This window comes from Watersipora subatra, chromosome 1 (genome assembly GCF_963576615.1).
Source record: "Watersipora subatra chromosome 1, tzWatSuba1.1, whole genome shotgun sequence".
Lineage (NCBI taxonomy): Eukaryota > Metazoa > Bryozoa > Gymnolaemata > Cheilostomatida > Watersiporidae > Watersipora > Watersipora subatra.
This window is the reverse complement of record NC_088708.1, coordinates 16143237-16404354: the sequence shown is the minus strand read 5'-3', so window position 1 is coordinate 16404354 and position 261118 is coordinate 16143237. Positions and strand designations below refer to the sequence as shown.

Below are 261118 nucleotides of genomic sequence, written 5' to 3'. Positions count from 1 at the left end.
CTGAGGAGGATGACACACGGCGAACTAACAGTGCACTGTGAGAGATCATCAGTTTGCTGAAAAAGAGAAGTGACTAACACCAGAAGGTGGTTGATTGGCGCAGAAGTCAGAGTGTCATTTTATCACTCTGAATGCTGCAAGTTTGAATGACGCTTACAACGATATTTTATCTCAACCTGTAATCGTTGCTGAACAGCGTGACACGCAGTGAACACACACGCTATCATATTAACATATAGATAAAAGTAGTAATAGTGAAAATAAATTATACAATTATAGACATTGCTGTACCAGGAGACCCAGAGTGAAAAAAGCGACATGTAAGATTAATAAAATACTAATATTTAGTGATACACGTGAAAAAAAATGTAAAGACATGTGCCATGGATATTCTGAGAGTAACTGAGGCTATTCATCACCTAAGTGACTGCGTGGGAGTACTCTATATTGATTAGAGACAGATGAGTAACATCGAACAAGCCTTCTGGAATTGGCTAACAAAATCAGGAAGGTACTATTTACGTGAGCCCAGATGACATACATGTAGATGAATAACAACGTAACTACCAGCGGAAACTGAGATTCTCTATGGTAACAATGATGATAACAGCAACAATAATAATAATAATAATGCAAAAGTGCTTGCAGCTATCCCAAAAAAACACTGTTTTTTTCTGCTTTATTAGGACTGGGTCAGTAATTTGAACCAATCAAAAAGTCGACTTTGTGGAGGGATGCATGTACTTTAAGGAAAGCCTTAGAGAAAGATTAATTTAGAAAATTTTCTGGTGACATTAAGACCAGAGCATTGTGGTCTCAGACAATTATCACCTTTTCTGAGAAAATGTGAATCACAATATAATAATATTAATAATATTAATCATTGGATTATTAAAACGCCCAAATAACGATAAGTCATTTTGCAAAAAATTTTGAACTCATGCCTCGATGTGTTTATTTACCTTCAGTGAGAATCCCTTGTAGGCAAATCTCCTCCAGTAAGAATCCTTTGTAAGCAAATCACCATCAGTAAGAATGTTTAAGGTTATGCGAGAATGTGAATGATTATGAGAAAAAGTGATTTAATATTGAGCAACCACTCAAAATAATTGTATACGCAAACCAGAGTACAAGAAAATAATATTCGTCAGATTGTAGAACATGGAGGCGTAAATGATTGTGAATCACTAATCCTGTGAGTTTTGAGCTGCTGGTTTTATTTATATGCTGCCGATATCAATCCAATTATAGTTTGATGTAACAAACACATTTTATAACTCGCTACATTCTTCATATTTGTGCTTCAGATAGATAACTAGAACAAATTAGTACATGTGTATATATAACTTTCTATTCGCATTAATAGTCATCAACATAATGATGTTTTTGTCATATGCCAAAAAATACTCTTTTTTACAGGAATTATTGAGTGAGTTGAACAAAAGTGCTTTAAAAGGTGATAATCTAATTGTATTGTGGAGGAGTCTGGATAACGAATTGAAGATTGTAGTAACAGAAAGTTCATAAACTGAAACATATGATGGTGGATGTATTATGTTAATGTCATGGTATAAAAATGTCACATGTGTGTAAGAATAAATATGAATATTCTGAGCATTGTTTGCACATAGTTTGAAACCTGTAACAAAAATACAAAAACAAGCAAGTTTTGTTTCAAAGAATATGTTCAAAGTTTTTGTGATGTGATTGGTGGAAGTGCATGTGGTAAGCTGGAACATGTGATCAGTAATACACAAGTCTTAGTATAGACTTCTATAAAAGGAATGTCGTTTTCTGCTGTTGGTATGGTGAGGTGAGGCAGCGCTATTGATCAGATGACAATGCAAAAATGAAAGTAAAACAGCGGGGCCGTCTTTTAAATTATGTGTGACAAATAGAACTAATACCTAACATAAGGCATATCTTTGAAACTGAAGGTATATTATGTGATGGCCTCCAAATGCCAGCTCACTTTAAGACCTCCATCTTCAGCTTCTCCTTCTTAGAAAGTAAACGCAGCTTAGAAGCGAGTGCAGATCACTGCAGTATAACTAAAGTAACAGATTAGAAGCAAGTCAGGTCAATATGTCATCAACAGTCTAAAATACTCAGATAGCATTCCCAATCTTCCTGACCATCCATTACATTCCTACTTCTCTAGAAAATCCACTACATCTCATTCTAAGCACCAACACCTTGCCAATCCATATTATAGAGCAGCGTTATGCAAAAATAGCTTTTTCTTTCAATACGCATAATTCTAATTTATTCTTTATTTTTTGCCTCATGGTCTAATAGCATTGACAGGTAACAATAAGGTTCCTATCTATATATCTGAGAAAATACACAAATAGTCTAGAAATCACAGAAGTAGCTTTGAAAAGGTGTTCACAATGAGAGCCTTTGCTCTAAGGAATAAATTGATTAATGAACAATTGAGAAACATGTCATCTGAATGAAGAAGGGGAAGTAGTGAAAAGAACTAGTCAAGGCTGAGCTGTCCTTAATAGGGGTGCCTGGAAGTTCTACCTACTAATTCTTACATACTAAAACTACCGCAAAGAGTTACCCACATAAACCTACTTAACAAGACAAAAAAAATTGATGTTCTTTGTAGAGGACCACTGCTGGGCTGAGTGCTCGACAAATGCTGAAAAATTAATTGACAACACAATGGTTAAACTCTCTGATGTCTATCAGCTTGTATCTCAATCAGGCTGGTGTTCCTCTGCAATCTTTGACTTTATGAGTAAGTACTAACCTATATATTGCAAAGTGAAGATTCTGTTGATGAGATTTCTAATCACTTGTTCAACTATCTTTAAGGTTCTTGCACCAGAAAAACTCAATTGCTGATAAAAGCTAAAAGCATTCTACTTTTTATCAGCAGTTGCCCAGTTTATCCATTCATATCCTGCACGTGTGATGACATCAGCTCTGCCAATTTTATCAATCGCATGAGTAGAGTTTTCACAGGTAAATTGTGTAATTTATTATATTCCACCTGCCACATAACCTGTAAACTTCTCTATACAGCATTGTACAGTTCTCGACTAATGAAAATGAATCAATATACGAGTTTTCTACCACATGACTTGGTCAATAATTTGAGCCTTTATCCGAAACAACTATTATAATACATTTTTCAAGTTTTTTGAAGCATCCCAGTTTTATAAGTACACATGATAAAAGGTGAAATTTCAAAATGAAATGAACAAAAACATAAAAAATATGAAAAAATAATAAAAACTATGTCAATTACGTAAGAGTAAATTTTGCTACATATTTTTAGCACCACTTCTACTGGAAAGTAACAAAAAAAATCTATTTTCAATATGTTGTTTATTTGTTAACATATCTTTTAAAGATTTTGTACAGCTTTCTACACTATACTTACTTTATCCATTGTATTTTTCAAGGAGTTATCATACCTCTTTTGAGCTGCTGAATTAGTTACTTGTTTGGGAATATGAAAAGATTTGATTCGCGTTCTGGCATGAGACTGACATACATATTGTTGAGGTTTGACTATGTGTTTCATTCATGAAAGATACAAGCTTCAATGGTGATAATGTCGCTTACCGCAAGCTACCAGTGAGATTTGTCCACATTTGCCTTTATATATAGCCTAATGCTGATAACAGTTCTGTAGTTATTAGTGCTTATATAAAAATTACATAATCTGCTGCCTGTCAAGCTTTGTACAGCATGATTATCATTTTGACAATAATCTGCAATAATCTAATTGTTTAAAAAGTGCTAAACAATCCTAGCTTTGTTACACATTAACTTAGATTGAAAAAGCAAAATTGCTTCCAAATTATTAACAGATGCGCATGAAAGATGATGAAACATTTAAATACCACAATTCTAAGAAAAAATATGTTGTGAAAATAAGTTTTTGTTTTATTTAGCTATAACTGGAACAATATTGGCACGATAGAAATAGAACCAGCAACCCGAGACCCACCATGTTATAATAAAAAAGGAAACAAAAATAAATGGTCAAGTGCAAGGTGCAACGCGAGAATTGTCACACTTTTTGAATATGTCATGAAAAGTCTGTGTGTGATTGAGAGAAATAGTGAAAGAGTTGACCATGTCCTAGTTGAGTACCCAAGTCAGAAAGGAAATAATCTAAACCCATAGACTCTAGCACACTAAAAACACAATTTACGTAACAATGCATTGGCAATATGTCAGGCCATGCAAGGTGAAAGCTGAAGCGCACACAGTTCCATCAAGCTAAACCATTGTAGACTTACTGCGTGTGCGGGGAATGAAAATAACTATAATGCGGATTCGGTAATATATTCTTTTGAACAGCTTAGAGGCCATCATTCAACTAAGTTCACCCACAAAACTCGATTAAATAAATATGCGCAGCCGTCTCAACGCCTCATGTTTAGTTATGGATAGCCGTCACCACAAATTAATCAAGCACTTATAATTCAAGATTAATGGAGTTACCAACGATGCCATTACATTCACAAAACCGGCCTCAATTACCAATAACTGTTACATAAATCAATTATATTACAACTTGGTATATTGATTGATTCAAAGGGCAAAGCAAACCAAAAATGTTGTGTTAAAACGCATTACATAAGGACAGACACAGTGTGAATGTGAGTGCGAGAAAGGTCAAGGGTTCAGTGAATATGCTCAGGATTATAGGTTAACGTGACAAACAAATATCGTATGACATAAGTGACTCACCAATAGAGGCTACATACTCCTCCCACTTTTTTAATGAATCATAAAAAATATCCAGCTTAACTCGCCACAAATTAATGCAGCCAAATAACTGCATTTGTTATATCTGCCAGTGAAGGAGAGGGTATAAGTATAAATAAGGAATAACATATTACTTAACTGTGAATCAGTCAGTAACCTAAATTGAGTCGTAAACTATATGGTTTAATCAAACACTACATTTATGAAAAGTAAATTGCTATAAATCACAACATTGCTGTAGATAGGGTTGACACCAGAGGCGAGAACTATCTTTACTATAATAAGAAACATGTCCGTCCGCCTGAAGTCATGCTAAGAGCATTAGGAAAAAGATTTCATCATAAGAGAACCAAACCATGATAGTCGGCTTCCCAGCAAAGTGCGCTACCATTTCGACATCCTTTCTGCATTGAAGAATAATTGTGCACATAGTTATTACACCTGATGATCTCTCACGGCCTATTGGACAGTGCTAGTGTGATATAGAATCGATATGGCTTTTAAAAGCCCAGAAAATACTACGCACAACCCTGATGTCTTTTAGAAATTGCTACTCTAATAATGACTATGAATAAGGCCATTACTACGAGCTTCAGACATGCTGTATCTAACAATTACAACCCAATTAACGGTTGACACTCTATACTGACAGTCTATACTGGCTGTCTATGCTGACTACTGACAGTCTATACTGACTGCTGATAGTCTGTGCTGACTGCTGACAGTTTATGATGACAGTCTATGCTGACTTCTGACAGTCTATGCTGACGGTCTATACTGACTGCTGAGTCTATACTGACTGCTGACAGTCTATACTGACAGTCTATACTGACTGCTGACAATCTATACTGACTGCTGACAGTCTATGCTGACAGACTGTGCTCACTGCTGACAGTTTATGCTGATCGCTGACTGTCTATACTGAGTGCTGACAGTCTATGCAGACTGCAGACAATTAATGTAGGCAGGTGACAGTCTATGCTGGTCTGAAAAATTGGTACTGAACTCAGGCAGGCTGCGGATCTATTGATCTACTGTGAAATTTTATAACAACAGTGATTCTGTAAATCTTTTAGTCTTTCTCTTTAATATTTGTAATCATCATTCATAATTGCTTAACGGAAATGAAAATATATATTGTAGAATTGCACACCCAAATATTTAAAGTTCCCTTCCAAATGCAACTGAAATATTTGATAGGTTTCCAAAAATGTGAACACGAAGTAAAAATGATGGCATAGCAAATAGAAAAACTTGGAAGCAACGGTGAAGTTAACTATAAAATAATAAGATGATCAAGTTCCAGAGCAAAGTGACTCCTAAATTACCTAAAGCTGTTCAACATAAAATATGATAATAATAATTTATATATATATAAATCTAAGTGTTGGCCTGTCATCTTTATTTCTAGTTATAGCGACTAAAATCTAGGAAGGAAAAAGCCATTTCACTCAGAAACAGCAGTTTTGCAGTAGCCATACTATGGAATAATTTTGTACATACTTATTACACCCACCAATCTTTAATGGCAATTGGTTAACATACACACGCTTCATGCTTCAGCTAGCATGTTTGAACTAATAAAATATGTGCCCAGATTTTCCCAAAATGCTATAAAAATATGTATATATAGCATAAACTTAATTAAACTTATAGAAATAAACAAACACTTTCATTAAAAAGTTAGAATGGTGAATGTTGTATATATTGATTAAAAACAAACTTTCTGTACAAAAACTTCTTTTATTACTCATGCAACGCCAGACATTTACCTAGTACATTTCATAAAACAAAAACGAATGATAGCATAGTAGACATAACAATGGTGTTAGGTTTGTACCACCGGTGAGCCTACCAGGCACTGCTGTAAACATCACAAGAATTGGTATCCTCTTACCTCTTACTAACCTAACCCTAACTAACCTCTTACATAGTCAACTTGAATTTGTTTTAAGTGCAATTAAAATTTAGAACAAAAAAGGTTATAATCCCTTTATTTACCCAGTCATTAACTGGTATCCGGGCACACCATTATCACCGATCATGGAGTTTGTCGAAAATGAATATGGTAAGATGAAGCTTATTCATCAAGGTTACATGTTTCTGAAACTAAAATAACTGGTTAATAATATTACATCTTAAGAATTTGAGGAAGGCAGGCATGGCAACTGTAAAGCTAAGGCTAAAGTTTGTGAAGACGAAGTTGTTGGCCATGCAAATGATCACAAAGACGCAACAGACTTATGCCACCAAAGATCTGCAGAAATCTTTACTATAATAAGCGACGTGTCCATCCATCACTCCGAAGCCCCGCTGAAAGCATTAGAGACAAAATATTGCTCTTTATAAGAATTGAACCACTATATCTGAGTTTTACACCCACGCACACTACTAAGTGCACCACCGAGCTACCTTGCAGCATCATGGAATAACTGTGCAAATAATAAAATACACATGATGATCTCTCACAGTGCACTTAACTAGTCAACAATAACATCCTATAAAATGTCTAATCAAAGCAAACTCGGTATAATTTGTATAAGTAATTTATTGATGAAAGAAGGAAAATATTCTGATGAGTTTTGCAACATAATAATAACAAGATTTATTAAAATATTTCCAATGTTCTCGCCAAGAATCAGTCAACGTCTGGAACAGCCCAAACATACACACAACCTAAACTAGCACTCAACAGCTTTTCTTCCTCTGGGTGGAAGGAGAGAGAGTGGACAACTTTGTAATCATGAGGTAGCCGCGTGACAACCTTCCCAGATATAAGATCCCAAACAAAAACTGAACAATTTTCTGAACCGCTATAAATATAGTTGTCTTTGCTGTTCATGGTGCACTCTATCTTATAGTCACTGCTAGTATGACCTGAAAACTCGTTCAGCTGTTTGCCTGTGTCATTGTCGATGAGTCGAATAGCGTCACCCTGCAGACCTGCTAATGTGCATTGAGAGTCTTTGGTGAATGAGGCACATGAGACAGGTGCTCCAAGAAAGTCTGAGTACATGAAACCGATTCTTATATCATATCTGCAAGTGACAATACTGATAAATTAGTTATAAACCGTTGTGGTCATCTACTTCTTATCGAGCAGATAGACAACTTCTGATGGTATAGAATTATAGTGATTATATATACCAGTGCATCAATTAGAAAAAGGAAAAAACTTTATTATATAAAACCATTTATTAGTAAATGGTTTTAAATACCAAAGTGTCCTCCTTCATTAAAAAAAATTATATATGGATAGATACATATATATAATACAATATAAATATATATAATGGAACCTCTACTTACAAAAGGCTTCCGCTCCTGAAGCCGTTTCATAAGTAAAAAGTTTTGTAAGTAGAAACTCATTTTAGTATATAAATGTATCAATATGTTCCAAGCTCCACAAAACTTAGATATAGCATTTGTACAAACCTCAAATATATGTAATGGCTAAAACATGTAAAAAATACATGTTAGAATTATATTATGACATAATAATTAGAAAAAGTAAGCAGCAAAACAAACAAATACAAGGAAATAAGTTGAAATAAAACTAATAAACACTATGAACGGACAAACACTATGTTTGTTTGTCTGTTTACTTTTGGCGTTGGTCGTCTAAGAGAAGACCATGGGACGTTGAAAAATGGGGGTCAGATGAGATGAGGTGAGTGATGATTTGGTTTTGTTCTGAATAATGTTTTTAAAAACATGAGTAGAAATACTTTACATCGGCACAAACTCAAAGACTGTCATCATATGGAAAACATGGAACTTGAATTTCCTATGTATGGGGTATATGACAACTCCAAATTATACAATTAACGAAACGAAAACTCTTGTTGTTTACTGACTTTCGCTAGCAAAAGAAACTGACTGAGATGCGTCTTACGTCACATCACGTACCCACTAGAAACAGACAGGCCAAAACAGAAAACTAACAAATGGGCCAAAGTATGAAAGGTCTTTCGGATTTTCGTATCTAGAAATATCTTTCGTAAATTGAAGCAAAATTTCTACCAAAAACCGGTTTGTAACTTGAAACCTTCGTATGGAGAGTCTTAAGCAGAGGTTCCGCTGTATCATCAAATAACACAATGTGTCCCCAATGGGTTGCTTGAGTTGATTACTGATAGCATGATACAAAGTAAAAGAATAATGTCGATGTGCCAAAAATGCCCGGTGACATTTGAAGGCAAAGAGCACACTACCTATATTGGGGCACATAAAATTGCAGTCCAAATGCGACAAAAAATACCATAAACTACTAACTTGGGCTTCCATAGTAACACGCTACAAAAATAAAATCTTTTAAGATGAAATGCGCCGTCAGACTCATGAAAGCTACAAAATTAAGTCATAATAAAGAGCACAAAAACAAACAATAACAGATTTGTGATTTCCATATTTCTTCAACACCACAAAGCCATAATCTTAAAAGCACAACTGCAAAAAAGAAACAACCTCCTTAAGATTTGCTGTGCATAGATTGCAGTCTCACAGTTTATATCAATAAATTCTAAAACGAAATGTGAAGTAAATTTGTAGGTCGTAAAACAACAGTAATAGCAAAAAAAGTCAAAATGAGAAAAGATGGTGGTATGCATTCGATTTATCTTAGACAGAAATTAGTTTGAGATCGGATGCTTAGGACAAACCTTCTGACACAACAGTCTGCTGACCCTGTAAGAATCTGAGAGTCGGTGATACAAACGGACGTTACATTGTCTTTCGCTTCATTCAATGTTTGTATTGGCTCATAAGACCGACTTCGTAGATCCCAAGCCTTGCATGTGCCATCAACAGATGCCGAGAATAACATTGTTGATTCAGCATTGAACTTGACAGCATTTACCTGAAACAAATACAGCTCATGATTACGCAAAACCACAAAAAGTGAGAATTATGGAAGATATTAACATTTTCTTAATGAAGTTTTAGTTGTCGCCAATAAGAAATGATATTTGAAGTGGCTAAGAATTATTGAATACAAGTGACTTGGTTATGAAAGAAAGGAAAAATATGATGACAGTACATGCGTCATTCAAATCATGAAACACAAATGCCATTTGTGTTTCATGCCTTATTTTTGGCCATTTATGTAATTAAAAAAGGTATTTGGTGAAGTATCTGAAAAATGTGAAAAAATGTTACAGCAAGTGTTCAACACTTAATGCAAGTGCAGGCAATAAACCACAAAGAAACTATACGTCTGCCATCTATACCTTATCGTCATGAGCTCGTATTTTTCGAATTGTCTTTCCTGAAGACACATCAGTAAGAAAAACCTTTCTGTCCATGCCTGCTGTAGCAATACGTCCATTATCATGCGATGCAGTAACATCAAGAATTTCTGTTCCATGTATGCTAAAACAAACCCCATCTTTAATTCCTAACTGTCATTCCAGATGAAGGAGAGAGAGAGAGAGAGAGAGAGAGAGGAGAGAGAGAGAGAGAGAGAGAGAGAGAGAGAGAGAGAGAGAGAGAGAGAGAGAGAGAGAGAGAGAGAGAGAGAGAGAGAGAGAGAGAGAGCATGATTGCCTTCTCTTGATCAAAAAGAAGTATTATGGTAACTAAGCATGAGAGCATCTGCTTAACTTCCTGAGTCCACTAATGACTTTTTGAGGAACTAGAACTTCTCAGTTTGACAATTTTAAACCGACAGCTCAATCCTGCTCCTATTCATGTATACTCAAAGCGCTATTAATGACACCTAAAGCGCTATTAATTAAATGTATAGGTAAAAACTTTCAAATAAACAAGCCAGTTTCAACATCCTCCAGTTAAACATCTGGAGTCATATTTAAAAATAATAAAAGGTTTAAAAAAAGATCAGAACAAGAATTGGAAGAGTACAGAATACTTTTTATAGGACTTTATAAGAAGCTGCCGAGATGGATTCCACAACTTGACTGTCTTGTCGCTGCCACAGGTTAGCATGTAGTTTCCATCTTTATTAAACCGAACACTCCTCACCGCACCATGATCTGTATTTATTATGGCTGCTCTCTCCATGACTACGTTACACTCAGTGATGTGAACATATTCATTCCTACCAGTACACAAAATGCGTACACTTCACTTGATTGTGGTTTTATGGAGAATTACACAGAAATGTGAACAAAACCATAATAAAATCATTTTATCAGACGGAATGCTGCCAGAGTAATTGAGCAAACAAAATTATTCAGAGTAACGTTTTATAAAAAATTGCAAACTCGTCTTGTATGAAATTTTACTTTTATTTTTAGAGGTCTTAGTTTTTGGACATTAAAAAAAATGCCATAAAAGAATGATTTTAACAACCATGCTAATAGGATATGTGACACCTCAACTATTCCTGATAGTTTATCAACTATTCCTGATAAACTGTCCGCTTACTTGCTAAGTTCTAAAGTAATAAACATGTTACCACAGATTGTACCGTTTAGTCAACTAACAAAATTTGTGTCTACTTTAAAAAAAAGGCATCTTAATGATATTTAATAATAATGACTTCTAGGCCTAAATTGCTTTTTAACTTAGCTATTCTGCAATACAAATACAATGAACTTTTAGCAAATATTTGATCCAATTTTTAAGCCATCCCCATATCTGTTATCATTTATGCATAAGTGCATAAACTGTATATATATACTCATATTATCACATGCTATTAAACTCTCTTGATGAAGGTTTTATAATAAATTCCACTGATACCAGGGTTGTGACCATTACAAAAAAATCTTAACTGCACATTGATAAGTACTCACTGATGCAAGAAGTAAAATGCATTGCAGTTGCAGGTAAGTTTTGTCTGAATATATACATGTAGATGCATTAGCAGTGCAGTCGCATCAGTAAGCGTGTTACAGCCATGCAGTATACCGTATATAATATTGCATTGCATACTTTTGCTATTGTTCAGTACACAATATACACGCAGTAAAACTATTTTATAATGTGAAGTCAGTCGTATTGGTGTAGTGCTGGGATTACCTAGTGCACAGTGTGTAGTATTAGATGCACTGGGTGTGATGTTGCGAGTGAGCATTTTGCAGTGCTTGATGCAGTAAGAATTTTTAAATTGCACTGGACATACAATGTACACGCTCAACACATTTTTGAGAAAACTCACTATAGAATCACGTTTTGAGTTGACTTTGAATAGACCACAACACAATACTAAATGCAAATGCTGCTCAAACTTAGTGTGAGTGAGCAAAAAAATTGATTACATTGTGCATGTTGTATATAGTTAAAATGAGATTCTATAATGGTTTTATTATATAGCGTTAATGAGAATGCAATACAAAGTCCCAAATTTTATTAGAATGGTAATAATGCCTAGTAACTTATTCAGAAATGATAAGGTAGTTAGAGCTCAAGTTCATGAGCTTGCTAAAGATAGCATCTGGCAAGTTTGTTTAATGCAATAAGGGCACTTGAAAAGTTAGCAGTGTCAGTTGATTCACATTATTACCCTCACACTAATGCACAGTTGCAGTACACATGCAGTTTCAAATTTTGAAGAAAGCGGATTCGTAGTAGGCTACGCATGAATTGCTGGATTTCATGTAATGTGTCATGAAAGTGAATTCGCAGCTGACCGCAGTGAGCAATTTGCAGTTGGAGCGCAGTAACAGTAAATGTCCACTGTGCATTAGAAAGTTGTAATGAGCGCACCAAAATTACAGCGTACTGCACTGCGATGACTGACGCAATGTAGTTCTAATGCATCACAACCATGATCAATACATACGTTTTTATCTATAACAAACAAACTTAATAAGGTTGCCTAAGTCTAGAGAGAACTCTAAGACACCCATCCCAAGAAAAGGAAGGGCCATCCACCAGTAAAATACAATATTAGACGACACAATAAAATGTAGTTATATAATACTACAAGAGACAATAAAATAGTTCCCAAGCGCTAACAGACAACAAACTTGTCGTAGAAAACTGAAAATCACCATAAAAGATAACGGGATATTTCTGGGTTTAAATCTATTTCTTCAATACAACTTTATTCCAAATTTATTGCAAATGTCATCTATTTTTCGAGTGAACTCGTGTAGTTTATTTGGTCAATTCATACGAAACCAATAACACAAACTTTGCTTTGCTAATTCATTTATAACATATGTTTAGAAATAATACTTTTTGAATGAATCGTAGAAAGATAATCAAAAACCAATCATTTGTAAAAATAACATTTATAGTTCGTCTTCTGGCTATTAATATACTAAAAATACAAGCTTTTCATTGATGGATAAAACGGATAATAAACTTATTAGTACCATTTTTGTAATGAGCGAATCTATCATGAATCATGACAGATGCACTGAGCGAAACTATGATTGAATCTATCATAACGAAGCCATGTGATAAATTACAAATAGTTTGTAGCTATACAACAGAAAGTTAATCTAATTCTTTAAAGTCCTGATAATAAACAAACCACACCTTATTGTATTTGACCAACTGCTTCATACAAAAAACAAAGCTATAATGGAATCGTTACAATTGTAGCAATCTTCTTACTAAAACAACCAATTAAATATTTCCAATGACGTGATTGTCCAATTAAAACCCAATGCCAAAATTATTAGCGGCGGCACGCTGTGCAAACATTCAGACGAATTTAGTGAAATTCTCAGCAAGGTGAAAAGTTGAAAATGAGAGGAAAGAGCATTGATAATACTTTAACATGACGACAGAAGTTTCACGAGAGCTTGACGATTTGCTTCAACAACTAAACAGTTTAGGGAACACAGCGTCAGATGACGTTCTATATCATTTGATAGAGGATACTTCCACAATTTGTTTAGAGGGCGTGAACCTAGAAACAGCAGGTCCGAGTTAATGCAAAGAGCGTCTTAAAATTACATTACATTTATCTCACATTTTAAACGCTTGACATCAGTAGTGCACGAACAAAAGTGCTTCTTTTTGTCTAAAATTGATATACGGTGCTACTCTAATAGTCAACAGTCTAGTCTATGCTATTAATAGCGTATTTGTTTTTATTTATCTCCATCTCATTCTTTTAGCATAGGTTGGTTTATCGCCTGTTAGTATGGCTAAACGAAGCGGTTAGTGTAAACAAGCAACTGCATTTTAACTACTTTACAGCTGCTATATTTTCAACATCAGTTGAAATGTGGCAGAGACACTGAAGCCTTGCAAGTGTAGGCTGTAGTGGGCTATAAGCTCGTCAGAGCCAGCCCACTTTTGTAGAAAAATGACAGAATGCACCAGCCAATTTTGAACTTTGGCAATCCGAAGTTTTACCTGCTTAGTATTTGTCTGGGAAGCTAATTCCTGCAGATGTAGTAAAATGCATGCAGAAGTTTAGCTTTCTCAATCTCTGTACTCTGTGCCAATTACTCCTGTTAAGTCTGTTAAGTAAAGAATATCAAGTGCTGAATGCAGAGATGATAAAACTTGTTTCCACATGTGAATGCACCTACCTTGTAGAATAAACACTTGCTTGGTGTGTATCCATGAGGATTAATCACCCTTGGGTAGTGTGAAATAGCTACAATATAGGAAACACTTGGTTGATAAAATACTATTTTAGCATTAGCAATAAACAAACTAGCTAATTATATTAATAAATATGATGGAGGCGTGGAAAGTGTTGTGTGAGGTGTATGTTTATGCTGTTTTGGTTAGAAGATGTTGTGCATGCTAGGAATTCTTGCTAGATTCCTTTTTAACAAACTGTTTTTTCCAAAATAGGTATTCTTAGCAAAACTGGAAGCAAGGCATAATAAGAAAAAGGATAAATATTCAAGCTGCACTTTTATATTTTGTTAATAATGCATAAACATAATTTAACATCATAATATTGTTTTTCATTGGTCAGAGTCGAACGATTGACTCTCAATCTGGGTAAATCTATATAAATTATCTTATTCCTGAGTGAATCAGCTTTTACTGCATAGGATCAGTTGCAAAAGGTTGTGAAAATGGAATAGACTGAAAGGAGAGCCGTGTATTATGTGCTTTTACAGTACACCGCTACCTATCATACAGAGAGCTACCAGAACAGTACACAGTTGATGATCAACTAGATAATTGTTTTATATAGATGATCCAAGATTCCTAGGTACTCTTTAAGCCATTACTAAGGTTTAAATTTATGGTAGTACTGTTTTCAGATTTATCTTTTCAACAGAAATCAAAGGCTGACGTGTAATAATGAATTGAACAAACTGACCTGGGCAAAGGTGGTGTTTTCAATTAGGAATACAGATGTGCCTTGAGCTGCTAGTTTTTACAAATCAAAGGGCTTCTATTTTACACGTGACATGATCTACTAATATCCAAATCAAACAACACAACTAACCAAACCAGAAATATCCAGTGATGCTTTACATGGGGTAATGCCTCGCATAATGAGTAGACATTGCATCAAAAACTAGTAAAACATGAGAACACATTTCTCTAGACTTCCCACGATTAATGAGGCGCTGACTCTCCTTTATCTTCAGAAATGGTCTACAATGCATCTGTCCACATAAAGCATTAGTAGTGTACCATTATTGCCATCAATAAGGGACCAGTGAAAGGTCATGCAAGGAAATAGTTAGAAGGCATGAGAGTCATTTGAGATTGCGTGTTAAATGGGGAGATCACTGAGTTCTGTTGCAAAATTTCAGTAGATTTGGTAGTTGATTGAGCAGAAGTCGAAAACCCTTGTTTGACAGCTTAAAGTATAGTAAGCAATATAGATATCATCTTTGGGCTTTCAAGCCATTAAAAAGTCAGAATGTTAATTGACAAAGACGGTGTTATTTCTTTTGGCTGGAAGTTTTGTATTACTACAGTGTATCCACCAGTTTGAATTGGAGACACTAAGTTGAAGCTTTTAATAGACATTCATATAAACCGATCATTAAGCAAAAACGTAATAGAATAAAGGAGCATAACTGAGCTATCAAGTTTTAGTGTGCTATACTACTAGAGTACAATGATGAATCAGAACTACTTTGGTAGGTGAAACATAGGTTGCTGGAACTGCATGATATATTAAAACCTGCCAAACTATAAGGAATAATTTTACTGATGGTGGCAAGTCAGCTGATGATAATAAATATGATAATATATATTATTGTCAGAGCTGCTTTCAAATGACTTTTTTATGACTCAAATCAAATCATATCTCGCGAACAACAAATCAAATCCCCGGCCCTTGTCAGCAGATTCGAAGGAAATCAAATCAAGTCGAATCAGCCCAATAACGAATTCAAATCCCGAATCATTTGAGAATGATTTGAAATACTCTTTCAAATTGTTCGCTCAATTGTTGCATAGTATGATCAATCTACAGTATAGCTGTAGCGGCGTAGCCTGTACTCCTATTCATAAGACCTGACCCAGAGAGAAAGGGTAAGGGGTTTGCCCCCCTGCCCGTTTTGGGTTCTATGGATAGGAATAGTATAGCTGTATCTCTGTACCACTATATGTATTGTGTATGCTAAATTCATCACTAGATATGGTTTTGTTCTTTGTTATACGAGGTATGTTAAAACATCATTGCAGAGCACATCATACCATTGGCTCGATACATGAATACAATGATACTCGATACAATGAATGAGTGGAGGGTTATGTAACAGTTTATGGTCATGGCTGTGACTTTGCTTTTATTGAAGCTTTTAAGCAAGAATGTACAAATGTAAAAAAAAAACTTTAGATACTTGTTTAAAGTTACAAAATATAAGATACAAATATAAGATAAAACCTGAAAATATTGGCAAGTGAAACACAGTTACTGAGGCTTGAACTTGAAAGAGACGAAACTAAGCATTAAGCCTATAATTAACAGTTACATAATATTGACACATTTACTTAAATACACTTGTTGCGTTTTAGAAAAACTAGCTTGCGCAAGTTTTCAGATGTTAAGGAGTTCCTGTGTGGCCTCATGATGAAGCCACTTTTACTAAAAACCCGTTCTATGGGAGCTGATGAAGCTGGTACTGAAAGGACCTTCAGCGCCAGCTTGCTAAACCTCAGTAACTGCGTCTCACCTTGCCAATAGCTTAGAGTGTTACAAGAAGATCTGCTTTTCGCCATATACTTTTCAATCTGATTTACTGAATCCAGGTTACTTGTACTAGCTAAAGGTGCTCTATTCAAAAAATCAGCCATCATATCTTCATTATCACATATTTGTATTTGCTGAGTGCATGTGATTTCCTCTTTCTGTACATGGTCCTTTTAAATTGAAATCCCGTTTTAAGTATTTTACTTCACTTAGTAAGTGACTGTGTATAAATTATTATTAATTATAATATCATACATATAATATAATTAATTATATAATGAAAATGTATACTACATAAATGGTGATGTTAAAACTATGGATGATATATAATTATTACATTTATCATACTTACTTGGCTAGAATGTTATTGTTATGCTATTCATTTATAATTTAAAATAATAAATTAAATCAAAATTTTATTTAATATTATTCTAATAAATTTGATATAACAAATAAAATTTTAATTTATTAATTAAATTCTACCCAATTATAATATAATGCATATTTATATTCATGAACATTGTCATTACTGTGAATATTGAATGTGTCTGCGGCATGGAATAGAATTGTATCGAATATTATATATTATAAAACTCTATTCATTCATTCACGCCGTAGGCACAGCACAAGTAATTTTTATTTTGACTAGTGACTGTGAGGTTAGAGTGGGATAGTCACAACCAATTTCTAGCAATCAAATAATTGACATCAAAGTATTCAATGCCAGCACCACAACTACAAACATGCCTTTTCCACAGCTTACCAAAGCTGCTCATGTTGATTTCTTTTACACACACGACACGCGGTCTTTTTCTTTGTTCTGTAAAGGGACACGCATGCGGTTGCTTAGCCTCGGTATCGATGGTGTGCATTTCTTGCCGAAGTTTGGGCTAACTTTGCAAACGTCGTAAAAATGTTTCGATCAGTTACAGAAGACTAGGCTATTGATAGCGATGTGATTTGATTTATTTTTCAAATCACGTCTTCAAATCAGCCCGAAACTTCAAATCAAATCAAGTTACTTCCAAAACTTTTCAAATCAAATCACCATTTGTGTCAAATGAGTACAATATGATTTGTTTCAAATATTCAAATATTCAAATCACCATGATTTGAAAGCAGCTCTGATTTTTGTGATATTATTATGATATTATTATGATAATAATATATATGATAATATATATGGTAATGTATATTATCATATTATTGTGATATCATATCATATTTTTTTTGATCACAGAGTTTTCCAATAACTTATACTATAAACGTATCACTGATCTGTGCTAAAAAAAAGAACATCGTCTTGTATAAAAAATGATAATGATTTTTATCCATTTATAATTTTAATTATTAATTTGTGTATGTGGATTACTATAAATTGTTTCTGTTTTGTTCACCAGTTCCTCTCTCACTATTCTTAGTTTATTTTAGATCTAATTGTGTCGATTGTTCTGAGAGAGGATGTAAGCATATTATCGTTTCTGCGGAAGATTTCTTCTAATAACTCTGTAAGTATTAAACTTTGCACTTAAGTTTGAAAATGTTATATGTTAGGAGTAGTATCAGCTGTTTTCACTTTGCCTTTCCTGATGTGTGGCTGTGAGACTGTGAGCCACTTTTCTCATGTAAATGATTGATGATAGATTCCCGTTATACAGTCTGATACGATGTTCTTTTATAATCAGTGAGATAGTTATGATATAGTTTAGAGTATCAGTGTACTCTCATTCTCTGTAGCTAAAGAGAGCGAATCAGGCTGCTTTAGCATTACTCTGCGGAATCGTTAGGAAATATGACACTAGACTTAAGGATGCGGCAAATAGAATTAAGGTAAGTTTATTATGTACCGAAAATTAAATTTTGTTATATATCTGTATAATTAATCTTACATTATTGATAACTATCCTTCTTTCTTTCACAGACAATTTGTCTGCAAGTGTACGGAAAGAGCACTGCAGCTGCCATCTTATGCCAAAGTCTTGAAACGCTAGCTGAGGTGAGAATTACATGCAGTATATTTATGTGATGTTTCCTTGCCAGTTTTTGAACTTATGTTTGATTGGGGGAAAATAGTCTATTAAGTTATATCATTTGAACATAATATAATAAAATGCGAGTTTACAGTCTCAAGAAAGTGTGTGTGTTTTTTATTGGATAGTTACATGGTACAACTGTTAAACTATGAAATTGTACCTTTGGATAAATGAAGTTTTCTTCGTTGTTGCATTGCCACAGATTTACATTTAACAATACATGCTACTCACATGTGTGCGATTCTTTAATATGGAACTTATATTAAAATATTAAAACTTGTTAACGAGAGCTGAAAGACACATGGTAGAGCTCGCATAAACCTTTTGTGAATGCATCATCCAAGCATTTGGTAGCCGATGTGTTTTAACAACCTTGAGCACAGCAGTTTCCTTTTTTGCAGCTGTTGAAGATTTCTGCGCTCAAAGGTAGCTGGGATGACCTTCAGGATGTTGCCAAAAGATTTCTTCCAGATGTTGCTAAATCTGATACCCAAGTGAAGCCTACTGGTGAGCGGCATGAAGAGATTGTGGTTGTTTCTGCTTCGTAGAAATTATGTCATTATATAAAAAATTATGTAAGGGCTTAGCCAGTAGCTGTTGCTAGAGGAGATTGTTTACAACTTTTATACTACGCGAAATATGTGAGTAGCTGTAATACCGAATTTGTATTTTCAATGTGTAGACTTTTTTTTAGAAAGTTGTCTATGGGAATATGAGATGTTAATTAGACTTTTCCTTCAACTCTCTACAGGAATGAATATTCTTAATTGTCTGCCTATGTGGCAGCATGGGCTTTTTCTCCGGCTATAACTGGTTTCATCGAATTAATCATTAAATATATTGAACTCTCTATTATACATGTATATTGCTACTAGCTGACTGCCCAGCGTTGCGCGGGCAGTAAAAAAGTTTGCGCAGAAAACTTATTTTAATCAACATATACTACATTTACTATTGTAACTTTTAAAGGAAGGTATTTGTTTATTTCTGTGTGTGCTATAAGTTTAATTAAGCTTATGCTATATATACATATGTATATTTATAGTGCTTTAGGGATATCTGGGGTTGTATTTTTTAACAGTCTCATGTGCCATTGAAGATTGGTAGGTGTAATAAGTATGTCCACAATTATTGGCATGACATAGTGATTAGCGTTTGTCTGCAAAACAGGTGTTTTTTGTTCAACTCAAGTGTTTTTATTCCTAAAGCTAGCAAGCAATGCGAGTGTGCGTATTTTATTCCCATAACTGGACATACAACAGACCAACAAACAAACACTTAGATTTATATATATAGACTAGATGAATGCCCGGCGTTGCATGGGAAATAGAATAAATGCCTAATGAATTTGAGTAACTTACCTGGAAATCTTATCTTTACTAAAATCCTTACTAAAATAATACCCACGTTTTGGGCCAGCTTAACAATCGTTACGCGTAACAGTCAACAGTGCTAGTTATTAACCCCAAACAAGCGCTTTAAACGTGAGTATCATAACCAATGTAATGACTATTTGCCCAATGAATCCATTGTATTCCATGTAGCTTAATGGTTACATTTGCTGCCCCTAGATCAGGAGGTCCTGAGATCAAACTCAGTGCTGTTTGGATTTTTCATTGCTAGATTTTAATTGCTATAACTGGACACACGGTTTAACAAAAAGACAACAAGGCAAAAAGACAAACACTGAGATTTATATATACATGTATATTGTTATGATGAGCTTGTATGAAGTCGACCTGACTCTCTATTATATGTATTGTTATGATGAGCTTCTATGGTTGTAGTAAAGCGGGAGATATTGATTCTGCTTGGAGTACTATGTGTAACATCTCCATCATCCCTCAATCAGTTATCTGATAGCATAGCTGAAAAAGTTATCAGTATCCTTAAATACCAGGTCAGTATAGTAACGTCGCTATTACTTTACCTTGGCTGATGCAATCCTTGTCAGCCTTTGCATCACCACACTCTTCCTTTCTCTTTTCAAGTGCTTCTAACACATTTTCATTTAGCACTTTTGATGTGATTGAAAATATAGACCTGCTTCACTTTGCTGTTCGTTACAGATGACCAAAGCTAAGTCTCCTGAGATGTCTATAATCGCTGGCTGTTTTTACTCCCTCACACATATCTTGTGTCACTTTGACAGAGCTGCCTTCCCCGAGCAGGTTTGTCAATTTTGATAAGATTTTGTGCAGCATCATTTTAGCCTTTTATACCTTCAAGTGAACTTCAACTGTATATTTTGTTATCTTTCAGCTCAGTCTGTACATTGTAAATAATGCCCTTTTCTAAATGCGCCTCATATAACACTAGTTATTGTTCCGTCCTCTCCAGGTGACGACCATTTTCAACTGTTTGGCCAAGGCTATTGATCCGTCTATTAAAACAACTAGATTCGACGTTCCTAAAGGTGCCTTAGAGCTTCTCGCTAAGCGTGGAGAACAGTTTCGTGGTCAACTTCTCTCTGGTTACAAGGCGAGTCTATGTGCTCTCTTCTACATACTGTATGACTTGGAATAAACTGTACTATTTATTTATACAAATTTATATTATTAACATTTCGTCCAACATAGGCCGTTTTTATTCATGTTTGTAAAAACTTATCTACGTACTATCTATAACTAGACTGCAATGCCTTTTAATCCTTTACCTTCATAGTGATATATGTTGGTAGTTGTGACCTGTATGGTGTTATCAATAGTCCTGATTTAATGACAGCACTATTGTACTGATTTTACAACATTTGAAATGCATTTTATTCGTGTAATTATAGGACATCTACGCTCGCCTCTTAGAATTCTCTCGTTCTAAGAACAATGAAGTCCGTAAGGCAACTGCTTCTGCCATAGAGACCTTCTTACGACAGGTAGATTTCTATATTTTTGCTCTTAATTTTTATTGCTATGTTGGCTGAATAGTAAGATTGTGTAACATCTTTTATTACTCTGTAGGTTGGTTTGGAGTTAGTTGATCCTATGGATGAGACAGTCTCAGAAGAGAGGAGAACAGAAATATTCAATTACTTTCTGAAGGATTTTATGGCACTCATGAGGGCAAATGATTCTACTCTCGGGTCTGTCTCTCGGGCAATCAGAAGTTATGGATACTTTGCAGCGGTACTCAGTTTACTTTCTAATATCTTCTTTTCATTCTGTTTTACTCAGTCCTTTCCGTGTGTCACTATGGTTAGCGATGTATAAGTTTTGTATTGTTTGTTGTTACTGGTAAATAACAACAACAAACTTGTTCCAGTATGCATGAGGCCTTGTTTATCAGCTGTTTGCTATCTGTAACATTTGCGTAAGTTGTTCATACATTTCTCTGCTGCAGAATATTTACAGTATTTTAAACTCCATAACATGAGGTAATGGCTTGATTTAGGCTGTGTATCTGTTGCTAGGCATTCCGAAAGTTCCAAGGGGAAGAGAAAGTGCGAGACATGCTAGTTCTCTTACTAGAGAAGTGTTTCCAAGTCTGTGTAACGGATGAAGAGACAAGTGAAAGTAAAGGAGCTTTTTTGCCTTCTTTTCTCCAGAGTCTCGCCAGCATCATCAAGGAGACGACTATGGTAAAGCCTTCTTTTCTTATGAGTTATTTTAGCTGCTTGGTGTTTGTTGAGTCTGTTAAAAATGGAGTCGTATTATTGAATCTGTGTAGATAATTTACTGTTTAGGTACTTTGAATACTACAAACTCACCTCTCCAAATAATATTCTGAACATTTTTTCACTAAATGGCTACACTTTACCAAATATATAAATGGTCATTCGTAGGTGAACTAACCATAAAATATTAAATTTATATAACCTATGTTTTAAATATCTTTTCTATAATAACAATAGCCATGGGTGGCCTTTGGGAAAAAAGATTGCATCATACGAGATTAGAACTTGTGACATTCAGCTTAGTAGACCGACACTCTAAGAGCTATGCCAATAAACTGCCGTGGGATAATTGTGCAGAAAGTTGTTACACCTGATTTCTCATGGCCAGGGTAGTAGTAATCTATAATAACATGAATTTAGTTGTTATTTTTTTTAATATTTTGTCGATGATACTACGGCTGTGCCCAATATCGCGGTACTGCCAAGCCGTTTTTAATATCTGCAAAATTAAGTTATAGGCCTACACTTTCATATAGATATACAGCTATTTCTATGACAACCAACTAAAATCTGTTTAGATTTTTAATTTCAGCATAATTTTTTGCATATAAATACAAAAATCTAAATAAATATCACAACTTCTTGATATTGGTTACTATGGTGTTTTGAAATGTAAACAAAATTGTGCATTGGTTTTCGTTTCTCAAACTTTAACACCAGTTTTCTCAAAATTATGTTTTCGCACTAATGGTAAACTAATGGCATTCAGTTTATTGACCATAAAATCTGCTGTAATTAAGCTGGAATCAAAATTTTTTGCAAAATAACTGAGAATTTTCTCCTTCTGCTAGTGTAGATAACTCTTAATCTCACACACCCGACTTAACCATGGGTTCTGTGATCATGACCCATTTCTTCATTTTGGTTACAGATTGTGTCAAACCATTCTGCATTCAACACAACCAACTTTTAAACTGTGTATATTACACAGCAGCTTGCCATTTTACTTCTAATATTGCATTTCTCCTATTGCAGGGAAGAGATATAAACATATAATCTTTTCCTTTCATTATTGCTGTTTGTTGTACATAATAACGCCCACACCCAGTACATTACAGCTACCATTGCAGTTATCCTATTGCACTGCAGTGCCATTTGACTGCTAATATTGCATTTCTCAACCAGCAGTACCCTTTCTTTTTTCCAATATCACTTTGGTTGTGGGCTGTATGACGGGAATTTCTAGTATATATTCATAATATAGCAATATATAATAATATAGAGAAATAATCTAATAATAGAAATGAGAATAAACACCATATAGACACGCCATTTTCACATTAACTGGTATTTGACCAACTCGTTAAGTTTTATTAATTAACAACTAATTGCATTTCTAGACAGCATTCAGATTAAATATGCACTATAGGCTGTTGTATTTAGTATTTTAAACAGTAGTTATCCTTTTCTTGTGAAGAATTACCCCTAGGACAATAAATGTATGTTCAGGCTGTTTTTTAACAATATTTTATTTACTGCTGTTCATTTATTCATGCTTGAAATGATAACTCATATGGCAACATAATGAAAATCTAATAGTAACATGATACTGAGCTCTCCATTTAAAATGAAAATCTAATAGTAACTGATACTATAGATACTGAGGTCCTCATTTAAATTTGCTGTAAGTTGCAGCGTTTCCTTTACTTACAGGTAGATGAAAGCGTTGCAGAACCCTTGAAAGTGATTTTTGTATTTACGCTTGAGTTTTATCCGAAGCTAACTGGAGCCTTGCAAGAGAGTTGCAGCTACGCGATTGGACAGTTTTTGTATACTGTTGCTGCCATAAAGCAGCGACCAGTCAAGCTAGTCTCCGAGTTGCGTAAGTATACACAATACATAATCAGAGCAGGTGAGCCTGACTTGTGAGCAACTGGTTAGGGTACAATTCCATAAAAAGGCCACCAATGGTGACAGGAATAGCATTCAACCTTAAATTGAACTAAACAACTGGGCATGTCTTCAGCAGTAAAGATTTTCTTGCCGTTGGACTCTGACATGTCCAGTCAAGATCACAGAGACAATGTTTGCACCTCATTGCTTTTAAAAACACACACAGTCTCTGCTTGCAGTAAGCAAAGCACACATCATACTCGATCATCGAAGGGTTGCCCACTCTCCCCCCATTGCCTACTCATACTTTTGGTGTGACCTTTCAAAGAAGCCCTGCTATATCGCTATATCAAAAGTTGTTATAGCGATATAATTTGTCTGTACAACTGGGCATGTCTCTAGTCATAGAGCTTCTGTTGCCACTGAACTGCGAAATGTTCAGCCAAGATCACAGAGACAATGTTTGCACCTCATTGCTTTTAAAAACACACACAGTCTCTGCTTGCAGTAAGCAAAGCACACATCATACTCGATCATCGAAGGGTTGCCCACTCTCCCCCCATTGCCTACTCATACTTTTGGTGTGACCTTTCAAAGAAGCCCTGCTATATCGCTATATCAAAAGTTGTTATAGTGATATAATTTGTCTGTACAACTGGGCATGTCTCTAGTCATAGAGGTTCTGTTGCCACTGAACTGCGAAATGTTCAGCCAAGATCACAGAGGCAATGTTTGTACAACGGTGCTCTATAAAAACACACACCGCCTCTGCTTGCAGTAAGCTAAGCAGACATCATACTCGACCTTCGAATTATTGCTGACATTATTAGAATATGTACGTCAAGTTTTGATACCTCTAGTTTTGTGACCTTGAGTTTTCATTACACTAGTTATGAGGGTTAATAATAATCTCACTCACAACTCTTGAAGGATTTGGGGTAATGTGTGTAGTTGTTTTTTGCTCGAAAGCTGTTTTCGAGCAAAAAAGTACAAATTCTGTCTCCCGAATATTCAAAATATCCAGTATTCTACCAGTATTCTTGTCATCTATACTTCAATACTAACAGTTTTATTAAAAATTATAGAAAAAATTTCAGTAAAGCAAATACATACATATAGAAAAACTTCAACTTGTTGGTTAATAACTAGTATGGATTTCGTAAAAAAGGCGACACCACAGGAGCTATTAGTGAAATGCTTGAAAAACTTTATTTTAATTTCGATTGTAGCACATGGTTACACATGGTGCGTTTTTAGATTTTCTAAGACTTTGATACAATGGACCACATCATTTTAATCAACAAACTTAAATTTTACAACTTTTTTAATGTTGCTTGCTCTTTAATCACAAGCTATTTAGCCAATTGTTCACAATTTGGGAAGAATAATAACATGTTTTCATCTGCGTGGTAATTGTGTTAATTCATAACAGCTACTATACCAGATTAAAGTCAAACAATACTTTAAAACTAATGAAGGTCAAAGATCTATGTTGAGCACAACAGCTTAATGATTCAATCATTCCTTACTTGACTTCTATGACTTGAATGTTATAAAAGTGAAGCTGGCAGACAGTGAAGCCAGTGACAGCGGTGCTCGCTCATCTGTGTGATACCATAACTGTGTTTGTTTTTTTACAAACTGCCAGCGGGGCTGTCCTGCTGCTAGTCTTGAACTATCGGACAGTTCCTTTGCTTTATGTCTGTACTTTTTGTTATTTTCTATGCTTCACCTATAAATTGTACACAATAAAACATCACACGCACATACTCATGCATGCACACCATCATGCAGACGCAGACTCACGCACGCACACACAGTGTGTGCAATGTATGTGCCAAGTTGCCAAATATTTGGTTTTAAAACTCCATCTGGTTCTTGAGAACCCACCTTTTCAAACACCCACCTGCCGGCTATCTTATTGAAAATGAAATAAATCCCAGACATCACCAGACTTATTGCTAGTCATATAAATTACAATGTAAAAATAAACTATGCTAATCCCTGCCGTCAATTCAAAAGCATTGTAACCACCTCATTGCTGTTGTCATAAAGATTTGACATGTCTTCAGCCACAGTCATTATATTTACTTAATTTGTTGCACTAGCTGGCTTGTTTATTAAACAACATAATCTTTCATCTGAAATTAAAACCATCATGGGAAATTTAAATTTTATTTTATACTTGCTCTTATTTTAATAAAAACACTAAAGCCTGTTTTGCTGAGGCTGAAAAAGTCATCTGCTCCACACTCTCCTTATAGTTTAGTTAAACTCGTAAGCTACTATTTTTTGTAGTTTACCAGCTGTTACTGCAATCATGTATGCATGCACCAGTGGTGGAGGGAGAACGGGCAGCCAGTTATACGGAAGGAACAGAAGTCGTCTCGTACAAGAGTTTCACGTCTCTTTGGATCCACATACTAACACTTTCACAGGAACAGAAGGTTTGTGCTCTTCTTTCTGGTTGTCCAGATGCTTGTCAGGCTTAGTCTATTATGCTAATCTCATGCATTTTTGGATATTTCAGTATTTCATGTCATTGGGATGGAGTTTTTTATATTAGGCAGCTATGTCAATGCGACCTTGGAAAATACCACAGGAGAATCAGATGCACACAAAAGGGAATTGAGTTGTGAATGTACATCAGTCTCTTTTTATTTTATATTTTATGTTTGTTTAGTAGCTTTAGTTGTTATTGCTGTCAGGTTTGAGCGTTATTTTGCCTAATTTGGACATTTATCTATGTTAGGGATAATGATCGTTAAAAGAGTTGTATGGATTTACTATTGAAAAGCTGTCAGTGCAGAGATCTGACAACTTCTCATGCCATAACAGTTACTGTGTACACTGACTAGTTAGCAGTCGCTAGATTCATTACGTTGCCGTAACAAGGCATTGTGGGATTGTCAAACAATGCCAGGGTTAGTTCCGAGTTTTGTTATTTCATCCCTGAATTTAATGGACTGAATACCAACATAGACTTCTATATAAATTGTACATCTTTAATGTTGTATAGTATTAAATTTTATAAATTGCAGCTCCTGACTTCTGAAGTTACCTCATTTACTAAGCAAAGTTTGGGAAGACCTATTTAGTATTTCCACATGCAGAATCTGTAAATTATATTTTGGTAAATTACATCGGTGAAAACCTTTGTGCCTAATAATTGACAAGCGTTGTCAAGTGAGTTGTGTTCATTTCATCAACTCTATGCAGAGGCGGATCGGAATCACAGGCATCAGTGATCTGAAGAGCTATATCTATGGAGAGACGATTGAGGCACTGCTGCACATGTGTAAAAAACTTCAGCTCACTATTAATCTTGAACAGGTGAGCGACTGGTTTGCTGGAAGTTGAAAAGTTTGTGCATCGAATAACTGTTATCTATATGTATTTCTCAAAGTTTGTGTGTGATTCTGTGCGTCCAGCTATAGCTATTGAAGTTTAGGAATGAAATATCCATATCATGCTGGATTTGATCTCAGAACTTCCTGTTCACTAGGAAAATATCTTACCAATTAAGCTACGCGAGAGTGATGGATTCATTGAACGATATATGTCGCTATGTGGGTGAAAATACACATACCATGATGCGTTCCGCAAGTCATTAAAGCTTGCTCTCTCGGCTCTTATTAGTATGTTTATTAATAAGTTTACTAACTAGCTTACTGCAATTAGCCATTGGCAATGTGTCAGGCTAATGGCAAGTGGCAGGCAACTACATTACCTGTCACTGTTTATAAGCTGATTTCTAATACCCGTTCAACGACGAGAATTGCGCTAGTCTATCTATAAGAAGGCCCCTGTTTGTCATTTCTTTGCCTGCAGATGTAGAAAATATTTTCGTGGATCAATAAACTTTGTTGGCATCTATGATGAAACTAAGCAGTCAATACTCTTACTTAAAAATAATAAAAAAAATGTAATCCATTGTAATAATATTTATATAGTTTAATAAAGTAACGAGTGTTAATGCAAGATGAAGACTCCGATGATTGGTCTTAATGGCCGCCATTCAAACCAGACATCTAGTGTTAAGAGGGAGGTGTGATGACCAATTACGAATAAAGAATCCCGACCAGAACACATCGCCTACCAAAAGTAATACATGTATCTGTTTTTATTCAATTATGACTTGAGACCTAAAAGAATTGCTCCTTTAAGGTATTTTCAGACACTCGCAACAACTTTTACAAATTAAATATAATTTTTATTATTTATTTCAAGTTTTTTGAAATCTTTACTATTTTTAGCTAATTCTGATGTATTGACTTGTTACAAATGTTTTAGATTTTTGAATTGGTTTACGTAAATAAACATGCAACTATTATATAGAGATACCAAACTAACAATTCTAAAATCATAAACAATGACAGGTGCCGAAAACCTTGATAACTTGTAGCCACACTCGTAAACCTTGATAACTTATAGCCACACTCGTAAACCTTGATAACTTGTAGCCACACTCGTAAACCTTGATAACTTATAGCCACACTCGTAAACCTTGATAACTTATAGCCACACTCGTAAACCTTGATAACTTATAGCCACACTCGTAAACCTTGATAACTTATAGCCACACTCGTGCAGCTAGTCGCTTTAACACATTTTTCTGCAGTGGATTGTTGACTATTTTGCTTTCCTTTGACTGCTTTTCCATATTATTTTATCTCAGAACACCCAGTTTAAGTATTTTCTTTTGCAGCAAAACAAATATTTTGAGAAATGAACAAAATATTTTTCATTGGCTTCTGCAGTTTCAATGTTCAAAGATTTGCCATTATATTTCAGTATTAAGCTTTCTTACCAATAGTCTACAAAATTTAAACCATTGTCTCTTACTGTAAAAAAATTTGTTCTCATTTCTATTAGGTTTAGGTAGGTTATAGTACCTATGCAATACCTACAGACGTTAGTAGATATCTGTTAAACATTGCTCTATGAAACAAAGACATCATTGAGAATCTCTCCAAACCCAGACCTTGCAATATGTTGCAATCTTTTTGTATTTTTTGCAATTTAGGAATGTGGTTCTAAATTTTAAAGGATAAATTCTACAGATTCATGGCTTACACGGGTCAAAAATTCAATTATAAATGTTTTGAACTGTAGTTTAGCCATGCACCAGTTAGGATAATCTTTGTTTTTGTAATAAGGGCAAGCAGGCTAGAATTCTTTTTGTTTGCTTCAAGGATGTGTCATAACTACACGTATAAGTAATATAATTAGTATAATAAGTTTAACCATACAACTTATAAATATGGTATTTTAATTCTCAATATATAAGTTTGAGTTGATTGATTGAACTAAAACATTGTTTCCTGTTGTACATTGTTGCTCATTAGCTAGAAATCCTCTATGGGAAAGAACCTTCATACAAGGTCCTTACAGTAGCCCTAAAGTAGAATGGCCTAGAGTGGCCTTAGAGTAGATTAGAGTAACTACTAGACCTGAAGCCATTGTATTCATGTTACCAAGGTAATAATAGTTGCTTTTATAGTTCCTGAGTTCACTTTTCTGTTTGCCTTCGTGTTGATGACTACTTGTTGCCCGTGGTGCTCATACTTAGGCTATTTTGAAATCTTTGAAGTGGTTACGGTCTGCCTGATCAGCTTAACTGAAGAACTCTTAGGTCTGTTCCAATCATTGAGAGACAATTGTTAAGACATCCCTTGCTAATGTCGACTTTCTGGCAATAAATGCCACAGCATTTTTATGGTGTATTTGTGGTGTTGGTCTGTGAAGCAAATTAATTGAGTTACAGTGCATTTAAATAGGAACATTTGCTCCAGCATATGATGATTTTAACATACAAAGTGTATCTAGGAATGAGTTAACTTCATATGTTGAGGTTTGACCTTACCTTCAAATTAATTATAAAAAGTATGATGGTATACTCTAGAAGTAGCTAAAAAAGCTCAGCATCAAAAATGTCTTGCATTAACTTTATAAGCGCTACTACACTGTTTGGAACCCAGATTAATCCCAGATCAATTCTTTAACAAAGGGTTAGCTTGATCCATAAGTTTTGCAGCAGATATATTACAGCCTTTCTTGAAGTTGGTACTACTTATTAATTAAATAAGGTATGAAAAACCAAACATACAATCCATATCATCAGTGAGCGATGAGCGCAGCTGAGTATTTAAAGGTTCTCAGATTCAGAGCTTCGAATATTAGTAGTATACATAAAAAACTAATATTAATACCTTATGTATAAAATTTGAGCTCAATCTCAACACTTTTTATACATCTATAATTAAAATGTTTGGTTTGAAAATTCCAGCGTTATGAATCTTTTTGAGTCTATTTGTTTACAACAATCACATCAGATTTAGGATACTTTGTGAAGTCATTGAATTTAAATTAAATTATGTCTAAAAATTATAAAGAGCACTAGTAGTATACTCTTGAAAGTTATAAAGAGCACTAGTAGTATACTCTTGAAAGTTATAAAGAGCACACGTAGTATACTCTTGAAAGTTATAAAGAGCACTAGTAGTATACTCTTGAAAGTTATAAAGAGCACTAGTAGTATACTCTTGAAAGTTATAAAGAGCACTAGTAGTATACTCTTGAAAGTTATAAAGAGCACTAGTAGTATACTCTTGAAAGTTATAAAGAGCACAAGTAGTATACTCTTGAAAGTTATAAAGAGCACTAGTAGTATACTCTTGAAAGTTATAAAGAGCACTAGTAGTATACTCTTGAAAGTTATAAAGAGCACTAGTAGTATACTCTTGAAAGTTATAAAGAGCACTAGTAGTATACTCTTGAAAGTTTAAATCATAAAATTAATATTAGTATGAGATGATATTGTACAGGACGAAACGGACGAGGATTTGCCTAAATCTGATTCTGGAAAAAAGAATGAGACAGTGAAGGTGAAGGACTTTCAGCATCTCATCAATTTGGCAGACTTTATGAAGACTGTCCTTGAAGAAACAGAGACTAGTTACTTCAACCAATGGGCCTACGTCTTCTGTCACACCATCATACGACTCTCCTATCAGTAAGCTTGCAGTTTTGAAATATGTTTTTTTGCTTTGTCAATTAAACCCTTTTAGGAGCTTGATTCTTTTTTAACAATCCTTGTGGAAGGAACTGTATAACATTGTGAGGTTTAACTATCTGCTTTCCAAATGCCGGCTCTCATTCCTTAACTATTGTAGCCATGCGCAAAGAATCTAGCTTATTTTTGTCCATGGAGAATATTTTTTCATATTAATTGCTGTGTAGGAACCCTGTGGTGAGCAGCCTCTACAGGTTGCTTACAAGTGCCATGACTATATGCAATGCTAATGACTACTTTGATAAACCGATCACTGAGGAAGAAGGAGATACCATGGACATTCTCTCTGAGTCATCAGGTGCTGCCGTGTCAGCCACTACTCAGCTCATCAGCAAATATCACAGGAAGGTGAGATCATCATATTTTAATCTTAGTTATTGTTTACCATCTCTTTTACCTTTGCTGTCTATCAGCTGCTTATTTGCAACTTTACTATCATAGATCTCTGATCTGCCATCGCAATGTCATGAAGTTGTGGGTGAATCAATTGTCCTGTTTCACCATTGTTTTCCTATGATATATTGACCACAATTCAGTGAACCTATAAAAAGCTATGGAATATCATTCACCTTGAATGATAGAAGTCTCCGCACTTGGTCTACCTCGAGTGGATCACTGGAGCACGTACTTCTAACTCTTCAATGACTCATGCTGCATTAGTTCATAGAAGTCTTTAATGTTGCGCTACACACATCACAGCTTCCTGTATATTCAGTTCGATTTCACTCTCAACTGGCTCTGAACTTAGCTTGAATTTAGAGATTTACTTTAAGTTGTATATAACGAAGTTATGTAGATGTGACCTGGAAGTCTATTATTTTGCGGCACGTTTAGGTGGTGATTTCTATGAAACAGTATAAAGATGAACTTCTCATCTCCTGTTTGAAGTTCATATTTAGTCTACCCAAATGCATACTTCAGACAAATGCGGAGGCCACTGCAGAGGCTTTGCAGGTTGGTTTACTCTAACCATACATTTATCTATTTATCTATTGATATTATCACGAACTATAGCAACAATAATTCTTTTTGTGTAAGATACCTTTTAATATATTATTCATCCGTCCTGTTTTTTGGCTACATCGTTTACCGCTTAGTCGAGTCTATTTGCTGGCTGCAGATTGGATTATCACTAGGGCTCAGCTACCCGCCCCTCATCGGAGAATGTCTGCCCATACTCAGGCTCATGCCCAGTATATTGCGAGAAGATGATCTGGTGAAACAACTTAAAGTTTTATTACCATATTTGGACAAGTTTCTGCAGCACACAGGTTTGTTATCTTCAGTTTGTTATTGATATGTTTTGGGCTTGGTCTGCTTTATGACTATATGTTTGTGAAAACCTTTTTATGCGTTCGTACTTTCTTAAAGTTATTTTATTCTATAACATGTTGACTTCATTCTGCGTTCTGTTTCACGGAACATGTGGAAATTGCCGCGAGCTGTCAAAAATGAAGGACGTAATCCATAATAGGTAACAATAACTGTCTAGCGTTTCTGAAGGAACATTCTTTTTGAACAGCAGCTGAGTTGAAAAGCTATAAAGATGAAAAATTGCTTTCCCTGTTGTTCAATGTGGTGAACCCACAAACCTTATATAAAAACTATAATTTAAAGATATCTTTCTTATCAGTCTCATTTTAACGAGCTGATAATTTCTGAGGCAGGGTATCTTTGACATCTCCTGTAGAGTTTACTTGCTCTTCGTTTCATCTATTTGAAATACTTCAAGAAACTTGGCTAGGCACATATACAAGTCACATGTACAAGTGCATGGCAGACTCACTTTCAAAAGCAATCTGTCTGGATTCCTTATCACTTGTTCTTGTATTTGTTTTATTCTGTACATCTAAACATAAATATATGTACATGGAGTTCAAGGGTTGACTTTTCAATGTAGAGCCATCCATTATAAGTTAGAATAAGGCTGCTTCTTCATAGATCATGTGGAGCAAGGAAAAGGGGAAGAAACTCCAAAAGTCCTTAAAAACAAGCAGAGGCTTAGGCTCCCTCCTTCTCTCCTTCGAATGGCCCATCAGAAAACTCAGGTACGTGACTCTATCATTTTTGTTTTTGATCTATGGATTTGTATTTACATGCATTACGTATCAGTTTACTATCAGTGTTGTAAGTTTTGCTGGTATCAGTTGTTCACTAAGCAATGGTTGGCTAACTTCCAGACATGAGAGCTTGTTTATTTTGGTTCAGTCGGAAAGGACAGAAGTGCAGAGACTCAAGTTAGAAGTGCTGAAGTTCTTAGGAGAGCTCGGTGGTGACCGAAATCGTTACATGATTGACACTGACAGACGATCACAAGCTAAGCTCGCTGTATCATGGGATACCAACTCTCATCTGCTTTTTGACTTGCCATTTCAAGAGATGAAGGTGGAAATATATCTAGGTACTGTTTTATCAACACAAGTGCTTGCATAAGTTGTTTTGACATCTGCTCTATCTTCTAATAAATCATTTTTACAAGCATGTTTGCAAGAATGAAAGGCTTTGTTGTAGAGAAGCATAGATTATATTATTTTATATTTATAGAAATATTTAAAAACTAGCAGTAACCCGGGTGATGCTCTGGATTTATTTCATCGTCAATAAGATAGTTTGGAGATAGTTTTTTCATCGTCAATAAAACAGCCAGCAGGTGGGCGTTTAAGTGGCTGGTTCTCAGAAACAGGCAGAGTTTAAAACCAAATATCTATGGAGTCCTGGCAGAAGGCATGGAGTATATGTTTGTGAAGCTTGGATGAAATTGACCAATATGACCAAAAATACGACCAATGAAAAATACGAGCAAAATTACTTCACTAGCTAACATCGTTGCTATAGATAGTATCAGCTACTGCATTCAAATCACATTGTTATGCGCCTTTATGCTGTCGGTCTCTTTGCAACTCTAGACGTCATAATTGCACCTTCGCTTGATCTGAGCGTTTTGACCACGATCAAGTTTTGTCGATTTTAATCTTGAAACATCCTGGCAGATCAGATCACCTCAAACATCACAAAAAATCGCAAAAAATACTGATACTTTCTAATAAAATTCTCTAACATTTTGTGTAAGTGCATCTTCAAGCATTAGAGATTGACTTTAAAACATAGACCTTTGCAATGCTTTCTGAGTTACATTCTAGACTGATATTATCTTAAACGACTTACTATTCGGCACAGCTGCCGATTTTTGTATTTATTTATGGAATCGTTTGATGCTGTTACAGATGCATTTTTGCCAAGAGCTTGTGAACTTGCTCGTACCAGCAGCAACAGACAGACTAAAGTAGCAGCTTGCGAGCTGGTGCACAGTCTAGCTATCCTTCTGCTTGGTCGATCTGTGCCGCAAGACGATGCAATTGAGAAGTTAAAATCAACAGATAAACTTTATCAAAAGCTCTTTCCTGTCATCCTCAATCTTGCTGTCGATGTAGAGCAGGTTAGTCTTGTTAGTCTTTGTTCATAAGTCAGCATATCAGAATATATTCTTCAACTATGAACTCTTAGCCTGACAGCACAGGCCATTTTATCTTTGTGCTATTAATAATTATGCGATGTTAACTAAACATATTGTTACAAATTGCAGAAATTGATCAGCTTAGCTCAACAATCGTTTGCTAATAGTTTAAAAATGTTCTAGAAAATAAAACTGATGAATTCTCATCTACTAGTTATGTAATATAGTGGCCTCTAAAGGACTTTTACTTCTCTCCCTACTTGACTAGCTCAAATAATTCAGGACTTACATCTATGTATAGGCGTGGCACTAAAGCTTTGACATGGAATTTTTTGTCAGTTTGTTTTACGCTGTTTTTGCTATAAAGTGACCTACCTGTTGGTGGAAGACCCTGAGTTGACCAGGTGTGTGATTAAGCCTACATGTATGAGGATGCTGCTACAAAACAAAATCAACTTGTTCATGATAATAGTGCCATCATTATTTATGCGTGGTTGTCTTGCAGGTCACCAAGCAGTTGTTTGAACCATTGATGGTGCAGTTGATTCACTGGTTTACAAGGTTTCCTAAGAGGAAGGAAACATCCTTACTTTTGGATACTCTTATGGTATGTTTGACCAGATGCTTTTTATGCATACAGTACTATTATTGCTCCTAAATAATATTCTATAGCTTATAGGTAATACTAACAGTTTGTTACAGTTTTAAAGAGTACTCAGCTATGTACATTATTGATTTATGCAATGTTCAGTGGTATTACATACTTAGTCTTGTACCTTTTTGTTATAAACAGTAATCAGTTGTATAGAGTACTCAGTTATATAGAGTAGTCAGTTATATAGTGTAGTCAGTTTAATAGAGTAGTCAGTTGTATAGAGTAGTCAGTTATATAGAGTAGTCAGTTTAATAGAGTAGTCAGTTTTATAGAGTAGTCAGTTGTATAAAGTAGTCAGTTTAATAGGGTAGTCAGTTGTATAGGGTAGTCAGTTTAATAGAGTAGTCAGTCGTATAGAGTAGTCAGTTATATAGAGTAGTCAGTTGTATAGAGTAGTCAGTTATATAGAGTAGTCAGTTTAATAGAGTAGTCAGTTGTATAGAGTAGTCAGTTGTATAGAGTAGTCAGTTATATAGAGTAGTCAGTTTAATAGAGTAGTCAGTCGTATAGAGTAGTCAGTTATATAGAGTAGTCAGTTGTATAGAGTAGTCAGTTATATAGAGTAGTCAGTTGTATAGAGTAGTCAGTTTAATAGAGTAGTCAGTTATATAGAGTAGTCATTTTAATAGAGTAGTCAGTTGTATAGAGTAGTCAGTTGTATAGAGTAGTCAGTTTAATAGAGTAGTCAGTTATATAGAGTAGTCAGTTTAATAGAGTAGTCTATTGTATAGAGTAGTCAGTTATATAGAGTAGTCAGTTATATAGAGTAGTCAGTTATATAGAGTAGTCAGTTATACAGAGTAGTCAGTTTAATAGTCTCGTGTATAGAGTAGTCAGTTATATAGAGTATTCAGTTATATGGAGTAGTCAGTTGTATAGACCAGTTATTTAGCTAGAGCAGTCCATGTTATACAGTTTTAAAGTACACACATTAATCAGTTGCGTATAATGCATATACATGTATATGGTAATCAGCTATGTATGATTGTCTTCTAAATAGAATAGTTATATACATGTAGTTATATACATTACGATTTATTGATGTTAAAAATGACGATTGAGATGGAGTTTTAATCTATTTTAAACAGGACGGAGTAGAAACGATGAATAATTCAGCTCTCAGAGAGTTTTCAGCTAAATGCATCGCTGAGTTTCTCAGATGGTCAATAAAACAGACATCAGTAGAGGTACATATATCTACCTGTAGTATCAAGACTACTGGTAACTAGATCACACCTAGATGTTAATGCAATTCACATTTTATTAATGAGTCCAGGTAAGTCCTTATTTGGTTGTTTGAATGGTTTAAAACCTTTGCTTATCCTTGGAGTATGGCTTCTGTCAAGAATACTTATTTAAGATATCTTAAATCACAATTTACTTCATCAATCATGTGAATAGGCATAAACCATATCTCAATAGGCTGTACAGACTTGTTGCTCTTATCAAGTGTACATCGGAGCTGTAGAAGGCTGATGGATTGTCTTTCAACTCGTACAAGCAATGTAATAATGACAATAATAGTATATTGTGTCCTAGTGATCCGGAGCACCTGATCTATGTACAACAGGTTGGAGTGTGATTCTAAAAAAGCCACTGGTGTTGGCCAGAATGGTATCCAAACATTAATCGCTCTGCACCCAATCGACATTATAACTTAAGTCTATGCAGCCTCTCTTTTTAATAGATGAAAATACAATTATGAAAGTGCAATTGAAGCATGATTGATGTCTTTTTTGACTGCCTTGAGCAATGTCATGATCTCTAGCATAGATAGCCTTTGTGTGTTCCATTATCAGGGCGATTGTCAGTCTGTAGAGATTCTATTCAGCCAATCATATTTTATATGCAATTATGTGCATGTGGCTGCATTTACCTAAAAATCTCACGTATTCAGTATATTTGAGTTAATATTGGTTTCTTTATCTAAATGTGAGTGTCTGTCCGTCTGAACAGTTATAGCGATAAAGTTTTAGTAATGAAAAATCCACTTCGCTGAGGTTTTGATCTCAGAACCTGCATTTCTGGAGGTGTCAAGCTTACCCATTAGACTACATCTTTCACTGAGCATAGGGATCTATAATAGTGAAGATATTGATTACATCCATTAAAATGCCCATAACGACATTGTGTCACGATTACCAGCTGGCCTCACGGCCTCACTAGATTAATGCCTGGCGTTGCACGGATAATAAAAACAGCTTATAAACAGTTGTAGGTAATGTAGTGTAAAGGTAATGTAGTGTAAAGATAATGTAGTAGTTTTTAAGCCGTTTTTTTATTACCCGTGCAACGCAGGGCGTTCATCTAGTAAGCTTCTAAAGGAAACAATCGTATTATCTTACCCATATGCAAGGGTAAGTTAATGTGATTGTTGTGGTTGAATACCAAGCATCCATTGAATTACACTAAATGTACTCTCAATCCCAATAACTGGGGTAAAGCTTTCAAGATACTATGTATCTGATTCTTGCAGTACCTATGCATTGCCTCATTTACTGTTTGTAACACCATGCAAAGTGCTTGGCATAATGTCATTTCAGGATACCGGAATTGTTGTGCCGTGTAGAACACAACAATGTTTCTCCCTTAATAAACCATAGCCTGTACATACTATCCTAGTAAAACCATAATCTTTATATACTCATAGCAACAGAAAAAGAACCCAGAGAATGTCAAGCAACTCCTGAGGCAAATGTATAGCATGGCACGACATCCGAGCTCGAGCAGGAGACTTGGGGCTTGCAATGTCTATAACCACATCTACCGAATACTGAGAGAAGAAGAGTCTCTGGTCGACCAGTTTACTATGGAAATACTTGTATGCTTCATGGAGTGTCTCGCTCTTGCCCATGGAGATGACAGCAGCTTAGGTAAGTACTTCATGTGTATGTACACGTATCTAGTTGCAATGCACTCAGTGTAAATTTAATTATTTGTATCACACTATGAAACCACTAAGGCATGTATTGCCATTGTATAAATGTACATGTAAACAGAAAGGATTGCTCACTGATGCTTCTTCTTTTAGTCTGATTGGATGGTGTGTTTATAGGAACTCAAAAAGAGGCTCAGAAGTGTTTGGAACACGTTGAACGAATTCTAAAGACGAAGTCTGCGATATTCAATCTGCCATCAAAGCGAAGGAGAATTCCATTGTATGTTCCCCAAGCTTATCTTGCATCTTGTTTGAATGGCTGTGCTCACGAGACTCGTCTGTGAGTCTCGTGACAGTTCTCTGCCCGTGTTGCTCTCCATATATCTTACATGTGGCATTAGGTCGGAAATACTAAAAGACTTATAGGGTAGACTTGTCAAGCGCTGCATTACCACTGATGAGCTATCAGCCAGTCTTTTAAGAGATAGCATACAAGTGTTGCATGGCAACCTATGAGCTATCAGCCAATCTTATAAAAGATAACAAATAATTGTTGTTTGGCAACCTATGAGTTGCCAGCCAATCTTACACATGAAAATGTTAAAGTTTACTTGAGATTTTTTCATCCCTAGCTGTTTCAAAATGACTTTAAAATATCCAATAAGCTCTATTGCATTGATTTCGCAGTGTTTTTGACTGTAATAGTTGGTAAGTCAGTTACTCATAAGTAATTAGTGTACAGTGTATAATAATTTACAGTGCATATAATACTTTCATGGTTGCTCCATATAGTCAAAACATCTTCAGTGTTTGTTGTAAAGTGGTTTTGCAGTGTGTATTTTGAAGGCTTGCTTTGCAATAACTGTTTTTCATGGACAGGTTTTGAAATGAGGGTCTTTTGTTGATAGGTTGCGCAATGGGTCTCATTTTTAGACAGACTTTGCAATGGGTCTCGTTTATAGACAGACTTTGCAATGAGTCTTGTTTATATACAGACTTTGCAATGAGTCTCATTTATAGACAGACTTTGCAATGAGTCTCATTCATAGACAGACTTTGAAATGAGTCTCATTTATAGACAAACTTTGCAATGAGTCTCATTCATAGACAAACTTTGCAATGAGTCTCATTTATAGACAGACTTTATAATGAGTCTCATTTATAGACAGACTTTTAATGAGACTCCTTTATAGACAGCCTTTGCAATGACTCTCATTTATAAACAGACTTTGCACTGAGTCTCATTTACAGACAAAACTTTGTAATCAGTTTTGTTTATAGACAGACTTTGCAATGAGTCTCGTTTATAGACAGACTTTGCAATGAGTCTCGTTTATAGACAGACTTTGCAATGAGTCTCGTTTATAGACAGACTGCAATGGTTTACAATGTGACCTTTATTTGGGAGTTCAACTAAATCTTAGTGAACTCGCAGAGATTCTTATGCTTCTCAAAGATCCTCTGCAAATGTGAAAGTTAAAGCTTTTATTGAAATTAGAAGATTACATCAACTAACAAAGACTTGGCACTCATCAATTTAATATTTTTTTTATATTTGATATATTCCTTTCACCTCCTTTCAGAACTTCCATTGTCAGCCATGACCATTGCATATTGTCTTAGTTGTTAAACTATATCTAATTTTTTTCTGCGGTAGGGGGTGGACTAATGCAACGCTGAAGGAGGCTGTACTGTGGCTTCTGGAGCGAGTGGGCAGACATGAGACGGAGTGCAGGCATGCCTGCATGAGGCTTATTGTTAGCCTCACCACCGCCCTTCCTCAAGGTTGCTGACACTTTCCTCTCTTGAATTGTAACAACTCAAATGTTTTATGTGAGCCCCTCTTTAGAGATGCCTTTCTCTTTTCAACTACTGTTTAACTTGTCACCAAGCTCCAAATTCTCTAGTTTTAACCTCATCTGCACTATTTTCTATATAACTTTTTAGCTGTTCGACCAGTTTAATAAACTGTATTAGTAGTTTGCTTTGCTTTTCTAGGTTGTGTTAGTAATCGCTGATGTTATTTTGATAGAGTTGAACACAAAAAGGAAGCTGATGGAGCATGTCATTGCTAAAAATGGAGTGCAGTATATCAAGGACAGGTTAGAATTGGATTACTGTTATAATCGATTTCGCACTGTTTTCTTTCTTCATAAACTAGCATTTATTGTCGTCAGTAAATATTGTAGGAACCCTGGAAGATCAGTCTTTAAAAACCTCTTCTAATATGTAAAAACATTGATTTGAATAAATTTATTCTGTGGTAAAACATTTCAAATTTTAATTCTTATTTGACTAATAACACGTTAACTCAATACATAAACAGTAGAGAAACACACATTAGTTGTAAATGTAAGTAATTTGGAACTTTATCTATATATTCTTAGAATGTCTCAATATTCTTGCTGCGATGGAAGTGTAGCCTTCGTTGTGACTGCTTGTAGATGTGAGGCTGTCCCTCTGCACAAGGATAGATGCGTTGGTTTGGTTCAGCTCTCACAAGATATCAGGCTCAGCTCTGCTGTGACTCTCAAGTCATTGACCAGGTGGTTTGAGAGCATTTTAGCTAGTCTGGATAGTTACTGCTGGTTAATTGGGAATGATATGATCTCTGCAAGCACCCTCTTTACTGGTAGGTAGTAACTCTCTGTAACAAAGGCTTCCTTGGTTTGCATTAAAGTTGATTGAGTTGCGTATGGTCTTTAATTTACAACATTCTTGTTTAGTTGTTACGCAATTTTTCTACTATTTTTTAAGTAATATCTATATTTACATGTATAACAGCGTGTAATCTTATATTTATTATACAATTATTTTTTTATTTGTTGAGTGACCAGATGTGACATTCAGTATACATTCATAGAGCAGGTCTGAGTAGCTTAGCCTTAGTAGAAGTGAAGTGTTCGGGGGTTACTCTATGGAAATAGTGATCCGCTTTTTGATTCTCTTGTTGTTCATTTTAGGTAAGGAGGAAATATTTTCAATTTTGATGCATTTTGTGGAGAAAGTTGCGATGAAATCATTACAAGAGACACTCGAGGTTGATTCTGAAGTTAACAAGAAAGATTTGAGAGTCTACACCCCAGTTGAGACGGACGAATATAACAGGTTCTCACCAATCCTTTCTAGTCTTATTGATGTATCGAGATTTTTTGTTTAATTTTCCTACCTCCCACTAGTCAATAGAAAGCTTTCAGGTGTTTCGTTAATCTGCAAAAACATGGGAACTGCTGATATTTTTAACAACTTGTATTCATTACACATGTTTTTAATATGTTTAGCCGGTACAGGAAGTTTATGTCATACACCGTACTACATGTAACCTACATGTAACCTACATAAAACCTACATGTAACCTACATGTAACCTTTGTTAGTCGAACTTTATTAATACTAGTTATAGATTCATTAATTATAGTTTCTGTTCTAATTGTCGGTCATGTGACTGTCTGTTCAATCCTTACTGCTATTTTACAGATGCAAATGCACAGTGACAGTGAGACTTTTGGACTTTCTCACCGTTCTTATAAGCAAGGGTAAACAGGTAAATGAATCTGCGGAATCTTCAGAAATATATGAGAGTAGACAGTGGTTCTCCTTTACATGTTGTTATGAAAGCATTTATATGACTAGCAGTAAACCTGGCGTTGCCAGGAAATATTTCATTATCATTAAGACAGCCATCAGGTGGGTGTTTAAGAAGCTGGTTCACAGGAACCAGACAGAGTTTGAAAACAAATATTTTTGGCAACCTGGTGAAAAGCACAACATATGTGTGGGAAGTTTGGATGAAATAATGCAAAAAATGTGGAAATGCATAGCGTTTACGCAGACTAACAGACAGACAAACACGATGACAAAATGAAATTTAATAATGTACCATAGATGATTTTGTTTCAGGGGTCACATATGCTGCAGTGACTATTAATCAAGACATGCTCCTTGGGTATGTTTTGCTATGACATTCTGAAGAAAAAAATTTAAATAGCAGGCTATTCCAAATATGTTCTCCTCTACAATGAATCCTTTTAATATGATTATGAACACTTTTCTAGCATTATAGTTTGAAAGATATGATAACAGGATGTGCATTATCAGAGGAAAATATGTGTAGTCAAATTTTAGCAATGATAAGCGTATTTACAAGTACGGTCAAACCCCTGCTCACGACTGCTTTAACGTACAAATGTTTCAACATGCAATTGTTTCAACATACCACTGTTTCAACATAGAGTTGTTTCAACTTACTAATGTTTTAACATACAATTGTTTCAACGTACAGTTGTTTCAACATAAAAATGTTTCAACAAAACATTGTTTCAACATACTAATGTTTCAACATATAATTGTTTCAAAGTACAAATGTTTTAACACACTTGTTTCAACATACAATTGTTTCAACGTACAATTGTTTCAACATACAATTGTTTCAACATACAATGTAAAATTCCAGCAAATAGTTGACTTTAATTGACCTGAAGTAATTTTTAACAAATGATACTAAATTTTTTAATTATCGCAATTTTATAATTGAAAGTAATGAAAGCGTTTAAAGTTGAAAAAGTCTTGAAAAATAGTATAAAGTAAATAAACTCGCGTAAATGGTAAATTGCGTAGGTTATTAATAGTAAGGACTTATTATTATTTACTTTTTAATTAGTAGGACTTTTGTAGTTAAAGGAAAACAACCCACTTTAGTAGCGGGCGCAAGGGCTCTGTAGAACACATAGAGCAACATTTCATGGTTGATCTATGTATGTATAGTATTTCTATTTGGGTTTTTATCTTTTGAATTGACAGGTTCTGGGCCAATCTAAGCTACTCACAGGCGAGATTTGGAAGATGATCAGCTTGTGTATATTTGAACCAGTGGCCGTAGGATTTAATATGGCCGATATTGAGGTTCTCTCTAACCTCCCTGAGATATTGAAGAGTCTTCTACAAGTCATTCTGCGTTTTCTGGATTCTAAAGTTGCAGAAGACTTCTACAAGACTCTCATGAACCTAACTGGATCATTGTGAGTTCCAACTGTCTAAAAATATTTGTGGTTGTATTGCAGTGCAGAAATACTGTTACTGGTACAACTACTCCAACTGCTTTGTGTTTAGGGGTTCATATGATCTTGGTCACATGATTGCAACTCTTGACCTGAACTCTACAGAGGAGCACCTGCTGTCCATGACACACTTGGCAAATGGTTATCAGTTACTGTCTGATGTCAAGCTTCTGGCAAAGTGCTTCGCTTCTGACCTCACTGAGTTCAGCTCACAGCTGGCTGAAGCTGTTGTTAAGGTGTGTGCGGAGTTTCACATCATTTTTGTTCCTCTGTCTCTGCATGTCTTGGACGACTTTGTCATTTTCAGTTTGGTCTCATCACTTTTCATTCTTCGCAATTTTAAGTTCTCAGTATGCATCGTTTATATCTGCTTCCACTCAGCTACATTTTATAAGGCTGAGAGACTAAAGCTAATTTGGCCTTGAGGAAAATGTCACTTGCAGTTATAATTTTTTATTTTTTCTGCTGAGGTCAGCGAATGGCAAGTAGGTGATGAAAGTTCTTTGGAAATCCTAATGGCTCGCAACCATGTTTCAGGGTAGCAGAATAAGTGCCATCGAACCTGCTGGCAAGCACCTGCTAGAGTCTGTCTATGGACTAGCCCTTAGCATTGGCCTCCCTGACAGCCTTATTCTTAACTCTCTGTATAGCCCGGATGGCAGAGCAGTATATGCATGCATAGACACTGTAAGTGAAACTTAGCGTGTTTCTCTAATTCTGCTTCGACATGTCTGTATATGTTTAAGGAGTACATCACACTGTTTGTTGTTGTAGCTGAAAGGCTACATCAGTGATTTCACTGCATTCATTAGCCTATGACATGATTTTACCTGTTGGCAGTATAAGATTGTTTTAACATCCTTTTCTTCAGTGTTTAGGAAAGTGAATTGTTTAGAATTCCGTTAGCAATATTTTTAACATTACAGTTACAGTTAAGTTACATTTCTGTAACTTGTTGGAAAGAAGCTGGTACCAACATACAGACCAACTATTTAATCGATTTGTAACAATTGCTTCTGTCCTCGTAGGGAGTCAATAAATCAATCATCAGTCAGTTTGATGGTAGAGATGCCCTTCATGCGCATATTCTAAGTTCTAAAATACGTATCGATTGTTCAACTTTGGGTCTGATGATGTCTTCTACATTCACCTCCACACACCGCAGGCTATATGGGGGAGTAATGCGGAAGAGTAAAAACTGACAAAATACCTTGGAAAATTCTGGCTCGTAGAACTGTGGTGATGAAAACCAACTACACTATTTGCTAACAATGCAATGCTTGTGCTGGCCTATTTTTATGAAGCCATACGGTAAAAACAGTTTACCAGAAAGGCGTTCACTATCTTATTTTGGATCTGCTGTCAGCGGATCTATAGAACACTAGTAAATGCCACGTGTTTACTTCGGTTGCGTGTCATTTGGCACTACTAAACAAATTATGGTATGTGCTACTTTGTAGGTTTTGCACAAGCATATCACTATGAACTCTCCTAACCTTGTTCAGTTGATGCTGGAAAAGGCACGCCTGGACCCACATCAAAAAGCCTCTTATGTTATTGGCCTGCTCGACTATATGAGTACCTCTACTTATCTACTGGACAAGTATGTCAGCTATTCCATCACGTCTGTTGTATCACTGATTTACCTTGTTCGTTTATGTACGGCTGAGACTTTGAACATAAGATTTTATTCCTGGATAGGAACAAATGTAATTTTTTGTTAATCAAGGATCAAGCAAACTGTAGTCAAGAAAATATGGGATGGTTGGGCTGACCTTCGCTGCTGGTGGAGTGGTGATACTGCTAACCAGACAACTGTGTCTTACTGCCTCCATATACTGAAAAAGTCCTTTCTTATAGACACAACTGTAAGTGATAGTAAATAAGCCACTGATGCTCGCTTCTCTAGAATAACAAACACAGTGGGACGGTTATGTTCATATGCTCACCGTAAAACCTCTAAGTTAACGCCACGGCGCTCTGTTTTTCAACCTTTCTTCTATAGTGGTGGCCAAATGGAGGTGGCGTTCAAATAGAGGATGGCGCTCTATTTTTCAACCCTTCTCTCCTAGTAGCGATCAAATAGAGGTGGCATTCAAATAGAAGGTGGCGTTCAATTAGAGGTTTTACGGTAACTCCAATGTAAGCCCCATTTTTTTGTAATCTTTAGTCAGTTCATAATGTGTTGGATTATGGTATGCACTCAAATCTACGGAATATTCACTTTTGCGACTGTTGTTTCATTTTTTTGTGGTTTACAGCATTTCGGTTCCTTGAATTATGCTCATTTCAAGTTTGCGCTGAGCATCTTTAAAGTGAACACATATTTTTAGTTTTTGCGGGTAGGTTTCTTATGACTTAACTCTGTGTACATTGTTTTTCATACAGATAGAGAAACACCCGCGGTATAGTCTGATGATAGACCTTTTCAAGACTACGTTAAGCTCTAAACAGACCGAGCTCTCACAAAAGGTATCTGTTTACGTTGCGCCAAGTTGTTGTCTCTGCTTGATCAGTTATTGTCTGCAACAGCTGTGAAAATGTTATGTTAAATCTGTAGAACTACCAGAATATGAGTAAGTAAAAAGCTCACTTCACCTAAAGCCTTATCTTGTAGTATGACCTGCTTGATATGCTGCCTGCCTTCCTCAAAGGATCCAGTGAACAAAGGAAATCAGTAAGGTTGGTATATGGTATAGTCTCACAGCATTAGTGATTAGCCTGTAAACACCTTCATGGCATGGTAGATATCAGTGTTTTTATTGAGTTTTCATTCAATATATAAAAAATCTCATAACTTTTAGACCTAGAAAAGCTGCCACAGTAAAGAGTAACGGTTAATGGGGTCAATAGTTATCTAAAAGATTTCTAAATACGCATTCACCAAATCATGATCAACGGTTTGGTTTTATGACTTATTCTGTCTGACTGTAAGCATCTGTTATGTTGGTTGAGTGATATAAGTATATTTACTACCTTGTATGTAGGAAGCATATGAGGCTGAAACAGCAGGAGAGTAGATCACAGTGGTGTTTTTATTTAATTGTATGTAAGAATACTATTTCTATAAAATGATGAATAGTGTGAGCGAAGTAAAAGGTATGTGCATACTTGGAGATTACTGGTCTGTGGCATTGTGTGTGACCTTGACCAGGTGCGCTGACTATCAAGCTTGAGTGGACTGCTCCAAATGTGAAGATATAGAAAAGTTCCGTGACATGATTGTCTCCTGCTTTTCGTGGGTTGAATGATCTCTAGTCATGGTTAATTGTAGAGATGCGGTTCAGGCGTATGTTGATGAGAGGTTTCCTATCAGCAGCAGAGAGTTTCCTATCAACTCAAGCGGTTACCATGACTATATAACAATGTTCAAAAAGGTGAGTTCATATGATTAATGTGCCGTTGTTATAAATCAATCATTGCCTGACATAATTAAATGCTATTCCTGTCAATATTTTGAAGTTGGCATTAAGGAAGTTTTGTGAAATTAAAAATCCCTCTGTTGAAGCCTAGTTTTTGGGCTTTGAATGTCGATCGAAAAGCTATCGGAATTCTGTTGTTCTATTTAAATTCTTATTGGGGTCTAATTGTTTTTTTACTTGTGGATATTTAATATTCCTTCGCTAATAAAGAGTCAGCGGTTTCTGTCTCATTTACTCCATTATTAAAACAGCAAGTGGCAGGACGGTTTGGGTTGACATCGACAGATGCTTTTTATTATAATGCTATCAATCATGAGAGATCTGCTAACAGGAATTGGTTATGCTCAATTCATCAAAATGATCAGCAGTTGTGCATAACATCATGTAGGAGAACTGCTAATGGTATTGCTCATGTCTGCTGCTTTTGTTAATACCTTTCAACATCTTGATGACCTTCACACGTCCTCTGGAAAAGGTAACTACTAAGATATTCCTTGCTTTCTTCCCGATTGTTTGCTTATTTTAGATATTGGAAGCAATGGTACTGTCTGGGGACATAGAATTACTCAAAGTTGTACTTTCTGTATTGTGCCGAGAAGAGACACATGCTGACGAGAAGTTGATACAGGAATATATTGATAGATTTGCTAACAGGTATTTTTGCAGTGTTAATGCGTTGTTTAAAGTTGTCAATGTCTTTAAAACCTCTTCCAAATATCTAAAAAAATTGATTTGAATTAATTTATTCTGTTATCATGCTACCAATAATTTCCAATTTTAATTCCTATTTGGCTAATAACATGTTAACTCAGTACATAAACAGTAGAGAAACACGCATTAGTTGTAAATGTAAGTACTTTACAACTTGGTCAATATCTTCTTAGAATGTCTCAATATTCTTGCAATTGATTAGAATAGAAGTATAGCCATTGTTTCCGCTCTAAAAATACATCTATGAATGTTCATGAACCACAAGTGTGTCTTTATCTATTTGATGCTTAGCTTTGCGTAGATTGCTAGAAACTGCCTGTGTGCTTTTCAGCAGCATATGTGCTACAGCATTACCTAATCCAATGTCTTTAGTCTTTTTGTTTACCATTGTTATATTACATATGTCATGGTCAGTTGGATCATTACTGTGGCAGGTTGAGGAAACTGCGCTCCAGCAATCTGTTGGATGCATTGACACTCTGCTTCAACATGTTCATCAATTCATCGACTTATCCCAATCAGACCTGTCGTGTGGCAGCATTGACCCGTTGCTGCCTGCCCATACTTAGTAGGACAGACAGGGCAACTGTCATCGACTTCTTCAAAAACATCCTCGGAGATATAAAAACGCTTCTACAAACCAGGGAGTCAAAAGTTTGTAAAATGATGCTTTAAGATTTTTTTTACCAATCTTTTAGTTGAATTCCTACCTAAAAGTTTTGTGACTGTGACTGACAAAGTCTCCAGATTTATTTTGGATGCGCTTCAATGCACTTGAACCGATTTCACCGAGAAAGGTATAGCGTTCAATCTTGGCGTGCAATATGTAGTATGTGCCATGATCAGCAGCCATTGCTATGCATACTAGGTTGGTGGCAAAAACTTTCTAGCAAATACTTTAACTAGAAAAATACGTGCGATGTGACGTCACTAGCTGCTATCATTGCTATAGTTGATACCAGCTATTGCGTTCAAGTTGCACCGTTACACATCTCTATTATGTCAGTCTCTTTGCAACTATACACTTCACACTTTTGCTTGATCCGAGCGTTTTAACCATGACCATTTTTTGCAGATTTTAGTCTTAAAATATCCCAGCAATCAAATCACCTCAAACATCAAAAACAGTCGTAAACGATAGAAAAATACTGATACTTTCTGATAAAATCTACTAAAATTCTGTGCAAGTTCATCTTTAATGAGAATAGGCTTCATTTACAAAGACTTTCTTTCAATTATGCTGCAGGCTATTCCAGAGGCATTTGAAGTGGTTATCAAGGACAAAATATGCTGCTATGAACTTATAGAATTCATGTACAGTGGCCTCCTCAAGGATGAAGTGTTCAGTCCTAGCTCCATCCTCGCTAAAGGTTGGGTGTCTAATGACCCAACCTCTGCTGCCAAGGCAGATGCATGGAAAACTATGACGAAAGACCTAATTAGGTCAGTAGCTTTTCCCTCAATGCTTTTTTGCATACGTTATACTAAGGCATGGATCTCAATGTTTTGGCTATCTAACTAATATATGCAGAAAAATAGTAACTTCCGAATTCTTTATCAATGCGTTCATCTTTTATTTACATTTTCCCTTGTTCAGGTGATTGACTTGCGCGAACAGTCAGGCATATTTGAATGGTGTGGTTGAACAAATGATTTTATTAGACTGTGTGGTTAAATAGGCTATACTAGATAGTATGAATAGACAGACAATATTGGGTACAGACACTAGTAGACAGACAATACTGGGTGAACAATATGAATAGACATACAGTAATGCGTATTCAATAAGAATATACATAGACAAACAATACATCTACTGAATACTGAATGTACTGAATAGATAATGAGAATAAACATCCAACCCTTACAAATACGTAGCATCGATAGAACAGTTAAATTTTGTGTTTTAGCGACTTACCCTTTACTGTTGTGCATTTTGTTGCAACTTGCTGCCTTTTTTGTGTGAAAAATTCTTAAAGGTTTATCTTGAATATGAGTTTTTTTTTCAGATTCTGCTCCATTATTTTCATTGTTTGATAGACCACATTGAAGAAATTCCGTATTATCTTTTACTCAAAGGCCCACAATCAGGAATTTAAATAATTTGATGGTGGCCAAATGGTTATCAATTAGCAAGAGATTGACTCTACTTATTTTCCTCTTGCAGTGTATCTGGAGTATCACTCCGATCAGTTGTTATGTAACCGTCTGATATTTTTTACTAGAATCTGTAAAGACTGCAAAAATGAGGATATGCGAGGAGAGACAATCCACTTAGACTTGAGAAGAAAAATGCAGTGTTTTGCATTCAATGCTTTGATGGCAATCATCACAAATACTCAAGTCAACCCAGATTTCTATCGCACATTCCTCTTCTCTGGTGATGCTGTCAAGGTAAGGCATCCATTTATTTCATAAACTTTGAATTCTCTGAATTGCAGGTGTATGATGATCCATGGCAAGTACTTGCAATCTTAATACATGTAATGTAGTTGTAATTGTTGCAATTCCAGCTAAGCCATTGATGTTTGAGAAATGATTAGCGCTTGTCAGAAATATCAAGCAACTGTTAATTCGAGTCCCCAGCAGTGCAAACACGAGACCAAACCCTTCAAATGAAGTACATAGCATGAGTTACACGAAGGCACGAGTTATACGAACGCAATCGTCTCAGTTTAAGACTTAGGTTTTGTACTCAGTCTCGACTACTAACAACACACGTCTGAAAATTTTAGTTACTCCTGAATACTTTACCGGCTGCAATCTGCTTCCACTCAGCTACATTTAGTATGGTCGAGAGACTAAAGCAAATTATGAGTTATAATTTTTTATTTACATTGCTGAGGTCTGCGATTGATGATTAGGTGGTTAAAGTTCTATAGAAAATCTTACTGACTCACAACCATGTTTGCCTTTAAATGGCTGCTGTGGCACTCAGCTGGGTTTGACTAGAACAGGTAGCAAGATTCTGTCTATGATTTGCACTAGAGCATTAGACATAGCATTTGATAGTCTAGAAGATATGGTACAAGATAGTGTACAAGATATGGTACAAAATGGTGTACAAAATACATGTAGTGTACAAACCTTTTTCTGGCTTTTACATGGCTGATGTGTTGAGATATGACATTGCATCCAAAGACCTGCCCAATTTATTGCAATATCTTTTTGTGTACCATCCCATGTGAATAATGACATTTTACATTAGACTTATTCTTAAAAATACATGACTGTCAACCAGGTAGTAAGTAGGTGTAATAAATTTAATGTTAGAAAATATTTGACTACAAAATGAATTCGTAAATGCATTATTTACATATCATCACATTTAATGTAATAACAGCAGACGATACAAAGACTAACAAGCGCTGGTGTCACAAACAATAAAACTATAGCAATATTGGAAGATGAAGATGAATGCTCTAGAGCTAATTTCGCTTCGGCTTGGAACTTAGCATTTTCATTACCGGATAGAATATCCGCGTAATACCAGGATATGAAGTACTTTATACTGGGTACATGATAGAATATCCTTTTGCCTTTTCTAAACTGGTGAAAAAACTTGCTTAAGGGTCCTTCAGTGTGTGCCCCAAACATTTCATCGGTGATAACATTTACTCCATCGACTTGGCTGACCAGCACACCGACATACACATCGTCTGTAAACATATACTTAACATCAAGAGCTATACTGGGAAGTTTTGCAGCCAGTTGTGGAGTGATAAGATAAGCGAGTCCTTGAAACCAGACAGGATAAAGCTTGTGAGGCCACAATTCCCAAGAGACACCCCACTTGCTCTCAGCTCTTCTATTTACTTCTCTTGAAAGAAGCCGGCCTGCATAAAATTGAGAAACCGTTACGGACCAAGAGGGAGGGAAATATCGTGTTTTGTCTGAAAATGAAGCACTGGTAGTAAAAATTATGATAATCTGAAATTTTGATCAAATTAACTCATTAATGTAATGCTGATGACTTGAGAATAATCAACAGGAGGTCATGCAATACGTACTAGCTACAACGTGCAAAGCAAATTTATAAATGCATAAACGGCTATTGGTAAATTATTCATAAGCCAATCAATATGGCTACCAATGTTGTCCTAGATGACTCTAGCCATACAAACTCTCCATTTCAGTGCACCGTTAAACCATATTGGAATGTGGGTATCCAAAAACGTCGAAACTGCATTTTTAGGTTTTTTAAAATTAATGAAACGCTCACCAAGGTAGACGTCGGTTGAATTCGATTTTAATGCCTTTTGAATAGTTTTATTAAGTTGCGATAACTTTGTGGGATGTACCAGGGCGTCATCATCGACTTTTAACACCATTGATGCATTGGGACACCCTGTGTCTCCAGATACCCACCTGCAATATCAAAGAAATGTTTAGTATTCACAAGAAATTATTTGGTGCATGAACTAATTGAGGATATTACTCTCGATAAAAATGCAAAATTTAGAATAGGCAATTAAGTTAGTGTAGTGTGATGCATACTCACTTCAGAAATGATATAGCCTTGTAGGTATTGTTTTGGTATGAGTCTATAAAGTCAGACTGCACCATATCGTTGTACATTTCCTCCTCATAGTTGACATGATGTTGAACAGACTCATTCTGTGTTCTACCGATTATGAACACTATTCTGGTCTTAAGGGCCAACTTGTCCTCCAGAGTTTGTCTGTTCAGCCAAGTGCTCCTCATAACCGCTCGTCGCTCAAAATACTAAATAAAGAATTTGTTTCGACTCATTTATGGTCACAACGTGTGTCCAGCTGGGCAATCGTAGATATAGCATGCATGAATGTAAGCTTGCCAAGCTGTTCATTAAGCTTTCCTCGCAAAATTGTTGATGTATGAACTTCTGTAGAACTGTTTAAGGCTACATAATACTGAGTTTTACAATGTTTATGTCAATTCTTGCTAAAATATGCAGTGTAAAAGTTGGGAAACGCTTTTTACAATCATAACGGCTTATAATAAGCAGGGTTGGAAAAAACCACGGTTTTTATGAGAAAACCAGGTTTTTTTGGTTTAAACCGGTTTTTATGGTTTATATAATTTACCAAGGTTTTTTGCAGTTTTAAGTCTAATTAACATCACTTACTATAGCTGCATGATTGAGTATTGAACATACATATGTGGCATCATCTATTAAAGATGGTACTGTGGGAGTTGTTATGGGAAAAAAGAGAGAAAACATATGGAATTTCGGAATGAGTCTTTAATCAAACATGATTGATGAAATACAAAGCAGAAATCTTATCACATAAAGTGAATATTTTACATACAGCTCTATGTATAAGTAGGAATCCAAGTGATTAGTCGTGTGTTAGTGTAGAGCAGAGCATAATGCAGATGCATTTGCTAGTGTTTGGAGCAGTGGCAGATGACTCAACTTCTATCACCTGAATACTAACAACACTGTCTGAATTGGTGTTATCAGCCTGACATTTTGCTACGTGAGCTTTAAGCCTATCTGCGTGACCTCGCGTTATGACAGCACACATATTACATTTTGCCTTAAAACCTTTGGCAGTTCGAGTGAAAAGCTGCCAAACGGGATCCTGTTTGCCAGGCATGTTGGAATTTGAGGCACAACTTTAACTTTTCAAAACGCAAAAACTTGATAAACTGAATTCTAACAATCCAACTACTTTGGCTTGTGCCCAATAAATGAAATATTAGTTTGCAAACTTAAAGCTTTTGCCCAAAAGGATTTTATTGTTTTAATTTCTAATTATAAGTTATCCTATCTCACTGGTCAGACTTGAGAAAGTATTCATTCATTATTAGAGACGATGATTGGATTAGTATATTTCACATGGTTTTTATATTTCATCATTAAAAAGATCAATGAAAAAAGCAATTGAAAATTAAATTCACTAATTCATTGTTGTGCTAAGATTTTATGTAGTTTCAACTTGAGCTCTGCCATCAATTTACTACTGTGTCCTAAATAAACTTCCACAGCTGATAATTACATATAATTGCATTTCTACAGCACATGAACCACTAGGAGCTTAAAATATGTTTTTCACAAAAAATAATGAAAAAACTGAAAAAAACCATAAAAACTGGTTTTTTCGGCTGGTTTAAACCGATCCAACCCTGATGATAAGACAAGCGTTTGCTCGAAACTACAGATACCAGTCTGAACCAGTTAAAAAAACATGAGCAGGTAATCTCACCTGAACAGCGCTGTGCACAACAACTACAAGCTTCTCATCAGTGCATCCTTTTGGAATCATGGTAAAACTGAATGGATAGGGGTTAACATGCATCCCATTCACCAATGGTAAAGTGTAGACAGGATTTGTGTTTTTTACAGGCTTTGCGCTTTCTACACTCTCTGACTTTTTCTTTCTTAGTACTTCAGCTGTTTTATCCTTGATGCTGGAGTTTAACGGTGGACCTAATACTTTGTGTGTGACCGTAGAAAGTTCAGAAACAGGGTTTTTATTTGATGCTTCATTCAGATGGTCATCAAGAAGATTGTGAATTATTAATATAATAATAACGATGACTCCTAAAATGGTTACATATCTTCTGGTCTTCAAGCATTTCACAAACAGCATTCTCCAGATGCGAGTCATCAGCAAGAGCAAAACTTGCACAACCATTCATGTATAAGATAACTTTAGTGTCGTCATATAACTTCAAAATTCATGATTACACCTAAAACGAAAATGTCAGACTATTACATCACTGATCAAATTTAGGTACAAAGGAAGCTGCCAGATTTCAGCTTTTTAGTTACTCATATACGATGCTTCGTGGTATTAAATGAACCATTTTTGAAATTAAAGTGAGAAGTAGTAAGGGTAACAATGATGATTGTTAGCTTGTTATTTTTAGATATAACACTTGGTTGACATTTACTCAGCAAAATAGATTGGCTCACTTTTTTGCACGAGCCTTGTATAATTGAATAGGATTTAATTTCAGTAGATCATGATCCACGGGTAATATTGCGATCATTTGCGGGACCACGGCATCGTTCAGATGTCAGCTTCCACGTGATCTTGTCTATGGGCTTTAAGTAACGCCCAGACAGTTTGGTTTCAATATGACTTTTCCAGTCACGAATTATGGCAACCTTAATTATAGTGTTTGTAAAACTAGTGTTAGCTTGCAGCGTATCTTTATATCAAGATCGGTTATGTTCCTACTAGCATAATCGTCCAAGCCAACGCCGTGTGAATTTTTCAAACGCTCAACCAAGTTTTTATGTAAAATATGAATGTAATATATTCACGCAGTTGTACATACCGTACCTCGTCTTCTCGAAAATTACCTTAGTGATTGTAGACCATTAAAGCAATGTATAAAATCGGTTGTTTTATTGGATACTCACACCGACAATTCATCAAGTCGTTTTCTAGTAGTAACAAATTTCACCAATGGTTAAGTACATTTTCAATAACGACAGGTGGTTTCATTTTCACCCTTTCGTGTTGTATTTTGGGCTGTGACATAAAACACGCGTCTGCTCGACGCTTAATCATGTACGATGCCATCAAAACCTACGCAGTAAATCAGTTACGAGCACAATCTTACAACATCTGTTTTCATTTTATTAGGTACCAGTTATCGACACACATACCTTATAACGACGTCAAAACAGTTTCATTTGATAGCATCATTTAAATATAAATGATTTAATTATATCCTGTTCGTCGCTGTAGCGAGAATTCATTTGACCTTAAACCTGCTACCAGGAATTGGGCAACCCCTTAGTATCGGATACGATTTAGCTTGCGCGCTGTTTATTTCGTGGAGCTAAAGCTTAACTAGGAAAAGTGTGGGCTAAAACCATTGAACTCAAAACCCGTTACCTATCGCTATCAATGTAAAAGTCACGTGATTGCCACTCCAATGGCTAAAACGCTACACCGACGAAAAGTAAATTTATCGTTTTCACATGCTGTTTCATCGGCGCTCATATATTATGAGAAGACAATTCCTATTGGGAATCTCTAAGCGAACTTTTGAAACTCGCTACTGTACAACTCAGCCCTAAATATTCAAAATATTCAATGTAAAACGTCAATGCTCAAATACCGGAGATTTTCAAAGTTTAGCCAGTGCCAAAGACCTCAAAAGATTAGTGTTTCGTCATAAAAACTTATGGGCATCATTGTTTGTCCAACAAATATAACTGCTAATTTAACAATAAGTCAGTTTACTCACTCTGCCTGTTTGGTTAACACCCGAAGTTGTACAACTATCTTTACAGCTCCCTCTTGATATCAGCAATGATATCCAGCCCCCCCATATGGGGGGGGGGGGGCTGTATATCATTGATATCAGACGCCACAATAAGATCAAATATGAAAAACTTGTCATAGGGTCTTATAACAATGTATAAAAATCGTGAAACTACCCATGAAGTAGTGCTTTCTCATGCAAAGCACTACTTCATGCATGCTACTATTGTACATTACTATATATATTATATCTATAAATCTCAAAGTTTGTGTGTCTGTGTGTGTGTTTCAGTTTGTCCAGCTATAGCTATTAAAATTTAGAAATAAAATATCTGTTTGATGCTGGATATGATTTTGGAACCTCCCGTTCGCCATGCAAATATCTTACCAATTGAGCTATGCGAGGATGATGGATTAATTGGGCGATATATGTCGCTATGTGGGTGATAATACGCATACTGCTCTTCGTTACGACGCAATGTCATTTTATGTTTGCTTTCATGGCTCTCATTTCTAAGTTTAGCAATACTAGCTTACTCAAATTAGCCATTGGCAATGTGCCAGGCTAATGGCAAGTGGTAGGCAACTACATTACCTGTCACTGTTTATAAGCTGATTTTTAATACCCGTGCAACGTCAGGCATTCCAATAGTAGTTATCTTAAAGTTTGTGGGTGTGCGTGCGTGTCTCGGTTTAGTTGGCTATAGCTATTAAAATATTGGAATGAAGAATCTGTATCGCAAAAGATTTGATCTGTGAACCTCCTGTGCCCCAGACGATATGCTAAGCTATTAAGCTACGCGACATTGATAGATTCATTGGCCGATATATGCCGCTATGTGGGTGAAAATATGCATACCGCGCTGAATTACGACGCAATGTCATTTTATGCTTGCTCTTATTATTAAATTTAGCAAAGAAAAACTGAAGCCGTACCGAAAGAAAAATGCGTGCCCTAAGTGAAGAAAAATGTGTGAACTCATATAGCCGACAAGACTATTGCAATCGGTATAGATCTGTAGTAGGCACTGCAGCCGGTACAGTATGAGTTACACAGAAATAAACACAGTACACAGAAATAAACACAGTACACAGAACAGTACAGTACACTGAAATAGCACAGTACACAGAAATAAACAAACACCTTCATTTAAAAGTTACAATGGTAAATGTTGATGTTGAATCTGTTGATTAAAAGCAAATTTTCTGTACACAAACTTTTTTATTCCAACTAGTATAGTATATGTTGTATATACTAAATATATAGAAGTTAAGGAGTATACAAATAGCAACAGTTGCTATTCGAACTTTCAAACTTCATATCATGAGAAAAAATGTTTTGTCCAGTTTAAATAAGTTAAGAAAAAAATAAAACAGCTGGAAAGGTTTTCAAACTTTTGTCTAACAACTGTAATTTTCAAACTTCGTATCATGAGGAAAATGTTTTGTACTGGTCAAATAAATTAAGAAACAAAATAAAACGACTATAAAAGTGTTTAAATGTAAATATGGAATAATTAGCAAGTAATAGCTAAATTAATTCTGTTTTGCCACGATTACAATAAAAGATGATTCGGTAATGAGACAATTAATACGAACTGGGAAAATAAATCTTGAATATGTTAAGTTAGTAATAACAATTCATACATAGAACTCTCTGTGTGTGCGCGTGCGTGCGTGATTGTGTTTGTATATAAAAAATGTTACTGTTCCAGCAGAAGCTATCCATCAAACTTTTGAATATGATGATACTGGCACCTCTCGATACTGGAACAAATGTAAAAATGAGATATCGGACTGTCTTTGTCTGGTACTTTTTCTGACCGAACGGAGAGAGAATGTAGAGGCTATTCCTGCTCGATAATACAATTGTCTGCATTTAGTAATTTACCGATTTAGCAATCAAACCTTACGAAAAACTGGGTTTAGGAGTGTCACGGCACATTTGAAATTGAGACGACACATTTAAAAACTACAAATTAAAAAAATAAGTAATGGTAGTGTCATGGTTTGAAACAGTAGATGACCAATAAGTAAAAAGAACAATAAATTGTGGTATCAAGAAACAGCACAACTGCTGCAAAACTTTGCACTAAGCACTGCGATACATCAACAAGCAAACATAAAAATCTAGGGCAATTGCTATGCCGCCAGAAATATCAAGTATGGGAGTTGTCCAACCATCGTAGCTGATGCAGTGTGAATAAATGGGACATCAGTTGGATTGGGAGTTGTCTGATCATTATAATGAAGAGCTTTTGAATAAAAACAGCACAAAAATTCTATTAAATCATGATTATTCTTGATCAACACCACCTAATATGAAAGATATTAACTGGCTACAACAATTACTAATGGATGTTCAGTGAGGCAAACAACTCCACAGGGTGTCAAGCACAAGGAGAGGTATATCACCAATATTATAGGAGCCAGCTAGATTTATGACTTGTTGGAGCGAAGTAGCAGTCAGCATGCACCAGATCATCAACCAGTCATCAACGAGACAATTATTTACAACACTTTATTTAGTATGTTTAGATATAGCTTACAACATCATGTTAGTCTAGAAAATGTTGTATTGTATAGCAGTAGAAAAATATAGCATAATTTTTCATTAACTAAGATATTGTATTTTATGCAAAAAGATTCATGAAATGGCTGTAAAAAGAATGGCATAACATGATAACATGTTTCTTGCTTCATATAAATGAGCTGACTAGTAGCGTCCTAGAATGAGAATTACTGCAAAATTAATTTCACAATGCTACTACTATTAGTTTTTGAGTTATGGCCAGTTTTGTACAATTTGTTGCCGGACTTAAAATATTTTTTGCTTGTCGTCATGAGATTTCTAGATCAGTAAGAAATTTTAGCTCACCGCAGAGAATCTGAAGCAGAAATTATGCAAGAAATGATGCAAAAACCACAAGCAAAGCACAACCAACCAATAACCTTTGTCAATGACTCATGGACAAGTATAAAATAAGGGCAAAATCGACCAGACAGAAGAGAGGGGAGTTGGCAGCGAGAAGCTGGCAGCGAGCCAGTCAGCAGAGGGAAGCATAAGAAAGGATTCAAGACAGGAGAAGACTAACAGAAGCCCAAGATAGCCAAGGAGCCGGCAGCAAACAGCTTGCCGAGGAAATATACAACAGATACGATTCACCCAAAGAGGTGGCAAGCCAGGAAGCCATAAAGCCCTGAGAAGAGAGTTTATTCAGCCCCCTGACAGCAACAAGAGCTACTACTGCACGCCTAATAGATACATACTCATTGAGCCTAGTAAGGCCATAACAAATAGGGCTAAGTATACAAGCATATTGTTATTTTTGTTTGAGCTAGTGAGTTTTGACAGAATAATTGTTATTTTGACCTTTGGAAGAAAATAGAGTTCATAGACGCTTGGAAACAAACCACTGGCGTATTATCGTCGATTATAAGATAATTACTTGCAGACAGTTGCAGACCTCACAATCTTAACATAACTTGCTGTGAGCATTGATTTTTGGGCTCATCATTGGCAACAGTGCGATACTGTCAAAACAATTTTAAGGAAAGTTATAGTAGTGCCCATCTCCATTGATTGATTTATTGACTGAATTTCGCTTTTTAGAGACTGTCTGATTTTATGGGGCAGAAGTGCCACTTTGTCTGCGGTCAAAATTTGTCTTTTGAGAAATTGAACTCAAGGCCCAGAGGCTAACCATTGCACATAGAACCGTAGAACCATTGTAGTATTTCACTCAAAGGAAACACACAAAAACAATACATTTTATATTATTATTTGAGTATCAAATAATTATTACAACAATTGTTATAGCAAAGACAAAACTATTCATATATTAATTATTAATTCAATTTTAAAATTTCTCCCTTGACAGTAGCATAAAAATTAGATTTCAAACAATTAAAAAAAACAGATTCAAAAGGTAATATTAGTTAATAATCAAAAGTGCACATTTAGCGTTTGCATACGGTATATGATAAGAGTGACAGATTGCTAAGGACTATATAGCTCAGTGGTTAAATTTGTGGTCTGTAAGTTGTGGTTACAATCTTTGTGAGTTCAAATTCAGTAGAATGGAGATTTTAGTTCCAAGACTTTAATAGCTATAGCCGAAGTACACACAAACTTTGAGATTTTATGTATAGATGTTCTAATATCATGCTATTGTTGTACTACTGTTGTATGGCTGTTTTGCAAATGTTGTGGTAAAATTGCGCTAATGTTGAGCTGCTGTTGGGTTTCAGGGCATAACTCCACTGGAAAATATCTGCCCTGAAGAGCCATATGACTTCGAAATTGAACTAACTGTAAGTAGCTATATATTTAACCTTTTGGAGGTTTGCATGTCTATACATATGGATACTCGTATCCCTTTCTTTTGCTAAGCCCATCTAAAGATGTCATATTTCAATGAACAAAAATTATTATATTATCAAGATGGAAGTTTCTAATAATTCTGTATATGTTTTCTTGTGAATTGATTTTATGGTAGTTAATCAATTATTTTTGTGGCATATAGTTTTTTTTTGATTCAGCAAATGCCGAGAAAGAGTAAGAGACTAGTTTCTGCGAGAGAACTGAAAGAAGAAGGACAGGAGGAAGGGGATACTGTTGTGTATATGCAATCAGTCGCAGACAGTAGTCTAACAGAAGATTTGGCAAAGTATGACTTCAGCTACTCTCAGGTATGAGTGCAACGAATTAATTTTTCAATTTTCTTGTTATCAGAAGACATGGTTGAGCTGCTGTTGACAGGGCTATTATCGGATGGGTTGCCGTCAGATGGGCAAATAAATGTAGGTTGCACTCTGATAGGCTGTCATCGTATGGGATGTCTTCAAATGGGTTTCTCTCTGATAGGCTGTCATCATGTGGGGTGTCCTCTAATGGGATGCATTTCTGATAAGTTGCTTTCAGATAAACTGCCCTCATAACAGCTCACTTCTCGTAAATTTAAAGAGTGTTGCATCTCAGTTCAGCTTTTAGTTAGAGTTTCTGGTCTACAGAGTTTTGCAAGCAGCCGTCAGCGGCAGGAGGAGAAAGAGCAGGAGCAACTGGAGTTGCTCTATCCCGATAAGGAAACAATTGAGGCATCTTCAGCTGTCATTTCTCAAGGTGAGGCAACCCGTTATTACAAGGCTTTGTCTGCAATGCTTTCTAATTACCAAAAATATATATGTTTACAGTATATTTTGACCTCTATACCTTTATTTGTATTTCCGCTATAAATAAATTGAAGGGAATATTTTAGAAAGCATTTCCCTGTTAGCAAAGATAACTGTGATCAGTAATTCTACTGTTGAGCATTGGTAAAGATCTCATTGCCTGCCTCTCGATAGTTGAATATAGTTATGCTTATTATTAATGCTGACACTTCCTCACCTCTGTCTTTTTTCGCAGGCTATGTGGAATACGAGTCAGATCGACTTAATGAACATGAATGCATGGCATCCTTCATTTCCCTTCTACAGCACATGTATAGAAATGGGATAACTCCTTCTCATGCTGATGAGGTATGCTCCTAAAGATTAATCCCTCTTGTGCTCCTTGGTGTCTTGTACTCCTTGGTGTCTTGTACTCCTTGGTGTCTTGTACTCCTTGGTGTCTTGTACTCCTTGGTGTCTTGTACTCCTTGCTGTCTTGTACTCCTTGGTGTCTTGTACTCCTTGGTGTCTTGTACTCCTTGGTGTCTTGTACTCCTTGATGTCTTGTACTCCTTGGTGTCTTGTGCTCCTTGGTGTCTTGTACTCCTTGGTGTCTTGTACTCCTTGGTGTCTTGTACTCCTTGGTGTCTTGTACTCCTTGGTGTCTTGTACTCCTTGATGTCTTGTATTCCTTGGTGTCTTGTACTCCTTGGTGTCTTGTACTCCTTGGTGTCTTGTACTCCTTGATGTCTTGTATTCCTTGGTGTCTTGTACTCTTTGGTGCTTTGTTTAATATAGACCACACAAGCAATTCTTTTTGCGCATTCAACCTGAGATCCTTCCTTTTTACTTGTGTTCTCTTTAAGCCATTCATTCCGCCAGCTCACTGTTTTCTATGTACAAAAGTTGTAGAAGCTGTGTACATGTTGTTGTAGTCAACGCAGTGAACTATCTAGATGAACTGTGATAACACTACATTTACAGGCTGTTCATATCCATTTATAGCCTGTTACTTATGATCCTCAGTATTACAATGCTAAGTCATGCATGTTGGAAAGTTAATAGTATCACAAGACAGAACATCATGACATTAGACTGAGATGATGGGACAGAACATGACCATAGACTGAAAACCTAAAACTTTAGTTCTCTCGGTTATCGCTTTAGTGCTTCATCAACCAATGAAGTTTGATCGTTTAATTTTGTATGCCCTTTGAGTGTTTTAGCCTTATACAATTTATGTAGGGTGATGAACTGCCTGGCTGGATGCAGTGGTTGAAGGACAAAATGGACACAGCTACAGTGCCTTACAATGTGAAGCACTTCATAGCTCGTCTCATTCTCAATACTGAGAAGGTGAAGCTTGATCACATTCAACATGTTATAGTAATCTCTCCACCCACCCTAGACTTACATAATAGCATTCTGTGTTGTAACATTTACTGTGTCCGAAAGTTGCATCGAAAATATCTATAGCAGCATTGGTCTAAACTATCCGTTACTGATATTTTCAGTGCCAAAGACCAACCCTGTATTTATTGCAGTGTGCTGGTTAGAGACATTGTTATAGCTAAAGATCATAGTTGAATTGTACATCATGTGGTAAAACTTTGAAGTGGCCTCTGGAATTTTCAACAGATTTTAAACCACTTTGAAAGCTCAAGCTTTGACTTTAGTCAGAAAGTCTTTACTGATGACAGTTACTAGTACAGCATATCGAACTGCAATTTTTTATAGTGATGCATGCTTACCAGACTAACAAACTGTACACAAAAAAGAATTTGTCTTCTACTGTTATGATATTGATGAAGGAAACTTGTTGACTCAACAGCAAGTGGAAACTCAGCAAATAGGGTTTTTATAACAAGTCTCAACAAAGAGTTCAAGTAATGACAAAAGAACTCGAATAACCTTCATCATATATGGCTCTCAAGTACAAGATAATTAAATTCTATTATATGTTCTATTCGTGTATAACGAGACAAATAAAAATAATAAATAGCTCACTGCAGGAGTAATTTCTAAAATGTCAGCAAGCTTTTTCATTTTGCCAATGAAAAAACTGCCACCACATTTTCACATGTGTTATAATGGAATTGATTAAAAACACTTAATCTTTCATGTAATCAAATTTTATTTTACTCTTTGTGTTGAGGATCACATAAAAAGACTGGAGCCAACTTCTGTCATTATAGCCATATCTATGTCGCTGCTCAGGCTCTGCTTGAAAAAAGAGGAGTTTGCATGACTTTAAATATAAGCATAAACTCTATTAGGATTAAGTTTGTCTCAATGTCTTAGTAATATCAGTTACTACTCTGGGTTAAAAAAGATAATGCTTTGGCATAAAACACAGGTATAAGTTAATTCAATTAGTAACTTACTCAAAACCCCTTGTTTTCTAATTCAAGTAAAAGATTCTTGGAGTTGTTTAAGGGCACTGGTTTGCTGACAGACTATACTTTTAGACAGGTTGTATAGGTTATATACTTGCTAGTGACGCCCATTCATTGCTCTATATATTGTTTTTATCATTCCATTAAGTTTTTATGTATGTCTAGCGTTTATGAAGCTACAGTGGGAATCATAATAATGGGATAGCTTGGTAATTTCATAATAATCTTTTTCATTCATGTCATAAACTCCCTTTCCCTATAATCTCAAACCATACATATTATACAAATTTGAAAAGAAAATTTTCTAGACATTCTGTCTACCACTAAAGGTGCACTCTAGTAATAAAATATGTTTAATGGGCACCCATTATATCCTATCAGGTCAGTCTAGGCTTATGGTGTCATACTAAACACTAGGATGCTAGAAATACTCTAAAGGAACATAAACAACCACCAATTAATTTTTATAAAGCTATGTTCTAAAATTATGTCAAATTAAGTTGCGTTTTCCACAAATTTAATAACAAATTTGTTTTGGATTTTTGCACCGCTTTATGCCGAAAATGGCATATTGTACCAAAATCAAACTAATAAAGCAAATATCAGTTAGTTTTACATAATATTCTTATCCATTACTTTCCGAGCTTTCCATTGATGTGCATATTGTCATAATTCACATAATACCGATGGAACAATGTATGAATTAACAACAAAAAATGTGTTTATTTGAAGTGGTCCCATAATTGTGATCACCACTGTATTGTTGAGTCTCATCTATAGAGCCATCTTGTTTCAAGGAGCTGAAATACACTCACCTACAATTAGAAAACAATTGCTGATAATTGATTGTTCAAGTCATTGTTTTAGGTATTCAGTCCTTTTGCTCAACATTGGCTGCCATCACTTGTCAAATACATAACTAGTTGCTGCCAAGAGCTACACTACTTTGCTATAGATGTTATTGTGATGGTCATCATGTGGGAAGAGACTCGTCCTCAGGTAGGCATAAGTGATAAGTTCACAAAGGAAACCATTGAGTTGTTTCTAGTTTGTCTAGTAAAAGCTGAATGCAAAGAGAGCGACAATGCCATTATTAAATTAATCTGCTTTTTTAAAATAAGAATGGCTGGAAATTTATAACCTCACCTAAAATAAATGTAAATGTAACTTGCCTGCTAAACTTTGTAATGTCTATACATAATACCATCAGGCTTGGTATGTTGCCTTAATTTCTAACTCTTACTCAAAAGGACAAACTGATTTAGTTGCACCACATGGGCTGATCATATACACTATGCATTCACCTGCAACCATGCTCAAAACAACCATCTTGTTAAATGCCTTTCATAATTAGGAAGTATTTCCTTATCGATTTTGCTATAAAAAATTGAAGTTAAAGCATTCACAATGATAACTCTAGCAATTAGGATTCTGACAAAGCATTATACACTCACCTTCTGAGGCGAGTGTAAGCTTTAAGACTGATTTAAATAAAGATGAAGTTTTGGTCTTTGAGACAGTTGAATATCTAGCTGCCGGCATGAAATTCAAGACATTTCTATAGACTGGTCTAACCTTAAAAACAGTCTTAAGTTTAGAGACAATCTTAAAGGTTGACTTGCAACAAAATTCACATTACAGTTATTTGGTATCAAAAGGTTCACCATGTCTTACTCTGCTGTGTTGTAGGTGCAAAAGATGTGGAAATGTGATTACAAGCTCAAAAACGAACAGTTAATCGCTGCCATCGCTAAAACGTCGTAGTTTGGAATCTCTTTATTTCGATGACGTACTCAAACATTGTGGTTATTGTTTTGACACGTGATGTTATCACATGAATTGAAAGGCTAATAAAAGGCTCAATATAAAATTTCTCGTAGCACTAGTTTTTGACAAATACTTCGGGTTCGACCAGGAAGCCCGTATCAAATATAGATGCTCGCTACTTTACAGTTTCGTTTCAGCTCGGTCTAATCATCTAGTCGTAATCTGACCATGTGACCCATACTTCCTGCCAACCAGCGCAAACAATTTCTGCAGCATTTTTCGACTATCACAGGTAACCAATAGGCTCCTCATGTTCATCAGCGGATGATATGCACTCCTTCGAGCTAAGGTTAAAAAATTAAACAAATTTTTATGATAGGTTTTGAGATATCAGTCCTCAAAGTGACAAGTGACAGCATTAAAATGATGATGAAATAGATGCGTAAGGACAATAGACATGGTTTTATTGAATGCGTGAAGTATATTTGTGAAAATATTTCGACGAATGAGGTTGCGTGAAGGTGTAAACAGAAGCCATCGTGTTCAAGTAAGTCCCATTTGAGCCATTTTGAAAAGGGGTTCCAATCTACGACGTTTTCGTGATGACTGCGATTAACTGTTCGTTTTTGAGCTTTTAAGAACTTGTAATCACATTTCCACATATTTTGCACCTACAACACAGCAGAGTAAGACATGGTGAATCTTTTGATACCAAATAACTGTAATGTGAATTTTGTTGCAAGTCAACCTTTAAGCATAGCGACAATTCTGAGTTAAGAGTTAGATCCTACTTTAAAATAACATTTAAATAGAAACACAGATGTGACTATAAAGATAAACTTGATTATAGAGAGAGATATGAATATAAAATACACCTTAGATTAAAGATAATTGTGACTGTATAAAAATAGACCTGATGATAGAAACATGTGTGAGTCTATAGACAGATGTGAAGACAGAAACAGATTAAAGTCCATACAGAGCTAAGTGCAGGAATTCCCCTGAGTAGAGAGAAACAAGCGGATGTATAAATAGATTAGAGTGTTAGATTAGAGGCACAAAGTCATCTGTTTACAGAGGCAGCAGGAGGAAAAAGCTATGCTGAGGAGTCTGACTCAGCACATTATGAATCATGTTCATCACGACAGGAAAGGGGTCTTTAAGAATAACCTTGATTTGCTAAAGAACTGTCTTGAACGATGGAAGTCTTTCATGACAGTAGACACAAGGTACTGTGCCTGGCACTTGTCTCTGGTTCTCATATGCATATTTTATGGCATCAATTGGTAGGATCTGATCTATCTGTTTACATCTCACAGCGACATGCAGGTATAATGATATTAGGATATAGATATGTCACTAGGTACATCAGCGCTACCCATAACTTGCTTTCACCTGATTCCTGTCTAATATATCATAAGACGAAACTGCGAATGACACTCTCAATGTTACCGTGTATTTGACCGTGTTTATAGACTAGGTGTTTATGTAAAAACTACTAAACTTGGCTGTTTAAGATCTTAAGAAAGACAAGAGGTTTATTTGATAGGTTTTAATGGTGGAGGTTGGACTGGCACAGTTTAGTTAGTGGATGATAGTGAATAATCTATTAAGAATGCTTGTTAGTGTGTAACTTTAGTTATGATAAAACCTATAGGTATATCAGCATGTATGTCCGTGTATCATGCGTTAGAAGGTTTAGACCTGATGTTTCTTATGTTTATGTGAGTACGTCATCAGAACATGGCAACAAAAACAAACTGATTTGCATACATTTTAGTTTTTCTTTACATCCCTTTTTATTACTGTATAAAGACAAACATAATTCCTCAATATTAATTATATATTTTAGCACAATCGCATCATTTCTTCAGTCTTCTGAGGATAAGAAGGTCTTGACTGGAGTGCAGCTGGTTGGTGTAGTGATAGCCAATAAGATTGAGCCTTACAATGCTGATCGAGCAGGAAATATTGGCAAGCAAGCGTGAGCAATCTTATTCTGTTGACTTTTTGTTTTCTGTCGGCTGGTTCCCTTCTATCGCAGTGATGTTTTAGAATGGCTATAGTTTAGCACTATTCGTTGCATGGATCCAATGACCAATCAGATTGTTGCATAGATCCAATGACCAATCAGCTAGCAGGTCTCGTTTAACACATAATATTTGCATTCTATTTATATCACAGAATACTAGCCTATTTATATCATTCACAAAGCTTTAACGATTACTACAGAAGTCATGTATTGAGCGTTACATCCAAAGCAATTCTGACTATACTATTTACATGGCAAAACATGACAACTTCGTTCTTTTTGTTAGTTCAATCAAACTTTTGCATACAAAGTAAATTCGTTTTGAGATCCGCCTTGTATATTAAAACTGTCATATGTTGTTGAGCAGATATTCCTATAAGAATACAATGAAACTTATTTACTCCATTCTATAGCTCAGAAACCTATGATAACTCTATAATACATACTGCAGGTAATTAGATACAGCCTTAAAGGAAATGTCTTACATAAAACAATTTAAAAGAATTAAATCTAAAAGATAAAATGAGTAGAAATTATGCTTTTTGTTGTTTAATATACCCGAGCAACACGCGAGTAGAAGTGTAGTTTCGGCGTTGCATAGTTTTGGAAGGTTTTGATATGGATATTCAATGTAACTTCCTCTAACTTACACTCGGTAAAACTCATGCTAACTTAGCTTATGTACTTATATTACTCCTATATTTTTATGATTCATCTATAGTTTTTACTCATCTCTTCGCTTTCACTTACAAACTGCCTTTTTTTTTTACAAACCTTGAATATTATCAAATGGAAATTATTTTGATCATATGTTTCATCCTATGCAATGCAACTCATGTTACAAACCATTGTAAGCAGGTTTACTGTATTGCTGATTACCAACCCTGAGCATTGCATGTGTTACAATGTATTACATATACAGACATATAGATGTAAGGCCATAAGGCTCATTCATTTGATCGTCCGAAGAATAAACTGATGGAGTTGTCTTTTTTCATAGACTCAAACATACTTTCTGGCAATAGACTGCCCCGATTAATCTAATTTAGTGAAGAATTACGTTAAAATTCTCTTTTTTTGTATGTAGGCAAGTTTGACAATATATTGTTTCAGAAATGCTAACATGTTATACATTGTAGCAGGTAATATTTCGTACTATAAAGTAGCATGCTGAAGATTGATCCTTGTGTATACTGCTGCGTCGTTACCAATTAGTTTATGATCAGCTGGTTGACAGTCTACTATATGGATGTACTATCTAGGTCATCACATGCTAGCTCAAATAGGTAGGTATACTGTCACATCTCATTATTGTACAGGTTCTACTGCTTGCTGGCCAAGAGCTTAATGAATAGGCTACTCAGCGTCTACAGTTCGACTGCAGAAGTTCTTGGGCTCACTTTCAAATACCTCTCCTTGCTCAGTGACTCCAACTCACATAGCTTCCTCACTGAGGTCTTGTTTCTCTCTACGCTTTCTGTTTTTCTCTAATTTGTTTCTTTTATCTGTAACTTAGTTTCATTTTTATTTGGAAACATAGGCTAATCAGGCTATTTGATTCGCTTAGTTGAATAACGTTGACTGGTCGGTGTAAACCTGATCCTAAAACTATATGTGAAGCTACTCACGTGAGAAGTTATCAATTTATAAGGAGTTGCGCTCTCTTGTTTGGGGAGATAACTCGCAACTTGGTTTGTTCAGATAATTCAGAAACTCTAAGTCATGCTTGCATAAGTTGATATTCTCATAACTGTTAGTAACATAGGCAACAGATTGTGGTAAGGCAGTGCATGTTATAGAATCAAGTATTCATTTGTTTGTGGGAATGAAAAGTTTTATTGTGGTTAGAAATGGCGGGGCTGGTTAATAATTCAATGTGCAAATGTAGTGTTTTATTGTATATCTTGTTTTTCAATGGCACTTTATCATAAATGAGCTAACATTTATGCTATCAATTTTTATGCAGTATGAAAAGTTTGTGGAAAAAGGCCTGTCATCAGCAAAAGTTCCTGTGCACAAGCTCATTGTATGCCTCTATGGTATAACTCGGCACTATGCTCCATTCTCTGGCAGGTAGGTTACGACTCTATTGGTAGGTGAGTCGCAACTGTATTAGCAGGTGAGTCACAACTCTATTAGCAGGTGAGTCGCAACTCTATTGGTAGGTGAGTCACAGCTCTATTTCAGGTTTGTCTGGTTTTAAATCATTGAAGTCCAATTGCTCAGTTCATCATAACTTGGCACCAAATATCACTGTCATTTTGGAGTTTATAATTGTACAAAAACTCTCAAGGATTGGAAGGCTACCGCTCTCACTGTTTCTCACTCATCAGGTTTTTGCCCAAAGTGCTGTTTGAGGTGAAACGACTTCACGGCGATCTGAGGCAGAAAGCTGTGGAGATCATAGCAAGTGGAATAGCTGAGACAGACTCTCCTTATGAAAAACTCAGTGCTATTGACTTCCCTGACTTGCTCATGCATAGGTTGGTATGAAACTGAAGTTAAACTTAGATATGGTTTGTTTGTATCTAAAAAATATTGAACTTTCAAATTCGGATAGTATACCTTCCAGCTCAGCTCAATGTAATAAACAGTCATACACAAGTGTTGTTCGCGTGGTGATTTATGGCATTTTATATTGTTATCAGTGTGAATGCTCATTTCACCAGAGTTGGGTCATAGCATTGTTGGACATGGAAGTTTATCTGTATGTATGTGTATACCTCTTGCTTCATTACCTTATGCCATAACAACAGCATTTTTTAGTTGTAATGTGCTCCGCTATATACACAACTATCATCTTTGACCTTTGAGCTATGTTGAAATAGCTGCAAGGAAATGTCTCTATCATTTGGTAACTTGAGGTGGTATCCTACATTGCCACTTAATAATTGTAGTAATGCTATTCCAGGATTTTCACAGCATTGTTTCTTTAGTTTTTGCATATAATCAGCCAATGTTTAAAAATTCATCCAATGTAATATTTAACCATGTATGCAACATGTTTAATAAATATGATGCGCCGCATACCTAATCGCTTGATGTGAAATGATCAGCTGACTTAAGTGAACCGTTTAGCTGATCTATTACATCTCGTAGACCCGGCATGCTATCGCTGTATCTCATGCCCTTTCAGAAATGCCCACATCATGGAATCATGTTTGAGAGTCTTTAGAAATATACTGCCCAAGTTGACGGCTGAGCAGACCCTGAGCTGGCTACCCAAAGCTGTCAAGTGCCAGGCAATGGGCAATGCTGCATGTAGAAGTCTTTCTCATTCCATCTTCATGAACATCTACAGTACGTACAGGAATGAGTCACCTACTGATACGGTCAACCAATTGGTTGTCTCTTCACAAGAACAGCTTCTCCTCGCTCTATCTGATGATCTGCTTGATAACAGGTTGGGCACTTCATATATTGTTTCCAAAAAAACATTCAGTGATGATTGACTGTATTTGTCGTGTTTAGATCTCGTTTATGCATTTGACTGGAACATAGCTAGTAGTTTGTGGCGGTGCTACAAGCTGGTTATTAAGATGCGGTAAGAACCAAGGCTAGTAGCAATGGCACCTGTTCCACTTATTTGAGTAAACTATGTGTGGTTAGAGAGGGCTCTTAGTTGTTGGCCGTATGTTTTAGATTTCTATGGGAAAGCAACTCTTTATTCTTGTCTATATCTCAACAGCAGCAAGCCTGCCTTTTGTTGGATTTACATACAAAGTTTATGTAGCAGTGATGTATGAGTGCATATACTCTTTCTAGTGTATGTAACATTGACATGACAAGCCTTAGCAGGTGCACTTGGGTGGTGAAACTTCCATGTACGGTATTCCATGCCACTAAAGTTATGTATGTCACTAAAGATAATTAACAGAGGCTCTTTGAGACCACGGCATCATACTGTATAATCTCTATTTGATTGCCACCTTCATTTTAGGGCGTTCAAATAGAGCCCCTAAATAAAATGCTATATGTAAAAAAGTCTTTGCTGGAGAAAATCAGTGCAATTATTGGTCAATGATTCAAACTTTCTCTTTGGTAAGCGTAAAGATATATTTGGCATACTAACTTGTTTCACTTTCTCAAGTAACATGAAAAAATTTTTGCTGAGCAATAATTCTGTTTAAAATGTTTTTTAAGAAATATAAATTTATTGCGAACTGTTCCTTTTAGTTTGGGTCACTTCATACCTTGAACGCACCTTTTATTTTTATTCTACTAGGAGTTTTATGATATCTATGCTATCATTTTGAGCTTGAACCAAATACCGTGTACTTATCCCTGGCACGAGGTTGAATTTACTTTCGATTGTAAGGTTGGTGGTGCAGAACTATTGGTCGGCTGACAACACCATCTCACAGCAAGTGCTGCCGAGGCTGTGTGGTGTGCTCAAACATATGTACAGTACCCACACCGAGTCAAGTTTTCTCAGCTATGCTACTAACCTTCTCCTCGAACTTACCTCTCGCAGCACTGACTTTGAGAGGCCAGTCTTCAGGAATGCTCTGTCAGAGTGCAACTTCACTGTATGTGTGTGATCTAACTTTTTCTCCTCTATGTTCTATAGTAATAGCGGCAGGAGTAGCACAAGATTATATGAATTCTGGTAGCTCAGTTCGATTGAACAGCCTAGAATGTTTAGCTTGTCGATACAACTTATAGGATGTGAGGAAGTTGCGATGGCTGATTTTACTGCAGCCTTTTGTATCTAGCCAAATCCTATGTACCAGGAGAATGTAGAGGCAAGTATTGACTTTGGTAGTTGATGTTACAGTTCGTTAATTAGTGCGGAGAGCTGTTGCTGTTGCGCTGCTGAAAGGCACTGCAGGCATTTTCATATCCGTTGCTTGATTTCTAGACTTATGCGATTAACTCAACATGGAGTCAGAGGTACTCAACCCTAGCTCCTATGTTCGCTGATGGAACGATGTCGCAGTCAGCATCAAGCCTGGATGTCGGTTTGCTTCGTGGAACTCAGGCTACCCAGCAGTTTACAGCCACTCAGGCTGTTACAGGTTAGCGCCGGTGTGTGAAGTGAGAGCCAAAGACAAACAGGTGGTGAGGTAGTGAGAGAAAACTGTAGCAGTTACAGTTGCTACCTCACAATTTATCGTACATTGGGATTTACTAAATAAACTCATAGTCTCTAACTTCAAAGATCCTTCTGTAGCATTATACTACACATGAATGGAATGAGTAACTCCATCACACATGGAATTGTGGGTAAACGATCGAAAAGTAAAAAATCTGTGAAGTTTACTAAAAATTAACTCGACCATGGGAGTGAGAGAAGTTTTTACAATCTTTATAAAACTAATTCTATCGGAAAGAATGGAGTCTCAGCTTCACTTTCATGTATAAGTTGTTGGGTTTATGAAAATTGTTAGACTTACAGTGGCTTAATAATAATCCTTTCATTTGAACTAATCATTATTCCAAGGGTGTTAATATTTATGAACATGACTGTACATGCAGTATGTGTACGTGGGTGCTTGCGCGCATGGGTGCGTCTGTTAGGAATTGACTTTAACTGGTATTTATTAGTCTATCAATGGGAATTTATGCTTTGCTACTAAAAGAGATATCCTTCGTTGTGTAATAATACCCGAGTTTGATTTCTGAATGCCAGGAAGGCTACTTCTTTCTTAGTTTCAGGTTTAATGTGCGGTGAATAAATTATAAAACGATATTCACACATGTAATTATACTAAAACTACTACTAGGACCTGAGCTGATGGCATTTATGGAGTTGTGTCACTCCGTTTGAGATCTTATATGACACTTGATGATTTCGATATTATAATATACTTGTCCAATGAAGATCGTTTTGCTTTACAAGAATCTTATGTCAACAGGTCAAAAGCTGTTTAACTGGATGACTCAGAGCTCTCTCGATGCTAGCCTGAGTTCCTCGAGCAGTATGACTGAGTCTTCACTCCTCTTTACTGTTGGGCCAAAGGCTTCTTCTCCAGCTAAGTCCTCACTACCAAACAAGATAGCAGTTGGTCAACCGAAGAGGAGTAAAGATGCAGGTAACAAGCAAACCTCTTTTGTGTCAGTAAATATGTGCCTTGAATACAGTTCTACTTTTAGTGTGTCTCGTCCGTGTGTACTATTTATGGGAGATACTGAGAGGTTTTACATGTACCTTTCTCTATTTAGCAGAAATAAGCTTAAAATGCTACAAATTCTCATGCAGTATAAGAATACTTTGAATCAATACATTATCAAAAAGTTCTTGCCTTTTTGCAATTTTGCAATGAGTTCTAGTGCCAAACTTGAGTATTTTATGTTGCAGTGAATAAAGAGAGCAATCCAGAGCTGGCAGCTCTTCGTCGAAGGTTTATAAAAGATCAAGAGTCAAGCAGAATTTATTTTGCAAAAAGAGAAGCACGGCGGAAAAGGATGGAGGAGGTGAGTTGACACCAATGACATCTTCATAAAGAAAGGCTTCCTGTGCCTGTACTTGTAGATGTCTATGATTACTGCAGGCGCTATATGGTAGTCTAATCTATAAGCTAGTCTATATGTGTTTTACTATCGCCGTGGACCAAACTTTTCAGCACCTAAAACCAGCTTTGAATTGTATATTTGTTGCTTAGGCAAGTTGAGTTATACTGAGTTATCATGTGGTGATATGAGCAAACATTCAACTCACAAAGTAATATTAAATTTAGCATGTTTATTCAGTATGAACTACATGTACATATTGCCATGCATTGAGAGAGACTAATATTTTACTAGAAGTGAAATAAAGACATTTCACAACCACTTAGTCGGTATCATACGAGAAAATACGTTCCTTTAAATTTTTAATTATATTTTTCCAAATACCAAGTGGTTTTACCTTGTAATTGTTTGCTCCTGTAGGAGAGACGCCAAGCTAGCAAGAACCAGAGAGAGAACCAGGTTACCATATACAGGCAGTACAGGGCTGGTGATTTGCCAGATATACAAATAAAATATTCAGCTGTCATAGCTCCTCTACAGGCCCTAGCACAGGTAGAGTATCACAGGAGACATGCTCCCTGCATCACATTCTCATGTTACATTGAGCGCTTATTGTTGCTTGAATAAAATTCAACTCTCTGTTACATAAAATATCTGCATGTGAAATTGTAAGTGTTTAGGAATCACGTCTCCAGTTTTCATTGAATACTTGTGTATTTGCAAGCGTGCCTATGAGTTATCCTTCCATGTTACATAAATACATATGTATTTGCAAGTATTTCTCTGAGTTATCCTTCAATGTTACATGAGTACTTATAATTAGCAGTCATATCTCCATGTTATTGGGATAATAGCTGTGAACATTTATTTGCAGAAAGATTCGGCCATAGCGAGGATGCTGTTCCTCGTGGTATATAAAGCCATCTTGACTCATCCAGATGCAGAGAGATCCATGGTGGGAGATGTGCTTGCACTTGTTGGTGGCATACTCAGGACTTCTTCAGAGTGTCACCCACCTCTCATCGCTTCCCTCTTGGTTAGTGGCAATTGCACTGCTCTGCGTAACATCTATGCTTAGCAATATGTTTATGTTATCTACTTCTCTCTTAACATTTGCTTGCGTGCTCTACTGTGACTCTTGTTCTTTTCCATAGTTTGCATTCATAGATGCCTTAGTAGTAATAGACAGCAGTATTAATAGAAGTACCATTATCAAAAGAAGTCTTTTTATCAATAGAAGTATCACTATCATTACAAGTATTAGTATCAATAGAACTATCAGTATCAATAGAAGTATCATTGTTTCAATATAGATATCATTGTTTCGATAGAAGTGCGTACCAGAATAAATAGAAATAACAGTATCAATAGAAGTATCTGTATCAATAAAAGTATCACTATCAATAGAAGTATTTATCTCAATAGAAGTATCAATAGAGGTATCATTGTTTCAATGGAAGGTAAGATCATTAGACAATGTCAACATCAATAGTAGTGTTAGTATTTAAGTTGTACATTAAAAACTGTTCATTCGTCTATTAACCTTAGTGTACTTCTCTTGTTTTTAAATCCTCAATTTTGCTTTAGTTCATATGCAAATCTTTCCATAACAAGTAATCAACAGCAATAATCGTGGTGAACCTAAATTTTCATTTTGTAAAAAGCTGATAGTAAATCAGGTTGCCTACTTGCAATGCCATATGTTTTTTTACTTTTCTATGTTGCTCGGCAGTACAGAGAAAACTTAAGAGGTTTTTCACTTGTGCAACATGTAAAAGATTTCACATCAAAGAATCAGCAGCTTTGATTGGACTTGTTTGTCTTTATGAATGACATTCATGATTTTTTGTCTTAGTCTAACACCAACAATCTTGTTCGGTTTATTTTGAATCATCTATGTTTGTCATCACGCCTCCACCCAAATCTTTATAAATAGTGAATATGCAGTTCGTGACAAATATACAAGGTCTGATACGTAAAAAGCACCATAAAGTCTGTGAAGAAAACTTTAACTGTGAAATACATAAAATTGCAGATAGCGCTATGCAATTCTCTTTGATAAATCCGTAACTCCTAATAATAGCCTGTCATATACAGGACCTGTTGATCGATTTATCTGAACTGGATGAGACTTCCTTTGACTCTGCTGTTGTCTGTGACAGCAGTGTTCAGTGCAAACAGCAACCTTCAGGAGTTGTAGCCTTAGAGTGCAGGCTTGCGTGTGAGGAGACAAAGACCGATGGGCCTAAGGCAAAGCGCAGGAAGACTTCAACTGCATCTACTTCTACCCCTTTTAATGAAGCTAATGCCCTTACATGGACAGATCTTGCGAGGTGAGTAGCACTTAGCCTCTTGGGGCAGTCTTAAGTCTTGTACTAGCCTGAGTCCTGCAATAGCCTGAGTCCTGCAACAGCCTCAATTTTGTGAAACTATCAAATTAATACGATATGTTCAAATATTTTATAATTTCTCAATTGATGTGCTATATTTGAGGCAGTCACTGCTGATGCAGTGTTGACAGGTTTTTGGAGTTGTCAGTGCATATCACATGCTATGTGACATCATCTTGCCTTCACAAATACCATTCCGAGCTTTCATAAATACAGTTAAGTGTTTTCTTTATAATAGAGTTTTCTATAATAATTATTATTATTAGTTTACATTAATTATTATTAGTGTATCAGTTTTGTTGTAAATTATTGTTTTTTGGTGAATATTATATTTCTCAGTAGGCAACAGATTTCTGGCAAAAAGCCCAATTAGTTGAACACTATCTTGTGAATATGGACAGGCATGAACTAACAGGTTGTACCTATTGGCGATTTTGAGAGGAGAGCAATCTGAAAATACATCACATTACAAGTACGATCATCTCTTTACAGCAACTGATAGCATTTACTTATTTACCTAAACACTAAAAACTTGAGTTAAGATGAACGTAGTTGGACAAACACAGAGGATACTAATTCTTAAATTGTATAAGTAATTGATCATTTGATTATAAGCCAAACAGCCACTCAGTAACAGCCTTCACCGTGTGCATTAGTTGCAACTTTCTATCATCTGATGAACAACAAATACATTGTCTGAACTAACATGTTGTAATCAATAATAACGATAATAATGTAATAAATAACTCTGATGTTTTTAAATTTATTGTATTCTGCTTTCACCAATAACTTTTTTCTCGTTTTTCAGAGCAAAAACAAGGTTGCAAGATGTTTGAACATACTTTTTAAAAAATTTAGTTGTTACAGATGAAACATCAAGATGATTTTAAATTTTCAAGGTAATTGCCTTGCTCATGGTGAGTTATATCTTGCATTTCAGAATCCATGTTTGCTTGACTCATGAAAATTGTCAATGAAGTGAGAAAACTGCTCTGGTTTTTGATTAGCTTTTTAGAGTTCGCATTGAAAAGTCACTTCCTTCTGGGAAAACACCATGCATCTGTGAAAGCTCAAAACTTCTACTAATATTGTTGTAGGCTGCACAAGTCTTTGGGAAATTATGATATGGTGCACAGTATTATGTCTGAGAAAGTGAATGTTCATGAGTTGACCAGACAAGCACTGGAAAAGGAGTCACGACACGATTATGAAGCAGCTGCTGATCTGTATGAGAGTGTAAGTGTCATTCTTTCTTTACATGTGTATGTAATGGAGCAGCACTCACTAGTAACACTAGTAGAGTGCCTTGCAGGAACTGTATTGGTAGTGTTTTAGAGTAGCAGTGTAGGGTGCTAAAGGTTAGAAAGGTAGTGTTGGGTTGTAGAAGTATAGGGTGCCTGGTTATGGCTGTGTAGGGTGCCTGGTTATGACTGAAGAGGGTGCCTGGTTGTGGCTATATAGGGTGCCAGGTTATGGCTGTTTAGGGTGCCTGGTTGTGGCTATATAGGGGGCCTATGAGTAACAGCATAGCTGGCTTTAGGGTGGTGTTATCTAGTGCCTGAGAGTTGTCGTTTATGGTACCTTGGTAGTTGCATGATAGGGTATTTGATAATAGTAGCATGTCCAGTGGTAACCTTAGCAAATTACTTGGAAATAGCAGCCGTAGTGATCAACTCACTACTATCAATGAAACTGCCAGGAAATGGCAGGTTGTGTATGTAGGGAATCATATACGGCTTGTAATCTTATGTTTATCTATAAATTTAACTGCTCATATGAAAGTATCAGGAGTTGTCACTGCTTGAAAAGTTTTGACCTGTTCAAGTAGTATCACCAACAAAACTGATTCCTTTAACTTGGCCATATGACACCTCAATTTTATAACCCGCTCTTGGATTTCCAAACCACTGTTTGGTAACAGGTGCTACAGAACGAGAAGCTGGAGGAGCTTGTTGAGCTAAGCCTGATAGATGATGGACGGCTGCACTGCCTGGAGCAGCTGAGCAGCTGGGAAGAAATGGGGGAAACTCTCCTGGCTAATCTGGGTGGAGATGTGAGCTCACTGTGGGCTGACACGAGCAAGGTAGGTCATCGTCATTAAATGCAAGGATTTGACTTGATGGACAAACTTATGACTTGTTTAACGAGTATTTTAACCAGAACGGGAATAAAATATTCATTGAGACATGCATTCACTTAGGTCCAACATAATATGACAAATTATTATGTAATGATTACATAGATAAACATTAGTTATTATCTTCTTTAATTTTAAGCATCATTAGAAAGAGGGAAGACAATTTATTATTTTATATTTTTCACGCTTTTTCAAACTTACATGCAGGTAGGTGCATTGCTCTAACAATTGCTCAGTTTGAGCTTTCAGTAAACTGGTCACACAGTTACATAATGCGACATGAGCCTTGTTGGCAGGTCTGCCAGTGGGAATCATGTTTGACTGGTCAGTGAACGACAGTAAAGTAAATCAAACATCACTTGAATTGCTCCTTGAATCTTAAGACGTTACACCCATCTAGTCTATCGGCCCCAGACTTGAGTATATAAACTAGATGGGTGAAAAGCTGTGAATTACTAAATTACTACATCAGACCTCTTAAGTTTTTAACTGAATGAGCCTGTGCCATGCTCAAAAAAGTTTTTCAAACGTTACTGAGTTTGTCAAACGTTGAGTTAAGTTGTTTACTGAGTTGGTCAAATGTTGAGTTAAGTTGTTTACAGAGTTGGTCAAACATTGAGTTAAGTTGTTTAATGAGAGTAAATTGTGCTGAGACTTTTGAGGCTGTTAGTCACTTTTGAAACAAGCTGGTCAAATCTGAATCAAGCTGGTCGTCGGCATGATTCATCATGGTCAACAGCTCTGAGTCATGTGGGCTGCCTTTTAGTCAATTTTGCTGACAGCAACGCAAGTACCATAACTGTAGTCATAAAAGCTTGTTAGCGGTTAAGTTTTCATGTGGCTTTAACCTCTATATCATCAGTATAGTTGTTCAGACCTACTATTCAAATTGTTGCCATTTCACTAACGGATCTAACTTTGCTATTAGGCGAGTTGTCTGTCATTCACTGATGTATCTTTGCATATTGCATGTTAGTTCTTCATGGTACATTCCACAGTACATCTACTTGCCAGGATTACTATCTGAAGGCTTACATGAAGTGCCAAACTAGAAGGTTGATGGATTGGAAGTCTGGGAGACTATCGTTCCTTGATTTCATAGATGAAAGCTGCAAGGTTGCTGAGCAACGCAGCATCCTTGAGGTACTGCAGACGTACTTTGATTTCTTCAGCTACAAACGTAACACTAAAGGGTCGTTTTTAGCATCTCCCACAGCACATATAACTTGATATTTAATTATGTGTAACTCGCTAGGTCTGGTTTTAAGTAGAACTCGGTTTCACCTGACGTATGCGGAATATAAAAAGAGAGGGAGTTAGTCATGTGATATGCTCCAAAACATTATCCTGACCCTCCGCAGTTTTTGGTGAAGGATTGTTTTTTATTATGGAGTTACCTTTCCTTTGTGTAGATAAACCACAGCGAGGAGTTGTCTCTTATCTTTATGGCTCAGAAGGACTTTGAAAGGGCCAAGCAGTACCACCAGCTGTCTTGTGAGAGATTCCTTCTCGAGTGGTCATCTCTCAGTCAACTGATGGTCAATGCCAGGGCTGACAGTGTACAAACTTTGCAGGTGCTGATAAACTACACTACAGCATGCAGTGCTTGTAGTTTCCTAATCCTGGTCTCTTCGCTATGATGGCTGCTCAAGGACATCTTCTAGCTGTATCTGTAGCTTCTTAGAGTGCCCGCAGGTTTCCTACTTGTATCCTAGAGGGATATGTGCTACAAAAATTCAAAAAATGCCTATTCTGAAGTAGGGTATGCGATAAGCCTTTGTTTAGCCTTTAGCGTATTTATAAACGCGGAGTTATCCTCTACATGCCACGTTCAGCGTTACGTCACCGATTCAATAATTACTATTTTGAAGATTCGTGAGCAAATCTAGTAAAATATTTTAGCATATACCGAATGTGTTTGTTCTAAGGTAAAGATTTAATAGCCTTAAAACATTGAAATTTTATAAAGATCGAAGGCCACAGTTCCTAATGATGCACTGCTATGCATGCACTTATCTATTGTCAACAGACCCTACCTGACTTGGTTATTATGTACCCTCAGGCACCAATCAAGGTAAAAACTGCCATACTTCTGTGTTTGCAAGGGATACCCGATTTGAATTCAAACACCATCCAAAGTACTTACAACTACATAAAGAGTATAGCTGAACAGATTGTTTTACGTTTTCAAGGATTAAATTGAATTATAATTAAGATTTCGTTGAAATCCCAGTGTAAGCACTTGAAATAAAATTGAAACAGTATGGGCTAAGTATTGCAAAATTCAACAGATGCATTAGTTAACAGATGCTCTGTGCCAACCTTCATATGTCTTTTATTTACTTTTATTTTGTGTGCTCCAAAGTTGGATACATGTGTACTCATGTAGTAGTAGGCCTATTCCTGCAGTGTATTGTTTGCTACTGCAGCGGCTGACAGAGATGGGAGAGTTTCTCTCTTTCATTACTGCCCTTGACACAGACGCTAGCAATGTTGGTGCCGTCAGAGCAAAGGTGGATGAGTGGCTGGCTCGCTCTCCCGGTGATCTCTATTCTACTTCCTGCTGGGACAGTATCATGGCTAATCGGTAACTAAAGATTGAAGTTAGTCCTGCACAGACAGTCTTTGTCTTGCTTCTGTCATTCTGCTTCATGTTTAGTCATCAGATACTAGCTATTCGGTGAGTTTAGGAAGTGTCAGAAAATAGCCTATGGTTTATAGATAGCGCATAGAGCCGGGTCATTGCGAATGAAACCACTAGAAGTGAAAATCTGTCACCTTTAGCTGGGTTCTTAAAACTTGTAGGATATTTTTCACACACATGTTGGACAATCAGCTACCAACTGATCAGTTCATAGAGGATAGACTCGATATGAATCTAAATCTGGCAGCGCACGCTGCCACTAGCGGCAATATTGGTTTAGCTTCTTCTTTGCTTCGCAGCACCCTAAAGGTTAGTAACAGCCTAAGTTGGTTTACATATTGCTGTTACTCATCACTCCACTCTGTCTTATACTCACAAACTCACAAATAGTCTGGCATCGAATTACTGAAATTGAAATCACATCTGTTTTGTTTATTTGCTTAGCCTAATTCCCTCACGTATTAAGCATAACCATGCATAACTACAGATCCCGCTAGTGTACAACCTTTCTATACATTTAATATCTTGGACTATTTAGTGATGAAAAGGGGTATAACATCAATCATGTGTTCACTTGACCACTAAGTTTTATCAATTCTTTCGATTAGTAAAACTAATCAACTGTGTAGAAGGTGGTTTCTGATGGTTACTATTTCATCACCATCTGGTTTTCTTGCAGGACAAAAGGGAGTTTGGCGCGTGTCTGCGGGTTCAGCTAAAATGGTCTGCTGCTGGGGTCCTTATTAAGCAAAGGATGGCCAATGCTGCTGATGCATCACTCAGTCTCCGAGTGGAGCACTCATCAGCAGCTGTACTAAACATGGGTTTGTCTTCACCTGTCTTCCTCACTCAGCCTCAAATTCATTAAACTTGCGAGGCATCAAGTTTTCTGAATGTAACTAGTTATTTGGGCTCCAAGTGACAATTTACTAACTTATTTTGTCTTGCGTGTACTTAATGAACTAATGAGAGAGTCAGCGAGTTTAGTTGAAGTTTAGATCTAGTTGAAGAGACTCCCAAGTTAAATCGAATGTGTTACTTTTGCGAGAGTGTATTATTGGATGAGTGGCTTATTTAAGATATCTGATATGAATAGTAAGCAGCCTTTATGAGGTATAGGAGAGAGATGTGGTGTCTGTTTAGTCATGAGAATTATATGTTTGGAGTGGCTGATCATTAAGATATCTGATATGACAAGTAGGCTGACCTTTAAGAGCTGGTCACATCATGGTGAGGTCTTCGAAGGAGTCACCGAGTTGAGTGTGCAACTCCTCACCTTCTTCCCGTATCACTCTCATCACCTCGTGAATGATTAGCTGAGGAATACTTCCTGGCGTACAATCATTAGCTGATTGTCTCAAGACAACCATGTCTGAAGTCGTGAGCCGTTATGTTAAAAATGGCAGCAAATATTTACATAACAAATAGTTTACTAATAAATTGAGTAATTACAATATTAAATAAATAATATCTCTTGTTGATTGGATGCAAAGCAACATTTGTTGTATAAATAATAACAGTCAGGTGGCTCATATTTTTGTTCAGAGATGTTGGTTAATGACAATATGGCCACTCTCTCACAAATAAATGGGCCATCATGCCTTGATATTTGCTGATCATAACAAATGTGTGATCAGCACATTACACTCACTTTAACCCTAGTGTAAGTTATGTGCTTATGCTTCAGCTTATCCACAGTAGCAGCATATCAATGACCTTTTTAGACAGGTTCAAGGATGTTGAAATTGATGCCGCTGTGAAGCCAAATGAAACACTCTATTATCAGTGGTACTCTCTAAAGGGTCGCACTTGGAGTTGTCTGCTCTCCAGCATTCTTGAATCTACCGATGAAGAAAGAGCTTCGTGTTCTCAAGCTCTCGAGCAGCTTGTCAACCGTTCAGGCACTGAGCAGGTGAGAGCAGGTCATGTTTCATGTTCATAAGTGGTGCAAGTGAGAAATATTATGTTTCATCTGCACCTAATTGTATTATGTTTGTCAACTGCTGTGACAGTGGAATGACATGGCTAGCATATGATATAGAATTAGTTCCTCGATAGATTACATTAGTAACCTATGCTGGTGTGTTGGCTATTTGGTATTCTTGTGCTAAGGTTGTGTGCAAAGTTTCTCACCTGGCCCAGGAGTCTATACAGAAAAGCATACGCAGTCATGTGCCCAGTCTAGTGTCAAAGGCGCATTTAGACATGGTTGTCTTTGCTGACTCACTCCTTCGACACTCAGAGGAAGGTAAGGGAAGATAATTCTGATTTGCAAGCACTCGATAATTTTTTAGTCTGTAGCGACTGCAAGTTATAGCTCTTGGTAGAAAGGATGTGGCGGCGTCTTGATGCCTTAAGTTTCTACTTCGAAGCAATTCATTCACAATATATTTTGAGCTCTTTTAGAAACCGACTAGGTGGATGATGACTTAGTATCATGTTTTCCGTTTACAGCTTCAGATCGTTTGGTTGTGGAACTTAGTGGGATTAAAGAGTGCCTTGTTACCTCTTGCGCCAAAGCTTTGACTTTAGGTTCTGCGGAGGCCTCAACATGGGTACCAAGACTGTTGCAACTGATTGAGCTTTACCCTGACATAGTTCCTCTGTTTGTTGAGAAGGTAAGGCTTGTTATGTCTAGATTAAACCCAAGCCCATTGCAATATTCGCTCTACCTGGTATTAAAGTAATATGTCAGCCATATACATGTTAGTGTACACTAATAATTCATCACCTGCCACCTGAACGATTGATTATACACTCATCTAGAATTTTTTGCTAATACGTACTCCTCATGATTTCAGTCTGTAGCATATTATCGTGCTAGTTTATAGCAAGCACCTGCACGATGCATCACTCTGGGATGAACCCTTGTAGAAACACCTGTTCTTTGGTATCTCTATCTCTCTATAGCAAGCACCTGCTTTATAGTTTTGCTTATTAGCGAGTACCAGCTCTATAGTATTACTCTGTAGCAAGTCTCTTCTTTAAATGGCCCTCGATAGCAAGCACCTGCTATATGGTGTCACTATGCAGCAAACGACCATTTGATATAGTTGCATAGCACCAATTCACTGCTCTGCAATGCCATGGCACTGGAGAAGCCGAATATTTGTTAACTTCACCCTCTGTGACCACATTCCATTTTGTTTTTAGTATGTAAACCTGTTAAATAACTCGAGTAAAATAATGCTTTTTTCACTCAGTTTAGGTAAAACATAATAATATGTGCTAATCTTTTTTCCAGATATAGATTCTTTTTTGTTCCTACACTAGCATATTAGTAATCTTGTATTGATCTGACTCCAGATACGATTAATGACCAGCTGTGCTGTGATCTATGTGTTGAATGATTGATAGACAAAAGAGGTGCCCTCATGGATGTTCATAAGCTGGGTGTCTCAGATGGTGGTTTTACTAGATCGAGAGCAAGCTTTTGCTGTTCAGCACATTGTCATGGATATAGCTCAGCTTTATCCCATGGCCGTTATATACCCTTTCAAGATTAGCTGTGTTTCTTACACATTCAACACTGCAGGCGCTGCGGAGGGGCAATCGCGTCTCTTTCTGTCAAAGTGAGTATGGATGTAATAAGTATACAACAACATCGAAAGGAGTAGGAGATTTCGTAGTTTTGTTTGCCTCATAGGCTCTGTTTATCTTACAGGCTGTCTGATAAGCTCTGCTTATCTTACAGTCCATCCGATAGGCTCTGTTTATCTTATAGGCTATCTGATAGGCTCTGTTTATCTTACAGTCTGATAGTCTCTGTCATGCTCTGTCTACCCTGTAGGCTCTCTCATATGACCTGTCTACCCTGCAGGTTGTCTCACATGTTCTGTCTACCCTGTAGGTTGTCTCACATGTTCTGTCTCGAAAGGAGTAGGAGATTTCGTAGTTTTGTTTGCCTCATAGGCTCTGTTTATCTTACAGGCTGTCTGATAAGCTCTGCTTATCTTACAGTCCATCCGATAGGCTCTGTTTATCTTATAGGCTATCTGATAGGCTCTGTTTATCTTACAGTCTGATAGTCTCTGTCATGCTCTGTCTACCCTGTAGGCTCTCTCATATGACCTGTCTACCCTGCAGGTTGTCTCACATGTTCTGTCTACCCTGTAGGTTGTCTCACATGTTCTGTCTACCCTGTAGGTTGTCTCACACGCTCTGTCTACCCTGTAGGTTGTCTCACACGCTCTGTCTACCCTGTAGGTTGTCTCCATAGATATAATAAACCCTAGATATGCGAATAATGAAAATAAGTGAGACATATAACTTAGCATGACACAACGTCATGGTGATGTGTAGAGTGAATCAGCTGATCTATGAATTCCTATTGACTTAACACTAAAAACTGCACAATTTTGCCATAGTTTGTGCATCTGAGACTGCAAATTTTATTGAAAATATATAAAACTGACTTTGGATGAAAAAGGCAAGAATCTTACACATATGGTAATAGATAATAATACCAATGATTTAGAAGCTTCTATATCATAGATAATACAAAGAGTGACCAAATAGAAATTGAGCTAATAACAAACTAATGAATCAAACGAGATTTAGAAGCAGTGAAGCTGGACCACTGTATTAAACACCCATTAGACATGACTGAAAATAAATAGACGAGGTAGATTTTGTCTAAGGTTGGTTGAACTAGGATCCTGCTTTGAAACGGCATAGTGTATTCTGATTTTAATATAGCGATTTACTATAGTTTTGACTAGATTGGTGGCATGCACTGTGCTCGTTAAACCTTGATTGAGGTTATGTAATAAGACATATGTGAGTGTCTGGGATGTTACTTGTTTAATCGCTCTCCGTGTGATATTAGAGCTCTCCACGTGTGAACGTAAGCATTTTTCTGCAGCAATACATATTCAACCTATCAATGGGTTTGGCGTCACCAATCCTCTTCTGTTTTTAACTGCGACTAGGGTTATGTCATCACTACTTCTACTTCCCACTACTTTTACATCGATCAAGAACTTTATACAGTCATCACATTTGAGCTTGAGATTTCTGATGACATAACCAGCTAAAAATAAACATAGGAAATTGTGTCCAATGGCATTCACTTCATTTGTTCTCACACGCACTGTTCAATTTTCTTAGCCTGAACATTAACAATACATGTACATACATGTACTAGAATGAATATCATTGCATTACTTGGAATGAAACAAAAAGGCATGTGATCAATCGTGTCAAGCTAGATTGCAACCCTATCAGCTGATGTTCAAGTTTGTAATATGTGTTGTTGTTATCAGTCAAGACATTCTTTCTTTTGATATTCCCAAGCTATCAAAAGAATGAATAAAATATTATTGATATTCACTTCACTTTCAATTCTGATTATTCATGGAAAGGTATGATCGTTGTTACGAAACCATGATGAGACAGGTAAGCTCAGTTGAATTGGTAGTTAGGTTGTTTCCAGTAGTTTTTTAAAACGGGAACCAATGATATAGCACATGCGCAAAGGTTAGGTTTACCAAGTATTTAAAATTTTTATTGTGGGTTGACAACTTCACATACCTGGGGTCTTGTAGTCTCCTCCGATGACATTTCACCAAGATATTGGTCTTATTGTTACGTTTATGACTTAAAAACTAGTATGGCAAGCATGTTTTCACTACTAAACTCATTGCTCAATTGAAGGCTCTGTTGCTGGGATGCACATCACTGTGACATAACGTTGTGAAAACGATAGCCGATTGCGTGCCTCACCTTTGCTCTATTGTAATGATGGCTATTCGCCAATCTAGGGTTTATTATATCTATGGTTGTCTCATCTGTTCTGTTGATCATAGAACATTCCATTGGTTTCTTTTATCCAAAAAGCTTTGAAACTGTCTCTCTAAGCTTCGTTTATGCTTCAGGTTGTCTGAAGTTCTGACAAAGAGCTGTCGACATGTAGACACATTTATCAGAGCTCTAGAACAATTATCTCAACCAGAGGCACTCTTTTCTGACTGGTTGGCCGAATGGAAGGAAATGACAGGCAGACCTCGAGTCGATACTCAGCTAATTGGTTCGTGCATTTTACTGGTGGTTTGCTATTGGTTGGTCTGATTGTATTGCTGTCTACTATGTAATGCTGGGGTGTTTATATATAATTATATATATATATACCATTTATATATACACCGTATATATATATATATATATATATATATATATATATATATATATATATATATATACAGTAGATGCTCCTATAACATATACCTTCTATAACGTAAATTCCAGATAACGTAAAATATTTGTGTGAAGTTATGGTTTCTACTACGTAAAAAATTCTATATAGCATAGTGTCAAGTCAGGCGAGTTTTCAAAATTGATTTAAATAATATTTTATTTCACCACACTTGTGGAAGAAAAAATGCTGTGCGTTTAGCGCTATATGTATTATACATAACTTTCGCGACATTCTAGTTCGTCGTAATAGATCATTAAATGTGTCGACAAAAAGGTGCATAGGATAGCTGCACAACTGTTCATAAATACAAAGGCGATCGATTGGTGCAGGTGTTACAGCATCGGTCAACCAATCCTAATGTCACGAGTTGGATTATCGGCGAAAATTATCTTTATCCTAACCTTGACTCCTGGATAGTGATAGGCGACGAATGGTCGAACTGCTTTTTATAGTAATAAGATTTTGTTATTTTGCCTTATTGTAGGCGTAGAAAATATTTTTTATTAGCTATACTTTGCTGTGTAAAAAATTAAGCGAATCGTTGTAAATGACCGTCGAAATATGCCCAGTCCCTATCAACTTGTTGCAAATTTACCACAATCAGGGTCTATAAAACCAGTGAGATTGATCATGAAAAGGAGAAAAGTTGTTGATGCAAACCAATAATTTTGCAGTTACGGTACTGCCCACAAATTAATTAAGTTAAGTTTTTCTTTTTTGCATGGCCAAAGGGGTGAGTTTGGAAAGATCTTGAAACAGATTAGGCAATTTACATGTATTTTACTGTTCTTATAACATAAATATCTATAACGTAAACGTTCCTAGAACAAATTATTTATGTTATAGGAGCGTCTACTGTAAATATATATATGTTCTATATATATATGGTGAATATATATATGGGTATATATACCTATATGGTGTATACCGTAAAACCTCTAATTGAACACCACTTCTATTTGAATGCCACCTCTATTTAATTGCCAACAAGAGAAGGTTTGAAAAATAGAGCGCCACCCTCTATTTGAACGCCACCTCTATTTGACTGCCACTTTTACTATATTTGATCTTTATGAACCCACAATATCTAGGGATCAGTAAAAGAGTGTCCACTAAATCGTATTAATAATGAATCGCTTATATTAATAACAATCAATTCTTTTGTTGTCCAACTCTAAAGTTTTTTGCTTTTTTTGTTAAAACTTTCAAAGCAGTGCCATAGAAATAATCAATAACGTTTTCAGGCTAATAGTAATTCTTTGTTTAACGGAGTCTTGATACTTCGAAGTACATGCATATAAAAACAGTTTGCAAGTTTTCGGCCAAAGGTTACGTTTAGCGAGCAAACCTTTACGTGTTGCATTTGTGTTAAATGCAATGCGTAAAAGTTTTGCTCTCCCAAAAATTTGTTTGCACGCTAATATCGACTAGTTAAGCAGTGCAAAAGAAGAGCTGAGGCCAGAAAATATTGTGGAAGGCATTGGACAACTAGAAGATGTTCGAAAGCAACAACCAGAACTCGGCTATCCAAGCAAACGATGGAGATAATTTTATTTCAAAAGCATAAATTTTGGTTTCTGCATGTTGTATAAGTATGGTTCATTTATGTCACTTGTTCATGAATATATAGTTGGATCGTTTGATAGATTATCATTATATAACTTATAAATATGCAGATTTATAGCATGTTATTTAATAGCATCCTTGCTGCTATCTAAACACGGCTTACAATGGATCGATGCTCATAACTCCAGTTCTATTGCACATAAAAAGCTAGTTTTTGGCTGCAAACTGTAGCAAACATATCAATGAGTGCAATGAGCTTTTATGCAACCTTGTTAAATATAGATATAAAATAAAAATATGTTTTCAAATTTAGAATGAAATAAAAATTGAAAAGAAGGACATAGGCTATCATATCATTGCAGGTCAATTGCAAGCAATAAATATCAGCTGGTAGAAATATTTCTCAGTTTGTCGATGCATATTTATTCAGAGATCTTTGACAAGTTGGAGGTAAGTTAGCAGATTTATTGCATCCAAAAGGTTTAACATCGCTCCACCGGAAAAAAGGGCAAAATATAGACCACATTTGTTTCACCCGTACTAAGGCTAAATTTATCTTCCGAAAATTCAGACAAGCCATTTGAAAAAGCCTCTAATTGAACGCCTTCACCAATTGACCGCCACTATAGTGGAAGGGTTGAAAAATAGAGTGCCATGGCGTTCAATTAGAGGTTTTACGGTATTTATACACTGTATATATACGACGTGTATATACGGTATACATACGATATATATATGGTATATATATATGTGTTACCTATATATACGGTATCTATATATATATACAGTATATATATATCAACTTATTGCATCAGTTAATTTATATATGTATATTTATATATATATATATATATTTATTTGTATATACAATATACCACATACTTGTGTGTATATACATATATACATATGTATATATATGCAAATATACATATGTATATGTGTATATACCGTTATATATATTCACATATGTATATAAATATATGTATATAATTGATTATTATATATATGTATTTACAGAAATATATATAAAATATATATACATTTTTGCATGAATCTGTGTTTGCTAGACGCGTATTCCTAAACTGAAGTATTGTCTTTATTGAGTAAACATAGAGCTGGCTAAAGATGGTCACTTACTCACCACATTCAATATATTTAAGTAAGAAATATTTAGTGAACTTGTATGTCACAGAGGAAAAATACCGGGAGATGTATGAAGCCATTCTGAGTCAAGGAGAGACTTCTGGAGATGAGTCTCTCTATGAACAGGAGCCAACATTCGCCAATGTTAACAACTACAGGAAGCAGTTTAGCAAGGTAACATGTGGCCCTGCAGTTCATAATCACATTTGCCTTTGTGAGATCAGAAGTTCAAATAGCTACGCACATCATTTCCATAACTTTTGGATTACAGGAACTAAATTTTTTTTTCAAATTAATTTATAGCTCATCGTTTTTCTTCAATCAGTGGTGAATCATGTTTTTGTATAAAAAATAACTGTCTTCTTCTCTGCCATACATCGTGATGCGTTTCATAATAGCTCAATATTTTCCTTGCTATGCAGCATAATCAAGAACAAGTCGTGTACTTCATCTTCCGTGTCTCCTTTGACAGGCTACTAAAGCTTAATATTGTGTGGCATTCAAGTGATTAGAGTACATGAAACTAACCTCTCATGAGAACTCATAATAAATGAATGATTACTCCTTGTTTTCAGGCGTTCAGTGACAAGGTACTAAAAGTTGCAGGGACGAGAGGAGAGAAACTTTGCAATGGATCTATGAAGGTAAAGTACGAACCGGTGTCAGTTGTGAAGGCCATGCACATGCTTTTTTGTTTTGATGAACCATTCATTGTGTTTCTCGTCAAAATTTATTCTCCTTGTAGACTCAGCCCACTGCGTTTATTTACAATGTCTGAGTTGAGTTGATTCCTGATAACTGTTTATTTTGAAGGAATAAATTCATATAAATTGGCAATGAACAGCAATTTAGATGGCATATAGTTTGTCAAATCTTCTCATCATATGAGATTAAAATGGTTGAAATCAGAAAACAGTTGATTCTGTGATCTAATGAATAAGTTTATGAATATTTACACATTGCTCTAAAAGGCAATCATCTATGATTGGTCTACCCTAATGTATACAGACACTGTGAAAACTGGGAGTTGAGTGCTAATAATAATAATATTAGAAATTGGTCAAAGGATTAGAGTAAAAATAGAGTTGAAAGCGACTTCGAATTATATCTGGTTTGGATGATCAAGTAATAGGTTCAAGTAAAGGATGCGCTTCACACTGGATATGAGTGACTTGATTGGACAAACTGAAAACACTTTATGATTGGGTAGACTAAAGAATTTGCTTCTGTGATTGGACAAAGTAGAAAACTGAATGAGTAAAGTTATGGTAATTGAAAAATCTAGCCATGTTTGTATATTTAGTTTGCTAAAATATTATTTTCATTAAAAATAAGCATCAAACATTGCAAATGAATCTATTTTAAAATCGTGCAAGAACGTCATTTATGGGAAAGTTTAAATTTTTTGTATTATTTTACATACGCTCGCTGAAAGATTGTAAGCTTCTAATATATTCGATGATTAATGGCTATAGTCTCAGCTTTTTTCCATGTTATGCTAACTCTGCTTAATAACTTTGCTCATTGATATACACTCAGGCAGTGCAGGATTCCCTGTGTAAAATCGCTGGTGATATGAAAAAGAAATGCGCAAAAGACAAGGAATTGTCACCTCCAAGTGAGTATGCTTATTTTTTAGCATTGAATTTTTACTTTCAATTTGTGTTTTTCATGACTTGTGACTATACAATTTCTCACCCTCTTGCATCTCTACCGAGGTAGCTCTCATCAAAAATTATTACTTCTCTGATTTCTTTTAGATAGCTCTCGTCTAGGGTTATCTCCTCTTTTTTGTTTTAGCTCTGCATCTTTATAATCCTTCTGCGCTCCGCCAATGCGGCTTATCCGGAAAAGTATAGCACTCTTTCTGCTCTATAATTTATGTAGCAAGTATTTTTAGGAATTATTACCCCTTTCACCGTTTTCCCTTGGCAGCCCTCCTTAAAGATTATTCATCATGGTTGGCGTCATTCAGTGCCGAACTGCTTGATTATGATATGGAGATACCTGGTCAGTATGGTCGAAAGACTCTCCATAAACCTATACCTGAGAATCATGTGAAGATAGCTGGCTTTGATGAGAAGGTACGGCCATGTTGTTAGCTAATAAACACGGGGCTAAAGTAGGATATTCCTGTGTAAAGCATGTGGAGTGTGTTGTGGTATATCTATACAATATTCTCATATTCTCTGCTTCGTTTAAGCATCAACTGTTGTTCCTTGCCGATGAAAGATCTGTCGATATCTGACTTATTAAAAGCTGATTTGCTGTTAGATAGCTTAAATTCACGCTGACACACCTGTCTGTCTGCCTTCTTTTTGAATTATTCTCTGCTATCAATGATGTTCATTGCAGGCTTATTAGCTAGTCTGAAGCCTGGGTTCCCATATCGATTGTGAGACCCCGGCGGTAATTTTGCGCAGCAAAACGCTTGCGCTCGGCGGCTTTTGTTCACATGAAGTTAGATCACTAATAACCGCATAAAAAATGTTCGCTCGCCATGCCGTTTCGATAATGCTGACCTTCACCTGTTCAGTGAATTTCAGGAAGGTTTTGCCTCTGGCTTTTCATGAAATTTGAACAGCGCTAAACTCTTGCGTTGACCGCCAGCAACTACCGGTGGTACTCGGCGGTACCCAACGTGTAGGTTCACATTTCACCGCTGATAGCCTGTGGTGCTGTCGCCGGTGCTTTGCGACGTATATAGAATCCGGCTTTACTCTGTTACCATTAACATTGAGTCTTACCCTACACCACAACAAGGAGTCAAAAAGCTAAATGTATTATGTCTTTTTATTTATAGTGAGTTAAATCCCTGTGTAAAATGCTGCAGACATTTTGGATGATAGTTGTTCATTTATGCAATAAATAATATATAAACACTGAGCTTTCATTTATTCACTTGTAATAAAGCATAAAATCATATGTAAGAAATTGCTTCTGTGATGGGACAAACTAGAACATTTGCTTCTGTGATTGGACAAACTAGAACATTTGCTTCTGCGATTGGACAAACTATAACATTTGCTTCCGCGATTGGGCAAACTAGAACAATTGCTTCCGTGATTGGGCAACTGAAAACTCTTGCTTTTGATTGGACAAACTGAAAACACTTATGATTGGGCAGACTAAAGAAATGGCTTTTGTGATTGGACAAAGCAGGAGGCTGACTAAGTAAAATTACGGTAGTTGTAAAATCTAGCCATATTTTGTATCTAGGTTAATAAAATGTTATTTTCAATTAAAAATAAACATCAACATGGTTAATAAAGTAAAATTGTCCTGTGTAAAGCGTGCGGAAGATTTTAGTCGTGTTGAAGTCAATTACCAATGATTGGCTGCAGATGTTTCATTGTTTTTGCTGTCAAGACTCATAGATTGACGTGATTTTAGTGATGCTATAAGTTCTGTAGATTGTCACTACTGTTGTTTCATGCAGAAAAGTTGTAGATCAATACTTATGTCTTATTGTCATCAGGTGTTGGTTCTCGAATCATTGCGTAAACCAAAGAGAATCATAATAAGAGGAAATGATGCGAAAGATTACAAGTTCCTGGTGAAGGGAGGGGAGGACTTGCGATTGGATCAGAGAATTCAGACTATATCTACTAACATTAATAGCATGTTGTCTAATGAGAGCAGCTGTAGATCTCTTAGCCTAACTACATATCGAGTCATTCCCATGAACACCAGGTAGTATCCACTCTTCTAGCTAGTGTTAACACTTGCATCGAGCATTATTTCTATTTATTGCAAGTAGTGTTTGAGGTCTGATTGGCTGACATTTCTACTCAGCAAGACTGAGGGTTGCTCCTACACATTTGCTAGTTAATTTTACTATTCGTTAGGTAGCGTTCAAAGTACCAATCAGTGCTTCTACATGTAACAGCTAGTGTTATAAACTCACACTAGCTGGTTTTACAACTCGAATAATATTCAGGCATCGGTTACTAGGTTAAATATCAACCTTGGTGAGGTCAGGAGTTCAAATGGCTACGGATGTTAGTTTTACAACTTTTGAATTACAAGAATCACTTTTTTTTCAAATCGCAAAATTAAACCATCCGTCATATTTTCATGTTTTCTATAAAAAATAACTGTTTTTTGTCTGCCAATTGTTGCGATGATTTCATTATAGGGCAATCTTTGCCGTTCTATGGAATATCAAGAATGAGTCATGTATATCACCAGTACCCTAGTTACTATTTACCATTTTTGCCAATGTCTTCTCTTAATCTAGTTACACCCTCTAATCACATTATATTTGTTATAAAAACTTAAAGTTGGCAGGAGGTTTTTTGTAATAAAAAATAGGAAATGCTGTCTGATGAAAGTTTAGAAAATGTTGTTTCAGGTTGGGTTTGATCGAGTGGATGGACAATGTGGTCACCCTTAAAGACTTGTTGAAGGACACTCGCACCAATGCAGAGACCCAAACTTATGAAATGATATATAAAGATTATAGGAGAAAAAACTGTTCAGATTCTGGAAGCTACATTTTTATAGATAATTACGCTAAGCTGCGCAGCAGAGACTGCCAAGACTGGATGCTTGCTCTTCTTCATAAATCTCCTCACCACCTGCTAAGGTTCTTGCATAACTCGTTGTAGCTGGTCTTTAGTTACACTCAGAACACAGTTATTTACTCTAGTGTTTTCAGATATCACTTACCTGATCATTAGTCTCTCTTTGGTTGCTGTCGACCTGCTCTCTAGTCTCTCCTTGGTTACTGTTTACCTGCTTTTTGGTCTCTCCTTGGTTACTGTTTACTTGCTTTCTGTTCTCTCCTTGTTTACTGTTTACTTGCTTTCTGTTCTCTCCTTATTTACTGTTTACTTGCTTTCTGTTCTCTCCTTGTTTACTGTTTACCTGATCTCTTGTCTCTCCCTGTTTGCTGTTTACCTGTTCTTTAGTCTCTCCTTGGTTACTGTTGACCTGCTCTTTAGTCTTTCCTTGTTAAATGTTTACCTGATTTCTTGTCTCTCCTTGGTTACTGTTTACCTGCTCTCTGGTCTCTCCTAGGTTACTGTTTACCTGTTCTTTGGTCTCTCCTTGGTTACTGTTTACCTGCTTTCTGCTCTCTCCTTGTTTACTGTTTACCTCCTCTCTAGTTTTCCTTAGGTTACTGTTTATCTGCTCTCTAGTCTCTTTTTGGTTACTGTTTACCTGCTCTCTTGTCTCTCCTTAATTATTGTTTCTCTTTTTTGCTAGTTTTTCCTTAGAAACTATTTATTTATTTTCTAGTCTCATTAGAAATGTGAAAGTTACTTTACGATGCATTTGTTTATGACCACCTTGATGTTGGATTCGATTGCTCATGTTGTTGTCACCATGCTGTGTAGTCCAGCACAACTTAGTTTTGAAGAAACTGATATATTATTTTGGTTGATAGTTTTTGTGCGTTTTAGCTACTAATTGCTGGCTAAAATATTTTTTTAATTCGAAGCTTTACATAATGTGAGGAACACATTGGTTTTTTTACTGTAACAAAGCATTTGTATTTTCAGCCGGGCATTGAAATCCATGAGCCGCTCTGTAGAATCCTACTACATGCTTCGAGAGCATTGCATCACAAGCCATGCTGTGCTCTGCGTCTGCCATTACTTGCTTGGCATTGGTGACCGGCATCTCTCTAACTTTATGATGGACACAACATCTGGTGGCATTGTTGGAATTGATTTTGGACACGCATTTGGTTCTGCTACTTCGGTAAACTCTCTTATAGGCTACTACAAAAATATTAACACTCATTCGTTACTTGCTACTTGCGTGTGGGCACAGAGGTGTTTCACTAGTCCTTGTAGCATTGTGTGGTCATCAGATGTGCAATGGTGTCTCACCAATTTCCTGTGGATGTTCCATTAAAAATGTTGATAGTTGAAGTCAATTAGTAATGGTTGGTCGCAGACGTTTCTTTTATTGCTTTTCATTGACTAGGAAAAGTTTTGCTGTGATTGTAATGCTTTATTGCATATCACTGTAATCCTCAGGCTATGGTAGTTAAACCATTATAAACATGTTTTATTTGTGTTGAGACAATTCTTACATGAAACAAGTTGTTTTTTGTGCCAAGGACTTGTAGATCTACTATGTGTTGTTGGTGTCGGCAGCAGTAAACAAAGTTTATTTATTTCTAAAGGAAAGACTTGCTTCAAGTTAGTCTGTGATCATGATTAGCTAGTTCCTTACTTGCTATTGAAGTATATAGTTTTCTATACCATAATATATCTGCTGACATGCTGTTGTAGTTGCTTCCAATTCCTGAACTCGTGCCATTTCGACTGACAAAACTGTTCACTGACCTGATGTCCCCATATGGAACTCATGGACTGTTCGGCAGCACTATGGTTAACGTTCTTCGTCTTTTGAGAGATAACAGGAGACAACTTCTTAACTTGCTTGATGTCTTCATTAAAGAGCCTTCGCTTGATTGGATGGTGAGATTCGACACCCGTTGACTTGCCATGTAATAGAGTGCTGCTACTGCAACTATATTTTGAAGATAAATTCTATGAATGATAAGTGTGTCCAACTATAAAAAAACATTTTACTTCGTGTCAAGTTCTGGAGCCTATGTCATTTAGCTCAAGATTTACAAGATCCTGAATCGGTTACAATGATTTCTCGTTCATTTTAGTTTGTATTGCTAGTTTTGTTTCTCAAGGTTAGAAATACAAGCCTGACTACATTAATGACTTGTAACTAATTGTAAGGCAGTTCTGCATTCTTCAGTTAGCATATTTTTGCATCTATGTTACAGTTTTTTAGAAGAATTCGCAATTCCAAAGTATTTGCTTCTTTTATCTTGTCATTCCTTGCAACATACGGAAGCAATCTATAGGAACTACTTGAATTATTCAGAGGAAGTAGTTTTATTGTTAGCGTATTAATTGCTTCTTTCTTGATTGTATATTTTTATAGCTGTCTGTGGGTGACTGATGAATAGCAGTGGTTTCAAGTATTAATTATCTTAGGCAGCATAGGACATCATCATCTGCTATGAATGCTATATTTGTTTGTCACAGTTAATCATCGCTATCTTGCCTCACTGGACCAATCAAGTCACTAGGAATTTTCACAGACTGCTGAAAATCTTTCGTTCTTGTACATGTAGATCATATAGTTTTTCTATTGTTAAAAGTGATATCTCTATTGTTAAGGCATGGCAATTTTGCATTGTTTCTTTGTTGCCATTTAATTGTCTTTGCATATTTTAGCACAATGCTAAGAAGCAAACTACAAAAGCTTCCTTTGAAGACACATTAGATGGAATAGAGCGGGTTGGCCCGTCACAAGGTAGTATTTGCTTGTTTCATATTTAGTAGTCGTGTCCCTTAGCAGTCATGGCTAGTTGATTCCTCTGGATATCTGACTACTTAAGGCTCTATTCGCTCATCAAAATTGCTATAAATGCCGATCGATCAGTTTTTTTGTTCATGTACAAGAACTGTTCAAATTTTTTGCCTGTCTCACGGGGTATTGATTAGCCTCTTAGAATGCTTGTGGTGTTCACTCTTGCCAAATGGTAATTCATCTTTAGTAGCTCGGGTGCCAAATAGATTTTTGTTTGTGTGCTGTATATGTACTAGCCTCTTAACTACAAACTGAGTCACAATGTTTTATGTTACAGAAGAGGATGTAGATTGGTATCCCAAGGAGAAGGTTAAATTTGCCAAGCTAAAATTGCTTGGTGCCCATCCTCGGTGTATAACCGCTGAAGAGGTCAAGCTTAATCCCGCAATCAAAAAACATCAAAAAATGGCAGTTTCTCATGTGATGCCTGACTCGTCAGTCAATATGGACACAAGGCTACTAGTTGAAGCACAAGTGAGGGCTCTCATTGATCAAGCCTCTGATCCAAACCTTCTAGGCAGGATATGGTTTGGGTTTGAACCTCTTGTTTAGGATTATTTTCCATAAGACTGCATCTCAACATGTTTAGGTTCCATAGCTAGTTGCATATTGTTTTTAATTCTCTCATACTTTTCACTTTACTAATCAAAAGTCCCTCTCATCAATCAATAAGAATTTATGTTGTTTTTCAGTAACCTTTGCAAGAAGCCAGTTTTACCTGGAGTTTTGGATAACCGACTTGTCATATACTTGATTATGTTTTATACTAGATGTGGTAAGGGTGTTACACTGCATTAATAAACAAACTAACACAACCCTAGGAGGATCTACAGCAGAGCCATCTCAGCATCACTATCTATAACAACAGCATATTCTTATGTAAGTTTTGCGTGTAATTTCATCAATGCCACATAAAAAATAATATTTAATGTCAAATTTCTACAGATAACCAGTTTAGTGTTTTTAAGGTTATAAATCTATTTAAATTTTTATCCGTCTTGAAAGTATTTCAAACTGTAAAAATTATAAAATTGAAGAGCTCTCTGTCATGTTTATATCTTTTCTTCCATACTCATTTTCACTGCGGTCAAATATTTGTATTAAGATTCACATTGGAAGTCAATGTTCTGCTAATGTTTTTATCCTGTGTATAACGCCAGTTTAAAAAGTTTCAGACGGCCTGATAAAATATCGATTGCCACCATTTTGGTAAAGTTCAGATGTTTTTTGTTGAAGTATTAATTTTCATGCATCTTTTAGTTTTACTACTCCTGTTCTGTTGCAATTCACAGGACGTAGGAGGCCCTACAGCACATTATACTGAAGAGGGGGCTTAAAAAATTGTGAATCTTTCTTTCTTATTATTCATTCCAGTACAGTTCTACCAGCACTGGGCAAATAGCTTGTTGGTCTACCTCAAAGAAGGGGAGAGGTTGAATATTTCTACAAATTGCTTGTGTTTTTCTATGTATAGTGGCTAAAGCTAAAAGAAATCTAAATGGTGCGAAGAAAAGGTAGAGGTACTTCACATATTATTCAGGACCAATATATTCATATATTGGTCGCGAACATAAATGAAAGAAGAAATGAATAAAAAAAGAGAGAGAGGGAGAAAGAGGGAGGGAGAGAGAGGGAGAGGAAGGGAAGGAAAGAGAGAGGAAGGGAAGGAAAGATAGAGGAAGAGAAGGAAAGAGAGAGGAAGGGAAGGAAAGCGAGAGGAAGGGAAGGAAAGAGAGAGGAAGGGAAGGAAAGAGAGAGGAAGGGAAGGAAAGAGAGAGGAAGGGAAGGAAAGAGAGAGGAAGGGAAGGAAAGAGAGAGGAAGGGAAGGAAAGAGAGAGGAAGGGAAGGAAAGATAGAGGAAGGGAAGGAAAGATAGAGGAAGGGAAGGAAAGATAGAGGAAGGGAAGGAAAGAGAGAGGAAGGGAAGGAAAGAGAGAGGAAGGGAAGGAAAGAGAGAGGAAGGGAAGGAAAGAGAGAGGAAGGGAAGGAAAGAGAGAGGAAGGGAAGGAAAGATAGAGGAAGAGAAGGAAAGAGAGAGGAAGGGAAGGAAAGAGAGAGGAAGGGAAAGAAAGAGAGAGGAAGGGAAGGAAATAGAGAGGAAGGGAAGGAAAGAGAGAGGAAGGGAAGGAAAGAGAGAGGAAGGGAAGGAAAGAGAGAGGAAGGGAAGGAAAGATAGAGGAAGGGAAGGAAAGAGAGAGGAAGGGAAGGAAAGAGAGAGGAAGGGAAGGAAAGAGAGAGGAAGGGAAGGAAAGAGAGAGGAAGGGAAGGAAAGAGAGAGGAAGGGAAGGAAAGAGGAAGGGAAGAAAATAGAGAGAGGAAGGGAAGGAAAGATAGAGGAAGGGAAGGAAAGATAGAGGAAGGGAAGGAAAGATAGAGGAAGGGAAGGAAAGAGAGAGGAAGGGAAGGAAAGAGAGAGGAAGGGAAGGAAAGAGAGAGGAAGGGAAGGAAAGAGAGAGGAAGGGAAGGAAAGAGAGAGGAAGGGAAGGAAAGATAGAGGAAGAGAAGGAAAGAGAGAGGAAGGGAAGGAAAGAGAGAGGAAGGGAAGGAAAGAGAGAGGAAGGGAAGGAAAGAAAGAGGAAGAGAGATGCTAAAACAGACTGCTGGGAGAATACGTGACATATTATTCAGGTATCAAATAGTCAGCTGTAAGAGCCATTTGCTGTGTTGAGACTTAGTTATGCTTATGTAGCCAAGGATTGTTGGCTTAAATCTGTTGGCTATTGCTGATCTCACTGCGCGGGTAACAACAATGAACCATGTCAGTCAACCAAGTTGTCAGTCAATAGTTGTCAGTAGTCTATGTCAGTCAACCAAGTTGGAAAGGACTTTGTTCTGGAAGCGAGCCTGCTACAGTTAAGGATGGGCTTTTAGTGACAAAATAGCATCGACTCTGACCAGTGATGGATCCATCACTGGTCCCTACCAGGCAATCTCACAAACCATGGACTGGTCAAGTTTTTTTCTCTAACATAAAGTACATTACTTTTGGCAGCGTAATGTTAGCTAAAAATGATCGCTTTCATAAGTCTGTACTTACTCAGTGCGCATTCGCGACACATTCGGAAGATGAGCCATTATCCTGAACCTTAGGTGTAACTTTCACATCATTCATTTATTGATACACGAAAATGTACACTGGCTGCATGAAGGAGAAGAATTGATAGACTTATTTAAAAGGAGAGCTAGGATAACCAAATAACTCTATGTCCAAGCCATAGATGTCCTGTAGCTGCTGAATGTGCTCATCGCTAATATTCTTATAGTAGGAGGCATAGGTGTTGCTATACTTTCCTTTCCTTGGTGGACTGTATTTAATGTTTGCATCGCTGATGTTTAGTTTTGCCTTTATGAACTTTTCACCTTCTGCCAACTCTTCCATTTTCACTACAGTAGCATTACAATAATTAGACCTTTTAGGGTGTGTAATACACGCCCTCTAACCGAAACTCGTGGCAAAAAATTGAGAGTTGTCACTCTATGCATGGTGTAGAGTGACAATTCCCAATTTTATGTCACGCATGTCAGTTGAAACCAATTGTAATTTTTAGTACAAGGAGTCTATAGCTATAGGTTTCATCTAACTACAGTACACTCATACTACATTGTTACCCGTTTTGGTTGTATAGATCTACACCCTGGTTATTGCACAGAACCACATGTACTTTATTGTAGAAAAATGTTACAATAAAATATAACACTTATTATGAAGTTTAAAGCTGTCAATAACAATTGTCAAGTCAGTATGTAGCCTAATAGCATAAGAACATACTGTATTGCTATCAGGTAAAATAATGAGACATCTGCACCGCTACAATGACATGAGCTAAGGCTGTCTCATACAGTTTTCATTAGAAAAGAGACTGATTACTATAAAAATTAATTAATATCACCTTATTTTACATAAAAATATGTAGAATAAGGTGGCTTCCTTTATTGAAAGTTTCAATTAAATTAGCACGCTAAAATTAATCAGAAAGATGTTTGCCTGCGACCATTTCCCAAGGACTATTATTGGTAGAGGTGATGCTTCAGAACAAAAATCATAATGTTATTGGTATATAGGCTACTGGGTAAGGTCTGTTATCTTACACACTACTGGTTAATCTTTTCAAAGTAATACATGGATCGACACTCAAGAAAACGGAAACAAGTATCAACACGTTGATTACTTCTAATCTTTAATAAGTGCTGGAATCAATTCATATATTGGTATCATCTAGCAAAACTTTGACCACAAATTATAGTAGCACACTATAAGTAATGTACAATTTTTAAGTGGTGAATATGTAAGAGTTACTGTACTGTATATATATTAATGGAAGTAGAACGCTTGGAATGCTTAAAGGTAGAACACTTCAATTAAGGTTTGCTGCCTCTTGTACACACTTGAGGCACCTATTTGGTATATTGAGACTAGGTTAGCAAATTCTCTGGTAATATCATCATACTTTCTGCAAACACATGCATGTGATGATATCTTTCAGTTATGGCTTGGTCAGAAAATCTTAGCAGAACGAGTTGCTTACCAATAATATTATAGTCCATCTGACAGAAAGCACACAAGGTTGTCAGTGGATGAATATGTATATTCCAGAGTCGTCTTCTTGAGCTCTCAGTTAAGCAGTCGATGAACACTTCAAATGTAACAGTAATGTTCTCCGGATATTTTGAGTAGGCAATGCAGATTTTCTGAAACCATTTGTAGATAATATATGCATAGGTTAGTTCAATATATAACATCATTGATTACATAATCAATATATTGTAAAGAACTCTACAAAAGATGCAAGTAAATTACATGCTAATATGTATAGTAGACAAAAATCAATTCACTACAATAAAGTCAGAACACTGAGATTATTAGGAAAAAGTTTTTGTAGGTCGCATCTTAAAAAGGCAATAAACTCAATCCTACATAGCATAATGTGCAACAGTTTAATCTAGAATGCTGTCAATTGCCAAGCAGAGAAATATACAGTCGAAGCACCCGCTACACTCTGTCAGTTGTTTTTAACAGCCTCATTTTGTGTAATAATGAGAGCAAGGGCCAATGACGAGAAAAAAGAAAGTTTTAAACTTTATAATACTAAAAAGTAGTAATTATTATGTTTAGCAGAAAACGATGTTCATCAGCTTGCTAATGACATAAGACAAATAAAGCAGTAGACGGAAGTGCAGGAGAGCTATTCGAGTTAGATACAGACTGTCACAAAATAACATGGCAATCATAACCACAGCAAACACCCATACAGGCTTCATTAGCTTCTGAATGAGTAGGTGAACCCTCTCCAGCTCTTGAGATCCATATAGTAATTAGGATATAAAGTTATAACATGGTAACAGCCGCCCACGGCATAATTTAGTTAACTCACTGACATTCTACTCGAGCTGCTCTACTTTGTAACTGTTTACAGTCTCATACATATACTGTACTAGTGAGGGACCAACCTCCTCCACCTCCTCCAGGAGGTGCGGTGCTTCGTCAACGGTGTCTCGTCAAAAGGGTTGGCTTGACCTTAGAAAACAAGCTTTTTTATTTTTTATATTTATTTTTTACTTTCTTAGGATAAAGTGCAATTGCACTTCCATTACATTAGGGGGCAGCGGCTCTCTCACTGTCAGAGTGTGTCGCGAGCATTTGCTTTTTGGTGTAGGAGTTTTTGTTTGCACTGAGCCTGGGCGCAGCACTCAGCGCAGAGACATGAAGTGTTAAATCTTTTTTATTTGATAAAATTAATCTTTGTTATAACTTGGTACATATTCCTTTCTTCTCTTTAAAGTTAATAAAGATATATGCAGAGGTGTACTTATAATAATCCTATAAATAAATGAGGATATTAAGTCATGGCAGGGTGTGAGATGATTTCTTTCTCTTAGGAGAAGGGAAGGTAGGAACTGGCGTGACAGAAAGTAACTGAGAAATACTGCATTAGTGGAAGAGCAAAGTAGGCAAAGTTAGTAAAGAATTATACTGCATAGAGAATTGAATTTCATTCAATACTTCTAGAAAATAGTATGTTTTGGCATTCTGGAATTTCTCAGTCTGTTGAGAAGTAAATGATTATTTCTCAACATTGTTGTATTCACGATTCTACTTACATAGAGAACTGGGCCTTACTTACCTTCAAAGGCCAATGAGAATTGGTGACTTTGTTTTGGAAGAATGAAACCAATCTAGCCCAAGGATTTCTCACAATTACCATTCTGTTGGCAGCATCAATAAACTGCAGCAAGGTCAAGTGCTGGTATGGTGGTCTTCTCAGAGATAATTGTTTTCTTATACTGAGTTTCATAGCAGCACTAAATTATATAAAATATCTTAACTACAACTATAATAAATGTAAAAACATAGCAAATACAACAATAACTTATATAGTTAGAACTATTCAATAGGAAATACTTTAAATTTTGTCACAGACTAACTATAATAATAATAATATACTAGAGCTGACAACATATACCCTATTAAAATATTAAAAGTGCTGTCTTTTGTCAATTTTATCTAATTTAAGTGCAGATATTTACAATTCACTTAATAAAATATTTATTACAATATTATACATAATGTTATATATTGTGAAGTTAAGGACATAGAGTAACAAGTACTAGTTTTATGCGTATCCCTAGACGGCAGTCTCAAGAACTGACTGCAGTACAAGTTCAGTGGGGATAAACTCTCATGTGACAACCTAGTTACCTTTGTCGCTACTGTAAATGTCCTGTTCATATCAAATACAGTTGTGTGCAAAAGTGTGAAGCTACCTACAATAATTTGTATTTATGAAATAACACCAATTATAATTTGCCTCACAAAATGACAAGAATGCAGAAACTTAGTACCATTTCAATGCTCAGAATCTCATCTATCTGTTTTTCTTATTTACTAGTATTTAAAAGCAATACTCTGGATGTTCATTGCTAATCAGTATTGAATGTAAATATTTTTGATAAAGAAATTCTTAAACTGTCATAAAGACTGAATTTATACTACTAAGGAAGTAGAAATGTTTTGAGAAAACGTCAAAGAATTTAACGCAACGGCTTGACAGAAAAGATTAATACTAATTAACTTTTGCTAACGTTTCAGTAATAAAGAGCAGATCTCGGTAAGTGGGCGTAGTATACAATTAGTAAAATTGAAATTTTAGCTCGCCAACAATATGACAACATCCCAGAAAAGAGCGCATTTTAAAGATTAAAATGATAATATCATTTTAATCTTAAAAATGTATTAAATTATGTATTATATAATTTTGTTATATTTAAGTTGATTATATTGGGCTTATTCAGTCCTAAAGTTCAGCCGTGTGAGAATTATGCAAATTATAGGGTGGTTCCACACTTTGGCGCCTGACTGTATGATGATAGATGAAGTGCTCATGTATAATTATTGCTCACACGCTAGACAATTTGAAGTCTACAGGTCCTTAGCCACAGTATAATGCTACCATGTATACAGCTTTATTAGTTTTTAAAGCTACAGAAAATTAGAAATGACTTTTAATATTAATCAATACTTCAAAATAAAACATTAAATCATATACTTATAGACATGGTTTATTCTTTGCTTGTGATAATCTTTTCAAAGAGAATAAAGTGGCGCCATTGCCATATAAGGTACGTGAGAATGATAGTGAATTTATTTTGATTATGAGGGAGATTATAAAAAGTACTTTCAGCAAAAGTATAAACAATTTGAAAATGAAATTACAGACTTGATCATCTACGGAACTTTTAAAAAACGTAAAGGAGTAAACAAACCACTAGCTACTCTGTTGCTGATGTAGCAGTGTGCTACCCCAGTTGTAACAGGCCCACCCACATAGCCATCTCACTGTGTTATTTACTATGTAGCAGTGTGCTACCCCAATTGTAACAGACCAACCCATATAGCCATCTCACTGTGCTATATACTATGTAGCAGTGTGCTACCCCAGTTGTAACAGGCCAACCCATATAGCCATCTCACTGTGCTATTTACTATGTAGCAGTGTGCTACCCCAGTTGTAACAGGCCCATCCATATAGCCATCTCACTGTGCTATTAACTATGTAGCAGTCTGCTACCCCAGTTGTAACAGGCCAACCCATATAACCATCTCACTGTGCTATGTACTATGTAGCAGTGTGCTACCCCAGTTGTAACAGGCCCATCCATATAGCCATCTCACTCTGCTATTTACTATGTAGCAGTTTGCTACCCCAGTTGTAACAGGCCCATCCATATAGCCATCTCACTGTGCTATTTACTATGGCAAACACCATAATTTGTTTCATAAAGTATTAGATTTGCATTTTTAAAGTTTGCTATTTTTCTCACATTAAAAAATTTTGAATTAATTTGTAATAGTGTAAAGACTCACATATGCGTATCCGCGTTTATCTCTATGCCCTGGTCCTCCATGAGGTATGACTTCCATGTGGTGCTTGCGCACTTAGGTGTGGCGCAGTAGAAAAGTTGGTGGTGAGGTGACAGCATCCAGACATAGTTAACTACCCCTGATGACAAGCTGTTGTAGTCGGGGTAGATCTTTTTAAATTCTGAGGCGTGATCAGCGCAGTACTTTCTCACTAAATCCACTCGTTTGTTGTTTATCTCTAAATAGGCGGAGCCTATGACATTGCTGCTCTTTGAATCAGCTGATCGTCTGTTCTTTCGGTTGTATTTTAAAGATCCAAAGCTAACTTCTGTTGGTTGCTTAGCAATATATATACATATAACCAGTATCTGTAGACCGAATAGTGTAAAGAGAAATCTTACGTGATAAGCTTTCAGCATTTTATTGTAAAACTCGGCACAGACGTTCCTACCATGTTACGATGGCCATCACTACTGTCTTCTCGCTGTAGACTCTCTTCATGCTCAGCAACTTTAAATGGAGTCAACAATGATGCCAAAGTTATGCATCAATGCATTGTTTATAGGGTGCTCTCTGCATAGCTAGTTTCCATGGATTGTTGACAATCAGGTGAAAAATGTTTTTCAAATCATGTTTTCATAATATCAGAGTTAGGTATCTCCTACATAGGTGGCACTAAATGTTAGTAAACGTATGTTAATTCCTGAATGTCATTCTATTACATGTTATCCTACACATATGTTATTTTAACTTGTTATAGTATCAAATGTTATACTAACTTGTTATACCATTAAATGTTATACTAACTTGTTATACCATTAAATGTTATACTAACTTGTTATACCATTAAATGTTATACTAACTTGTTATACCATTAAATGTTATACTAACTTGTTATACCATTAAATGTTATACTAACTTGTTATACCATTAAATGTTATACTAACTTGTTATACCATTAAATGTTATACTAACTTGTTATACCATTAAATGTTGCACGGTTACATGTTTGATTTAACTGTTGAGGCTTGGGCTTGCTGCCATAAGATGGTTTAATACTTGTAAAACAACATGACACAATTAGCAATGTTTTTTTAAAAACTATACATGTATGTTTATATTATTAAGCAACTTTTTATGAGCAACCCATGTTTTGAAGTACTGAGGTTCAAAATTTCTGTGATCTTCTTGGCCATGAGGTAAGTTACAAGTACATGCAATTTATTAAAGAATATTAATGACTTGCTTTTGAATAGTTCAGGAGGCCTCATTTCTTGTTTCACTTAAAACTGAGTTGTATATCTCATATCAGAGCAGCCTTTCAACTATACTGAAATCTTAAATGGCTGTGAAACAAGATAGTACCAAGATTCGTCTAAGGCTATAAAAGCTTGTAATAATACTGGAGTAATATTACTAACATAGCTATAACTTATGAGCACATTATGAATCTGAACAGGAGTCTACTATTCAAATCTATTAAAAGCAATTTAAAAGCTTCTAGAATACTCATTTTTAAATCAACATTTAGAGAGTACGGGAGAAGCTAATGCAATTGACAATTGTTAGAACAGTCCGCTCACTGTTTTCTTTTTGGTATCAACAAATATAGCTCATTTGTAATCTTATTCGCTGGTCGCCTGCGAAGAATTGCCGCTATAGTTCACAGGTCCTGGCTCATTTCGTCATGGTGCAAGCGGCAAATCTCCCTTCCATTGTGCATGCCATTTTTTGTGCTGCTTTCTTTAGGATAGTCGAAATAGTGGTAAAACCAATAGTGTCTGAAAACTGCCTGCTGGAAGTTTCAGCTTTATGTAAAAAGTTCTAGACCGGTGAATGAAATGCCTTTCCTTGTTTCAGACAGGTTATAATATTTAACATTGCACTTGATTCAGATGAATTATGTTAAAGGTAAAATACGCAATTATAATATTTAGAGTAAAGAGGGGAAAGATGAGGCAAATGCATAAGGCTTTAACAAGTTTGTCTTGTTTGGTTGCTTTTCTTTCCATTGCACATTCAAGCCTCTAAACACAAAAGAGCAAATGCTGAAAGTTTCTGATAACCTTCACTAACATACTCAAAAGTAAATGTATTAGTCAAAACAATGTATCATATGAACTAAAATCTTTGCATATTGAAGTAACAAAAAATCGTTTGGCAAGACTTTCCTAAACCAATGATTGTTGCTTTAATAAAATCATGCTGCAGTAAAAACCCATTCTTAGAAGAGGATAAACAGGATTGGGAATGCTTTGGTAAAGAGTTATAAATATCGGTTTGACCAATATGAGGTAAGAGCACCAACATATCAATTACATCTGATGCTCGACGTTGCGCTGACCTGAGTGATCATGTGAAGCCATTTTGAGACAATGCATGGAGGATCAATAAATGCAAGCAAAAACCGATATACGCCTTTTGATTATATGATGCCTAAGCTAATATGATTATTCTTTTCTACTCAAAGGGAGTCCGTGGGTAACCAAATAACTCTATATCATCTTTGTAAATGTCTTGCAGTTTTTTTATATGATTATCTGTCAAAGTTCTGTAGTAGCTTGCATAAGTGTTGCTAAACTTTCCTTTCCTTCGGGGTTTATAATGCAGTTCTGTTTTAGAGAAGTTTAACTTCTGCTTTATAAAGGGCTCCGCTTCAGCCATTTCTTCCATTTTTACTAAAATAGACAAGAATAGGAGTCAAGTAAGTGTGCTCTAGCAGTAAAATCAAATGCAGCTTAAGTTATGGTAATTCTCAGATAGAGTTGCTGTACTGAATAGGTCAGAGATGGCAAAGACTCCACTTCAGCCAACTAAACGCCTGACATCTGTTCACGCCTGGCAGTGGTGACCCACATATTGAAGGGGATATAGGAAGTTAATTCTCCTCTGATATTAGTCCCTGCTAACTTGCCTAAATATTTGGAGATTTTACATTTAAACTTTGAAACTTTTGAGATGTAAAATTCACTCACTTATTAACAGCTGATTGTATTATACTGCTGTTGTTGCTTCTTGCTGACTCATTTCAAATGACCAAATTTTACTTTCTACTAAATTTGTGCAATTTTAGGCAAAGCTCATTAAATAGCACCTGCTGGTTTTAGCAAAGAAACTTTTGGGTAGTGTCAGTTGATGAATAAGAAAATTGATTTCCAAAGAACAATTTCGACTCAAAACACTGGACTATGGGAATTAGGTAATCAACTTTAGATTTGGTCTAAAGAGTGTTATGATACAATGTTTTCACACTCAAGAGGCACTCGTATTAATGTACTGGAATAGATCTTGGACTATAACATTTCTGCAGAAGCCAAATATAAAAAGAAATTAATGGGTGCTATGAGGATCCTCATTTAAGGTCAACTAAACCACAAGTCTACAAGCAACTTGTCGTAAATGTAACTGTAAGTTTATAGCATGTAAATGTACATCGCTTATGCCGAGTAACATAATTCAAGGTTCGGCACTAATGTCAAAACTAATGTGTCAAAAAAGCTACCAAATTCATCAAAACTAGGTCCAGCATGTCGGTCTCTGTTAGAAACGCTTTTTCATTGCTCATGTTTCATTGGCTAATTCTATTAACACTGAGACCAATTTTTTGGCTTTTAAAAGTCACCAGCAACAGTAAGTCTTCAACAACAATAGTTATTTTTAAGACTGAAAAAGTCATTGATAATGGTTTTTGTGTGAAACCTCTTACATCGTTTGAGCGCTTATTCAACGATATGTCAGTATCCATCCATAGCTATGCTAAAAACGTTTAAAAAAGACTGCTTCGAATTGAACTCAGATATTTGGCATCCACCTGGCCACATTACGGAATATTTATGAACATGCTTATTACAGACAATGCTCTCTCTCTCGGCATATAGAATGCCAGAATACTAGTGTGTATAAAGCCTGTGTAAAGCCACTTAAGCTACCTGCATAGCCTCAGCCCAAAAAGATAGCCTATGTGAGATTAAAAACAAACCTATTATGTTATAGTCCATGTAGCAGAAGCCACAGAGTGATGTAAATGGGTTTATGTGAGCATTCCAAATAACTTTTCGGTTGCTTGTGGTCAGACAGTCTATGAGGGTGGAAAAGGGGATAATTGTCGAACGGTTGGTGGGATAGTTGATTCCAGCGACGCACAATGTCTGCAGAAAAAATGTATAGATATAACTGCTTCAGACATTTCATCTCTATTCTGCTGTTTAGTAACTATGAACTTAAACCATAACTGTCACGAACAACTTTTATCGTATTTACTAGGTAAATCAGACACGCTGATTCCAATTTTGTACTCAAAATAAAGATTAGACCACTAACCTTCAAAGTCATTTAGGCTTTTTTAAAGCGTTTCAATATCGGTCTCGAAAACAACACAATCGGCATTACAAGCTCCGCCCATAAATATGTGACAAAACCTAGCTTTTTCAGGAACGGAAGTTAGGAATGTTTAGTCTGATTTAGAATAATAGAGAAAGGTGTCTTAAAACCCATTATTATCTAAATCCAGCCTGTAAAATAATTTCAGTTTTTTATGAAAGGTATATAAACTATTTAAAATTGCTCGTAGCTTGTTACATGACGTTTAAATGGGCTGGACGCCGAGAAAAATGAGCTCAAAAAATGCGGTTTGATCACAAGCTAGCGTTGTTATCACACTTTTTTAAATATGCAATGTTAAATAGCTCATCTACCATTCAGAAAAGACTGATATTATTTTTAAGGCTGAATTTAGATATTAATGAATTTTAAAACACCCAACTCTATTATTCTAAATCGGTCTAAACATCCCTACGTAACTTCTGTTCCTAAAAAGCTAGGTTACGTCACGTATTTATGGGCGGGGCTTGTTGTGCCGATCGTGTTGTTTTCGAGACCGATATTAAAACGCTGTCAAAAAGCCTTCATTACTCTGAAAGTTATTGAACTAATCTTTATTTTGAGTACAAAATTGGAATCAGCGTGTCTGACTTACTTAGTAAATACGATAAAAGTTGTTCGTGACAGTTATGGTTTAAGCTACAGTACACGCTAACTAGCAGATGATCGACCATTAGATTTCAACTGAACCCTAAGCTACTAATTAGCTATGTAGTTGGTGACTCCAGCTGCTAATGCAAGTGATGTAAGCATTATTTTGCCATAATGATTTTTATTGATTATATTATTACATTAATTTAAACTTTAAAACTCTAAAACTTTAAAACATTTAAACTCAGAGGTCAGCATTTTGTAAACATGTCTGTCAGCATAGTGTTTCTGCAACTAAAATTTGAATAAAACTTCTTTAAATAAGCATACATTTTGGAATGACAGTTGTTGCTTCCAATTTATCAGGAACTCATATTTTTCGTAAATAATTGTTTTAAATTTTTAAACTTCAGCAGTTGCAAGCAAACTGTAGATTTTGAAGATGTTTGTTGCAGAAGTAGATAATTTTATAGGCAACAATTTTTATGAGAAAAATTACAACACAAAAATATCCCAATATATTGCAAATAAAATAATTTTTAAAATTTGTGTGTTTTATTTACAGCAACTGTTTTTACACGCAAAAAATGCCTAATGAATTTGACAAAGGAAAATAGCTATGGCTAATTTTTGCTGCAATCAAAATTGCTAAGTTGGATCAAACTACTTGCAGCAGCGCATTGACAGCATACTACCCTGAAGTCTGTAGTTGACAGAGACCTAGTATCAGTGCAACAGTGTATAGTTAACAGAGACTTAGTGATCAGTGCAACAGTCTATAGTTAACAGAGACCTAGTATCAGTGCAACAGTCTATAGTTAACAGAGACTTAGTAATCAGTGCAACAGTCTATAGTTAACAGAGACTTAGTGATCAGTGCAACAGTCTATAGTTAACAGAGACTTAGTGATCAGTGCAACAGTCTATAGTTAACAGAGACTTAGTGATCAGTGCAACAGTCTATAGTTAATAGAGACCTAGTATCAGTGCAACAGTCTATAGTTAATAGAGACCTCGTTATCACTGTAACAGTCTATAGTTAACAGAGACCTAGTGATCAGTGTAACAGTCTATAGTTAACAGAGACCCAGTAATCAGTGCAAGAGTCTATAGTTAACAGAGACCTAGTAATCAGTGAAACAGTCTATAGTTAACAGAGATTTAGTGATCAGTGCAACAGTCTGTAGTTAACAGAGACCTAGTAATCCCTGTAACAGTCTTTAGTTAACAGATACCTAGTGATCAGTTCAACAGTCTTTAGTTAACAGAGACCTAGTAATCACATCAACTATCTGTACACAAATTTTAACAATAAGAGAATTTACTGCAAATTGTGCTTCAAAGCCTTCACTGAGTACCGTAAATACCCGCGTATAAGACACTTTTTTTCTTAAGAAGTTGACCTAAAAACCCAGGTGCGTCTTATTCATGGATACTTTTATTATAAAAATTATGCATTTACAATAATATCGAAAATTTATTACAAAAATTTCAATCTTACAATATTTATCCTCGTGGTCACCATTGGCAGATCGTAGGCATGTCGACTTTCCTCATGTTGCCGTCCTTGGCGAAAGTATGCTCACCATTAATCATCCATTCGGCCCATTTCTGCTTTTATACTGCTTTGAACGGCTTATTCACAATGACATCCATCGGTTGCACAATACTGGTCACGCTGCCGGGGATGTAGACGAGGTCTGTATTGTGGCGATTCAATTTTGATTTAACATTGTTGGTTGTACGACATCGGAAGGCGTTTAACATCAGCACCGGTCGCTGTCTCCAATCAATCGACAAGACGAATGTCGAATGATTTCACAAAAATTTATATGAAACACCCCGGTTTCTATAAAAATTAATAGAAATTTAGGACTAAAATTATGATGCGTCCTATGCACAGTTAGTTTTTCCATCGTTTTTGGGGTCAAATATCTACTGCGTCCTGTACATGGTATCATCCTATACGCGGGTATTTACAGTACTCTTCCTTATTATTTGAAAACATACACACTGGGTGTAGGAGTATTCTCTGATTGGTTGTTGTAATAGAATAATCACCTCAATATTGACCATGAACAATTCGAATTTTAACTGCCTGTTTAACAAATTATCGATAGAACAATAATCAAAAATTGCTCCGAATTGTTGACCATTCCTTTTTAGTAAATTCTGCTCAACTATCAGCCAGCGCACATTCACTTTCCTTAAAGATTTAGCAGTTTGATGTGCAGCATGCCACGCGCAGCAACAATATTTTGTGAGCAGTTTTTTAGGGCTAACAGTCTAGTAGACACAACTAGCATGGCAGAATCAACTAATTGGCTTTCTGTAAAAGGTTTGGTAGATGTCTTCGGTGAAAATTTTCAAAAGCTTCACAGAAGCAGAGTTATTTCAAGCCTTTGTATTGTTCATTAAATTATAGGCAATGCAGTTATCATCTAAGCCCTACTCATAGCACCTGACAATAAGTACCTTACATTCGCCCTTAGTTACTCACTACTAGAGCAAGAATGTTTGCTCCGTGCTGGTAAACCACAATCATTGAATGACTTATGAAGAGGTCACAGGGTTGCGTAAGTCATAGTCGAGACACTAGTTGAAGCTACCCTACTATAATAGTGAAGTTCATACATATTGTGAATAGCTAGTTTTTCATTTAGTCAATCTAATTTACATAGTGTTTGTTAATCATTAATATTAATGTATGGAAAACGCACAAGTTTAGCTAATAATTATTAAAGATAAACAGAGATTTGAATGAAGAGACAAAGATTTTGAAAAAAACAGCTACAGAGATGGCTTTATTGCGCAGTATTTAAAATGTGGAGAGAATTGAAGAATAATAGAAACAGGAAACAGATGATAGAACATAATAGATTGCACAAAAGTCTCTAATGATTTGGCCAATAAGCCACATCACAATGGTGCCGAGCTCTGTAGATTTTATGCACACGATATGACAGCCAAGATAGGTCCCTCACCTTGAGTTGCCACCTGGTATGCACTATTTTATCCTCATAGGCGGAGACAAGTCTAGCCCATGGATTCCTTACTATAACCAATCTATTGGCTGGCCGGTACTTCTCTAGAAATGGCATGAAGTTTGTCTTTCGCTCTGTAAACATCTTCTTCACACCTATTCTTGATGCTGCCGCCCTACACATTACAAATAATAAAAGGTCAACGAGAGGCAAAATGCAAAACAATTTTATGCCACGGAGACAGGTTCATGTATTTTGTGAACCTCTCACTGAGAAGAAAATATAAACCAAATCACTGAGGGACTCTAAACGTATGCAGCGACTAGCCAAGTCCTGACGACTAATCACTATGTTTCCACGACATGTGAATTTAGAGTTGTGTGTAACTTGTGTTACCCTGCGAATTGAGTGTTTCTATGGATATATGCATGATGTGGATTGACTCCGGTGCCTTGTTGTAAAAAGGTAAGGAATTGTACGCTACAAGTTAATAATTAGTGACGCGGTTATTGACGCACCTGTTAGCGACGCAAACACGTAAAACTCAATCGAGAAAGGATGAGAAAAGTATTGAGACTGTTGAAGATTGAATAGCTGTTTCCATTCTTCGCAAGCATGATGGATTCGATAAAGTTTTGGGAATCGTAAAAATCGCATAGCTTACGAATTTATGCCATTTCCATGATGCGGTTAACTTGCAGATTGGCTCAAATTTGCACATCATGGAAACATAGTGAATGTAAGAACAATATTGTCGTACGTCTGCCTTTACTTCTCATATTCCATGGCTGTAGCAGAGTTACATCACGCAGAATAACAACATAGTTCACAGACAAGCACAATAAAAGCATCTATCAAGTTTTAGTAACACTATTACTAGTAACTAGGAAGTCTATGATATTGTCAACAGGCTACTGTGAGTGTACGATTCATGATTACGAAAAGCCATCATATTATTGTGCGAATATTGTTTACTTTCAAACACAGACAGAGAGTACGTAGCGAGTAGTCGCGAGTGCTTTCAGGTTGCTCATAGGGTGCGAGTAGGTAGATATGAATCAAGGAAGGTGCTAATCATAATGGAAGTTTATAGAGGGCATGGTTGCCTCATGTAATTCGACACAGCCAGTGTGGGATTACAACTATTACAATGAAATTTTACCTAAAAGCTATATTCTAAGGAATACTTTGAGGTGTGTTTCTTTCACTGTGATAATAAGAAGACCTAATTGTTGCACTAAAACAAATCTCTAACTGAAGCAGGCTACATATGTCAAAATTTTTATCTATGAAATATTGTGGTATTATCACACATTTACTGGGTTTCCACACTTGAATGAATTTGGAGTTGTTTTTTGCCGCTAATGGTAAGGTGTTGCTCTTTACTGTTCTCGCTTTATCGTGGAAACGGTAAAGTGCAACACCTTACCGATTCCATGATTCGGAGTTACACTTTATCGATCTTTCCAAGACTAGCGATGTACTTTTCAAAACAGACCTTGTTAAAATCGACTCACATTCGGGTCACTGTCGCTTTTTAATTCACGTGTCGTACAATTGTTGCCCTAACTCATCCACGATGCCTGATCAGTATTTTCTTTCTGTTTTCCTTATTGCTGCCCTTTATATTACAAAACAGCAACATAATTTACTACTTAGTATACAGGTCTTACTCCAGAGGTCGCATGAACGGCAGTCGTTTCTAGTAAAAAAAACCTTTTGTGTACTAGAAGACTTAAGCCTAGGAAGAGGTCGGCACCAGTGCAGTGAGAATCCGTACAAATGGTCGGTTCAGTTATTTAATGAATAAGGTAATAAAATAAATAAAAGTGTGGTTATCTCATCGTCGTAGTATGAGCAACCCATCATTAGCAATACTATAGTAGTTAGAATATAGTGGTATGAGCTGAAACTTTTCATCTCCACTGGGGAGAGCTTAGTCAGGTATAATCGATGCGAATCCATCTGCAGTGAGCGTTTCTGTGAGGTCGAACAGTGGTCTCACTGCGAATGCCTTCATACAAATTTAGCGAAGCGAAATAGTGTCGAATTTGTTCGGTTTGTACCGTTTTTATGACGCAGAGCGATAGAAACACCGAATCCATTCGAAGTATGGAAACCCAGTAAATGTGTCATCCGAGTTAATAGAGTTAAAGAAATATTTAACGTTCTTCTATAACAATTATGGCCATATTGTATTAAAAACAGACTATTTTGATAAGAGCTGCCAAAAAGCATATAAAACAATTCCTAACAATATTGCTTTCAGCTGATTTTCGTAGAGATTTGAGTATTTACTCATACTTTCTGCTTCATACAGGTGTATGGCTGTCTTTAAAAATAAAGACAGTCATACACCTGTATTTATTGTAACTTGATTGATATCAACTGTAACATTTACAGTACATTGAATTGTACATTTGAATTGAATTGACATTGAATTGAACACATGAATTGTATCGATAATGTTAAAAAATAATTTTTATAGTCTTCTCATTTTCACCGATAATGATATCATTTATTTACAAACTTGCAATTTAATGGCATATGTCATGAATTGTAAAACTGAGCAATATGCAAACTTAACATTGTATGAACATATGTATAACTTTTTATTATATACGTACATATGTATATATGTACGTATGTATATATGTACGTATGTATATATGTATGTATATATGTACGTATACATGTACATATATATGCACGTATGTATATCTGTACGTATGTATATATGTATGTATGTACATATGCATATACGTACATATGTATATACTTCTCGTATGTATATATGTACGTATGTATATATGTATATATGTATGTATATATGTACATATGTATGTATATATGTACATATATATGTACGTATGTATATATGTACATATGTATATATGTACGTATGTATATATGTACGTATGTATGTACATATATATGTACGTATGTATATATGTATATATGTACATATGTATATATGTACGTATGTATATATGTACGTATGTATGTATAACTTTTTATGGACATTTATAATCATAAACAAAATGATTTATTCACATGTAAAAAAAAGACGACAGAAGTCAGCAATTATCAAGCGGGTTGAACAAAAATGTTTTAAAAGTTGGTAATCTAATAGTATTGCAAAAGAGTCTGTACAGTGAATTGTAGGTTGCAGTAACAGAAAGTTCATAAACTGAAACATATGACTGTGGATATGGTATGCACAGTGCTAGTGCTGTGTGCTATGCACAGTGCTAGTGAATATCAACGACTGATTGATATTCACTAGCAGCTATTTGAAGAAGCTCATAGTGATATTCTTAACTGCTGTTCACATGCCTAGTGTTTTGTTTCAGCAATAACATATTGATTAAATTGATGACGATGCTTTCTGATTGCTAAACCAAACGCATGAGGAATCAATGTGTGCCTTTGTCACATCTAAGAGGCAGCACATTCCTCCAGTCATCACACATGCCAACAGCAACATCATTAGGCACTCTTAAGCATTTCATGTGACTAACACTCTGGCCACCTAAGAGAACAGTCATAGGTAGACAACTACATTTCAATTGATGGATGTTTCACTTGGCAGCATTGAGTTTCAGACTTTTACGGTTTTAAGACGTTGGTATGGTCTTAAAACTGATATTGAATCCGTTTGCATGCACACACATGAGAGGGAAAGTAAAGGCGGGAGAAATAAGGGAGTAAAAAGGTGATTGGCAGAAGGAAGGAGAGGGCGGGTAAAGGGAGGGTAAAGGGAGAAGAGAAATGAAAAAAGGAGAGGAGAGAGAAGAAAGGGGAGATGGCGAAAGACGGAGTGAGAGGAAGGTAGGGAGAGGACATAAGGAACGAAAAAGGGAGTAGCATAACATACCATTGTTGCTTTCGCAATATTTTATTTGCTAAAATTTTGCCAACGTGTATTTTAAAATCAGGAAGAAATCTTATAATTATGAACTTGAAAAAATATGTTGTGCTAAAATGACTAAGGCAAACGTATTTACCATTATGGCACCATTATGATACCATAAAGACAACACTTCTCAAGTCAAATTTTTTCCTCATATTGGCAAAGGTACCATTGTTCATAAAACTGGGAACAGAAAATGAAACACAAACGTTTGTCATCACTTGTTACAAGTTACATAAATCTTAGATATAGAACTTTATTGCAGCCTACTAATAGCCTCTATTTAAATGTCATGGTGCTGTATTTTCAACCCTTTCCCGATAGTGGCGCTTTATTAGAGATGGCGCTCAAATAGAGGGTGGCGGTGTATTTTTTGATTAGCTGGTCAGAATCTTTGGAAGAAAAAATTAATCCTTTCATGGGGAAAGCGAATGTCACTTATATTTTGCACTCTCTTTTGGGCGGAGCGACATAATGTGCCATTGGTCTCAGCATTTTTTGTTAGAAACTGTTTTTCATATACGTCAAAGTATCAAACTGAGTTGAACAAGGAACTACTTTGATAAAAACATGTTCGACGTATACAGTTAATTATTTCACTTCGGTACACCATAACAATGACTACTATTACGTTGTAGGCTGTTCCTGAAGAGTATTCTCATCGTTCATCAAAGCGCTTTAGTCTTCAGGTCAGATTGTAAACCACACTATGGACGAATCTGAAGACAATGGATCGAATTTAGATCTGAGTGACTTTGAATCAGAGTATACTTCTGATGATTGTGACGATTGATCTTCTCAGGTATACAGTCACTGAAACCATGGAAACTACTACAGCAACGACGAAAGAATTAATTGTTATTGATGTAACTCGAGTCATTAACAGAACCATTCTGTCGACATTTTCCTACTGATCACTTTCTATAATGTGTTCGTAAAGATCAAAGAATGTCAAAGTGGCGGTTAAATAGAGTTGGCATTCAATTAAAGGGTGGTATTTTTCCACACTTTTCCTATAGTGGAGCTCTATTAGGGGTTGCATTCAAATATTGGTGGCATTCAAGTAGAGGCTTTATGGTACGCTTCCTATAATCTTATAATTTTTAAAACTGTAATTTGGGTAAGGCGAATTTTTAAAATAGAAATTTGCTAGGGCAATCATTTATTTGCCATATTGTCTACAACTTAATAGCACTGAGATGATTCAAATCAGTACTGAACAACTGAATAAACTTACAAGCTGATGAAAACTGCTGATCGCTGTCTTTTGACAGCGTTTATTAAGGCTGGAAAAACAAAAACATTTTTCACATTTCTTCACAATAAACCAAGCCAGAGGACAGCTAACAAGAAAACAGGAGGTCCTTGCAGATCAAATTCTATAGTGTTGTTGGCCAATTCATTATGCACTCTCACTCAAGCACTCCAGTGCCAGTAGATAAACATATAGGGAAATAACTAGTCAGTTTTATATCGAATTATATAAAATTTGGTCATAATTGAAAAAGTTGGACAGGTTCAGGTGGTCTGATTATTAGCCCTGGTTCTATACTTTAGTGCAAAGGAGAGTGAGGCAAGTGATTAGTTTTGATAACTGTATTACGTATAGACTATCAGAATTGTTGTCATCAATTGATGGATGAAATCAATCTTTTAGCCAAACAACTAAAATCGGCAATGTACCTACAGCAAGTGTATGATACGTATCTGCTTCAGCAAGTCTCAAGCTGACAAGTCTATAAACAAGCTGTAAATGTTGTTTTTCTTGGCAACTCGTTCAGTTTTTTAAGGATTAGGAAAATGCTATAGCGAAAAGGAAGTGGTAGTGCTGCTATGGCAAATTCTGCTTTTGGAGTGAAGGAAAAGCGTCAAAAAAATGTCTCACACAATAACATTAAAGGTTGACTTGCAACAAAATTCACATTACAGTTATTTGGTATCAAAAGATTCACCATGTCTTACTTTGCTGTGTTGAAGGTGCAAAATATGTGGAAATGTGATTACAAGCTCTTAAAAGCCCAAAAACGAACAGCTAATCGCAGTCATCACGAAAACACCGTAGATTGAAATCCATTTCCAAAACAGCTCAAATGGGACGTAGTTGAACAAGATGGCTTCTGTTTACACTTTCCTGCACCCTCATTCGTCGAATAATTCTCACAAATAAACTTCATGCATTCAATAAAACCATGCCTACTGTCCTTATGCGTCTATTTCATCATAATTGTAAAGCTGTCATTTGAGCACTGATATCTCAAAACCTACCGTAAAAATTTGTTTAATTCTTTAACCTCACCTCGAAGGAGTGCATATCATCCTCTGATGAATATGAGGAGCCTGTTGGTCACATGCGATAGTTGAAAAATGCTGCAGAAACAGGTCGCACGATTTGCCAGAAAGTATGGGTCACATGATCAGATTACGACTAGATGATTAGACCAGGCTGAAACGATACTGTGCAGCAATCATTTATATTTGATACGGGCTTGCCGGTAGAACCTGAAGTATTTGTCATAAACTAGTGCTACGAGACATTTTATATCGAGCCTTTTATTTCACTTGTCAAAACAATAACCAAACTGTTGGAGTACGTCAGCCAAATAAAGAGATTCCAAACTATGGCGTTTTTGTGATGGCTGTGATTAGCTGTTTGTTTTTGAGCTTTCAAGAGCATGTAATCACATTTCTACATATTTTGCACCTACAACATAGCAGAGGGAGACATGATGAACCTTTTGATACCAAATACCTGTAATGTGAATTTTGTTGCAAGGAAACCTTTAAGAGAACATATAGGTGTAACAATAGTTATAACAACAGAATAACTTTGTTTTTGTCTTTTGTCCCGCCGATGTGACTTAAGCTATTGTTTTTATATAGTTGTGGTCATACCTCTGCTCTAATCAACTCATGTCACATACAGTTGTGGTCATACCTCCACTCTAATCAACTCATGTCACATATAGTTGTGGTCATACCTATGCTCTAATCAACTCATGTCACATATAGTTGTGGTCATCCCTCTGCTCTAATCAACTCATGTCACATCAAATTGTGGTCATACCTATGCTCTAATCAACTCATGTCACATATAGTTGTGGTCATACCTATGCTCTAATCAACTCATGTCACATATAGTTGTGGTCATACCTCTGCTCTAATCAACTCATATCACATATAGTTGTGGTCATACCTCTGCTCTAATCAACTCATGTCACATACAGTTGTGGTCATACCTCCACTCTAATCAACTCATGTCACATATAGTTGTGGTCATACCTATGCTCTAATCAACTCATATCACATATAGTTGTGGTCATACCTCTGCTCTAATCAACTCATATCACATATAGTTGTGGTCATACCTCTGCTCTAATCAACTCATGTCACATATAGTTGTGGTCATACCTATGCTCTAATCAACTCATGTCACATATAGTTGTGGTCATACCTCTGCTCTAATCAACTCATATCACATATAGTTGTGGTCATCCCTCTGCTCTAATCAACTCATGTCACATCAAATTGTGGTCATACCTATGCTCTAATCAACTCATGTCACATATAGTTGTGGTCATACCTATGCTCTAATCAACTCATGTCACATATAGTTGTGGTCATACCTCTGCTCTAATCAACTCATATCACATATAGTTGTGGTCATACCTCTGCTCTAATCAACTCATGTCACATACAGTTGTGGTCATACCTCCACTCTAATCAACTCATGTCACATATAGTTGTGGTCATACCTATGCTCTAATCAACTCATATCACATATAGTTGTGGTCATACCTCTGCTCTAATCAACTCATATCACATATAGTTGTGGTCATACCTCTGCTCTAATCAACTCATGTCACATATAGTTGTGGTCATACCTATGCTCTAATCAACTCATGTCACATATAGTTGTGGTCATACCTCTGCTCTAATCAACTCATATCACATATAGTTGTGGTCATCCCTCTGCTCTAATCAACTCATGTCACATAAAATTGTGGTCATACCTATGCTCTAATCAACTCATGTCACATATAGTTGTGGTCACACCTCTGCTCTAATCAACTCATATCACATATAGTTGTGGTCATACCTCTGCTCTAATCAACTCATGTCACATACAGTTGTGGTCATACCTCCACTCTAATCAACTCATGTCACATATAGTTGTGGTCATACCTATGCTCTAATCAACTCATGTCACATACAGTTGTGGTCATACCTCTGCTCTAATCAATCAGCTCATGCGGTAAAAATGAATAGGTCATGAAAATGTCAAAACGCTACTCGTGGTAAAAACTGAATTTTAGTTCAAATCTAGCAGGAAATATTATTTTATGATAAATTGAACAACCAATCAAATGCTTGTTATAAGGAAAACTCTGATATTTCAAAAGCATGATAGCTTTCAGTCTATTTACTGGAATATTATGTTTCCTGCTCAAACACCTAGGTCTAATCGTCTGGAGCGCCTGATTTGTTGCAAGCAGTAGGTTAGGTTAGGCCTTAGAGAAACAGCATCTAATCTTAAATTGCTCCTTGCCACTAGGCACCTTTCCAGCCGTCAAGGTTTCCTCACCACTGGGCTCAGGCATGTCCAACCAAACTCAGAGCCAATGTTTGTGCAACATTTCTGCTAAATGCATGCACACAGCCTCTGCTTGCAGAAAGGTAAGCAGGCATCACCTTCCATCTTTGAGAGATTGTTCACACACACTAACAGCAAGCGGAAGTCATGAGAAAATGATTTGCATACAAAGACAGGTACTCGAGTACGCAGGGCCATTTCATTTGAAGCAAAAATTTGGGAAGCTTGACTAGACCTCTGGGAGAAGCATTTAAAAAGAAAGCCCACATTCTCAACATACAGAAAGCAAGCATTATCGGTTAATAGACAAATGTGGCTCCGTAGAGTTAAGAGCTTGTTCTATCAACAAGTAGAACTACTCACGCGTGATTGTCACCTTTCCATTTTAGCCCGGCGTCTTCAAGAATGTATGTCTTCCATGTGGTACTGGCACACTTGGGTGTCGCGCAGTAAAACAGATTGTGACGAGGCGAGGCCATCCATACATAGGTTGGCAGACCATTGCGCAGTCTCTCATAGCTTGGGTAACTTTTTACTATATCCAGTTTATTATCAGCGCAGTACTCTCTCATCCAGTTCACTCTGTCCCTGTTAGTAACTGCAAAGATTTTACTGCTGTTACTTTCCTTTCCATTAGTAGTATTTATGGTTGATGTCACGCCCGCATCAAAAGTATTGTGTAGCAGAGGCAGCATAACTTGTGTTGTATTTACTGATAGTTCTCTAGATACCCACGTAGTTAGTCGACCATTTAAGTAAAAGCTGAATATAGCAACTTGGAATAAAAGTGCCAACATTGTCACTTTGGCATTTGTACTGCTGATGCACGACTCCGCCATTTTCCCCATCAAGGCTTCATAAATCCGTCTCCTTTGATCAGCCTCATCTGCTTCTACTACAAGCGAGCGTCAGTACTGAATACATTGAGCTGTTCAACTCTTAGCATTCCAGTTTACACAACAATACAGCTATTGACTAATGGGGCAACTGCAAGCCACGAGTAGCTTAGGCAGATATGTTTAACAATGGAACGCTATGCGCCTGTAAATGGAGGCCAAGCTCAACCTTGTTAGTTACCGTACCTTCAAGAGAAATCAACTAGGCGATTAGTGATATGCCATCATCTCTGACTACATATACGCCAAGAATGGCTGTATGTAGTGAGCAGATGTCAATGATCCCAAGCCATGCTTACTCCTTTGAAGTAGTCATTAATTGATTTAGCATTCACTCCATGGTCTCAGCCCCAGTTGGCTGGCTCAGGAGTATAAATGCAGACTTGTTCATTACCTTATTGAATCGATCCATCTCTTCTTAAAATCATCAGAGCCTCCTAAAGCTAATTGTGTATGACGGTGATATTATTGCCAATCTATAGAACTTACCAGCTAGTAAGCTCACTGCTCCTACTAAACGCATGCTGTGCTGTTCTATTGAAAACCAGAATTATCCTTGGAAAACATGAGAGCGTGTGGCAAAATGAGCATTTCTTTACGTAAAACATCTGTTCTTCGATAAAAAACCTAATTCACATTATGTACTGGTTTGCTAATTTAGTTATAATCATTACAAACTCACCCAAAGCGTGGCAATTGAAGCCGAGACTAGATAATCCAAGAAGACATGTGATTGTTCAATAATCTACCAGCAAGCTAGATCAACGAGCGAGCGCACATACGGATGCTCCTATTAGCCTACCAACTACTCAATGAGAGATTAACGCTTGATACAGGGTCATGTGACTCATGAAGCTCTCATCGTATGCTTTATCTCTTCCATGCCTAATGCACGCTCTAACACCATATATTCTATAAAACAGAACTATAATGAAACTATAGCTCTGTTTTATAGCTTTAAGCTTTACCCTATACTGAAGTTATAGCGTAAAGCTTATGGTCTGAGGATGCATGCTAGCAAAGCATAGAGTGCACTTTTTAACAAGAAGGCTGTAAGATATTTATTTAAACTTCACAAATAAGCTTTAAATCCCACAAAAAAGGCAGGAAAAACTTAATGGATAATTTTTTATGTAGAATTTTGAACCATAATCCTTAGGAATGTTATGCAAATTGTGTTGAAGTTCATCTGGAAGCTAGACTGCGATCAGACATGCTATACTGTTTTATTATAAGCGGTACTAGCCAAACACAGGATGCTATCAGTTAAGTACTACATGCAGAGACATGCTTACCAGTGACTATCCTAATACTCAGTGTTTGCCATCGGCTAACTTGCTGCGCCGTGTCTGCTATTAGCTATCTTATACTGTCTTACAAAAACATTCCTATCGTTGGTTATCTCACAACATCATGCCTTCAAAGGGCAGCCTTATAGCATCATGCTTACCACTAGTTGTCTTAGAACATCATGGCTTATCACTCATTGGCTATCATTCATTACCATGGCTTACCATTGGCTATCCTACAGTACTATGGCCCACCATTAGCTATCCTACAGTACTATGGCTTACCATTGGCTATCCTACAGTGTCATGGCTCACCATTGGCTATCATACAGTACCATGGCTCACCATTGGCTATCCTACAGTACTATGGCTCCCTATTGGCTATCCTACAGTACTATGGCTCCCCATTGGCCACCCTACAGTACTATGGCTTAAACAGATCAACATTTACTTTATTTACACTGGTCACAGATATTTAAGCAGTAGCTGCGCATGGCACAGACAGGCTGTGAAAGACAGGCTGTGCATGTATTTTAAGAGAATTGTTGCATACAAAATAGCTAGATGATCTCGGCTGGACCAGTCACAGGGAGCATCAACAACTGGATACATGCCAAGTTGCAGGGAAAAATTTAGGGTTGCTCGCCATTCTTGCCACCGATGGTGGCTTTTTTAGGAAACAAACTAATTTCTAGCTCTGAGGTCGGGCGCTCTAGACCCCTAAGCTTTGGAACACCAAGGCTTACCATTGGCTGTCCTATGACACCATGACTTACCATTGGCTGTCCTATGACACCATGGCTTACCATTGGCTGTCCTATGACACCATGGCTTATCATTGGCTGTCGTACAATACTATGCTATCATTGGCTGTCCTAGTACACCATGAGTTACCATTGGCTATCCTAGAACAGTCCTAAGCTTTCCTTTCACTGTTCTGCTGCACCATGGGTTACCATTGGCTGTTCTGCAATATCATGGGTACCATGTGTACTGTTTAACTGTGTTCTAGGATACTAGCTTACCTGATGGCAGTACAAAAAACCTACTTTATAACAGGTTTTACTGGAAAATCTGTGCTAAAGTAATGCTAACTTGACTTTGTCTTTTATAACTGGAAAGTTATATATTTCTTGTAGTTTTTTGGAACGTAAGCTAAGATAGAAACCAAGATTGTTATAGCTAGTTTTATTGGTCAATAAAGAGTGTCTTTCCCGATATATGACTTATGTGAGCTTCTATTATTATCTTTTTGAAAATTCAAAATTCAGCATCAACGTTAGTTGTAGCCTTTGTAGAATAGACTGAAAAAAAGGCACTATTCACCAACTGAATATGAAAGAAACTAGAAACCAACATTGAACATTCTAGAATCTTCTAGAGCTTTAATGTTGTATATATACTTTCTACTTTTAATAATTAGTGGGTCCTGCCATAGCCTAAAAAATAAGTAATATCTTGGGCATTTTGTCAATTACCTTAAAGTTAATTAAAAAAATTCTAAAAAAATTTTATTTAATAATTTTTGAGACTAATCATTCTATTTAGCGACCATAATTGTTTCGTTGTTAGCTAGTTAAAAGGCTTTACTGCACAATGGCACCAAAGATATGATTCGCTTGACGTAGTCTATTCATCAAAGGGTGAACTCGGGTAGCTGAAGATTTCAATATCCGACTTGTATATATCATAGAGCCGCTGAATATTTTCCTGAGACACTATCTTGTAGTGGCTTGCGTATGTTTTGTTGTACTTTCCTTTTCTCAGTGGATTGTACTTTGGCTTTGTTGAGAATTTAAGTTTCTTGAATATATAAGGTTCAGCATCATACATTTCTTCTAGTTTAACTACAATGAGTAGACAACTTTTAGTTGAACTATAAAGTGTAGACAACTTCTAGTTTAGCCTAAATATTTGAAAATCTTCTATTACTTCCTGATAAAACTTTGTTTAAATTGATTCCTGTCAATCTGAGAATGATATTGTTTGTTCTAAACAGCAGTATAAAAAATAGGAATGAGTTCGTAGCTATTTTGATACGTTTTGGCATTTTTCTTGTTTCTGCTGTATTCAGCCAGAACAGACAGGATTACCCTAAAATTATGCAACTGAAACAAGGCAGCTCTAAAGTTCCAATGGTGAGTATAGATAACTATTCTGCAGAATATATTAATTATAGAATACAAGCATATAGCCATACATTTACTGTATATACAGGTACACATTTACCTATGATATTGTAGTCCATCTGACAAACGCCGCACAGTGATGTCAAAGGGTTCACGTGTGGATTCCATACAACATCGCGCATGCTGTGTGTCAAGCAATCAATAAAGACATCAAATGTCACAGCAGCAACAGATTTGTAATCCTCATAAGCAATGCACAGTTTCTGCAAATAAGATATATATGCAGAAATACAAATACAAAATCTATACAGAAATATTTCTGTATAAATTTTACTCATCATCTTCCATATTTATATAAGAATTCATAAAATAAAGGATTTGTTATTTTTAAGAGTTGTAAAGTTAAGACTAGGCAATGATCAAAAGAAGCAACATAAAATATTCTCTATGATTCTTGGCTAGCAAACGGGATGGGATAAATCAATTAGCTTTCTCTTACGATATAACAGAAGTTCAAGACTCGTTGGCTCTAAGTGAAAAAAGTGTTTTTATCTATTTCTCAGCAAAAGCTGTGTGTCTGTCTATTGATCAAGGCTTGAAAATACTTGACCAATGAAGTCATACTACAGACAGCTCAAACTCTATATACATCTGTTTGGTAAAACACAGTTTTGAGCAGAAGGAAAATCAGCAGTTACAAGATGAGCACTTGCTTATTTGTGTTTGTTACAATTTGCCTGATATATATGACCAGCGGGACAGGTGTACTACAATTAAGGTTGACTCTTCAGCCTTTCACCTGAAAGTTGCAGTTTTACACATTTAGTAATTGTTTCCCCATAACTAAACCATTCATACATAGTACAGTACTTCAAGAGAACGTAGAAATGTATTCATTTATAACCACCAACATCTTTGAGGTGAGTTTTTCTGTTGGAGAACATAATTTAAGCATCTCAAGGTGGTTATATATATGTATATGATACTTGTTAGAATATTATAGAGTAATAAAGTCCAGTTTTCATCAGCACTAGCTCGTAGTAAAAGCAGCTGTCTCTACTAACCACAGTTAAATCTCAACTTATGATCACTCTAATATACCGGTATGTTATGTAACATTTTACCAAATAATTGACTCAACATCTTATATCATTTATGGTATACAAAACACTGTGATTTTCAACGTTTATGCAATATTTATTGTAGGCAATATAAATATACTGTAAATATTGTATTCATATTATGTATAAATATAATATCAATATACTATATGCAATATAAACATACCGGTATATAAGCAGTGTCTTTCACATAATTTAGTTCTACAGGGCTTGCAGTGAATTTCTTTAAATTTGCACTTGGCAATAACAAAAGCCACTTTTCCCTGATTGATTTGACTCTATTTTCAACCATTTTAACATTGAACTGATCAGTTTATTTAATCAAGTGCTTGTTCAATTATTATTTTATGGTTTTTTGCTAGTTTTTACCCCAGGATTATTTGTTTGATCAACTACAGTTCAGAATAAGCCTACTATTTCGGAAAGTCATGGAGCTTAATTTTAAATTTTATGACAATCCGTATGCCTGATATGATACTACGTACCTTAATATACAACAATATTATAATGTAATATCATAAGAATTAAATAGAGGCACAGGTCTGTATTTTATTTTTTTTATCATGTTGTCAACTCTTTCGAATTATGAAACTACAAGAACTGTTTGATTTACTTTATTGGCTATCGTTTTGTAATTTACCAAATTGATTGTCGGATGATTACCAATTTTTATTGTCACTGTTTTCACGGTGTATTAAAATCAATAAAAAACAAATGTAAAATTTTTTAGCTGCAGCCTCTTTTAACCATCCTTACTTTGATAATTAGAGTGAAACAAACTGCAAAACTCTTTTACAAATTATAGTGAAGGAGTTTTGAAGTTTGTATAAAACTGTACAGTGTTGAAATAATCTTAAGTTCCATCCTTTTATAGCTTTAAAATGGTGAACCCTAAAAAAAACTGGTGCAAGTGATATGAATGATAAAACGGAGAAAGCATTTCTCTTTTAAAGTTGAGACAAGAACTAATAGAAAACTAGGGACATTTTTGCAGCAACTTTTTCAAACAACTTTTTCTGGAACCCTTTAGCTGTTATCAATATATTATATGTAAGCAGTGTCTCTTTAGCTGTTATTGTAAAAAGAGTGTAAAAGCCTGATATAAATGAAAGTAAAGACAGGAATTGTGATTAAAGATTAAATAGAAAAATATAAAATATAAAAAACACAGCAAATATAAATAAGTTATGACAGTTTAAAGTTTACGAAGTGTCAGTCAGACTGACTCAATATATCAATATTTGTTACCTTCACCTTAGCACAGTCCCTCAACCAGTGTCACCAATCCTAAACTTCTCTTAGACTGTCTTTAACGTAAAAGTGGCAATAAAAACCTTTTTCATTTCCACTTATTACTTGATTATTATTATTGATTTTTAGTTTATTGTTTTAGTTTCTTACACATAATTCAATTTTTTGTAGTATAGCTTTTGATATTGTTTTGTATCATGCAGTTGCTTCAAGCTCTATATTGTACAACCAGCAGTAAGGCCGACATTGCTCAGATTTTTTCTGTTTTCAATCAGTCCGCAACATGCGTGTAGGTTTTCAATGCAAATTGCTAGACCGCTTTCATGGCGACAATTCATGAACACTTTCATTGAGGGCAATCTACCTTCATGTATGCTAAGGAGCATTTTAGAGTTTCTAATCAGATGGGTGTTCATGAAGTTCACAGGAATCAGACAGAGTTTTGAAAACAAATATATTGTTGGCAGCAAAGGTACAGAACATCTGTGTGTAAAATTTGGATGAAATCAGCTGAAGCATTGTACAAACTGCGTAAAGTGTACACAATGACATATTGGGTTTTATTAATAAGGATTACCTAAAGCATTTATAATCAAGTTTTGATGTATAAAACTAGTTAAATGAACTACAGGATGATTTCTTAAGAATACTTTGCCAACGCCGATGGTTTTGACATGGAAAGAAAATCTTGAAATATATTATTTTCCTAGCTCATATCAAGATTTACTTGCATGTTGTAATAAACTTCAAGCTTCGGTTTTCCATTTAGCAAACAATATTTTAATCTTCAAGTTCTCAGAAACTTCAGTTTAGACTTCAGTTCCCAGAAACCGATGTAAACCTGTTGTGTTGTAAAAACTGTGTTGATACTGTTTATCATTTTAGTATACAGGCTAGCAATTGATGGTGATGTGTTACTTTATTGCACACAATCTGGTGGGATACCAAAGTTCTCTCTTGAAGATAGTTATAAAAGATAGTTATAAAAACAACACAACTATTGTATCTCAAGTCATTTATTTTTATCTACCACCAGACTCAACATATGCAATCTATATCTGCAATATATATCTATATCTGTATCTATATATCTAAATCTATATATATAAATGTAAGTGTTTGTCTGCCATCGAATGTCCAGTTAATAGCGATTGGTTAAAATATGCAAACTTGCAGGCCTGCAGTTTAGTGTGTCAGGAGATATCATAATGTGTAATGAATACATGCACAGTTATTTCACTGCATGTTTCAGTCGGACTGTATTTGGCTTCACATCTGTACATCCGCATGTATGGGTTTGATTCTTGTGAGGTGCAATCTTTGTCCTAAAGCTCTTAGCTGGCTTCGGACAGACAGACAGACACGGCTCATATTATAGTAAAGACTAGATGAATGCCCGGGTTATAAAATTCTTTGCAAAGTAAATTTTTTTTATTTAACATATAACAACAGTCACCATTCTCACTTTCAAACTTCATATCATGAGAAAAGTGTTTTGTGCTTTTGAAGTAAATTAGGAGAAAACATAAAACAACTGTAAAGGTGTTTAAATGTAAATGCATTACTGTACGATCTGCAGGAAAATGTAGCGTTACAATGCAGTATGTGCAGTACGTATCGTAGGGAGGTTTTACCTTCAAGACAGACGTATAACATAAATGTTGAATTTAACTTAAATGAAAGTAGCATATTAAACACATACTCAAAGCTAAGTTGTAGTATGTATTTTACTAAACTTCAACTTTTCATAGGCTAAAATTTTATCACTTATCTGTTTTTGATGTTGTCTTTACTATAACTTATAACGAATAATGCTGAACTGGGAAAGCAAGCATCGTATCTCTTTCAGACGTTGTGAGAGGGATTTCGGCGAACAGCACATCGACATTTTTGTCGGATTCAGTACACCGACTGCAAATTTTAATTTGGAGGGAAATTTTTGTTGATATCGTATGGCGGAAAACAAATTCATTTTAGTATGGCGAGGACGATAAAGCATCGTGTTTCATAGAGTAAGGCGAAAAATCTTATAACAGGGTCAGTGTAACCCGTGAGCACACTGTATTAGTTAATAATTTAGAAGGATATATACAGTATATGGTAGGAGTGATGGGAATAGTTAGAATGGTGTAGCCTTGTGGTTAGGAGTGCTTATTTACAAACTTGTGGTTGCTATCTTCGTGAGTTCAAATCCAGTATGAAGTACACTGTTCATTTCTGGATTTTAATCGTTGTAGCTGGAAAGGCGAACGCCGATAGATGACAAACCATGAGATTCATATAGATAAAAAACATTAGCTTAAATCACTCAAACTCATTGGATAAAGAAACTTAGCCAATGGCAACTACATTACCTGCCACTTTCTATAAGCTGTTTTATATTTTGAGCAAATTTGTAGTATGATAAGTAAGAAATGTTTTTCAACAGTCTGTTTTAGCTATGCCTCGAGCTTTCGATTAATTGAATTATGCATTGGCCGGACACGCACAGAGAAATAAACAAATACTTTAATTCAAAAGTTAGAATGATGCAATATTGGCCAATATTAGAAGTAAAATGCACTGATATTATTAGAATAACCAATATTATTAACATAGTAATACAATGTAATAGAAAACCAATAAACAATTTTGTTTACAATTCCAAAGGTCATAGCTTATGATAGCAAGAAGTTGTGATATTTATATAGATTTTTAGAAAATCTATTTAAAAAGGTGTTTGGTCATGACAAACAGCAATAATGAAAGGAAAATATTATATGTTTATATCTTTCTCCCTGCAATAGGAGAAATGCAATATTGACCAATATTAGAAGTAAAATGCACTGATATTATTAGAATAACCAATATTATTAATATAGTAATAATAGAAAACCAATGCACAATTTTGTTTACAATTCCAAACGTCATAGCTAACAATATCAAGAAGTTGTGATATTTATATAGATTTTTAGAAAATCTATTTAACAAAACTATTTAGCAAAAATAATAACAATAACATACTGCCCATCATCGATGTTGTTAGTCTGACTATAAGACTTCAATAGTTATCCAAACTTATAATTAAATACTGTAATAATCTCATAAGAATCGTTAGAAAAAAATATCATCGTCATTTCCTTTACTTTCACTGCTTTGGACATCAGTTGGAATACCAAAATACTCAAAAGTTTCCAAAATGTCAGTTACTTTGAAATCGGCAAAAAAGAAACGATTTCTGTACTTCTACGTTAGTTACAGAAACCTTCGGCAATTCGACAATGCCATAGACTGGTTAAATGTGCACGTTATTCTTTCGTGAAATGCGCACGACTTAATGGTTCTATTCTCTGTCGCTCGACGTTTCAATTGTCGGTCTTAATTTTGATAAAAATAAGGCTTAGCGAGTTTTAATAACGATTTTCGGCCAAATTAATCTGTCTATTTGTGTATAATCCGTTCAGATGGGTAATTTTTAAGAATATGTCGACACTTTTCAAAGACTTGGTAATATATTTAAATAGGTTTATATGTGTTTTGTATCGTTATTATACTTTAACGACTCTACAAAAAATGGTTAAATTTGTTGATGAGATTTCGATGCAAGGGTTTGCGATGTTATTGATGAATAATTTTCATAAGTTGTGTGCACATGTATTTATCATAAAAACTCTCAAACTTCGCTCCGCTCGTTCGGTCGTGGGACAATTGTGATAAGTTAATTGCATTTATAACTTATTCTGTACGTATAGCTTTACTGGCAGCATCTAAATCTATAACTTATTCTGTACTTATAGCTTTACTAGTAGCAAACAATTTTACAAAAGTATTTTTTCTTGATAAAAAAGAATGCCTGATAGCCGATGACCATTGTAAGTGATTTACTAGTTCAAGTACCTGCTTCACAAACGCCAGCTCTTTGACAGTCTCTTTTATAATTGCCAAGGCCGCACGCCAGTCCTTTTGTGTACACCTGAATAAGGGTCTGTATTAACTTGTGCTTAACATTGCTTGTTTTAAACCATGAGCTAGAAGGCTATCGAGCTCTCTATGCCAGTTAAGATTACCGGCACGCTGCCATGTGTAGCGTCAAAGGCACATTTCCTTAATATTTGAACAACTCTGTTGTGCTCAATACTTTAAGAGCTTGTTCACACAGAACCATAGATACCTGTAAATATTGTGCAGTTATCCGACACTAGCTTTTCTATTTATTATGCGAGGCTCTAAATGGTTTACAGGAGATATGTTTGTAGTACCCCTAAAGCCAGATCTTTCTGTGATCAGTGAGTACTATGAGGTAATTTTATGACCCATGGCTACATGCTAGCAGTGCGTAGAGCACACATAATCGTCTTTATAAATTGACAGTTTCTCTTCCTTTACCCTATACAAACGTGAGAACTATCAACTTTAGCCTGTTTAGACTTGAAGGAGACTCGTGGTGACACATCTTCTGACACAGAATTATTTCTCTTTTTAAAAGCTTTTCTTACCTTCAACGTCCAGTGGCTGTCTACAATCTTATCTTCATATGCTGAGACTAGTCTGGCCCATGGGTTTCTTACTATAATAAGTCTATTGGCTGGACGATAAAACTCAAGAAAATCCTTAAAGGCAGGCATTTCTTTAGGAAACATCGTAGCGACCCCCAAGTTGGTCGCAGCTCTGCAACAATGTTACAAGCTCTATACACAAAATTGATAAAACATTTTTAGTAGAAATTTAATCTAAACGGTGTTTGAGATTTTTACAAACTCTGATGCTGACGCAATCCAGGCAGCAATTGAATCTTGGTATGAATAAAAAGTCACACGGTTTCCACTATGAGAATGGAAAAGGGTATGAGTGAGTTTGTGTGCTAACTGCTAGAAGAGCCCAACAGTCACCATTGCCACCAAATGGGCCGGTATTCAAAATAGATAAACAACAATAATTCTTGTTTAATACCAATAAATTTAGTACCAATAAATTATTTATTGGTACTCATTAGATGATGGAAAAGGTTGATTTTGAGGGTAAAAAATCACAGGTACGAAAAAGAATCAGCGATGTCATTAAAGTCGTTGAGTGGTGGCTGTAAAATTACACCAATCGGCTTGAGTATCTTATCTTTAGATGTTTAACATCAATAAACTCTAATTTACAAAAACTGAAAACCAGAAATATTTATTGAAACATTTTTTTGGGGAAATATAATTTATTAAAACCATACCACTGCTTCGACTAACATGGATTTTGGTTGAACAGTTTTTAAATATCTAGTTTAAAAGTCAAGGAATTGTAATTTAATTAAATAGCATCACAACTGTTTCTGGTTAATATTGTACAAATATTGCAATTTTTTCGCTAATCTTTTGACTAGCAAAAACACCAAAAAAGTAGTGTTTATTTAAAATTAGATAAAAGTATTATTAAAGCCTCTATTTGCAATTATGTCTTCTGGTACTAATACCGCATTTATTTTGAGAGCTGTCAGGTCACCTCTCCACTGTTACTTACTGATGCGTATCGATGGTCCAGTTAATCTTTAAGTCATTCATAAGATATGTTTTCCAGGTGGTGCTGGCACATTTGGGAGTAGCGCAGTAGAACAGCTGATGGTGTGGAGAGGTTATCCAATTCCAACTCGGTAAAACGTCTTCAAGTCTATCATACTTGGGAAAACCCTTGGTGAGGTCATGCTTAAAGTCAGCACAGAATTCCCTTAGCTTGTTCACTCGCTCTCTGTGTGTCTTGATGAACTCTTCACTCGGCTCACCTCTTTCCGAATCGTTAGATTTACTGGCCATAGCTGGTCTGTATACATCTCCGATCGTCGCTTTAACAGGTTGTCTAATTTCTACCGAATCTACATATTTTCTGTTTATGTATACGCTGAAGATTACTATCTGTAGGAAAATGGCAATTGTGACGATTGTCGAGCTTGGACTGGTGAAACACGATCGAAATCCCATAGTCGAAGGCTGTCGGTAGTTAGCTGTTTTTTGTCGATAGTTAGCTGTTTTTTGTCGATAGTTTCTTAGCAGTTGACGGCTTGTTTATCCATACTGTTGGCTAAGAATGAAAACAGTTGTGATAGAATTAGCAGTTGAATCGCTATTGATAGTTTGAGGCATGGTAAGTATTTAACATTGCGTAAAATGTATTGTTGTGCTGGTATTTGCAAACATTGTTGACCTATCATATAGCGTAACTTAATTTAGTCACTATTTATTGTTCTTGCTGATCTGAAACGTGTTTTAAAATCTTAAAGATTTTTTGAACAATTTACAGTAGATGTATAACTACCGGGCCAATAATATGTCATAGCAAATGCATGCAAAAATTATGCTCTCTGATATTGGGTATCATTATAACTTATTCTTGGACCAGGCTTAGATGCCTTGAATATATAAACATAAGGAAATGAAAATATTTATAATGATATGTGAACATTTACTGTATATAAATATGTTGGCATAAACACGTTAGCACAAATATGTAATCTGTTATGGATTTATATATGAAGGTATCCAATGCATATATTTAAAGATATATATAAAGATGTATATATACTGTATATATATGTATACAGCTAGTATTACTAAATAATAAAAGACTCTAAATAAAAAATACAATTTTTGCGGAGTAAAACGATAATAATATGATATAATAATTATAAACATTAGCTAGAAGCTAATAAAAACGCAATCGAGTGTCGTCTGACGAGTGCAAAAGAACACAAACTTTTTGAGTAGCTTTCAGCTAATTATTATCATTCTATTATATACATTATATGTATATAAATTTACTCTTACATCTATTTTTAAAAAGCTTTCATAGATATTTTATTGTGATATTTGTAAAGCACTTTTGTTTTACTGATTTACCGATTTACTAGGCTCGCTAGTTGTTTGTATTCAAGTACAAGCATTTATATTAGTTTATGAGTAGAATATACTCCACTTTCAAAGCTCCTCTAATTGTGGAAAAATTGTTAAGGTAAAAGGTTTCATGTGAGCTACATGAATGACTTACTAAATGCTGAAGAGAAAAATCAGACAGAATAACTGTAAATCGGTTTTTATTTATTGCATGCAATTTCTCTCTTTTGCATGTACAATTTTTCTTTTGGAACAAGAAATTGTATCATATTTATGCTAGATAGTAGAATGCTTAATCTTATCAGAATAAATGACTTTACATCAAACAGAGTTCAGACTTGATCAGCTAATCTCGACAAGCCATCTTAATATCAGATATCCAATCACAAAGCTAAGTTGAATACGCTCTACTGAAACCCATTTAAAAAGACTCAGTCTTTAAAAAATGCTAACATTGATGTATGCATGTATGTTTATATATGTATGTTTATATGTATGTATATATGTACATGTATGTATAACTTATTATTGGTGTTGGTAATCATCAAGAAAATGCTGTTTTTCGTTGCATAGCAACAAAAATAAAACAAAAAAATCAAAGGACAGAAATCTAGTTAAACTAGTTAAATCCAGGAACTATTAAGTAAGTTGAACAAATGTGTGTTAAAAGTTGATAATCTAACAGTATTGTGGAGGAGCCATGATAGTGAACTGAAGGTGGTCGTAACAGAAAGTTCATAAACTGAAACATATGACGGTGGATGTAGTAAGTTGGTGTCACGAGATAGAAAAGGATGTTTGTCATAGATGAGAGACTGAAGACGACTCAAGAGGTCTGTCAGTACGTACATGTACCTACAGTCAGCGTAAGATCACAAGAGAGACTTCCATTGTGTAGCAGTTCAAAGATACTCCATAAACTTACATACCAACTGAAGACTCTTTCCTTTTAACTTAACAGAAAGCAGCGATTGCCGCATTACTTCATTGAACAGTCGGTTAGTCGACTAGTAGGTTTGCTACAAAGCGTATAATTAAGCGACTGCACGCTCTCGTCTGGCACTATGTTGGTTTACACGTGTCGCTGGTCTTATTGTTTCCTATTGAATAGTAGCTATTGATGAAACAGAACTGTGCTTTGTTACGGTTCTAAGGGTAAAATATCATTCATTTCACATAACTTCTTAATTTATGCTCTAATAGCCAAATGAGTGAATTGATAAAACAGACCTCAAGGCTAGACAACAGTTGTTTCTATGAAACATTAGAGAATAAATATTTACTAAATAATGTGAGCATGAATAGACTGAATCCTTGACTACTACTGTACTATATAACTATACCATTTACTAACCGGTGTTCAACTCTGTTTGTAATCGTGATTAGGTTATCAACTGCGATGAGAGTTTTACAATAATTGAAAATATTTACACTTCTCAAATATGAATGAAAAAATAACAAAGTAATGGATGTACATACCAAAAAAAAATCATCCTGCTCACAAATATAAGTAGAATCAGATCTTTAATTACATATTATTACATATTATCATAATATATGACAATAAAAAAACTGTGTTAAGCTTCACCAAAACTTCCATATAAAACACTTAGACAACATACCATCAGCAAACACCAGCATTGTATGATGACAGACCATTTAAACTTTAATTTTAAGCTTAAATTTAAAAAAGCAAAGGTAGAGACAGAGAAATACATTCTATTTAAATAAGCAAATAAAACAAACTGTAAATAAAAGCAACAGGTAATATCAATAACCATAATTATGCTAAAGACAGCAATACCTGCCTTATTATTGCGGCCTGCACAAATCTCCATGGCGAACAATGTCATCATAATAGGGAGTAGTGCACTATGCTATATTATATGTATATCACCATATCGAAAAAACAATATAGCGAACAACTGAGTAATTAGATATTGATATAAATTACATTCAAAAGTAAAAACTTGGTTCATGTATATGTAATATAAAGTGCATAAATGAATCTTTATTAGGAGTTGTCAACGTTGATTAGCAAGTGTGCACGACTTCTCCACAAATTGTCATGGGGTAATACTGAACTCTGACTGAATATTGACAATAAAAATAGCTTTAAGTACGACTAGCTTATGCAAAACCTGCATCTTTCGAAATATTAAAAATCTTTTAATCATTAATCAAAAGGAGTTTTAGGGTAGTCAAATAGCTCTATGTCATGGTAGTAGATTCCTTGGAGTTGTCTTACTTTTTCTATTGGGATTTTTCTATATACTTGTTTATACGTTTTATGCTTCAATTTTCGTGGAGGAACATAGAGTGTCCTTGTAATGTTTAACTTATTAAGTAAATACGGCTCTGCCTCTTCCATTTCCTCCAACTTAACTGAAATATAGCAAAGTAAATATTTTGTTTTAATATTGAATATAAATGCAAAGACAAAATTATAAAAATCTACAAATTATTAAAAGCAAAATATCTATTAGGATATATGCAATGGTTAATTTAATAAAAAGTTATTGAGACTCAATATTTTATGGCCTTTAAAAACAGCGAAAGCAAGAATGCGCACAATATCCAAATGCATCACTTTTATATTTTCCTTATGAGATATGCTCTTGCCTGTGTGTTAGTGATATAAAATACACATGCAGATCTAGACAAATGCTAAGCTGTGTTAAAATGTTAAGGCTTCTATGTTAACATGATATGATATACATGGTTCTATTTTGCATAACTAACTCTGTTATTGTCCAATATAGTATTGCAGAAATTGACTAAGCTACATAATACACTACGTTATATCTATATATATTTCTCGAAGTTGATCGTGTGTATGTACGTGTATGTGTATGCGTATGTGTGTGTATTTGTGTATGCGTGTCCAGCTATAGCTATTAAAATCTTGAATTAATATTCTGCGTTCTGATGGATTTTAACTCACAGAGATTGCTACGGCAAGTTTAAAAAATAGGCATTTTACCACAGCCATACAAGATGTAATGATTTAATTCGTTATCGTATACCGTATGCACATGCGAATTATTTTAGCATTGCGCCCACGCGTTATGATGCCCATGTTAAAAAATATTTTTCATAAGGTTCAATTACTATATATGGGGTCAAGGTCAATTCTTCTCACATGGAGAATTATAGGAAAAGCCTCAACATTCTCTCTCCGTTCGATCAGAGAAAGACAGTACAATATCTCATTTTTACATTTGTACCAGTATCAAAAGGTAACAGTATTGTCGTATTTAAAGTTTGATGGATAACTTCTGGTAGAACAGTAACCTTCTTTATACACACACTTCTATGCAAGAATTGTTATTATTAATTCAACATATTCAGGATTTTTATTTTGTTTTCTCAATTCGTATTAATTGTATCATTATTCATTACCGAATCTTCTTTTATTGTAATTGTAGCAGAACCGGCTTAATTTAGCTATTACTTGCTAATTATTTCACATTTACATCTAAACTTTTTTATAATTGTTTTATTTTTTAAAATATTTTTGACCTGCACAGAACATTTTCCTTATGCTATGAAGTTTGAAAGTTACAGTTGTTTGACATAGTTTGAAAACCTTTACAGTTGTTTTTATTTTCTCTTAATTTATTTCAACTACACGAAACACTTTTCTCATGATATGTAGCTTGAAAGTTAGAATGGCAAATGTTGTTATATGGTAAATACAAATCAATTTTCTGTGCAAAGACTTTTTTATTACCTGGGCAAAGCCGGGTAGTACAGCTAGTATACACATAAATGCAATGTCAATATGACACTACTGTACAACTACTGATTTTTTTTCATAATTTTTACACAGTAAAGTTTACTTTAATTCACCTTTATTTATATCAAGTAGTCTCAAGTCACACAGACAATACAGTAAATATTAAAAGAAAATGAACTAAAATTATATCAAACTTAATTGATGTATATACTTTCACTCTCTTGCATGAGACAGAACTTGGAGTAAAAACTTAGAGTGGTAATGAATGTAACTAATAAAATAATAAAACTAAGCTTTTGTCATGTTGACAACTATGTTCCGGTTCTACTTGAGCCTGCAAGCTTACCTATCAAATTGTAGTCCATGTAACACCTGCTAGCTTACCTATCAAATTGTAGTCCATGTGACACCTGCTAGCTTACCTATCAAATTGTAGTCCATGTGACACCTGCTAGCTTACCTATCAAATTGTAGTCCATGTAACACCTGCTAGCTTACCTATCAAATTGTAGTCCATGTGACACCTGCTAGCTTACCTATCAAATTGTAGTCCATGTGACACCTGCTAGCTTACCTATCAAATTGTAGTCCATGTGACACCTGCTAGCTTACCTATCAAATTATAGTCCATGTGACAAAGGGCACACAGAGATGTCAGTGGATTAATGTGCGGATTCCAAATCATACTTCTTTCACTTTTCAAAATGCAGTCTATGAAGATTTCAAATGTGATATTTTTTATCTCCGGGTAGCCAGTTCCTGCGAGACACAATTTCTACCAAAAAAAGTTGCACCAACATAAATTTACTTATTATAAAATTTCCTCTGGTTTATTGTGGCATTCTTCTTATTATCATATTTTGGTTAGCTTCAACACGGGAGTTATATCCTCATGAAGCACTATCAGCTTAGTGGTTTAGCATGGCAATTCTTCATGTGAAGTCAATCCTTTTGTGAGTGCCAGAGCTAAATGTTTGTTTCCATAATATAAAAATTTTTTTATTATGATAGAAGGTAAAAACATGCAGTGCAGTTGTTTGACCATCAGGTACAGGTACTCGAAGCTTGTAAAGTCTGGGCAACTGAGTCACCTGATAGGTTGACTCAGTTGCCCATCTTCACTGATGGGCAACTGATCAGTGAAGATGATCAGTTGTGTCACATGATCAAGCATCGCTTAATTAAATTTTAGGTTAGAAGAGAACCACAAATTTGTAAACAATACTCAATGTTGTCAAGAGCTTCCTGGAAACAAAATACTGAATCCAAAGCATTTCAAATAAATTGTTAAGTAGCTACGCAATGATTTAATGGGTGCTAAAAACTATATAAACATATACCGACGGAGTAAAATGCTTTAAAAAGTAAGTAAGCTATTGGTAAGTTACTGTTGTGTAATCATAGACTTTAGCTTAGTTATTGGCTGTATGCAAAGGTGTTGGCTGTATGCATAGGTGTTGAATGTAATCAAGGTGTTGACTGTATTTACAGAAGATGTCTGTATGCAAGATATTGGACGATATATATATGCAAAATACATGTACAAATGCTGGCTGTACATACAGTTTATGGCTGTTTTTGTAAGGTGGTAACTATATGTACAGGCGGTACCTGTATGTAAGTTATTTTCTATGTGCAAAGTGTAAGCCTTACGTACAAGTGTTGGCTGCACACTAAATAGTTTCTAGAAGTACAGGCATTTTACATATAGGAAATAGTTGTAGACCTAAAGATTAGAGGTATGCAAAAGCTTTAGCTGCGCATACAGTTGTTAGCTCTACGCAAATGTGTTAGGTGTAGGGTGTTAGGTGTAGGTTGTTAGGTGTAGACTCCCATTCCTTCCCTTAGAGGTGGTCTACCATTAGACACAATATTCACAGTCAAACAAATACAATGAAACTATTGATGAGCCAAAGTCTAGCAAGCATAAGAGCAAAGAGGAGTTGTGACATCCTGTTACCTTGGACTACAATAAGTATTTAATAGCAAAAGACAGAGAGTTCCTACATAGCAGCCATTAGATTTGTATAAAAGTAGGGAGGCAACCTCATTGATGGTACTTGGCTGCGGACCAGCCATCAAGTAAAAACTGTTTGTTTTCTTTAGCCTTTTCCTGTGAAGTAAACAACTGTACTTGAGATATCAGAGATCAGCTAAAGATGTTCGGGATCATAAAATTATCATCATTCTAACTTGAGTATTTGTATACCTATTAATGCTTTTTATGAAAAACTGTGCTTTTGGAAATCCCTGTTTACATTTTGCTCTTGTACAAATCTCAGTGTTTATTGTTTGTCTGCTCAGTTATAGCGATAAAGTTTTAAAGACAAAAAATCTGCTTTAAAGACGATTTCATCTCAGAACCTCCAGTTCTACCCCGTCGAACTTACTCATTAGACAGTGTTCGACTGAGCATAGTTATTAATAATAGTGAAGATATTCATTACATCGGTTAAAATTTGCTCGCCGACGTTGCATCACACGTAAAAATTACCAGCTGGCCTCACAGCTGAATGCCTGGCATTGCACCGACAATGAAAACAGCTTATAAACAGTTGCAGGCAACGTAGTGTAATGGTAATGTAATAGGTAATGTAGGTAATGTAAGTAATGCAGATAATGCAGGTAATGATGTAGGTAGTGTAGGTAATGTAAGTAATGCAGGTAATGATGTAGGCAATGTAGGTAATGTAGGAAATGCAGGTCATGTAGGTAATGTAAGTAATGCAGGTAATGTAGGTAATGTAGGTAATGTAAGTAATGAAGGTAATGCAGGTAATGTAGGTAATGTAGGTAATGTAAGTAATGCAGGTGATGACGTAGGCAATGTAGGTAATGCAGGCAATGTAGGTAATGTAGGTAATGCAGGTAATGTAGGTAATGTAAGTAATGCAAGTAATGTAGGTAATGCAGGTAATGTAAGTAATGTAAGTAATGCAGGTAATGTAATATTTATAAGCCGTTTTTTATTGCCCGTGCAGCGCAGGGTATTCATCTAGAACTATTGGTGCCGAGTAAGGAGATGATACATACAGACTAGCAGCTAAATGTATCTCCGTGCCAAAATATCATTGAGTTAGCAGCTACAGAGCACTGTAAGGCAGCTGATGAGAGTGCCAGTGACAGCATGACTACTATTGCAGAGCCTGTACAAAACAAGAGAGAGAGTAGCAAAAGCCTGTTTATGAAAACTTACCTTTAGGTCCCATTTTTGATCTATGATTTTATCTTCATACGCTGAAACTAGCCTTGCCCAGGGATTCCTCACAATGATAAGCCTGTTTGCAGGTCGATATGACTCCAAAAATCCTAGCAGGCTGCTGCCGGCGTTTTGGAACATAGTTTTTACTCCAAGAACTTGAGTGGCAGCACTAGACATAATAAATATGAAATATCAAATATGTTACGTTATGCAAAGAGAATTTTGCTAGTTGATACCATTTGTAGATGTTGATAAGAAGCATTCGTTAGGACGCCCCTTCATTAATGTGAATCTGATAGTACCCTACAGTCATTGGCTTCTTGTTTTACATTTTTTATGCCCTAGCAAGCTGTCTAGCTGCCAGATAGCAAACCTTTTAGCCACACTATAGCAACCTCTTACCTACACGATAGCAACCCTCTCACCTACACGATAGCAAACTTCTCAGCTGATCTATAGCAAATTTCTTAGCCACACTATAGCAAACGCCTTAGCTACGCGATAGCAAACTTGACAGATGTACTAAAATAAACTAGAACTCATGGATTGAGCCAACACAGACGAAGTTGATGGAGACTTAGTGTGACTTACACGTGTGTATCGACATTCCAGGTTAAACGCAGATCTTCAAGAATAAAGCTTTTCCAAGTGGTGCTGCCGCATTTAGGCGTCGCGCAGTAGAACAGCTCGTGTTGAGAGGAAGCCAACCAGGTCCATTCCAGCAGCACGTCTTTCAGTCTTTTAAAATCAGGAAATGTATTGGTGAGATTTGCGGTGCTGTCAGCGCAGTATTCTCTGACCTTGTTTACTCTCACTCTGTTTGTTATATAAAGTGGCACCGTTAATGATGTCATTTTCGTGTTTAACATACCAGAAATAAATGCTGCCTTGCAGTCATCTACTGTTGAAAAAGCTTTGTATTTGATAGCAGTTCTGAATCTGATGATGCCATAGAATGACACAAACGCTGCCAGTAGTACAAATGTTATCTTGCTCTTAGATCTTCGCACCAACATGGCTAGACCCATAGTAGTTACATGTCACTACTATTACTACTACTGATGAGTCGTTGATTCTTCATCCTACCAAACAAAAGATTCATGTTAGAGCCTCAATTCCCACCTTCAATGACTCAGTCATTCATGGGACACTGATTGCATTACAGCAATGTTTAGACATTTTTTAATTCTAAACTTTACAAATATGAAATATGCTTCGAGTGAAATACAAGGTTTTATTAAAAATGCACCAGTGACATTTTGTTTTAAAAGCTTTTGAGCTGCGTTTGATATTATTTTGACAGCATCTTTTACAGCTGCTACAAAGTCACTGCACTGGTCTTTACACCTAAGCAGCAATCTATAAGGTGAGTAGCAGTCAGTAGTTGTCAGTTGTAGGAATCAAAGGATTCAACATTGTTAATATTACATCACAGCCTTTATAGTAACAATTCTTTAGCTTTCGGTTTGGCATGAAAAATATAAATGCTGAATGTAAATGCTGAATGTAAAGGCTGAATATAAATGCTGAATATAAACGCTGAATATAAACGCTGAATATAGATGGTGAATATAAATGGTGAATATAAATGTTGAATATAGATGGCGAATATAAACGCTGAATATAAACGCTGAATATAAATGGTGAATATAAACGCTGAATATAAATGCTGAATATAAATGCTGAATATAAATGCTGAATGTAAATGCTGAATGTAAATGCTGAATATAAATGCTGAATATAAATGGTGAATATAAACGCTGAATATAAACGGTGAATATAAATGCTGAATATAAATGCTGAATATAAATGCTGAATATAAATGGTGAACATAAATGGTGAATATAAATGCTGAATATAAATTCTGAATATAAATGCTGAATATAGATGCTGAATATAAATTCTGAATATAAATGCTGAATATAGATGCTGAATATAAATGCTGAATATAAATGGTGAATATAAATGCTGAATATAAATGCTGAATATAAATGCTGAATATAAATGCTGAATATAAATGGTGAATATAGATGGTGAATATAAATACTGAATATAAATGCTGAATATAAATGCTGAATAAAATGCTGAAAAACATGCACCAGCTGTGGGAATTCATGAATCTTTGACCTTCACATACTCATTGAACTAGAATAAGGTTACAAGTATATGTTATACAGTCTAAATTTGAAGATTAAAAATATGTAACAGCTAATTTATGTAAATATGACATGATGAAATAGCCAGCCTTTGGGAAACAAGTTATAGTGCAGCTCCGAAATATAAGCATACAGCCTTCACGAAGTAAACTTATTTAAATCGAAACAAAAGAGAAAGATTAGTTTAAAAAAGTTATTGTTTTGTGACTACTATGTTAGTTACTATCCATATTAGTATACTAAATATATTGTAGCATAGCCTGAGTAGCATAGCTGTGCTTTACAAAGCACTAGTTAAGTACAAACCAAATATGTTCCATATTTTACAGGCTGCACTTAATAACACATGCACATAATAGTACCAATTTCTAAGTCTGTGACAACAGCAAGTGATACTTACTGCGTGAATTGTGATAGCAAGAGTAGTAGTCCACAGCAGCGAGATAAATGATGATTCGTGACAAACTGAGAAGGTCTCTAATTATGCATTGAGCTATGAACCAGTATTGTTATCGAGTAATCATTTATTTAGCGTGCTATTCAAACCAATCTCAAAAATCAATAATAATAACAACAGTTGCCTCAAACTCAATAATAATAACAATGGTTGAATCAAATATACTGACGCCCAGTAGACAGTAGAAGTGTTGACATTCATCTCCGTGCAAGTCTTCATGAGTGTTTTAGAGATGAGTATAATAACGCATTCAAAAAGTAGCAGATGTTAGATAGATGTCATGCCATATACAAACTCATCAAAATCAGAGAGTGGATGACTATCATTGTCAGGAATGTACACTCCTCTCTTACTACTAATGTACTGCCAGATCAATGTGTAACTAAAGTACAGATTCGACAAAATGAACTTACGGGTGCAGTGAGGTCTTGCTTATCTTCTCCATGTTGCTCTGTACTGTTCTGCAAGTATTCTAGTTGGCCATTATTAGTCGGCCATTATTAGTCGGCCAATATTAGTCAACCATTATTAGTCGGCCATTATTAGTCGGCCATTATTAGTTGGCCATTATTAGTCGGCCATTATTAGTCGGCCATTATTAGTCGGCCATTATTAGTCGGCCATTATTAGTCGAATACCAGTGCGAGTAAGACTATGATCAGAGAAACGGCTAGATCAGCTGTGTTATGTGATAAAAGTTTAAAGTTTAACTAGTATGGCATGCTTCTGTTAAAGAGAAAACTTTAGAGATAGAAGTTTTACGGAATAATGGTAAATTTACAAATAATTGCTGAATCATTGTATTTTTTAAAGAAAGTGTGAATGTCGGTCATTCTATTTCAGCCTCTTCCAGCTCTTCCAGTTTCACTAAAGTTTACAGTAACAGTGGAAAGTGAGTACGACAGGTCATGTTACAATGAGTATGATAGGACATGTTACGATTGTTAAAGTATGACTAAGATTACATTGGCAAAATGTTCACTTGATAATTATTGTATTTTGAAACAAGTTAAGGGTTATGCTTTTTGATAATATCTCGGCTGTTCGGTTCAAATAGCTGAGATATTATAGAGCTTTGTGTATGGATTATACCACATCTTGTTGTTGGAAGAGGGTTGATGAAGTAGTCTTGCTTCATATCTGCTATACATGACTACTATAGACTACTGCTAATGTAAGTTGCTTCATATGCTAAGTTCTAAGAATTTATTAATGTAAAGTGAAATTTATGTGTTGACAATTTTGTATGGACTTTATGCAAAACTTAAATTTAATATGCTACTTGCGGAATACTACTATTTTTTATCAAATAGAGAAAGCTGTAAAGCTGTTCTTATTTATGTTCTGTAAGTTTTCTTGTTGAGAGTAATTTTTTTCTAATCAAATGATGTATGCATGCATTTGTAGAGCCCTGATTCCGGCACGTGTGCGATCAATAATGTAGAGCATTCTTTTACTGATAGAGGTTAATAATTGTAAGTGTGTAAGGGCCAAATCTAAGTCTCATGAAAGGCCCGCTAGGGACTTGTGTTGTAGGACGTATGTCTAATGTAGGAAGTACCGCCAAGGCTTATGACAGCCCTAGAGCATACCTCATAATGTCTAACCATAAGGTTTCTACAGATATTTTTATGACCAGACGAGTAGCGCCAAAGCATGTCAATGATTTTATTGTAGGCGAGGATTTAGGCGTTGAGATAAATCCTAAATGTGGGTCCTGCAAGTGTGGCAAATGTCCAGTTGCAGGGCACACATATTCCTTTCAAGAGGAACAAGAGCTGAAGATGATACAGCACAACCTGGTGTACGATGCAAAAGAACAGCAGTGGACAACAAAATCTCATTGGATTCTGGATTCAATGGAGCTACCAGATAATAGAGGCTCTGTGTTAGCTACTCTCTGTAATACAGAAAGAGTGTTAGCTAAAGATCCTTCTTGGACTGCCATATATAAGAAACAAATACAAGACATGGTGGATAGAGATGTGGCTAGAAAGTTAACAGTGGAAGAAATGCATGATTGGACTGGCCCGAAATTCTACATAAGCCATTTAGCTGTTGTAAATCCTAAATCAGTCGACGCCTGTTAGGATTGTATTTAACTCCAGTCAACCATATAATGGCATCTCTCTCAACTCTGCATTAGCAAAAGGCCCAGGTTGTTATGTCAACAATCTACTTGGAGTTCTGTTGAGATGGAGGGAGCAACTGATTGCTTTAGTAACTGACATAAGGAATATGTACAATTCTATTCGAATTGAAAAGGAGGAACAACTCTGCCATCGGTTTTTGTGGAAAGGTATGAATACTGATCGGCCACCTGATGCCTATGTAATCATGAGAGTAAATATGAGTGATAAACCGGCAGGGGCTATTAGTACAAAGGCTATATATAAAACAGCAGTCATGTTCAAAACAGAATTCCCGTCAGTGTCGGATCTTTTAGTCAGATCAACTTATGTTGATGATATTGTAAGTTCTGTAGAAACAGTGGAGCAAGCTATGCGACTAGCAGAAGATACTGAATATGTTCTATCAAAGGCAGGATTCCGTATCAAACATTGGCAGTTTAGTGGAGATGAAGCACTTAGGCTAGCTATTTAAGAGACCCCGTCAAAACAAGAACAAGAAGATGCTGCAGTTCTATGGGTTGCTAAAAATGATGGTATGAGGTTTCAACCTACTTTGAATGTTTCTCCCAAAAAGAGAGCTGTTCACACTGAATCTGACATTAAACCAGCCATGTTCGCCATGAATATTCCATTAGAATTGACGAAGAGACAAGTTTTAGAACAGACAATGCGCTTGTATGACCCTATGGGAATAATAAGTCCATTCATACTCACAGCCAAATGCTACTCGAGGGAAACCTAGAACCTGGGTGTATCATGGAATGAGAACTTGCCTACAACATAGAAGGAAACGTGGGTAAGATTCTTTAAAGATTTGTCATATTTTCAAGCGTTCTTCTATGAAAGACTGTTGAAACCAACATCTAGTGCTGGGTCTCCTCAGCTGATTATATTTTCTGATGGCACTGATGTGGCTTATAGGTTTGCCGCTTACATTCGGTGGAGACTGACAGACAGCACATACTGGTGCAGGCTAATCATGTCTAAAAGCAGGATAGCACCGATCAGCAAATTGAGCACCCCTCAAATGGAACTAAATGGTGCAGTGTTAGCTAAGAGGGGTAGGGCTATAATAGAGAGGGAAACTAGGTTTCGGTTTGAAAAGGTGTACCAGTTGGTAGATTCTGAAACCGTTCTATGTATGATAAACAAGCTATCTACAAGGTTTAAAGTGTATGAAGGAGTTAGAGTAGGAGAAATAAAGAATTCAATTCAAGGAGATATGTCTTCCTGGTACTGGGTAAGCGGTATTTCTAATATAGCCGATCGTCTTACAAGATGTAGCAGTCCAGAAGATATATCTCCATGTTCAGAATGGTGGACAGGCCCATCTTGCCTGTATGGGCAGGAAAGTACCTGGAACGTAAAATCTGTTGATGAATGTACTTCCAAGAACTTGACAGGTCTAAAGAAAACCGAGGTAGCTATAGCATGCCTGACAACTAATGTTCCCCTCTTTAATTACAGGAACTTCAGGACATTTCAGAAGCTTCTTTGGACTTGTGCAAGAGTCTTAGCGGGTATACGGCTGAAATCATTTAAAGTAACAGATGGAACTGTAAAAATCAGATTCTTGGAAGATGCAGAAGAGTATTGCATAAAATATGTTCAAAAGGAAATAGAGCTTGAACTCATGAAAGCAAAGAAGGGAGCTTATGGTAGTCTTTTCCCACAGGCAACATCTAAAGGAATTTGGGTAGTAAGGACAAGATGCCAGAAGTTTAATCTGTTAAGCTCTGAAGATGCCCCACAAATCCTGCTACCAACTAAACATAGTTTTTCAGGCTTGGTGATGAAGGATTCTCATTGTAAGAGTGGCCATAGCAAACAAGAGGGAACTCTGGCCAGGTTTAGAATGAAGTTTTGGATTTCACAAGGAACAAAAGTAGCACAAAGATTTGTAAATGAGTGTCAGAAGTGCAAATGTTAAAGTCCTAGGTTTCTTCAATACGAAGAAGTTCGGCTACCATTAGATCGATTGAAACCCTGCCCACCGTTTAGCAAGGTAATGCTAGACATATTTGGACCATATGTTATTTCAGGAGAAATTCAGAAGCGAACATCTAGGAAGGGTTATGGGATTGTATTCACTGATTTAGTGTCGTCACTAATTTAGAGCGGTACATGTTGAGGTGGCGTATGTATATGATACCGAATCTTTTGTGTTGGTTTTTAGAAGGTTTGTTGGCATAAGGAGATGGCCATCTAGAATCTACTTGGACAATGGCTCTCAAATTGTAGGGGCAAACAGTGAGATCAAGCACTTATGGGAGCAAGCTCACTCGGAAGAGACTCGGAAGATCAGCGCAAAAATGGCTTGGAATGGATATATGGTCCTGCTGAGCCCAAAGAGCCGTAGAAGCTTTAGTGAAAAGCTTGAAGAAATCAATGCATCTGGCAGTTGGTGACAGTAGGTTAACTGCTTCAGAGTTTGCCACAGCATGTACAATGGCAGCAAACACACTTAATGAAAGACCTATAGGTGTTCTGCCTTCATCTGATTCCACCATAAATGTGTTAACTCCTAACTGCTTGCTCCTAGGCAGATCTGTAGCGGGGAACCCTAGAGGTTATACTGAGAAGGTGAATATTCAAGTATGCAGAAAGTTGGTAGACACGATTCAAAAGGACTTTTGGAAGCACTAGGCAGAACTATACGCGCCTACTTTTTTTCGCTCTTATAGCAAGGGAGAAACTAGCAGAAATTTAGTTCTTAGAGATGTAGTGGCTATGGCTGAGACTAAAAGCTTGAAACCAAGCTACAAGCTGGCCGCTGTAGATCGAGTCTTCCCTAGCTCCGATGGAGTCGTAAGAAAGGTAAATGTAAATCATAAAGGATTTAAGGTGGGAGAAAAGGTACATGAGTTTAGAGGTAGTCGAGACGTGTGCGTGACGAGAAGCGCGAAGAAGTTGGCCTTATTGGTACCGGCTGACGTTGATTTGAACTAAAATGACGATACAGCCTTTGGCGCAAAAGTATACAAATTATAATTATACCAGCTCAATAATCAGTATAACAAGGTTTGAATTGCTAACAATTTCTGTTACATCAAAAAAATGGGTCAAAAAAGGGATCTTGTTATTTGCAAGTTTGTATCCAAAAAAGGGGAAGACCAGCATGGTGTTTGAATGCTTTTACTGAATATTTTCCAACAGAGCACATCTCTCTGGTGTTAAAGTCTGACTAGGATTACATTGGCAAAATGTTCACTTGATAATTATTGTATTTGGAAACAAGTTAAGGGTTATGCTTTTTGATAATATCTCGGCTGTTCGGTTCAAATAGCTGAGATATTATAGAGCTTTGTGTATGGATTATACCACATCTTGTTGTTGGAAGAGGGTTGATGAAGTAGTCTTGCTTCATATCTGCTATACGTGACTACTATAGACTACTGCCAATGTAAGTTGCTTCATATGCTAAGTTCTAAGAATTTATTAATGTAAAGTGAAGTTTATGTGTGGACAACTTTGTATGGACTTTATGCAGAACTTAAATTTAATATGCCACTTGCGGAATACTACTATTTTTTATCAAATAGAGAAAGCTGTAAAGCTGTTCTTATTTATGTTCTGTAAGTTTTCTTGTTGAGAGTATTTTTCTTCTAATCAAATGATGTATGCATGCATTTGTAGAGTCCTGATTCCGGCACGTGTGCGATCAATAATGTAGAGCATTCTTTTACTGATAGAGGTTAATAATTGTAAGTGTGTACTATACTATATATATATGTGGCTTTATTTGAATTAATATGCAACATTGCTTTTGTATGTGGAACTTGATACTAATCTGTTTACTTCCGTAATATTGTATTTTTGATAATTTTTCCCTGTTAGTGTTATACAGATATATCTTTGTACAAAGTCTAATACTAAATTTTTTTTATATTACAGGGCACAGTAGTTTGGAATAATAAAACTAGTTGCCAAAGACCTACACTATTACCCTTAACCTAGATGCATACATGCACAACGATAACTACGACAGGGCATGTTACGATGAGTACGACAGGTCATGTTACGATGAGTACGACAGGTCATGTTACGATGAGTATGACAGGTCATGTTACGATGAGTATGACAGGGCATGTTACGATGCGTATGACAGGGCATGTTACGATGAGTACGACAGGGCATTTAACGATGAGTATGAAAGGGCATGTTGTAATGAGTACGACAGGGCATGTTACGATGAGTACAACAGGACATGTTACGATGAGTATGACAAGACATGTTACGATGAGTATGACAGGGCATGTTACAATGAGTACGACAGGCCATGTTACGATGAGTACGACAGGTCATGTTATGATGAGTACGACAGGACATGTTATACGATGAGTACGGCAGGGCATTTTACGATGAGTACGAAAGGGCATGTTACAGTGAGTACGACAGGACATGTTATGATGAGTACGAAAGGGCATGTTATGATGAGTACGACAGGTCATGTTATGATGAGTACGACAGGACATGTTATGATGAGTACGACAGGTCATGTTATGATGAGTCCGACAGGACATGTTGAGAATAGAAATTGTTCTTAGAATACCGATGGAGGCCAGCTTGTTGCTACCATAAGTATTACCCTTTACGCAATCATTACTTATATTTCCTAATATATTAAATTATTATTTTTAATTATATATTAAATTAATTGTATATTACATTTTCTAATTAAATATTTATTGAATGTTCTATTTTTTGCAAATTTTATTATAATATGAGCCATGCTTATCCATCTGTTCAGAGCCGCAGTTACAGCGCTAAAAAAGATTGCTCTCAACAGGGTTTGAACTTTTGACTTTCGGCTTGGAAAACCAACACTCCAATCGACCAATCGACCACCTTGCCCCATTTTGGAGTAACTGCCAATTTCTCTTGGCACAGTGAACTGCCAGGGTACTTGTATTAAATGAAAACACAGCTTACTCTATAACCTGAAAATTCTTACGTATTTTTTATCTCGCTTCCTAAAGAAATATTTATAACTCTTTGCTCAGAGACTCGGCATTATTTTATTTCCCTTACTTATCAAGGATAGATTTAATAAAACTTCATTTAGGTGTCACCAATTGCTTCCAACCACTGATGCATGAATTGCTATTTTTGGTTTAGAATTAAAATACTAACCTGGTTTATTGCAAAAGTTGACTGATATGTTGTATCAATTGTTTTTGACTAAACAGACTTTCTTCGCCATAGTTTCTTTCTTTTTAGAGTGTGCAAAACTAGAAATAAATAATTACCTATGATAATACTTTGAAAATGTAAGTCATTGCTTAACTTGTCTGAGAATATCTTAACTGGTAAAAACTAAAATCACAAGTGCACTTACGTATTATGTTGTAATCCATTAAGCATAGAGCACACAGGAATGTTAGGGGGTGCGTGTAACTTTCGTAGTAAGCATACTCCTTTCTTTGCAGAATACAGTCTATAAACTGAAAAAATTTTACTTGCCTAACTCCAACATATTTTCTCCAGCCTGGGCACATTTTCTGCAACAAGATAAACTTATTATGTATTACGTTATGCTAATAGGTTAATAATATATTACAGAACATTTGATAAGGCCTGTAGAGATTTTGTAACTCTTGCTTGTATTTCTAACTCTTGCCTGTAGTTTCATTTAGCTTTTATGTTATATGCCACCTGCTGTTTACTGCTGACTCACACTTTAGAACAATAAAATGTGTTCACATACACGCCATTAGTTCAGGATATTGTGGTCAGAAAAGAGTTCTTGTCAGGTCACAAAGGTGGGCAGTTGGTGCTTGCTTGACCAGCCATTGCTGGGCTCTTGCTTCCTCCGTTCTTCCGGATAGCCCAGTTTTTGATTTTCTGGTGGGGCCAGTAGGAGCGCGACAGCACCTATGTCCCATTTTGCTGCCGGCGATACTTTTAAACTGCTCAATCAGTTAGCAATTGGCAATGCATCAGACCAGATGCAATTCTCTATATAAATTTATATTTTATCATTTTATTGTCAGTGCGTACGCTACACAAAATTAAAGTTTTAACCATTTGTTCAAAGCTAAGTGGTAAGAAGGCAAAAGGTATGTCACATTTTTTGTATATGATATTTTATGCTTTACTGTTGAATTATTTACTCTGTAATTGCTGTTATGTAATTGTCACAATTGCATTTATGTCTTATTTAGACATGCAGTTTTCATTTGCTATTATAGCTCATGTGAGCATTTCGCTTAGTGCTACTTGTTCTATTGTAAACTTCACGGTGTGTTCTGACCATTATGTTTGGAGAATAATAATAAAGAGCATTACAGAGTAACACTTCCTTAGTCGAGTCATTTCACATCAGTGAATCTAATCCAATCTAGCAATTTAGCCAACTGAATTGCTACAAGGCATATTACAATTGAGTCTGGTTAATACAGTGAACAGCTCAACTTAAAAAAAACTGACCAAACTTGCTATTAAAATTTTTAACATGTTTTAACAATTTTAACATGTCATATTCTGTTACATATCGTGATGAAATAAGATAGGCATTTGTAGATACGTCATTAAATGTGTAAGAGAGCAGATAACCCTAAACACTGATTTAACATCTTAGAGAGAAAATTTCTAGAGTATCAGATTTATAGACTAAATTTTTAAAACTAATGTTGTGGCTACTAGGGTTGATAGTTGCCACAGATAAAAGAGCCAATGTATTTGTCACATTGTAAAAGAATCGACAGAGTTCCTCTACTTGCTCCCCATGAATCACACCACTCGAGGACAAGGCAATGAATATATATATTTTGCAGCAAATGTATAAAGGAACAGTCAAATACACAATAGGCATATAAGTAAATGGCAGTGTAAGACGTTCAGGTGCTCTGCTTTTGCTTGCTTCTGCTGCATCTTATATAGCTCCTGGCTTTGGCCTGGCCTCACCCCTCAGTTGTAGGGTTGACTTGGTAGCCAACATTCAGCTGACCAGAAGTGTTACCTAGAGCCATGTCTTCTACCTAGTCGAGGCTCAACCCGGTCCTGGCGCGGATTGCCTCGGCATCGACTGTTCTCTTTAGCTTCGCCCTGACAATGGCGATCAGCCACCAAACTCTTCCCCCCAGTGGAAGCTCTGGAGGCCAATCTTGGGAGGAGAGATCAGCTGGGACCAGAGCTTATGCTGTCAGGTCCTGTAATTTAGGTGACAGACTTCTGTTTCAGCAAAGACTGGTCCTCTTCTTTTAACTTCTTGGTTCAGATCAAACTGACAGTCCGCATGGCTAACCTCTGCAAAGTTTGCGATAGCGACCGCAATTCTCTAATAGCTGGCGAGCCCACTCCTTCTGGGGGTTGTACAGAGGTTCGTCAGCGGGTGAGCATCTCAGCACGCCGACCAGTCACTCTGGACGTGACTCAGGCCGTGTTGGGGTATATTCTGCTTGTTTCATCGGCTTAGTAAATAGACTATACACAAGCTGATCTGATTACTTAACAGATTCAGGCCGGCTTGGTTGTGGAGGGGTGACCCTGGATTGCCAAGTCATCTTTGGCTCTGGCGACTCTATTGACTTTCTAGATTGGCACGCTTCCTTAGGCTCATGTCTGTCCGGTTTTACCGACTTGGATTCCGGCTCCTTGCGGGGCCAGCAAGTCCGAGTCAGAGTTGGGATACACGGCTTCATAAAAGGTTAGGAGGTCATCCTCTATTTTTCAGAAATTTCTCTCCCTTGGCCTTGTCAACGAGATATATGGCACTCACCCTCCGGCCACCATTATGTGCCTTTCAGTGTGACGTCACCTCTTTACGTGAAACATGTTGCTATTGGAAGGGACACTTGAGGATGGCGAAGTGCTTTAGCACATGCTGTCAACATCTCCAGATGCTGCTGATGATGCCACACAGCCTGCAATTGCCTGGTTTGCCCTGTATAGCATAGCCTCAATCACTTTCGTCTAGGTGGCATCACTGACAAAGTAATTCGTCGTAATAGCATCCTTCCTGGCTGGCTGCGCAAGCGTCTTCTCTAACTCTACTACTAGCATTCGGATTCTAGCTGAGGTACGTGTCTTGGTTAGCTTTTTGTTGGCTCAGCCTATGTCAGGCAGAGGCCTGAGCTGTTTAGGAGAGCTCGGCCTTCTCGAAGTCCTCCACCCAGTTGAGGTGTTTCGAATCTCAAGTAGAAGAGGCTCACTTTCACTTTGCTAGCTGGTAATGTTAGCTATCTCCCTAAACAGCACTGATCTTGGCTGCTTGTGGTTGAGTGGTGGAAGGCATAGCGCTAACCAGGTGTAACTCAGCATGAGTTTCTCTGTTATTAGAAACAGTGAAACTGGCGCATGTCGGCTTGCTTAGTTAATTGATATTCTCGTGGTATAGTCCAGCTCAAGGCTCCAATGTATACTAATTGTTTTTAAGGCTCTTTCTTCCTGCGTAGCCAGTGGAGTGAGGCACAGTTGATGTAGAGTAGGAACTGTCATGTATAAAGGTAAGATCAGAAGTATTGGATGACTTTGACCACGGTCAACAACTCCCTCCAGGTGATGCAGTAGTTTTTTTTTGAGGATGCCAGTCTTATTGAAGTACACATTAACTCCCTTGGTGCCGTCTTGTATTTGCGATAACACTGTACCCACTCCACATCTACTTGCATCTGTATCTAGGATATATGGTTGTCTCCGATTGGAGTTGCCCAAAGCAGGTACTGAGGAAATGTATTTTTTCAGCTCCTCAATGGCTGTCTGTTCTTCCTCGCCCAAGTCCATGTTTTGTCTTTTCTTGTCAACTAGTGCGAGGGCCGTGCTGTGGCAGCAAAGCTTGGAATGTACTGACGTTAGTATCTTAGCACCTTCAGAAAGCCTTGCAGCTCCCTGAGCTTCCTAGGGATCAACCATTCTCAAACTGCTTTTGTTTTTAGAGTCAGTAGCCACCCTTTCAGTGTTGACCACATGGTTCAGATAACAACAACAACAACAACAACAACAACAACAACAACTGAAACAACTCACAGTTTGTTGGTTTAAGTTTGAGTCCAGCTCCCTTCAGTTGCTAGAACACCTCTTCCAGTCGGTGTAGATGTGTGTCAAAGTTTAGAGCAATGACTATTATGTCATCTACGTAAAACAGTAATCTCTTCTAATGCAGGTCATGCAACACTCGCTCTATCAACCTTTAGGAGGTAGCTGGTACGGAGGTGAGTTCAAATGGCCGGACTTTCTATTTCCACAGGTCAGAGCGAGCAGCAAATACCAACTTTTCTTGCTCATTAGCGTCCAAGGGCACCTGCCAGTAGCCACTGATCAGGTTCAGTGGGTGAAAGAATTAGCTGCCAGAGAGGATGTCAAAGTTGTGGTTGATCCGGAGAAGGGCGTAGGCATCCTGTTCGGTGACTGCATTCAGCCAATGATAGTCTACACAGAACCCCATTTCCCATCCTTCCTTTGGATCAACACCACTAGAGAGCTTCAAGCACATCCAGCGGGCTTGATGAGTCCTTTGCTGAGGAGGTCCTGTACTTGTCGCTCGGTCTCAGCTTTCTTCTCCGGTTCGAGCCAATGAGGAGATTCCCATATGGGCCAGGTTCCTTCCTTCAGTAGAATGGAGTGTTCAAACTTGGAGGTCCGTCCGATTTCTTTGTCACCAGTGCTGAACAAACTCTGGTAACATGTTAGCAACCTTGTTAGCCACTCAGTTGGCCCCGGCTTTGTGCAATGTTTTTTGACTGCCAAAAACAGGTCCTCTAGGAAAGTGGGCATCTCTACCTTCAGTGTTTTTGCACTCCGTGCTGCAAAACCCGAGTCAGAGAGGAGTGGTTTGTCATCCACTTGGTGGTCCTCTACTCTCAAGTATGTGCCAATCATGATGCAGGCTTGAAGACGTAGAATTTGGTTTGTGAGGTTTAAGCACCGCGTGACTATTAGTCTATTGGCTAATAGGCCTATTGGCCTATAGGCCAATTGGCCTACTGGACTTTGGCCTATTGGCCAATAGGCCAATGGCCCAGGCCTGTTCAAGCTTGTAGCCAGAGGGTTATCTTCCGGGCAACCTTCTATCAGCCCCAATGAGCAGTAGTTTCAGGTAGTGACTGGACATAGAACGGCCACCTCTGTCCAGGCCGGCACCACCATGTCTCTCTCCACCTGTACCTTGCTATATAGCAGCCACCCGCGTCTATTCATGCAGATCAATGGTCAGCCATTGACAAAAATCACATGCTGCTGAAACTCCATAGCACCCTGGGAGGCCACCAAGCAGGGCATCCCCAGAATGGCGCCTTTGCTGATGTGACTCACCACACATACTTTTTCTGTTTTTACATTCGAGAGCCATATGGGTAGATGTATGGCTCTGTAGAATGGCAGTCAGGTTCCATCAGCCATGAGACTATGACTGTCACTCTCCTTGAGCAAGTGCCTCATGTTTTGAAGAAGCTTGTTGAACAATTGCTTACTCAGCAAGTTTGTGGTACACCCGACGTCGATCAGAAATTAGATGAATTGCCCTTCCACCTTCTCGGAGAAAAAGTAACTTGTAGAGTGGTGTCTGTTCAGTACCTGCGCCCTGACTGGTTAAGTACCAACCATGCCTCAAGAGGCAAAATCTTTAAGGCCAAACACTCCTGAATCTGCCGGGGCAGACTTGTGGCGTGTCTGTTGAGTCCAGAAGAGGGGAGAAGGCAACTCGGCCCTGTCGCTTTTAAGGCAGGCTTCCGAATATGCACCGACTGGGATCTTTCGGACTCAGTTAAGAGTATGTCTTTAGCAAAAGACTTCTGGAGTATTCTTCTGGTGTGTTGGCTCAGCCCAAAAAAGTGGCGCTGTAGAAGCCGGGTTGATTTGATTTGGGGCCTCAATGCAACCGGTAGTCGATATGACTGTCGTGGTCCTTTGCTTTTTGCTGGCTAGTAAATACTGACAGTATTTAGGAATGTGTCACTGACCTCCACACTTCCTACATTGACACCCCAACACTTATTGTGGCCTCTCTAGCCCTACTTTTTTTCTACACTTGCTAAACCTGCTTCATCAGCTGCTGTACAAGTGGCACGAACTGGCTGACAGTCTGGTCCTGTACTACTACAGTCAGTTCTTCTTGCTCTTTTTTCACAGACTGAGTGGCCATTGACTGGTGTTCTCCAAGTATGATCTGGAGACACTCCATGCCAGCTCAGACCGCATCGGTCAACATAGGTGTGGATACTACCAATACATGGCGTTGTAGGGTGGCATTTTTTAGGATGCTGCAGTACAGGTCCTTGGCCATGTTCCCTCGGTAAGGTGCTGCCAAGTCCCAATATTTTACACGGATTTGCCATTCCACTTGGCACGCGTGCTCCTGGAGCAAATATATAAGGGTACAGTCCAATATGCAATAAACATATATGTCACTGCACAGTGGAAAACTTCCAAGTGCTCTGCTCTTGGTTGCTTTTGGGACGTCTTATATAGCTTTTGGCTTTGGCTTTACTCCTCCATTGTAGGGCCGACTCAGTAGTCAACCCTCGGTTGACCAGAAGTGTTACCAAAGGCCATGTATTCTATTGAGTCGGAGCTCAGCCCAGGTCCTGGCATGAGGCGGCTTGGTGTCAGCGGTCTTCTCTAGCTCAGCCCAGGCCCTGTCCATCGGTGCCCTTTTACGCTGCTTGTGTATCCTTACTTAATTCTGTTAGCGAAAATGAAGATCTTAGTGTTTTCAAATGGTACTAGAGACAAAAAACCTGCAATGACAAGAAGATTTCTCGCAACTAATAAACATGCAAACCGATCAGTAAAAATAAACAATGAACTCCTATTGGCCAATAACCAACAACTGCAGGCTTTATTAAAGGCCGAAAACTCATATGCTTGTTGTAAAAAACCATAGACATATGTACCATATACAATAATGCACCGACATGTCACTCTCTTCCCAGTGCCTTCAAACATCGATCCATGCAACAACCTGACAGCTGACTAAAGCTCAAGTTTGTATCTCATTTTGAATCTTGAGTTATAATTGCAACTGTTTCAATGAAGATAGTTTGGATATTACGGGAAACAAGTTGAACTTGTACATTGTAATGGTTAATGGTAAGGGAGCACAACTGCACACATTTATTTGCCAGCTATTTAGAAAGTAATCTAAATTCGAGGTATCGTCTTTCCTTACTTTCAGTCCCCATGCTTTGGTAACAATTTTATCATCATAAGCCGAGGCTAGTCTTGCCCAAGGATTTCGTACAATAACAACCCTGTTGTCTGGTTGAAAGTCTTTTAGGAACTGCCTTATGCCTTGCCCACTGCTTTTATAAGTTGCAGTAATGCCTAGTCGCTTTACCGCTGCTCTGAGTGTAAAACAGCAACAAACTGCCATTAATTATCTGTTTTCTCATAACATAAACACTCCACCAGTCCTTAATACATAAATAATGATCAGCAACCTTTGATTAGCTAAAATAAATAACTACATACAGTACACTATGTCAACTTGGCAAATACTTTCACATGGAATTAAAAGTTTTCTCACTTCTCAAAATAAAACTCAACAACTCTTTTCACTTTGCGTCGAGGTCTATTTCTATTTAGGCACATGCTCTGGTTGCAGCAAAATTAATTGAACAGAGAGTTTAGAAGCGACATGTCACACCTGACTGCAGGCGTGTGTGATCTGATTCCAGATATGCTACACCTGACTGTAAGCATGTGACAATTGAATGCAAGCAGGTGGCTGATGACTGCAGGCAAGTGACACCTGACTGCAAGTTAGCTAGCTATACTTTCACTGAAGCAGGTTTTGTGTTATTTGAGCAAATTGGTATACGACAGATCAAATAAACCTGCTGGCATGTTTTTGAGTCTTATGGGGGGTTGAGTGAAGTTTTAAAATTTAGCATTTATTTTTCTTTCTCTTAATAGATCGTAGTTTCATATTGACAAAGTAAAAAGTTTTCAAAACATTCTATGGACCTTCACCGCAAAAGCACAGCGTTAATATAATGGCACACAGTTTTTACTAAAACGAACACTGAGATGTTGTCAATGAAGGCTGATTTGGTTTCTGAACCTTGCACTGCTATCAGAAGTTCAATGAAACACTTGAGTGGTCAACTCACGCGTGGGTCTCTTGACCTGTCCAGTTAACATGTAAATCCTCAAGAAGGTAAGTTTTCCACATGTGGCTAGCACATTTTGGCGTAGCACAATAAAGGAGGTGGTGCTTGGAGGATGCAATCCATAAATAGTTCCTAAGACTAGGCTCATACTCTGTATATGGAGGATGTGTGTCAATCACTGTTACATTGTGCTTTCTGCAAAACTCACGTAGATTCTGGGTTGGTTTCCTATTTATTTCCTCAATTATAAAAAGTTCTTGAATATTAGATGTCAGTGCTTGATCTCATTTGTGGGAAGTAAAGCTTAGATCTCACTTTCAGGAGAAAATTGAAGATCGCGTATTTGATTGTAACTGATGGAGACTCGACTCACATTCTCTACATACCTGTTATAACTTGTTGAAAGAAAGCAGTAATAGAGTGCAGCTGCATGGACTGCGGTAATGACTGCCAGAGATCTCTGTTTTGTGCTGTAGTTTAAACCCATCATTCAAGTGTGAGCTTTTACTAAAGTGGACTAATAGGAAGTGTTTTCTATGAGAAGGAATGCTTATTAGTAAAAGAGATGTATCCATATGTTCATTAGAGGGTTTATTAAAAGAAATAATGTTCAATAGTAGATAGAGTTTTGTCTATTTACTCTAGTATATGGGATGTTTATAGTAAGAGGCCTGTTTACTAGTGGGTGGAGGGTTTACTAGTGGGTGGAGGGTTTACTAGTGGGAGGAGTGTTTACTAGTAAGTGGAGTGTTTACTAGTAGGTGGAGTGTTTATTAGTAGGTGAAGTGTTTACTAGTGGGTGGAGTGTTTACTAGTGGGTGGAGTGTTTACTAGTAGGTGGAGGGTTTACTAGTGGGTGGAGTGTTTACCAGTAAGTGGAGTGTTTATTAGTAGGTGGAGTGTTTACTAGCAAGGAGAATGTTTATAAATAGGGGGAGTGTTTACTAGTAGGTAGAGTGTTTACTAGTAGGCAGAGTATTTTCCAGTAGGTAGAGTGTTTACTATTAGAAATAGTGTTTACTAGTAGGAAGAGTGTTTACTAGTAGGTAGAGTGTTTACTATTAGAAATAGTGTTTACTAGTAGGAAGAGTGTTTACTAGTAGGTAAAGTGTTGGAAGAGTACTAGTTGGAAGAGTACTAGTTGGAAGAGTGTTTACTAGTAGGTGGAGAGCTTACTAGTAGGTAGAGTGTTTACTGGTAGGTAAAGTGTTTACTAGTAGGCAGAGTGTTTACTAGTAGGTAAAGTGTTTACTAGTTGGAAAAGTGTTTACTAGTAGGCAGAGTGTTTACTAGTAGGTAAAGTGTTTACTAGTAGAAAAAGTGTTTACTAATAGGTGGAGTTTTTACTAGCAGAACAGGTGTTTACAAGTAGTAGAAAAAGCGTTTACTAGTGCACTTTCATTGCATTTTTGACTGTATCCTTATGTATATTTGCAAAATATATACTGCCATTGCCTAGTACTCAAGTGGTTTGATCTTTGGAGAGCACGTAGAGGAACTCGGTCGGATACTTTATAACGATGGCAGCAGTGGAATCGCGGATTCCGACCTTAAAAATCCAGCACACTTCTGAATGCTCTATCGAAGGCTATTTTAGTGATAGTAAGAGAGGAGCTCTAGAATTAATGAGTATCTCAAGATGAGACCGCATTTTGGTCGCGGAAAGCTTTAGCTGCCCTAAGAGTAGCCAGCCTCCAAAGGTTTGAAATATACTTTCGTAAGGGTTGGCATTCGGATGACCACCAAACACCGAGATGATGATGATACTATGAGCCCGGCCTAGGCTCACCAGTTCAAGTCACCTCAGCACTCTGGCTCAGAAGACGTGGAATACTTTATCAGCTGTTTTTAGAGAGTGGCTGAGGCGAATGAATAGACAGGAGGAACCAGCATACTTCATTTTCGAGAAGCTCTGCAGGAAGAGGCAGAAAACTGTAGACAAGCTGAACAATTGAAAACTGTTCTTGTTTCACTGAAAGCCCAGTTTGGCCTCTTTTCCAGGCAGGCTCAGTTTGAACTGCGTACTCTGAGATAAGCCACAACAACTGCTCTTCAGGTGCACGCAAACCAGATAGAAGACTAATCTGAATGACGTATGGAGACTTGCCAGCACCCTACCAATCGAACATGGCAAAAGCGGCTGTTCTGCAGCACTCTGAAAAACTTCAGCTTACAACGCCATCTATTGGCAGTGCCTACTCCAATGCGATCTGAGCTAGCATAAATTTCCTCCAGGTTAAATCTGGAAAAGCCAGGCAATGGCCGTCAGGTTCGTAAAAAAGGCAAGAGGATTGGACTACAGTGGTGCAAGACCGATCCGTCAGCTAGCTGACACTACTTATACAACAGCTGACGAAGCAGGTTCAGAAAATGCAGGATGAAAAACGCAGGCTTAAGGAGGCCACAGCAAGGAAACTCCTTTAATGCTAGGGGTGTGGAGGTCAGGGGTATGTCTATAAAGACTGCCTCAGCCAAAAGCCCTAGAATCAGTAACAGTAGTGCCGGCTATTGGTTGCACTGAAGTCCCAAACCAAAGTGGCAGTGAAGGAGCCTCTGACTATAGCTGTTCAAAACTACTAGGATGCCCTAGAAAAGCTGAAGCCCAGATACCTAGAAGGCAGCCCGATTGAGGAAGCATGACCTGGGTACACTAGTCACATTAGGCGGTTATGCCAAGAGTGCACTCAAATCACGTTCAAAGGGCTTCTGCCTGTGAATAATTAAAAGCCTGTCTTACAAGCAGCAAGGCTGGCTTACACAGTGCCCCATTCAGTAGAACCGACACACTCTGTGCCTGCTCCAAGAATGTTTTTCCCCCGAGGACGTACTCAGAAACAAGTTCGAAGGATTCTGGACGATGCATAATTGAACGCCTGCCTTAAAAGCGGCATGCACAACTTGCCTTAAGCTCCTCTTCCAGACTCAACAAACACACTAGAAGTCTGCCTCAACAGATTCATGAGTGTCCGGCGCAAAGAATCTTGCCTTGAGAGGCAAGGGTGGTACCAAACTGATCAGGGCACAAGCCCCTGGGCTGACCCTACTCTACAAGCTAAATTTTCCTCAAAAAGCTAGAGGTACAATCTATCCAGTTTCTGATCAATGCTGGGTGTACCACAAACTTGCTTAGGAGGCAAGAGATCTACAGGCTTCTTTAAAGGAGAAGAGTGACATTCATGGTCTCATGGCTGATGGAACCCGAATGTCAATCTACAGTGTCGTACACCTACCCATATGGCTTCGAGATGTAAAAACCAAAAAGGTTTTTGTGGTCAGTCACATCAGCAAATAAGCTATGCTGGGGATGCTTTTTTGGTGGCTCACCAGTGCGCTATGAAGTTTCAGCAGCCCATAGTTTTCCTCGACAGGTGACTTTTGACTTGTGCAAATAGACATGCGTGGCTGTTACTTAGCAAGGTACAAGTGGTGAGAGACATGTGGTGCAAGCCTAGACAGAGAAGGTCATTTTGGTTGCAGCATGTTTCACGCAACCAAGTGATGTTAAAGCAAGTAGCAACATAACATAACACAACATAAACAACAAAAAATTTTGTTTATTTGGAAAACTAAAATGAGATATTTAGTTTTTCAAGTAATAGGTCCTGTTTATTTCACACACCACTGTATAAAGGAAAATGTTTAATTTAAACTAAGCATTGCTAAAACTGTTTGCCAAAAATATTCAAAAGGTTTCACTTACAATAAGTCATACTTATTGGTATCTAACTTATGCGATAGACTAAACAGCATTTACATATATTTCTGTTGTAAGTGCAGGTTAGAGGTGCATTCACATGTAAGACTGTAACGATATGAGTATCATGTGATTCCTACCTGGTAAAGAGAGTAGAATCACACACTCTATGCAGACTATGGATAACCAAAAGGTTGTAGCAGAAGATGAAGTTGCGTCTTCCCTTGCGCTACAGACACAACGCATGTCTAGTGTTTATAGTAGTAAAACAAATTCCTTCATCTGTAGACTAGTTGCAGCTAGCTTGGCTGTGTAACTAGGCTGCACAGTGTACAGCAAAACCTCTTCGCATTTATACTCTTGTGTTTAAGTGGTCTATAAAATGATGCAAAGAAGGCAAACAGGATAATCATGCCTTCAGCAATGAAAGCGTGTGCTTAATTGGACTTTTAAAAAAGGCTCAAAGCATTTTACTGCTTAGCAAATTCTGTTACTGAATGCAGCATTTACGTGTATTTAATGTATATTTTTTTAGTATCAATGAGGCCTTGAAATAATGTTAATCGTATCTCTTAGCCCAAGGATAGGAAGCCTGAGAGGATCGTAACAGGAGGCATTTTAGATTGTATATTGACTGCATACAATATGTGTTATGACATAATATAGAGTTCAAGGTAGTATAGCGTGACATGCGCTACTGTATGGAAAAATAAATAGTTGCATTTTGTTATGTTTGGCAACGTTGCAGAACAGTTAAGGGTTTGACGGATATCCTAGCTAAAAATCTCAAGTTGCTATAGTGATACCATCTGAGCGACTAACATGACTATTGCAGAAGGTAAGCTAAGGTAAGGTAGGCTCAACATTTTTCTCCACAACATGAACACTGTGTTTGTCGCAGCACTAAAAATTTGCTGTCAAACTCCCTCAAGCAGTCAACCTTAAAAATATTGAGAACAGTTAGCGTCTGCCTATCAGATATGATTGTTTCTCAGACTATTTTCAAGTCATTCAGTGTTGTATGAGTGTAACAGTAGTGTGCCAATAGCATTTATTGACTTGATGTGATTTTAGTTTGTATCAGTAGAGATATTCTCAGACAAGTTAGGCAATGACCTATATTTTTAAAGTATTTTAGTAACTAATTATTTATTTCTAGTTTTGTACATTCTAAAAAGAAAAAAACTATTGCGGAGAAAGTCTGTTTAATTAAAAACAATTGAAAGAACATAACAGTCAACCTTTGTAATAAACCAGTTCAATATTTTAATTTTATTTAACACCAAAAGATTGCAACTCTTGTATTATCAGTTAGAAGCAATTAGTGACACTTGGATAATTTTTTTTAAATTTATTTTTTATAAGGAATGGAAATAGAATCATGCCGAGTTTTCGAGCAAGGAGTTATGAATACTTGTTGAGAAAGCGCTCCAAAAGCGCTCAACTATATTCATTATATAATTCAACAGCAAGCAACAACAAACTAAGGAATGATTGGCTGATAGTACATAAAAAAGAAAGTAGAAAATTAAATCCTATCTGAGTTAGTTTGCAAAACCCATAACTTTAAAAAAATGAGTGATCTTTTTCAATGTACATTCATCAAAAAGGTTTAAGTTTGACTGAGTTTCTGTAATATATATATAACGCTAAATTAAAAACAACTTCTTTATTGCAGTTTATGGCAGCCAATTACAGGATGGCAAAAAACACAGAAGATGTCATATGTGAAGTTTTCTTTCTGTCATGCTAACACATTGTGCAAGACTTGGGAATTTGATTGCCATGTCATGACAAATTTAGGCTGAACAGATGTCTCACCCAGTTCTTCATCCTATTCTATTTTTTGTAGCTTCTGTTCCGATAATACTGCCACCGTCCTCATTTCACAGCTGAAGAAAGCATCTATTACATACTAATCCAAAGCTGCACTGCTTTTACAGCGTGCCATGCTACGTTACTATAGTCTGTAACTAACAATGACTCACCTGGTATTCTTTTAAAGTATCACTTTACTCAATTCTCACTTCTTTACTCAATTCTTGTTACAAACTCACACGAGCACAAGCTTAACTTACGGGTCATTAATTTCAGGACCAAAATATTAAATATTAGCTGTGCTGCCCGGCGTTGACCGAGTAATAAAAAGTCTTTGGACAGAAAATTGATCTGTATTTAACATATAACAACATTTCCCATTCTAACTTTCAAATTACATATCATGAGAGAAGTGTGTAGTGTAGTTGAAATAAATTAGAAAAAAAATAAAAACAACTGTAAAGGTTTTAAAACTTTATCAAACAACTGTAACTTTCAAGCTGTTAGCCAGGCACATTGCTAATGAAAAATTCTAGTAAGCTCCTTAATAAGATAGACTTCTAATGGCGGTAAGCCATGACTTTGCGTCTGCATTGTTGTTCAGCTACAACTATTCTAATAATTTCCGGACAATAGCCGGACAATCAAACCTAGAATACACATACGGACATACTTTGAGAAATATATATATAGATTGCAGTTTTATATTAAACCGTATAACTATATACCATAATACACTATATCATATCAGCCTCTTCCCATATAATTCTTCTCTAAGTACAGTAGTTAAGTACATACAGTGCATCACCTTATAATAGCAGCGACTGTCAAACATTTAATGCAGACTTTATTGTTAGAGCGTTTTAATTTAAAAAAATATAGTTATAATTGTTCTAAATTTTTATGAATTTAGAAGTAAAGTAAATTTTTGACTTGACTTCCTAACGCAACATGAATTGTTAAAGAAGTCTAGATTAGAGTTCAAACTAATCAGTCACAAGTGAACCTTGCTGTTACCATATTCATTCATGAGAACATAACTCTCTTTGTCTTTGGTGACACCACAATTTGACCTACAACTAATGATGTCTAGTGTAAACCAACCTTTTATGTAACACCAGAAGTGTACAACAAAACTTCAGATTAGAGCAGCTAAATTTTATTCTTCCAATCATGAGTTTGTATCATGGTTACTATGTCAATGACTGTTCCATTTATTTGAATTTCTATTCAGATTTTAATACATAAGTGAACTATTTTGTACGGAAAAAGTATAAAAAGAAATATTGTTGTTTAGTTAGTTTACCATTTGTTGATCATTGTAGAGGTAAAGCATTTATTTTCTGTCTTTTTGTTAGTTGAAGATATCTTACATTGTGCAAACATGAAGTGATATAATTCACAGCATTAGTGGCTATTTTGTCGATCTGTTTTATGTGAAGAGTTAATTGCTAATAACATAGTCGGTCTGTTCTATGCTAAAGGTATATCGCTAATATCATAAGTCAATCTGTTCTATGCTAAAGGTATATCGCTAATATCATAGTCGATCTGTTCTATGCTAAAGGTATATCGCTAATATCATAGTCGATCTGTTCTATGCTAAAGGTATATCGCTAATATCATAGTCGATCTGTTCTATGCCAAAGGTATATTACTAATAATATAGTCGATCTGTTCTATGCCAAAGGTATATTACTAATAATATAGTCGATCTGTTCTATGCTAAAGGTATATCGCTAATAACATATTCGATCTGTTCTATGCCAAAGGTATATTACTAATAATATAGTCGATCTGTTCTATGCTAAAGGTCTATCGCTAATAGCATCATCTACCTGTTCTATGTTCTATTATAAAAAATGTAGATATACACGTACAAACAAGTAGAAATTAAAAAGCTGCAGTCAATACCAATCACAACCGTGATAATCCCTAGTAATCCATTTGCGCTGAAGCATTTGTCAACATGGCTCAACAATGCTACCAGATTAGGGAGCCGAGTTGCATTGATAAGCATCTTAAATTATTTACTATTGTAAAGATTGATATGAACATTCTGTCTATAATGGATGCAGTTTAGAAGGAGCTGTCTTTTACCAATATTTAGCTTCCAAACTCATAGTTATAGAGTTTTTGCTATCGCCTTCCATTTGGGTATATTTTATATTTCGAGAAGGTTTTTTGCCCGAAAGATATGTTGCACAAGATATTTTGTCCCATTACTTAACTGCAACCACTTGTTTATCAAGTCTGTATTTGACTCTGGGAATTTCTGATGGATGAGGTTAAAAGGAAAACTGTAGAAATAGAAGTTTTAATGAATAATCATAAATCTACACATAAATGCTGAATCATCGCATTTTCTAAAAAAGTTAACATGACAATCATTCTAATGGAGATTGTGGATAATTGAATAGTTCTATGTCATATTTGTACACGACTTGGAGTTGTCGTATCTGTTCTGATGTAACATCTAGATATTTGTCTCTATAGGCGTTGTTCTTCATTTTCCTTGGAGATCTGTACTTGGGATTAATAGTAAAGTTTAGTCGCTTCATTAGAAATGGTTCCGCCTCTTCCAGCTCTTCTAGTTTCACTAAAGTTCACAGTAACAGTTGAAAGTGAGTACGACAGGGCGTGTTACGATGAGTACAACAGGTTGAAGGAGAGTGCTCCTAAAAATTTGGATGAATGTCAGCCTGTCACTGCCATAAGTATTATCTTTTTCACAATAGTTACTTATAGTGCCTCACATATTAGATATCTATGCAATGTTCTTATCTTTTGCAATTTTTTTATAATACAAGTAGTCAGTGTCTATTCATTTGTCCAAAGTTGTGGTTACAGCCTTAAAAAAGATTGCTCTCAAAAGGGTTTGAACTCTTAACTTTTGGCTTGGAAAACCAACACTCCATAAACTGCACCAATCAACCACCTGGCCACATTTTGGAATAACTGCCGATCTCTCTTGGCACAGTGGACTGCCAGGGAACTTGTATTTAATAAAAACACAGTTTACTCCATAACCTGAAAACGGTTACGTATCTTTTGGCGCGCTTCCTAAACAATTATTCATAGCTCTTTGCTCAGAAACTCGGCATGATTTTATTCTCACTCTTTTTCAAAAAGCAAATAAAAAAAATTTCATTTAAACGTCACTAATTGCTTCCAACTGCTAATACATGGGTTGCAATCTTTTGGTTTAAAATAGAATTAAAGTATTGAGCTGGTTTATTACAAAAGTTGACTGTTATGTTCTTTCAACTGTTTTTAACTAACCAGACTTTCTTCGCAATAGTTTCTTTCTTTTTAGAGTGTACAAACTAGAAATAAATAATTAGCTACTAAATTACTTTGAAAATATAAGTCATTGCTTAACTTGTCTGAGAATATCTCTGCTAATAAAAAAAGTAAAATCACAAGTGCACTTACGTATTATGTTGTAATCCATTAAGCATAGAGCACACAGGGATGTTAGGGGGTGTGTGTGACTTTCGTAGTGTGTCTGCTCCTTTCTTTGCAGAATACAGTCTATAAACTGGAAAAATTTTACTTGCTTAACTCCAACATATTTTTTCCAGCCTGGGCACATTTTCTGCAACGTGAAAAGCTTATTATGTACTACGCTATGCTAATAGGTTAATATATTATCAAACATTTGATTAGGCCTACTATTACAAGTGAGTCTGGTTAATACAGTGAACAGCTCAACTTAAAAAAACTGACCAAACTTGCTATTAAACTATATTCTCTAATATTTTAAAATGTTATACTCTGTTACATACTGTGATGAAATGAGGTAAGCATTTGGAGGGATGTTAGTGAATGTATGAGAGAGCAGATAACTCTAAACACTGATTTTCCGTCTTAGAGAGAAAATTGATAGAACTTTAGTCTATCAGATTGATGGAATAAATTTTCAAAACTAAAGAAGTGGCTACTAGGGTTGATAATAGCCGCAGATACAGGAGCCAATATATTTTTCACATAATTCTAGTGATACGAATATTAGCTCCACCACATTAAGAATTGTTTAGCGTCCTTTCATGTTGTTTGTGTAGCCTTAGTTAATTCTGCAATAAGAGCGTTTTAGGCATTTCAAAATGTTACCAGGGACAATAAACCTGCTACGACCAGGAGATTTCTCGCAACTAATAAAAATGCAAACCGATCAGTAAAAATAAACAATGAACTCTTATTGGCCAATAACCTACCAATGTAGGCTTTATTAAAGGCCACAAACTCATATGCTAGTTGTAAAAAACCATAGACATATGTACTCGATCTAGATAGCCAATAATGCATCAACATGACAGTCTCTCCTCAGTGCCCTCAAACATCGACGCAGGCGGCAACCTGGCAGTTAACTAGAGCTCAAGTTTGTATCACAGTTTGGATATTGAGTGATAGTTTTAATTGTATCAATGAAGATAGTTTGGATATTACGAGATAGATTGGGTATACGTTAATGGTAAGGAAGGACAACTGCGCAGATTTATTTATCAGCTACGTACATAGGCCTACAGGTAAAAGTCAATCTAACCCCGTAGAAGGCAATCTAAATTAAAGGCATCGTATTCCCTTACTTTCAGTTCCCATGCTTTGGCGACAATTTTATCATCGTAAGCTGAGGCTAGTCTTGCCCAAGGATTCCGTACAATAATAACCCTGTTGTCTGGTCGAAAGCCTCTCAAGAACTGCCTTATGCCTTGTCCACTGCTCTTATAAGTTGCAGCAATGCCTAGTCTCTTTGTGGCTGCTCTACGCCATAAAACAATAACAAATTACCATTATTCATCTGTTTTCTCATGACAAACACTCCACCAGTCCTCATTGCAAAGATAATGAACCATCTGTGATTAGCTGAAATAAATGATGACAACATATACTATTTTAACTTAACAAGAATTTTAATATGACGCTCAAAATTTTTTCCATTTTTGGAATAAAACTTGACAATTACTTTCAATTTGGCTCAATATCTATTTAGGTGCATTTCCTGGTTGCAGCAAAATTAATTGGACAGAGAGTTTGGATGCAGCACTTGGCTGCAGGCACGTGACACCTGACTGCAGGATATGATACCTTAACATCGTCAATTGACACCTGAATGCAAGAATGTGATAAATGCATGCAGGTATGTGACATTTGACAGAAGAATATGACCCCTGACTGTAGGCCTGTGAAACTTGAATGTAAGCATGTGGTACATGACTGCATTCTAACTATCCCTTCAATGAAACAGGTTTTGTGTTCTTTGAGCAAACTGGTTTAAAAGAGTTAAGAAACCTGTTGACATGTTTTTGAGCCTTTTACATGAATAAATGATGTTTTAGTGAAGTTTAGCATTTATTCTTTTGCTCTTGATAAAGGATATTTTCATATTGACAACGTAAAGCATGTTAAAAAATTTCTGCTAATTTTTAGCACAAAAATTGTTGCATATATTATAAAACAATAAAACTTTTAATATAATGACACACAGTTTTTACTAGAATAAATGCTGAGATGTTGTCAATGAAGGCTGATTCGATTTTTGAACCTTGTACTGCTATCAGAAGTTCAATGAAACACTTGAGTGGTCAACTTACACGTGGGTGTCTTGACCTGTCCAGTTAACATGTAAATCCTCAAGAAGGTAAGATTTCCACATAGTGCTGCCACATTTTGGTGTAGCACAATAAAGGAGATGGTGTTTGGGAGATGCCATCCATATATAGTTCATGAAACCCAATTCGTACTCTGCATACGAGGGATATGTGCTGATCACTGTTGCATTGTGCTTTCTGCAAAACTCACGTAGATTTTGGGTTCGTCTCTTATTTCTTGCCTTCATCGTCAAAAGTTCTTCAATATTAGAAAGCAGTGTTTGAGTCTTATTGATAGGAAGCAAAGATCGAATCTCACTTTCAGGAGCGAAATGGACTTCGTGTATTTGAGAGTGGTTGATGGGGATTCGACTCACATTCTCCACATACTCCTTAGAACTTTTGGAAAGAAGGCAGTAATATAGTGCAGCTGCCTGGACTGTGATAATGGCTGCCATAGATCTCTGTGTTGTGCTCTGGTTCAGGCCCATCTTTCAGAGGTAAGCTTTTACTAATGTGTACTATTGGGAAGTGTTTTCTATTAGAAAGAATGTTTATTAGTAAGAGGAATGTAGGGCCTACACAATGTTTAATACTAGATGGAGTGTTGTCTAGTACATTAATTAAACGTTTGTTGTAAAATACCTGTTTATTAGTAGGTAGAGTGTTTACTAGTAAGTGGGGTGTTTACTAGTGGGTGGAGTGTTTACTAGTAGGTGGAGTGTTTAGTAGTACGTAGAGTGTTTACTAGTAGGTGAAGTATTTACTAGTAGGTGGAGTGCTTACTAGTAGGGGGAGTGTTTACTAGTATGTGGAGGGTTTACTAGTAGATGGGGTGTTTACTAGTAGGTGGAGTGTTTACTAGTAGGTGGAGTGTTTACTAGTAGGTGGAGTGTTTACTAGTAGGTGGGGTGTTTACTAGTAGGTGGGGTGTTTACGAGTAGTTGGAGTGTTTACTAGTAGGTAGAGTGTTTACTAGTAGGTGAGGTGTTTACTAGTAGGTGGAGTATTTACTAGTAGGTGGAGTGTTTACTAGTAGGTGGAGTGTTTAGTAGTAGGTGGAGTGTTTACTAGTAGGTAGAGTGTTTACTAGTAGGTGAGGTGTTTACTAGTAGGTGGAGTATTTACTAGTAGGTGGAGTGTTTACTAGTAGGTGGAGTGTTTAGTAATTGGTGGAGGGTTTACTAATAGTGGAGTGTTAACTAATAGGTGGAGTGTTTGATAGTAAGTGGATTGTTTACGAGTAGGTGAGGTGTTTACTAGTAATGTAGGTGGAAAGTTTGTGACCAGCGTAGTGGGTGCAATTGTCACTAGTGACTAGCAAAAAGTTACTAGTTATTAGTTATTCATGGTAGTCTAGCCTCATATTTACGCAGAAAGGAGATTAAGGAAGGCCATCACTCTTTTAATAATATTGTTACAGTTGGTTGGCTGCTCTTTGCTGTTGTTACCTTTCTACCCTTTATGCATGCAGGCAAACTTAATAAATAACTTTTTGTTGGATTTGTCTGCAAAAAGCTTAGAAAGATTGCACAACATGTTTGCATTTGCAATGATCTCAAACACTCTCACAAATCAAAGTCGAAAGAGCTCTTGCAAACAATTATGACTTTATGCATGACTTCTGCTGTGTGACATAAAATAATGCAGTTTGAACATAGCCTTTTCTAATAAAGAAAAATGCTTAATTCAAACTAAGCATTGCGAAAACTGCACGCCAAAGATATCCAAGAGATTTCACTCACAATAGGCCATACTTATTGGTATCTAAGTTATGCGATACACTAAACAACCTTTACATGTATGCCTGTTGTAAGTGCAGGTTAGAGGTGCATTCACATGTAAGGCTGTAATGATATAAGTATTATGGGATTACTACCTGGTAAAGAGAGTAGAATCCCACACTCTATACAGAGTATGGATGCTCAGAAAGTTGTAGTGGAAGATGACGTCTTCCCTTGTGCTACAGACACAACGAAAGTCTAGTGTGTATAGTACGCTAAATTCCTTCAGTTGTAGACTAGGTGCAGCTAGCTTGGCTGTGTAACTAGGCTGCACAGTGTACCGCTCACTCATATTTCAGTCCTGTGTTTGAATAGTCTATTCACGAGCTATTGTGGTCTGTTTGACAGGAGGACTTCAAATGATGCAAAACAAGGACACTGGATGATCATCCCTTCTGTTATTAAAGCTACATTTAATTTGACCTCTAAATAAAACTTAATGCATTCCCTCGTTTAGCAAAATCTGCTAATACTTGACACAATGATGGAGAGCCTGAGAAAAGATGGTAACAGGAGGCATTTTAGGTTATAGAATGACTGCATACGATATATGTTATGATATAATATAGAGTTCAAAGTAGTATAGCATGACATGAGCTACTGCATGAAAAGATAAAAAGTTACATTTCGTTATATTGTGCCCTGTTGTAGAACAGTCTCTTGTTTGACAGATATCCTAGCTAAAGTCTCAAGTCGCTATAGTGATGGAGCCTGCGCGACTAATATGACTATTGCAGGTAAGCTAAACAAGAGCTCTACAACACACACTGCCCTGCTGTGTTTTGTCACAGTAGTAAAAATTTGCTGTAAGCTACCTCAAGCGGTCAGCCCTCAAGATATTGACAACAGTTAATGTCTGCCTCTCAGATATGATTGTTTCTCAGAATATTTTAAGTCATTCAGTGTTGTATGAGTGTAACTGTAGTGTGCCAATAGCATTTATCGACTTGATGTGCTGTATACTAATCAGCAGCAAGCAGCAACAAAATAAGGAATGATTGGCTGATAGTACATAAAACTGGCTCAGTTATATGCTTTGCTTTAGCATAAAGTGATTTTTTGAGTGTTCAAAATGCTTGCTCAAGCCGAAGGTTTTTTCATAAAATGAAAATCAAATACACATAAATCTAGTATATAAATTGGGAAAATATCATTTGCATACTAAATATGCAAATGGCATAGACACAAGCTTTGTTATGTCTATGCAATTTGAAGCAATCTTTGTTTACTGAATTCAAAGACTGCTAGGTAAATCTGTACTAAAATGTCCTCTACGCGTTTGTTAAAAACTAAAATTAAAGCTTCTTCACAAGCCATCAAAAATCCACCAAATTAATTCAAACAGCCAAATTACTCTTATAACAGGAAGGTTGAAATTTAGAATTATCTCATCTCTATATTTATTTGCTCCCGTCTATCTACCAGTACCACTGTAATCCGTTTCTACCTGTTGCTTCAGAGCTTTATAAAAAGTATTCAGTCAAAAGGTGATTTTGGGAAGCCAAAGAGTTCAATGTCATATCTGTATACATGCTGAAGCCTCTCAAGCTGAACCTCTGATATATTTTTATAGTTTTCTTTATAAGCATTGTTCTTCAGCTTCCGAGGAGGCTTATAGTCTGGTGTTATTGTGAAGTTAAGTGTTTTCTTTAGAAACGCCTCTGCCTCATCCAGCTCCTCTAACTTTACTAAAACAATAGAGTGATTTTACATGTCCAGCTTCTCCAACTTTGCTAAAACAATAGAGTGATTTTACCCATCCAGTTTCTCTTACTTTTGTAAAAACATTAGAGTGATTTTACATGACCAGCTTCTCTAACTTTGCTAAAACAGTAAGGTGATTTTACACCTGCAGGTTTTCTTACTTTACTAAAACAATAGAGCGATTTTACACGGCCAGCTCCTTTAACTTTACTAAAACAATAGAGTGATTTTACAAATTAACTTACGAGAAGCTGCAGCTAATATAATGAATTGAGTCTAATGCTTAACTCTGTAGATAAAGTTGACTATGCTTACAGATAACATTGTAGTCCATGTGGCAGACTGCGCACAGAGAGCTCACAGGATGGGTGTGGGGCTGGTAGAGTAGTCTTTCAGGTCTCTCTAAGATACAGTCAATGAATTGTTCAAACGTCACTTTCTTTACATTTTGGTAAATTTCCCAGCCAATACATAAGTTCTGTAAGTACATGGAAAGCAGCAAATAAGATATCAGTAGACAAGTGCTGTAAGTACATGGAAAGCAGCAAATAAGATATTGATACACAAGTTCTGTAAGTACATGGAAAGCAGCATATAATATATCAATAGACAAGTGCTGTAAGTACATGGAAAGCAGCATATAAGATATTGATACACAAGTTCTGTAAGTACATGGAAAGCAGCATATAATATATCAATAGACAAGTTCTGTAAGTACATGGAAAGCAGCATATAAGATATCGATACACAAGTTCTGTAAGTACATGGAAGGCAGCAAAAGAGATATCAATATACAAGTCCTGTGAAAACATAGACGACATGAGCGCATGAAAAGATCTTAAACTACATACAGTCACTCTGTATGATGCCAAGTGCAGAATTAGCTAGCAAAAATCGAAAAGTATGCAATAACTTACGACAAAGACATTACTACAAGCAAGAACCACATTTTTTGGAACCAACTCCCTAAGACTATTAAAAGCCTACAGAAGGTGGGCAGTTTCAATAGAGAACTTAGGTTGCATCTTTTAATAGGTGAATGAAACCTTAATTACCCATAAAAATTGATATTGATTACACGATGACGACGAGCCCAATGGCGCCACTAACTATGCTAATGCGTATTATGGGTTTCATTACTCTTCCAGCTTTTTTTTTTGTTGAACTAATTTTTTTGATGAAAATAAATCACGCACGCACTCACGTACGCACTCACGAACGCACTCACGCACGCACTCATGCACGCACAAACATAGACATTGGTTGTAATATTCTGTTAATATATCCAAAAAGATGTTGATTCTCAACATCATTTGATCTAAATGGGGTGGCACATGACGACATTGACGAATGCCTTATTTAAGAAAGAATTACACAGGATTGCACGGTGACCAGCATGATTGCCATGCATCATGCCACCGTGATGGTCCTTCCCAATGTTTTACATGAAATCTTTATTACCCAATGACTGTACCAGCTATATATTAGCCAATCAGTTTCAAGGTTATTACCAGCTACCTTTTTGTTTAAATCAGTGACAGAAAATTATCCTTTTCAGTAACTCTTCAAAACACAAAAAGTTAGCTCACATCATGCCATCGACACACAAGCTAAGTAAATATAGCAAGGTCTTCTTCGAGTGCTTGATACAAAGTTTGTGTTTGACAAATGTATAAAGATAGATTTTAAAGGGTATTATCAATAATGCTTTTTTAAAGTTAGGAGAGACGAAATGACTTTTGACTTTTCTGACAAGTATCTAAAAATGTAATATAAGCAAAACCAGCCAATAAAATACAAGCTATACAAAACTGCTCCAAACAACCACCAACATGGCAGACTTAGTATTGAAGCCATTAGAACCTGGTACCAAAAACAGCAGTCCCATTCTAACATTATTAGTTAAGCATACAACACACTGCTGACAGCTAGTGGAGGCTTAGAAAAGATTTGTTGTATTACAAACAATGCATTATCAAGGTCTATGGTAAAGGTACCGATATACTTTGCATAAACACAAAAGTGTTTTGTTCAAAAATATTTTGCCTGTTTATTGGCTCCGTATCATTGTTGCTTTACCACAAAATAGAAAAGCTTGCATCTACTCACACACACGCGCATACGCGCTCGTGCGCACACACTAACTCACAGGACATGCTTGCGCACATACGCGCTCAACCACGCATGAGCACACACACAAGCACACACTTACATGTCCGTGCGCATACAAAATCATGCACACACGCAACACACATGCGCATACATATACATACATGTATACACACATACAAGTGCACACATACACATACACCCATGCCTTCACACCCACACACATGTGCGCACACACACACACACATGCACACATGCGGTTGGACACATACTCAGTTGTATGTGGGAGAAGGCGCACTCACTCGCACATTCCTGCCTACACATGTCACAAATCGTTCACTTGCTCTGTTTAAAGACTTAGTGTGACAATTGTTATAGTAGTATTATAAGTAGTTGATAATATTTTTAAGTTAAAAAATAATACATACAGGCGTAATGAATGCATGTTGATAAAAACATTGTTGTTGAAGCAGCCACTGGCTGATGCAAGTTTAACTCAATGACAAATTAATTTATTAGATAAGTAAAGGCTAACAGGTTATTCTCATCAAAGGATTAGTTTCATGATTCTCACTTTTTAAAAATATTTGCTCAAGGTTTACATTTTTTTGAGAAAAGCTGTTAGGCTACTCGTGTCTGTTCAACTTTTCAATGTGACACTTGAAAAAACAGTGTGCTAACAGGATATATAATTCAAGCGAGAATAGTTTGACTTTCTCAGTCTATAGCATTGAGTTAGTCAGAGGTTTTGGACTCTCTTACAAACTCCTCTGAATAATATTTTAGAAGCTATTACAAGACAATATAACTCCCGATTCCTATTATTTTACACATTCTTCTAATTCTCCAACCAGCAATCACAATTCATTTTACTTACTAGTCTGGTTGGTAGATTGCTTCATAATACGTTAGTAGCAATTTTTATTACAGTTTCTCTCTTCATTTATGATATACATTTATTAACATTTAGCTCAACAATGCTCGGGATTTTTTCATTTTTAACCCAAATTGTTTTGCAACAAAAATCCATGACCACATTCATTGAGGACAATTATCCTTAATGCAAGCGAAGACTGATTCTTGAGTTTATAATAAATAAATTGAGGAACATTTACGCAGAAAACAAAAGTTGTAAGATTGTCAGTTGATTCTAGCTTTGCTTGAAGTAGACCTGCTTTTACACATGGAAACAGCCGTAGTAAGTCTGTTTTTCTAACTATACCCTCACGCGATAATTTGTTAATGTCACGGAACATCACTCTTATGATACAAAATATTGGGAATGTAGTAAATTAGCACAGGCACATGATAGAGTATCGTTTCCCCAAGCTAAAGGTCATGGGTTTGAGACCAGCGCAACACGGCCTAATATGAAGCATTATAATAATTACTGCTTATATACCATCAAACCTTTATTTGTATGCCAATTTTATTTAGATGGCATATTTAATAGAATGCCACTATTGGTGAAAAATACAGTGCCACTCTTTAATTGAACACCCCCTCTATTTGACCGCCACTTTGACATTCTTCGATCTTTAGGAACCCATAATAGCAAGTGATCAGTAGGAAAGTGTCGACAGAATGATACTAAATATGACTCGGTTACATCAGTAACAATTAATTCTTTTGTTGTTGCTGTAGTAGATGCCATGGTTTTAGTTACGATGTGCCTGAGAAAATCGATTGTCACAATCATCAAAACTACACTCTGATTCAAAGCCACCAAGGTTTAAATCAGGTCCATTGTCTTCAGATTCATCCATAATGTGGTTTACAATATGAAAACCTGAAGACTTTAAATCGTTTTAGTAAATAATAAGAATACTTTTCAGGAACACTGTACAATGTAATAGCGGCCATCATTATGGCATATCGAAGTCCATTTTCTAGCTCCAAAGCTTTACCATTTATTCTTTGAAATTTGCTTAAAGATTGCTTATAAAAACAAAACTTTGAAAGCGATACCATTGAGTTAATCAATAACTGTATTGGGCTAATATATTTTACTCGTTTAACTAGGTCAGATAATTTAAAGTTTGTGAAAAACGGTTTAGCAAAAATGTTGAGGCTGACAGCATTAATGTCGCTCCATCCAGATGTGAGTGCAAAATATAAGCGACATTAGTATCACTTTGCCCGTGGAAGAGTTAAATTTATCTTCCCAAAAATTTGATGAGCTACAAGTTGTAGTTAAAAAATACAGTGCCAACCTTTATTTGAACATCACCTCTAATAAAGTGCCACTATAGGAAAGCGTTAAAAATACAACCCCATTGGGTTCAAATAGAGGTTTTACAATTTCTTCAGTGCGACGGTTTCAAGCATGATAACAATAATAGAGTTCTATATTATCGCGGATTTCCTACTTGGAATGAAAAAGAACTGATAATTGAAAGCAGGGATGCATCATTGCGCTCAATAAATAGCAGTTTTAACGCTGCCTTTTCATACCTTTAGCTTCCATTTCTTATCTTTAATCTTGTCATCGTAAGCTGAAGCTAACCTCGCCCACGGATTCCTCACAAAGAGAAAGCGGTTCTCAGGTCGGTATGTCTCAAGAAATTCTACGGTAGTAAGGTTTATCTCGTTGTAGACTTCCAAAGATCCAATATAACTGGTGGCAGCACTAAAGTTAATAATATAATTTAGACAGGAACGGTATACAGCATAGCAAAGCAGTGTTTATAACAGTTTATTACTTGCATAATATGCTACCCCTCCAATGACTATCATCGTCTCTTTGATGATAAATACTGTGTTGACAATTTCTATGATGTCATGGCTGTTTCTGCAATGACTCTAGTCAGCTTTATTTCAACTGCTGTGAAACATTTGTATTCACTTTTATTACAATGGTTGTGCAGATGATAGGTTCAACTCCTAGAATCCAAACAAAGAGGAATAGCAATCGGAGATATGAAACTTGTTTAAACTGGCAGAGTCTTTAGGGTTGAGTTTAGTCTACGAATAATGCCTACATTAAAATAAATATTCTATTCTAAGATGTTAGATAGCGATTTTAAATACCTACTCATGAGTGTCAAGTCCGGTCCAATTAATCTTTAAATCCTCCATGATATAAGATTTCCAGGTAGTGCTGCCACTCTTCGGAGTGGCGCAATAAAAAAGATGATGCTTAGGAGAAACCATCCAGATCCAATTGAGCAAAGTTTGAAGGTAATCAAGAAAATAAGGGTATGTCCTTATCACTTCTTCTTTAGACTTGCTGCAGTACTCCTTTATGAATCGTACTCGTCGTTCACTGGCTAAAATTGCCAGAGGTTTTGCTGTGGGAGGGATTGTTGATTTGTCAACCATAAGAGGCCTATGGTCTGAGCCATCCTCAACAGATGTCTCTGTTAATTCTGGGTTTAAGCTGTACTGAATAAATAGGTAAAGTAGGAAGGCCTGCATCAGCAGGAGGAAGAACACTTTTGTTCTCGATGGAGTTGTCAATACTCGACAGTTCATTTTGTCTTGAAATAAGATGATTCCGACTATCTTTTCTCCATTGATTGCTAAAATTTTAGGTACATGTAGATAGATATAAACTTTATTACCTCTGGTCAATGCTGCTTAATGCAAATTAGACCATGAAACAAAAAAATAAAAATTAAAAAAGAATAGCAAAGTAATAAGTAATAGAATAGATAGTAATAGGTAATATATTATAAATTAATACAGTTATTTATAATTATTTAATAATAATATAATTAATAAGTTGAAAATAAAATAAAGAATTGGTAATATATTTACAAATATTATACACAACTATTTTAGGTTAGCAAGAAAGGCTTATTGTATCATCCAATTTGTTTCACTTTGAGTCAAGTCTAGTCTAATTTGCTGTGAAGTTTTTTTTAACACTAGCGGGTGGGGATACATTTAAATCAAAACTTGAAAAGTAGTTAGTTTACAAGTAAGGGCTAGCACAATAGTTCCAAAGCTGTACACAGATTTAGTAACAATAAATGTCATGCTTTAACAATTGTATCAATTGAATGTGTTAAATGAGAGTGTTCTAAGTGTGATACAGTCGACATACACATACATATACAGGTGACACAGACCCCTGCGCATGAGTTTCCAGCCAGAGTGTTGTACTTTAATTTTGGTTGTTATTACTGCTCCTATTAATAATATACTGTACGCTATTGCAATATAGCTATATTTTACTTTCTCATTTATACTGTATTTACATACTGTACTATATTGTTGAATAGGAGAATGTGTGAGAAACAATATAGGCTGTTTATTGCACAGTACAGCACTTTACAGTACAGTGCTCAGTTTCCAATAGACAGACATGGCCCAGTCTTAATTACTCTGAACAAACGAGGGTTATCCATATTTGCTGAATTGCTTGCACTAAACAAGTGATAAAAATCATACTCTCTTATAAGCATTACTTGAAAATGAAAAGGCAAATAAGTTTTTAACATTTCAAATTTATTAACACTTACAAAATTCAGCTTGCTCCGATAATACAAATTAGTAGAGGCATTTTTAGCGAGTTGGTTGATTTTTGTTTATTTTTAATTTTTTTCACTTCATTGGCACTAATTTTATTTGAAATAAAAAAATTTTTTAAATTATTTCATACAACAATAATAAAACAAAAAGAAAAAAGGGCAACAGTTAGCCATTAAAATCAAATAAATAGTTTGACAAATAGTGTTTAAAATTCCTTTATCTGCTAAGATATTAGGTGAAAGATTGTTAAAAATAATATTTTGTTTTCAAAATAATTGGTAGTTGTGTGCAATTTGTCCATATCACATAAGTTGCAATAAGTTGAAAACCTGTAACTGTCATTTAAAAAACGAAGATACAAACCATGAAAAATCTTGAAACCTTTAATTGAAGTAAAATAAGCATTTAGCATAAGTGGAGTAGGAAGATGCAAAGATTTGAAAAGATCATTTGTTGGAATAAGATATGCTAGAATATGATGCAGATTCTTCAAAGAGTTCTGTAGCCCAGCTACCTGAGAAAAGCACAAACAACTACACACTTTGTTCATTATTGATAATAATCATCTATGAAATAGTGAGAAACTCTATGACAGCTTGCTTGAATCACCAGCAGGCGTTAAAACAGCAAATCGTTAACCCCAATAGACTCAGTTATAGTTCATAATTCCACTGACAAGTTATAATGCTCATAAAAAGTGTACTTATAATAGTGATAGTAGGTGATATTGGCCATAAACACACCTTTGTAACCAGGAAATGCTGGAGTCGAGCAACATAAGATAGAATTTGAAACAACTGTCAGTCATAATGACCTGACTGTCAGCAAGCCAACTTAATATAATGCAAGAGCAAACAAAAGACAAAACTATGACAAGTAAGGGTATAGAAATGCAACTGTGCAACTACGAAATGAAATATGACAACCCTTTAAATAGTAGAAGTAGCCAGCCTTATCACTCACCTAATCAAGCTGTGACTAGCGTGTAAACGCTACTGATTATTGCAGCAAGCCGTACTCGGACTCAGTAGATCGATAGAACAACTAGTGTCTTTTCAAGATGATGAATACGGTTATTGAAGGAACAATTGGCCATTGCAAAAGCACTATAATTCTATGGATGCTATTGAACACTATGGGCCGGTCGTTTTATACTAACACATCATGAGGCAGTCTGTAGCGAATGGCTCACGCTGTTATACTGGTGGTAGCCAATCAAGATGCATTATTGTGAGGTTCTGCTGTATGATTACACTCCCCTTCTTTCCTACTTTTACCTAACTAAAATACCAGCTGCTTCAAATAGGGATAAGGCAATTCTGTTTTAAACTAATACATATAAAAGTTTTATAACTTCATTATAATTAGTTTATGTAAATACTTTTTCTGATCTGTATACTGTGATTTCCTTCAAATCGTGTATCATGTAACAAAAAAGAGCTCGTCAGCACCAGATGTCTATAACACCCAGAGTTTGAGTCTACTTAATAATTCAGTTTCTTTCATAAATTGTCTCCTCTTGTCTACTAAAACTAAATCTGTCAAGTATGCGATTAGCTTGGGGTTTTTCTACAGTTATGTATAATATTATATGATAGAATTAATTTGATATAAAATCAAACTAATTTTAACATATATTAAAAATATGAAATAGAGCATCTGTGTTCAGCGATTAGAGCACAGGCCTTATGATCAGTAGGTCAGTTGTTCGAGTCAAACAAAGACCGTTGTGGTGTTAGGAAGGGCATACAACTTTAGACCTGATCAAAAAAGTTCGCTTTCTCACGAGGTTATCATACTATAAAGAATACTTGAGTTTCTTAATCTTTAATTAATATATATAAATCTCCGCCTTTGTGTGTAGCGTGTGATTCGGTCTGTCCATCTATAGAGATTAGTATCTAGCAATGAAGAATCAGATCGCAGAAGATTTGATCTCGGAACTTCTCGTTTACCAGGCAAAAAACTTACCCATTGAGATACGTGATATGCATTAGGTGATATGAGTAGTTATCTAGGGTAAAATATGTATAGCACTCTGCGTTATGGCGCAACGTCACCAAAGCTTGCTCTCACAGCTCTTATAAGTAAGTTTAGCAATACTAGCTTACTCAAATTAGCCATTGGTAATGTGTTGGACTAATGGCAAGTGGCAAAAAATTACATTACCTGTCACCGATTATAAGCTGATTTTAAATACCTGTGCAACACCGGACATTCGGCTAGTTTTATATAAAATACATGTGAAATACTGGAAGAGAGGTTATATAACTATAGCTAGCTCTTATATGAACATAATTGGACATCCTGGTTGCAGTCGCATATCTGTAGACCCTCTTGTTGCTCCTTCTGTATCCTCCTACTCTAACCACAGTGTGTCTAGTTGTTACCACTCCTCTAGCCCTAAATGACAAACCTTTCTTTAATTAACCACTGCAAGTTTCGGTAAAACTGCCTCTGGTTGTTACCAGAGACATTTTTATTGTTCACTTTATAATATAACATGTTGTCCTTCTTTATGGCTTTACTCTTTGCTTTGTGAATGATTATGTTAAAGTCCTGCAAAACCTTCACTCTGTCATTTTATAAGATTAGTTTAACTCGGTGATCAAACTCTATCTTGCTCCTCGGTATTACAGCGTTAGTGCACAGCTTACTGAATGATTCAGTCCACATGGTCATTTCTTTTCTGGTGTTCTCCACATACTAACTTTCTTCATACACTGATCGTATCCATTATTGATCTATCTATTCATTACATCCCACATTCTGCTGCCTGGTTTCTTCATTGTGTTAGCTATACAGTTCCTAGTGAAGAATTCCTGATTTTGAACAGCTAACCGCAGTACCATTCCTTTCTTTAGCTATCAAGATTTCAACTAGCTACAAGAGGGTATTTTCATGGCTTCTACTTATCTAAGGAACAGACCATGTAGGAGTTTTTTATTTTTCTTAGAATTTTTACAAATTTTTACTTTTATGCTTTGTTTTAGTTTTGATTCTAATAAAATCTATCCAAAAATAAAATTTCAATTTGCCTAGTTCTCTCCGTAATCTGGTAATCTGCCAAGTTCTCACAAACTTCTCAATCTACACCAATACTCTCCTTCCTGAACTTTTACCAATGTACAGTCCGTCTACATCTGGTACTGGTTATAATCAGTACCAGATGTAGACGGACTGTACATTGGTATAGAATGTGCAAGTAATAATCATCAGTTTCCTTCTCTTCTGGACAACGTCTTTCAACTTGTCACTAGTTCAGGTGCGTATTCCAACTGCCTGACACAATTTGAAAACAGCTCACTTGGTCATTTCCTTAATTGCATTTTCTCTTTACACCTTTGAACCTAGCAAGTTTTCCTATTCATTTATAACCCTCTTGCCTGACCTTTTTTATTCATCTTTTAATAATCTTATTATTATTATCGTTATTGATTATAAATTAAGAGATGATGAATGCTATTTTTTAATAATGTCTGTACAAAATCGAATTTGTGCATTTAGCTTCTTAACTCATCTAATTTTTTATTCAAAGCATAATTATTAACATGAACACCGAATATTGGTCGTGCACGTTATGCCTGTATCGTTTTTCTTGAACACAGGCTAGCCACATTTTAGAGACTACAGCCCACAAAAAATCAAAACTTTATGCTTGGAATTCAATGCAATGCTATAATTTACTTACACTGTTTTATCTATCGAGCAGTGAAGTAAATTCACATTTACACACAGCTATACGAATTTAAAGGAAACTTAAACCATAGCAAAACAGCAAGATATATCTGACAAGTTGTTCACAACACCAGCTATCATTTACATAATCTTAATAATACTGCAACTTCTAACTAACTCTATACCAAGATTGGGGCATCTGTGTCAGCGATCAGAATCAGCAAGGAATCAGCAAAGCATTGACTAAGGTCAACTCACTTGATGCCGAATATCTGGTATATAGAATTGCTTGCAGTGTCAAACAGCAAAGAAGCCCTAAAATTCATATTGCCAGCATCCACTTTTTCATGCAGACAAAGCTACTGCAATGACATCTATCAGTCAAATGGACTTTGTGGGTAGTTGAACAAGCTTATATCGTATCTGTAAACATGCTGCAGCTGGGCAATTTGGGCTGCCGATATATTTCTGTATCTATCTTGATATTTGTTGTTCTTCATTTTTCGTGGAGGTTTGTACTTTGGCTTGACTTTAAACTTCAGCAGATTCATGAGGTACAGCTCCATTACATCCATTTCCTCTAGCTTCACTGCAAGGTCAAGGTCAAGCGATCTAACACGCTGCAATGCTAAATCCTAAAGGTTTGTGATTTAGTAATGCGGCGTGTTAGAAACTTTTTCAAATCTTATGAAAGTTTACGTTTTAGTGTAATAAATAATAGACTATTGGTTGTACATAAGTTAGTCTAGCTCCTTTTGCTTATCCACTAAAGGTGGAAAGAGCACTAGAAAATGTGTAATATTGTGTATACAAGCTCGTTGCAATATGAGTCGTTGCTTTAATCAAAACGGACTTTGGTCAGCTTTAAAAGAATTGTAGTAAATGGAGAACTTTTTGTGTAAACAGTATTCATTGCTTGTTTGTCGTGCATATTCAGGTAGCCAAGCAACTCGATAAACTAGCTATGATTTGTCTTTTCATTCTCTATTGTGATAGGTTGTTAACACTTGTATTTTTATATTGCGTCATGTGAAAAATTCCTAAAATTCCATTCAAGATACGATAGCCGGCGTCGCTGTTAGAAAAGGTGTGACGCGGAGCATTTTAGACAACACAGTTACTTAACAAAATGATAACAAGATCTTTAGAGCGGTCCTTTCTTATAACATTGTTCGTGTGCTATTTTTCTTAAAGCTACACTGGAAGTTGAAAATGCACTCTAATAATAGCACCGGAAGGTCCTGTCAAACTCAATCTTGTGAAACTGCGTCGATGACAGGAGTACATACTAGCTATAGCGGTATTGAAACTGTCTTACAATAATCTTCACTATACTTAGAACCATGTCTGTCTTTCGAAAGCTCCGATTAGAGGTTAGAAAATGACTATGTCATACAGATCCACAACTTCAAACCCACAACTTCGAAACCACAACTTCGAACCCACAACTTCGAACCCACAACTTCGAACCCACAACTTCGAACCCACAACTCCGAACTCACAACTCCGAGCCCACAACTCCGAACCCACAACTTCGAACCCACAGCTCCAAACTCACAACTTCGAACCCACAACTTTCAGTACAGTAGACTGACACTCTAACAACTGCCCAATCAACCACCCCTGGTGTCTTAGAATAATTGTACCCGTAGTTGTCATTCGTCACGAACTCTCACAGCGCCTGAGACAGCCCATGTACTAGTAATAACAATAATGAAAAACATGAATACGATAAGTTTATTATGATGTAAGCTCAGAGCTACATCCTGAAAAATGTCATTATTAAATATTATATAAGCCTATACATATCGTGAAGGTTTTTGTGCTAAAACAATGGGTATGTTTAGAAATATTCAAACATAATTATGGTGAGTGTCTATGATTTCTGGGAATGGCAAAGTTTATCTGTACCAATTCTGAAACAATTCTGAATCTGCTAACTCTTGTTAGAAACGCATTTTGTGGCAAGTTGCTGCCTGTTTGTACCTGTTTTAACAGACCACCAAATAAAATGCTTACTAAACACTTGCTGTAGGGAAAATGAACGTGTACAGTAAAGACGAACACGATATATATCTAGAGTTGTATTACCTTGTTGCTGATGAAAAGTTATTTTTGAGTATAACTTTTAAATGTTATTACTAGGATTTATGACAACTGCAGTGTTAAAGTTCAGACTTCTAAGGAAAGTATTTGGATATCTGCCCTAGTGTTGATATTATACACCAATCAGAAATTACCATGAAAGGAAAGCGCAGCCAATCCATGCTCCTTCAAGCATTGAAAATATGCTCAATAGAAAAGCAAACAGCGAGTAACCATGTCAGCGCAAATTTTTACCACATTATGACGTTTTAGCAAATTGTTGTACTAGTAGCCTCAAATGGTTGTACTAGTAGCCTCAAATGGTTGTACCAGTAGCCTCAAATGGTTGTACTAGTAGCCTCAAATGGTTGTACTAATAGTCTTAAATGGTTGTACTAGTAGCCTCAAATGGTTGTACTAGTAGCCTCAAATGGTTGTACTAATAGTCTTAAATGGTTGTACTAGTAGCCTCAAATGGTTGTACTAGTAGCCTCAAATAAGGTTGTTATGAGTTTGCAATCAGCTATTTGTCTCTCTTCCTCGCTATCAATTATGGTAAACTACAGCCTGGAATTACAGGACTTTTTAAAAAGAGCACCTGGGGTCTACAGTGCCTGATCTGCTAACAGGTAGGGACTCCTTTCTTAAAAATGGCCTCTAGTGGTTACAGGAATGGCATCCAACCTAAAATTGCTCTCTGCAACTGGACAGGTCTCCAGTTGTTGATGTTTCCTTACCACTGGAATCAGACATGTCCAGCCAAGATCACAGAGACAATGTTTGTACAACAATGCTCATAAAAGCATGCACAGCCTCTGCTTGCAGTAAGCTAAGCAGACATCCTACTCGACCTTCGAGGGATTGCTCATGCATACACACACACACACACATGCGCACACACATGCTCACATGGTGCACACATGTGCACACACACCCACGCACATGCGCACACACACATGCATACACACACACACACACACATGCTCACATGGTGTACACATGTGCACACACATGCACAAACACACACACACATGCTTGTGCACACATGCGTGTGCATGCGCACTCACCCACGCACACACATTTTAAATGTTACTCTACTCTATTTACCTAGTTAGAGCATCATAGGGTCATAGGTCAGGACCACACTATAGACCACTAGTAGCACTAGATAACGAAGTATTCCTCACAATTGTGATTGGCTGGAGGCTAGTCATTTCTCGCTCAGTTACAGAGAAATTTACTCCTAACATAAAGTTGGAATGTTCGTTTTAGTAGTTCCATATTATTACATACTGGCTGTGTCTTTTTTCTCTACTTACATATTATGTTGTAGTCCATATGACAAAGAGCACACAGCGATGTGAGAGGGTGAGTGTGCCCTTCATAGTACACTTTTGGAGGATTATGCAGAACACAGTCTATAAACTGTGCAAACGTCGGCATCGTCATTTGTTGGTATGGTTTCCACCCAGCACACATGCGCTGCAAAGTACAGATAACACATATGAAATTATGAATAGCAAGTTACCACTTTTGATAAAATAATCTACTAGCAATTTTCTTTTAAAATTTAAAATCTTGCATTTAGCAAGCTTCACTGTGAATCCATTGATAAAAACATTAGGCTTTAAATTTTTAAGAATTTTAAAAGAATTTGGTAAGTGACAAGTAAGTGACAAGTAAGTGACAAGTAAATGACAAGTAAGTGACAAGTAAGTGAGTGACAAGTAAGTGAGTGACAAGTAAGTGACAAGTAAGTAACAAGTAAGTGACAAGTAAGTGACAAGTAAGTGAGTGACAAGTAAGTGAGTGACAAGTAAGTGACAAGTAAGTGACAAGTGAAAGACAAGTAAGTGACAAGTAAGTGACAAGTAAGTGACAAGTAAGTGACAAGTAAGTGAGTGACAAGTAGAATTTTTAGGGGTAAAAACCATGCAGAATGGCAAATCCGATTTGACGTTGTTTGCTTCATTGTAAAATTCATACAGAATTGAATATAATTATAATAATTAAAAACTATTCTACACCCAACTTCACAAATATAATAATGACAAACAAAAACCATTCTAAACCCAGCTTAGAGGGCGTGGCTGTGATAACAATAATAGACTATGGTTGGGCAGAACCTTCCCCCACCCTTCCATATTACCGAGGCAAATAGCTGAACATGCGTTGAAGGGGTAATTCCACAGTGGCGGATTAATAAAAAAGGGCACAACATGAAACTGTAGATAGGTGAAAGCGCGTCAAAGTTGTGAAGAGGAAAAAACAGCTTGTTATATCACTGACATCTGTCGATGGTTTGAGTATATATATTGGCTCAAAGTGTAAAGAGACAGTACGCTTTGTATTCTGAGTGTAAAAGGAGAATCATCAAGAGTTGATTTAGTAGCAAGGACAACACTTACATAGCACTTGTTTACTCTGTACATATCTCATCTATAATGAGCCACGGGAGCAGAGTGTTTACTTTGTCGCTTAAATTTCTGTACACACTGTAGAGATATTGGTTTTTAGCAATTGATAAAGAGGAAAATAGCATTACTTTGATATATACATGTACAACCTGATATTGATTAGCTTAACTAAAGTGAAGACAACTCCAAATATACATGTATAAATTTATCCTACTGAGCTAATATGCTAGAGGTAGTCACAAACGAATAGTTTCCATCGAGCTGAAATTTTCTGAGATATCATCCCAGGTAAACTTTTAAATAGATTAAGATACGAAGGCTATATTCACAGCAACTCAGTTTAACTCTAAGAGAGTATTTCACTCTGAGATTCACAGATTCAGGACAAATTTTCTCAACTTTAGCCTTTGTCTTAATGACTGAGAAGTATCAAGGTTTATTGAGAAAATTAGCTGAGTAGATTAATAGCTATAATTATAATAGCTATGAACAAAATATTTCTATTACCAAAATTGGCTGTTAAAGGCAGAAGAAAAGTACAACAAAAAAGGCTAAAAAATTTTCTAAGTTGTCTTCTCTTATGATTGCGTATACCTTGTAGGCCATTCGCTTCTCTTAATGCTTACATCTCTTTAAGATTATACTATCACCAAAAATAAAATTTCTGTTGTTTTCTGTTGAAGCAGGTATTCTAACGCAACAGGAAGGACAGCAAAGGGTTAAGCTGACTAAAAGGGAGTGAATGGGTACTTTCAGTTGTCGAAAAACCTCTATTTCAACGCTACTCGTTAATTGAACGCCATTTCTATTTGACCGCCATTTAGACATTCTTTGAACTTTACGAACCCATAATAGAAAGTGATCAGTAGTAAAGTGTCCACAAAATGGTACTAATAACGACTCGGTTATATCATTAACAATCAATTATTTGCTGATTGCTGTTTTTTATCAAAGTCTGTTTCCTAACTTCAAAGCTTTACATTTCTTTCTTTAAAGCTTTGAAAGCAACACCATAGAAATAATTGATAATTGTACCAGGCTAATAGTAATTCTTTGTATGAGTAAAAAGGTTTAGCAACTACAACGGAATCTGCACTACTATTTTGAGGCTGAAACTTGTTTGCTTAAAACGCTTAGCACGCAAGCTGTACATGCGGCTGAAAGTTTCTCAATATTTGACCGAAAGGTCTTCTAAATGACGACATGTAAAAGTTTTGCTCTGGTAAAAAATTTTTTGAACGTTATTGTCGACTAGTTCAGCAGTGCAGAAAAAGAGTTGCGGTCAGAAGATCTTGGGGAAGGTACTGAGCCGCCGGAAAAAGATGAAGTGGTTCCAAACGAAATACGGTATAAAAGTCTATCTAAATATACAAGTCGACCTCCAAATATGTAGGTCACACTGTGTTAGATGTTAGACTCGAAGAGTTACAGATCATGGTTCAACTCATTGCTGTCTCCCTCATTCTTTCAGAGTTAGTGGCTTGTGTCATAAAAGATTAAAAAATCAATCCGGTGATTTTACAGCAGCCAAGTTGGCAATTGTCAACTGAGCTGCTGACTTAGGTCAGCCACACAGCACAGATGTGTGGCTGACTCAAGTCCGTCACACATCTGGTGTTCGATTTGAATAGGGTTAAGAGATGAGCAACTAGAGAAACATACATACTTTCTATTCAGATAATCAATTCTGTTCTACTTCATTTGCTTTATTAGGTCTATTGAATTTATAAGAAGTTGTCCACTCATACCTTAAGTGACCATTTTTTGACAACAATCTTATCATCATAGGCTGAGGCCAGCCTGGCCCATGGGTTCCTCACAATCATCAACCGATTGTTGGGCCGATATGTCTCTAAGAACTCAGTGATGCTCTTCAAGTGCTCTGGCAGCTCATAGTATACACCCAGCTGTCGGGCAGCTCTGCAAACAACATAGCAGAGGGTTGTCTACTCGTTTTTATTTGTTTGAAAGAACATACTTGACATAAACAAATAAATTATGTAATATATAGTGCAGAGTGAAAAGAAATTTTTTTTGAAAAAATGTTTTCTTAGGCTGAAAATCTACTAATCTGAATTTTCGAAGCAGCAAGAAATCGATGATAGCAACTACCGGTATTTGCCACTTGTAAAGCATATCGCAGTTGAGAGACAATCCAGTTGAGAGCATTATTATTAAGAGTGTAAGAAACTATACCTAACTAAAATACTTCAGACCAATAAAAGTTACTTCTTGAATTGCTTTCGTAGCTATATTGCGCTGCAGCAAAGTGCTCCACCTAAAATTTATTGTCAGTCCTATAACTTACATGTAGCCATTTTTGTGTGAGAGCAATGCAGAAAAGGGGTGCTAGCTCTGCTTGTCCAACCTGAGCTGAGAATATAACCTAAAATCTGTAAACTAATGATTCTGAGCATTTAAATTATAAGTATAAAAACATGTATTAAAGATGGACGTGCACAAAATTTCAGTACATTCTATCAAAAAGTTGGCTATCGGTAATTTTTTATCATTTTTGATTGTTTTTGATGTTTGAGAAGATCTGACTGCCAGCATGTTTCAAGATTAAAATCGACAAAGCTTGATTGCTGTTAAAACACTCAAAAAAAATATGTACGAAATGGCGCCACTAGTTCTTATCGTGGCTATAGTTGATATCGACTATTGTGTTCAGGTTGCAGTGTTACGCGTCTCTATTCTGTCAGTCTCTTTGCAACTATTATATAGACATCATAATCACACTTTCACTTGATTCGAGCGTTTGTTTTGCGATGAAGTTTTGTCGATTTTAATCTTGAAACATGCTGGCAGTCAGATCATCTCAAACATCAAAAACAATTACAAATGGTGATACTGATGGCAAATACTGATACTTTTTGGTAAAATCTACTGAAATTTTGTGTAATCTCATCTTTAACAAGCACTCACTCGTGTGTGTCAATATGCCAATCTATTCCAAGGTCTTCCATGAGATAGGACTTCCAGGTAGTGCTGCCACATTTTGGTGTGGCGCAGTAGAAGAGGCTATGGTTCTGAGAAGTCATCCAGACCCAAGTGAGGAGCCCAGATGAATGATCATAGTCAGGATACTCAGCCATCATCTCTTTTTTATGAGCATCACAGTGATTTCTCACCATCGTCACTCGATGTTTTACGATCCTCGCATTATTGTCGATGTTTGGTGTGATTTTTTGATAGCCATGATTTGGGCTCTTCTTTTTCATATAAGCTGAACCCAAGTTTTGTTCAAACACGGTGCCACGGTTGATGAGAACACACAAGATAGTAAACTGTATGAGAAGTAGAATGAAGGCCTTTGTGGTTGTTGGACTGTACCAGTCGGCCATAATAGGACCGGCTAGAAAAGCTGCTCAAGTGTTTTTCTAAAATAACCAGAAATAACGGTAAATTTGTGGTGATCTTATTTTCTTTGTCTTCTCTTTTATGAAAACTTTTCAAGTTTCACTGACCAACACTATGCAAGTGCGCACAACTCCTCACTCAATCTTTACTATTATATGAGCTACAGTGGTGATCGTAATTATGAAACTACTTGAAATAAACGCACTTTTGTTGTTAATTCATATACATGTACATGTATTGTTTTGTTGGTATTATGTGAATTATGACAATATGCACATCAATAGAAAGATCAGAATGTACTGGATAAGAATATTATGTAAAAATAACTGATATTTGCTTTATTAGTTTGATGTTAGCACAAATGTGGCATTTTCGGCATAAAGCGGTACAAAAATCCTAAACTAATAATGTGTACATTTGTGAAAAACGCAACTTAATTTGACATAATTTTAGAACATAGCTCTATACAAGTTAATTGGTGGTGTTTTTAAGTTCTTTTAGGGTGTTTCTAGCACCCAGGCTAGTATTTAGTAGGACACCATAAGGCTAGACTGACCTGATAGGATATAATGGGTGCCCATTAAACATATTTTATCACTAGAGTGTACCTTTGGTGGTAGACAGAATGTCTAGAAAATTTGCTTTTCAAATTTGTATAATATAATGGTCTGAGATTATAGGGAAAGGGAGTTTATGTGTTATTATGAAATCACCAGGCGGTCCTATGTTTATGATGCCACTTGTATGTCTATTTGCCTGTACGGAGCCGTGGTTGGAGGCTTGAAATAAAACAGCATTATACGAGTATCAAACTCACAGCACTCGGCACCATTGACAAGACACTCTAACAACTGCACCAACCAACTTCTCATTGATATTACCGAATAACTGTGTGAATAGTTATTACACCTGATTATCTCTCACGACACACTAGACTGCCAGAGTACTACAAATAACAATAACACTGGGTAACAATCTATATTGTTGGGTATCCAACATGGCAATTTAAGTGCCATGTCGGAGTTATTTTCTCTCAAATTTTGCTTTCGTAAAATGGTGACCTCGCATGGCTTAAGAATATGTTTTTTTTATGAAATCACACTACTATATATACTATATTACTACAAGAGAACTATATTATTAACAACTAAGATGGAAGTTTGAGTGAAGTAGCTTCTATGTCAGCAGGAAAGACATGACTGCCCATATGCCTAAGATATTATTAGTCTTACTTTGGTGAATCAGATTTTGTAAAAAGTCTGAACTCAAACTCAGATATTCTGATTAGGCTTATTTTTTCAATGAAAATATATTCAAAATAGATCTTTTTTGTCTTTAAATATGTCATCTTTTGCCTTGAAATACAATTAAGTTGTCTTTTGCCTTTAAATAAGTCATCATTTGCTTTAAATGGGTCGCCTCTTCCCTTGTATTTCATCTTGACCATCCTAGCTCTCTTACCAAATTTTACTTCTCACAATAAAAGTTACGAGTCCAAAAAACAGGTTTTTTCGCACTTCCAAATAATAAATTTACGTGATTATACAGTTAAGATCGACTTCAATCACATAACTTCACCTAGTCATATTAGTTATGACTTCTTAGTAATATATGTACACTGCAGAGAACTATCGTCAAGTTTTTGCCAAAGTTCATTAAACACTATGCAAGCGTCGCTCTTGTCCGCCGAGAATTGTACTAAACTGTCCAATCTCAGAGGCTACCTAGTTTTGCTAGCCATCTATAACAAGGCAGTTACTAGCTTACATGAAATGCGCTTCTGGCTACTTCTATAAATTACTACACGTATCAGATCAACTAAACCACAGCTACCTTCAAAGTGTGATGACCAACGGTTTTTGGATCAGAAACTACTAGGTGTTAGTATCTACTTACTGCAAGCTTGTCTACCAACTAGTCCAAAGGTTGGTTCTACCCGGTTGGAAGGTCGACAAGCTATGCTATGCCGCTATCTCTCTCTCATTCATAAGGGGCTATCTGTGACATAATCCATACAGTTGCTCACCTGAAGAAGCTTAACATATTCATTGTATTATCACAAATGAACTCTCATCACACTGGTAGCAGTGGTAGGGCTTATAATGCACTAACCTGTGTACAAATTCTACCCAAGGGTCACTCAAGAGAATAAATGGAAGAGTGTGAACTTTTAAAAATGCTTCTTACCTATGTTTCTGCACGTGCTCCTTTTGGACAGCCGATGTCAACTTCAGCTTCCCATCAAATCAACTTGTAGCTTCCCATGGTGGCACGGTCTTTAGTAGCTATGCAGGTGAGCTGGGCCTCACACAATTAGACTCTTCGTATGCATTCCTCTACAGCTGTGTATTCCCAAGGTGAGACGGCTAACAGTGTCAAAGCACTGCACACTGATCTAGGACTGCAATGCATCTTACTACAATCCACCATCTTTATGAATAATTGACTCCCTGCGTTTAGTCCATACTATATGGAGTTGCCAGCTCCTTTGGGTGTGTAACTCTATGCACATTAGTGGTCTTATTTTATTACAACTTTGGCATGCTGCAAAGCTACTTGCTAAAAATAGTATAATTATGCTATGAGGTCACCCAAAAGCAAATGAATTAATTTGCATGGCTTAATCAGTATGTAGCTAGTTTGGGAAAGGCTACCTTATCTGCGGCAAACTGGTTGTAACTGGTTATTTGTGATTATGCTAAGCTAAGGTGTGAGCGTAAAATGTAAGAATTGATGTATGACTATAGACACTACAATGACTGCAACTATGACAATATATGACTATAGACACTACTTTGACTGCAACTATGACAATATATGACTATAGACACTACTGTGACTGCAACTATGACAAGATATGACTATAGACATTACTATGACTGCAACTATGACAATATATGACTATAGACACTACTATGACTGCAACTATAACAATATATGACTATAGACACTACTGTTATTGCAACTATGACAGTATATGACTATAGATACTACTATGATTGCAACAATGACAATATATGACTATAGACACTACTATGACTACAACTATGACAATATATGATTATAGACATTACTATGACTGCAACTATGACAATATATGACTATAGACACTACTATGACTGCAACTATGACAATATATGACTATAGACACTACTATTACTGCCACTATGACAAGATATGACTATAGACACTACTGTCATTGCAACTATGACAATATATGACTATAGGCACTACTGTGACTGCAACTATGACAATATATGACTATAGACACTACTATGACTGCAACTATGACAATATATGACTATAGACACTACTATGACTGCAACAATGACAATGTATGACTATAGAGCAACACTGACGTCCAAATTTTTTGCTGTCTAATTATAGATGGCTAAGAACATATTGTAAAAAGGAAAGATTGGTGGACAATTGTAGATAAACACTGTGGGGAACTGAAGGGTACTACTCTCAGGTAGTGACGACTCCAACTGTGTAGAATGTGATCTGAAGATTGAGAGTGTGTGGACTGTAGCCGAAAGGTTGACGTTGTGTACAGAAAGCAGGGAACGACTGAGTCTATGCTTAGCATGTTGCCCTGCATTGAGTGCATGAGTAATACATAGCCTGTAGATAATAAGTATGTGTGTAGATTGAGGGTGCTTATAGAATACAGCCTAGAAATTGAGGGTTTTTGCGGAATGTGGCCGGAAGGTTAACCAATAATGAAACTACTAGTTACAAGAGAAGATACGCAACTTTAATTTAATAATAGTACTTAGATGTATTTTATTCTCATGTGTCTAGCTTATAACAGTTGACTAGGCAGACACTATCACGTAGCAACTTAGTTCTGTCAAGTCTACACGTTTATATAAGAAATATTATGTAACTATATAATTAGAACAAGTTTACTAAAATTATGAATGCGTGCAGCTGTTCCACAAGTGGCTAGCATATAAGAGGACATTCCACCAGCTAGTCTGGGGTATGTGATAGGTCAGAATAGAGGTCACGTTACATAAGAGTAATATTGAAATTAGCTGTTGATTATCTTTCAGCAGATTCAGAAATATATTTTAATTGTATTCTAGAATACAAAATGTTTGAGCATTGCTTCGTCACGAGCAGCTCTCTTTAAGGAGAGTTTGCTATATACAGAACCCCATGTAAGGCGGTAGCCAGGTTTAGACGAGAGACGAAGAGTTCCAGACATTAATAAGTATAGTTCACCAGGATCAATAGGCAGTAACAGAATAAGAATGTTGTTCATGTCAAGGATTTACATTCCAATGTATGCAAATTTTTTATAAAAAAATTTGTGGATTTTATCAAAAAAAGTAATCTAACCACAAATGTCATAACAACAAGCAAGACTTATATATCGAAAGTGCGAGGTTTTTTATTCATAAGCTTTGATGTACATACTTGGCTTTGAAAGTTGTCTTGTTTTGCAATCGTATTTGTGGTCCTATTCCGTTGTCTAGCCTTAGAAGCAGTATTACACATCTTATTAAATATGACACTGGCTAGAAATTGCATGCCACTGTCTGAGCATAAACACATTAAGTTAGTTTATAAAAGAATTTTATGCATCTCATTGGTCTTACGAAAGTAAATACTATTTCTAGGTCTGCTCTTGCAGTTTCTGCAAATTCTTTTGTCACGACGAAGTGGAAACACAGAACGGTAGAGAAGACGAGCGCTGTGAGGACCGCAACTACCAACATTCAAAGAAATTACTTTTGTATGCAGTATGTCAAAAATTACAAATTAAAACGCTCGAATAAACGCTCAAGTTGTAACTTTGACTATGCGCATCTCACGTTATATATATTCATAGACTTGTCCTCGTTATTGATGTTCATGTTATTCACTTATATTCATAGAGTTGTCCTTGCCACCGATGTTCAAGCTATTTACCTACAAAAAAGAACCCGGACCTTGCTCAAACGATCGCTGTTGCAAAAATTTAATCACGGTTATTTATCATATTCATATTAACATTATTTGTTGCTGTTTATTATTGTGTGACAATTATAATCACATATCATTACGAATCCTCACCATTTTTTTTGTTATTGACAGGTGATGACTCATGTTATTGTTGTGCTGACATTGTAAGCATAGACCTAAATAATATAATACTCTCATTAACCTGCCACACACTGACCACGCTTGATAGCTAACTTCGGTGCAGGTTGCTACTAACGTCTGTAATAGGATGCATTCCTTTCAACGACAACTATGGTAGAATAGATTCTTTGATAAAAATGGTTTCAATATTTTGTTTGTTTTGATCGACCAACTGGTTTGTGATTAATGGTTGGTCTCAACGGTATAATCATATAAAGTTATTATTTTTAAATGTAAAAAAACCTGTCTTTAGATTTTTAGTTTTTATTATGAGAGTAAAATTTAGAGAGCGAGCTAAAGCTATCAAAATAAAATACAAGAGAAGAGATTACATATTTAAAACATGTGATGACCTATTTAAAGACAAAAGACAACCCACATGTATTTTCAGGCATAAGATGACCTATTTAAAGTTAACAGATAACATGATTAAAGGCAAAAGATGACCTATTTTAAATATGTTTTTATATATTATTATAAAATATGTTAAACTTAATAAGAAAATCAGAGCTCAAATCTATGGCCTGGGTGTCTTGAATGCACAGTAAAATTAGCAAAGTCAACTAGGCTTTTTATAAAATCTAACTCATCAAGCAAGTCCAATCAGCTAAGACAGCAGCCAAATAAGTTAATTCAATGGTTATCAATTTCCTGAACCAGCATACACAGTGTGAAGATGTTCACCAAAGTTGAAGATATCTATTGCTTGTTGTTTTGAACTGTGTGTGCACCTTTCCTAATTAATGATGGATTGCCTGGTCAGTCATTGCTTGCGTTTCCATTCACAAATGATAACTTTATTTATGTTGTTAGCCCCTGGTTGTTGCCATGCACCCGCTTGTGTTTACAGTCTGCACCGCAAAAACAAATCCAATATAGACAACTTGGGGTTTTTGCAGAGAATGATTACGGATATGGGTGCTTTTTAGGTAATCTGTATGCTGTGACTCTGTGTGGCTGGTAATCTGTAGTTCATTCACTCTAACCCTCTAATAGGAAAGATTAAAATTTCTTTTTAATGATTATATGAGAGATAGGGTGTCTATCCGGGCTCATTAAAAATGTGATACACAATTTTATATTGATTAGAATGGCAATTCATCAGTCAAAGTATTATCAGAAGTTACAGCAAATTAGAATAATTATGCTCTCAGACCCCCTATACGTACCTCTTTAGAGCTGGAGGAAACAATACCTACGGTTAAGAAGGGCTCACAAGAAGCAATAATTGAGGCATACGCATAGACATAATTTTGGAGTTATCTCCTACACACCGCTTGCAAAGATATTTACATCTGAGACATTGAGATAGCCTGGGCTTCCAAACTTATGCATATCCAGTTCTAGGATGCTTTCAGATTCCCTACACATAAGGGGTACACAGGTGAGGTATAAGTACGTCCTTTGAATTCTAATCGCATATCCTGACATTTTAGGATAATAATGGTAGTATAAATTTAGTATTTATCAAAGTAAAAGGGGAGGTAAAAACCGAGTCCAGTAGAAATCACTATAAGTTAATCAGTGTAGACTTGTTGATTCCTCATTAAAAGCCATAGCTTGAAATCTTTATAAATAAGTAATGATTTTAGTCTAATATAACTAAATATATGCTCTATAATAATTGTGTCTGGTATGTACCATAGGGAAGTAATTCCTGTATGAGTCGCATATCACTGAGAACGGCGTGTAGCAGACAACTCCAAGTTTATGGATATGCACGTGTCTAAATGATAGCTTACTGAATACACCATAGACATACTCTATACGCATCCCTATTATACGCTTACACCATATGCAGACGCATACCCTATGCGCATTATACAGCTGTGTATCATATTTGCATAACCCATATGTGTAACCCACATGTGTGTCCCTGTGTATAGGGAACTTTCAAGTGCCTTAACAAGAGGGTAGCACATGCCCTTATCTCATGAGGTTTTCTCGACATCTAGAACTTATTCAGAATTTGTAGTTGCAAGACTGTCAGTTGCAGTGATGACATCTGTCATAGAAGTTGGATGTTTACGACAACAGCTTGATATTTTGCCATTAATAGCGTGATGTTACACACTTGTCACCTATTTTACAATGAAAAACTTATGTAGCACTCCCACTACACCTTGAGCAAAGGCTATATCTACAAAAACATTAGCATGCAGGATTGCAGGTACAGACTGTCTAGGTGTATGATACAAGACTGCCTCCAGAACCAGGATATAAAATATTTCATCATCATAATCATTTGATTACCTTCTTGTCTCCTAGCATTGGTTAACAATTATGTGGAAAAAGGTATGCATAATTTACATGTATCGGTGTGGAAATGAAGAAATTCGTATCACATGACTAACTTCAAAAGGCGCTTTGTAGAAAAGTAAAAAATATTAAACAGTTTTCAAAAACCTAGAAAAAAGAAATATAATTGTTTCTGTAGACATGAAAGTAAGCCTTTAATTCAATGCTAATACGCGTTATATGTTATGTTTATATGAAGCTATGTATGTTATATGGAGAAGCTATGTTTATATGAAGCTATGTATGTTATATGGGGAAGCTATGTTTATATGAAGCTATGTATGTTATATGGGGGAGCTATATTTATATGAAGCTATGTATGTTATATGGGGGAGCTATATTTATATGAAGCTATGTATGTTATATGGGGGAGCTATATTTATATGAAGCTATGTATGTTATATGGGGGAGCTATATTTATAAAAAAGGGAGTCAAAATCAACAATGATAAACTAGAAGAAGCAAGTTAAAAATTGTTAATAAAATCCACTACAGTTATACAAACACACCTTATGGCTTATACCAAACACAAACGCCTTGCCAATCCACATTATAGAACAGCGTTATACAAAAAACGTTTTTTCTTCCAATACGCATAATTTATTCTACTATTTTTCATTTTTTTGTTTTTCGTTTCATGGTATAATTTGCTTTGACTGATTTGGATTAACTAGTGTAAATATAGTAAAATCTATCTAGTAGGACTGAGTAATTTGATCTTGTAAGCAGTTCTTCTTCTGATGTACTCCGACTGGCAACTCCGGTGGCTGGTATTGTTCTTCATGTTACTCAAAGAGGTAAGAAATAGTTTTAATATTATTCATACTAATGCGCTGGCAGCCCCGTGTGCGAAGCTTTTTTTTCCAAACAGGTTTACCTATGGCAGTAAAATCTTGGCTCCTGATTGATTTTAGTAATTGAGTTTTAGTAACCAAAACCTATATCATTACATTAAAAATTAACATTCCAAATGACGTAGTAAAAATTATGTTATCATTCAAAAAGTGCTGTTAAAATGTAAAAGGGCGCCCACTTAAAACTCATTGATTCAAACCATTTTTAATAAAATTTTGGAATTTTGTGTTCCTATCTTTTTATAACTGTTAATTTTTAATGTAATGATATAGGTTTTGGTTACTAAAACTCAATTACTAAAACCAATCAGGAGCCAAGATTTTACTGCCATATTTAAACCTGTTTGGGAACAAAATTACAAAAGATCATCATGTGTAATAAGTAAGTACATAATAATTCTTAGATGTGGAAAGGTCGTCGAGTGGTGAAGTAGTAGCACGCCTGGCTTCAAATTCAGACATCCCAGTGTAATTCCCAGAGCGCAATATTTTCTTAGCGTGCTTCAGACGGACAAAAAAATCCGGCTCTTGTTATAGTATAGATTTCACTGATGCTTGATTCACAACTTTTGGAGATTCACATCAAACTGATTTCCCATCTGTCGATATGCGATATCGTGTGATATGATTACATCACTATCAAGGAATAGTTATAGTAAAACTGCATAACGATATACGCATATGATAACATTTCCAATATTTGCTTAATGAGCAGCCTGGGTCTTATAATAGCATTGCACGGAAGCAGTAGCCTTATTTCAACATCCCTTCAGAGAATAATATATAAGCCATATAAGACAAAGCTCTATTCTGAGCAGATGCATTCTGTCTGTAATATTTGTAGGTCAACATTCTAGTTTTTTAATGAAATATTTATACTGACAAGAATCTATACTGAAGTACTTTCCGTAATAAGTCTTGATTACATCTGTTAGAGTTTATACTAAAACAAGCTATAAGCTGAATCATTACACCAGATTCGTGTCAATGGAAGCCTAAACCCCACATGAAAAGTATCTTTCTCTGGTGAATCATAAAGTGGCGCCATCCTTTGAGTTTGTCTTTGACCAAAGGGAACAAGGTCTAAACTAACAAATTGATTGTCAAACAAAATTGTATAATCTACTGAGAACAAAGTTTGTACACAAACATTTGTAAAAGTTTAATTTCGTAAACAAAATTTGTAAACAAAATTTGTACAGAGAACAGAATTTGCATCTGAAACACCAAGTATGTCTTGATCGAAAATATCAAAGCCGAATTAGCTGTTTGTTGATCAGCAGAGGTCAAGGTTTAATTTGCTAAAATTGCTACTGTTTACTAAACTGTCATTGGTTCAGGGACAAAAAAGTTTTCTGTGTCTCATCAGCGAGGGTAAACTTCCACAAGTGATGCATACTCTGCTATACTAGCAGAGTGTTTCTTAGTCCTTCTCACCAGATTCTACCTTTGTACTATCAAAGCCTTTATATCTTTCACAGGAAGGATTCTACCTTAGTTAATAAATGCTTAGATGTAACACTCTAAATATAGTATTTACTTCCACTAGATATCTTTGCACTCTGTGCTGGTTGCAGAAGTCTTCAGATGACTGCATAGAAACTCTTCATGATTACTGTCTCAGCCGGTATGTCATATCTTATTAATGGCATCCCACCAGCTGACAGGAATTGCTGGAAAGAGTAAAACGCAGTGGGATTTCTCTCATTACATTTGTCATGTTATGTCTGGGTTTGACAGTCAGAAGAGAAAAAGACAGTCAGTTATATGAATTCATATATTCACTGTTGCTGCCGAGTTACTGACCATAATCGACTGTGTGCTAAAGTTTCTATTTTATTTTTATATTTTATTTACTTTTTATTTTTAGGTTTTAGTTTAAAAATAAGGTTCTTCTTTCTTTTGAGCAATTTTATCCTAACCTATTACAATTTTAAAACTCTTGTATTAGAGTTCATTGCAGAGATTATATATGACAAGAAAATGAATCACAAGTTATGTGTCATAAATTGTGTTTGAGCAAACTTCTATTATTCGTTTATTAAAAAAAATTTTATCTGAAAAAGGGCCATGGGTATGCTAAGTTTATTTATACAGAAGAGATCTAAATTTGAATCAGATCTGAAAAATTACAGTCGACTCTCGCTTCTTTCAACTTCACTTCCTTGGACTTTCAAATGTCTGGACAACTTCTGTGGACCGGACATTGTCTGATGCACTCATTTTTGTCTGAAAAATGCCAACTTTGACCGACAGGTGGCTCTCACAACAGGCAATTCAAGAAATGCATGCGCCTGAGTGAGCATTGCACAGTAATTTTCATTTGTTGTTATTACTGTTATTAATATTATACTCTACCCTGTTGCAGATATAACCATATGTTACCCTTTCATGTATTCTGTATATAAATACTGTATCATATTGTAGCCTAGGAGTATGTGTGAGAGACAATATAGTCTTTTTAATGTATAGTACTATACAGTACTCAATTTTTAATGCCAAAACCTTTTTGGGATGGGCATGGACCCAGTTTGTATTACTCCAAAAAAACGAGGGTGGACTATACTTTTTTTATGTCAATTTAGCATAAAAAAGTTCTTATGCACATATATATATATATATATATATATATTTAGATCTTTTATTTAAAAGAAACTTAGTTCATACAGTCGATATTCAGCGTATCAAACATGTTCAGGCTATAGTGACCATGCATATAAATGTAGGAGCAAACAACCCTATTTTAAAAATATTTAAATAGTAAAGACAAACTTGCATACATTTTTTGTAGATTGTATCAGAAAGCATCGGTATTTTTTATCATTAGCGATTGTTTTTGAAGTGATCTGATTGCCAGGACACTTTTAGATTAAAATGGATAAAACTTGATCGCAATCAAAACGCTCAGAAAAAAACGTGCAAAATGACGTACTAATTGTTATCGTTGCAATAGTTGATATCGGCTGTTCATGTTGAAGTGCCTTGAGTCGTTATTCTGTCGGTCTCTTTGCAATTACAGATGTCATAATCGCACATTCAATGGATCCGAACATTTTAATCCGCGATCAAGTTCTATCGGTTTTAATCTTGAAACATCATGGCCGTCAGATCACCTCAAACATTAAAAACAAATTGCAAACAATAGAAAAATATCGATACTTTCTGATAAAATCTACAAAGATTTTGTGTAAGTTTATCTTTAAAGTTTACAAAACAATATGCAATATTGCAAGCAGCCATAGCTTGACTATCATCCTCTAAATAACACGAGTTTATAATACCTGCAGTCTATGAGTATTTGATGCTAAACTGTCATTGGGAGTTGTACCAATTCTCAATCAATAAAAATAAATTTACGAGTGATTGAATAGACACACTTAACTCTCTTCCCATCAGTCAAACATCTATATACATTATGCATTATACATCTCAGTAGGTTAGCCATGTAGATAGAGGCTTTCATGTGACGCACTCGGGGACTGTTGATCAATGCTCAGCAGGAAGGAATTATTTAAATGTCGAGTGGCAGCAAGATGACACTCAAAAAGCAGACATTTTATTAACGATTAACATTTGCCAAATGACGTTAGTCTCAAACTGACGCTAAATCCAGGTGATTACAGCGTCTTTGAGTTGTTTCATAAGTAGTCTATCGACTTCCATAGAAACTTTTAAAAATTTTGGTTGTTGCAAACTGTCTAGTCTGATCGTGATGAGGTCAGAGACTTTCTTAAGCCGAGATGAAAGAAGTAAGAGGTGATATCAGAGGTTCTAGGAATCGAGTATTGATCAGTTGCCCACACACAGGCTTTTGAGAGCTGGCATCGTAATAGGGCAATTAGTATAGAGACATTTTCCCAAACGCTTGGCCTCCTTAGCCCAGCGAGTTAGTTGTGTAATCCTGATAAATTGGCTGGCGGAAACGCACCCTAGTCTACTCTGCCCCACCAACAAGGCCATTAGGTGTATATATATATTTGTCACTTACAGCAACGTAAGTATTATTAATGACAAGTTATAGGTGAATTCTCATGCCGTCCTCTGCACCAGCCTGATTTATATCTATTTAATGTAATGTTACATATCAAATTCTTTGGCTGATTACGCTATTCTTTGAATAGTTGGTATTCTGTGAGCACACTCACACTGCATGGGCATTGGATGAACTTAGCAGTTAGTCTAGGATCTGAGCAAGGTCAGCACAAAGGTCAAGTTATATAAGAGTGATATTGAAATTAGTGGCTGATTAGCTTTCAGCAGATTCAGAAATCTATTTTAATTGTATTCTGGTATTTAAAGTGTGAACATTGTTTCCTTGCAGTTCTCTTTATGGATAGTTCGCTACGCGCAGAATAAAACGGCTCCTCAACCACACGTTTATAATTAAAATGAACCTGGATCTTGTGGCAAGTAAAATGATTTAAGGCATATACATGTAGAATAAAAATAACACTTCTCTCCGTATCGCTGTTGGTCTCGATTGGTCAATATTTTTCAGCATGCACTTTCATTATAAAAAAACAGAGTTATTATAAAAAAAAATCAAGTCACCACTTATTGCAATATAAAATTAGGTATGCAGAAAATATGCAGATAAACCTCATGCAAGAATGTCTCAGCTTGCATCATAGTGCCTGACAAGTTGAATATTGGAAGAGAATTGTGGTAACCTACTGTTCCTGCTGTGCTGCTGGGCATATAGGAGAGCTACTGCCTGGCGCTGACTGACTGTGATGAGTCAACTTTATCTTAAGGCTAATGTAGTGGTACCTGTTGGAGGGAGTCTCACGCCCTGTAATGTTCAGCTTTGTTTCATGGGCTATATTACTTGTTGTCTCTCTTCAGTAAAATTGGCACCATTATTGTACTTTTTAAATTATAACTTTTTTCATCTCATACATATGGCTAGCTCATTGTATCTATTGCTCAATCAATTCGCTCAATACGCTCAATACGCTCAATACGCTCAATACGCTCAATACGTTCAATACGTTCAATACGTTCAATACGTTCAATACGTTCAATACGTTCAATACGTTCAATACGTTCAATACGTTCAATACGTTCAATACGTTCAATACGTTCAATACGTTCAATTCGCTCAATACGCTCAATACGCTCAATACGCTCAATACGCTCAATACGCTCAATACGTTCAATACGTTCAATACGTTCAATACGTTCAATACGTTCAATACGTTCAATACGTTCAATACGTTCAATACGTTCAATACGTTCAATACGTTCAATACGTTCAATACGTTCAATGCGTTCAATGCGTTCAATGCGTTCAATGCGTTCAATGCGTTCAATGCGTTCAATGCGTTCAATGCGTTCAATGCGTTCAATGCGTTCAATGCGTTCAATGCGTTCAATGCGTTCAATGCGTTCAATGCGTTCAATGCGTTCAATGCGTTCAATGCGTTCAATGCGTTCAATGCGTTCAATGCGTTCAATGCGTTCAATGCGTTCAATGCGTTCAATGCGTTCAATGCGTTCAATGCGTTCAATGCGTTCAATGCGTTCAATGCGTTCAATGCGTTCAATGCGTTCAATGCGTTCAATGCGTTCAATGCGTTCAATGCGTTCAATGCGTTCAATGCGTTCAATGCGTTCAATGCGTTCAATGCGTTCAATGCGTTCAATACGTTCAATACGTTCAATACCTTCAATACATTCAATACATTCAAAACAAGAGTGTAAATTTCTACATTTATGATAAAAGACTTAAATATCTTTCTCAACATTGTGCAAGAGTTCTGATAAATCAGCTGCCAGGTTTCAGTAGTTAATGGTCAGATACAATCAGTAGGTCAGGGGTTCATTCACAGAAGGACCACTGATGGTGTTAGGGAAGGTATTCAGCCGCAATTACTTCTGTGTCAAATCTCATGAGCAATTGTTAACAGTATATTCTGTACCAAGATATAGCCTACCATTTGCCATGGCGACCCCTAAACGACTCTAAATGGGACGAAAGAGGAAGAAGAATTCAAAAGAGTTCCGCTAGATGATAGAAGCTACAGTATTTTTACTTATGACAAACATGAAAAAAAGTTGATGAAATTATTTTTCCTTAAAAAAATGTCACCCTCAAAAATGAGATCTGACACTAAAAAACAATTATTTTCAATTTTGATTTGCTCTGCCTTGCTTTAGCGGCCACAAGTGTCAAACTCAAGGTCCGCGAGCCACATCCGGCCGTTTTGCAATTTATCTTGCTCGCAAAATCATTTTACATTATTGCTATTCATGGCCCATTGATATGAAGCGCTGATGACATAATACTGCACAGAACTGCAGATCCCATAATGCAACCCTTCACCTGCCTTGCCACGTACTTCTCGTACTTCTCACATCAATTAAGTCTAGCTATTGAAAGATATTACAATGATAGCCATTAGCCTGTTGAGCAACTGCTGTCTATCCTGAGAATCTCCCCAACACCGGACATTACAATAAACGTAAATTAATTTGTTGCTTCGGTCAGATCATATAATCAGATCAAAGTCATAGAAGCAAAGAAAACTGAATGATTTAAATTGTTATTGCTGAACAGCACACCTTTTATGCATATTTCCAGATTTTTTAGCGCGTTCATTTTTCTAACTTGTATAATTTTGATAGGAGATATTTTTGAAAAAAGCAAAACTATTTTGGGATATTTAAGTTTGTTTTTTATATACAATGACATAAGAGCAAAAAAATTTGAATTTTATTTGTAAAAAGATATGTTTATAAAGAGCAAAAAACTAAATAGAAGTAATTTAAAGGTTGACTTGCAACAAGATTCATATTACAGTTATTTGGTGTCAAAAGATTCACTATGTCTTACTCTGCTGTGTTGTAGGTCCAACATATGTGGAAATGTGATTACAAGCTCTTAAAAGCTCAAAAACGAACATCTGATCGCAGCCATTACGAAAACGGCCATAGGTTGGAATTTCTCACAAAACCGGTCAAATGTGACGGAGTTGAACACAATGTGCTTCTGTTTACACTTTAATGCAACCTCATTCGTCGAAATATTTTCACAAATATACTCCCCGCATTCAATGAAATCATATCTATTGTCTTTATGCATATATTTCATTAGCATTGTAATGCTGTCACTCTGAGCATTTTTTAGGCTAGGTTTTGATATCTCAAAACCTAGCCTAAAATCTGTTTAATTTTTTAACCTTAGCTCGAGTGGGTGCATATCATTCTCATATGATATGAGAATGTTGAAACTATTATTCATAGCACTGTTACGCTGCAATGTTGAAACTATTACAATGCCTTGTTTTGCCACTGCTTATTTTTCATTTTTAATCATGCAAGAAGTATTATAGTGACGTTGTTTTTAATCTCACTATTTTTGGTGGTCCGATATTAAATATATTAAATATTTAATTTAATATATTTAATATCCGATATTAAAAATTTAATTTCCTCCGATAGCGACAAGCCAAGCTATTTCAGTCTTGCTCAACTGAAAGCATAATATACAATAATAATATTGTACATTATTACTGTATGTTATAAAATATATAACTTATTAAATAATAATATAGTGATGTTATTATAAAACTAAATTTTTCTTCCTTGTTTAACAATACAAGCAAACTAAAGCTCTACAAGTATTTTGATATATAAAGACACAGAAAGGATCACAATTGTTATATAAACTATAGTAGTGGGAAGGAGGGCTGGTGGTTGATGTATATGTTCCTGATAAAAATTCAACCATAAATAAAAGGACTACTCCTCGAAGGAACTCGGTCTAAGTAAATAAAGCCAATCCATGGTGTCACACACTACCATGTTCGTACATGTACATACATGTACATATGTTCATGTGTACATGCTCATGCATGTACATATGCTCTATATGTACGTACATGTAGAACGTTTTGAAGCGTGATAAAAATGCATCATACAGAAACCTTTTACATGTCATTGGGTTTTTACATGCGGTGGAGGAATTTGTGTATGCAGTTTTCCTATTATCAGCTGGTATTTTTGTCACAGAACAAAATAATTAGAGAGTAGAGACTTTTTTAAGTGTCAGCTGTGGGACAATTTATTCATTTATTTTAAACTTCATCCTCAAAAATAGTTGTTACATGCAAAAATATATAGCGATTAAGAATTAGTCGTAAGAAAGAACTTCATGAACATTGAAGGTTAGGAATGGAAAGCATGTCGGATGCATTACAACGCCAAAAATTTGTTGTTAAAATTGACGAATAATATGCAATATGACAAGCTTTTATAAAATATATTATCTAAAAGTATACCATAAACAACATTGTCATCAGATATAATAGTCAACTTTCATCAGATATATGTATAGTTAACGCAATGTAGTAGTCGCGACGATGTTTAGGTTAGAACAATCTCGTTGTATTCACAGCGGAGCATATGCGAGATTACTGAACAACAGCAATGGACAATAAATACAAAATAAATATACACAATAGAGTGATTGGTCACTTTGTGTATGCAGAGATATATAGCCGATGCCTGCCGAGATGATTTTTTGAAGATTGTCTCCCTTGATTAGAGATGATGGCAAGTAAAGGCATGCGCGAAGAGATTCTTGTTAGCTTTGAAAAACCATCCAACAGTCACTGAGCTCTCATCTACTTTTCTGTAAAAGATAAAGTGCTACTAAAAGAGGTTGTGAAATAGTTGGTCATGGCTGCTGCCGATAACAAGTCATCCTAACAAAATTATCTCTGCCATCTTATGTTAAAAAGAGTCGGAGTAGACTCCCCTGGGAGACCAACAATTGCTAATGCACAGATAAACGAAATGACAGTTATAAGAACTTGGTTATTAAACAGTTAATGACATTTTTTATATTTCACGGTATAAGTACATACGTTCATGACTTTTCTTACATAATGTAGTCCATGGTATAAGTACATACGTTCATGACTTTTCTTACATAATGTAGTCCATGGTATAAGTACATACGTTCATGACTTTTCTTACATAGTGTAGTCCATGGTATAAGTACATACGTTCATGACTTTTCTTACATAATGTAGTTCATGGTGGAAGTACATACGTTCATGACTTTTCTTACATAATGTAGTCCATGGTGTAAGTACATACGTTCATGACTTTTCTTACCTAATGTAGTCCATGGTGTAAGTACATACGTTCATGACTTTTCTTACATGATGTAGTTCATGGTATAAGTACATACGTCATGACTTTTCTTACATAATGTAGTTCATGGTGTAAGTACACAGATTAATAAAATTTCTTATAGTCTATGGCGTAAGTACATAGATTAATGACGTTTCTTATAATCCATGGTGTAAGTACATAGGTTAATAACATTTCTTATAGTCTAGGGCATACGTACATAAATTAAAGGCATTTCTTATAATCCAAGGCGTAAGTACAGGAATTAATAACATTTTTAGTTTGTGATGTATGTACATGGATTAACGATACTTCTTGTAGTACATGGTATAAGTACATAGATTGGTGTACATACATAGACTAATGAGATTTTTCTATAGTCTGCAGTGTATGTACACGGACTAACAGCATTCATTATAATCCATGATGTACATGCATGGATTAATTATAATCCATGATGTACATGCATGGATTAATTATAATCCATGATGTACATGCATGGATTAATGAACTTTCTTATAGGTTCTGGTATGAGTACATGAGGTAATCACATTTGCCATCTCAATGTTCGTCGAGTACATCTATTTTGGTGATCATAACTTACCTAAATTACTCTGTTGGCTCATACATATAGATGAATGGCTTTCGTACATCAGTTTTTCCATTGCTGCCAACTGCGATACATTTCACTTCCGCCATATGAAGGACATTAGATGTCCTCAATATCTTGAGATCTCCGTTGCTCATCAACTAAAATGATTAACAAACTCATTAGCAGTTGTTTAAATATCTGTTGATATCATTGATGCTATTAATAATACAAATATATGGTAATATCCACATTAATCAAGCAGATTAGAGAAGAAATTTGCGTGAGAAAAGAGTTCTCGTGTGATTGATGGTTTTGCTTCATAGATGAGTAGACCCAGATCATTGGTTGCGAAAGTGAGTCACCTGGCAAAAGGTATTCCTATTTTATGAGCTAGATTCGTAAATTCTTTTTCCCTTTTCTTTGTAGAATAGCACTTTTTATAGAATCGACAAACGTAAATTGCTTTGAAACATGAAGGCAAGCACTAGGGTTAAGAGAACCTACCTGGAAGCCAGCCGTGTTATTGGTGATTGGCTGGTCATTTATCGTCCATGTGATGGATGGTGGTGGCTTGTTGAAGCCCTGAGTGGCACGACATATAAGCTGGGTTGAGACTCCCTCAAACTCGTACACTTGCTCAGTATACAAGTATATTCTTGGGTCCTCATCAATGGCTTCAGCTAAAGCAACAGGGTGACAATTAGCGATAGTTTAGTGGCAGACATATGGCAGTTGGTGACAAGTTAGTGGCAGACATATGGCAGTTGATGACAAGTTAGTGGCAGACATATGGCAGTTGATGACAAGTTAGTGACAAGCAAATGGCAGTCGGTGACAGTTGTATGATAGTTGGTAAAACTTTAGTGCTTGGAAATCTTTAAATTGGGAACTGCGGAAAAATTATTGAGAGAAGTAAATCGCTGTAAAAATAGTAAACTGCTGTGAAAATAAAAAGGCTTTTGCCGCAGTTAATTGAGGTTAGAAAGAAATGGGGGGCAACTGATCAGAAGTACTGGTACATTTACATAAGATTGAGATTTAAAATGAAATAGTTAAAAGCTTGGTAAAGCTGTTGTAGGATCACAGGCTATAATTCTGATGCCACATTTTCAGCTGGCTACAATACATACATAAGAAGTCATTGCACATAATATTGTGCTATTTACTGTCTATTCACTGGTGTCTAAGGGATGTCATGGAAACCTTAAACCATGTATTCATACAAACAACCTGCACTTGCAAGCCATCGATCAAGCACTAATCTCTCCAGTAATAAAGGATTAACCGCATTTCTCTCTATTCACTGCTCTCAAATAACTCACTGCGCTTTATTTGTTGCGAGCTGTCGTCTCCTAGCAACGGTTGGGTAACTTGTATGTTGAAGGACTTTGTTTGCCTTTCATCCTCAAGATCGGCTACACAGGTGTATATCCCCGCTTTAGAAGAGTCGGTTTCCTTGATGATCAGAGTAGACACGCTGGCGTAATAATTCTGAGAACGGTCATTCGGAAAGTTTCCCGGTGCCATGAGATTCGAACTCAGATGGTCTAATGGACTCTGCAAACACCAATTAAAATTAAGAGCAGATTTAAAACTTTAAACCAATTTAATCAAAGTGGTGTTTTAATACTAGCTATGGTGTCTTCTATATGCAGTGAATTTGCCTTTATCTAAACCAGACTCTAAAAAGGTTTTTTTTTAAACTAAAAATATAACAGAAAAGGTATAAAACTGCATTGGCTGGCTACCAAGTAGTATTAAGTGCTCTAAAAAAGTCTGCAAATATAATGTAATACCTGCTCAACATGTTCGCCATTGTATAGCCAGTGGATCAGAGGAGGTGTCGGGCCGTTCGCCTTACATTCAAGTTCTATGTCATTGCCTGCCGGGACCACTTTGTCAACTACAAAAAAAACTATAAGTGTTACCAAAAACAGAAAATACAAAATATTATTTAGTCCACAGCCTAAGACTGCATTCAGCAAAATAATATATGTAAGAGATGACTGTAAGAAAATATGAATTTTTTGTATAATGTATAAATAATATATGATAAATATTACTAAATACTGTTGAGGTGTAGCAAAAAGACAATATACATTTTAGATAAATTCTCAAAAATTGACTGCAAACCAAAATGCAACATAAGCCATAACGTAGCCCCATGTAGCGTTACCTTGTGCAATGGAGCGCAATATACAACAGCTGTTATTGTACGAGATATTAGGCGAAACTACTGCACCCCATCAAAGCTAATTTGATTTTACTCTGCCATAATTCTATAAGTTAAAAGGAAGCACTAGAGCAAAAAGACAAAACCTAAAATATACTTACCGGCTGACACATTCCTCTTTGTAATTCTCACACCAGCACTTGGAAATTTCACAGGCTGTAAAAGAATTAAATAACTTATAAACGCTTTAAAATGATGACAGTTATACTTTATTATACTATTTCTACGGAGGTTTGTGCCGATTATTAAATTAATAGTGAAAAAAAATTTTCCAACAAAGATAGGCAAATGTTAAAGGTAAATTAGCTAAAAATGCATTAAAAGAATTATTGATGCATTTTTATTGAATTATTGAAATATGTATTGAATTATTGAAATATATGAATTATCATTCATATATTTTTATTTGGTTACTTACCGACCCCATGGCAGCAGTTATGAGTGTAAGACTGGCTAAGACGGCAGCCAAAGATTTTTCCTCCGATATCCAATGCATAGTTAACACTGTTGGTGATTTCTTTCGCGATGTGAGTTCCAGTCAGATATTAAAGGTTCACGTATTCGCTGTTGCAAGCTTAAAGAGCTAACGGTTATGCGCTGATAGAGCTAGAAGCACACAGGTGTTTTGTCTATCGTTAATGATGAAGCTAATAGTTCCACCCTACTTATATTCAAGTCATACGAAGTGACACGCGTGACAGTTGAGCCAATCAACCGTCTCCAAAGACAATATAAAACTTGAAGTGGGCGGAGCAGAAATGAAACAGCAGCCAAGTGAAACAGTACATCGGCCAGTCATAATACACTCTGACGTGGGCTCACTGCCATAGTAAATAGGTTTGCTCATTCTAAAATATGGTTTAAGGAATACCAAATGTTCGGCATCTCGGTGATGCCACTTTTTAACCTTTAAAAAAATTAAAAGATCAGACAAGCTATAATTCTTTTCGTATCAGTATTTGTGTTAACTCCATGTATTGTAGGAAACCAAACCTTCTTAATGATGGTTCAGGCTAACCAAAAGCTGTTTCATTACAAAATAATGGCAGCAATTGACTGGTAGCAGCATTAAAAAATAGACAAAGTTCTTAAATTTATCAATAATTATAAAGTAATAAATAATTATTTATTTGCTCTATAGAAAGAATTAAATAAGAATAAATAAGAATATAATAAATGTTTAAACAATATTTAAATAATAAATATAGAGCAATTAAATAAAAATAAATAAGGATTAATAATAAATTATTACGCATGCAAAGGAGATATTCGGTAGCTCTAAAACTGTGTGAAACAAAAATTATTACCAGCTGAACAAAATGTAAAGACTTCTCTCAAAAAGTTGGTCTTGGTTCTGTCTCACTTATTTCCACAGTGTTGTAGCTACAGGTTATCAATAAACCCTTATTTTCGAAGCAACCAAAGTTTGCTTGTTTGTGGAAGTCTTGCGCGACAATGAATTGATGGTCTATTTTGCCAAACTAAATTCTAGAGACAAATGGCTCAAGTGAGTGGCCTACAATTGCTAATGCTGTCATCAGTTTAAAAATAAAACAGTTCTTTCATGCTTCATGGAAGAGAAACAAGGCAGCAGCAAGACCATACAGGAAAATGATGACTTACAGTCGTTTTGTGGGTTATTTTACCAGCATTAAAAGAAAATTCTTATTAATTCTTTTTATCCATGTGAAATTAAGAAACTGGCAAAATGATGTTCTTTTCACCAGTTAATTTTCACACTATATGCATCTGGGTCTTACAATTATTGTTTGGTAATCTTGTAAATATAAAATGTGAATAGTCACACCTCTAATATAATGCATTGTCCAGTTTGTAAAAAACGGTCGAATAGTGGTCAATCTTTTCATTGTGTAATTCATTTTGATTGTAAGTGTCTATGCTGGTTGAATCATCATAAAGCTATTTTTATTGAACTAAAACAAAACTATGCATATTCTTTTATCTTAGAAAAAGTTATTAGCAGTGATGTCAAGGTTTCGATGAGGCAAACAATTAAATTCTATTCTCAGGCTATACTTATTAGAATTCTATTCTCCGGCTATATTTATTAGAATTCTATTCTCAGGCTATACTTATTAGAATTCTATTCTCAGGCTATACTTATTAGAATTCTATTCTCAGGCTATACTTATTAGAATTCTATTCTCAGGCTATACTTATTAGAATTCTATTCTGTCAAAATATGATGAAGCAAAATTTAATACCTGTTGTTTGCTTTTCATATGCATAATCCTTGCTAGATTTGAGAATAAGTTTTCTGTGAAAATGTTAAAAAGTAAAAACGTTCATAACAAAATCTTGCAAACACCTGCTAATTTAACATAAAAAACATGATGCAGGATTTGTTACATGGTTTGCTTATGACCAGAGTTCAAACAGATGGTGCGGAAGTCAAACCCAATGTTTGTTTCAATTGATGTTAGCCAATAAATCTTTCTTTCGACATTTGACCTAGCCTGAGAAAGGGTGAGCATTGATATATAAAAAGACATGACTAACATTTGTAAAAGCTTTATTGAAAGTCAACTGATCATTGGAATGCGAAGCACAGAAATACTTTTTTTCAAATCAATCAAAGTTTGTTTTTCTTCAAATGTATCAATAATATGAAATTTAAATTCTCATCCGTCTTAATTCTAGAGTCAACCATAAAAAATGCTCGCGTTTTAAGATTGGTTAATACAAATATGAGAACATGATAAAAACAAATCATACAGAAATTTTTAAATGTCATAAGATTTTCACATAATGTCGCAGAAATGGGGAAGAGGAAATTGTGTATGCAGTTTTCCTATTATCAGCTGGTATTTTTGTCACAGAACAAAATAATTAGAGAGTAAAGACTTTTCAAAGTGTCAACAGTGGGGCAATTTATTCATTATCTTTTCATAGTTCATTCTCAAAAGTAGTTTTTGAAGTGCAAATATACATAATAGTGGTACAGGAAAGTAACAACACCCTAAGGCATGAATTATTGTAAGCATACTGGCAGCATCGCATGGGAACAAGGTACCAGTATGATGCTAGCTTGGTGAAGCTGTCAAATCTTTCCTTTTTCCTTTTGCTGTGGAAGTTAGATCGATTCTTTGAGTATAATGATGCCAAGCTGAACTTATCCAATGATTTCATAATGACCATGACATCATTGCTACTCTTCCCATTCAGATAGGATATGGTGAATCAGGTAGCTCTATAAACTAGATTAGTAGCTAACGAGGGAAGAATATAGTAGCATGATTCCTGATAAACTGGGCATAAACTCGGTCTATAATTACCAGCTTTATTTCATAATTTCCTGACTCAAAGTAAGAGCGTCATAACTAGCGTGGGATTCATTGTCAGCGCTTTTACGGTTTTCATGCGTTACATAAGACAGCATCAGGCAGATGGAGAGGCAGCGACGGTAGGCGGGACAAGTAGAGAAATAATTACTCCCCACCTGTTCACACTCCAAGCTTATTAGCCTTAGTAATTGCTTTCTTCTCAGATTTTGAATCTAGTGCTTGACTCTTCGTGCTCTGCTGAGACACGTATCCATCTGTTCGTTGATTCACCCAAACTTGCAACGGTTTGCATTAAGCTACCTTCAATTCTCAGTGCTTTTTATAAAGAAAACTATAATCACAGCATCTTAGAGTAAAGGATATGTTACGCAGCTATGACCATCACTGAAAATGGCAACAAAAAATGTTAAAATGAGACAATGGTTCATTACAGCTAACAAGGGAGGAGAGCAAATAACAGCAAATGTAGTTTACATTGTTTATTATGAACCCAAAAATAATGTTATGTTTTCATATATTTTTGCGAATCTTACAGCCATGTGCTCAATGGTTGCATTCATCATCTTGTCAAACTATTTATATATTTCTCAAAGCTATGTCCGTAGGTATGCAGTCGGGCTATAGCTATTAAAATGTTGAAATAAAGAATCCATACCGTAGAAGATTTGATCTCAGACCCTCACGGTCACCAGTCCGACACTCCACCAAATAGATCACAGAGAATGAGTTGATAGCTTGCCGATATAAGTCGCTATATGAGAGCACATACCCAACGGCTTTGCATACCACGCAGGGTGATTGCATAAAGTCACAATAAGCTGTTGGCTCTCATTATTAAAGGTTGACTTGCAACAAAATTCACATTACAGTTATTTGGTATCAAAAGATTCACCATGTCTTACTCTGTTGTGTTGTAGGTGCAAAATATGTGGAAATGTGATTACAAGCTCTTAAAAGCTCAAAAACAAAAAGCCGCCGTAGATTGGAATCTGTTTATTTCTCTGACGTTGTCGTTACAGTTTGGTTATTGTCTTGTCCCGTAATGTTCTTACATGAATTGAAAGGCCAATCAAAAGCTCAATATAAACTTATCGTAGCACTAGTTTATGACAAACACTTCGGATTTTACCGAAGACCCCGTATTGAGTTTAGATGCTCGCTACTTTACAGTTTTGTTTCGGCTTGGTCTAATCGTCAAGTCGGAATCTGATCATGTGACCCAATACTTCGCAAATAATTTTTGCAGCACTTTTCGATTATCACAGGTGACCAACAGGCTCGCCGTGATTATTAGACAATGATATGTACTCCTTTGAGCTAAGGTTAAAAAATTTAACAAATTTTTACGGTAAGTTATAAGATATCAGTACTAAAAGTGACAGCATTACAATGACGATAAAAGAGACGCGTAAGAACAATAGACATGGTTTTATTGAATGCGTGAAGTATATTTGTGGAAATATTTCGACGAATGAAGTTGCATGAAAGTGTAAACAGAAACCATCCTGTAACAACTGCGTCCTATTTGAGCCATTTTGGAAAGAAAATCCAAACTTCGGCGGTCTCGTGTGGCTGCGATTAACTGTTTGTTTTTTAGCTTTAAGAGCTTTTAATTACATTCCCATATATTTTGCACATACAACACAACAGAGTAAGACATGGTGAATCTTTTGATATCTAATAACTGTAATGTGAATTTTTTTGCAAGTCAACCTTTAAGCTTACTCAAAGTTTCCATTGGCAATGTGCCAGGCTAATAGCAAGTGACAGGCAACGCTCATTACTTATAAGCTGATTTTAATTACCCGGGCAACGCCGGGTAGCACAGCCAATCTTCACTATAATGAGAGCTGTGTCCATCTGTTCGTCTGTCTGTCTGTCTGTCCGAAGCCATGGTTGGATGTTGGGAATAATTTTGCAAATAGCTATTACACGTGACGATCTCTCACAGAGCAGACGAGGCTGCCAGGGTCCTAATAAAGAATAATTTTTAGAAACTCCTTAAAAAGACCAAGCTACTGACCGGAAGTTTCTTTCAGCAGAGATACCAGAAGGAATTTGAGTTCAGATCAGCTCTTAGTATAACAGTAGGGACCAAGTATTTCGATAAGTTTGACTAATTTGTAAACGAAGTATTTATGTGAAGTCAGTTAAAATATTCCATTACCGGTTCAGAAATTCCACCCAAGATTAAAAAAGCTTGTGGTGCATTTTGATTCACGGTTTACCCTAGCTGGCTGGTAGCGTTACTCTCCCAAGGTTGCACACAACAATCACACTATCAGTCCCACTATTGACTACCTACATGTATTTTTATCTATGGCAGTGCTAACCAAGCCCCTGCACACAAGTCATGCATTATGTAAAGCGTGGTCGCATTCACATCAAATATTCTTAAAAAGTATTTCCATAGATCGCGTGGAGCCAGTTGCATGGGGTTTGACAGAAACTCGTAAAATCCGTAGAGAGGGTGGGAGTAAGTTTTTACTAGGAGAATTTCTCATGATCTTTCCTGACTGCTAGGAATCATGGCTATGTGTCAGATGCTTTGCATTGCTGTCATTCTTTCCATATCTACATTATCATCTATGCTGTCAGAGTGCTGCCGCTATATCAGCATTTATTTATTATAATCACTGCATTTTCACATCCAAGAAAACATTCATTTTAGCTGTTTGTCTTTAAAAATACTCACATGCACATTTTCATTCAATCAAAAAGTTTATGCATTAGCCAGTTATTAATATTGAGATGGTGGCTGTACCAGAGACATAGTCAGCTTACGCGCTAAGTGGTTGTTGAGCTAATGCTCTGCTGATATTAGGGATTGCAGGGTTGTCATGGATTTACTGCAGTTGTGAATTGCTGCTTTTGTAATTGTTTATATTTAACCATTTAAAATTTAAATTAAGTTATATTATTATTAAAGTTGTTATGAATTGATGGGGTATTGTTTATATCATGTGGTCTTAAATGTAGACCAGGTGTTTGGTAGTGAAATCGCTAAAGGGAACTGATTTCAGATCCAGAGCAAGAAGATCTGTCATTACGAGAATGTAAGTCATAAGATAGCTTTTAAGGCGCTATAAAATTTCATCTTTTAAAGCATGGAAAGGCTATGGCTCTGCCAAAGGTTGACTAACAATGGCTGGCTCTGTATAGTGAATGTTGTATATTTTATTTTTCTAACTCTCCATAGAAAAAATTTTGCACTCTTCCAGACAGCGCCTAAGAAATATATGTTTAGTTTTTAATCTTATTTTTGAAGATATTCTAATTGTTTACAATTCAGACAGTATTTGTAAGAGTAATTGATTCAGTTACTTAACTACATTCAACCTGCGTAAATAACACTTGGACTAAAGCATTTGATTCTAAGGACTGACATTGTAAACAAGTAAAAAATTTTAATATTTTATCATTGAAATGTATGATACTGTAAGATTATTTGGAGTAGATGTGTTTTTAGACAAATATGATGTTTGCCTCAAAACGAAGGAATAGGTAATAAAGGTAAAAATATTTTATTTTCAATTTTAAAACACTTGAAAGAATATAGCTAAATGATATAATATAGTTATTCAATGACAACTTAAATGTATAAGATTTACTTGTTTTCTGTAACATTTTTTTAAAACATGTAAAACAGAACACTACAACAGAATATAATCGGTGCATTGGTTTTTTGTAACAGTGTTAGCTTTTGTACCTGGGCAAATCACTAATTATATAACTTGATCGCTCTACCTTAAGTAATTTTAATTATACAGTAATTATTGCTAGAGCTGGATACGCCGTGATATGTTATGGTACGACCTTGTGACCCTTTCTACATAAAACTCGAGTTATAGAATAATTGTAATTAGTCACAGAAGGGAATAGTCAATAGTTGCTGTCTCTCATTCTTATCATCATTATTATTATTACCATCGTTAGTAATTGGATAAGTGGGTGGCAAAATCTACTCTCAAGTTATGGAGGGTGTTGCAGTCTAAGATGGATATGGTTGTGATAACAGCTGCAGCAGATGGTTTGCTGAAAGACACGCGATGGAGTGAAGTTGATGATTTTGTTTTGTAAGCTACAGACTGAAAGAAAAGCTATTACACAGATTCATTTGCTTTGAAGCATCAGCGAAACATGGCAGCAAATGACACGGAACTCGCTAGCATCCGTCATAATTTACACTTTCATTTGCTGCCTTTTTTATGGTTGACACACTATTTGTCATAAACTTTGTTTTAAAATGTAGCCGAACTATTATTCAAAAATGAACTAAGATAAAACAAAAGACGCATTATAAAATAGTTGCCACAGAAAAATATGTCGCAACTCTCTTTTCAGGCTTTTCCAAAAAGGCTGAAAAGGATATGTAAGAATGTCATGGGCAAAAAAATTTTGCACAAATCTTTGGACTCTTGTGCGCTTTTTATATTTTGCCATGATCCTGGTGCGAGTTCTGGCGCTCTTTCCTGTCTCAAGACTTCCTTCAGATACTCAGTAATGACCTCTGTATAAACAATAGCACTGAGCAGCATTTCCAAAAAACACCAGAAGCATTTAGCAGAAATGTATCAATAAACAGATACACCAATCAATTGTTAACACACATCTGAATGTCTCTATCTTTCAGAGAAGTATCAGCCAATCGTGTACTAATCCCTAAAAATATCAGCCACTATATTGATCAATCAATAGATGTAGCAGCATTTAGAAGCATCAACTAGCAGAGGTACTAAATCATAGATGAATCAACTCATAGATGTGTTCATGAACAAATCTATGTTAACTGAGAGATGCAATAGCAATGTTTTAGAACAAAAACCAGAAGATGTGTCAATGAATAGATTTATCAAAGAATAGATTTGTTAATCAATAGATGTGCCTTTTAGAAACATCAACCAACCTACGCACCACTCAATAACTGTCTCAACTAACAGTCACGTCTGTCAAGCGCCCTTTCAATGTAAATCAACTTTTATCAGTCACACGTCATACTTGTTAATGAATATATTTATTGTTTATTTTTTTTATTATGTTTTTTATTTATAGTATCAATATATGATTTAACATGATTATCAGAAACAAGACTCTCTGCTAAGTTAGTGGGTGACCTAACACAGATTCTAAGAGAAAATATTCTGACAAAAAGAATACAGATACACTGTCATCAATGATATCAATTTTCAGTTATTGACTTATTTTTACAGGAGCCCTAAAAGGAAAATAAACTGTTTCCTAGTCTTCTGTAAACATGCGAACTAATTGAAAATTTCAGATATTCCGTAAATAGCTGTGAGCAAGTCGATGTAATCACTTATAACATTCACTAGTGTTATGAGTGATTAACAAATTTATGCTACGAATTTTTGAGCTTCGAAGTTGTGGTTTTGATCGTAGGAATGAGGAGGTCGAATTTACATGATCCACAGGAGTGGTCGCACCACTCGCAATTATTTGCAGCTGATGAGTTTACGCGCTTCGAAGAAATTGTTGGACAACTCCGCGTTTTCTATAGACCTACTAGTCTGTTGCGCTTTTATCTACAATGAGGCGTATAATTTATATTGCGACTGGCACTCCTAAAATGTGTCTAAAGTCAAACGTCAATGTCAAAGCGTGTAAGAAATTTTTCTTTAAATTTCGGAGTTACTATAGTTTTTATTTTGAAGATAATATTTTTAAAACACGTGCATTAAAAACAAAAATGTTGTAAGGATGTCACTAATGAAAACTATGAAAATCCAACCTCCGATCGCAAAGATCTCTGTAATAATACGAATATCGATGTTTACATAATACACAGTACTTCGTTGTTGCTACGATGTTTTCAAAAATATCCCCCCTTGAAACGGAGGTTTGAATCGCTTCGAAGATTTAAAGATTCGGCGTTTTGAACCAGTTACACGCTATAAAGATGAAAATACGACAAAAATTCGTAGCATGTAACACAAGTGAATTAATTACCCAGCCGAAGCCTATTAGGTGCTACATGAGCTACGGTAAACAAATTATAGCACACAAGCTATGGTACACAAGCTATGGTACACAAGCTATGGTATACAAGCTATGGGACACACGTTATGGCACACAAGCTATGGTATACAAGCATTGGTACACAAGCTATGGTACACAAGCTATGGTCCACAAGCTATGGCATACAAGTTATGGTACACAAGCTATGGTACACAATCTATGGTATACAAGCTATGGTACACAAGCTATGGTACACAAGCTATGGTATCCCAGTTATGGTATACAAGCTATGGTACACAAGCTATGGTACACAATCTATGGTATACAAGCTATGGTACACAAGCTATGGTACACAGGCTATGGTATCCCAGTTATGGTATACAAGCTATGGAATACAAGCCACGGTACACAAGCTATCGTACACAAGCTATGGTACACAAGCGATAGTACGCAAGCTATGGTACACAAGCTATGGTACACAAGCTATGGTACACAAGCTATGGTACGCAAGCTATGGTACACAAGCTATGGTACGCAAGCTATGGTACACAAGCTATGGTACGCAAGCTATGGTACGCAAGCTATGGTACACAAGCTATGGTACACAAGCTATGGTACACAAGCTATGGTACACAAGCTATGGTACACAAGCTATGGTACGCAAGCTATGGTATACCATCTGTAGTTCATAATTATAAGAAAAAGAGAAGCAGCAGTACATAGAGTTATATGATTAATGGTTATATTGCTCTGGGTTAATATCAACCCATATAATAACATATATTGTAACATATATAATAACATTATTAACAACACATATAATAACATATTTAATATTTAACAACATATGTAGCAGCATATGTAACAACTTATATAATAACACATATAACAAACGTATATAATAACATATGTAATAACATATAAAATAATACATATAATAACATGTATAAAAATATATATAATAACATAAACAATAGCATAAGTAATCATGGGCACTAAGAGGCAGATGTGTCAACATTCAGGCTCGGTTATTTATCCAAAGTGTATCATAAAGTGGACCAGTCCAGACAAAGCCCTCTTTAGTTCTGGATTAATCCTCTACCACCAATATATTATGGAATCCCACATGCAAATACGAAATCAGTTTGCTTATGTAACATCACATAATGAGTACGATAAGTTAGTCACGTCAGCCTGTCAGCAGCACTTTGCCACTCCAAATGTCATTCCTATAATCTACAAAGATTAAGATAAAAATAGTAAATGCTCAGAAGCGGGAGTTACTATCTGAATCATAACCAATTGGAAACAAGATTAGAGTCTTATTCCGCTACCAAAATACATCAGAATATTCCCAGGGGAAGAATTGTCCGATTATCAGCTCTTTTACCGCCTTCTTGCGGTTATGAACAGACTTTATTAGCATAAAGATGAGATTGTGTGAGAGCAAACTAAGGAAGTTCCCATTAAAGCAAAGATGAGAGAGTAAAACAACAGTCTACTTTACTCTAAATTTAACCTTTGATTGTTTTTAAAAACACTTCTGTGGTTCAGAGTTTTAAAACATCGGCGTGATCATCCTTGACTTTAAATGAACTCTTAAAGTTAGGGAGTTGATAAATGGAGGTCTGTCTAAAGTTTAGATAGCTCTTTTCTGTGCCAGCTGTTTGAAGATCGCTGTTAGTCACTGAATTTCACTATTCACAATTTCTCCATTTGGCGGATGATGCCGATTTGGAGTTGTGCGCACATTGAATTACCATCAAATAAGTGTTTCAATGGACATTCCGTGCGTTGTGGATGAATGCAGGCGCTTGGCTACAAAGAATAAAGATTTATGCCAGAGGTCATAGTAGAAATTAAAATAGAAATGACTCAAGTGTGAAAAATGTTTAAAATGGAATAGCTTGCGCGGCATTTTCTTGCGCATCATTCGCTAGAGCCTCCATCTTTCGCAAACATGAAACATTTGGTAAACATTTGTGAGGAGTAAAACTCGACTGACTTGTGGCGTTTTGCTGTTTTCATCTTGTGGGTGCAAACTTGTGGATCAACTGCGTCCTAGAAGCATAGTGAACTACCTGATTGGGAGGAGTGCATGCACAAGCAAATGAGCATCTAGATGGCAGCCGAAAAAAAATACGCCGTTGAGAAAATATCCATCCTAACTTACTCTGAAATAAAAAGTGAACCATTTAGATTCATACTATTAACTACTCACGCATAGAGTGGTCTAATGTGGTTACAGCCTCAGATCTCATCTACACTCTCAATTGCTATCACCTGCTATCACCTGCCATCACCAGACAGAATCCTTAAGACCCACCTATTTTCACCTCTGAATGACTTCAATTATTTTTCCATTGTTATCTCAAGGTGGTTAGCTTTTCCTGCTTAAAGCATGCAGACTGCGGTATTTTTGTTTGTGGTTTTTTCAGTTATTTATTTAGAATGAAAATATTGACCAATACGAAGATGCAAGGCGTGTTTTTAATTTAATCCTCCGTTACACAAGACACTCGTAGAGCCGAAACACACGATGTAAACATTGAGTGACTTCGCTGGCGAATTTATGGGATTGAACGATAGCATATTAGATGTGCATGATATTTATGTCTGCCATGTTGTCATAGGCTATAGTCAGTCTTCAGACAATATGTTTTATAGCGATGCCCAAAATGCACCAAAATAAAATAGTTTGACTTATAATAAAAACTCAGTCATACTAAAATTATACAACAACACTTAGAATACAAATTTGAGACACACTATACATTTTCCAGTATTTATTTCTAATTATTTTAGATTTAAATTAATTTGTATTCTACACGATGTTGTATAATTGGTGACCCTACTAGTCACCAATTATACAACGTAGTATAAATATAGTAAAATAATTTTCTATAACTACCATTAGCTAAATATTACTGTTATGTTTGCTGTCTGCAGTGAACTGTAGTGTGTTTATTGTGAGGCTGAAATGTTGCCATGTTTATTGCTTTGCTTTTAGCGTTCTTCAGTTTTTTGCCAGAGTGTAGCAGTAAACTCTTTAGCTTGTGCAATCTTACAGGAGGAAGCAACTCCACCTACACACTGAAATAGGTAAGCCAGAACAGCATTCCTCATTGTAGCATACTTCATATACGGGAATCTTTTTTCTCACCTGGTTTTATGATCATCTTATTAAAAAAATTACAGGTAAATAATCCAGAAAAATTGTTGTTTCATCTTTTTTGCTGTCCACAATATGTAGGAGGATCAAAGAAATATTTTTAAACTTTGCTGTAATAAGCAGTTCCGCATTTAGTCATAAATTCTACACTCAGACATTGTTAAAAATAGATGTTAATGTACAGAGTTGTGTGGTTATGCATTTCAAAGAAGTTAGTCTAACCTCACACAGCTCCCATGAAAGCTTTCAAGTTCCTAATAGTGTCTCTCGATTCACTCAGAAGACAAAAAGCAACTTGTGAGTTCTGGTTAAAGCATTTTCCTTAAGCCTTGCCACACTCACATACTGTTGTTTAGGATCGACAGCAGCTTTCCTGAGAGCTCAGCCTAAAGACAGCAGCTATAAATACTTCAACCAATGTATCCAATTACAAACACAAGTGTGAGAACTCCTGCACCTTCGATTTCAAAACAGTTCTGCCTGTCATGATAGATCATTTATGAATAATCTGTGATTATATTGTTTTGAAAATATTCTAAACGTAATATCTGTAAACCTACAGATATAGAGTAAAAGTGTATTCATACCAATATTGCATTTTGCCAGCGTCACAATTTCCGTCAACAAGTCAAAATAAACTGTAGACTCATCGTGAAGCCTTTTTACTCTGGGGCTGGTCATTGGAAAATTTCCACGGAGTATGTCCAATATACATGTATTTATTAATGAGCCTATGACTGCAAAACAGATGAGCAACTAATATACATTGCGTAAATAGAGAATTATTTTTAAGCTCCAACAAAAAACAACAAGTATACTCACTACCACTGGGACTGTTCCATGATTGGCAACACTTAGCCATTTGTCATTCCAACCAGTTGGTGCTGCATGCCAATATTTGGCATGTATGTGCTTTCATACAAAATTTTGGCAATTACACTAAAGCAACCCTTTTAAAGTTTTGAAATAAGGCTTTTGCCAACAAAAAAGTTCAAAGTCGTAAAACTGTAAATGCACTTTTAATAGTTTGATATGTACCTAAATCTTTGCTATTGTATCGGCATATATCAGTTATTCGTAGACAGCAACTTCAAACAAGCTGCCAAAAATTACTCTGTGCAAACTTGGTTTTGGTATGTTCAGCGGTTTCAAACTAACTTTATTCTTATTAACAGTTTGTCTCTGGTAGCCATCTCCCTTTAAGCTTGACTCTCATACAAGGAAATGGTTGACATACAATCGCTCATTCGAACATTTTGCTTATTCGGTTAACAACTTTATTTTGAGCACATTCTATATTAATAACAAAAACAGGATATGCAGGCAATATAATTATTAATTAGAATTTTGACAAACTTAAAATGTTCTATTTTTGTTAAAAGTCCCATCTCGAGCAGATTAATTTTTCATCAAAATATTTCAAAATCGATGAATCAAACTAAAAATATTCAATTAATATAAAAGGTATCTTGATATCAGCCAATAACATGCTCATAAATCCTGAGTGCATGTCGCAATCTTACAGCAAAAACGCTAGTTGACCTGCAGTCTTCAAGGAAAAAGCAAAGATGCTGGGTATTGCCATATGCCCTGTTGTAAGCTATTGATTTTGCAGAAACCGATGACTGTTCTTGTGGGCTAGCATGAGGGGGGTCGAGGATGGGTTGTTTGGAGAGTGGAGTTTGGGGGGGGGGGGGGTGGCAGTCCGAGTGTGATTGAATATTGACCACCTTCGCCACCAGTCATCTCCATCTGACACAGTAGTTCGTTGCGACAATCACTATGTTTTTATGGTGCGGATGATGCCGATTTGGAGTTGTGAGAATGGTGAGTTACCACGCAATAGGTGTTTTAATGGATATTAGCTTGATGCGGATTAGCGTGGGAACTTTTTTACAGAAGGATTTCTACCCAATAGGTCATATAGCAGCGCATTCAGAACTGCTGAAATCAAAATAAAGACAACTATGTAGAAAATGTTTAAAATGGAATAGCTCACACTGCATTTTATTGCTTATCATTTGCAAGAGCTGCTTCCATCTTTCGCCAGTACAAAACGTCTGATAAAAATCGGCTAGTAACAAAACTCACTTAACTTGCGTATTTTTGTTGTTTCAATCTTGCGGATGACATGAACTTGTGGATTAGCCTCATCGTAGAAACATAGCGTATCATTCTTGTGGGTCAGCACGGCGGCAGCTGTAGACTGTTGGTATATTAACCACCTTCGCCACCGAACAGCAGACACCGGACAGTGGACAGTAGACAGCGGACAGCGGACAACAGACAGCGGAGCGGACAGCAGACGTGGCAAGAGTTCATTGCGACTATCAGTAAAAGCATAGGCAGAGTGTACGAATGATTCAGATTGAACTTTTGTAAGTCCCACTGGGCATTATTAGGATATCAGGGAGGCACAGATTATTTGCTGTCATACTGTAGGCTCAGTCTCCAAGCTGTTCCAACATTGTTATCCACCTGTACTGCCAACAATATTGACCATTGTTTAGTTTTTGTATGATCCACTCTGACATAGAGAGTATGATAGACTGTAATCTTGGTAGTCATGGGAGCATTGGGTACGATAACATCCGCACATCACAAGTGGCTGGTCCAAATACTGACAGCAACCAAAACAACTGAGTTGCAGAAAACCGCGCTATTGGAAACGCCTACGATCTTAAGGCAAATGCTCAAACTCCCAAATCTCTGGTGGGGGACCCAAGCTTGAGTAGATATTACTACTCACTTTGGTTAGTCGGGGTGAGGAAACACTTTTTTTAATTTTTTTTATATACATATACTAGGTGAATGTCTGGCGTTGGCCGGGTAATAAAAAAGTCTTTGGAGTGAAAATTTGTTCTTATTTAACATATACAACTTTTGCCATTCTAACTTTTAAACTTCATATCATGGGAAAAGTGTTTTTGTAAAGTTCAAATGAATTAAGAAAAAAAAATAAAACAACTGTAAAGGTTTTCAAACTTTTTCAAACAACTGTAACTTTTAAATTTAGTATAATAAAAGAAGTGATTTGTTGAAATAAATTTGGAGGACAAATAAACCTGTAAAGGTTAAGATTACAAACTTTTATTACTTATCTGTTTGCGAATCCGTTTTTACCATAACGAATGGCGCTGAACTGAGAGACAATTGCCAAATTTTAATTTCAAGGGGAATTAATGTTGATACCGTTTTGCGGAAAACAAATTAGCCCTAGTACGGCGAAGATGAAAAAACTTTATGAAACTCTATCGTGTTTCATAGAGTTAATAGAGTTCATAGTTTCAATTAATACGTCATTTAGCGTGTGAAAATCGGGGAAAAGGCGTATACAGTAGGGCCTATATTATAGTAAGGGCAATCATTCGTAAATGCCTTTGTGGACTCGTAGTTAGACAATTGGATTACAGACTTGCGGTTGCATTCACTGTGAGTTCAAATCCAGCAAGCAGTGAGCTTTTCTTTCCAAGATTTTAATAGCAATAGCTGGACAGACAGAAAACATCCTAACAGAAAACGACAGATGATGACGGACGGACGGACAAACATTGAGTTTTATAATTATAGATAGATTTATATACATAAGCTATTGGCTTCAATGTTTGACAGGTATTGAGGCTGTAAAAGGTCTGGCACCACGTGACAAGACTTCTGATTGGTCATTTATTCACAGGCTTGGCAAATCGTAAAACCATGCCATAAGGGCAGGCAATGAAATACACATCTAATATGCATAATATAAAAGTATTGTTGGCATCTTATGTGGTGTACTGTAATGGGTATATAATTGATAATTCCAAGAAAACAATGTTAATAGCTTTATACTCAGCAGCTGTAACATCTAGGGAGAAGGGTAGGACTTAGGCTCACCTTGATAGGCAGATATCATATCAGGTGCACAATGAAATTGTAGATACTATACTGGAAATCAAGAACGACTATATATATAGGCCTATATAGTCATTCATATTTAGCCATATAGAAAAAAATGTAGATTTATATACATGTGTATATGTACATATATACTACTGAATGCCCGGCATTGCACGGGTAATAAAAAGGTTTTTTGCACGAAAAATCTACATCTATTTACTATCTAATTTTTTAAGGAAGGTGTATGTTCATAAGTTTTATTAAGTTTATGCTATATATACATATATTTTCTAAAAAGAAGTCTTCCCAGATTTATCTTTAGGATTAGGAGAAGTCTGGGCAGATATTTTTTTTCTAGCAAAATTTTTCTTTTAGCAAATTAGTGAAAGCGTGAAGCATAAGTATTTTAACCAATCGGTAGTAAAGATTGGCAGATGTAACAACTAGGTGCACTATTATTTCAGTGTATAGCAAGTAGGTCGTGTGGCTTAGTAGGCGAATGTCTGTCAGCAGATCTGGAGGCTCTATAATAGCAAGTTCATTGTAAAGCCAGTTCTGTGTACCTAAACCGTTATGGCTAAAACTGGACACACGAATGACAGACAGACAAATACTGAGATTTATGTATACATATACTCTATATATATAGTATATATACATATACTATATATATACATATACAGTATACATACATATACTATATATATACATATACAGTAGACGCTCTTATAACGTAAACCTAGAATGTATAAATTGCAGATAATGTAAAAAATTTATGGGAAGTTTTTCCTTCCTGCTACGTAATAAATTCTATATAACGTAAAGTGTCATGTCGAGCAAGTTCTCAAATTCGATTTGAATTTTCCTCAATCTTGCTGCACTTGCAAAAGAAAAATGACGTACCTATAAAGCTATATCTATTTTATATACAATTGTTGCAACATTCAAGTTCGTCATGATAGATTGTCAGATGTGTCGACAAAACCGTGAACAGTTGCTGCGCAATTGTTCATAAATACAGAGACAATCGATTTGTGCCAGTGTTACAGCATCGGTTTACCAATCTAAATGTGACGAGTTGGAGTATCGTTGAAAGTTCTTTTTTATCCTAACCTTGACCCTTGAGTACAGATAGACGAAAAACAGGTAGGAGGCCTACCTGTTTTTATAGTAAAAATATTTTGTTGTTTTACTTTATTGTAGGCGTATAAAATATTTGTTATTAGTTTTACTTTGCAGAGTAGACTTTGCTGTTTAGAAAAAATGAGCAAATTGTTGTAAATGAACATCTAAGACATGCACTCCCCATCAACTTATTGTAAAAATTATCGCAATCATGGCCGATAAAACCTGTAAGATTGATCAGAAAAAGAAGAAAAGTTGTCGATGCAAACCAATAATACTGCAGTTACGGTACAGCTCACAAATAAGAAGAGTTAAGTCAAGTTTTTCCTTTCTGCATGGCCAAAGAGGGGAGTTTAGAAAGATCTTGGAACGGATAAGGCAAGTTACTTGTATTTTACTGCTCTTATCACATAAATTCCCTGTAACGTAAAAGCTTTTGGAACAGATTATTCACGTTGTAGGAGCACCTACTATATATATTTATTTATAGGGCAGGCGCAATCAATTTTACAGAAAAAAAGTTTTCATATGGTACCAGAAAAAATCTATGCATAGAGTAGAAAAGATATTTTTGGTAGCAGCTAGTAAAAATTTTACAACTGAAAGTTGCCCAGTAAATACAAAACTAACTCAAGGCATTTTAAAAGGAAATAAATTGCACTATTATGACTTGCTCATGGTAGAGGCACTTTGATGTTTTATATACACAAAGAAAGTAATTTTTTCCCCCGCAGTGAATGATTGAATGATTACATTATCTTTGTTAAAGTGTTTAAAACAATATCATCTCACATCTACAACTCAGCAAAATTTGGTAGGTTTTTGGAAAAGTACTTGCAGGTGTTTTGTTGTAATAAATAGGCTATGGACAGAGACCAACCAAGGTCAAATGTAGTTATTTCTCTGATGTTATTGCACAAAGCTTGCTATCAAGTAATTATTAATGATAGCATCCACAACTGCTAAGACAGTAAAGATGCAAAGGTCGTTGTTAAATATAGCTATAAAACAATCACTGGTAGGAATGTGGGAAGAATAACTCGTATATCAACAGAACTTGTGGGCACTTCCTGTTGGTAAGAAGGATGTGATCAGACAAATGGATTGAGACCATAGCAATGCATTTTAATAAAATAAGGCGATTGTGGTGTAGGAATTTCTTACCTCTAAAGCCGTTACACACAAACAAGTTGCTCTTGTACTTGAAGATCATTTTTATGGCAAAAATGATAATAAATGGACCGTAATGATGATTTATGGAGGGGAATACGTTTAGGTTTGGCCAACTGCAGAGTAATGAGACACCTTTGACTAACTTTTAATTAAATGAAAACTTGTTTACAACTTTAAATAAGGTTGAAATCTTTAATAAAAATTCTTTAAAAAATAATGGTTTCCAGCATATCATAGTTGAGCTTTGTTCCACTGGTTTAGCATTTTTTCACAGTTTAGCTGGCTGTATGGAACAATACCTGCATTTTGCTTATTTCACTGTACAGTAATACTTCAACTTACGAGTGCTCCAACGTACGAGAAACTTGAGATACGAGCCAGCTTTTAAGCAAGTTTTAGCACTAACATACGAGCCATGTTTGAGATACGAGCACGTGAGTCAGTTGTTAAGTATACCGGAGGTGTTTTATGAGAACAGCATCACTCTGTATTTTTCAACTGCTCAGGTTATACTTTTGTACCATGTTTTTTGGTGCGATTTTCAGTGCAGAGTTATGTGAATTAAAAGTACTCTGCATTGACCGAAAGTTTGCCAGTAAAATGAAAGATAATGCAAAGAAAAAGCGAATGATAACAGTTGATATTAAAGGGAAAATTATTGAAAAATATGCAAAATGTGTATGCGTGATTGAGCTAGCTCAGCAATATGACAGAAATACATCTACAATTATCAAACCGAAGGGGGATCAAAGGATTATATTCAGGGCATTTAGTTCGCAAAAGGACTGGCCATAGTTTCTAAACGGCGCAGCGATCTTCACGACCGCTGATGGAGAGACTGCTCAGGCATTGGATAAACAATTGGCCGATGACAGCATAACTGAAACGACGAAAAGGCCGGTGCTATCTAGCAAAACTATAAAAATAGACATTCGGAAAAGTTGGTTAGTGGTCGTGCATTAACCCTTTGTGACGACACCTGTGTTCGTTCTAATCGCAACATGTTGAAAGGGCGACAAAGGCAAACATCCTTATAGATAAGTTTATTTTCAAACGGCCGGCTAGTCGTGAAAGCGAAACAAATAATAGTAAAAGGAAAAATTAGCTAACCAGCAAGCAACTTCAAACTATGAACGCCGAAGAAATTTTAATTACTGCATCAAGTTAAAAATGAAAGTTTGCTTTGAGGTTTGCTTCTACGTTTGTCTTTTAAGACATTGATAAAATCCAAATTTATAAAAGTCAACTGTTGTAATGAAGGATAACTTATATCTCCCTCTCTGGCAAATGCTAGCGTTAGCTGCTATTGTATGTATTTAATTTTACATTTTAATTAATCACATTTCCTTGCATTATTTTTAATTGTTGCCTTTGGAAAGCATTTGGTAAATTAGGACAATAACCAACACGTTCTTTCTGTTACAATATCTTGTTTTGAGTGTTTTATTTGCATTTTTTAGAGCATGGAAACCAATCAATATATATTTAATGGTTCTATATATAAATAAATTGCACCAACATGCGAGTAAATTAACATACGAGCTCAGTCTCGGAACGCATTAAGCTCGTAAGTCGAAGTATGACTGTAATTAAATTTAATCTACATGTATTTAATTACTTAATTTATTTAATTAATTAAAAAATTAAATTAATTTAATCATGCAAAATTGCATTTACTTTAAATTTAATTTATTAATTAACTTTTTTCATAAATTTAGCCAAATAAATTAGATGCTTCTTTGGTCATTGTTCAGCTTTTGTTGATTATGTAAATAGAAATTTTTTTGGCTTGAAAATATTTTAAGCAAAAATATATCCAAAGTTATTATAAACAACCTTGCTCATGTCTAAAGTCTCTGTGTAACGTTCGATGGAAGCCACAAAGTTCTGATTGCTGCCTCATATCTGGTTAAAGTGAGTCTTTGTGGAAAGTTTGTACAAAATCTAAGTTTAATTATCACCTTAAACAGTGAACGAAGGATGATTTTAGAAAAATATGCAGAAGCGTTTGTTTCTAAATATAAGGCTATTTCATAGAGCTATTTATCAGCATGGCATCTAATCAGCGCTAGAATAATCATTAAATATTCTTCTGGCACTCAATGAGAAAAATTAAGCTATGTGTGTCTGTGCTCGAGATATCATCTCAATGCGAGCCATAGAGGTGTAGCGCCATAGAGGTGTAGAGCCATAGAGGCGTAGAGACATAAAGGCGTAGAACTTCAAGCCTTTATTTTTAAAGGATCCTCTATTAAGGATTATGAGCTATACAAAAGAAAGTTTACAGTCACACTCTTTGGCTATATAAAAGTGGCTATATAAAAGTTTCCAGAATGGCCTTAGATCATGTCAGACCAAAATAGTCTGGTCTTACACGCTTAAAGTTGTTTGGAAACATTTTTCCGTTGATGAAAATGTACTCAGCTGTTTTTTTAAACAAATTATTGTCGTCGACTCCAACAAGTCATATCATCAATGAATGAGGATTTTCAGTTACAGAGAGTTTCTCATGTAAATTATGCGGCTCTGGCAGAAAATATGGAACCAGCTTTCAAATAATGAAAGAAAGATGATTGATTTGACAAAGCACTTGATAAGTGTGGTAAGTGTGTGGTCAGAGTTGTATCTATGCTTCCGTAAGCTTTGTAAGCTTTGGTAGTGTTCAGATCTAAAAACTTGTGCCTCATATTCAGATATAAAAACTTGTGCCTCATATTCAGATCTAAAAACTTGTGCCTCAAATTCAGATATAAAAGCATTTGCCTACTATTATACAGATAGAAAAACCTTTGCTTGTTATTCAGATACAGAAACATACGCCTCATATTCAGATATAAAAGCATTTGCCTAGTATTCAGATATAAAAACCTTTGCATAGTATTTAGATATAAAACCCTTTGCCTAGAATTCAGATATAAAAACTGCCTTATATTCAAATATAAAACTTTGCCTAGTATTAAGATAAAACCCTTACATAGTATTCAGATATAAAAAAAACTTTGCATAGTATCCAAATATAAAAGCTTTGCTTTGAATTCAGATAAAAACCTCTGCATAGTATTCAGATATAAAAACCTTTGCCTAGAATTCAGATATAAAAACTGTCTTATAATCAGATATAAAGTTTTGCCTTGTATTCAGATAAAAACCTCTGCATAGTAGGGGAGGAGTAGGATAGATGGTCACAGCGGATATATAGGCCATCCCTTATATTAGGAGCTGTGTTATTTGTGAATGTTTTCCACTGCCATAATCTTTTTAGCCAATCAACAAAGAACCCACGGTTGTCGTTTTTAACATTTTTCAACATTCATACAAAGAGCTGCAGGTGAGGTGTCTTATGCTTGCAAACTTTGACTATTTCTAGTAAGTCAATGCTGGTTGGGTCTTTGTAATTATTAAAAAGATGTTATGGATTTTAATTTTATATCGAAGTTGGACATTAAATGAGCCAATCAATGCATTTTGACAAACATTTAAAACTGTTTAATCCCAAAAATTATCAAATTACTAATGCTTTGACTGAGGATACATGAGCCATGCCATGGTAGGAAAGGTGAACCGGGCGGTCCAAGTATCCTACATGAATGCAGATATATACCTGAAAGATTGGGAAGGTGGTCCATCTATCCTATTTTTTGGTTATTCCAGATAATCATGTCCCAGTTTTACAAAAATAAAACAGACAGAGAAGCAGTACCTGAGAACATGATGAGAAAAGCTGTCAAAGAAGTAGTAGAGGATGAGAAAACTATAAACTATAAACTCAACCTAGGGCAGCAGACTATGTATCCTCCGTCCCGGCTCATGTATCCTCTTTGAAAGGAAATGAGCCACACTTTTAAAACTCACTTTTTATCAAATGTTTTTGTGCAGGAGTTTAATGCCATTATTGAATTGTACCAAATGCTTTAACTCATGGCAACATGAAATAGGAAGTTTTTTTGGCATTTCCGGCAGAATATATTCAGATAACAAATTATTAGCACTTTTGGAGGCCCACGTATCCTACTCTTCCTCTATTCATATATAGAAACCTTTGTCTAGTATTCAGAAATAAAACCATACAGATTCTCATCCCTTTCAAATCAGAGGTTATTTTTGTTGGCTGTTACGCTGTGGACAGTCTTGTCTCTGCTCACAGCAGATCCTGTATAATGTGGGAGCAGCGAGCTGTCGCAACAGTTATCAGCTATACTCAGAAGTAGTGTCATTGAGACCAAGAGCAGTAATAATCGTAACATTGCTTCATAACTTTCTCGCAACTCTATATAAAGAGATATTTCCTTCCAAAAAAACTTCAGAGTATTCTAGAACCTTCTAGACTTTACACAAGTTTATTTCCTTGCTAAGCCCGTCTTATCCAAAATATACTAAAATATTGCCTGCTGCAGCTTATCTTCGTATTTGTTATTTTTATGGCTGAGTGATGCCAACTGACGCGCTTGCCAAAGCGCTACCTGTTTGGAACTCGACCAAAATAAAGGAAGAGGCTCAATCTTGTGGAGTCCTAAAATCTGTTCCTGTTTGGTCATGCCATGTTGAGCAAGAACTCAGAGTGACATCTGTTCTTGGGGTTTGGCAAAAGTCAGATGGAAAACAAAGAATGGTTAAGATGCCAGAAAATCTGTGGTAAACATAGTACATCTTAATCCCCTACGTAAACATGCTTCAGACCAACAACAATGCAACATGCCAACATAACATGTTATTCTAAAAGCCATACACTGATTAGGCTAAATATCTAACAAAACTTTGGTTTTTGTCATCATTGTTTTGTTCTCGCTGGTCATCACCAACTTCTTTCATCATTTCGGCATCAGTAAAATACCTCCGTTTGATCATATAAACAAACAGCACTCAGTGGTATGTTCGCTTGCGTCTCGAGAAACCATTTTTCAAAGAATATCTCATCATAAAACATTTTCTTTGATGGAGTTTTGGAAAAGCTTCCAGATATTGTTATGTGAAAGGTTGACCATAGGCTTTCAAAACAATAACTTATATTGCTTTGTACTTTACATCAGCCATCAGAGAACTCATTCATGTGGTGAGAAGGGCAGGTACTGAGATAATCTAAGCATGGGATTATTGCTAGACGTGTGGCAAGGATTTCCTAACTGTTGAATGAGAAAATTCCGCAACCAGAAAAGGGTGGATCTCTTTTGGGTGCAGATTAAAAAAAGCGTGAGATCCTAAACTTCTGTAATAATATGGTCACGGCTGCTGACAGTGCCAGGAAAAATTAATTTCTACTCTTTTTTGTGCCGACCAAGATAAGTGTGATGTCACAAGATAATGAAACAGTGTTTATGTCTCGTATTCTTTAGAAGTCATGATACTGATGTTGTATTTACCACCTTTTGTTTGAAGTTTGTTTATTAGCCAAGGACAAACTTCTTAGCTAGTGACAAACTCATAGATACTTCTACAAACCAATCCGATTTTATTTTTGAGTTGTAATACCATTGTAATATTAATAATATGTAATTATATATAATAATACACTATATTACAACATCATATAATGTTGCAATCAACATTATATAAAATCAACATTATATAATGTTGCAATATAGAGTCATGGTATATAATTGATATTTTTAAAAAAAGCAATAATAATAGTTTTATACACAGCGGTTGCAAAAATAGAAAGAAGGTTCAGGGAAGACTGGCAAAGCTGATGTCGGCAGCAGGAGAGTGCTTCACAAGTCATGTGTGTAATAATAGGCGGTCAGCAAAATAGACACAATCTTTGCAATGCCTGAACATTCGAGTCTACAGGTTGATTGAAATATTCTCCAAAGCATTTCACTCAAAATATGCTGAAGAAGTTCATTCACGAACTAAATAATTTATACAACTGTTTTCTTTCACTCATTTGTCATTAAGCAACGAAGTGAGTTATTTTTAATTAAAAAAATTCAATGCTTTTCAAACAAATCTTTTTTTCAATTTTTATTTGCAGGTATGGAAAAAACTATGAAAGTCAGCTACTGTATATGAAACTGGCTTGCCCCACTATGAAGGAAAAACTGGAGTTACCAATATGCATTGACCAATGATTTTAGAGTGGGTTTATTGATGGTTTGGCTAAACTTACAAAATATTAACACTTGCTGGTAGAGTAAATGGCTGATTACGCTGTGTTTTTATATTATTGTAGATAGGCAATAATTTATGACTTTTATGGCAAAAAATAGTATTTTCTGTTTTTATGAAATGATTCAAATTATAAAAACATTAAATTTCACTTCAATTGATTTGAGTAATTGATGAACAAATACTATGTAGCCCTAAATTAATATACATACATATGTCAGTCTATTGACGCCGCATGGAATTTTTCGTTTCATTCCTTTAATGAGTAACATGTTTTTCTCCTTACATTGGAAGGTTATGGCAATGAGAGAGTAAATGCCAATAAAAACCTACTATCACATTGTCTCTTCAAAGTTATATTTTTTGCGTAAAAATTTCCCACACAGTACATTATATCACATCCATCATATAGTTGATAACTGTCCAAATACAGCGTTGAACAATGTTTTTTAGCTTATCAGTTTCTTGGAAAGGAAGCTATGTTTGTCCTGGATTCTGCCAGGTAGACAGATGTACTATATGTAGACCCAAATCTATGAATGAAGTGCGGGTAACACCAAACAGTAAAAACTATGAAAACACTTTGAATAAGCTATTTAATTAGTTGAGTAATAAAAAATAATTTCTCTACAGATTCTTTAAAAAAAAATCACCAAATTTTCATCAAGTTAATCAGTCATGCAAAACTGCGTTGACCAACGCAACAAATTCCGTTGTCGACTTGTAGTCAAATCAAAACTAACGATAGCATCATCATTTTATTGTCAAAACCATGTTATACATCTTCACCTATTTTACAAGAAAGAATTTACTATATTAATATAAATAATTTTAATATTTCCAGTGTGATGTCATCATTGTTAGTTTAGTCGGAGAAATTCGCCAAAAATCTGTATTAATCTGACTGTGTAGACAGAATGTAATGGTAATGAACCAATCAATCTCTTTCTTCAAGACACAGTGATGGTATGTTAAAAACAGTTCTTTGACATGCTGACTTGTTTTCCTATGCTGCCTAACTGAATCATCTTCTCTTAGAAACTGGGTGATTGATCATTTCATCACTAGACTCCTCTTAGACAATGAATGGAATTGTATAACTAAAAAAAGACATTCATTAAATATTTTTATGTAGGCATGATACAATAACCACAGACTAATGTTGTCAAAATGTCAAAGAAAACTTGGAATGTAAAATATTGCACCCTCATATAATGCTACCAGCACCTTCTGCTTTTGTGTCATGTGTCATGCTTCCAGCTGGGCAATATTCAAAAACGAGAAAAGATATTTGTACGCACTTGTTGAGTCAAGGTTAATAAAGACAGCAGCATTCTGTACTTGTTTATTTACTGTGGTGATTGCGGCACATAAAACAGATGTTGAACTGATAACAGCTGTTTAGCAGCTGTTAGCAGCTGGTAGCTCTTTAAACCAAGTGCTACAGTGACAGCGATGAGGTGCTAAATAGTTGGAATAGGAAATTGGTTAAGAAGTGTAACAGCATCAGCAACATTATACATAACAATCCATCATATATAAAATACAATGTTATAAAAATACATTGAATATTCTGTGGATCCATTAAGCCTGGTTCTCATCATCCAATCATAAAAAGCTGGTAGTGTGCCTGCGGTCTTCCGTGATACCGGGGGGGGGGGGGGGAGGCTGTATGTTCTCAGCGCCTACGGTACTGGCGGTGATCATGCAAATAAGGAATTGTCTGCTCCTAGACAACGGCGTCTTTCACAAATGGGGTTTAGATATAACATGTGTTCGGGGTCAAGGTCGTATTAAATCCTTTTCCGTAATCGGAAATAAGGACTAATCGGAAAATCAAAATTACGCACAATGCATTCTGGGTGCGCTGACCGCCTGCTGTCCACAGTTTTCACTAGCCGAAAGTTTAATTTGCTGAGCTTTGCCGACAGCCACTGCCGGCAAAAAGATTGCTGCTGACTCTCGCTGGCCTGCTGGTTCTCAGCAACCGCTGGCAGCCGCCACCACTCCTTATGGCGAGGTGAGACCCAGGTTTAAGCTAAAGTGCTCCACGATCTTCATAAAAAACTGTACTTAAAATAATCAAACATTATTTTGACAAATATCAGTGAAACATAAATAGTGTATGCAGCATAATATTTATTTAATAATAAATAAAATAATCAAAGTATAAAATACCTTTATGATGACAAAATCTATTTGCAGTAGCCAAAGTCGTATACTCTGATAACAGTGCTAACCGCATATATAGTTATCCGGATATATATTCATTCAGATATATACAGTAGTTATCCAGATATTCAGTTATTTATATATCTTGTTGTTAGACTGCATAGAAATAAGAGCATGTCTACACACTGCTCTGGTATTCTGTTGACCGTATCCGTTGTTCATTTTTGAACATTTTTCTTCCTGCAAGATCTTTAGCACTGGGATGATCACAGGAAAGCCACATTTATAATTTTTCATTCATACCAGGGCTTGAAGAGAGATGAATACGTGGCGCTTGCTTGATGCAAATATGCCGCCCACTCATAGGTTGATATTTTCAAAATGCAAAGTGTCACCACATGTTTACCATAAATTTTAATATAGAATTGTTGCGATAGATATGCAAGCGAATTCGCCATTTCCTTGGCAGCTTAAAAGCAGTTAAAACCCAGCATACTTTCTACTGATAGGATATAGTACTAACTGTAACCTTATACTGATAGGATATAGTACTTACTGTCACCTTGTACTGATAGAATATAGTACTTACTGTCACCTTGTACTGATAGGATATAGAACTCACTGTAACCTTGTACTGATAGGATATAGTACTTACTGTCACATTGTACTGATAAGATATAGAACTTACTGTCACCTTGTACTGATAGGATATAGTACTTACTGTCCCCTTTTACTAATAGGATATAGTACTTACTGTCACCTCGTACTGATACAATATAGTACTTACTGCCACCTTGTACTGATAGGATGTAGTACTTACTGTCACTTTGTACTGATAGGATATAGAACTTACTGTCACCTTGTACTGATGGCATATAGTACTTACTGTCTCCTTGTCCTGATAAGATATAGTACTTACTGTTCTCTTGTACTGATAGGATATAGTACTTACTGTCACCTTGTATCGATAGGATATAGTACTTAATGTCACCTTGTACTGATTGGATATAGTACTTACTGTCCCTTTGTACTCGTAGTAAGCAGTTATTCTTATCAACTTACATTGATAGGATGTAGTGCCACAATAACTGCCTTACGCTATACAGTATATAGTACTATATAGTATATAGGCCTACTATATGGTACTATATAGTACTATATAGTATATACTATATAGTACTATATAGTACTATATAGTACTATATAGTACTATATAGTACTATATAGTACTACTAGCTGCATTACCCGCCTACAGGAACAGATTCACGTGCAGCATAAGGTTTATTGAGAGTTGTCTTTCAAACTGTAAAACAACTCCAAATATGCAGTCTACTGAAATCGTTGTCCTGATCAGAGTATGCATGCACATATACATGTCAATGTTGGGGAGAACAATGGAAATCTGCAATGTGTCTTACAGCTAGATGTGTGTAAAATCTAGTTAATATTCTAGATTCATACATCCGTTCATACCCGTCTATATTTGCAGTTGACAATCATGCGCTTCTGCCGCTGAGCCCCCGCCTTGGCTGACCAGTTTTTATCCGCCGAGCTGTTGACAATCGCGCGCTTGCACTCGCCTCGCAATCAATCGCTTCGCACTCGCAATCAATCGCCTCGCAATCAATTGCATCGCACTCAATCGCCTCGCATTCGTCTTGCGATCCATCACCTTGCACTCACAACCAATCGTCTCGCAACCAATCGCCTCGCACTCGCAATCAATCGCCTAGCACTCAATCGCCTCGCACTCGCCAACTCATTCATCCGGAAAGCCGTGCCTGGAGACTCTCGCTGTACTCGGAGCAAAAGAATTCTCCCGCGCATCCCCGAGTGACGCCACGGCCTAAAGCCTAGCTGTGCTACCCGGCGTTGCCCGGGTAGTAAAAAAAGTCTTTGCACAGAAAATCTATTTGTATTTAACATATATAACAACATTTGCCATTCTAACATTCAAACTACATAGGTAACATGAGAAAACATGATAGATAACCTATCATGAGAAAAGTGTTTTGTGATAAATAATAATTGAATAAATAATTTGAGAGAAAATAAAAACAACTGTAAAGTTTATCAAACTTTGTCAAACAACTGTAACTTTCAAACTTCATATCATGAGGATAAGGTTTGCTGTCAGTCTAATAAATTTAAAAAAATAAAACAATTGTAAAAGGGATAATATGTAAATTTAAAATAATTAGCAAGTAATAGCTAAATTAAGTCGGTTTTGCAACAATTACAATAAAAGATGATGAGGTAATGATACAATTAATACAAACTGGGGAAACAAAATAAAATTCATGAATATGTTGAATTAATAGTAGCAATTCTTGCATAAAAATGTGTTGGTATAAAAAGGTTACTGTCCTACCAGAAACTATCCATCAATTCTTTGAATATGACGATACTAAAAAATATGACAGAATATCATAGTATTTTGTAGTTGAAATTTTATTAGAACAATGTCTGCCAAAAATGGTTGAATAAAAGAATAATATTAATAATAAAGATTGGAAACTAATCAAGTAATAATAACAGTGATAGGAAAATGAATAATGTTTAAACTTCAAACACGATAATCAATTTATGTTTAAAAGAATGCAAGTTGAAATAATAACAACGATGAAACAAACTTTAAAAAACTTATATTATAAACTTCAGAAGTCATAAGAAGTTTATAAATGTAATAAGAGAATTTAAATTTATATATCTATATATATATTTCTCAAAGTATGTAAATGTATGTAAATATAAGAGTAGAGAATAACTGATACTTGCAATCTTACACGATAAATCTTACAGTAATCTTACAAATGTTTGTTGTAAAATGTGAAATTAATTACGAAAAACTAACTGGTTAGGTTTAACAGGAAAGATGTGTAAGCTAATACATCTAGTTGTACAACCCAGTGTTACTCGGGTAATAAAAAAAACTGAACAGAAAATTGATTTGTATTTAACATATAACAACATTTGCCATTCTACATAAAACAACTCGAAAGGTTTTCAAACTTACTTTGTCAAACAACTTTTAAACTTCATATCATGAGAAAAATGTTTCATGCAGGTCAAATAAATTTTAAACATAAAACGACTATAAAGGGTTTAGATGTAACAGTGAAATAATTAGCAAGTAATAGCTAAATTGAGTCTGTTTTGCTACGATTACAATATGACATGATTTGGTAATGATACAATTAATACGAACTGAAAAAATAAAATAAAATTTGTGAATATGTTGGATTAATAAAAACAATTCTTGCATAGAAAAGTGTGTATAAAAAAAGTTATACTGTTCCACCAACAGCTATCCATCAAAACTCTGAATACGACGATACTGGTACGGCGATATATTATGTAAAAATAAAATATTGTAGTGTCTTTGTCTTATCAAAGGTGAGAGAATATAGATGTTACTCCTACTCGTGATAATACAATCGTCCGCGTGAAAAGTATTGACCTTAACAGCGATTTAGCAATTGAACCTTAAGAAACGCCAGAAATAGAGGTTCACAAAAACGGCATCGTATTTCATAGAGTTAATAACATTTAATCGCCTTATTCTAATATCGAGAGAGTCTATTGTCGATATCGTTTTGCCGAAGACGAATCAGCCCTAATACGTCGAGGACAAAAGAGCGTCGCGTGTCATGAAGCTAAAAGGAAGTACATGAGTTGTAATTATTACGTCATTTTTGTGTAAAAACGGCAAACGATGAATAGGTTATGTATAGAGGCGCACTAACCGGAGATTCTCATTAATGCGCCCTAGATATCTAGTAGCAGCTAATCGTCCGAAAAGTACGGTACTCTATAAAGCGGACAGACAGATAGATAGATAGGTAGATAGATAGATAGATAGATAGATAGATAGATAGATAAATAGATAGATAGATAGACAGACAGACAACGATTGCCATTTATATAGTAGATATAGTACTATATAGTACCATATCGTACTATATATTGTATATAGTATATAGTACTATATAGTACTATATAGTACTATATACACTATATACACTATATATTATAGTATATAGTACTATATACTATAATATAGTATATAGTACTATATACTATAATATAGTATATAGTACTATATACTATATATACTATATAACAGTACTTTCTTTTTACTTATTACATAGTTCTCTTTGAGTTAGATTTAGGTTCTCATATAATTTATGTTCGAACTTCTCTTCTGTCCACCATTTGATTGGTCTCTCAAGAGATCAGATCTCAGTAAGATGTGAAGTTATGACATTTGTCAGTTAGTCTATGATACTTTGCTAGGTCGACCGTTTCTAGTTCACTCTTATTATGCTAAAGTAATAGCGATAGTAGTTAGGCAAATGGTGTGTCAAGGTCGATAATAACATTAGAAAACTCAGTCTCAAAAACTGCATTCTGCTGGCTATATTTATTGCTTTGCAATGCTACGGCTATTCTTGGCACAATCGGTTTGATCTTTCAGGGTCAACTCTTTTCTATGAGTAATTCTTTCTTTGTAGAATTGATCAGTCAAATTGCAACGGTTTAACTGTGTTGCTCCATTTTCTATCATTCTATGCTGGTGTAGTGTTGGTCCACGGCTATGTTTTTATCGTTCTTCCTTATGATCAATTTTATGCAGTCAATCTTTAAGTGATATATTGATTGCCTATCAATGCACTTTGTATTTTCATGCTGAGCAGAATCTAACCCTAATTCACTTCACACTTGAAAACAATAAATATGAAATGAGAATCTATTAGTAAACTGCGGTGCATCAATTAGTATGAATAAATGAAAGATTCCTACTATACGTGTCAAGTATAAATTATGGTTTACAGTTACGTGTCATGATATTGTATTGCTTTCATGGTATCTAAACGGCTCAAAGTTTACTGCTTATATAACGGATATAAAAGCTCTCATTTTACAGAAATAGAAGAATAGAAAAGGAAGATTCTTGTTCATATAATTTTGCCGTTCACAAGAGATGCCTTAGCTGCTAACTATGCCACCTGATATGAATCCAGTTTGGTTTACATTACAAAAGCAGTTCCTAAATAAAAACTTGCATATGCAACACAATGGCATTCATTTCGTCAGCAAAGTTCCAAAAGAGAAGCAATAATTTTTAATTGGTTAACAATTTTCAAGTCATGAGGCAATAAAATAAAAAAATTATGAAGGTTGCATCAGAATATAAAAAGTTTATACAAAAAAGACATTTATAACAATTTTTGTCTGCAAGGGACATAGGCTATGTTCCGTAATGTATAGAGCAATTACAACTGTCATGGTTCTAACGCTAATCTTTATTTCGCAGTCCCTGTGAGGACATGCTACGACTGCTTTTCCCTCTTTATTAATAATCTATATTTAACCATTTAGTGGTGAGAAATTGTTTGTGCTTTTTATTACAAACTCTAATTTTCTCAAATGAGATTTTATTACATTAAACTGTTACATTGAAAACTCATTGAGTCTCTTTTACATGAATAGGCTGCATAATGTCTTGCAAATAGAGTGTTTTTTAATAACAGTGCAGCACCGCAACAGACAATTATAAAAAAGCTTTGAATGCAAAAAGACCTTTGACTGGACCATGATTGACTGCTGCCAAAACTTGCCCCATCCGTGAGGTGACGTAGGCTGCCATATGACAAATAAGTTTGCAACCGGACCTGAGTAAACCCCGTCATATGAGGTAAGATAACATGCGGTCTGCCAAAATGTCAACAGGAAGTGAGACAGTATTCATGGCTTAACAGCATGGTAGACCACAGCTTCAGCTCTTATCGTAAATATAGGATAACACTAAATGTACCAAAGTATAATTGTTATGCAATGGTATTGGTTTTGTTGAAAGTAGGTCAGCGACGGCCGAGGCTCATCTCTCATGCGCCCAATGAATGGTCACCACAGCATTCCACTGTTAGAAGACATATGACAGCGGCAGAGTTGATGCATTTTGTCAGCATGGTTACAGGAAAGACAAACTTCCTTTAATTAAGAGAAATTTTGTGCGTGAAATGTAGTGAAAATGTAGTATACAATTGTTCAGCATGGTCAATAACGCAGGCCAATGACAAACACGAATCTTTGTTATTATAGTTATGTAGCCAGCGATCCACTTGACTCACTGGAAAACCTGATGGTCTTAGCAATGTATTATTGTTACACCGTTGTCTGAAGCTGTTGAAGAACTCTGTTTAAGATAGCCTAATATTCACCTTGAAAACTCATCTTATTACTTATATAATTATGAGTAGGTAATTATTTCACCAAATTCGTCAAACACACAATGCTAAAAAATGTAGGCCTATTTTAGCGTAATATCTATCATTATGAGCAATATTATATCACTGCTGCGAAAGCTTGAACATCAGCAAATTTTATTGAAGTTGACTCCCACTTCCTCGGGTTTCAATTCCCTGAACTCGCAATTTTCCGAAAAACATTCAGGATTCAGACGATTATTTAAAGCGGCCACTTCTTTGACAACTTTGACACTGACAACTTTTACCAATAGATGGCTTTTTCGACAGACAACACAAGTGTCGCAGCCGACTGAGTGTTTTTTGCCAGAGCGTTGTACAGTAATTTTCATTTGTTATTATCGCTGCTATTAATATTATACTGTACCATGTTACAGGTATACTCTCTCATGTATACCGTATGCACATATTGTACCATATTGTAACCTAGGATTATGTGTGTGAGACAATATAGGCTGTCTCTTGTACAGTACTGTACAGTATCGTACAGTACTCAATTGTCAATGCTTGAAGATGGCCCAGTCTGTATTAGTCTGAAAAATGAGGGTTGTCTATAGGAGGCCTACTAGTTGAATGTTTGTTTTCATCAAATTTATTTAAATATTCTAAAAATATCACATGCTGGTTATTTTTAGCTGCTCTAAAATTGTGACCACAGACTACATTCTCCATTATATATACTTATACGAAGTATTGCTGGCTGAACAATCACAGAGCACAGTCACACAGTCACACAGTCAAACAGTCACACAGTCACACAGTCACACAGTCACACAGTCACACAGCCACACAGCCACACAGCCACACAGCCACACAGCCACACAGCCACACAGCCACACAGCCACACAGCCACACAGCCACACAGCCACACAGCCACACAGCCACACAGCCACACAGCCACACAGCCACACAGCCACACAGCCACACAGCCACACAGTCACACAGTCACACAGTCATCAGCAGTTCAACAGTAACGTGAGAAAATGCCAAGGGAGTCTAGTCTGTAATTAGTTTCAGTTTAAGGCCAAGCATAAAGAAGTTACTTTTGTATAAAAATAGTGCCCTGGCAGTATGCTATGCTGTGAGAGATCATCAGGTGTAGTAACTATACATACAACTATTCCCAAAAATATAGTGGGGAGTTGATTGGCTCTGTTATTAGAGCTTCAGGGGCACCATGCTGAAACCCAGGAGTTCAAACTCTGTTGAAAATAGTATTTTTTGCTAACCTCTAAGCGTTGCTTTAGACAGGCAGACAGATGGTGGGCACAACTCCTATTATAGCAAAGGTTGTCAATGTTTTTGTTTGCCACCTCATCCAATGTTTATATCACTGTTGCCACACTTTTTAGCACTTCTACATTCTTACAGTTTTAGTTAGATTTGAATTTTAGTTTCAAATGTTAGCTATATGGGTAGTGATAATAATGATATATTGCATATACGTAGTTATTATCCTCAAATGATGTATTTTCTAGCGTGTCTAAACACGTCATTGTGTCTTTTATTTGCCTAAACCATATATCAAATAGTGCCGGTGACGCATTGTTAGAAAGGTCACATACCTGGTTATGCTCATTTTTCTTTGTTCCAAACAACGCTCAGGGCAAGTTGATAATCAAGAAAATATATTAAGCTAATCGTGCAAATGACACAGAGATGTTCTTATAATCAAGTCAAGCTTACAATAGATTGACATGCTCAAACGTGACTTCCAGTGTAAACATGTGGTATCGTCATTTTAATACATTTTTGGCGATTAAAAGTCTGCTGTGTCGATCATAATTATAGACAAAAAATGACATGCGAGCGTTGATAACGTCATCTTATAAGCTAAAGAGCAGCAAAATGCGCCATGCCATCGTGTTTTTTCATGTAGACAACTCCCTGCAGTTCGCTTGTTCTGGCATTCACAAGAGAGCAGGTGGCCCAAACAGTATTCAAAAGAACTGTGCTTATCATATGGCCCACTCAGTAGCTGATACTACTCGGTGACTGTAATGAAACACTCTTATAAAAACTTATATTCAACTTATTCAAAGAAGATTTAACTAACATAGTGACACTTGCATGTCTTTCTGCAGAGAAAATACTGCATGATAACTCTTTGTAAAGAAACATTGATTAATAGCTCTGCTGATTTAAAAAACTTAGCTTTATTCTGTTAAAAGTGTTTACAGTTTTAACTGGAAGTGAAAATACAAATTTCAAAAAAAGGCTTCAAGATAAAACAGTATTTAACTAATGTAGTTGATGCTAGCTAAAAAAGGATAGCTTTTAGTGTCACAAAAGCTCCTATTTTTGTTGCAAAATTTCGAGACATTTAATTTGTGTGAAAGTGAATATTGAGCAGATCATTTTAGTACCCTATGGACTAATAGTAGCCCATAATACCGGTAATAGCTACTAGTTTGTCTAGCAGAAAAACCACCAATGTAAAAAATGGGTGTGATCAAAAAAACAGCAGCACAAAAAACGAGGGCCCCTTGGGGTCAAATGATATGTCATGTGCCACTGAGCACGCCATGCGTGAATGATATTTCTTGGAATGCCTTCAGAGTGCCCCACAGTTTTGTCGCCAACTACTTTCACATTTTCGTTCTTAATTTTGAATGACAAACTAATTCTCCATTATTCAAGACTAAATGTGCGTTTAAAATAGGACAATTTGTTGGAGTTGCTTCCACGCCGGCAATGTCTATTTGTTGTAAAAGGAAAAGCGATTGCAAAAATGGTTTTGTTCTAGTCACTGATGCAAGATCAGTAAAATGCTGCACGCTATGTTTTGTCATTTTTTTGACAGCCAGGATTGATGGAGTACAACATAGTAGTGACAAATCGTATCTCCCAATAACTCCGAAAATACAAGATTCAATTGATGGAAACAAGCGATTAAACTAGAATATCGATGTAGTATTTCACTGGCTAGTTTTTATTATGGTCAGGTCAGATACTTGCACCTGCTATCAAATAAGCATGGAAACTAATACGACCTGCATCATGAGTCAAATTGCCTGTGACTAAACTGGCAACACCAGCTTTAGGCTGGGGGTGTATCTGGGCACCCTGATGGAATCAAGGAAAATACTCAAGAAAGAGTCTGACTATACTTTCCAGAAGGTGTGCAGTGGTCACACTCAAAGGCGAGAATAGATAAACTTATTCTTCGGCTAGCCGCTGCAACATACTAAAGATGCCAATATGTCTAAACCTTGTCCTGCCCACTGAATTACATCTCTGTACTGCCAAAAGAGGGGCTCTCGTAATGCAGATGCTAGTGCTCCTTACTACCTTTTGCGTGCAGTTTTATAGAAATAGCAAAAATTGATGATAATCATATTGGCTTGAACGATGCTCGACCTAAAAAGTTAAGAAAACTAGACACAAACAGATAGCAAGAGAAGGCGAAAAACAGAACTGCATGGAAGTCAGCGATAAAGTCTAACCTATAAGACAGTCATTGTGGAAATGACAGACTGTAAGAGAGAGAGAGAGAGAGATTTCAATGGCTAAAAAGGGGACCCAGTTTATTTTGACTGAGTTTGAGTTAGCTTGGTGTAAAGTCTTTGCAAAACGTATTTTAAATCATAAACAGACTAGAAGTCACTTCAACTCTCTCAGGGGAGCACAACTCCAACAAATCATGCTGGTGTAAACGCAAGAGCATTTACAGTAATGTGAAACCAATAGTTCTACAATCTATAGTATTCCAATACAAGAAAAGCCACTGCATATTGACCTAGCTGTTACTGCTAGAGTAACCTGTCATTTGAAGGGCTTGTTTATAATGTAATATTGCCTTCTCATGCCCCTACCAAGGAAAGCTTTTTTAATTTGTGGAGCTGCCGGAAGACCTGACAGTTGGTGTGCCCAGTGTAACTCTGTGTAGCCCTGTGTAGCCTTGTGTAATTCTCATAGCAACAGTATTTTAATTCTACATACAATTCTGTAGCACTGCAACTGATTCTTAGGGTTCTGTCTCAAAGTGCGAAAGTCTTGGGAGTGCCACATATGGGTCAGTTAGCATATACTAGCACCTCACACTCATGCTTATAGCTTGTCCTTCCAATATGTATAATTCACTTCACTATCTTTTGTTTTTGTCTCTTCACTATCTTTTGTCTCACAGTCTAATTTGCTTTAAACAGCATTGATCAGCAATAATAAAGCTTCCATCTATCAATATGTTATCATTATCTATCAATATCTATCAATAGTCAGCACCTCTGTACCGGCAGCGCTATTTCACAAAGTTAAGATTGTTTTAAAAACATGAAAAGCCTCTACGACAGCAGAAGATAAAACAAAATAACATTAAAAAACAAAAATTCTAATGTTAAAGACTCTAGATAGGAAATTGATGATCTTATTGATGATCTTATTTGCGTAGATAAGTTTCTGCAATCATGTATGGAGGAGTAAAAGGTCACTCTCTTGGGGCACTAGTAGGTGGCTCTTGATACTGACCTGAATGCAAGATTGCTGTTGGCTTGTCTTAACATTAATGACATACTCTAAACACCAAACAACACGCTGATCAATTCGAATGTGACATTCAAGTTCTTCTTGCCTAACTTCCTATAGTCATAACAAAAGGTCCAATCATAAAGTCCCAACAGAGAACTCTGTTAGATATAATGCATATTTTACACTTATATATAACTTTGTAGTATCAACCTATAAAACTATTTATTCTTTTTTCTAGCCGAGAAAATGTGCTTTAAATTTTAAAGCCTATTATTTCTATGGACTTATAAATTTGCTAGAGGTTTTTACAGCAGAAATATGTTCTTTATATTGAACCATTTTCCAAGACTTGCACCATGAGTGGAACTGTTTGCCAGAAACAGCTTTGAAGTCAGATATAACATGTCTTTTTGTTTGTGGATAAATGAAGACAATTTTATTGTTAGTGATTATAAGACAGAGGATGACCTCAACAGACAGTGTATAACAGCTAATAAGCATTTAAGCTGGGAGTTTTTATTATGAATTCAGACTCTCCAACATGCAAAATCAGCAAAAATTATTTTCTATAAATACATGTAGTTTTTTTCATGCAGCTTTGGCCTGTTGTTGAAGGTTCTACATTAAAAGCTAGTAAGTTTTTGAAGGCTTGAAAACACTTGAGTGAGGAGTGCACTGTTGGGTCTTATTGTAAGGTGTCCCAAATAGTGAAAATTGGTAGGACAACTCCTAATTCTTTGTCATTCTTTATTTTTCAAAAATTATAGTTTTTTTAAAGACATTTGACAGCCTACTTAGTACAAGTGTTATAGAAAAAAAGATGTTTTCAGGTTGTCAATGAGTAAAAACAAGTGCATGTATATGGATAGGAAAGCGTTGCACACAACAGATCATGGTAAGCTTGTTCTGAAAGTTAACAAAGCTTGAACAAGTCAATATGGGAGGATGTCTGAACATAAGCGATGCCATATTTACCCATTATCTAACATTTTGAAGTATTAAAATTGCAGAACAATGATACATAAGTTTGTTTATACAGAAGATTCAGGAGTATTGTGACTGCATGGTAAGATGCATTGTTGAAAGAGTTATGTTTATCCTGACATAATGGGAGGTCAGGGTTCAAACTTTTGAAGCTCATTTTTTACACCTGGTCATAAAATATAGCTGCAAATAACTTTAACCGAAAATTTAAAAACTTATTATTTTAGACAGCAAATAGTTAGCAATGGTAAAAGTGTAAACAGACAATTAAAAGTGTCAGTCAGTGAGCGGTACAGAATCGACCAGGTATACCATAATATATAATACCATTCTATATGAATGTATAGTATTCACTGTATTGTATGTATTGTGTTGCATTGTATACCATTCTTATACTACATTCTTAACAAAGGTGTTCAAAGGTTCTATCTGACAACAAAAGAAAAGGATTATTTGAGCCTTATTACAATTGGCAATGTAAACACCATAGGTGTACGAATCTGCTTATTCAGCAAAGTTACATATAAATTAAATTAACTACGTTGACTTTTTTATAGAATTAGTTTAAATAAATTGAATGATTTATTGATTGTTGTTCAACTCCGGTCGATCGTTTAAAATAAACTTTTTTTAGCTTGAAAATATTTTCAGCAAAAATATATCCAAAGTTATTATAAACAACCTTGCTCATGTATAAAGTCTCTGTGTAACGTTCGATGGAAGCCACTAAGTCCTGATTGCTGCCTCATATCTGATTAAAGAGAGTCTTTGTGGAAAGTTTGTCCAAAATTTAAAGTAAATTATTACCTTAAACAGGGATGATTTTGAAAAGAATATGCAAAATAATTTGTTTCTAAATGCTTCCTGTAATTTTTGCACTAATTTAAACACTTTACTTTTTACGCTTTACTCTAGCATTTCTACAAAGAAAATAATTACTAATGAAAGTATAAAAAACTTTCAAATATAAGTCAAGTCTGGTTATAGTATATTCACCGACTAGTAGATACATTGTAAAGACGGTTTAGCAATTCTCCCAGGGTTCACATGACACCCCTTCTCAAAGTAGAAACTCTGGCTATTGCAATTTTTGCAGCATACTGTAGAAGATGTGTTGCTTAGCAACAAATCGGGTATTTCAATTGTATTGCGCAGTCGGACATCACCTGCAGCAGTCCAATTTCTATTTTAAAATGAGGAAGACACTTGGCATCGTTCAATGGGCTTTTTATCAGAGTATCAGCAACTGCAGTATCAAAGTGGCAGCTGCACTAAAAAGAAGCGATGCGACTCAGGTAAACTAAAAACGAAAATTCTAACAAGTTACGAGAGTAAGCAAGGTGCAAGATTATGCAAGACTTACCATTAATTCATTTTAATGCCTATCGAACCAGCTGAATCTTTCTTATTATAGGTCGGTTTATCAAACACCACATACTTTCAGAGACACTTACGCTAATTCAAATCATTTTGCAGCATGTTCATGAAATTTCTGCACAACTGATTTTTAGTACACATCTGTGTCATTTTTTAAAATCATGCAAGGTCATCAAAGAGGAGTGTACATGTGTATTAGGAGTTGTCTACTCAAAAAGCAGTAGACAACTACACCAAAAAGTTGAATATTAACTTTGCTGCAACAATTATGGTCTAGTATAATTAAAAATACAAAAAGAATTTTTAATGTTTGACATGAAAAGTATCAATAAGGTATCAATAAGGTATCAATAAGTAGTAACTTACTATCCTCCAATCTACAGCTATTTCACATGACAGCTAAAACATGCATTAAATTGTTGAAATTGAAACAGAAAGAGCAACTTCCTCCCTGCACATGTAATATTCTACATTGGTCATAAACTGGTAATAAATAAAAATACGCAGTAGATGAGCCATTTATGAGTTTTTATAAATTTAAAACTCACATACAAATGTGACAGCATTCTCTTGCCTAAAATTAAGGTCATATACTGCTGTTAGAAAAAGATGGGATGATACTTAAAGCTTAAAGTACTATACACCAGATACTTTTATTTTTTGTATTACTTTGTTCAGTTAGCATAGAATATAGCCAACCATAGATTACAGTTATGTAAACTAGGTGTGGAGACTTTTATGTCCTGCTTACAATTACTTGGGGTTGCGTGGAGAAGGATTAGGCTTCACTGCTGCTCTTTGTTATATTTAGACTACCGTGAAGTCTGTAAAACATAACTTCGCATAAACTAGGCAAAAATATTCCATAATACTAATTAATTAATAAAACATAAACTGGACAACACAATAGCGTAAAATAGCACAAAGTATATAATATAAACGTCATGGAACTAATGCTGGTGGCTGCCTAACCTTTCCATTAAAAGTCTTTCAATTGCCAAAATTAACTTTGTTGAAACATGTATCTTTACAGCAAATAAAAGGTATTACATCAAAAATACATACATTAAATTTACTGACCTTTGTCTCCTTTTAACAACCTTTGTTTAATAACATTGTTCTGTAGTAGTAAACACTGTTTCTAGTACTAAGGCTTCTAAATTAACTGTTTCCAGTACTAAGGCTTCCAATTAACTGTCTTTGAAATTGACTGACTTATTTGAATTTTAAAGATACAACGCAACGGGCCAACGCAACGGGCCAATGCAACGGGCCAACACAACAAGCCAACGCAATGGGCCAATGGTAAAAACATATGGAATTCACCACCAACACACATAGGTGTGTTTAAAAAGGTTTCTGCACTCCCACTTGAATTTGCAAAAATTTACAACCAGTAAATAATATGTAATTAATATCAGGATAAATCAAGGCTATTGTAATATATAATGTAACATACGTAATGTAATATGTAAGCATGAAATGTTCTAACTTTCACTCAGTGCTCATAATTCTGATCAATTTTTGAACGGGCCTGTCTACGGTAACTCTGGGGTGCCTCTCACTTTGATATTTTGTCGGGGTGTCTCCCACTTGGGCCGGTTCTCTGGTGGTTTCGCTGGAGGCCGATCATTTGCCATCAGAGGGGTGTTCTGGATCTCAGCCTGTTCATTTATTAAAGAGTGATAATCATGGAAATCAGCTTTCCTATCCTCATTCCTCTCTAACTGTCTGCTAAGATTCACCCACTTTGTTTTCATCCATCCCGGAAGTGCTCTGGCTATTTTCTCTATCTCATCACTGTTGTTGAGGGCTTTCAGTTTTGGCACTGAAATCATGGCACCTTTGATCTGTGACAAGAAGTCTGCATACTTGCATAACTGGATACCATCTGTCGCGCCAATGTTTGGCCAATTTTCTAACTTTGTTCGCATAGCACAAGCTATACTGCTGTCCTTGCCTTACCTTCTTCTCAGTTGCTTGCGGGCATCCTTATATGCAGCTTCCGAGTTTAGTGTAAAATAGCCTGATATGCAGTCTTTAGCTTCTCCACTCACATATTTTTCAAATACCTAAGCGGCTCTTTGCGCACACGGCCTTCAGCTTCTATATAACCTTCAAAATCAATCTCCCAGTCATTAAACTCTAGTGGGTTCCCGATGAAAATGCTGGGTTCCAGAGCTGTGTGTTTAGTGCTTTTCATCGTTGTGACGAGGCATTGTGCAAGCTGATGAATGGGTTCAAGGTCATTATGTGTTTTTGACTTGACATCTACATTGCCAGGGTTAGGTTCCCTCGGTTGTGGTAGGTCGACTGGACTATGCGAACTGAGCCCGTCTGATTGTAGTTGTTGAAGTGTGAGATCATGGATCTGCATTGCGGTCCTGCTAGAAATAATTTGTGTGGAAAGCGGAGGTTGTGGTGAACGTGCGATGCCAGGCTCTAGTCTTTTCCTTGTGGTGCCTTCTGTTATATCTGTTGTAATTCGATTTTCAGGCTTTGTTGGTGTACTAGTAACTGAACTGTGTGAAGATTGTAATGAAAGAACTGAAATAGGTGCTAATCTCTGCCTGCTTCGCTTTCTCTCATTGTACAGCCTCATTTTTTCCTCCAGCTGCTTCCTCATCTCTTGCATTGCTGCTTCTTCATCTTGCAGCTCTTTTTCTTCGTCTTGTTGAACTTCTAATTGCTCTATTTTTTGCTGTAAGTGCTGCTCCACTGTTTTAAGCTCTTTGATATGCTAAGTGTACATGCTTGCAACAGTTGTATCAACTTTATTGTCAGAAATAACTTGCAATTCCTCATACATTGAATCAAATTGATTACGAAACTCATTTAGCTCTGTCGCATCTTTTTTTAACGTTTCAATGCTAACATCAACACCATCAATGTTTTTCCTAACCATATCGATAACATTCTGGTGATCTAAAATTGTTGTGCCGATAATGTTCATTAGCTGCATAGCGGCTGGCAGCCAATCTTGAAGAGCATCTAACAGTGTACCAAACCTAGCTTCCAAGTAGTTGGATTACAAGAGTGCACCACCACTCCCAGTGCTTTCACTAATTATAGCGACATCCACATTATTGTCAACATTACTTGCTGATGACTACTAATACTATCCGAACTGCTCAGTTTTTCAGTTTCAACTTGATTTTGCAAATGTGTACCTTCGCTGTCAGTGTCTGAGGCGTCAGTGCGTGACTCCACCGTTTCCTCGCTCAGCTCCGCATCGGCCATCCCGGGGCAGCACCAAACACGCAAGCGGCACCACAAAACGAGTTAAGCCAATACCGGTTAATTTCTAGCGCAGGGGATATTTTTAGATTTTGCGTAACAATTCAAAGTGTCAGCCGCTTTCAGATACTGTCAACTTTACAATAACTGAAAAAACAGACTCAAATGATGCACATTTACATAGAATAAAATCCTACTAAAAATTAAAACGGTTTGAAGCAAAAATAACGTGAACCCAACTATTCTATGAAGTGTAATTGCCCTAGGAATAAATTGTGAGGGTGTTCGTGGTATGAAGTATCATCAAGGTTAACAAACAAGTTGTATGATTGCACTAATACAATCTGTTCGGTTGGTGATCTGTTACTATTGATCAAGTAAAAATACTATATATTAGCAGGCAAGAGTGTTATTGCATATAGATATGCAATGTGTTTTGGCAAATAGCCACTGAAAATCGCCAACGGCTACTGAGCTGTTGTGCTATGAACTCAGGCTTGCGGTGTTGCAGCAGATTGGGTCCTTCTTGATCCAAGTTCTCTGCAGCCATGCCTTTGTTTCTTGTGCTTATGGTTGCGGTCATGCAGCAATCATCTTCTCTTGAGATAATTCTGTAGCCGTGCCTTCGCCTGCTATTTTTTACCTTCTTTTAGGAAAGACTTCACTGTGGAGACTTTTACGTCCCGCTTACAATTACTTGGGGTTGCGTGGAGAAGGATTAGGCTTCACTGCTACTCTTTGTTATATTTAGACTACCGTGAAGTCTGTAAAACATAACTTCGCATAAACTAGGCAAAAATATTCCATAATACTAATTAATTAATAAAACATAAACTGGACAACACAATAGCATAAAATAGCACAAAGTATATAATATAAACGTCATGGAACTAATGCTGGTGGCTGCCTAACCTTTCCATTAAAAGTCTTCCAATTGCCAAACTTAACTTTGTTGAAACATGTTTCTTTACAGCAAATAAAAGGTAGTACATCAAAAATACATACATTAAATTTACTGACCTTTGTCTCCTTTTAACAACCTTTGTTTAATAACATTGTTCTGTAGTAAACACTGTTTCCAGTACTAAGGCTTCTAAATTAACTGTTTCCAGTACTAAGGCTTCCAATTAACTGTCTCTGAAATCGGCTGACTTATTTGAATTTTAAAGATACAACGCAACGGGCCAATGCAACGGGCCAATGCAACGGGCCAACGCAATGAGCCAAAGCAATGGGCCAATGGTGAAAACATATGGAATTCACCACCAACACACATAGGGGTGTTCAAAAAGGTTTTTACACTAGGTTTTCTGATGAGCAATTGAATGCGCACTTGAGAGTGAAAACACTATATATATTATACTTCTATTATTATTATTATTATTGTAATTACTATTATTCATACAGATAAACTGTTTTACTGTTGTACCATACTTTTGCATATCACACATTTGTATTTACTTGTTAATTTATTGTATACTTAAGAGCGAATAAACTACATATATTATATTTCTATTATCAATATTCATAGGAAGAGACATAACGGAAGGAAATGTTTTTTGACAGACGATAACAGCGCGAGTCATGCATATGATTGAAATTAACTAAAAAGCTTGTGAGTTATTGAATCTGCTGAGAGCAGCTGAGGTGAACTGGCTAACATTCTAGACTTGCAAGCAATTGTTCGGTGGTTTGACCCTCTCTTCCGGATGTCAGCAAAAGTATCCCGTCTTATATTTCTCTTGGGTTTCAAAGATACATTGGTCATATTGCTAACCTAATTAGGGAATTAGTAGCCACTAACACTTTAATTAGTGGTTAGTGGCACTACCACCACCACACAAAACATTTTTGAGTCAAGGTTTTTAAGGGAGTTCTCTCAGACCTTCAGAATGCCTGAGAGGCGTTTGGAATATAAGCTCAGAGAAACAAATTGAATCTGATGCTTTGAAAGTGCTGTCATTGTTGTTAAGAGAAAGAAGTTACAAGTTTTTATTTAGGCCGGTTGCCAAGTTCTTCGTTAGTTTAACAAAAGTAGAGACTTTAGTCTTATTGTCTATTAGGAATGTTTCAAGGGGGCACCTATCAAAATTGGCAATATTTTATTTTCTCTCTTTTAATGTTAATTTGTTTTATTATTTTATTGTAGAGATTTTGTTTCGTTTTATTGACAATCCCTAACACATCGAAATATTTCTCAAGCTGATCAATGGTGTAGGATATTATGGCACTGTAGTAAGGCAGAGTATTGGGTTATAGTAATTCTGACTGGTTTATACATGCCATTTACCAAACTCTCATAGTCACAGCCAGATGTTGTAAGATTAGGCATCTATGTGTAACACTTATTTTGATATGTGACACTTTGTTAGTTGCATATATTTTGCTGACTTGCATTTTTGTATTGGTAACACTTTTTTTCCTTTTTCTGATGTTTCATCATACAAATTTAGTAAAACAGATACTGTAAGCTAATAATAGTTCATAGATGTTGAAACCAAAGACATAGAGTAAATTCTATGTGTAATAATTACTAGTAAACAAAATTTGATTAGCTCGCAGTATTCTTCATGACAATTGCAAAATGATGCAATGGCAATGCAACAGAACCAAGTTTATATAGACATCACAGCAAATGGAAGTTTAATACTGTCAGACATGTGACAAGTCTTCAAATGGCAAACCTTTTCTAAACAGAAATATTCAGAGTCCAACCCAAAAAGATTTATACTGATACTAATATCATGAATACCTTCAACATATCGCTTAAAATTTAATAGTGGTTTGGGCGTGGTAAGGCTTATTTTGTTAGCGGTATTGACAATGATCTGCCAGCCAAAACGCTTCTGAACATGGTGAAAGCGGCAACTTTCCTTGTAAAAGAATATGTGTGAACGGTGTCATCTAAATTATTCTAAATAAACCCCATTGTACAAATGGCTGCAAAGAGTCTAGACACCATCGCATCCTGTCATTCCTGTTTGTATTATTAACATTGTTAGAGTGAACTAATAGGTTAGCTAGAAGAATCGTGGGTAATAAACTAGTGAGTAATAGTCATGTGGGTAATATTTCATAGCATCAGCTTGTATTTAGATATTTACACACAATGATTCAAAGCTGTTAGTAAACAGGAAAAAATGGTTTCTCATTCTCTTGTTGCAGAAAAGCATACAGCAAAACAATCCTTATGTTTTTGAGTAGGCTATGTAACCCATAGAAAGGTATTGGCAGTACGTTGAAGCAAAGATTAGGCCATCAATTTGACAGAGATGTAGCTGTTTGAAAAGCATTATCAGATCGATAAAGAATTGTTTAGGGCAGAAGGTTCTTCAACTCTTGGCTGTCAAAGATAAAACATTGGAGGAGTCGGTACATTCGGTTACATCATATTTAAATATGGGAACCTCTTCTTGATTTCTGTCTATGTGGCACTTCTTATCTCATATAATCCAAAAGAATGACTACTTGCCATAACATATTCTGCGAATGTCAGGCAGTAGAGCAACCAATGCTCTATGATAGGGTAGAAAACTATTACTTTGGGGTTCACTGTTTGGTTTGTTGAGCAGAATTTAAAACCTTGAGTACCAATGAAATGATAATATTGTTTTTTAATTCAATTATTTAAAAGGACATTCAAAAAGCATTTGATGCAAAATTTATTCTTAAAGATGTAGTTGCGTCAAATTTAAGTTGATCTTAAAAGAAAGCATTTTTTTCTCTATCAGTTGATATGTTGTTGTTTGTTGTGTTACGAGATCGCATTGCCAAGATATTTGAAGATTAAAACCGAAAAAATCTGATCGCCGTAAAAACGCTCAGGCCACCAAAACGTGCCCAGACTTGCCCAAAATGATGTCACGCGTTAGGCAACCTGTCTCTATCTCTCGTATTCACATCGGGTATTTGCGATAAAAGTCTAGTCTTACGCGGCTCTATTGGCATATATCTTATTTTGTATTTGCTCATGTTGGCTAGAATAAAATTTTAAATCCTGCTACAGATGCATTATTATGAATGTTTCAAAGGCCTCAAATAACGAAAATTGAAAATTTGTTCTACTCACTTTCTCCAAATGTTGTGTAAACATTTGGGTACCGACTACCAATTCTACCGGTCTACGGTAAGTCTGTCAAGTCACTTATGTAGAACGCGGTCTTTGCATCAGCACAGTTCAGCAGCTACCCATACTAACGATATACAGCCTCCCATAAGCCCCGCCCACATTATGTCGCCTGTCCTTGGGGCGGAGCTGTATATCATTGCCTACACCGTCTACGTACTAGTTTCTTACTAGTAGTATTCTTACCGAATACTACCTAAGTGAAATAAGCAAGCCACGTCTTTGAAAAGAATATAGACAGGGATAGAGTTTTAAGGATGAGAAGTCTGCTGCAAACTGGATTTGAACTCACATTCTCCAGTTTTGCGGACATCCATATACCATATCAAATTCACTACAATATTCTGCAAATCATGTTTTGCATTATCTTCAACAATATTATTTTATTATATCAATTTTACAAGCAAAAATATTTTCATCTCGGCATAAAGCTTTTATTAAAAATATTCATCAAGTCGTGGCCACTCACATAGTATTAGCTGATACAATAAGACAAATTCATCTACTGCAACAAACTCAAACAAAACATCATGGCTCATGCAGCACGCATTCAAGTCTCTCTTTCCCCTTTATGGCAGTTTCCACACTGACAAAGCTTCTTCGGCTGGTGGGACGACATAAACATTCTGTAATCAGTAAAACAAATGCAAAAAATATGTCATTCATAGATATGTCATTCTAAAGCGTATCTATTGACAGCT

General features: G+C 36.0%; 12 protein-coding genes across 22 annotated transcripts; 2 read left to right on the top strand and 10 right to left on the bottom strand.

Moving 5' to 3' along the window:
- Positions 1-7273: 7273 nt before the first annotated feature.
- LOC137406251 (WD repeat domain-containing protein 83-like) lies at positions 7274-13206 on the bottom strand. The gene is made up of 5 exons (XM_068092793.1): positions 13186-13206; positions 10604-10792; positions 9966-10107; positions 9399-9595; positions 7274-7775 (listed from the first exon to the last, which is right to left on the bottom strand). Exons 2-5 carry the CDS (start codon positions 10753-10755, stop codon positions 7376-7378), a joined length of 891 nt encoding a protein of 296 aa, XP_067948894.1. The 5' UTR covers positions 10756-10792; positions 13186-13206; the 3' UTR covers positions 7274-7375.
- Positions 13207-20879: 7673 nt separating this feature from the next.
- LOC137405092 (DNA-dependent protein kinase catalytic subunit-like) lies at positions 20880-50042 on the top strand. Its single transcript, XM_068091343.1, has 36 exons — positions 20880-20981; positions 21151-21291; positions 21590-21682; positions 21768-21932; positions 22217-22384; positions 24134-24302; positions 26612-26760; positions 27533-27646; positions 31141-31328; positions 31556-31736; positions 32223-32342; positions 32509-32659; positions 33330-33436; positions 33597-33789; positions 34613-34824; positions 35348-35449; positions 36586-36684; positions 38148-38370; positions 38553-38655; positions 40033-40160; positions 40408-40477; positions 40820-41007; positions 41339-41483; positions 41852-41918; positions 43175-43392; positions 43484-43667; positions 43969-44118; positions 44892-45034; positions 45161-45299; positions 45820-45903; positions 46049-46113; positions 46706-46808; positions 47380-47507; positions 47999-48218; positions 48811-49007; positions 50006-50042. The coding sequence occupies exons 1-36, from the start codon at positions 20880-20882 to the stop codon at positions 50040-50042; spliced, it is 5046 nt and encodes a 1681-aa protein (XP_067947444.1).
- Positions 50043-50700: 658 nt separating this feature from the next.
- LOC137408529 (beta-1,3-galactosyltransferase 1-like) lies at positions 50701-55261 on the bottom strand. Its single transcript, XM_068095091.1, has 5 exons — positions 55171-55261; positions 53756-54242; positions 52066-52289; positions 51787-51932; positions 50701-51400 (listed from the first exon to the last, which is right to left on the bottom strand). Exons 2-5 carry the CDS (start codon positions 54185-54187, stop codon positions 50877-50879), a joined length of 1326 nt encoding a protein of 441 aa, XP_067951192.1. The 5' UTR covers positions 54188-54242; positions 55171-55261; the 3' UTR covers positions 50701-50876.
- A 5058-nt stretch (positions 55262-60319) lies between these two features.
- LOC137405019 (DNA-dependent protein kinase catalytic subunit-like) lies at positions 60320-97802 on the top strand. Its single transcript, XM_068091267.1, has 40 exons — positions 60320-60466; positions 60788-60896; positions 61182-61294; positions 62171-62281; positions 64189-64320; positions 66166-66317; positions 66941-67072; positions 68440-68575; positions 69087-69193; positions 69454-69603; positions 70257-70523; positions 71439-71649; positions 71982-72138; positions 72979-73155; positions 73422-73537; positions 73994-74125; positions 74448-74609; positions 75671-75906; positions 77061-77199; positions 77885-78046; positions 79115-79243; positions 79513-79674; positions 80530-80687; positions 80906-81053; positions 81424-81568; positions 82469-82656; positions 82857-82992; positions 83199-83362; positions 84102-84316; positions 86621-86772; positions 89699-89823; positions 90225-90293; positions 91189-91267; positions 91585-91733; positions 93128-93342; positions 94004-94237; positions 95157-95358; positions 95898-96086; positions 96867-96945; positions 97280-97802. The coding sequence occupies exons 1-40, from the start codon at positions 60320-60322 to the stop codon at positions 97552-97554; spliced, it is 6261 nt and encodes a 2086-aa protein (XP_067947368.1). The 3' UTR covers positions 97555-97802.
- Positions 97803-98553: 751 nt separating this feature from the next.
- Positions 98554-99621, bottom strand: LOC137404942 (proline-rich protein 36-like). Its single transcript, XM_068091194.1, has one exon. The coding sequence runs from the start codon at positions 99619-99621 to the stop codon at positions 98554-98556; it is 1068 nt and encodes a 355-aa protein (XP_067947295.1).
- Positions 99622-100168: 547 nt separating this feature from the next.
- LOC137404871 (carbohydrate sulfotransferase 11-like) lies at positions 100169-107727 on the bottom strand. Its single transcript, XM_068091122.1, has 6 exons — positions 107706-107727; positions 105813-105871; positions 105365-105729; positions 103125-103302; positions 101529-101691; positions 100169-100386 (listed from the first exon to the last, which is right to left on the bottom strand). Exons 1-6 carry the CDS (start codon positions 107725-107727, stop codon positions 100169-100171), a joined length of 1005 nt encoding a protein of 334 aa, XP_067947223.1.
- LOC137407201 (carbohydrate sulfotransferase 12-like) lies at positions 107434-124129 on the bottom strand. Of its 5 annotated transcripts, none has more exons than XM_068093810.1 (5): positions 124012-124129; positions 122184-122715; positions 113317-113491; positions 109341-109509; positions 107434-108039 (listed from the first exon to the last, which is right to left on the bottom strand). In XM_068093810.1, exons 2-5 carry the CDS (start codon positions 122666-122668, stop codon positions 107822-107824), a joined length of 1047 nt encoding a protein of 348 aa, XP_067949911.1. In that variant the 5' UTR covers positions 122669-122715; positions 124012-124129; the 3' UTR covers positions 107434-107821. The 5 variants fall into 5 exon arrangements, with proteins under 5 accessions (XP_067949911.1, XP_067949922.1, XP_067949906.1 ...); XM_068093821.1 differs by having other exon boundaries at positions 122184-122418; positions 124012-124095; XM_068093805.1 differs by lacking the exon at positions 124012-124129 and adding an exon at positions 123399-123516.
- A 1095-nt stretch (positions 124130-125224) lies between these two features.
- LOC137408312 (carbohydrate sulfotransferase 10-like) lies at positions 125225-143252 on the bottom strand. 4 transcript variants are annotated; one of them, XM_068094806.1, is made up of 8 exons: positions 143164-143252; positions 142884-143030; positions 142287-142461; positions 139703-139865; positions 133988-134542; positions 132982-133153; positions 126235-126397; positions 125225-125852 (listed from the first exon to the last, which is right to left on the bottom strand). In XM_068094806.1, the coding sequence occupies exons 5-8, from the start codon at positions 134440-134442 to the stop codon at positions 125635-125637; spliced, it is 1008 nt and encodes a 335-aa protein (XP_067950907.1). In that variant the 5' UTR covers positions 134443-134542; positions 139703-139865; positions 142287-142461; positions 142884-143030; positions 143164-143252; the 3' UTR covers positions 125225-125634. The 4 variants fall into 4 exon arrangements, with proteins under 4 accessions (XP_067950907.1, XP_067950900.1, XP_067950915.1 ...); XM_068094799.1 differs by lacking the exon at positions 143164-143252 and having other exon boundaries at positions 142884-143052; XM_068094814.1 differs by lacking the exons at positions 139703-139865; positions 142287-142461; positions 142884-143030; positions 143164-143252 and adding an exon at positions 136281-136372.
- A 24657-nt stretch (positions 143253-167909) lies between these two features.
- Positions 167910-173225, bottom strand: LOC137410595 (carbohydrate sulfotransferase 10-like). Of its 3 annotated transcripts, XM_068096041.1 has the most exons (5): positions 173069-173225; positions 171193-171448; positions 170188-170362; positions 169034-169196; positions 167910-168197 (listed from the first exon to the last, which is right to left on the bottom strand). In XM_068096041.1, the coding sequence occupies exons 2-5, from the start codon at positions 171435-171437 to the stop codon at positions 167986-167988; spliced, it is 795 nt and encodes a 264-aa protein (XP_067952142.1). In that variant the 5' UTR covers positions 171438-171448; positions 173069-173225; the 3' UTR covers positions 167910-167985. The 3 variants fall into 3 exon arrangements, with proteins under 3 accessions (XP_067952142.1, XP_067952139.1, XP_067952140.1); XM_068096038.1 differs by lacking the exon at positions 173069-173225 and having other exon boundaries at positions 171193-171695; XM_068096039.1 differs by lacking the exon at positions 173069-173225 and having other exon boundaries at positions 169034-169139; positions 171193-171695.
- Positions 173226-174071: 846 nt separating this feature from the next.
- LOC137410579 (carbohydrate sulfotransferase 11-like) lies at positions 174072-182338 on the bottom strand. Of its 2 annotated transcripts, none has more exons than XM_068096016.1 (5): positions 182226-182338; positions 179821-180307; positions 179241-179415; positions 174993-175155; positions 174072-174661 (listed from the first exon to the last, which is right to left on the bottom strand). In XM_068096016.1, exons 2-5 carry the CDS (start codon positions 180258-180260, stop codon positions 174450-174452), a joined length of 990 nt encoding a protein of 329 aa, XP_067952117.1. In that variant the 5' UTR covers positions 180261-180307; positions 182226-182338; the 3' UTR covers positions 174072-174449. The 2 variants fall into 2 exon arrangements, with proteins under 2 accessions (XP_067952117.1, XP_067952118.1); XM_068096017.1 differs by having other exon boundaries at positions 174072-174656.
- A 2979-nt stretch (positions 182339-185317) lies between these two features.
- LOC137404789 (carbohydrate sulfotransferase 11-like) lies at positions 185318-192789 on the bottom strand. Its single transcript, XM_068091049.1, has 4 exons — positions 192371-192789; positions 191191-191362; positions 188345-188507; positions 185318-185529 (listed from the first exon to the last, which is right to left on the bottom strand). The coding sequence occupies exons 1-4, from the start codon at positions 192787-192789 to the stop codon at positions 185318-185320; spliced, it is 966 nt and encodes a 321-aa protein (XP_067947150.1).
- Positions 192790-209146: 16357 nt separating this feature from the next.
- LOC137410466 (zwei Ig domain protein zig-4-like) lies at positions 209147-213678 on the bottom strand. The gene is made up of 7 exons (XM_068095882.1): positions 213475-213678; positions 213158-213212; positions 212620-212726; positions 212146-212380; positions 211328-211503; positions 210836-210981; positions 209147-209725 (listed from the first exon to the last, which is right to left on the bottom strand). Exons 1-6 carry the CDS (start codon positions 213550-213552, stop codon positions 210841-210843), a joined length of 792 nt encoding a protein of 263 aa, XP_067951983.1. The 5' UTR covers positions 213553-213678; the 3' UTR covers positions 209147-209725; positions 210836-210840.
- Positions 213679-261118: the final 47440 nt, after the last annotated feature.

Excerpts from the sequence above, each read along its gene's own strand:
- LOC137410579 (XM_068096016.1), bottom strand. The coding sequence starts at position 180,260 with ATGAACTGTCGAGTATTGACAACTCCATCGAGAACAAAAGTGTTCTTC. Across the intron at positions 179,416-179,820 it reads ACCGGACTTGACACTCATGA|TGCTGCCACCAGTTATATTG; the intron begins GTAGGTATTTAA and ends TATTAACTTTAG. Across the intron at positions 174,662-174,992 it reads CATGGACTACAATGTTATCT|TAAAGTTAGAGGAGCTGGAT; the intron begins GTAAGCATAGTC and ends CTATTGTTTTAG.
- LOC137410595 (XM_068096038.1), bottom strand. The coding sequence starts at position 171,680 with ATGGGCCTGAACCAGAGCACAACACAGAGATCTATGGCAGCCATTATC. Across the intron at positions 170,363-171,192 it reads ACAGGTCAAGACACCCACGT|AGCAGCCACAAAGAGACTAG; the intron begins GTAAGTTGACCA and ends TTTATGGCGTAG. Across the intron at positions 169,197-170,187 it reads CCAAAGCATGGGAACTGAAA|AAAATGTGCCCAGGCTGGAA; the intron begins GTAAGGGAATAC and ends TTCACGTTGCAG.
- LOC137405019 (XM_068091267.1), top strand. The coding sequence starts at position 60,320 with ATGCCGAGAAAGAGTAAGAGACTAGTTTCTGCGAGAGAACTGAAAGAA. Across the intron at positions 60,897-61,181 it reads TTCAGCTGTCATTTCTCAAG|GCTATGTGGAATACGAGTCA; the intron begins GTGAGGCAACCC and ends CTTTTTTCGCAG. Across the intron at positions 86,773-89,698 it reads AGTCGATACTCAGCTAATTG|AGGAAAAATACCGGGAGATG; the intron begins GTTCGTGCATTT and ends TGTATGTCACAG.
- LOC137408529 (XM_068095091.1), bottom strand. The coding sequence starts at position 54,187 with ATGGTTGTGCAAGTTTTGCTCTTGCTGATGACTCGCATCTGGAGAATG. Across the intron at positions 52,290-53,755 it reads TTGTGCACAGCGCTGTTCAG|TATTTTGAGCGACGAGCGGT; the intron begins GTGAGATTACCT and ends TTCTTTATTTAG. Across the intron at positions 51,933-52,065 it reads AAGGCTATATCATTTCTGAA|GTGGGTATCTGGAGACACAG; the intron begins GTGAGTATGCAT and ends TTGATATTGCAG.
- LOC137408312 (XM_068094806.1), bottom strand. The coding sequence starts at position 134,442 with ATGGGATTTCGATCGTGTTTCACCAGTCCAAGCTCGACAATCGTCACA. Across the intron at positions 126,398-132,981 it reads ACAGCCACTGGACGTTGAAG|AAACTGTGCATTGCTTATGA; the intron begins GTAAGAAAAGCT and ends TCTTATTTGCAG. Across the intron at positions 125,853-126,234 it reads GATGGACTACAATATCATAG|TTAAACTAGAAGAAATGTAT; the intron begins GTAAATGTGTAC and ends TACTCATTGTAG.
- LOC137404789 (XM_068091049.1), bottom strand. The coding sequence starts at position 192,789 with ATGGCCGACTGGTACAGTCCAACAACCACAAAGGCCTTCATTCTACTT. Across the intron at positions 191,363-192,370 it reads TGGCATATTGACACACACGA|AGCTGCCCGACAGCTGGGTG; the intron begins GTGAGTGCTTGT and ends TGTTGTTTGCAG. Across the intron at positions 185,530-188,344 it reads TATGGACTACAACATAATAT|TGAAGCTAGAGGAAATGGAT; the intron begins GTAAGTAGAGAA and ends TTGACCTTGCAG.
- LOC137404871 (XM_068091122.1), bottom strand. The coding sequence starts at position 107,727 with ATGGCTTCACATGATCACTCAG. Across the intron at positions 105,872-107,705 it reads GGCTTCACATGATCACTCAG|TTGCTGAGCATGAAGAGAGT; the intron begins GTCAGCGCAACG and ends CTCCATTTAAAG. Across the intron at positions 100,387-101,528 it reads GATGGACTATAATATTATTG|TGAAAATGGAAGAGTTGGCA; the intron begins GTAAGCAACTCG and ends ATGCTACTGTAG.
- LOC137407201 (XM_068093810.1), bottom strand. The coding sequence starts at position 122,668 with ATGGGGAAAATGGCGGAGTCGTGCATCAGCAGTACAAATGCCAAAGTG. Across the intron at positions 113,492-122,183 it reads TGGAAAGGTGACAATCACGC|GGCGGCAGCATCAAGAATAG; the intron begins GTGAGTAGTTCT and ends TGTAATGTGTAG. Across the intron at positions 109,510-113,316 it reads ATACCAGGTGGCAACTCAAG|ACATTGTGCGTCGCTGGAAT; the intron begins GTGAGGGACCTA and ends TTTTTTCTGCAG.
- LOC137404942 (XM_068091194.1), bottom strand. The coding sequence starts at position 99,621 with ATGTCACGTATTCTCCCAGCAGTCTGTTTTAGCATCTCTCTTCCTCTT.
- LOC137405092 (XM_068091343.1), top strand. The coding sequence starts at position 20,880 with ATGACCAAAGCTAAGTCTCCTGAGATGTCTATAATCGCTGGCTGTTTT. Across the intron at positions 24,303-26,611 it reads CAAGCTAGTCTCCGAGTTGC|TTTACCAGCTGTTACTGCAA; the intron begins GTAAGTATACAC and ends TATTTTTTGTAG. Across the intron at positions 31,737-32,222 it reads TCAGCAAATATCACAGGAAG|GTGGTGATTTCTATGAAACA; the intron begins GTGAGATCATCA and ends CGGCACGTTTAG.
- LOC137410466 (XM_068095882.1), bottom strand. The coding sequence starts at position 213,552 with ATGCATTGGATATCGGAGGAAAAATCTTTGGCTGCCGTCTTAGCCAGT. Across the intron at positions 212,381-212,619 it reads ATGGCGAACATGTTGAGCAG|AGTCCATTAGACCATCTGAG; the intron begins GTATTACATTAT and ends TGGTGTTTGCAG. Across the intron at positions 211,504-212,145 it reads CTCGCAACAAATAAAGCGCA|CTGAAGCCATTGATGAGGAC; the intron begins GTGAGTTATTTG and ends CTGTTGCTTTAG.
- LOC137406251 (XM_068092793.1), bottom strand. The coding sequence starts at position 10,755 with ATGGAGAGAGCAGCCATAATAAATACAGATCATGGTGCGGTGAGGAGT. Across the intron at positions 10,108-10,603 it reads CTTATAAAGTCCTATAAAAA|CATACATGGAACAGAAATTC; the intron begins GTATTCTGTACT and ends GGTTTGTTTTAG. Across the intron at positions 9,596-9,965 it reads TACGAGCTCATGACGATAAG|GTAAATGCTGTCAAGTTCAA; the intron begins GTATAGATGGCA and ends TATTTGTTTCAG.